Source organism: Lepisosteus oculatus, chromosome 8 (genome assembly GCF_040954835.1).
Source record: "Lepisosteus oculatus isolate fLepOcu1 chromosome 8, fLepOcu1.hap2, whole genome shotgun sequence".
Taxonomy (NCBI): domain Eukaryota; kingdom Metazoa; phylum Chordata; class Actinopteri; order Semionotiformes; family Lepisosteidae; genus Lepisosteus; species Lepisosteus oculatus.
The window spans coordinates 45,739,726-46,000,914 of NC_090703.1; the positions used below are offsets into that span (position 1 = coordinate 45,739,726).

General features: G+C 40.4%; 2 protein-coding genes and 1 long non-coding RNA gene across 7 annotated transcripts; 1 reads left to right on the top strand and 2 right to left on the bottom strand.

Annotated features, from left to right (window-relative positions):
• Nucleotides 1-49,169: 49,169 nt before the first annotated feature.
• Nucleotides 49,170-74,796, bottom strand: LOC107077863 (uncharacterized). The gene is made up of 3 exons (XR_001478842.2): nucleotides 74,405-74,796; nucleotides 68,435-68,556; nucleotides 49,170-49,464 (listed from the first exon to the last, which is right to left on the bottom strand). It is a non-coding gene; the product is annotated as an uncharacterized lncRNA (long non-coding RNA).
• Nucleotides 74,797-107,507: 32,711 nt separating this feature from the next.
• On the top strand, nucleotides 107,508-243,544 carry nlgn3a (neuroligin 3a). 5 transcript variants are annotated; one of them, XM_015351374.2, is made up of 9 exons: nucleotides 107,508-107,601; nucleotides 107,764-107,794; nucleotides 153,678-154,395; nucleotides 155,689-155,748; nucleotides 169,170-169,229; nucleotides 177,576-177,725; nucleotides 207,218-207,403; nucleotides 231,275-232,064; nucleotides 239,141-243,544. In XM_015351374.2, the coding sequence occupies exons 3-9, from the start codon at nucleotides 153,909-153,911 to the stop codon at nucleotides 239,988-239,990; spliced, it is 2,583 nt and encodes an 860-aa protein (XP_015206860.2). In that variant the 5' UTR covers nucleotides 107,508-107,601; nucleotides 107,764-107,794; nucleotides 153,678-153,908; the 3' UTR covers nucleotides 239,991-243,544. The 5 variants fall into 5 exon arrangements, with proteins under 5 accessions (XP_015206860.2, XP_015206862.2, XP_006632838.3 ...); XM_015351376.2 differs by lacking the exon at nucleotides 155,689-155,748; XM_006632775.3 differs by lacking the exon at nucleotides 107,764-107,794.
• A 9,631-nt stretch (nucleotides 243,545-253,175) lies between these two features.
• Nucleotides 253,176-257,210, bottom strand: LOC102685398 (regulator of cell cycle RGCC). Its single transcript, XM_015351303.2, has 5 exons — nucleotides 257,081-257,210; nucleotides 256,157-256,318; nucleotides 255,143-255,223; nucleotides 254,364-254,426; nucleotides 253,176-254,046 (listed from the first exon to the last, which is right to left on the bottom strand). The coding sequence occupies exons 1-5, from the start codon at nucleotides 257,100-257,102 to the stop codon at nucleotides 254,039-254,041; spliced, it is 336 nt and encodes a 111-aa protein (XP_015206789.1). The 5' UTR covers nucleotides 257,103-257,210; the 3' UTR covers nucleotides 253,176-254,038.
• Nucleotides 257,211-261,189: the final 3,979 nt, after the last annotated feature.

Genomic DNA, 261,189 nt, shown 5'->3' on the forward strand with positions numbered 1-261,189 from the left:
TTTGGATTCCCTCTATGGATTACTTCTGGAATGTTTGCCTCGGCCACACCTCCCCCGTGCACCAGCGCACTTTGGACACGCCCCCCTGTTTTCAGCCCCGTATTCCTGCATGACGTTTTCCCAGTGTTTCCCCACTTCTTCGGATTGTGTCGTCCGCATAGGGTCCGGAAAGAACTGATCGTTACACTTGCACTGCCAATCTGATGCTGAAATATTGGTACAAAGCTTTATGGGGAACATAATATAATTTATAAGCTTGCTGGGGAATCTTCAATGATACTGCGTAAGCATGTCTAGAATTCTGCAGCTCAGGTGCTCACTAAAAGTACTCAGCATCAGTCTGTAGCTCCCATCTTCTGTAAATTGCACTGACTCCCTGTGATATTTAGAGTGAATTTGAATGTTCACCTGCTCAGGTATAAGGCACTGAATTGTACACCTCCAGGTTATCTTTTAGTGTCTCTTGCATGAGCATTGTCCAATTCTTAATGTGAGATCTGCTCATTCAGGTTTCGTTATTCTGCCGAAGACCAGTTTTCAATGGGTAATATTGTTCTTATGTGCAGTACAACATCTGTGGCGCTCATGATCCAAGTCTAAACTCTGCAACCTTCAATATTGTTTAAAAACCTCTCATTTCCACAATGGCTCTGAACACATTTGGTTTTACCCTTGGTTTTTATTATGCTTTTTTTTGTTTTCTCTAAACTTCTGTCATGTACTGTATATTGTGTCCATAGAACAACACTGAATTTCCGGAAAAGAGATTAAATAAAATTGTATAGGAACAGTGGCTCATCCCATAAGTAAATTGACCGTGTTCATGTACTGCATTATGTGGAAGATCACCAATTTGAGATGCCCATTGGGTACCTTCCTAAACTCTGCATTCCTCAAACATATGCATGGTGAACATACTGTAGGATTCAAAAGGTCTCCTTGATGTATTTGGATTGAATCCGCTTTACCAGGGACACTCAACTTGTAGACCTCACATTCCGCTGTTTTGCAGCACTTTGATACAACAGGCACCTGCGACAGTATATTGATCCTGTTAATTAGCAATTAAATTAAGGAGCACCTAGTTCAAGAGGATTAGCTGAGGATGCTATCCAGTGAAACAACAAACAGTGCATTACAAATGTGCGGTATATACAGCAAGCAGTAAATAATCATGCACCTACAATTAACAGGTGAACTTTTCACAATAAGCATTATTTGAACTACCACTTTGGCGGCCTCTAGTGGTAGCACCAATGTCACAGCACCCTGGAGCCTACTGGGAAAGATTCTATGCGATCCATTACCACTCCATCAGTAGGCTCTTTTCTACCTCGCCTCATGTTCCACCTCCATTAAACTCCTGCAGTGGAATAACTGTGAGCAGTAGGACTTCACCACACTGACCAACTTCCTGCGCTGAGCCTACCTGTTCGCTTTACATGTACAGAACCAATGAACCATCTCTCCTTGGAACCCATCATCACTTCTTCAGAGATGCTTCAAACTAATAACAACAAAGGATCACGCCTCAGGCACTCTTTATCCATTTCATAATATTTTATGTTTGGTGTCCAGGTATATTGTATTGTAAATCAAGCTTCTGAACAATATATACTGTTTATATAACTTACAATATGATTTAGTAAATGCCTTTAATTGCATTTGAAAATACATCAGCAAGGACAGAGATGAGACAGTTCTCATAAATTAAATTAAAAAATCAATTTATTAGTCAAATTAAAGTTCAAGCCTTAATTCTATTATGATTACTGTAGGAACTGCCCTTTACTGTAAACTAGACAAGCCTTAACACATTGAACACATTTAGTTGACACAAAGTAAATTCATGTGGAAAACACTGCGAATCGTGTCTTGTTTGCATCCATACTTTGATAAACCATACATTTCTTATCATTAGGCAACTTGTAGAAATCAGACAGTCAGCCCTGCTTTGAAACCATGACTGCTGTTAGCTGCTGCCAGCAATAACAGTAATGTCTGAGCAGGAAACAAATATCTCTCATGTAAGGCAGTGAGTACAATATTACAGTAAGGGGAAAAGGTAAGACAGGCTTTATGCAAGTGAATATAGAAACATCTCCAGGAGCACCATATTGGGCACCAGGGAACTGACAACAGACTTGTAGGCCACATCAAGACAGATGTCATACTACAACATCATAGGTAAACACAAATGACGGAAGTTGTTTCATGTAGGTTATGGATTGTCACATTTTTCAGTGTGTGATGGTTGCAATGGAAGAAGGTAATTTGCCTTTTCTTGCTCCTTTGGGTGCTAGTATCTGAAAGATCCAGGAATAACATCAGATCCTCTCTTGAAGGACCTGAATCACCCAGCCTCACCCTGTGTCTGTGCCGCTGGCTCTGGAAACGTTGAGAGTCTGAATTATTTTCCTTTCTTCTGAGAAGGGACTTCAGTGGCTTCAGGCACTACACTGTCTTTTTTCAGTCTTAATCTAAATCCAAAAATTGCAGTAGGAAGTTCTTTCTTCCTTTTACAAAGCTTACTGGTCACGTCAGCATAAACTAGCAGGATAGCTACAGAAAATGCGGCAATTTCTCTGTTTTTACAGAAGGGCAATTTGTGTTTCATTGCTGTTAACCAGGCCTCAGCATTGTGTAGCTTTGTGTTCCCATATGTCAGCAAACATTAACATGTGAGACATGTGATCAGACATATGCACAGCTAGTGTGCTCCAGAAGAAAATAAAGATGATTGTGTCATGTGTGGTGATAACCATATTCCCAGTTATCACCTACATACATTTTAAAATAAAATCAGAATACATCTCTGACATAGTCACCAGTGACATTAAGTGTTAACAGAGATGTATTTGCTAACATATACACACAAGCAGTGTAATTTCCACCCCCCTTCCTACCTAATCAGATAGTTTCATGTCTGTTTTGTTCAGAAAACAGTAAAAGGACAGAAACAGGTTTTACCATGTCTGTACAGCCTTTATGCAATTGCAGTTCTATCATAATAACCTTTATTTTATATAGCACCTCTCACAGTACATCATCTCAAGTCACTGTGCAATAAACCAATCAAACAAACACTCTTATTTTTTCTGTTAATCTGTTTGCCTGGTTCTCTTTGATTATTTCAGTAGGCTCTGAATATCAGCAGGGTATTTTCCTCTGCTATGTGTACAGTATGTATACTCTTACAATTTAAAGAGACTTGAAACTAGAAGACAAAGCAATTTGTTAGAGATCTCAGTAATTCATTGCTAGGTCATGTTTAAGTAAACATTATCAGGCACATGTGTAGGATTTAGATTTCTGATTTTCAGAACAAGCTCGGTCATTTCTGTTTCATTAACAATGGCTTTAAGTTACTATGGCAAACAATAAATTACCCAGTAAAAGGAAAATCTAGGGACTAAAACAAATCTTTCTCTAAATCAGTAAATGCCTTTAATGAGCGAACAACAAATTCACTTTTGTTTGTAGACACTTATGCCATTTCAAATATGTAATTGGTTTGCCAGTCCATTTGCTTTTTAAAGTTGAAGTAGAAAAACTTCTGGAAATTATTTTCTTGTGTTTTTGCCTGGGGATACCTGAATATATTTATGTTTTCAGGAAGTGATTAAATTGCATTCATTTGTGGGGTATTAGCAAAACAAATGTTATAACATATACTGAATTACAGATTAGCAGCAACCAGAAAATCAATGGTAAATGACCCCATTTCTTCCCTCCAAATTCTTTAAATATAGTTTTCAGCCCTTCCTTCTAATGAGCTAATGAACTCATAAGCTCCTCTTTTCTCATTTCACAGTGTACACAAGGGGGAAAGTCTCAACCTTTCACGCTAAGTGGCACAGACACAAAATGCCTGCATTTAAGATTTGGTAAAACTGGTACCCCACAAAATGACACTTAACATGGGAAATACCTTAACACAGTTACAGAGATTCTTTGCATGGGACAAAGACAAAAAATGCCTTAAATAAAATATCACCTTCTTAACATGACCCATTTTCTGAGTTCAGCACCAGGGGACATCCCAGGCACATTTCCATTAGCAACTGCCGGATGTTAATTGGGAGATCTTAGTGAGAGTTGCAATGCACAGCAGCCATCACACAGTGCCAATCACTAGAAATGAGCAATACAGCATTATGTGGTACTGATAAAATGAAAAACATGAGGATAATTGTACAGAAGACAAGGAGAAGGAGAGCACTTATGAACTGAATCTGATCCATGTTGCTCAGTGCACAGGAACACAAGCTCCTTATTCCATTACTTGAGTGCAGTGCTTCTTTAATGCACCCTGAACTGTACGTTTAAGTATATACAGTACAATACCAATTTGACTCCTACATGGGATATTTCCCCCTCTCTCTTGCAATTAGAATGTCCATACTCATTTCCCCACAATACAGTTTTACACACAGAATTCTCTGCATGAGTGAGAGAACTGAGTGTCAAGACAGCATTTCCAGATCGGTTTAAGTTCCTACAATAAATTTAGGATCCCCATCATTCTTTTCACACTTCACTGAGCTGCTACGATTGAGCTCTCCCGACCTGCACTCTCACCAGGTCTTTCAAAGACGAGCCATCTGCCAATAGAACTATAATTCTCTCATTAGAGAGAGTATGAGGATAATTAAACCTTAGCTGGTGTGGCTCCCTACAAACAAGCCCTGACCATGTCACTCCTACTCCAACTAGATAAAGTTGATGCACAGTAATCGGGAATGAGAATTTGACAAAATTCTATACCCCTTCCCTCTCCAGCTCCTTCACACCTGACATTTAATGTACACTGACAAGCTCTTTAGGAAAATGAAGCTGGTGTCCTTTAGATTCTATCTCTGCCTATAAAGTGTTTCAAACGAAACATGCCAAATATGTGGCTTTTAAATATTTAAAAGTGTGCAGTCAAAAGTATAAAAATAAAAACCGACAGAGAATAAAATATCTTGACATGGATAGAAACAGATGTGCTAATGTTCTGACTTGGACAGATATTCCCCTTGCTGCGTATACTGTATGATTGATGCCGCAGTAGACTTAAAAGTGACTCAGAGTTCCAAGATGTTTTACTGTGAAGTATTTCCATGTTTCTCTGGGGGCACTGATTTCAAAAGCTAAGCTTTGTCGGTATAATAACCTATATTGTACATTCGAGAATAATCAACATAGATGTGGTAGCCATGACATTTCTCTTCTTGCGGCAATACTTACAGGTTTGAAATTTTAAATAAGACAATAATTCTACATCTGGGCACACAGATTATCAGCTCTGTTTCTCAAGCACTACATATCTTATAAAGAGCGCTGTCAAAAACTAAGCAGGGGTGCTTATCTGATTCTTTAAAGAACTACAGTAGTTGAGAGTGGAAAAGGAATTTGCCGTGTGTGCACATAGGACAGAACAGATAGAGAAATAGGTTTCTCAGCCCTGCAGAAATGGAACTCCTCGCTTTTGTGACTGTGGGACCACTACAAACTCTAAGCAAGTCTGTCTTTTTCCCTGCAGACTGACCAATGTCTCTGTTGCCTTGTTATCAGTAGGTTCAAATGGTAGCCTTACTTATACATGGTGGAGAAAAATTTCCCCTAAGCGAGGCAGCTAATAGATGGGTAAGTTTATGGTTGTAACACTATTAATACAAAGGACACAAAACAAGGCAAGAACAGTGGCCAGCAAAGAGCAGAATAAAATGAATATATCAGACAGGAATACACGGGAGTGTGTGTTGGCTGCAGAGGAACAGGTTAATGCCATGCAGAAAAGCCTAAAAAAAAATTATTTCAGCACTTAGCTACTGAGCTGTCATCAGGTTCCTCACACCTGAAGAAGCCTCAACAGAGGGAAAATCCTTTTTCTTTTCAACTTTCAAGAGTGGAATTAACCTCTGCTTGTCCCTCAACCTGTTATTGCACATTTATTGACTATTTTTGCTTCACAATTGATCTCCACATTCTTACGCTAATATAGAACAAAAAATGGAAAAGCCTTGTCTTTCTGTTCCCTGACAAAACATACAGACTACAGCAGCAGCCTGGTGATGTGCTTTATTCCAGATTACGCAGTTTAGGTGCAGTGTCTTCTCTACCAGGCTGTTACAGAACTGAAAGGGTAATTCAGACAGTGTAGTTGCAGTTGCAGTTGAGATTTCCAACTGGCCTCCCTTGCAGGTCCCCACATGATAACCCCATCCCTGTACACAACCAGAAGACATACACAGCGAAAACCAGAGGAGGGTCACCACGGGTAAAGAGATATTGCCAGAAAAGCATTAATAAACCCGCACGCAATCCTTGTTAATTCAGGAGGGCTTTTAAAATAAGTAGAAATGGTGAAACTCCTGCAGGAGGCCCAGGAGGGTAGATGAATGCAGCAGGGGACACACAAATTAATTCTGACAGGCGCACTATCATATGAACCGGTGATAACAGCAAGTTAGTTTTCCAAGTAAGCTGGCCAAGGAATATGAACAGGGGAAGCAGGAACAGTAGGGGCAGTTAGCACAACAGGAATAGTAATAGAGGAACGATTTTCCACAGATCATAATCGATTTCCTGCATCTCAAAATAAAGCTTGTAATGCCTTAAAAGCCGCCTAGATTTTATTACTCCCTTTGGCTGGCGTACCAGCTGAGAATACATTCATGATATTTCTGTTTCTTTCCGTCCGCAAAGTGATTGAGACATCCTGTCAGCTGATTCCAAGTCACAAAAACACAGTTTAATTTTAGCTCCACATCAACCTAGAAGGAGATAAAAAATGCAATAAGGGATTTTAATGCTGTGGATGCATTTTATGTATATATACAAAAATATGCAAAGCTTGCAAGTGCCTAAAATAGTATTTAACTAAGCTCCTTTTTTCAAATTAATTAACTCACTTGTGACAATTGTGTATTTGCAACATTGCATCTTACTATGTAAATGCATTTTATGCACGTTAATCTGCTGCAATTAAGCAGTATTTTTGTGTGGCAGGACAAATAAGAAATATATATTTTTTAATTGTACTGTATGCCTAAAAATCCCTGGGGCAGTATAGTGTAGTGGGTGAGTCTCTGGACTCACAACTGGTGAGTTGGGATTGTCCCTGCTGGAGATATAGTTGTATGCTGAGTGCAGTACTATACCCTAGTTTCCCCAGTTCGCCCAGCTGAATGAATGTGAACCACCATGTCACAGGGGGTAATTCCAGTGAAGCACTGGCCACGTGGGTGGGGGGGGAAGGCAGAGTCATGTGATCTCTGCTTAACACTATGGCAACCAGGATAAGGTTGGTTGTCTTCTGGATCAATGGATGGCTCAAATACAGATCTACTATTTTTTTTTATTTGTACATTGAAGAATGTGCTCCCTTTTTAATGTTTTGGAAACAGCCAACAATGCCAAATGCAATAAACCTATCATCAATTTTTTTTTAAAAATGAGCGATTATCATATTATCTAGGCTAATGTGTCAAGCATCTATAGCCAAGTATAGTTGCTGTTGTGTCTGGAACAGAGCAGAAAGCTGCAGCAACTGGACTCTTCGAGCATCATGACTGAGAAGCAGAAAGTACAGAGGCAGACTTTGAATGAAATACTGTAGGTCATTATACAGACTCTGGTATAATAGAAAAGTTACCTATTGTGAAGGAAACTAATTCTGCTCTGATTTTCAATTCCATTTAAGAGACCTTGTGAAAGCAGTGCCATTTCAGAAACACGGAGGTGAGGTTAGTGGCACGGTGACAATATATCGTCTCCTATATGTGTGATGACAGAAGCTCTACTGCTGTTCACTAACAGTACAGGTCACCGACTTCAGAGAAACACAGCGCCACGCCACAGACAGCAGTAACGTTTGCCTACATCAAAAGAATAGACCTTCCACTGCAGGAGCGTCTAGCACTACCCAGATTCCAAAAGAGTGAAGTCCTCTGACTGACACTGAAAACGTTTCTGGATATTACAGCACAATAAAAAAATACATTTACATACTCTTTAATGCAATAGAGATCACAAATGGTGTTATTTTGAGGTCCCACAAAACAACAGTCCGTGCAAAAATGAATTTGCTTTGCCCTTCCTGTGATAACTTTTGTAGTGCCCTTGTAACACAGGAATGTTTGAGTTTTTTAAGCATATAATTACGATGCCTCCATTCACCAGTGACCTATTTTATTTACAAAGCACATGGCAAGTACCAATCTGTCAAACAGACAAAAGTCCTGAAAGTAGGAAGGGAACCTACTGTAGGAGGTTTTCAAGGAAAACAAACCAATTTTCCCAATACTAGATAAGGTAGAGAAAATTCACAAATCATTAATGTATTTTCTCTACAGAAATAGTACCAACCTATTGAATACTTAAGAACATTAAAACAGTTACAAACAAGAGCAAGCCACTCAACCGATCTAGTCCATATAGTTCAGAAGTTAACTGTTTCAGGGCTCTTCTTCAGTTGCTTCTTGTTGTTGAAGTGTATCAGCTGGGTAGCTTGTTCCACCATTCCAAAACTCTTTGGATAAACCAATAGTTCTTGTCCTCCCTGTTCATACTGTTTTAAATGCACTTCCAAATTTAAATCTCCTGATTTGAATTCGACATTTTTGATGATATACCTAGCGTTTGATTTGCCTTTTTATTGCTTCCTCACATTGTATAGAAGTTGTAAATAGTGTGTCAACATAAACACTTCAGTCTATTTCATATGTAGCCTCTTCTAGCTCAGTGTTTCTCGTTTTGTATTTGTAGAAAATGTTTTTACTACCTGCATGCAATGCTCTGCACTAGTCTACCTTAAATGTCATCTGACAGATGTTTGTCTTGTCTACCAGCTATTTCTACTAACGTACTACTATTTAAATAGTAGTAAAACTTAAATAGACTACATAAACTATTATTTAAGCAGTTTAGGTTAGAAGTCAACTGCACAGCCAGCTGTGAATAAATTCAATGATGCATTCAAATAGGTCATTTTTACCCCTTTCAGATTTTAATTTTAGGTCAGTGATTTGTACTGTGCAATTATCCCTAAATGTATTTTGTAAGTTGAATTTTAAATAATACAATAAAGGCTTATAAATGGGTCTCGCTAATCCTTTATTAAATGATGTGCAAGTGTGAACGATAGTGAATATTTAATTAATGCATATTGCACATTTTTCTATTTGTCAGCAATTGTTCTGCTGGTATCCTTTTTATAGAAGAAAGCAATTTTCAGAAAATCATGCTCTGGAATAACTACCCACGCATTTCAAATTAATAGAAAAGTTTGAATATTTAGCAGGTAAATTGTGTCTTCAAAAGCTTTCTGAATTCTATATATTTGTTTAAAAATTCTTAGGAATAAGAGCTTTGTAGGAATAGTAATTGGTTGACTGCAGACTATTCTACATGAAACAAATATGAAGGGATTTTTTAGACAGATTTTATTCCTTGTTAATAAAAGCAAGCTTTTCTCAGGCGGCACCTGAAAACTATCACTGTTGAATCTGTACAAGTACAAGAGTGATAATTAGAGATTGCATCCTTGAATTATTTGGTTTTGTAATGCCCAATATGCTTTTCAGACCACATTTAGCAGGACATATAGTACTGTATGCTAACCGCAGAGCTGGACATATGCTGGATGCCTGTAAGTTTGAGGTATTGCTGTTTGAACTGGTGCCCTTCTCTGGCATGCAATGTGGGATTTGCGGTATGGGAAATCACAAGAGACCCACATGTCTTGCTGGAGACAAGTGCATCTTCAGCACCTCCAAGCTTGTATGAATGTTGTAGCTGTGAGGGGGGGTTTTCATAATTAGGAGTTCGGAAGTGTGGAGAATAAATGAAAATAACCTGTTTCAAAAAATAAAATCAAATGCGCTTTTCAGCAATTCTCAAGGCTAGCTAGAAAAGCACTGACACCGACTCTCCCTTTTAATCTTGAGTGTTGTTATTACTAGAACATACAGTATCATACTGTAGGTAAATTGATTATACTGATTACAGATTATGTCAATTGTAATACTGAGAGATGAACCTTTTATTGAATATGCTACACTATAAAATATGCCGTCTTGTTCTGAATTTTATAGTCCTCTGGGCTTTTCCTAGGCTTGCAGTGCGATAGCAGAATTCTACCAGCTGCTCTGGTTTCTGTCAATCTGGGAAAAAGCCCTCAGTTATTGGAACTGAAGCCTCCCCATGTTTATGGAGAACAGAGCCTTCTCATGTTTATTATTCTAGGTGAATGTTTTGGAAAGGGCAGTTCAAACACGGTGTAGTTTGGAAAGATCCCAAGCTAAAGCTTTCACTAGAATTAATGGGGCTGCATCCTCAGCAGCACACTGTATAAGAGCTGACTTGCTTTGTAACATTTTCAGCCAGAATGTGATTAACTTGAAGGTCAAGATGCATCCAGTTGTTGCTTTATTCTGCAAATATTAGCAGCCATCCTCGTATATATATATATTTCTCTCCGAATGAGGGAATAAAGTCAAAAGGACAGCATATGAGTTTCTGCTTACGTAAAATAACATCGCATTGCTTTTTGTCAGGAAATGTTTGGTCTTTCTGCGCTTGGCTTTATTTTTAAAACATCTGAGCTGGCTAATCAACAGCAGGTGTGCTTAGCAGTTATGTAGAACCGGAGTGAGATATGTTCAGCTATAATATAAACCAATAACTAAAACATTTCCTTAGAAATTAGGCAGGAAAATGGGAAGAAAGTTAGAAAATAATAAGCATAATAGAAGTGTACTGTCATCCAGGCGTAATAAAGTATTTAATCTTCTTTTTTACAGGAACATACAGTACAATCATCTGATATGACGGCCAAGGTTTGTTTCAAATATTTCGTAAGGAATGAAGGAGGCCTTGTAAATAATCTCAGGAATCACTTGTAATTCCACTTGACCAAAAGGGTTATGCTTAATTTCATTACAGTGAAATTGAGCCTATTATATTCCTTTTAAAAATATAATACAAGTTAAATTGCATAACCATTTATCCTAGGGAGATACCAGATACACCAAAATAAATATGAAGCATGGTAACACCTTGTGAAAGGATTAATGTTTTCAGTACTAAAGATACCTGGAATTTAGAAAAAAAAAACAAGGCACAACATTTTCAAGACTGATGTACTCTCAATGTCTGCCATATGGTTCCTAGGCAACCCTAGTAGCTCAACAGTAACCTTAGCAACTCAAGACACGTATTCCTCTTGTACAGTACTTTCATGGGCTCAGGAGATGGATGTGGGTAAAACCAATGAAAAGCAAGCTAAAATAATAAATAATAGATTACACCAGTGGCAAAAGCTACAGAAGGCAACAATGCAAAGACAACTGTTACACAGCGTGTGCTATTGTGTATGCAGATCACAGCAGTGAGTGCTGCCAGACCACAGCAGAGTCTCTGTTGGCTTATCGTTTTTAATGCAAGAGCATTTTCAATGTGTAAGTTTTGCAACATATATTCACATATTAAATGAGGTGTAAGCCGTTCTTACTGTAACTGGGAAATTAATTAAAAGTAAGGTGTTTTGCCGTGTTTTGACTGTGTTTGATATGTTCCACATATGCATGTGCAATGCCATTTTTGTAATAATGCCCAATAACGCTGTGAACAACAGAATTCCCATACTGCTGCCTTTCTGGAAAAAGGTGCAGGTATAAAAAAGTATAAATAAAAAGGGGTTAAAAATCACATTAGAGAAGTATTTGCACTGTTTGACACATGCCAAAAAGCTCTGTTTAAAGCACATTTGACCCAAATTAGCCATGATGTATTAATGTCTAGGGCTGGAACACAGAACTCTGAAATGCTAAACAGACCACAGACCACAGACCACCTCAGGGGACTTAAAGTGTTTAAGAGCAGACCTAATCCTCAAGCTTTATATCTAAATACTTTGATTTTCCATTGACTGTACAAATGACTCAGCTTTTTAATGTGTGGTAATGCAAACCAGTTGTTACAAGGTACATAAGAACAGCTATACTGTAAATAAAAGCCCATTAGGCCTACTCGGCATATTTGGTAAGTAGTAGTTAATTGAACCAAGGATTTCATCCAGTCATTTCTTGAAGGATCCAGCCAGGGTACCACCTTCAACAACATGGCTGGCTAGCTTGTTTCACTCTCCCACAACCCTTTGTGCAAAGTAGTGCCTCCTCTACATTTTAAATGCACTTCCTCATAGTTTTCACTCCTGTATATTCTTCTGGTTTGTTACTGTTCGTTCAGTCCTTGACACAATCGTCCTGTACTGGCATTCTAACTATATTTGGTGACAGAGAAGAAGGTGTCATGATATTTTATTAATTCTAAAGAGGTTTTTGTAAAAGCACGCAAATTAATGCATCATGTTATGCAGAGTTGTATTTTATTATTTTTAAAGAAACATAAAATGTTGTTTTCAATTTTTTGGTGTGGAATTAGTCTCTCTCCATTCCCTGGGACATCGCAGGCTGACTTAACCTCACACTCTAGCGGTAGCCTTTTTGCTAATGATACAATCACATGTTGCTTCAGCATTGCACACAGAAACAGCATGCTGTTAAAAAGTTTGCTTAGAACTCTGAAAACCCTGTAACCCCCTCTAGTTTGGGCCTGCCCACGTGTTGCAAATAGTGTCCAGAAAGGTCCAATATAATATCTTTCTATTTATATACAGTAGCACTGTTCTCGACATTCCACTCAAGGTGGTTTACAAGTAATGGGGTCTCCCCTCTGCCACCACCAATGTGTGGTCCCACCTGAATAATGTGAACAAATGGCCATTAACCTATGTAACTTGCTAAAACGTTCTAGTGCAGAGAAACAAAAAAAAACAGCTAAAAACGTTCTAATACTTAATGTTGAAAACAGTATTAAATAAAAATCAGATGCAGGGTAAAGCAATGTGCAATACAATCTGTTTTCAGTTTGAGTTGGAGCTACTGTATTAGTGACCAGCATCAAGACTAACCAGAATGATTTTTCAATGTGCAAGAGTCACTTACGATTTTCAGCCAGAATGTGTATGAACTTGCAGCCGTTATTCAGAAAAACTGCCCATATCCAGTATCTGTCCATGCACTCTGAACATTTGTCTTTGTTTCTGGCGTCTGATTAGTGTATCCTTAGTGTTGGCCATCAGTCGCCCAAACCTCCTAGTTCTGAATACAGTGCCATTGGCTAGCCTGTTGAATTTACCAAACAGAACTAATGCAAATAAAACCAATATTTCAACCAGACCACCATGCAGATTGTTTTCTGCTGGGTCTCTTTCCTGGCTTGGAAGACATAGGAACAATGAGTTGATTGCATCTAGACATTAAACCAATTTTCTCATGATATCACATTTTTTTCAGAAATATATCTTCTTAAGATTCTCAGACAGGGTCTCTGGACTCACAACCGTGCACGGCTTCCTCTTATTGAGAGAGAGGTATTGAAAATAAAACTTACATAACACACAAAGCTGCGGCTCGGCACAAAAATCTCAATCCCCTGTTCTCGCACTGAAAGAGCCGTAAGGTTGGAGCTGCTGTTAAGTGTAGTTTACATTACCGTGTTAGAGCTGTCTGGAGGGGAGTTACTGGGGGAATATTTTGTGTCGTTTTTCTTTGTTCTTGTAAATCAGCACCACAAACTGTCTCATCTGCTCAGTCACTCAGCCCTGCTATGGCTGGGGTGACCTTCAGAAGAGTAAAGACGGAAAGGGAGAGGCAGAAAGGGGGAGAAAAATACACATTTCAAGTGAAAAAGAAAAACAGATTATAAAAGCAGCTTGTAAAGCATGGACCGGTTTTGGGTTCCCTTTAGGCAGTTAATAAGTAAAAATAGAATGTTCCAGCCTGGCCACAGGCTTCACATTATACATCAGGAGGTTTTGCTTTTGCAGTCCCAAAGGTACCTTAGCACTGCAATAATGTGTTTTTTTTTTCAGAAAAGAGCAATGCATTGGCTATTTCATTGGTTTCATATAAAAAGCACCGAAAAAAAATAAATTAGAGAATTACAGTCGGCTTGCAAATGCCAGTTACCGTTAAACGTCTGAAGAATATCCTAGAAAAATAAAAAGATGGAAGATGTGTGAATAGATGTGGAATCACAAGGAAAAATACCAGGAAGCCAGGAAGAAAGCGTGTTCAGGAATCTTTACTGCTTTACTGAGGAGTTCAGCATAAGAAGCATGGACTTAACTTGCTTAACTGAAGAAGAATATTCTGTGTCGGTTTTCTGCGTTAGTGACAGGGAAAGGAATTAAGACGCCCTTTGCTGAGCGAAAAGTTGGCCAATTCAGAGCCGAACAGGTGGAGATGTGGGTGGAGGAGGGATGAAGAAAGAGGAATGGGAGGTTTACTACGGAGTTTATTGTCTCTTCAGCAAGTGACACCATAGAGGATTATGAGCTAGAGTAACAGAGGTGAGGGAGACCTTGGTTGCAATCATCTCCCCTAAACGTCCATCAGAAACTCCACTTAGCTGCTGTTGCACAAGTCTCCTGCACTCCCAGATGTTTATTACCATTAATTAAAACTCTCAGTCATCATGGATGTCTGATCTGTTGAATTTACAGTAGACAACGGACTGGGCATAAACAACACAAAAGTATCTAATGAACTTCTTTTTGTGTCCGATGACTCATGGAATCGAACCGGTGGGAAAATGTGTTTCATGATCCCTGCCTCCCCAGAACGTCTACAACAGGCTTCTCTTGCAATTTCGAAGTTGCGGAACACAATCTATGACTATTGTTAACCGTGGGATAAGTCACAACATAATCAAATACAACTATGTAAAACAAAACTACTTAAATGACTTGAAGCAAATGACTGATATTAAAATGAACCCCATGGGTTAAAATAGACAATTTTCTGGGTTCTTACATATAACCTAGGTAGATTAATCTAATGTAGGAAATCCCAATTCTGGGCCTAGAGGCCCCCCACACCTGTTATTTTATGATTCAGCTGAGTTCTCAGTTACTCAATTAAATCCTTAATTGACTTAATAACAGGATTAATTAAAACCATTTCACTGTTTGCAGCTCTTAGACATGTTGCAGGTCGCCTTTTAACCATTGCATTTCGTAAGTCAGATAAAATGGCAAAACGTTTGGGAGGGAAAAAAAAGACTGACAAATATTCCAATCAAGTAACCTGTTAGTTCCGTTAAGGCATCAATTAGGTAATTAAGCTCAGCTGGAAAGGAAACCAGAAGGTGTAGCATGTGGGCCTCCAGAGGTAAATCACAAGGGAGCTCTCACACAGTGAAGCAGTGAAGAGACTGTGCCTCTCTGATTAAATTCATGCACCTGTATAATTCAGTTGACTGAGAAGCCCTCATTCTAGCCTCTCAGAGAGAGGGAAGCCCAATTTCAACATTGGGGTGAAACAAAAGAACCGATACTGAATTGTTAAAATGGGCTTTCCAATGGAGGTGCCACCATTCAAATAATAAAAATGATTAATTATAGTAATTCCTTGCATTCCTAGCACACATGAATTTATTTACCCATTCAAGCAGTCTAGAAAGATACTGTACAATTCTATGTGCTTTAGCCTGTATATAATTCAGATGGCATTTTATTTGTTTAAGTTGACATTTTTTGTTAGTTTTTAAAGCACAGGAATTATTAATTTGGTCTTTGACCTTTACGCCACAGATACATAAGAAGCAGTATTTGTTTGTGTTTTGTTCTCATTCAAAAATGTCACCAGACTGAAAAGGGTGAAAGACTGATATTTCAAATTGATTTCTGTGAATGTTAAGCTGGCTCTTTGATTTTTACTTGAGCGGATATTTGTAATACCCCCCCCCCCCCAAGCCCGAAGTGGGGTGAAAGATTGTGTTTTCACCCGTTTCCTGAAATTTGCACATATGTGCCTTGCCATGCCTTTATGTCAATATGATCATGTTGAAATTGGAAGTAGTATGATAATCAGTATTAATATTATTATTAATTGTATTTTTTGTTCTAGTATTAGTATTAATAATAATTAGTAATTATTATTATTAATGTATTTTATTAATGATTTTAAAAAGAAATATTGAATATGTAAAATAATAGAATTATCAAACAATTTGATGAAAGCATTTTTAATTTATATAGCACAATGTGTACATACCTGTATATAGACTTTAGGCATGTGAATTCTTCTGCTTTGTTTCATGACAAGTGACACAGACGTAACACATCACTGACCGAAAGCAATGTGTGCTTATGCTAAATAAGACAACTAATGGCATTGTGTAACATCAGGTTTCAGTCTTTACTGTGGAAAATAAAATAGTATTTCTAATACTTAAGTGACATTTGTGACACTTGTTACGTGTTTGATACAGGCAAATGTCTTCTTGGAGAGATACGGAGCAATCAAGACAAAGCAACAGTGTGGCGCTCCTTCAAATGTTTGCAAGTCAGACTTTTAACATCACGTGTTGAATGAACACGGTGTTTTGGAGACCAGATCACATGAGTGCACTTTGTAATCCAGGAAATGTAATTAGGTAAACGCGTGCTGGAATATGAAATGAGGGGCCAAGGTTGAGTGTTTAATCCAATCAAAGAGCAAGCTAGGAAATGCTACAGCAAGTACTGTATTTTTCATCTTATCACTAGTAGCCCCCACATAATCAGCGGATGAGCTGGTATCAGCCGTTGTTCAGATAAGTGAAATTCATAGAGGTAATATAGATAAGACCACCTGCTTCTCAATCCCTGTGGTGCTACTACAGTCATTCCCTCTGAATGGGAGAAATTCACAGAAAATACTTCGAACTTAATAATTGAATTGCATGCAATTGGATTGACTGCGTTTTTGTCTACTGTGCAACCTTTGACGCAAGATTTATTGAATCGTCACACGACTAAGCCATGATTTAAAATGTAAAAATATCAGAACATACCAAGCCATTTTAGACTTTCTCTACACCATGTAAGCACGTGTTGGGGTTTCCTCTCAGTTTATTCTGAAATAAAGTGTGAGTTAGCAGAGCATATGAGCGGTTCTGGTGCCAATCCGTGTGACAAGTAAGGTCATGGCTGTATCCACTCGCTACTCGCACCTGACCGAGATTAAAAACTTTTGCCTTCAAGATAAAACACTTTCAAGTATTGTGATCATGTGGGACACAATTAATTGGTCCTCCTGTCAACTGTCTTGGGCAAACCCAATGCCTAACAGCTGCTAGCATGATTGAAGGCTATCCTGCTGAAGTGGTAATTGATATAAATGAAAACACAGTTCAATACAGGAGAGTGTGGAAGTACGCCTGGCTCATAATTGCCTGACAGGCACTGAAATGATTGAACTGTTCACCCTCCAGTGCAGACTCTCAGTGCTCCTCTAGACAGGAAGGCAGTGTTGCATCTGACTACCGAACAAGGTCAGCCCAGTCATATGTTCAGACATCATCCTGTCTAAGGGAGAACCTGATGAGGGGAAAGCACCTGATGCCAAGAAAACAACCATAACCAGGAGCTGGAGTCGGAAGACACTGCTGGTTAGACACAACAGAATGAATGGGTGTGTTTTTTTCTTTTATTTATAGAGTATATTGCATCAATACTGTTTATTGGTTCTATATATAATAAAACCTCCCTTGGTCTTTTTCATTGCAGTGCAAGATTTGATGTAATCCCTGTTTTTTAACAATTGAATTAATTTAGAAACACCATCATGCAAAGAGCTTGTAAAAATTGGAGAAAGCTGCCTAAAAAGGGGGAAAAATAAATTTGGAAAAACATCATAGGAAAGACAGCTGGCTCAGCTACAGTATGGCAGCTTTTGGGGTAAGGAAGTTGCACAAGATCATTTTCTGCAATGCAATGAAGTACGATTTATTGGTATGGGTATAAGGAGCACACAGCCTTATAAAATAGTTTTTGCAGTTGCAGTAAGACAGTGAGAAAAAGACGTTGTGCCTGAAGATCATTAGTAACTTTGGGAATTATCATTGAGAAGGAGCAGTCAAGGGCTCAATGCTACAATATATTTACCAATTAAGTAGGGAGCGATGAGAGAATAGAACCACTTAATATTATAAGAACAGCAGACTTTATGAATACAGAGTTAATTAGCTATTTCTAATAAGAATTAATAAGGAACATAAGAATGTTTACAGACAAGAGGGAGTCATTTTGTTCATTTAATTGGAAAAGGAACAATTCTGCAGAGCTAAAGAATCTACTTTCTGTGCTCTTCAGCCTTTCAGTAGATGTGTATTCATATTATGAATCTTTTGGGGAAATAGTACTAGCTCACTTTGTGAGTCTAATGCTTCATTAAAGGGACTTATGCATGTTTATCACTTTAAACACATCTTAAACTACCAGAAACCTATTAATAAGTAGCAAGAAGAGACTCTTGTATAGGGTTTTTATTCACAGCCCTTGTTTTTTTTCCAAAAACTCATCAAGGATGGGAAAGTTTAACTAAGAGATTTGTGTTGTTGAGGTGAAAAAGCTCACAGATTAAAAATAAAGTAGCCAGTTGAAATAAAACCAATCCTTCCAGGCACATAGGTTTCGATAAGGCTGCTGATGTTATAAGTGATATGTAACTGTATATAAGGGGATAAATATTTAGAAATCCCTGTAAAGTAGTGTTGGTCTCATTCCATGAGATGGGAGAATATGTACTTAAAAAATAAATGTATGATGTTCATGAATGAAACGTATTGTGAATAGTGTTGTTATATTGTTAGGAATGAAAGCTCTTTTATGGCTAAATAAACATGTGTTTAATAAAATACAATTTCCTCCTAAAGCACTTCAATACATGAATATTTGCATAAAAAATAAAGTTTAGATTCCATCAATCACAGTGATAGTATGGTACTTAATATGACATTAAATATAAATGCCAGGTTTCAGGTGATTCTTTCTACACTGTCCTGAGAAGCCCATTTTGTCCACTTTATTTTTGTTAAAAATCTTTACCCTATGGTTTGTTGCACTGAAATCAAGGAGTGTGTTTTTAGCAGAAGTGTGGCTAGTAGGCTATTAAACAGAAAGCCAGCAATCAGAGCTGTTGGAAGAGAATACATTTCTGGTGAAAGACTCCACACTTCATGTTCCATTCTTGGCATCTCACACACTGGCCTCCTTAATTTCGTGCCAGGTGGTGGCAGCTGGTTATACCATTGATTTCGAATGCATTTAGAAAGAAGAGGTTTCTTACATCCATCTTAGAAAAGGGGACAGTATACCCAGTAATACAACATCTTTATTTGGGCCTTAATGTACAGTAACAAGCCTCTCTGCCCCCAGCTGTGATAAGAACACTCTTAGCCAGCTCCTGCCTCAGACCCACATACTGTATAAGGCAAATTCCCCTATATCCAGACAGTTCGGGTCTTTTTCAAAGCTATCTGGGGTCCCATGGGATAACATCACCTTCTGTGAAAGGCTCAGTGACAAATCAGTCCTGTTACTTGTATACCATTAGAGTCAATAGTCATTATTTCAGCTGAGTTGCCTTTTGTGTGCTCCCTTAAAGATGTCTAAGTGGAAGACAGAACCTCTCCTCTTTGCCTGTGCAGCATACAGACAGAACAGACCTGGCTTGCAATTTCTACCTAATGCTATATTCCCCTCACACCTAATACCTGCAAGAGCATTCATGATGGGTTTCTCAATTTACAAACCCAATACTAATCTTATTGCTTTTGCAGGCTTCAGGATGTAACAAGATTACTGCCTTGGTCAGCCTCTTATATAGCTTTGATTTCACCTTCTAATTCTAAAACAGCGGTTAAGCAAAAACAACAAATTCTAGGCATCTGGAAGGTTCACCGGAACCAAGCATAGAAACTAAGCCTTACAACAAAAACAGTGTTTTCCACAAATACAATTTATTAACCTCTCAAAGTTAAACTCTAAACATACAGCAACTGCTGAAGGTGCCACTCCAAAAACAACAGGAAACTGATGCAAGGAAGTAGAAAACAGGCAGTAAAAGAGTATAAAAGATGAAAATATACATCCCAATTCATTGTAATTTTTGTTTTTGCTTTGTGAGCTATCTAGGCCTTTGTCTGGATGAAGTCATCACCGAAGGGGTGTCAAACCGTTTTGTTTGGGAATAATTTTGGTAATGGCGAGAATTACAGGGTTGTTTTTGGCAGTACATGAGATAGCCTTATGTGAGAAGTGTATTGAAGAGCCGCAAAAACCTTTGAGGTCAGCCTCAGATTTTTCGGGAAGTGAGTTTTTTCCTGAGATGGGATCTTTCATCCAGTGAAAGAAGAAGGTTAGAAGGTTTGGTAACAAGGATTTTGTTGGCAAGGGAAGATACAAATATTTTCTCTCATTTATTCTAGAATTATTTTTTTCCCTATCAGTACTGGAGACTTAAACACATCTGGAATTAAGGGTCCTTGTAGAAAGGGTTATTTCCATAGGTGAAACAGGAATAACACTGGCTGACAGTTTCAGATGAACATGTCAGAGAAATGAAGATAAAATATCTCTCCATGCAGAGAGTTTCTCTCTTTCTCTTCCTAAATTTTGCTAGCAGCTATATCACCCTGCAACTCACAGCTGGCAGCCCACTGAAGCTCAGCAGGTGTGAGCCTGCTCAGTACCTGGATGAGAGATTCCTGGGAAAAACTAAGCTGGCTGTTTGAAGACGTGTTAGAGATGCCAGTAGGGGGTGCTCACCCTGCGGTCTGCGTGGGTCCTAATAAAGCATTATATAAGTGTATTAATTAATTATTAATTATTATTTTTATCTTTTCCAGCTACGTTTGCACTGACTTTTTGGTCTGTCTTTTTCAACCTGGAATCAAAGTTTCCTATTCCAGTAATACATCAGAAGCCAAAATGACCCTTTCTAACACCTCTTAAGGGTGGACTAATATATTTCGGAATCTCTCCAGTCATGCACAGATTTCACCCTCTGTGTTTCCCCTGGAATTGTTTTCCTACAATTGCCATTTCTTTTGGCCCTCCTAATCTCATTGTCTTTTTCTCAAAGTCTGACTCACTTTTTTTTCCCTTATTCTCCTCATCCTCATATTCCTGTTCTTTGAAAGCTTCCTAACAGAAACATTTTTTCTTCGTTCTTTTTACTTCAGCGTGGAATTAAATTCTACTTGTTCATTTTCAGCTCACACAAAGACAGACAGATGGGTGCTTGGGTCCCCGATAAGGCATGAATAAAATCAGAACAGTACAAATATCATGGACAATTTGCAATTTTCCATAGAGAATTTTTGACATTGAACTCAATAATCACAATCTCAACAATTCAATTAATCAAAACAGCTTAGATGAGAACAAAATACATCTAGATTAATTAGCACTTTTTCATTTTCTACCACACACAACACATTTGCAACCCCACAAAAATGTGAATGCAAATCTGACCCATGAAGATACAGCACTGAACATAAATATTATTTCTTCTGTATTATGTAATCACCACTTAAGATAATTCTACAAAGGTGCATCGCCCTGAAATGCTGACAGTTTATATTTATATTTTATATAAGAAATTTATATCATGAAATTAACATAACTAAAAGTGTTAGAACCGTTTCTGTGGAATTTGATACAATAGAAAACATTGAGAATAATGCAGAGCTTTCTACACTCAGAACTATGACAGCAACTCTTCTAACTTAGTGTTAAAATGCAAGACGGTATCACCCATCTATACCAGAAGCTCTACTAACTAAAGTTCTTTAATCGAAGGATTTGGAAAGCGCAATTTTCTTGACATATTAGCTAGAAGATTTAAATTCTAATAAAATCTCCATTGAACATTGCAAACCCAGAGAGGGCAGGAAGAGAGATGTGTTGCACGCCCAGGAAGAAGGAGATTCTTGTGAGAAGAGAGCTCGTGTTAGCTACCACATTCTTTGCCCCTCTCTGTGAGCGAGATACTAACAGTGTGCTCCTCTTTGAGAACTCAGGCTGAGTTATCGTGCAGTAGGAAGATCACTTGGCTTGTGAATTCTACGCAAGTGGAAAAAATGGATCACTGACCCTCTTTCAGATTCATGAGGTGACTCCCATATAGGTCTGTAGGTCTGTTGAAGTAAAAAAGTGCTGTGCTTAGTGCACTCCTCCTGAGCTCCTTAATGTGTCCAGAGACCCAGACCTTCTGCTTTGCATTATCAGGAACTTTAAAAGCTTCCTCCTGTCCAACCAGAATAAAAGGTTGATGCTACCTCTAAGACACCAGCCATTTTCTACAGTGAAATTCGTGTTCATTCCTTACATGAACATTATCCTTCTGCTAATTTAATTTTTTTACAATTTCCGTTGCTGGGAGCTCACATCCTGCTTAGCTTTTTGATAGTCCTTGATGACTCACTTCAAACAAACACAGACTGGCAGTCAGTAGAATGGAAAAAGACCTCTAAGGTGATACTTTTATATAAAGGACCCATAGAGCTTAAAATGAGCAATTGTGCACATCATTCAGAGGCTGGCAATCAGAACATTAAAAAAAAACATAGCAGAAAGACATGTAGAGTTGCATATGGTTCTCTGCTGCTATATCTGCACAGACTGCTATTGATGGTGTCACGTAATTTATATCCCAGACAGACATAACCTATTGCATTCAATAAATCCATCAATTAATCAGCTTGCTTTTGTACTGTACATAATGCCCCATATACATGAAAACACTTCATAATACTTTACACCACTTCTTAAAACCTAATTATATGCCTTGTTGAATAAAATCTTGATGCTGAAGAATGTTACAGATGAGAGGGGGCCCATCTAGTCCATTTGGTAGTTAGTAGCTAATTGATTCAAGGATCTTATCCAGCCTTTTCTTGCAAGAACCTAGGGTTTTGGCTTCAACAACATAGTCAGTTAGCTTGTTCTATACTCTTTCTTTAACATTTTCTTTAACTCCTCAGATAAAGACGTACCTCCTGCTCTCTGTATGTACTTGCATGTAGTTTCCACTTGTGTCCTCTGTTTTTTGTTTCACTGTTTATTACGAAGAAGCCTGTTGACTTTCTCAGTGTCTTTGATTTTGAATACATGTATCCAATACATGAATACATGTATCAGATTGTCTTGCTCCTGACTGGAAAGTCCCCGGTTCAATATCAAGTCATAAACTCTCTGATCAAGCGATCAAACATCAGCGATGTAGCTTGCTCTAATTCCTTCCAGACGGCTCCCAGTTCCACTCAGCCTGCTTTCCAAATGAGTACCGGGGGTTAATCCTTCAGGGGGTAATAGGCTGGCTGTAGTGTGATGCTTACCATATCACCTCCACCTCCAGTGTCAAATGGTTGAGAAAAATGGTGGCCCTTGCCCCCCATTCCCCCATGGGCCTTTATGGCCTGAAAACCTACATGTATCAGATCCGTTCATGGTCTTTTTAACACTAAAATGGTTCAGTTCTTCCAGCCTATCAGAGTTGGACATTACTTTAAACCCTGGAATGCATCTGGTTGCTTTTCTCTGGACAGATTCCAGAGCAACACTTCATTTTCTATAATTCAGTAGTTTGGTTAAATTCTAATGACATTGACACAAGACGGATATAAATGAATATATAGGTACTTCATATTTCAGTGTTTGACATTAATTTTCCTGGCTGAGGAATTGATAGCCATGAGGCTAAGGTTGCCCGAATCCCTCCCCTCCCTTGTGGGGAATGAGCCAGGGAGGCAGCTGAAAGAGTGAAGATGGGACGGGGGGATAGAAAAGGTTATAAAGAGGGGTGCACAGCAGATGAAAATTGACACAGCAGAGAGCAGAAGTGCAAGTCACCTCCTCCCAAACGTGATTAACCACTCCATTGTGGTGACCAAAATTGTAGACAATATTCTATTTACTAGTCAATTTACTAGTGCATTACACAATTTTCACATACCTTCATTTGAACTAGATATTGTCAATTAGCGTAACCTTCTACAAGATGTAAATAATGTGTCAACATTCAACATTCATGGAGCCTCTTCTAGCCCAGTGTTTGCCATTCGGTTTTCAACAAAGGCAAAGTGAGAAGATTGATATTTTAGGCAGAATGGAAATAATCCTTGAATCTCAACAAAATATTTATATGGTGGAAAGGATTTCAATAATTCTGCTTAGCATTAAGAGAATATCTAATATATTCTTTCATAAGATATTACTAATAAAAACATTTTAATAATTAACATGGGATGTACAGCAAATAGTTATTATTTTGCACAATAATGTCTGTATTTAAAATAAAAGATAAGTTTAATTGCTTTAAATGAAAGAGCGAGAGATCTTTATTTTCCTTTTAAGCTATTTCGCTTGCTTGACTTGAATGTGGATGTCTTGCTAAATGCTTCTAGATTTGTAAGTTGCCATATAGCTGAAAGTACACATTAAATGAATGGTTCTCCTAGTGCTAACGAGTACATTCAGCTAAATCTCTAAATCTCAACCCTTTCTGGTTGGATCTGGGGGGGGATTAAAATATAAATGAAGCACATACAGAGGAAAAACTATCTAATGTACTACTACAAGTTAATTGCCTCACTTTTGGCCTTTTCATTGCTCACTCTATTCAAGCAGCATAGTCAAGCCACTGAAGAATTCTACAACATATTTGTTTTAATGGTTTTCTAGGATATGGTCAAAACACACTTGATAGTATGACCTATGGCTAGCTGCTACAGCTGCAGTTCTCTGCTAATACCCTGAAGCTGTTGGGACCAATAGAATATAAATGTGAACGAGTCTCAATGGAATGAGACCATGATATCTAGCAGTAAAAGTCAAAACCTTTCCCTCTAATTATAAGTTCTAAAGCAGTCCTGCTTTTCATTCCAAGGGTTCACGCTAATCGCCAAAAGACGAGAATTAACCATCACAAGTTACCATCCTGAAATACATTAACCTCAGATCAAAAAATACTTCTGATCAAAGCTCCCTTACTGTTTTTGTAAAGTATATGGGATTTAACTTTATTTTCTATTTCGATATCCAATATAATTTTGATTTTTTGTATGAGAGCAGGCAGCAAGTAGACAAAGCGGTTGCTTTGAGGTCTCACAGCATTGGGCTCATTTATGCCTTAGGTACCTTCTGTGAGGAGTATGCATGTTCACCTTGTGGATGTGCGGTTTTGGCCAGGTGGCTTGATTGGGTCCCACTTTCACAAGGGTATGCTGTCTCCTTTAATTGCAATCTCAGAATTTTCCCTGTGCACGTGTGACTATATTAGCCTGAATGGGCTGTGTGCCCAGGGACACAGATGACTGATGTGTGTTTGCACAGAAATGGATTGACACCCATGGGTGCTTCATTCCACCCACTGTCTATTCAGCTGGACTCACCGTGACCCTTTGTTGGATAAAGCCATATTTAAAATAGATGTGATCGTTTTATTTATAGCCTCACACCAGTGATCCGCTGTCCGATTTTACTGTTCTTTTTTTATAGCCGTTAAGGTTATTAAAAATAAAAAATGTGTTCCTCTGTATTTTCATTCACCACCATGCAGAATCAAGCCTCATTGCATTTCAGGCATAAAGTCTTTATTTTTAGCCAGGTGTAGGCTTAACTGATGAGATTAATAAAGAGACAGTGGACAAGGTGTGTTGGGGCTTTCCTCTGGGAACAAAATTTGTTTCACAGTTCTTTAAAGGGCACTAAAACATGGTGACATTGCTCACATATAGTAGGCATGAAAAAACTGGAATCATCATTAAGGAGATTTTGCATGTCTTCATGTCAATTAGCCCTAACATTGCAGTATTACCAGGTTCAGAGGAGTCGCTTGCATTGTCGTAATTTGTATGTAATTAAATTGTGGACTTGTTGCGTGACATATTAGCCAGCGTGTGTTCTGTGTGGGGATTCTCTTGTTGTCTCTAAACAGATTACCTGCTGACTAACTTGCTGCTTAAAAAAACAGCATGAAAAGCAGGAAACAGACTCTCTAAAGGAACACAGCTTCTGAAATTCAAGACTATTGAAGGTGAAAATTCTGGAAAAGACTATCTTTGACAAGAAAAAAACGATAGTTTGTGAACTGCTTAGGAATGAGAAAAAGAGTATGGCTTGGGGAATGTATTTTTGGGGGAATCGTTTTAAGAAACAAGTCCATGTTGGCTCGGAATAATTATTTACAATGCAATATAATAAAAAGGCAACAGGACCTTAAACACAGTGGTAAACATTTTTAGCATTTCTTTGACATTCTTTCATTGACGTTTCTGTGACCTTCCTTCAAACATGGTTTTAGAAGATTCTCTTTCCTGCTTGAAAACACTGAGGCTAATTAGGAAACTACATGATCAACACTTTCATATCACAGCTGCTGAGTGTTTTGCCTTATTAAACACTCAGGAAGGTTTTACAGGTAATGTTCATCACTAACCCCAGAGCCCATTGAGGTCGTTTGACAGTCCTGTAGTTAACTAATATACAGTACTGTACATGTACTGTATATGGGTGCAATTTTATTTTCACCAGTTGTTGATTCAAGCATCCGATAGCATTATTTTCAACAGAAGAGAGAAGTATGTAGTGTTCAATAATCACAAACCTAATAATTTAAATAATTATAGCTAATAATGATAATCCTATACTTAGAGGGCAATAATAATGTTTTGCTCAATTGGGATCAAGTGAAGATGCAAAGAGTGCTAATTGCTTTTTCAAAGGAGATATGCTGTTGCAACATTAACACAGAAGATTGTGGAAATGTGGATAAAATGTACCAACAACAGTGCAGTGAAGAGGTAAGAGGCAAAATAAATGCTCAATGAACCTAGTATGAGTCTTAAATCTCCCGGCAAAAATGGGCTAATGTTGCACAAACTATATATCATGCAAGATACAGTATATACATCTTTGAGATTGAAGTCTTAAAATACCACTTTCAGCACTAATTGATTTTGCAATAGTTGAATGTTAAACTAGACTAATTCCATTAATTATATAAAACAAGCAGCTCTAAATTAGTCCATAAAGTGTTTGTATTTATAGTTTTAATCAAATTCAAAATAATTTAATTCATCGGCATTTAAACACTCCAGTTGTTTAAGTTGGTATTTGATGCTAGAATATTATAGCATATAAGCATTGTGCTGTTCATAGTACCAGGTTTGGGCTTAAGTTTGTGTACAGATAAAGGAAGGATTGTGCAACAGTGGGAGGTAAGTAATAATATTCCATTAGAGTTTAGATAACCAAGGGGAGAAATTGGGATAATAAAGCTTAAAAAAAATCGAATGAAAATTCATTTTAATTATGGAGTTACAAGCTTGAAAAATAATTAGGAAACTATCCTGTGACTGAACAGATACTCTCCCAAAACACTTCTTAACTCATAAAACATCAGGAGAACATGCCTTCAAAAATTGGATCTGTCTACTGAAATGCACTGAAAATGTTAGAGAAGAAACACGCATGGCTTATTGAAGCCTCCAGAAGTACCTTGTCCATAGGTCCTGTGTGCCCTCTGTACTGCCCAGCCCTGCTTTGCCAAACCAAGAAACCAAATACAATTATTGCCTTTTCCAAGAACCTGACGGCATTGTCCTGCAGTTTCCTCTGCAGACCACTTGTGCGAATAATATTCAGACAGGAGCAGACTTACAGCTGGCCAGCTTTGTGTTTCAAAAGTTTCGCTGTTTAAAGCATCGGTAAAACGTTTTGTTTGCGTATGTTCATCCAAAATCAACTCCAAATTTGTTAACGACATGATATTTGTTATTCACTTAATCTTTGGCCATACCACCATCATCTCAATTTTTTCATCCAAAAAGTGCTCAACCATACCAGGGGTAATGGCTATTTCAGCTCAAAAAAAGAATGAAAAAACGGGAAAAATGCCATTGCTGAAAATGGGAGCTCTAACTCCAGGGAATCACGCACGCATCTCTTGGAATTTAGTGAAGAAAGTGTGCTTATTATTATTTACATCTTTGGTTACATCTTTGGATCCGACCGACTCACTTCTCAGTTTTGGGATACAATTACTGCACGGTGCAGTGCGCTATCCAGGCCCCAGAGTTTCTGAAAAAATAATTCCCGATAGGAGCAAGAAATCACTTGTCCTAAACTTGACTTGGGACCTCATAATCCAGTGGTGATCTTAAAAATGGTCTAAGTATTGTGTGAATGCTAACCCTTACCTGGAGGGTCGACTTGGCATTTCCACAATATACATACATTAACATAACATTATAAAAACAAAAATAAAAAATCTTTTAACACTGGGCAAGCTAGAGGCAAGCTAGACCCTCAGTCTAGTTAGAAAGCAGGAGCATTCCCACGAGGAGACAGATCCCACCTGTCCAATTAACGGCTCCGACTTGATCAGCCAATTGTAGTAGTCGTTTTGTTTCCTGAAGAATTAATGGGTACTTAATCCATCAAACCCAGGTGCTCAAAACTCTGGTCACTGCTCTGATGCTCTGTCACTGAGCTCCCGTTTGACACAAGTAGTGCACTCAGCAATAGTAACCCGAGTCACAGCAAAGGTCCTTTGCCTGAATCCTTTCTGAAAGTTCCCCAGTCTGTCCTGAACACATTTCTGTCTGGACACCTGAAGAAGGCTTCACAGCCAAAACGTTGTGTTTTCTCTCTTCTCTTTTCAGCATGGGATAAACCTATTACTTGTTCCCATCCTGAACACAGTCTGTTGTACCTGTCTGTGGCCAGTTGCCTTCTCAAGCATGGGTTCCCTGCCTGTAAATCTGTTGGCTACCCTGTCTGCATCTGTGTAAATAGCTGCACTAGACTCCCCTCCATAATAACTGCCCATCTCCAACCCTTCAACCCTCTTCAAGCCTGCTCTGGATTCTCCAGGCTGTCGGCATGACACGGCTTTCTGCCTGAGCTCGCCTCTTCATAACATAATCACATTTTATACGCTTTCAAAGAAATTCTGATAAACTCCTTAAATATTAAAGAAACAATTTCGAATGCTGCATCACCAACTAATTCAGACACTCCCTGCCGATTCATTTGGAAACCCAACGGGCCCACAGTCATTAGATGAAATGCAGTTTAATTTAGCTATTCTTTTCTTTTTGCTGCTTTTCCTGAATGTTAAGTTTTGGTAATTTTACAGATCCCTAGCTATAATTTTATAGAGCACCTTCCCCACATAAAAAGATAATGATGCAATAATCAAACAGCTAAAGGCCAGTGTGTAATCTGGAGACCTGAAATTGCCTACTGGTATCTATGACAACCAATCTCGACAGTCTCTAAGAGTTCCCCTCTTAAACAATTTTACTTTGGTAAAGCTTTCCTCAGGCTGGTCAGGTTTGCTAATATTCCATAACTATTGATCGGATTCCAAAAACAGTGGAAAGAGAACACAGAGACGACAGAAGCTATGTGAATCAAATATGTATTTATTCATTTGCAGTATGTGTGTGTGTGTGTGTTGTCTTAAGAGTCTGTGGGCTGGTCTTGTAGTCAGTAGCTCATGTTGAGCAATTTGTATTAAATGGCCAGCTGTGGCTGGCAGGCTGAGAGCTATGGGATTCTGTGCAATTCTGGGCCCTGATTGGACTCAGCAGGGAGCCTGTTTAAACTCGAGAGGGGTTAGTGGCTGATGCATCTGGGTCAAGGAAAGAAAGCAAAAGAGAACTAATCCTAGAATTTTAACCAGCCCACACGATCTATTAGCAGGCCAAAACAATGTGGCATGACCTATATGCAGGGAAACTAGTTAAACTGAGCAAAGCATTTCATCACCCAAGCCTAACTAGGTGATAAAATAAGGTATGCATGTAAAGTTAAAGAACATTATCCATTTATTTCACAGACCAATTATATTTAATCCTGCACTACCCTAACTATAATTTAGGGAACTAAATTTGAGACTGACACTATACTGGGCTTGTGCATCTACCCTTTGAAGTTGTAATACTTAATACAAATTCTTGCTAGACGTTTCTACCGCTAACAGTTTTTTTAGTTTCTTTACTTGCTGCCCATATCAACATGAAACAAAGTCATATTTTTTTGTATATTGCGTAAATTATTATGAAAAAGTTAAAATATGTATTAGTTGTTTTGTATCTTTCTTACCTATTGTGGATCCACACTCTTGTCCTTATCTACCATGTTGGTGGATGTTGGGCCAGAGTTACAGAGCCGTCTCATTCCTGCTGGAAATGGAAATCGAAATGTCGCTGTGAAGCGAGTTAGTCTTTGTCTAGTCTTGACTGATTGTTGTTGCCTTGTCTGTGCCTTTTGTAAATATGTTTCTTCATAGAGCACTTCGACTCGTTTATTCTGTGTTTTCATAACTTCAGTGACCACTGTGGGATTTGCTTGCAGACAGTTTTATCACACTGCCTTTTGTTGAATTGATACAACTGAGAAAAATAGGAAAACATTAGGCAATTACAATTACATACAATTAAATAGCTTCAGAGCACTCCAACTGAATGTATTAAAGACTTGTTTTGACACTATATGTAATATTAAGTCAGATCCTGTAGGTTTATTATTCATGATAAAATACATGTACTGTATATGTTACATAATTTGCTGTAAAATGTTATATTTTTGACAATATAATATTGTTGTCTTGTCTGCTCTTCCTGCACATTAATTAAATAATGCAACAAAAGCTTCCAAAGTACATTGGAGTCTGTCTTGGATTCCAAGAGCCTGTCTTGAATACGTAGAGTGCCAAAGTTCTCTGGGAAGCTAAAACTTGTCAGTATAAAAGAATCGGTACAAATCAGTACACTTATTAATATTATTATTATTATTTTATATTGTATTTTTATTGCACTTTTCATCCAAAAGAATTGAAAATCAATGATACTTACTACTAATCAAATTACTTGTGATATAATGCAGTGCCAAATGCAGAGCCCTGACTTTAGATCTTGAACTTCTGGACTTTGGGTGTTAAATGTTATGTCCTGAAGTAGTTAAATGTGTTACACTAGAGTGTTAGAGCACCGTAGTATATAGGATACAATTTCTGCCATTAATGCTACGATCAGCAAAAAGTAAGTCTATCTGACATACTTTTTCACGACTTGGTTTCTCTGTTGTTTGTGTTGCCCCAACAATGTGTTTCTGGAGTGTAAGAAAGTCCAAATCATTTAAGTAATGCAGTTGTCCCAGAAACATTATAATAAAGAATAGATGCACCAGAGATTTATTTTCTTCAGTTTGCCTTAGGTTATTTTATGAAGGAGCTGGATTTATCTCCGTAAACAAAATGTTGCACAGAAAGAGTAAAGCTCTTTCTTTAAAGAAAGGTTACACTATCATAGGCAGCGTGTTCACATTAGAAAGGAGAAATTCATTTCATTATGCATCGTTTTTCTGTTTATGTTGCCTTGGTGATGTCTATAATAGATTTTTTTTATCAGAGGCTTCGAAAGCAGCTGTTATTTGGACTGATGTAAAAGCTTCCCCGTTTGGGAAGTGAGGCTGGAGCGTGCCTGTAAATGAATACATTACGTATCACCATGGTACTTATTGAGTGATGCGATCCTTATCAATTAAATGCTTTTTTTCAGAATAACAGGCTTGACGTTTTGCAGATCGTAGGAGCATTAGGGCAAATATACAAAAGTTTATTTTTCTGAGTCTCAGGTGGAACAAGCACATCCAGTAAAATACATCACGGCTGAGCTGACTGAAGAATTATGAACATTTTCTAGGTGCTTGTACTCTTTAATCTGCCTCCAATTTTAGGTTTAGCGCAACAAGGCCATCGGTGATCAGCTCACTTAGAGCAAATCAATCTCTGACAATCTGCAGGTATGTGCTGAAACCATGCCACAGGATGCTGTACTACAGCATGGCAAAAAAAGCAGTGGGAGGATCAGCCAAGCTTTGCGACTTGATGGTAAATTGAAATGTTCTCCATCCGTACACTGTATACAGCTACAGTATCCACCCTTGCATCCGTACAGTACAGGCCTTTACCATCGGTCTAACATTTTGCATTTATTGAAGACATTTTGTGACTTTTCCTGTTTTTTAAAACCCGTGAAAATTTTGGGTTAGTGAAAATATATTAAGTAATTGTTAAAAACCTGTCATATCTGATACTGTATTGTATACCTATTGTATTGTATCTATCATATTGCTTAGCAGACTTTATCCTGGTCAATTGACATTAAGGTACAAAAGCAAAAAATAGTCATGGTTACATGTAAAATCAAGTACAGCAGTGAAATACAGTAGTGACAAAACAGAACTGGTGGGCAGCAAATGTTAGCTGGAAAAACTGGAAGGCTTCACTGTGATGGTGGATGGCTTCCCCATTCATTCTTTTTTTTTCACCTTAGGAATTTCTATCAGTGTCCGAAGCTGAGATCTTGATTCATGCATTTATGACTTCAAGGCCTGATTTCTGCAACTCTTTGCTCTATGAGATACTCTTTTCAGTGAGCTGCAAGGTGTCCAAAAGTCTGCAGCTTGACATCAAAATCACACCAGACCCTGGCAGCATATCTCTCCTATACTTACATCTCCAAAACGGTTGTCTATATACAGTAGTCACATTTAAGATCTTTGTATTGACTTTTAAGGCTCTAAAATAATAATAATAAGAAACAATGCAAAGTTGAAAATACAGAAATAAATAAACGGATTCTTAAATTCCTTCATACTTGCAAGCATATGCAGTATACAGTATATTGTGTGGATACAAAGCAGAATTTTAGATTTGTACTCTGTTTTGTAGTGAACAAGTGCAAGAATAGAAATACACAATCAAATATAGTGTTGAATACATTGAGAGCATTGCAGCATAAGAGTTCATGAAGGATGTACTGTAGCTGGGAGCTGAGAGGTCACAGGTGCTCACTGTAAGGACTGAGCCCTGCGAGTTCTGTGGGTGGCTTGTTCTACCAATAGGGATCCACCTGGGGAGTCTTAGTCACAGGAACCACAGCCTGTGACTTGTATTGCATGGAGATAAATACTTACTTTTGAGCTACTGCAACATTACTGTATGTGCCTTTGAGCAAGTGTGCAGTGAAAGATTGATATTAACAATGCATAGCATGTGAATTATTTTTTTAAGTTCTAAAGTTTTAGAAAATTAATTAGGTTGGTATAAATGGAACTCTGTGGTGAGTGCAGGATGTCTCTTAATAAGTAAATATTTAATGCATGCTACTAGAGGTATTTAATTAGTTTTCTCAATTTGGAAATCTTTTGATTGCAACCTTACCTAACCAAAAATAAACACAATCAAGACTACTACTGTGCAGTTATTAATTGATTTCATTAAACTACCTTTGGGGTTGCAGGCACAAAATTGATGTTCACGTTCAGTGCACCATTATTCTAATTGCAACGAGGTTAGAAAATATGATGTTAGCAAACTGAATTTTCACTTCCTTAATTAATTACTGCAACAAGCGCCTGGCTTGCTTTTGCACAGCACCATTGTAACAGGAATTCTCTCATTTCAGTGAGTAGAAGTTGTTTTCAAATAGCTCAAACAGAGACAAAAAAATAATCTAAAGGCATCCTTTTCGTATCTTCGAAAAACCATAAGAGACATTCTAAAATGTTGTGATTTGCTGCCTCAACACTTGCCACCTTACATACAGTATATGTATCCTAATTAACTAATTGATGTTTGCATGGGTTTCCTCTGGACTCCAATTTCCTCCCACAGTTCAGAAACCTTCTGGTACTGTAGGTGAATTGACTTCTGGGAAAATTGTCCCTGGTGTGAGTGTGTGTTTCTGTGTCTGTCTGTCCTGTAAGGACTGGTGTCCCATCCAGGGTGTAGCTCGTCTTGTGCCCATTTCTCCAGCTCCCCCATGACCCTCAAATGGAAGAACTGGTTAGAAAATGAATGAATGAATTAATGGAGTTTTCTCACAACTGTGAAGTCTGTGATGTTTTAATGAAATACGCACAGTGCACCTTAATACAGTCATCTAACATCAGAAAACTAGCTAATTTCACTCATCCAAGCATGCTGTGCATTTCAAAAACATGTCTAATCCAGTTCTGTGCAAACAAATGAGGTTGGCAACATCGTGTTTAGGGAAACTATAAAAGGGAAATACAACATTCAAATGATGTTTTTAGAAATAACAAAAAAATATCAAAGTGAACAGTTAATTATTTAGATTATAATGACGCAGCTCAAAATAGCATCAAAATTCAGCCACAGGTGTTTTGAATAACAACAGTGCCTAACAGAGTAATGATGTCACCTGTACTCTTGAATGTTCATCTCAGAGATGTGGTGATTCCTCTCCGGGCAAAGCAGGTGGAGGTAAGTAAGTTTAAACTGATGTTTCTCGCAGGTTATCCAACAGTATTTGAATTTGACCGGTGCTTAATCTGTGCTCCCTGAAGCTCATCTCCGGCATTGTAATTTGATTACGGTATGATTCATTTGATCTCTGGTATTGTAAAATAATTTGAGACTGTCTGTTACTTCCTCCTGACACAGAAAATCCAATGCTGCATGCTCAAATGAGGAGAAAAATGTTTGAAAAAATAGTACAATAGCTCAGTGTGTTCCTAAAATCTGGCTGATGTAGACGACATTACTGGTTTAAACGGGAAAAAAAGTGCTTTAATAGTATTACACTCCTGCTTGAACCTTTCTCTATATCCACAGTGTCTTTAAATCGCAGCATTATGAAAATAATGAAATTGGTAAGCTCCATTAGGGTGGGAATGTGAAACGGTGTAGTGCCTAATACAATGTGATTATGGTATTTGATGCTTCTAGTTTTAAAAAGTGTTTTATAAGTTACCTTGTTAGCAACTATTGATAGTGGTGAATTGGAAAAGTGTGGAAAGTGCTTTTCAATGATGTTATGCCTCTTTCACAGTTAAGTGCTCTGTTACCTCTGTCGTCCCTGGTTGAGAGGCTTTTCCCATTCACAGTGATCTCTCACACCTTGTCATTTACAAATCAGGCACCCAATACAGCTTCTCCATCCCATGGCGATTTGGGACATGATGTTAAGGAGACACTGTGATCTCCCTCCTGTTGGGACGGGCATGAATCTCACAAACACTTCCAATAATCCACAGCATTAACTGACAATGATCTGCATGCAGCTGCAGCATCCCGAAGCCAACTGTTCAAACCTAATTATGGCACAGAGCTCCAGCGTGTGCACACTTCAGCATTCCTTATTTGGATTTTTTAATTGCTTTTTTGTCTGTTTTCTGATATGCGGCCCTCAGAGAGAAGCAGTGTTAAAATTTAAAGATACAAAATGTAAATTGAATTAATTTCACCTTGTGTTTTGTAATATGTCTGGGTTGATAGATACAGTGCCTTGTAAAATTCTACAGACCTTTCCCACGCCGTCCCATCCTGCAAAATCACAAAAATGATACATGCATATGCATTTTTTAAACCAAACATTTGATTCAAAAGCTGAATGCTCATATCGAAGACTTATAAGAGAAAGAATAGTTGCACTACATGTCAGCTAAATCTATCGAGTAAAATACTGGAGTTTTCGGATTGCATTAGTATTCAGACCCATGAACGTAATATTTGTGGGAGGCACCTCTGGCAGCAGTGACATTCTCAGATCTTTTTGGGTGAGTCTCTGCCAACTTTGCTCACTGACGTGGCACAATGTTTGCCCGTTCATCTTGGCAGATTTGTTCAAGTTCTCTCAAGTTGCTTGGGGATTGCTTATGGACATTTTTCAAGTCTTTCCACAGATTCTCAGCAGGATTCAAGTCATAACTTTGACTGGGCCATTCAAGGACATTCACTTTCTCATTCTTAGGCCTTAACAGTGTGGCTTTGGTCTCGTACTTTGGGTTATTGTCCTGCTAAAAAGTGATTTATTGCCCCCGTTTTAAATCCTTAACAGAGTGAAGGTTTTCCTCTGCACTACACTCCATCCATTTTCCCCTCTATCTTGACAACTTCTCACTGCGTGCTGATGAGAAGCAGCCCCATAACATAATGTTGCCACGACCGTCCTTATAGTAGAGGCTGGATGGTGTTTTTTAGTAATAGCATCCTTATTGCCTCTCTGTCATACAGGCCAGCTTTGACTCACAGACATTTTCTTCCGTCTTAGCTATTGGCCTTTCCTTGTCCAGCTGCTCTGCCTCTTGTCTGGGTCTCTGGGTACCTTCAGCTTCTTAATGAGAGGCTCTGCCGTGCTCAAAGAGATATCCATTGGCTTGACATTTTTTATACTCTTCTCTTGGTCTGTGCCTTTCTACAACTTTATACGTGAGTTGGTTTGAAATCTCCCTGGTCTTCAAGGTTGAAACGTTGCTTGAAATTTACTACCAGACTGAAGGCCCTTACGGAGATACAGGTAGTTGTGTTTACATTATTCTGGAATCATGTGAATCACTATTATTACACACAGAAGTCACTCGACTAATTGTGTGGCTCATTAAGGTAATGTTGTGCCCTAAATTAATTTAGGTGTGTCACAGCCAATAAATACTTACTGTATGCAACCATGACTTTCCCATTTTCTATTAATTATCTATTTACATCTTTTCTTTTGTTTTTGCTTATAATGTGTGGTGGAGGTTGTGTACTGTATGTAATAAGTATTAATTGCTCCTTCAAAATGTCATGATAGCAAATGTTACACAGATGTGGCTCCTTACTTTATACTCAGAGGAGGCAGAATTGGAAACATCCTCACACAGTCCTACCCTTTCAACACTGTGAAACAGTACGGTTTAATTAATATTCATTCCTATAACACATTCCTCTCTTGATAAAGTTGATATCGACCTAAATACGCAATATACTGTACATGATGAAATATTGCGGTGGTACAACATAACAGACAGAATGATAAAAGAAAGCAACAAAAACTTAGCTGCAACCTAAAAGCTTCCCATCTGTTTGAGTTCTTTCAAATATCTGAGAGAGCGTCATTTGCAAATCAGTAGATTAAATATGTAAATTATCTGAATATATTTCTGTAATGCATTAAAAAATTCCAGAAGAATGGAAGTAGCAAGCAATCGATAGGAATTGTAATTTAACAGCTCCTCAAGCTTCTACAGTGGAACTTCCGTACGGTGGGCCGCCTTATCTGCTCTGTGTGAAAAGCCACAGCTTCTGCTTTGAGTTTACAACTCTCTTTTCTTCCTCTGGCTCTAGTTGCAGAGAACAGCCTTGTCACAACGTAAATTCTTCAGGATATCATCAGTCCCAGAAGGACGCACTGAGCCCAGACAGATCTGGGCATTTTAGTTGTATTTGTAATATGCAATTAGTTTTTTTTTTAGAAAACCTCCTGGCTTTCAAATTGATGACTGTCAATCAACCCATTTTACCTCTGCTACTTCTGCATAAAGCTTTCCTCGTTTTTTTCAAAAATGGATCCAGGCTGACTCATTAAATCAAGGGTCAGGATTATGCAGTTTTCTTAAGAATTCGTTTCCCCCCATTGTTCCTGGTTACTCTCTTCTGCATCATCTAGGCAGGAGGAACATAACAGTTCAGATCTACGTAATGTCAAGTTAATGATACCCAGACCAGTCTCTTGGCAGATTATCTTTCCACTAAGATTGTTTTACTGCCACTTTATCACCCATTTAATGCCCGTAATTCAAACTGGCCTTACTGTCTGCATCTGATGTAAGAAAATAAACAGAACATTCCAGCTATGCTGCATTGTACCAATATGCTTCATTTAGTCAGCTAATTAATTCAATGGCAGCCATAGCAATTTGCTGAAATGAGTTCAATCTACATCCTGAATACATGAAACATTTTTTTTTGCTAGCTGATTATTGTGTAACATTAAATGAATTAAATCCGGATGATGAAAGTTCCAATCAAATGACTTGGTAAATGTGATATGTCACATAATTTAGAAAGCAGAGTAAACTAGTACTTTCACTGACCTGCCCACTCTTAAAATTCCAGACCTCATACTCCACAAAATGGCTCGCAATTTCCAATTAGCAAGTGGAGCGTTTTAATAATAATAATAATAATGATGGAGAGATGGAGTGGAGAAGTGATATAGAAAGAATTGAAGGGTTGCTTGCAAGATCAGAATAAATGTGTTATGTGTTAAGTATTGATATTCCATAAATCATTTCGAAATAATTTGAAATGCAATCCTGAAACTCCTTCTAGTAAAGCAGTCTAACTTGTTAAGCATTCAAGCTAAACAATAAGCAAATTGCTAATGGAACATGAAAGCAGACATGCTTTCTGTATCTTCCGTTTCTGTGGCTACAGTTAATCATGAATATCAGGAACATCAAGATGTGAACGGTCTCCATCCAAGCCAATTTAAACATGGAGGATGATCTTCACCATGCTGTGAACTGCTACACTCCATACACAGCTTTACAATAACACAGTCCTCATATGATGTGCACCACAGGTGAAGGATAATATACTTGGCTCCTTCCCAATCATTAAGAAATGGAAGACTGTTAATTGGCACTACCCAGGAGCTGGAAGAAAACCTATTATCAGGTGGCATTATCAGACTGTGCACTTAACCTGAAAACAGCATATCTTCCATCACAGGTCAAATGATTTTTAACAGGGACTCCTGTTGTCTTGAACACTTAATTCCCTTTCATTTAAACAGTAGTACTTCCAATTATTGAACTAGCTAAGTTCTGTTTAACATACGTGCTTATTGAGAAAAGTGTCAATGAATTTCTTTTGCAGCTCATCTGCAATATCAGCTCATAGATTAATGGCAGAGTGGAAAGGCCATACAGATTGTGAAACAAGACATTAGTAGCTTGGATTATTGCATTATTGTTAAATGCAGGCAAAATCTATTTTTTTAACCTATTTAAAGACCGTGTCATTGATCTAAGATCTATACACCTTACGCATATCAGCAAGTGAGACACTATCTGTCCCCTGGATGGTCACAGAAACCTATTCTTGTAAAATGGGAAATTATTATCATTATTCTTAAGGGTAATATTAAGTATTATTAGTCTATTACATATTAAATTTGTGCACTGCACATACATGTAAAATGGCCTCACTCTTTTACAAAAATACTCTTGTACATGAACTGCGCTGGATTATACATACAAGTATACAAATTAAAATTGCACATGCCCTGTCAAAGTATTCCTGCAGGATAGAAACCTGTAACTGAAGCAGCTAGTGTTTGCTTTTAAAGATCTGTGGTGTCGGCCATATGAAAGAAACTTAAATACACGAAATGCTAAGTGAGACTGATCAGCAGCAAGAGACTTGAATGAATGAATGTACCTATTGAATTGAATAGTGTTAGAACTGCTGTCTCAGTGCTCTTGGGTCCAGGGATCATATCCACACCGGGACCATGCTGTATGAACTCTGCATGTTTGTCCACCAGTTTGTATTGGAAGAGAAAGGCAATCTCAATGGTTGTCATATGTGCTGTCTTTACAGCTTTATCAAGACACTCTCAGCTTGTCTCACCAGCCTAAACTGAGTGCTCTGTGGTCAGTATTTTTATTACAGTCAACAAAATCATTTTGAGATGCCACAGAAGATGTAGTACATTCACCAAAAGATTTTCACCTAAAAGCTACCAGAAAATAGAAACCTATTTTATAAAACATATTATACAACATCTATTATATGTTGACTTAAGGTACAAAAGATACCATTTCATAGTTTGCAAAGGCTTATGTTCAGGGTCCTCTTGTGCTGTGGCTGGTCCAGGTTATGTTTGCTTTCAGGTCTCCAGGGAAACAATTAAAAAAAGAAGCTTTTTTTTTTTCAAATGTTATAGAACAGGTACAGATTGTTATGATGACATACATTGGTGCACCGAAGCAACTGTCATAACCTATCCTTATCCACTTGTAAATATTGTCTCAGGTTGTTTTACTTTTAATTATTGTGTTACATTTAGCCCCGCATTAAAATATTTTACCAGGGAACCCATTAAAAGTTCATTTATCTCAGCTGAAAGAATGTCTCTTAATGATTTTATCTCCTCTGATGTTTTCTGTACGATACAGCCTACTTAATGACTTTTCTCTGCCAGTGTATATCAATTTACTGATCAGCCTTCTACCTTTTCATCTTTCACTTCAGATGATATCTCACTCTGAGTTCCTCTACAAGCGCTTTTTTTTCCCTAAGCACCAGGAATCCATTGGTTTCAGGTCATAATTAAAAATATCTTTGTTCCTTTTGTTATTATTGTACAGAACTGAAAACCTTTTATTTTCCTCCAAATCTTCCAGAGGTTGCTTCATCTGAAGTCATTTGTAGCTTTGTACATTTGGCACTCTGACTCCCCAGTTACAAAAAGCGCCATTGCAGGCCAGTATTTAGAAAGTCCTGCAATAGATCAGACTCGGAGAAGAGCTGGATGTCCTGCTCACTCTTCTTTTCCTGCAGTGAAGTCCAGAGTGGTGTTTGGTGTTATGTCACAGAAGGTTAGACTTGTGGCTGCAGCACATCAGGAGTGTAATCAATGCAGAGTGAAATGCTGCACGTTCCAAAGCAAATGATCAAATTTAAAAATGATGAATTTTAATTGTGACATGGAGAGAAAGAGCAAAAATGTAGAAACTTTGCTAATCTTGATTAATTCTCAATGTACACTTAGATGATGATTATGAAGAAGAAGAAGAAATTGCATTTTTACGTTGCTTTTGTTTAGGAAGGATCCCCAAAGCAATTTCTGTATAATTACCCACCTCACCTGCCATTGAAGTGTAGCTCCTACTTGGGAGAAAGGCCTCACACATTCTGCACTGGCATATTCGCTATGTGCTTATGTAGAAGTGTGAGTTGTGCAGAAAGAAGAACAATTGCTTCACCGACTTAATTAAAGCTTGACTTTTGGGAGAGCAGGCTGCATAAGCCCAGATTGGATTATAGTTAAGACTGAGGTTAACGCCCCTGTTGTAACAAACAAGGTTATGGGACGTTTAAGGGCCACATTAGACAAGATCTCTCTTTAACATCTTGTCTGAAGGATGACACCTTTTACAGGAGTGTCCATTATCCTGACACTGGGGCATTAGTTTGGGAGATTTCCATCAGGAAGGAAGAAGGAAGAGATGTTGGTCCAACAACACCTCTTACAGAAGCCATCTATATATTGTTTTCTATTGGTCTCCCAGCTATGGAGATAATATCTGCTACCTAGTGCAAATTCACCCCGGTTCCCTCCTACATATCTCTTATAGATATCCTTTAAGATTTTTAGGAATGAAGAGTGTTATATAAATGCAACAAATAATTATATTGTAATCTTTTTACAATATGTACCTAACATTGTAGTGGACCTTAACTACTGCTAGTAGTACTTCTAAGGACTTCTAACATCTTATGAGGTTACAAAATGATCTGTACTATTAGCTAACAGCGGCAATTTGCCAAGTTAAATTTTACAAGTACATAAATGCAGCATTATTGTTGTAAAATGTTTGTTGGCATAGCTAATAGAGCAAGATTCTTCTGTTGCAACACTCTTACCTGTGTCTCATTTATTTTCTAAGCAAGACCTAAGAAATCATTTATGTTCTGCAACAAAAAGTGAAAAAAGAAGCAATTGTTCCCTCTCCCCAATTAAAATGAGTAATGTTACTGAGATTATCTAATATGTTTGCACACTCTAGCCAGTTGTGGCAGGCATCTTGCAAAAATAAAGGGATATCTGCAGCCAAGACTCCAGTACTGTTGAAAGCACAGGATCTCTTGACAGGACCTCTTCATTCAGTCTGATCTCATTCAGTGACTAACAATACTACGTGAAAACAGAGCCGGAGATTATATGATTCAAAACATTAATTTCTGTCCTTTGGAATGTGATGCTTTGCTTCTGCTGCTGTAGACTATAGTTGTAGACCCTTCTGTCTTAATTATCCGATTGCCTTGTTATGGTAATTCTGTGATGTGACAGTATTGTACAGATTTATTTTGCTTTTACAATGACACCCTAACAGATCACCATTTGTTAGCTGCTTGGACTAAGGTGTAGACTAAATTAATAATAATGATATACACACATATGGGTACATCCATGACATTTATATGCACTGTGTGCACATGTGAAAGTGCTCAGATATTAATATTTATATTGATTTATTCATATATGAACTGCCACTTCTCACTTGCCATCTGTTTTATATACATCGATCAATAATAAATACATCTGTGCATTCAATCTTTTGTTGCTATATACATTCTTTACAACCACTAACCTTTTCTCTTTTTTATTACTTCACTCTTTGCAGTGCTTTATCTTTGCACTGCAGTGGAGCTCTTAACACAGAAAGTATTGTTTAAAAATGCAAGTTCTCTAGAAAGATAAAAGAGGGGCGCTCTGCTCGTCTTCCCTACTGATCAGACAAATGCTCAATGTTTCCGGTGCTAATTGGAAGGGGACTGTGATGCATGATAATTTGTGTAAAGATCATAAAGATTAATTTATCTCTGGTTGTTGTACTCATGGTGAGGTAGTTTAGCCCCTCATTCTCTTGCAAAAGCTGCTTCCAAAAGACATACAGTAATTCACACAGACAGAAGAAAAAGGAAAACCCTTTTCCAGTGCTATGTATAGCTGTTACTGCATCAAAAGCCTATTATTAGGTAACAACCATTACAAAATAATGCAAAGCTTTATTTCATTTGGACTGATTTCAAATTAATTGAGTAGATGGATACAAATAACGCCGTATGCAGAATTGCCTCATTTGTACTGCAACATGCAGTGGTATCCATAAGCATGCATTTTATGCACTTGAGGTCCAATTAAAATAAAATATTGTAATAGGTGGCATTTGTTACCAAATGGTAATAATCCGTGTTATAACAACAATGTGTTTATAGCAGCTTCAGCTCTATATTGTGTGTATTTTCTTGAAGTTAAAAAAACACAGAATTCCTCTAGTGGATTGTTTATCCAATATAACTTTTCTGAGCTGTGGTATGGTAAAAACACAAGGATCTATTGATGAAGGATTGGGTCTGCAGCAAACACAGGTACTGTATATGTACTGTATGCCAAGCTACGTGTCATTATGAAGGGGGAACTCTAAGCTTTGGGGGATTTGAAGAAAGACCAAGTAGCCTAGAGCTTGTGTTGTTGCAAACGTATATTAGCGATAGAGAATTAGTTGAGGCATCTGTGTGTATTTGTGGTGGTACTCACAACCTTGTGCTTAATGCTGAAAACAGCAATTGACTTGTTTTTGCCTGCATGTTTCATCAATGGAAACAGTAGTTCTGGTCACAGGGGGCCAGAGATGTGAGTCGTCTTATTCCTGGTTCAAATTGTGCATCCTGTAAGTGGCTAAAAATATTTATTGCATTGTTATAAGAACATTTTAAAATCCAGATACTGTTGATCGCCTATTATAGAAACAAGAGTCAAGAATTTCACAAGGATATACTGCAGTTGGTTGTTTTCTCATGCTCATATGCTATTGGATTAGTTGTTACTTAATAAAGCCTGATACTTCATCCTAAAATTAATTCCTTTAAATAATATACTGTAGCTGGGATGCAGGGGAGTGTAGTATTGATTTCAAAAACAGGACTGGTTATTGGGATGATATCATTATAACTGGAAAACCTTTCTCATGTCATATTCCATTGACAATGTGTAAAGATTTAACTTAATGGGGAACAATGTTTATCTTTAACAAAGGGGAAAACTGAACATCTTATAAATTCTATACATACACATACACACAACACATTATAAAACAAATCACTAGGGAAATTTAATTTTTTCGATTTTCATTTGGTTTCATCCTCATTATTAAGAGATGCTACTTTCTACTTTGATGACATTTCGAACTGAGCAAACTAATCTACGATTGGATATGCCTTATCTGAACACAGATGCTGTAAATTAGTTTTGCGGTTCTCTATTACAGTTTGAAAGCCTTTAAGTAGAATCATAATTATTCTCAACTGGGAATACGTGGAAGAAAATTAATTGTGATATTTCCTTCACTACAATAAGAAGGATTCATAGAAAATAAAACTGTGATATTTCCTTTAGCACAATAGTAATTATCCCTGGCTGCTACAGTGTTCTGTTCATGTTGGTGACAGGTCGATTGAAATAGAACTACAGGTCATGTTTTTTTTTTGTCTGCACTGTGTCAGAAATTCCAAGATCTTCCACCCAGCTGTCAATTTAAAACTTCCATGCTGTTATGAGGTGTCTTGTGCTCACTGAGAGAAATACTGTTTGAGACAAAGAGGAGCGAATTTCTCAAATCCTGGATTTTTGCTGCATGACGTTTTTATATAGCAATGTGCAGGAAAAGTGGGCATGAAAGCTTGCAAACTCTTTCAACACCTCCAGTGCTGTACTTATGAACCATAATTATCTTTGCTTCTTTCATTTTGTGTTACAAAATGAGCATTGTCATCTTTTCCCCTTCTTGTCTTTTTAATTTATGTTTCCGTATTTGTAACAGCTGTGCACTTCACATTAACTTTTGCACAAAGGCACTAAATTATGTGCCCATGTCTTGGTTAAACAGGCTAGCTAATAAAGAACTCTTTAGGCAGTACACATTTTACTTGGCCTTGTCTTATAAAAACAGCACGTTTTCACTTGTTTATTCAGAAAGGGGAGGGGGCTTTTACAATGTCTTTATAGGCACTTGTCTCTTTAAGAGCTCTAAGCTTTGTTAAGCATTAGTTAAGGTAATCGGCTTATGCTTTTTGTATGGATTTAAGATATGTTTGATAACCATTAATTAGTATGGAGTTTGAGAAACCTATGAATATAAATTGAGGCATTAATAGGTTATTTGCATGGGATTTATGTTTTCTGTTTTATTAGTAATTGAATGGATATACATACTGAAAGAAAAAGGAATTGTCTGCATGTTGAATACAATGAATGCTCAACCCAAAATTTTGGTTGGTTTGGTCAGGGAGAAATCTTCCTGTCATTGAGTATTAACCTCTCAGAGTCTGGGAAAGTTAAAATTGAATACTTTGCCAGTATGGAAAAGGGATGTGGAAACAGAGCATATCTGTTAGTATTTGGAAGAAAGATAAGTAGCTCGACCTAGACCTAAAGCTGTGTATTATAAATATTGATTTATAATTGATTATTCAGTACCCAATGTTTTGGTCACAATGGCCTTTTTCAGTGTTTCGCCATAGGTTGCTTTGCCAAAACGTTATCTTTTTAGTAATAAAGCAGATGACGAGCTCTGCAAAGCACAGTGTGTAGGGGTTCAGTCCTTATTTCTGTGGCAGTGTCCTCCTCTGTACCTGCTGCAAGTTTGATTATGAGAGCTCAAATTTCACTTTCCTTACATGAAACCTATTTACCGATACACACTGAACCACAGCTTGATCTGTAGTTTAGTGTTCCCCTACGCTCCAGATCAGCATCAGTGCTCTCAGTACATTGTGTTAATGGTCCAGGGGTGCATAAATAAACCTTATCTCCTATTTTAATTTTTTCAGTCCTGTTTCATACAGAAAACATATCATTTTTGTCATTCCTAAATAATTAATGTAATTGTTACAGGTAATTCTTCTCAATGTTACCTATTAGGCTTTCACTTCCTGTTCAGTACATCAAACATCAAAACATCAGAATGCACAGTATAGGTTTTCTGCAATATTAAGTAATCACCTAGAGAAAATATTGTCTCCAGTGCAATTTTATTGCAAAATTGTGCTTCTGCTAGGACATGAAAGATAAGGAACACAGATGATTCTGTTTCCTGTGCTGGACAATAATAAATCCTTCATATTCCTGCTTCTCTTTAACTCTAGCAAGGCAAACATCAAATACTGACCTACGGAACTTTCTTTTTTCCTGATAAAAAGGCAACATGTTGAGTTCGTGAGACAGGTGCCCATTGCTTGATATTGAGCTGAGACAAAGGAAATTTTTTGTTGCTTAGTTGATATCACAAAATTGTAAATTTACCTTTTTTCATTTTGTACGTAGGTTTGTATGTATGAAGCTACAGTGGCGAGCTGTGTCAATGTGTGAGCTTCGGAGAACGAAGTCGAGTTTAGGTGTAAAAAGAAAAAAAACACATTCTCCACAACCTCATCAAGTGCCCTCTGCTCACGACTGGGCATTCAAGATGTACTCCACGACTGGCTGTGTGTGTCACGATTGTAGTCCCTCCCCCTTAAAAGGGGCTCCGCCTCTTTCGCTTCTGAGTTGATTTTGTGCATCTGTTCCAGCCTCCTATTCAGCCGGGTTCTGCATTGGTTCCTGTACCAGGCGAGTCCGTATCCTGTAGCCTCTGACCCCGCTCTGTTTTTTTTTTTATCTCGTTTGTCTTTGTCTCGGATGGACCGCCCGGTTCTGGGCATTTGCCTCGTCTTGGATTTCCCTTTGGACTGCTTGCCTTGGATTCACCCCCCAGAACACCTGCGCACCATGGCCACGCCCCCTGTTTTCATTCCCGACTCCTGCATGCTTTTCCCCACGTGTTTTCCTCACTTTTCCCCGAATGCATAGGGTCCTGAAAGAACGCTTTCGTTACAGTGTGTTTTTTTATTAAATATAACACTTGGTAAAACATGTTATATTTCATTCACTGGCCACATTTTTGAGAAGTGCAAGTCAGACAAGTAAATGACAAATCATGCTTGAGGCACAGAAACCGAAACTGCCCCAGATCGCAGTCCTATCAAAACCCCCAACATACCATTATCCACCTCACAATTTCAAATAAAGGCAATCTTTCTAGAAGAACGAGATGGAAATGCTTAAGAACCCGGAGGAACAGATGAGGACATGTCCTGTTGTGGCTAATCTCTTAGGACACGCACATTTTCGACACAGAAACCAACAACAACAACAACAACAACAAAAAACCCCATCAAGCTTTGGTTTCTACTACTGGTAAGTCTGAGTACCAAAATGGCTTTTGTGAAAATTGAATTAATTCACTGTGTAGAAATTCACATTACACACCTTCTTGGCTGTTTTCATCTTGCCTAACAGAGGTTTGTGACAGAAGGTCACCACTTCGCTCCAGAGAAAACTGTCCAGAATTAATTTCAGAATTTGAACAGAAGGTGGCTGTACAATGCCCAGGAGCCTAGGCCTTGCAGTTTCCTCAAAGAACTCATTTTCTGAAACAAAGCGACAGTAGGAAGTCTACAAATTCACTCAATCTGAATGAAGCAAAGGTGTGTCTTACATTTTACCATGGTAAATGGTACTGCTAAATAACTTTTCACGAAATGAAATGCTGAAATTAAGTCCTTGTAGTTCGTTGTTTCCTTTCCAATACATGTTAAATTATTATCCTTCAAAAATTAAGGTAATTTATTAACTTTAATCATTAGAACACACTGATCCTAAATTCTGAATATTGTAAAAAGTATGGCCATCGTACAAAAATGGCAATGATAGTTTTATCAAGATGGAAATGGATTTCCCTACAGTATGTTAACATTTTGTAAACACTTTAGTTGGTGATATTAAGGTTTCATGGTTTCAATATTTTCCAGATTTAGTAAATATTATGTTTCATGCACAGTAGTTAATAGTTATTACACAATGTGTAATTCTTCAAATTCAGGAAGGACATTAAGCAGTTGATTTATTACAAAGTAGAGTGTACATTGAATTTTTAGAATGTGTTTTGCTGTTAACAATTAGCAGGAAGATTGTAGAGGAAGTCTCTACTGGGTGTGACAGAGCTTTCCATCTTTAGGAGAAATCTTAACTATCTAAAAATTCTAGATCCTCAGAACTATATATTTCTCTTAATGCATTAGAAATCTTCCAGAAGAGACTTCTACCTATTTATAGAACAGTCCAAAGAGGTATTGTTTTGAATTTGGTGTACACACTCAGAGCTCTCCCTCACACACACACGTGTCTGTGCAGAAACATATTTAACATGGCTACAATGTATCGTTAAAGCCCTACACACACAATCTGCTGCCCTGTGATGTACATAGATGAGTGCCTGTCAGTTTTGTTAAGACAGCTTTGGCCTGCTGGGGATCAAAGAGCCTTTGTCTCCATGGAGATGGAGTGCTACTGTTTGAACGTGCTGTGTTGATTTTCAGGCATACTGCTACAGCTTGTTAGTTAAAGGCATGTAAGAATTATTAACCAAGACGAACTTGAAATGTCTAAATGACCAGTATCTACAAACTGAGCAGTGTCATGATTAATGAACAACCACTGAAATATGCTCAACCATACAGTTTATATACTGTCTTAGTATATATTACAATCTGTAGTTCTTTAGGAAGGTTATGGTTTCCCAAAACTGCAGCACCACACAGCTTTCCACTTCATATTTCTTTTGGAGTTTTGCCTTTTCCACTTAATTACAACAAGTCTTTCTGAACACATATTATTTTAGTTTCAGGACAGCCAACACGAGCAGCTGGATAATGAAATAAGACACAGATACAGCGACTACCTATATTAGTTGTGCCAGTGCTGTGATTACTGTTCAGTACAATATTTTGTAGCAAAAGGCAAAAATTTTTATGATACAAAACTGTGGAAACTTTCAAAAATGTAACACCTATAAGAAAGACGTTAATATGGAATACCTTCTTAAAATTACTAAACAGCTTTCAGACTAAATTGAGTACAGGTGTAGGGTGATGGACTCAGTCCATGCAAATCCTCTTGACTGGTGATGAGACTTTATATGAAAGAAAATAATTCCAAGAAGCTAACCACTTTACTTTTTGCCATTTCAATATGTTGGACACCACCCCTGCACTCCTCCAGTGTAGGGACTTCCAACAGCCAGAACTCTTGAGCACAGGTGTAGCAGTCATTCGTGTGGAGTAGTGGTTAGGACTCTGGAATAGTGATTGGAAGATTGTAGTCTCAAATCTTGGTCAGAGCACTACTGTTGTACCCTTGAACGAAATACTTCACCCTGATTGAGAAATGTGGCATTCTGGGTCAGGAAAGACTGATATTATAGCTGGTCGACCACAAAAAGCTGTTAAGGTGAAAATCAGAAGCAGAGCTTTGAGTCATTTATGGTCTTAGGTCCCATCCTTTGAGGTAACACTGCCAGCTGAACAACCCACTGAGCATGCCTGAGGAAAAAGCAGTTCATGGAGGTGGGAGTGGTATATCAGAGAAGGATCAAACCGTCACTCAACTGGTTTAATTAGATAATTGAGACTCTTACCTTTTTATGAGCTCAGTCTTGGTCTGCACAAACTGTATTTTCCTGATACACTCTTTCAGTGGATTTGTTAAAAGGTACAAGCTTCAACATTGCCCCAAATAAGAGGCATTTCAAGTGTATTTTTAAATAACCCACTCCCATAAGATTAACTTTCCTATAAATTCCTCCTTTTATTTCCTTCACCCTTCTTCTTCTTTTAATTACATACTATGCATTTAAACAAAATAAAGAAGGTGCTGGGAGACCCCTCCTGAATTTGGAACGTGACCAAAGGGACTTTGCGCTGCAGTCTGTAGCAGAAGGTTCTGGGTTCCTTCAAAGTCGTTCTGTCAAATTGCTTTGAATCTGCGGAAAGACCCAACTTCTACTTCTATACTGAAGTATAAAGACCACAAGCTCACTTCAGCCTTTCGAGTCATTTCTTCCTCCCCGCCTTGGAGACCCTCACGTCTTGGATCTGCATAAGGGATGCTCTGTAATGGAATATAATTAAGAGCACATGTAGCAATGCATGTCTTTTCAGCATTTATCCATTATAATAGCAATTAACTCTAGTGTAGCAAGAGGGACATCATCTTCTTTCTAGGTCTTAGATGTGTCAATTTACAGTCACTAGGGGAATCTGTGAATAGATTTAGGAGTATTTTTTAAATGAACATGTTGTCAGTCATAATATATATGAGAAGCACATTACAGCAGGTTTCGTTACCAGTTCTTGGATTCATTACTGTGCCGAAGAATTTACTGCATTTTAAATGAAATCTCATTTACAAGGTGAATTATATAAATGAATGGCAATTAAATTACAAGGGGGAAAAAAAACCTCTATACAGTAGATTTGCTCCTTCTTTTGCGCTCCCCTTTGAAATTCATAGTTTTCTGTCTTCAGCTGCACTTGGTTTGTATGTCTAAATATATATTATGTATATATTTTATATTTTTTTCCATAACTGGGGCAGTACTCTAATTCTCTTCACTTTTCATTAGTTTTTATTCAGATATTTCTATCTGAAATGAAACTCCAGTTACCAACCCTAAATATCATAAAATTCTGTATTCATTATCTGTTTTTATTTTGCCACATTAGGATCATTTTTCTACAAATTAAAGTTGCATACCAACAGGAAGTGTAACAGTTGCGACAAATGTTGACTTTTTGGTTTAACATCTGACCGAGACTCTGTCTTCTTTGAAGCTTTTAAATTATTTAATTTGGGTTTTGTATTGCAGTATGGCAACGAAACACGTTTTCCATTGGTAAAGGAAAAGGTTCTTTTTGAGGAACAGAAATACAGTTAAAAGCCAACAACTCAGGGTGAAAAATAGTCAAAAGAAAGTTTATTTTGTCTAAAGAAGCCTTTGGAGAACAGAAAATGCTTCTCTGAAAAACAGTTTTTGATGCGTATATATAAAGGTAGATGGCATCATACAGCTTACATTAAAAAGCACAAATCAGTTGTACAGTATAGCATAAATCTATACTCAATTTTAAATCTTGTCAGTTGCTAAACTACCACCCCAAGGTGACCTCAAAGTGACCTTTGATAGATGTAAGTTTCCTTGTGGTCAAAAAGCAGTAGGTCCTTTCCTCTTAAAACTCCACTTACAGACAACTAATAAGACGAACTGTCTGATGCCTAATCTTAATTTACAATATCATATGTGCATAGAAAAGATGAACTTCTTCAAAAACAATCTGTTTACTGCTGCTACTACTGTACATATACAATTTTAAAAAAGAAATCTAATATTAGAAATCTAATATTAGGCACGTTTTCCTAAAACTGTGTTTCAATAGTTCAGTCAAACCGGAGAAGAGCTGTGATTCAAGCAGTGAGCTATTGATGGGTAACTCACCTGTCTGAGAATATGGATGAGACTATTTTAACCCCCTACATCCCTTTTTAATGGAGATTGAGATGAGATGTTGCTCCAAAGATTAAGACAGGACAGATGGAGGGGTATGACAACGAAACAAAGATAGTCAAATCAACAAGAAATGTGATTTTTATACAAAGATAGGTTGAAATGGGTGAGATTAGAGTTTGACCTTCTTCTGAACTTTTCTTTCCAACTCCATTTGTTTGAAAACATGTAATCAAAATTGCATTTCAACACATTATAGATTTTGACTGGTGAGTAACTGAACATTTTTTCTCTCACAAGTTAAATGCTGCACACTTGCTGTACTGTATCTCAGATCATAAATTGTTCAGGAGTTAAGACTAAGTTAAAACAATCTATGCATCCATTCATTATTTAACACTGACGTAAATGGCAACCTGATTCTATGGATTTATAATTTAAAATGTACAGGATGTCTAATACAGCCCAGTGGAAGGTTTTGTAGTTCATGCTGCGTGTGTGTTTCTTCAGCAGTAAAACACTCCTCTTCTTCCTGTAGGCAAGTCCATTAGCCCCAATGTAATGAACAAAAGGTTAAGTTCTCTGCTACTGAAAATAATGACCCTGGAAAGCCTCAAGCAGTTCTATGCAAACCATTTAATCACATCAAAAAGGGAAGAGGACTCTGGGCCTCTCCGTCCTTTCAGGGCTGTTTGCTGTTGTCATTTTCCTAACAAGTCTCTCTCTCTCTCATTTTACCCCATTCTAACTCTACGGAGAAAAGCAAATATCACTGGGAGCAAAGCTCTCCTCTGAGGTTTCCTTGCTTTAGAAGTGTCACTGGCTGTTTCCAGGAACCTGTGCTGAGAAGCCAGGCAGCCTGCCTCCTGCTGACACAGAATAATAATGAGACTCTACCCCACAAGCCTTTGACACTGGTTTGGAAATGAGATAGGTTATTAGTACAGCTTTGATCCAAGAGATTTTCACCCCCTGAAAATAATCATAAATAAACATATACCAAAAACTGTACTATCACTATCTAGGGGAACTAACTGTGTTGAACATGCATTTGGAGAAAGCTTCCTTTATACAGGTAGATTACTGAGGATCATACACTCCTCGCTGTGAGTGGTATTTTAGACTTCTGTTACCATTGTTTATCTTCATTATATTTCTAATGCATTATCCATATTCACAGTTATCAGGTATTATTATTATTATTATTTGCATTTTGTAAGAATGAGGGTATGTGCACAGATAAGAAAATTAATTTCTTTTTATCTGAAATTGTAAATGATCTCAAACAAAAGAGCTGGTTATAATAACCAAACATCAGTCACTTATTAATTGGTCTGTATGCCGCAGTATCTGACCTCTTGACCTGCTGTTATTAAGGGTTAAAATAACCCTTGTTTCTCAGCTAGCATCACAAAGCCATTGTGCTCACCAGAAAAGGGAATGTACTGAAGTGAACATGCCTTTGGGCATTTACTTTATGGTGCAATGAGGGATATAATATTCTAGTATTCCTCTTGGTCACTTTAATTTGAAGAAAGATCAGTGACCTATTCTTCCTGACCTACATCTTCAAGTTTAATTATATTGTGTTATGTTTGCTGTATTCTCTTCTTTTCTGCTTGAAAGGATGACTACTTTGATGGCAGGGATATTGATTGTTTTTTAAGAGTAGATGCACTGGAGTGGAGTGTAAGAAATGGGATTTGTAGATAAACACTGTGATTCAAAGGCAGAGGACCGAACTGCTCTGTTAAAAAGCAAGAGCTTGCTCACAAGCCCCTCAGAAAACTGGGTTCAAATTTAGCTGTTCAAAGGTGAATGGACCCTGGAGGACTTAAAAAAAAAAAACAGCCAGAGAGACAGAGAGACAGCTCAGTGGGATGTCTGGGCAAACAACAGATATACAATGAAGACTCTAATTATTGATGTGCATGATCTCACCAGGGCTCAGTTACTGGGCAAGAAATCATCCCATTACTGCCATGCTGAAAGTAATTCAATGGAAAGGATTTCAAGGAGAATTAAAATTTATGTTTGATTTAAATCTTTGTTTTTAAGTTCTACTTATATTAATGTATCAGTAAGTGATTTTTTTAGAATTCTCAGTTTTGCCATTGTACATTCAAGCGGACATAAATTAGAACATCCTCTGTCGGAAAATGCCATAGCTTTAACATACCATTTTGAAAATAAAGAAAGCATTTGTAGACGGAAGAAAACTGCCCTGACAGTTTATGGGAATTTAATTTACTTATCAAACAGAAAGAGAAAATTATTTTCCCTCCTTGCCTGGGTCAAGACACAAATTAAACTGATTCAGAAACAATAACATACATATTACAAACTGATCCTCTTCATGCGCAGTAAATTGTATTGCTGTCAGACAGGTGTCTCATTTGAACGTTGTAATTTGCACGTTTGCCCTCAACATTATTATCAGCTTAACCTGTATATTGAAAGGAAGTTGGCACTGCCTGGATGCCAGCCTTTCCTGTCCAAGCTGGCTTAACATATTCATGAAACATAATTAGCTGTATGCTTCTTTTCTTTAAAGGGCAACACCCCATGCTTTGATACTGCAAACTAGGGCTACTCCAGCTTTGTGCTTTTAACACTGCCTTTCTTCACTGGTACATGAAAAGATTCTGAGATGCATAATTGTACATAATTCCAAATATCCAACAGAAGGGTTGTATTTATACATCCTTAGAGGGCTCTCCTGGATCATGTGCACAGTAGAGGAAAGGAGGATTAATTTAATTTGATTTTTTTATTTCACCCAGGCAGCTGTTAAAAATCTCTTAAATATACGTAAAAGAGCAACTCAGAACTGGCAGCTCACTGAAGCTCAGCAGGGTGGGCCTGGTTAGTACCTGGATGGGAGACTCCCGGGCAAGATAAGGTTGCTGTTGAAAGAGGTGTTAGTGGGACCAGTAGAGGGCACTAATCCTGTGGTCTGTGTGGGTCCTCGTGCCCCACTATAGTGATGGAGACACTATACTGTAAAAAAGGTGTTGTCCATCAGATGAGACGTAAAACCGAGGTCCTCACTCACAGTGTCATTAAAAATCACAGGGTGTTTTTCAAAAAGAGTAGGAGTGTGACCCAGGTGTCCTAGCCAAATTTCTCTCTGCCCTTTTCCAATTATGGCCTCCTAATAATGCCAATCTATGAATTGGGTTACTCACTGTCCTCTAATAAAATCTATTTAAAGATATTATTATTATTGACACCCCTGGACAATCTATAGCTTACAGTTTTATCTGGGTATGCTGAAGTGAAATGGTGAAGTAATTTCAACTAAATCTTCAAGTAGTGGCAATGGTTTATTTAAGGTGTATTGGAAGGGTATGTTTTAGTTTTTTTTTAATAGAAAAAATAAATCTTTAATATGCATTTTAGCAGTGTTAGTAATGATAATTAATAACGGCAGCCAGAGTGTGCCAGTGTGATTCCCACACATCAGCTATCGGTGTGGAGGAGAGCAGAGTAATGAACCCTGCTGAATGATTGGGATTATTAGGATGCCACAATTGTTAAAGGCCAGGATTTTTATTGACCATGGAGAGTCAGAACCTCGGTTTTACATCTTATCTGAAGGATGGAGCCAGTGTTAATTAAATGTATTGGGGATTTATGTTTGAATAGAGTAGCCGTGCTTTAAACTTTGTTTTAAACTTCTAACACATTTAAAGGTATCTAGCATGCGAATCCAGATGTACATTCAAATTTCTTTGATAGAAACAAAAACTATGTGATTTGTCTGTATTTATAACTTTCAGTTGTATAATCCGTATAACTTTCAATATTGTACGTTTAAATAGAGTATCTCAAAAACATTTGTAAATGCATGCTGTTCCAATTCATTAATACTCTTGCATAACTTAACAATCAGTATTTTGTGAGCCCTGCATTGGCTCCGATATACTTGGTGAGCCAGGAAGCACCCGATTAACCTTAAATGTCCCGATAATGGATCCCACAGTTGAAAACGCAGTGTCTTGTCAAATTACTTATGGCTGGAGTTGTTGAAGCCGGTTATCTTTTACTTTAGATAGCCAAGCAAGTCTCTTGCTTTTCCCATATTGAATTTTGATTCTGGGTTCAGTTTCTGTTAATACCCAGCAATCAGTGACACTTTTCCAGAAGCTTTTATAAACTTTTGGAGGCTTTTTGAAATCATCAGAAGACTAAACATATCAAGGATTCATTTTTTATGTATTTACAGGGCTGAATACATTTAAAAATATAAGATGTAAACAACTATTTTTTTATTATTATACTGTTGATATATTAAATATTTTCTTTTTATCCATTTTTATGACGTTTGAACTGATAAATGTTGTAAAACGATGATATGCGTACATTTCTGGTAAATGAACTTTTAGTTGCAGTTAATCAAGGGTATGGATACATTTTACACCTACTGTAAGTGAAGACAAATATACTGTATTTGCTATTCATTATGTGAATGATGTGCTAGTATAAAAGCCATAAACACCACTATCTACTGTTTACGGAATCTTAGCACCAGCATATGACTATTTTTTTTTCCTTTCCCTCATGTATCAGAGAAGAAAACCTGAGTGTTTCTACTGAAATTAAAAAGGGATTAAAAACAAACACACTAAGAAACAAAGTATGAATTAGTGATTTGTTTGCATTCTTAAGTAGAAATATTTTTTCTGGTGCACCAGCAACCAAGTGCACATCACTGCTTTTGTATTGTTGCAACTTTGTATAGTTTCAAAACCCATGATTACAGTTTCAAGGTTCAGGTTGAAACCTCCATGTTCCTTTTATTGGATTATTTGTCATTTGTTTTGCTCTTTGTACCTAAGCTCTTTAAACTAAATCGGTTTTGTCACGCACATTTTTTAAGGCCACTTTGTGCCTGTTGTGACTGAACCTAACCAAGATGCCCAGCCTCTGGTGCTTTGACAAGATGGTCTTTCCCTCTTGTTCCTCAGACGATTTGCACAGGGAATACTGTGGACCACATTTAAGAACCTGTGCTACATCTGCAGAAGTAAGTATAGATATTTTTACGGTTCTAAAAAATAGGTAGACATAACATAAGTTTGATAAAAATAAGAAGAATGCCGTCTTTCTGCATTAATAAAGACTATAATAATCCACTTCTTCAGTCTCATGCTTCATGCTTGCAGCCCATCTTAAGACAGGCAGGCATACAGCTGACTCCTCCAACTCAGGAGCATGCCTTGCTCTTGTGCTATTTTGGTAGAAATTGCTGGATTTCATTCGACTCTACTGTAGTCGTGATTTATTCCCTTTTCCTATTTGTGTAGTAGCTGCTGAGCAGAGATGTCTGGGAATATGAATTACCTATAAGAAGAATCATTATTCAGGTGCTTGGCTTATTAGCTTGAATAATGTGAACTCAAATTGAGCTCTAGATACTTGGATGATCCCTTTTGGTTTAGCAAAGAGCATTTGGGACTGATGGGTTTTTTTTTATTTTATTTATTGCAGTCAGCCATTACACCTAACAGGAATATCATTTAACAGCAGTATGGGTTCCACACACTGCTAAGTCACGGCACCAAAATGTCAAAGCTGTCGCAGACAGAGAGAAATCAAAACCAGTGAGGGCGATGTTACCTTTGAAAGAATGTACTTATTCCGTATACATGACTGCTTCCCGTACTGCTCTGGAGAGCCAGACCTCATCTGTAACAGTCAGGACAGATTTATACTCACTAACTGCTGCTGTGTCTTGCCAGGACACAATCGAAAATTGGATGCACCTCAAGGTTTCTCCTTACTGGTAAAATCAATAAATTTGAATTTTCAACCAAGACGCTGATGAGGAGCCTAATTTGTTACAGACATTCTGGAAGTTTGGTCCAAGTGGGAGGAGAGACACATCCGTAATAGAAAAGGGCAAAGTCTTCCAAAAGTCCTTTTTATAATCAGAGCAAATACTGTACATCAGTCTTAATTCTGTATTATTGGACCAAGCCCACTCGTGACTGATCATGACTTTCCATCTGAAAATGATCATTGGTTCAAGCCAGACACTTCAGTGGTAGGTCAACAGCATCCTTAAGACAAAATTACATCATGCAGTCAGAAATCCATTTTAACCATGAGTGCCGTTTTTCAAAGTATAAAATATATCATCCTACCATATGAAAGCACTACGTACCGGGGATTATTTCTAAATTTAAACGTCCATGGACACAAGGAGGTCCAAACTGAAGGCGCACCCCTATCTGTGCATTACTTTCAGAATACTGCTGTTTTGCAAGCTACAGTATGTGATTAAAATGTTCACATTAAAAACAGATGTTTGAATTCAATGAACAGTGTGTGTTAAATATCTGATTAAAAAGGTGAGTTTATTAAATTTAATGCAAGTTGTGATGCTGTACAATGCAAACTGTTCCATCCTTAATTAAAAATATTGTCAAAAGGGACAAGAAATGCACAAGATTCCAATTTAATTAATACACTTACAGAAGAGTAAGCCCAGTAAAGTAAGACATAAACAGATTAAAAGATATTTGTGAGAAACGCAATTTATCTGTGATGTGTTTCATAAGTGCTGGTTATTGGAAATGAAGACTGCTAATTTTAGTCACAAATTTGACATATTTTAAGCCTACTGTTTTAAGCCTATCATCTTCCCTAACCTTAAAAAAATTTGTCTGCAAAATATTTCAGCTGCACTTCAAAATACTGTGTTAACATGGAGAAACTTCTATGCTTCCACTAGTATTCAGTATTCTAAATATATTTTATCTATTGAGATAGATATATATAAAGTATGAAATATTATAGGGTGTATTTTTAATAGACCACCTCACAGGTTTAGTGGAATAACTGATAATTAGCAGCAAAAACAATGGCTTCACAGGCTGTTGTGGTTTGTCAGACTTGGCATTATTTAAATAAGCCTCATTTAACATACAGTAAGAACATTAACAAAAGAGAGCCGGGTCTTGGGTTATTATTAGCTCTTTTGTTTTCAGTAGAAAATAAGTCTGCAGAGCTCATTCAGCCATTTCTCGAAAGATGCCAGGGTATCGCCTTTAATGGCATGGATGGACAGCTTGTTCCATACTCCCAAAACCCTTTGTGTACAGATGCTCGTCCTGCTCTCAGTTTTAGATACACTTCACTCTTATTTCCATTTGTGCCCTTTGGTTCATATTTCACTATTCATGCCTTTGTGGATTAAACTGTAAAATCTTGAATCAAATCTCCTCAAAGTTCTCTTTTATAGTCGATAGGAAACAATTTTACACAGTATTCTAAATTAGGTACATTGTACGTTTTTTTTTTAAATTGCAATTAATTTAAATGCTACACTTTTAAGTATATATCCTAACATTCTGTTTGCCTTTGTATTGCTTTCCTACATTAGGAGATTAATTTATCTACATGAATACCTAATTGTTTCACTTAAGAAGCCAGTTAAGTATTTTCCAGTTTATACTTCCTCTTTATGTTTCGCGTGCAACACCCTCCACTTCTCCTCATTAAATTTCATCTCCAGGTGTTTGCCAAGCCCTGAATTTGTTCTATGTCTCTATCAGTTCTTTTTGTAGCCTCTAAATTGCTAATCCTAGTTGTGTGGTATCATCTACACACTTCCTTCAAGTTATTCTAAATCTAGCATCTATGTAGAATTCCAAGACTTTCCCACAAAACATTCTTGTTTTTTTTGTCCAAAATGTGTATTCCTTTATTTTCTGGATAATTAGCAGGTTCTAATTATATTTTTATATTTTTTTCTGTATACAGTATACTGTACAGTACATCATATACAGAATATTACGTATGTCAAAGAGAATGGGTTCTGATTTGGGCAAGGAAAAACTCAAATGGATCCAAAAAGATGGCATCCCATAAAATAGCAAGATGAAATACATGAATCTTTGGGAACAAATAGCATAAGGTTGTGGAAGTCTTAGAGAGGACGTTGTCCTGCAACAGATTAAGAAACTTGATGATGCAAACAGACACACAGGGGCAGAACAGTGGCATGGGGGGTAGCACTGCTGCCTGGTAACTCCAGGAGCCAGGGCTTGATTCCAGCCTTGGAACCTTGTCTGTATGGAGTTTGCATTTTGGCTCTCAAGAGTCACAATATTAGGAAACCCCACATGCTGGATCTCTACAAGCAGGAAAATCAGCCTGAACTGTGCATGGTATATATTCTACAGGGTTCTGAATTATCATTAGTCCAGTTCCTCAAACAAATTCTCCTTCAGATGCAGTTAAGATTAAGAGAGAAATGGTATGTCAGATCAAATAATACTTTCTATTTTCCAGTGGAATCCAGACAGAGTTGTTCTGGCCAGGGCAGGTGATTGAAGAGAGTCTGACACTTAAGGCACCCACACATTTCCAGCCACTGAGTCTCACACCCACACAGAGCACCTTTCAGGGTATGGTTTCTTTAAGAGCATACATTATGGGAATGAATATGAATTAACTCTTGCCAGTAATGCAGAACCATCTAAACAGACTTCTAATTCTGCTTTTTGTATAAGTCTGTCTAGTATACAAAGCTAAAGTTAGCAGTCATATTCAGCTGTTGCTCTCTTATTAAGACCACTCACAAACATCTAATATATGTATAGGTTAATGCTGAAGTATTTGAGAATTATGTCTATTAAGAATTTTTTCCATATAGGAAAAGTGTCAATAGTCCATTCCCGAGGACAATTAGTGAATGTGAAAGAACCACAGTAGACCCTCATTATTTTGTAAATCACACATCTTTTTTCCCTCAAATCTAATGGCTGGTAAACCTAATACTGTGAAATGCCCATTCTGAAACCATGAAGGAGTCCAAAACAGCAGGTGACTTCTGGTATCTGTAGAGCAACTTGTTTTTGTTGGATATACAGTAGGGATGTTTTTCCCCTCTTCCAGCATTGATCAGAAAAAGGGGTAAGTCTGTATTAACTAAGCTGTCTAGAACGATTCTAACATAACTAATGTCATGTTTCATTAAAACTCTCCTGGCAGGGTCTTAGCACAGGTCACTGTCTTTAGTGCTTTAGAAATAATTAAAAATTAATCACTGAGTTGCTTACCATGTGATTTCTTTCAGTTTACTTGCTTTTTCAGCTAAAGAAGGCCTTCCTGAGCTTCTTTTAGTTTGAGCAGAGTTGGCAGCTGCTTGAAAGGACTTTGTGCTCCTGAAAGAGATACTTCAACTTTGTCAAAGGTGACGGGGGAGAGAGATTTACCCTGTTTCAACCCCTCTTCCATCAGTTTCATTATCCAGAGCCAAAAGCTGTGACAGAGCTCCGCGTGTTAAATACTGTCACATGCATCTTGGGTGTTGCAACACACCTGCCGAACAGAATTCTTACTTACTATTCAGTAGACATTGTGGCAAGCACCCTTTTGCATCAGTGAATTAATGTTTGGGGAATATAAAAAGGAGAAAAGGAACTAAATGCAGCCATCATGTCTGACTGTAAAATCAGCTTCCAGCCACAGAACTGTAACCTTTTCTAAAATGCCCGCTTGACTTCTCTCGCAGATAATGTAAACAGGGAGCATTTTAGGCAATTTTGAAGTCAATATTTGCAGTGAATAATAACAGGAGAAATGTGTTTGTGAAGAAGTGTGGGGCATAATGGATTGAAAGAGCCTTAGAAAAAAATGGAAGGAAGATTCTTTCCTGAGTTGGATAAGAATAGCAAAGGAGTGTATATTTTAAACCGCCTTACTGTGAATGCCTCAAAGGCACAGAATTAAATAAATGCTAACGATGCTGTTGGGAGGGGTACTTTTTGAAATTAAACAGCATATGAGGAGAATACAGGGCACTGAGAAAGTAGAAAACTCACATTTCAATAAAGTCCCATTTCCCTGGAGGTTCTTAGTTCTAAAAGAGCTTGGAAAGGCAGCCTTGTTTGCAGAACAACCAGTTCAAAATCTCTATTTTCCTCTCTGAGGCATTGACATCAATATTACCCCCCAGCATACCTACTGTAACACTAGAGTCACAGGCTTAAAGCCTTCATACACTGCCTTTTATAAGTGGCACAATTTAATTATACTAATTGACAATGCTATAAAACGTAAGTGGAAAAGCACACAAGCAGCTCTCCCATTTGACCAAGAAGGGTTGTGAAGGGTTACACAGTCTACCCCCCATTTTACAGTGTCTTTTCTGAGGTGTGCTATTTAAGAAGGTCAGTAAAGAAGGTGACCTTCCTGTCTGTTATGTTTGATTTAAGGACAGCTAATTGAATTCTCTTCTCACTCTATGTAGTCCTTCAGCTTCTTCCCAGGTGTCATTGCTAATTCAACCGCAGAAAACATCTCTCTATATATTTAGCTACTAGTTTAATTTATATTCATAAAGAATCACAGGTGAGCAATTATCACTTTTTAATGCATTCAGTAAATTCTTGTTAAATGATTTGAACTTGTAAATTGAAACCAGGCAGTTTGCTTCACTTTCTAAGAGATGCTTACTGAGAAAGCCTTCAGTGAAATATTTCTGACAAGACATCAGCATGGATCTTTACAAAAATGGAGCCATTTGATATACAATAATGACATGATAATATTTTATGCTTCAAGGAAGAAGGGCTGTAGACAACGCTGGATCCATTTTTTATTGATTAAATTCTGCTTCTTGTATTTAGGTCAAAGGGTGCACACACCGGAAAATAAAGTACTCTATAGAACTGTAATGAACTGCAAAACTCTCTGCTGTTGTTGAATCTATTTTGATAAATTTAAAACAAGCAAAAAAAAAAATGTGACACACTATACTCACACAGTTATTTACCAAAAACATACTTTTTCAATTTCCATATTATAGAGGTAAGCTTCTGCTGAAGTGCAAAGCTGATTTCAAATGCCTTAGATAAATAGTGTAAAATTTCCAGTCGTATGAAAAGCTTGCCTGTCACGCACTAATAGTTATTAGATTTGCACTATGAAGATAGTGTCTGAGGCAGCAGGCTAACGATGAGCGATTGGTAATGCTGTAATTTTTCAGACGGCTGATTCCCGTCTCGTGTCATTCCTGCTGCTTGACGGCAGATCAGAGAAGGATTTGTTCATGGTTTAATACATAATAATCCCGTTAAATTGCAAGGAAATCAAAGTGAGTGGTGTATCTATTTACTGGAGCCGACGAGTTTTGATTCCGTAATTGAGAGGGCATACGGCCAGCGCCTTGTCCCTCACATAAGAAAAGAAACCCAGGAAAGGTTATTTTGGCTCATTAATGAAATAGTAATATATATTAATTTTATGATGCAGTTGTTTTGGAAAAATGCCTTCAGCAAACCCAGAATAACTTAATTTGTACATACTGTATTTATAATGATTCAATTAGATTTTTATTAATTCATATTATATATAAATATGAACTTTTAGCAAACATTATGGCAAAGACTAGGTAGAAACAGGCACCTATACAACACACTTCACTTTTCCTTCAATGGTTACCTAATTCAATTTACAGAACATTTCAGCAGTGACACATTAAATATGGAGTGGACTGCTCATTTGTATCTCCTAAGTAATGCAAGGACCACAACCCCAACGATAAACTATGTTTTTTTTTGTGTAGTAAATAGAAGTTGTCTTTCCAGTTGTCATCATTCACGTGGAGAAATGGATTACATCTTCATTTATTCTTTCGTTTATTTAGTTTCGTTTGTTTGTTTGTTTTTACCAGTTTTGGAAAGAAGCACCCCGGCTCAGCTGTTGCAAACTGGTGGTGAAATTAACGCACCGCGTCTCTCGCTGGGGGCTGTGTTCCTAGCGGCGTTCTGTCAATACACAGTAAGAAAGGAATAGAAGTGATCCAGAATGGGAATAGATCTTTTCTTCGTCGTTCAGACCTCAGTAATCTAGGGATTCTAATGATGAGGCTGTTTCAAACTCCTTTGCAAATCCTCCATCCTTAGCAGGAATAACCTAAAGCAAAAAGCAACACTGTTTGACCATAGATACTTGTTAAAACAAAATTAAGTAATGTTATTATGTAATGAAAACATTAGTTTACATTTATGAAACTATTACATTTATTCTGTATTACCCATTATAAATATACTCATTCTAAAATTACTAATATAATAAATTACATTTCTGAAGTCATTATGGTCTATAATGTATTTACAGTGTGAAATGCGTGTCATTAAAACTGGTAGAAATCATCTTCTACTAATGATTAACTGTTATAATAAAAGCACTGGAGTTCTCATATATAAACACATTGGAAATACAGTAGTCACCACATTTATTCAAGCCCTTAATGAGCTGTAGCTAAGAGTTGATTTGGTAGTGAAAATATAGATGTACAAACAGGATTTTTCAACATTTATGAATTAAAGCGCCATGAAAAGGACCACTGAATATAATAGCATAATTGAATAAGGGGGAGAAAATGAAGAAGTGTAGTCGGACTCCTCCGTATCACCCTGTAGACATATATCTTTTAACACATGACAGGCAGTATAGCTCCTTCCTATGCTTTTCAGCACTACCTGGAAGAGAGATGCATCCTTCACTGAGAGCACTACCTGCCTGTAGGTGCCTGAGAGGCCTCCAGGGGTCCCTGTGTTTCTGAGAGCCGAGAACCCTAGGCAACCAATCTCTTTCTTACCCTCCTGCATGCCATCACATGGAGAATCATGGTCACTGTTGGCTGGTGACAACTCAAACCCACAATCATGGAGCTCAAATTGTGCCTTTACTGGCTGAGTGGCCTACACAGATTTCTAGTTCACAGTGTTCAATTATTCATACCATGTAATTATGCTGAAAATGAACTTAATCCTTTAATGGGATTTAGTTTTCTGGTGGTTTCACAACGCCTCCCAAAGTTTCTAGAAGTTTCAGGAAATCCTCTTGAAGGTCAGAGGTTATTTAAGGAGGCTGTTCACAAAGGCAAAGCACACAGTACCAGGTCATCGTGGAAAAAGTTAGAACATTGTTAAAAAACCAGAGGGTCTGTTTTAAACTGCCTCAACTGGAGAAGGATTAGCACAGAAACGTGAATGTTGTGTTGAAAAGGTATGCTATCCATTCTGTGAAGAAGAGAAATGGAACTGATCTGTTCCACCTCATTCCATAAAATGTTGTTTTGATGTTGTTTTGCCACCTGTGGTCCTTGTGTTTTAATTAGAAATAAGGTAGAGACTAATTTTTTAAAAAATAGGATTTTTTTACCAAAAACGGATGACTTACATCAAGAAAATCAAGCTTAGTCAGAAATGGACTTTGCAAGAGGGTGAAAATGCAAGCTTTGCAAGGAACTATTTTAGCAGATGTTTATTTTACACATTCAATATTGATTGATTTACATTTCTTTTTGTTACTTATTTCCATCAGAAAATGCTGACTGTACATCTGGATTGTCATGCTAAACCACCAGTTACAGTAATTAGTCTATGTAGACTAATTACAGTCTAAAAGTTATTAATAAGAACAGATATGAAGGCAACTGTACAGTAGGTATTACCTTGCTCAGTTTTTAGTGTTGCCACTAAACCCTACCTTTGGGGTTTAGGTAGCATAGCTACATCCTCACCTCAACAATAGCCAGTGGGGGGACTTGATTAATGTGGGTGTGTGTAGGGTAAGAAAACAGCAAGTGGGGCAAATAATCAAATCAAATTAAGTAGCTTATTGGCACAGTAAAAACACAGAGATTAAAAGCAACAGCTAAAACAAGCAGTACTAATCTCACTGAAACCAGATCCTACCCACGTCTATGCCAGCTTGAAGTCCCCCTTATGAAACACCCCATTTATTCTGAAAATAATCAGCAAATGACAAAGTTAATAGGAAAGTGTACTATAAACTGGTGTAAATAAACCAGTAACTGTAATTATAATATAGAGAAATATAATGCAGTGATAAAGTACTCTAAAGCTAAAGCAGCAGTTTTTGGTCTGTGGTACAAATAGCTAAACTGGTACATAACTGACTTTATAGACTGACTATAACCTGTCTATAAAGACAGGTTATTTCCAACCTGATTTCAAGTTGAAGTTCAATACCTTTTGCCATAACCACCAGTTGCATGGAATTTGGTTCAATGAGCTCATATACAACTAAAGACAAATAAGCAACAAAGCCACTAATAGAAAGCATCCACCCAACACATTCACAAACAATTCTCAACACAGACTGGTAAGAAAATAAATAACATTGAAATAGATAACAGTGGGACCTGACAGACCAATAGTGACCTCTGCAAAAATATCCAAATTTACATGCAGAGTTTATCTATCTCACAGCTTTCACCCAGCTCGCCTGCTTTCCCAAAGCCATGCGGATAATGGAGTCTTTTAAAAATGGGAAACAGAGGCTTGGAAGAGACCCACTACCACCTCCAGAGAGATGAAGGTGCTTGAAGGGACACCTCTCCCATTACTGGCAAGATCTAGTGCAGCTGCTTGAATAAGGGTCCTCTAAGCTGAAATCCTCTCTTACGGTCTCAAGCTGCCAACTGACCTCCAGGGCGAGGTGACTTTGTCCTGGGGGCAAATTTACAGTCTCCCACTGGAGTCTCCTTCAAGCAGTTGGAGTCTTCACCAGTGTTCTGGATGATCTCTACAGCCTCTGTAGCCCTGACAGTGCAATCCCATACAGGGGTGGCTCCATCAACGTCTTTCCTGGACCCTGGGTCTTTACGCGTCAGTCCTGACTGTCTAGTTTCTGTCTCTCCTTGGGTTCGGCTTTATCTCTAAATTTCTAAAATACTGTACTACCCTCATTACTTACCATTGTATTTTTAAATTTGAAATAATGAATGTGTCATTCAATACAGTAATATGTGCTGTATTCAATATCATACGAATTGGGTTCTTAAGACTTGCTTCCAAGCTAAAGTAGCCAAATTCAAATAATTTCTTTTTTTCCACAAATGTTGTGAAAGACCTGACTGTTGCTGCCGAGCACACTGCATCTTTCTGTATGGCGGCGATAATGATATTTCCACACATGTCAGTATCACATACAGATGAGCGCATACCGGGGCATGTTGGAGGAGATGACTAAGACAGCATGCATTATAATTTTCCTCCTTTTTAGTACTTCAGGGAATGCAGCATAACCTTAAGGGTTACACTCAGCTGGCATAAAACACTCATGGAATCCCGTGGCTGCAGAGGAGAGCTCATCACTTCAGACAGCCTCCTTCTCATCTGTACCTGGAGCTAAGAGTTGCGCGTTTTTTTCTCTTTTAATAAGCCTTCGTGTTTATGCATCACCCACTGTGATCTACAGTGACTCCAACTAATTAAAAAAACCTACTTCACCCTACACATCTTAGTCATTTGTAGGCATGCAGTTTTCTCTTAAGCTGTGCATAGTTTGTTCCAAACCCGAGTGTACCAGAGCTGGTGTGGTGACGTCAGTGCCCTCACTGCGCGTAGCAGGTTCCTCAGCTGCCTGGGCTGGGGGAGCTCTCCTTTAGCTCACGCGGTTGGTGCCCTGTTGCGTTACGCCGGTGACCCGGGTTCACGCCCCAGGTGCAGGGGCCGGAGCGGGCGGCGGGGGGCACGACCCCGTGCGGAACCGTGACTGTCACACGAGTCCTCACACCGTTTCATCATTCCATTCTACACTGCCCTGAATAAAGGCACAGTGTCTTTGATGATGATGATGATGGCTGTTGTTGCTACTAGGGCTACTACTGTACTACAGCTACAAGTACAACTACTCTAAATCCACCGCTGTGCATTTGTCAGGTTTGTGGCCTGCCTTTGAGATTGTTCACATTACCAGACAATCAGCTGAAACGGCTACAGTGGTCCACAGGATGGTAGGGGTATGTTTGTCAATGTGCAAATATCAAAGACCTGTTTTGCCATTCACTCAGTAGGGGGAAGGGTAACAGAAAGGTTAATGTGCAGTGACCTGATTTGCAATTAAAACCACTTTCCTTCCCACCCCCTGTCTTTGCCACTTTGTAACCAGGCAACCACGAAATGCCCTGGGCTTGCAGGGTAACGCGCTCCCTCACAGTTGAACCACTCTTCATTGAGGCAGAAAGAACCAGAAAAACTGAAACCACAAACTGAGGGGTATTTGTCATTTCGTGGCATTTTGTTCCCCCTTGAAGACTAGAGTTTACTGTAATACTGAATACTTGATTAAAATATTGAGTAATGAAAGGTTGTGGCTGCTTTTTAATGTCAGCCGACGTGCCGCAATACACCAAGAAACAAGTATGTTCAATATAGCTATGTTTATATTAGAAATACTTGTAAATGTAGCTGTTAATTAAAATCTAAATACCAATGGTGTTGAGCACTCTCGTATCTGAAGTATTGCAAATGTAACATTATAAATGTTTCATAATTAGGTTATTCTGTAAATGCTGTTAATTATTAGAAGAGGTCACCGTCAAGTTAACGACGGCTACAATTTCACAAGATTTAAATACGTTTTGGCATTTTAGATGAAGTGCCTCAGTGGTATGATCAGAGTAGCATACCTGAAATAAATTGCTAAATATTAAAAGTTACAAGACCTCGTAGTTGTCATTTATATCCCTGAAATGAAAACTTTAATTATGTTTAATTGGTTTTAGATACTGGCTTTGCACATGGTTACTTCTAGGTTTTACTGCAATAGGTAGGCTCTCTCACCCCATGCTGAAGACTATGGACCATATCTCCATCTGCCCACACAGTAACGATACTTTCTTCTATCCAGCCATTTCATAAACCACTTTATCCAGTACAGGGTCATTGAACTATAACTACAGTTATTATTGAATTTCTGTAATTTAAGAAAACCCCAAAAAATTCTCATCTCAGTTTTGCCCCGCTCAAAGGTTCAGGTGTGTGAAATGTTTCTGCATTTCCTTAGTGGTAATAGCAGTGCAAAACTGTCAGACCAGACTCTTTCACCTTGAAAGACAAAGTGTTTTACTGAGGCAAACTGCACTGCACATATCAAACATGGATACAGTTTCACAATATCTCATTGCTTTCAAATGCTAAAATTAATTGCTCAGTTATAAACACAGGAAAATATAGCACATCATCTGAACTATCACATAAAAAGAAACAATTACTTTGGGAAGCTTTGAGCTCTTGAGAATATTGTATTTTTAAAAAAACTGAAAAAATAATTATTGTTCAGATACTGTACATGGATGATCATGTCAACACAATGACACTCTAGGTACATATGAGTAAAGCATAGTCTTTTTTAGACTTTATATCTATTTTTTTGGGGGGAGTGATGAGTTTCCTATTTGAAACAAGCTGCTATGCCTTGCAGAAGTATTCAGACCATTCGTAAAGTATGGTGTCCCTTTGAATGAAATAAAAATGATCCATGCACATTTTTTAAAACTAAATATTTTATACAATACATAAATGATCAAATTATAGTCTTTTGGGAGCAAGATACAGCAAATGTTAGCAAAAACTAAAAAGAAAAAAAAATGTTGGAACTTAATGTCTTGCACACACAGGGTAAAGAAAGGTTGTTCACTTATGGTCGAAATTGAAACACTTACTCAAACCAAACACGTTTTTCTTTGTTTTATAAGTGAAATGAACTAAATTGGTGCCTAACTCACGTGTTTCAGATAAATACCTTGTTTTGATTTCTCGCCGGCAAAATGGTTTCTCCCGCAACCTGTAGGACCCAAACCATAGCCTGGCGACAGGGGCTGGCTAAGTAGTGCCTGTTCCAGTGTTGCGCATCCGTGTATCAATCTGTAAGAAGATACCATTAAGAGGGGGTAGTATTTTCTTAAAAATATTAATATACATAAAAGGAGTTATGACATTTTATTGTTGTTAATAATATGTTCATTATTTAATTGTGTACTCACTCGAGAAAGGTGTATGTCAGAATTCTGATTATTATTTTGTAGATTTTTTTTTCTTTACAGTGGAATATTCTAGGGGGAGGAGTTTAACCTAGAAAAGGAGCTCCCCAAAACAGGAGGAAGTTGGTCATAGCGTAGAATAGGAGCTACCTACAACAATCTATTTTTTTTTAAATCAGTTAATGTATATATTATTGTACTAAAGTTTCGTGTTTTTTTCCACCCTTGGTTAGTTTGTATTTTCACTTTGTTTTTTTGGTGTAGCCTTTGGGAAAACAGTTCCTCATAATAAACACCATTGCACTTCTTTGCAATTGGATGAAAATCAAAGGTTGAGACTGTGACATGGGGGAACTAGGCAGTGATGCACCCTCCATTTCTTGATGATTGAGTAGACTGTCCTCAAATGGGATATGCAAAGACTTCAATATTGTTTGCATCCTTCTCTTGATCTGTGCTCAATTATGTTATCCCCTGCTTCTCAGTCTTCGAAATTGAGTCTTGGCTTCATATTCACTTTATATATCAGATATTGTTAAGTCAAGGCATCATTACTGCAAGCTGTAAAGCAATAAAATGTAAAATAAAATGTAAGACAAAGGCCTAAATACATTTGCAAGGCAATGCAAAGTAAAAATATCTGGAATATTAAAACCTGGCCGGTCTGTCTGCTAGTGTTCAAGGTCTCCTTAGAGCAGTAGTACCTGAGAGGCTTGGAGAAGCCATGAAAATGATCCAGTTAAGCCAGCAACCAGGATATTTAGCTCACTTAGAGCCAGTCTGCACATATAAATGTGCACATTTATATAAATTATATAATTATATATAATTGCAGACACACTGGCCCTATATGAACAGGATAGGACAGCTCTGCTTTAAGATAAAACAAGGGTGCTACAAACCACAGAACAGCCCAGGAACAGTCCTCACTAGATGATAGAACATGAATAGATATACAGTAAAAGCCTCTAACCCGTTACATAAAACAGAATGTGTGTCAATGGTAACTGTTGTTAGTGTTGGCAGAAAAACAGTTGGGGTAAAAACCCCCAGTGATCACTAAAACAAGAACTAAGTGCTTGCTGCACTATCTTTGGATATCCATTAGATTTTTGTGTATGTTCAGGCCAAGTGATATTAAACAGGGATATTAGTTCCCGAGACAATTTGTCCAAATATGCCAATTCTTCTCTCTCTGGTGTCTCCTGAGTACAGATTACATGTTCCCTGAACTTCTGTGTCCCATCTGTGTGTTGGCAATTGTTAGTCACTCGCTCTGTCACGCTGGGCGATTAGAGAGACATCCTTACTTTTTGTAGCGTTTGGAGAAGATTTAGTTTTTCAAACTGACTTTTCAGAGTTAATGCTCTTAAATGAGAGGAAGGCTATAGTCAATTAGCACAAAATCGCAATCTATCTAAAGTACTTTTTTCCTTGGCAGCTTCTAGCTGCAGAGTTTTATTTCCCAGTTTCTATTTATCAGGCCTTACAATTAAAAGCAGAATGATGGTTACAGCTGTGTAAGAAGCTACAGTATCTGAACTGAATCAGTGCCACAACTGAGTTTGATCAAGGCTTCTTAAGTATAGTTAGTTATAGTATATTAATTAACATAGTAAGGTGCTATTATGTTAATTAATATAGAAAACAATAACAAGTATAAAGTTGTTGCTCTGCAACACAGACTGAATTCTTCAGTGTATGGATGTGAAGTTTGTTATAGGAGACATTTTAAAGAAGGGTAAACATTCGCCCTCAGCATTTCATTGAGATCCCAGTGGTCCTTTTTCTTTAAACTGCCACATTAAATTATGTAGGATGTGATTCATGCATCGGTGAAATGGTTGGTTCAAATACCAGACATGGCAAAGGTCCAGTCTGTGGCCCAAGACGAAGGGAAAGCAAAGCCTTGAAGCTGGCTTTCTCATGAACTCTTTTGTTGAAAAACATTCTCAGTTTCTTGACAATTTGCTGAAACTTCAAGAAACCTCTACCAAGGGAGAAACCAGGTTGAAATTCCCAGAAATGTAATCAGTCCACTTGACACCTTCTGGTTTCTCAATCACATTTTTAGACAGTGAGTTTACAAAACATGCCATTCTTCTCTGTCCCAACAGCATTATTTCAGGCATGATCTAAAGTAAGTGCTTATGATTGGAGGCCGCCTGTTGCCTGTGGTCTGAAAACTTCTATATGTACAGTATTGTGAATCAGACTTTGGTGCAACATGTTCCCATGGATCTGATCTATGTATGATGATACATAGATCATCATTTCCTTGAATAAAGATCCATCTCATCATCGTCTGTGTACATGATGTTGGTAGTGGGAGGACATAGTATTCAGTGTCCACTGCCACTGTACCTGGAAACATGTTCCCAATGGTTGCATTTATCATATTGGTCATATTGATCATTTATCGTAATGAGATTCATTACTCCACTGGACACTTTCTAAGCACCCTCCAGTAATAAAAATAGGAAACAAATAACTTCTCAATCAATAAGTCATCATATGAGCTGCTATGAAGTTTGCAAACAAGAAAATAGGGAGTGGCCAACCCCTGTCTGGAGTTAATCTGTGGCAGAAGCATTGTCCATCCTTTTTGTTGAGAGTCACCTTTTAAAATTGGGAGACTTGGCAGGATTGACTAAGGCATCTCAAATGCGTATTAACAGGGATCCTCGCAGGCTTACACATGCCAACCTCTCTATATAACAGTTCATTAGCTCAGCAGTGTCCAGCACCCTGCTGACTCTATTAACACAAGCAAGACCCCCTGAGTAAAGACTTGCCGGCACTGAGTGTGCCTTCGCCTATAACACTGCCATACATATATAGTACCACGAGCATGAGAACTAAACCTTGAAATTCAGAAATAATTAGCAACTAGAAAAATGATAGCAGTGCAGCAAAAGTTTCAGTACTGTAACTGCTTCACATTTTCTTTGAAAGTGTAAAGTAAACTTTGAGGTATCATCAATAGCTGGGTTGAAAGCCATTCCTGCCCGTGTAAAAAGAACTGGCAGCAATTAAGTCTGGAGCAAGGGGACCTTTTTCAAAAACACACAGAGAATCAGGGAGGGAGTTCAATCTTTCAGTTGCACCAGCTTGAGCAGGCAGACTGAGTCCATCCAGCATCTAGAAAAGGATTTCTGTCAATTAGCACAGTTTCCAAATGCCAGTGGGGATGTAGCCTATTAAAATATGCATAAGGTAAAAGTGCATAACACACTGTGCATAAAACCCTGGTCATGGATGTTCTCTGTAAAAAGTCCAATATATTTCTTTTCTGATTTAGACAATACTCAAATAAATGCAAGCAAGGCCCATTGGTTTCAGGATAAAGATAAACAAAGATTATTTCTTGTGTTTCTAATTGTACCAGAAGAATGTTTTGTTTCTCTCAGAGATTCTTTAGAAGTTCTATGTGGACTCTTATGCATAATGCATTGAAACAGATTTCATATTCACAGGAATAACAGATCCTCCAAGGAAATTCACAAGGACTCCATGACCATGATTTCAAAGTGTTAACAAATTATTTAACACCCTTTATTCCCTGTTCTGTGCATTTCACATCCCCATCAGGTGTTGTTAAAACACATTTCTACCAGATTCTTACACTTCTCAGAGGATAGCGAACAGAGTACAAATTCTTAAAAAGACAAATTGTCACCTCACTTACAAAAATTACTGAAAATATGACATATAGATTCTGCATGCAGTGTAACATTTACCTGACATACTAATGGACTGATATTGGATCCAATCAGATATTGGCAATGTTAATAAAAACAGTACAATCCCAATTTTTTTATTTGTGCATGCATTAATATCATTACTTTCGTAGACATGAAAATAGAGCAAATAATTGGCACTGCATGGCAAAAGAAAATCACTGCATTGTGTGATATGAGACACCTGACAAGGGAACTGAAAGTATAATAATACATCTTATTAAAAAGGCAAGCTGGAAACGTTGTTGTACAGTATATCCACTACATTCATTGATAGATTGAATACAAGCATACCTCTGTTTGAAAACACATATTATCACAGAATCAACAGAAATTCTCCTTCTTCAGACCACCATTATATACATGACATGGTATTTCATAAGCTATTAAGCCATACAAACATTGGCAAGAAAAAATGAATGTGCATAGTCTAAATGTGACAGAAAAAATATGCATCACCAACTATATGAAAATCTGCATAAAGAAGTTTTGCTTTTGTTTGCCATGAAGACGGTCTTCCAGTGTTTCTGTACTCTATCGCCCGGGAAATATAAGCCTGATTCAGCCGACAGTCTCACTGTGCTTGGCCTGATACACTCAACGTCCAGCCAGTGCCCTTTAAATTGCGTCCTTGTTTGCTTTAAAACATCCTAAATAGGTTGCACAGGGAGGCATTACCAACAGCAAATTAAGTATTTATGATCTCTGCTGCATTTAATAAAATCTCACCCTTATTAATATCAAGACTTGTGGCTCTGTTTATATTAAATGAGAAAAAAAAATCAAAATTAATTTAGCTAGACCTATACCCAAAGTACATCTGGACTAGATCTCGCTCTTTCAGAGAGGTCTGAGCTTTCTTAAAGTGTCTGGCGATTGAGTTAGCATATTTCCTTTGAAGTGAGAAAGGGCTTTTTGGCCGCATTTTGAAAATAAAACTTAATCTTCACGACTGATTTTTGAATTCCAGAAACAGAACTAAATCAAGCTGTAAAAAAAAAATTGTTTTAATATGAGTGAATTAAAAAAAAAACAGAAAAATGGAAATTATTTAATTTACATGAAATATGCATTACTGTATACAGGGGAAAGTCTTAAATTGACTAAACCCTTGGATAAATGTTCATCATGTCCAAGACGATAATAGACTGTTGTGTTGTGGGGGAGTTTGGGAAGAGTGTATTTAGGTGCCATTGACTGGATTTTGTTACAGATCTTAGAGCTTTCCATCTGCCTTTCTCACAATGCAGTTACATGATTAGTGTCTGTAGAGACTTCAGTATGTACCCTCGGTGGTGTCCCACCCACCTGTCCATATACAAACTCTGGTGTTCTAGCACTGGCATGTACTGTACCTGGTTTGCAGACTACTCAACAGTGGCAAGGAAAAACGCTGACATTTTGCACATTATTATTATTTTTTTCCTTGAGCAAGTCTTTTTACATAAACCGCACGAAACGCCAATCCAGCTCTCAGCAACAAGATCCAGCTGGGCTTTGATTTTACTGTCTTATATCCAGCCCTCTGACTTTTATTCCTCAGAAAAGGATCACTGTGCACACATCACAGTGCTCTTGTTGTCTGAGCACCCTCAGTGCTGCTAGCAATCTGGTTTTCAAGGCTTTGTCTTGTAGACGCCCCCTTATGTGCTTACTATTCCTTATCACTGTGCTATATATTCTAAAAGAGTAATTACCCAAATGCACATTCTGAAAAAATGTGACGAGGTATACATCATGCATGCAGTTATGACTTTTTTTTCCCATTCCCCGGAGCTTGTGGTAGCTTCTGGGGAATAAGCATTTCATATCCACAGGTGAGAGACCTAACATATTAATGAATGCTCTCGGCTTTGCAGTTCAGAATAACAGAAGTTGTGTTTGATTTAATCCTCCCACATGTTGCGATGCTGCAGTGCCTTAAGCCTGATCGTTAGCTGATTCTGTTCACTTAGCTCTTGGCATTTGAGACATTCTACAGGACTCAATTACCTGTAATTGCACCTGTCGGCTGCAGTACAGTCACCGAGAGCCCTTTGAGTTCGTCGGAGCAAAAGCAACAAAGAGTGAGCCCATCGAGTGGCAGAGCTCCTGGTCCTTGTCAACTGTCGCCCCACTGTGCAGTCTGACTCTGTGCCTCCTGGCAGCTTCTCTGCTTCCTTTCCTGAACACAGGCCACTTGGCAAGATCAGACTGAGGCTGGTGTCTCAGCTGCATGTTTGCCAGGGTGCACTGCAGTTGGATTGTGGTGATTCATCTCAGGGCGTCGGATTCGTGCAATATTACTCGGAGGCGGAATTTCACAAAATAAGGCTTGACGAGCTGACTTGCATTTGGGATGTTCTGCTCTGCCATTGCAGGCGGAAGCACAGGAAGGTGACAGGCGCTCCTTGGCACGCACTTCGCCCTGGAACAATAGATGGCTGAAGGTTGCCATGGCGCAGGGAAGTAATGTGGGTCAAGACGTGATGCTGTGCTTGTGAATGAACTCTTTTTTTCCCTTAGGTTGGATGCCGTTCAAAAGATAATGCAACTTCCGTCCCCTCTCCCACTGACAGGGCAGGGCTTACTGAGCATCACTTTATTTGTGTTTTTTGGACTTTGTTAAATTTTAACGCAAGACTGGTTTCTTCTTACAAATGCAGAGGCATGTTTTTCAGGGACGCTCCGTATAACCGGATCATTCAAGGCCACTGCTGCTGTATTTGGTGGGAAAAGCTTTCAGGGGAAAGACTTCCTCTGGGTTAAAACAATGTGTTTCTCCCCAAGAAACTGTGGGTACAGATATAAGAATACCCCTTCACCCCCCAAAAAAAACAACCCAAAACAAAATGTGATATCGTCCTTCTTCCTTATTCTCCTCAGCACTCTAACTAGGGAAGGAAGATCCCATCCTAGTCTGTATTTCAGAGATGTCTGAAAAAATGTAATATAGAAACATTAAGGGACTAACTTTGCACTTTCATTTTACAAAATTTAATTAAACTTGTACCCAAGTGGGGCTTATATTTTTGAAAGCACGGATATGACTGATCAATTGTGTGCATGAGAGAGAGGCTAGGGGAGCTTATTAGCAGTGTAATTAGTGAATGAACTAATGGATTCCGATAGCCAGGAAACATGTTCCAGTGTCTCAGCCCAATCTGCTCCAAAGCACGCATCCTCACAGAGTGCTAGCAGTTTCATATACAAACCTCACAGACCTCACCTAAGGCACTGTAGCAGCATTGGATTGTACATGTTGTTTGTTGTTTTGGAGTAATTGTTTATACGGTTTTAAATAATAAAATCAAAAATATTATTCAGAAAAAAAAGAAGTTGATAACCTTTGACAGGTTATTCTACTGTGAATACAATAAGTATGCTGCAATTTATTACAGTTAATAAATCTGCACTGCATTTAACCTTAGATATTTTTCTTGTGTTTTTATTACAGTTGATTCTATTACATCTGCTTGCATTCACCTTTTAACCTCCTGGCTTGATCTCCTATGACCAGGGCTAATGGACAGATGCCAGTGGTGTCATTCTTTATATACCCGGTACGCACTCACCTGCCCAATTCAAAAATGCTAATGCTATGTTAATATTTTGTTTTGTGAGACTTTTCCCTTGATTGAATACTCACAGACTGAAAATTAGATGTTTGCACTTATCGACAAATTTTCTGCTCTTTTCATTGTCAGCCCTTCAGACGTCACCTTCATATTTCATTAAAATTTCCTGCACGTTCCAGTGGGTGTTTCAATGACATTGTATTCAATAACGCTCACATTTCGAAAATACCTGTTGACATTTCCAAATTTAAGAAAGTGAGCTATAATTTATGCTTAAGAGCCAAACTAAATTAAATAAACATGCACAAGGAGTTTTCCTTTTTTGCACTTTCTGTATGCACAGAAGACGACCTCTTGCAACAACACTTGCTTGCCAAAGAAACAATTTTTTCAAGGAGAAACTGCAGTCACGACACTGGAGCAGCAAGTTAATCTGCTGAGCACTTGTACAGGTCTCTTGCATCATGTCAATTGTCCACAACTGTCAGTGCCTTTGAGAAACTGTATAGTACGGCTTTCAATATTTGCCGTTTTCTCTAAGCTTATTTTTCCCTTGATCTCTAACTGATAGCATGCTGTCCTGTGCCGCTCCCTCCTGATTGCGGTGCTTAATGAAGTGAAGCATTTCAGTTTGGGTGATTGACTGATTGGACACATTTCTGTTTAGAGCACATGATCACTTTACACCAACAAATGTTTCAGCCTCAGACACTTGCTATTTGACCTGGCTTTGGAAAACTTTCAATTGTGGCTTTTTTTTTCCCTGCAGAAATTAGTCATTGTTTTGTGTGCACTCAGGGAGAGCTACTGCACTCCGTTCGCTGGAAATGCATTCTACCTGCGTTCTGCTTTGTGTTAAATTCATTTAAAAACACATGTACGTTTATTATAATCCTCGGTGTAACCTCCAAATCAGTTCGTTTTGTTTTATGTGTGTATGTGTGTTTGCATTTGCAGATCTGGGTGTGTTTGTTTATGTATACAGAACACTATCACTGGTAATCTTTTCTGGTCTGGATTATTGAAGTGGAGGCTCAGGGCGTCCCTTGGGCATGTGAAGCAAAATCAATTTTTCAGGGTTCTATTGAAAATTGCAAACTATCAGATTGTTCTTTTAAGGATAGGTCTCCTACGATTCTGTTGCAATGTAGCGTAACATGTCATTGCACACATCATCTGTGCACCATGACAACAAACATTACGGAGGTTTGATCACTGGAAAGCAACAGATATTTACAGATACAGTATATACATCAGTTATTTGGCTTAAATTGGTCAATTTTCTTCACATAGCCATAGAATGGCAAACATAATGTACTTTCGATCAATCTAAAATCATACAAAATGTTATGTACTGTAGTTGCTTATGGATGACAACAAGTGTAAAGTAAATGTGACCATTTTTAGCGAACGTTTATCTCTGCTTGAAGCACAGTATTAGATGGTATCTTTACTTTGATTAATTAGATGTTACTTTACAGAGTTCTGCTTTCCTGCATTGTGATAAAGTTAGCTAATTAATGTTAATATACAGTTATCTCACAAATCGTAGTAAATTCTGCTCTTTAAAACAACATAATCCCTAAACAGTGTTTCCTACTAATGTAGATAGACAGATTGACAGTCAGACCAGAGAGATATCTACACAGGCAGACAAACAAACATAGTAATACAGACAGATTGAATAACTCTAAAGTTGATGGAAACAGCCTTTTTTTTCCTGTAGGTTAGGTGGTATGCTTACTTTTCCCTCAGTGGAATAAACCTGCTGTTTAAAACGCAAATGAAGGTGAAGATACCTTCTTTGATTAAACTATCAAAATATTTCCCCGCACAAAACAGGGAAAGCAGGCAGAAAATATTTAGCATACTGTACATTGCTTACAATGTGCAGTGATCATTTCAACTTTTAAATTCAGTCTCTGGGTGGATGGATGTTTTAGGTCATACACCAGCTCTAAATGTATAGAAAACCTCCCCTGATAACTATTCTCCATTCTCCTTTCTATCACATTGTTTCTTAGGTTTTCAGTTTATCAAGCACTTACATGTTCATTTAATTTAAAATATTTCTTTAAAAATTCACATACTGGGACATGCAGCATTTATTTATAAGCAAGACATTTAATTCATACTGTATATATGCCTAAAGTGTGAAAGGTTTAAAATATTTCTGTAAGAGATCTGCTGACAGGTAATTGCTAGGCAATTGAAAAGCCTGAACATTTAAAAACAGTCATTTCATCTTTACTGTCTGTTTGTGCTGCAGAGGATCTCTCCAGTGACAGGATATCAGAATCTGAGTGTGATGACCCTGTACTTTATTAAGAATAACTATACATATTGATTATTGGGCAGCAATAATCGTATTGACATACTGGGCAGCAGACACAACCTCACAGCGATGCCATGTCACTCATTCTGCCTGGTACAGTTATCTGCCGTTTTATAAGAACTTTAGCATCAAGTTCCCTGATGCACACCTCCAAACAAAATGAGACATATTTCCCCAAAAATAATAACCAGCACTGCGTCAATCGGATCCTTAATATAGCTGTTCATAATAGCACTATTTGAGGTACTGGTGTGTGAAGACTGTAAGGGTGCAAGAGATTATTTCTGTTGGAATCTAAATGGATTTTCTTTCTAAACAAAAGTTGCAACCAAAAGGTTAAAAATGGGAACTCTCATCTACAAGTTTTCTTTTGATTCTCATACCCTTCTTATAAAAATACATTTCTTGGAACGATGTTATTTAGGAGTATCAGTGAGGATGCATTTGGGAATTGGGGTCATGTCTTGTCTAATTGTGGGCAGCTTGATAAATGTGCCCCTTTCACCACACCTCCTCAGCCCTTCAAGTCTTTCTCCATACAGTATTGCCTTCCTTCGCAGATACCTGTTTTTTTTTGGATCTATTCTACTATGCAAATTTTTGGCTTGTCTGATTACCAATTATTTCTAATTGCTGTTGATTGCTATTTAACAAGTTTTTCAGACTCATTCTGCGTAGCTTAGATTAAATATTTTGTAACTCCAAACTAATTTTAGAACAAAAGTTTATTTTCATCTATTTTTAATCTAGCTGAAGCTATTCTTTCTAATCTGTTTAGTAATGGATGCCTTCCTGCGTTCTGCTCTTTGCTCTTATAAATAATCACTGAAGCACGTTACTGAATACCGTAAGTAAAATATGACATTAAAAATTCCAATGGGAGCAGCGTGTTTGTGTTGTCTTTGTCGAAATGTAGCTTCAATCCAGGTTTAGTCTCTAAATCTTTCCTTTCTTCCACCTTCAATTCTGAATCTCACCATCTTATTTCTTCGCTTGCTACTGTACCTGTACAGAGAGCTTAGAATCTCTTTGATATTTCTTTGCATGCAATTGCGATACGCTATTCTTTTCTTTTCTCCCTATTTTCATTAATAGGTACAAACAACCTTGCCGTATTTTTATCTCCCTGCTTGAATCAAAGAATAATTTCAGGACTTGCACTGCGAGCAGGTTTTGTGGAGAGTGTCTTTCGTTGCCTAGCAACTCCAGTCCTAGTAAGGACCAACTTCACGCTACTGTCTGAATTGTGAAGGTAAATTGAGGTGCAATCTGATTTTAAAATAGGTTATATGTAGGCGAGACCTGCTTAGACTAGTCACCATTGATGCTGTGGGGTGGCGTACGTGGGCAACTGAAATTACGCATAAATTATCTGTCCTGGATCCAATCTGTACATCATTTTCTTACTCTGCTTCCCCAAGAAGGTTGAATTCACCTGATCACAAGGATACTGACTGATCAGAGCTCAGAAGTGCTCTTCCCCAAGATGCTGGCGCCAAAATGACTTCCCTAACAAGAAGCAAAGGACAAAACTCCAAGAGAGACGACTCACCTTTGTGGACCGTTATATGGGCTTTTAAAAAAACTTGATTTAAATTTAATACAAAATGCCCTGGAAGGTACAATGGTTTTTACGACATAAATAAATACGCCACTCATGCGGCGTGTCGTCATAGTGATGTGCCCTCCAGGGAGTACGAGGGGAGAATGTAGGTGGCTGTTTTCACCACCCATGCCAGCCATGCGGGCTGTTCCCGAGGCAGCCCCACTGAGGGCAAGGGCCCGGCATTCTTCGGCCAGCCTGCAGTGTTTTCTCACGGCGACCTCCGTGCGAAGGAGGAGAAGAGAGCGCCGTTGGTTTTGACTGAAGGTGAAATTGCCCCCCCTCTTGGCTTAATCTGATTCTCCTCGATGCCCCACTGTGGGTGTCTGTGTTTTGTTCGCCATCACCTTGATTTAAATAGCGTTTTCTGCAACAACCTCTCAGGTGATAATGGCTGCCACCCATGGCTCTCCCATCTGCATCTGCAGCTGAACATGGAAGAACATGGAAGAAACAGTGGGATCAGCAGCTCGAGAGGGACAAATATTCTCCAGTAGCAGCTTCTGATAAAGACACATTCACGTGTGGCTTTCTGGTCGTTGCACGTACGGAAGTTATTAACAACAATGACAAGTCAATCTCACACAGCTCTTCCTAACCAGCATCATGGCAGAAATCGGCTCTGTATATTGAACACAAACACCTCCCTGCCTCCACCCCATCTCCACCTTGTAGTTGCCCCTGGGTTCACTCCTCTCTGTATGGGGTTCAAGCATACCCATCCTATGGCTGAGAATGGATGCTGCTCATTAACCAAGTGGGTTTAACCATATCAAACTGATCTCACCAAGTATTCCAAACATTCACAAAGCACTCAATTCTTGGATGTTGTTGTCTCTAGTGAAGTAGAGATTAGTGCCTCGTATCTAATTCACAATATGTATCAGATATATAATATATAAGTAAGTGCATGAGTAGTTACAGCTAGCTAGTTACAGGTACAGTAGCTGCGTCAGCATGCGTAGGCTGCAAAAGAACAAGTAAAGGATTATTCCATGCTGAAGAAAAGATAAAGAGAGTTTCAGTTGTGGAGCCTTCTTCAGTCTTCTTTTCATACGCATAAATACAGTACGTGCACGTATGTTTATTTTTGTCTTTCATAACCTTGAAATGTCTCTGGTTATTATGCGACGTTAACTCACAATTACAGAAAAATAGGGAATAACAAGGCTCTCACAGCCATGGTGATGGAGATGGGGTAGGGGGGCACACAAGGCGCTCTCTGCTGTGTCTCCGGATGTACAGTAGCTCTACTGGCCACATTGAAGAAATAACAGCAAGAGACAGACGAAACACATACCTCTCGCCCACCACACCAAAAATCACAACGAGACGTGCATAAAGGAGGAAGTTAACAGGAAACTGTGTTAAAGGCTTGTTAACGACTTTAATTCTGTGGCCCTGTTACACCGCAGAGGCCGCTCAGGCTGTGTCTGTTTTTCACCTTGAATTTCTCTGACATTTTGTAAGACCTCATTATCCTCACACTGGCAAACAGACTCAATTTACAAGGAACATAACGAAGCCCTTAATTTGTCCTGTTATTTCAAGATGTTTTGTGCCTGTAAGTTGAAACATCAATGCCTCTAAAAATAGCGAGAGTGAAAGCCCCACTGAAGGCTCTCGGCTCGATCTTCTTTCCCTGTAACTTTCGATTTCAATCTCCCCCACTTCAAGCTGCTCTGTAGGTTAGAACAGCTCAGTCAAAACCCTAAACCGGCTCTGTGGCGTGTATAATTAAATGAACAGATTTCAGTTCTTTTTTAAAGTGCGGCTATCAAAGCAGATGGAAGAGGATATTGAGCGGATATCTTTTTCACTTTCACAACACTCACTGGAAAAAGAATCACTGTACGTTTCACCAACAGAACGGCACGGGAACGTATGTTTCTGCACCTGCATTAAATTATAAACATTGTACGTTAGTTGTGATTTTATCACAGCAATTGTTTTTATTCAACAAAAGGGACTTTTTGAATGATTAATTATCATTGTCGTGTTTTTTATAACGTTCTGCCTGTAAGATCTTCTTTGTATTACAGGCCTACTCCACTAGCAGCCCTACAGCAGTTTGATACTACCAGCTCCTTAATTGGTGTATTGATTCTACTAATCATCAGCTAAATAATTAAGGAGATGGTTGTTGTAAAATTGTGCAATGGAGCAGTTTTTATAGTCTTTACAGGATGAGTTCATTAATTCAGATGTTAAACAAATAGCTTTACATTCATGATTTCATCATTTGTATAATATGCCATCTCTCAGAAGGCAGAATTATGTTGTGAAAGCATTGAAATGCAAAAGAAATGCTGATTCCAAATCAAGAAAAAAGTGCCCAGAAGACAATGATGGGTGCAAGGTTCCTCCAGTCCCCATCCTGAAGATTCACTTCTCGCAGATTTTCAGCTGCTGGTGCTTGACGTGACCTAGAAAATCACAGAGGTCACACAGGTCCTCAAGGAACAGGATTAAGGACACTTGTCTCCCAGTTTTACCCGGACTAAGAACAATAATAATTGTTTTTTAACTTATTTACTTAGATGGTTAATACTCATACGAATCTAACCATCCATTTTCTAATCATGTTGTCCAATACAGGGTGACAGGGGAGCTGAAACCTATCCCAGCAAGCAACAGGCACAAGGCAGGGTACACCATGGACAAGACACACACAGACACAAACACACTCACAGCAGGGCCTGCTTGCCCAGATGATAACTCCTGTATCTATCACACACTGTCCCTTTAACAAGGTGTAGACCCCCCGCCGAAGCACCTAACCAACCTGCTTACCTGTTCTATCGCCACACGCCCTGGCCATTTCCTGTTTTAAGACACCCTGTCACAACACAAACTGCTCAGTATTGGAAATTCTCTCCTGCTGAGCTGCTTGCTCCCTGCGTCTCATCTTGGGTAACTCTTTCAGGTCTTTTGAACTTACAGTACTTCCCTTTGGCCTCGGCTTGCGGACTTCATTTCTTGTCTTTGTTCTCGGCTTTTTGGGATATTTGATACCTGGCTTTCCGAACTCTGTTTGGCTTTTGACTACGGATTGTGGATATCGTCTTGGATTTAAAACACTTGGCTTACTTTATCGCATACCTGGCTTATTGGAACTCAGCTCTCTACTCGACTTTGACCTCTGGACTACACTCCTGGCTATAGTGTTTCGCCCTCTGATTATTTCTCTGCACAGGATCCAGTATTCCTCTCAATCTATAATACACGATCATAACACCAGGACCCAATTCGCCTGCCAGTAGGTCTTCGGACCAGGAGAAGAAACCTATGTGAACACGGAGAACATACAAACTCCACACAGAAAGCAGCTCAGGACCAGAATTGAAATCGTGGTCCCAGAGCTGCAAATTAACAATGCTAACCACTGCGCCACAGTGCCGCCTCATACCAGCCGTTTGCATCAAAAAAGCACAAAAACTAAAAAAAAGAAGTAACCCCATTTTTAAATGTCTCAAAGCTCATGTGCTGTTGTCTGCCACTTGTTTGTTTACATGCATGGAGCTGTAATGATCATCTCTCCTGGGCTGCAGCTGCTGTATCACACAGCTGTGCCCCTGGTCATAAACACAGCTTCTTGCCAGGCAATGTCTTCAAAAATCTGAAAGCTAACAAGATCAAAGTATAGTAATCCAATGTGGTGTTAATGAAAAGGTGAGCACCTGTTACTCACCTTTTCACTCACCTTTTACTGTAATACTGTACAGTAATTATATCTAAAATCATTGCTTTAGTCCATTTAAGCATTTTCTGGCACAAAATTAGTTTTCCTAACATATCCAGCTTAGAGGAAATGTCTATATATTGAAATCCAGAGAAAATAAAGGAAGGCTAGGGAGTTCAAAGAGCACAATTGGCATTTTTATTTAAGAAGACTCGAAAAAGGTACATTTGAATATGTAAACTATTTCAATCCTCTGCTGGTATTAAAAATTGAATTATTTAATTATCTCTTAAGGCTTAAGGTTAACACCTTCTATCACACGCTGAAATATGCTAAAGCAATTATAAAACAAACTGCCATTAAACAAATTGATAGAGCAAATGCTCTTAATACACTCGTATGACCTGAACCAGACCTGATCCTTTAATGGGAGGACATTAGTTAGCAGCTGTAATGCATTATGTATTCCTGTCATCTACACTTGGTAATGGGAGGTATTATCCAATAAGCAAAGAGGAATCTTCTTTTTTCTCAGATCTCAGCTTCACTACAGCTGCCCTCCGCAGCCTTAGTGACATACTTCACTCCAAGTTTGATTTGGTTTCTTTCTGAATGCTGGAATCCTGGACGGTTTAGGAAAACACTGCAGAAAGTGAACTCCACTGCATGGAAGAGGTGTCCTTGTGTCCCTGTCTTGTCTGGCGTTGTCACCCGAGAGAATGGAGCTCATTCATAGAGGCTGCTTGTCCTCAACACACACCTCGCTGGTAGAACTGGGGAACTAGGCTCAGTCCCTGTCAATGTTTCTTTTGCAACCTGTGGGAAGTGCATTTTGCATTCTCTGAGGATCAGTGGAGAACATCAAAAATTCCACTGCAGCAAAGACACGAATCAGCTGTGCTTTGGATGCTCCAGTCTCCTCTTATCTTCTACATCAAGAGCTGGGCTGCTGCAGTGAGGTGAGTCACCAGGGACCGGTCCCCTGATAGAAGTATGTTCTCTAGTTCATACACTGTCAGATCTTCACCTTGTTCTTCATTTAGTACACTGACTGCACCGGTGGACGACACAAGACCCAGTATTTCCCCCAGGTTTTAACACGCGTGATTTGCAGTCTGCGTAGCTAAACCCTTAAAGTTTTACTTTAATTGCTTTGGGAAACACTGATGCCTTTAGATTATGCCAATATATTCAGAAAAGTGTATTTTGAGCAGGAAAAGAACAAAACTGAAGAAGAAAAAGAATCACATATTCCCTTAATCTTTCTAGAGCTTGATTTTCTCTATCAAAGCAAAAAACGAGTGTGGGTGTATACAGTATATATATATATTCTATTCACATTTGCACAAGTAGAAAATGATTACATACAGTGCCTTGCAAAAGTATTCAGGCTCTAGCACAGTTACTGTCACAAGGGTACAAAATACCAAAGTAAGTCTCTGACTATCACAGTTAAGAACAGTCTACTCGATCATCAAGACATGGAAGGTGCATTGTACCTCTCAGACACAGCCTAGATCAGGCTGTCTCTCCAAACTGAGCAGCCAAGTAGGAAGGGAACTGGTTAGGGACATCAATGACCAGGATGAAAGAGCTGCAGAGTTCAATGGATGGGATGATAGAGATGACCAGAAGTCACCAATATGCCTGCCTGCTTGGTAAATTCTACAAGGACGTGGTTTGGTCTAAATGCAAATACAACATCAACATCAATCATCACCATCCCGACTGTCAAGCATGGTGGTGGCAACAATATAAATATAAACAAAATAAAATATGAAGTTTATCAAAATGAGAATGAATAATTCTGTAATTGCACAAAATTAAACACCACAGGAAGGATCTGAATAGTTTTGAAAGGCACCACTTACCCTCTCTTATCTATCTCTCCAGATATAATATATAATTTCTTAAAGGCTTTCCAAAAGAAAAGAAATATGTACTGCACGGAGCATTATTTTTTGTGATTATCATTATTTTCTGAGGAGGATTGATCTGATAACATTTATGCCCTGCACAGTAAGGATTTCTGATGGAGGATTTAATATCACATTGGAATTAAAGCTTACTCTCACACACAGTCTCTCTCTCTCTATATGGAAACACTTGTGCAGAAAACATAGCTTTGAAAAATTGTATTTACAATATAATCCATGTGTCCTTACCTGCAAATGTCAGAAAGGAAGCAGAAGAGATTGTTGTTATTACACCAGTTGAGAGTGCTCTCAAAATGAAGTACACTACTGAGTACTTTAGGACCAGTATTTACTGAATATGAAGAAAATGTTGACAGTAGCTATTAAAGTGATGTATGAGTACCTTATTTCCTGCAACACAGTAGGAATTTCCGAGTTGCATTTGAAATGTACACAATCCAAATGTTTTGTTAAATTGTATTTTTTTATTTTAACATTTCCATGCTGCTTATTAATGATATCTACTTAAAATTCAGTGTTTACAGCTTTTAAAGTTAAAAAGATTCATCTGATATTTTTGATCTGAAGATGATCTCATGTCATATTTTACAGAGATCAGAATTGCAGAAAGAATCTGAAATGTCAGGCCTCTGGTGTCTGAGTTTATCTAAAGAACAGCAAAATGTAGAAATTATTCATAGCACAGAAACTGATGCATGAAGGACTTCCTTTCTGGAATGACTCAGACAAAACAGGGTGACAGGGAAAGAGCATGTATTTTAAGTAAGGGGTTAAACAGCACCACTTTCTCTGACTACATCACAGCATCACAGCGACACCTTAGAAGCAGATATCAGATAATGCCCCTCATATCAGGTTAGCTCAAGTACTGAAGTGCTGTGCACAATGTACCACTTTTGATAAATGAAATATCTTCCCGAATGGGCAGGACTCCTGCATGTGCCTGTCAGTTCCATCGGCTGTAGAGAATCTGTCATAGAGGCTACATCTTTCAGTCCAATAAGAAGATCTGACCGATGACCCTTTAGATAATCAAGTCCTCTATCAAGAACATTGCAGTGTGAGTGCAATACCTCTCATTCAGGCCCTGTGGCCATTACTAGCCCAAGCAAGCGTGACAAGACAGAAAAGAGACTGTCACCTCACTGGGAAAAAAGGAGGCATATTGTCCCAAAACAATGATCTTCTATTGCTTCCATAGATAATCATCTCCCATTGACGGATGGGCATGGAAGTCTATGTCCATTTTCGAGTATCCCTAGGTACGACGCTGCCATAGTTCAGATCAGTTAACCAAGCTAAGATTAATGGAGGAGCTGCCCTCTGCAGAGAGTACCAATGTATTAAGAATCAATATCTAAGACATTTGTACAGTTTTTTATAGGGACTGTATTTTACCTTTTGAGATGGTTAATGGAAAATCACCTTGATGAGCCTTTCCTTTGATTTGATCATATTATATCATGACATATATGTACAATAAATATCATATTATATAGTATATTACATAAATCACAAGAGTAATACAGACCTGTGAAGAACATTTGTGCTAGACTGTGCTCTCCATTGCTATAAATAAGACTCAGTGACTCATATTCCAAAAGGGTTTTGAGTTTTATTTTTCCAGTTTCTGAATTTCCGGTAGACAAGCAGCCTTTTTAAAAAAAAAAACAGATAATGTGACCATGGCAGCTTGTGTTTTACCTTTGATGGACACCCAGACAGACTCAGAAACATGTGACTGAAAGGAAAAAGCCTATCCAGCCCACCAGATCCTGATACAGTTATGACAAAGTGCTCATCGTTATTCATTGATCTTTGATACATGGAGCCACTGGAGCTGTTATATTTTGAGTGCATTTGTGCTCACTAGACTTCAATACTCTATCTGACCTCAGCTAAGCTAACAAGCATGGTCAGTTGATAGACACAGTTGTTAAGAAGCAATAGCGCAGCATGCAGTGTATCTTTTTCTTATCTGATCTGCTGCTTTTTATTTTCATAAGGCGCATATTTAACCAATCTCTGAGAGGCTGCTGTACAGTATCACAATTGGTTCATGCAATCTACCCTCCAGCAAAACTGAAGGAACATGAATCACAGGACTTCATCTCTGTACTTTTGGATGTTTGTGTCAGAGTTGTGGAGATTTTCAAAGACATCCATCAGAAGCATTTCCCCTCAATCTAACGTTTCCTATAGAAACGTGGCGTAACGGGAGCCAGTCCAGTCGTAGTTCAGGACCCTGTGCAGACAGTATAATCCGGAAGTAAGTGGAAAAGGACGAAGGGGAGGAGAGGACGAGGATCAGAAGGGGTTGACAGATAGGGGGGGCGTGATGAAGGTGATCCGGTGCTCGGGGGGCGTGGCCAAGGCAAACGAGTCCAGGGGGGAAATCCAGGGCGCAGTCCAAAGTCCAAAACTGGGTGATCCCTCCAAGACGTGACAAAACATGATTAAAACCCAAAACGGGATCCGGGACAGGGACAGGGAATAAAAACAGGTTAACAAGGCCAGGCGCCCCAGGCATCGGTCTCAGATGGTCAGGACACCGTGGTGAAGCCTATGCCATCGGGTCTCGCCCGGACCTGCTGGTAGAGAGGCTTCCGGGCGTCCAGCTCCCAATCCTGAGCCGGGAATAGCGAGAGCGTCCGCCTTATATAAGGGGACAGAACAGGGAGCAGGTGCACATAATCAACTAAAACACGAATAGGAGGAGGGATTACGATCATGCACTTGGACTGTAACATCCCAGTTTTTAAAACCTTGCCACAGAACAGGGCTCTTTGCAAATGTTTGCACCTGCAGCATGATTTCCAGCACAAAATCCTCGCAAATTCTTGCCTGTGCTTCAGCTCTGTTTTACATCATTACATGGTGAATTAGGGGTCAACTCATCAAAAAAGGGTTTCATGTTAGGTTCATTTATTTTGGGCCTCTATGCATAGAAGGGCTGGAGGCATGTGTACTCTTTTTATCTACCCATTTTATCTTTTACTTTACATTTACTTTAGACGATTTGCTTTTCTGTTGTAAAAGTCATGGCCAAAAGGTTTTGGAGCCCACAAATTTATCGTGAGTATTTTTGAACTGGGGTGTATTGAACGCATGTTTGGGATTGTGAGTTCTCAGTGGAGGGTTCAGGAGTCTTCATCACAGGGCTGCTGAATCTTTTTAGATGCTCTGGATCTGTGTTATCTGTTTGCCTGCTGACATCACTTTGTCACATACTGCCGCATCATTTCACTTAGTAAATTTTTAAAAACCGAGCTAAAAGCCTTACTGAGTGTATAGGATCCATTAGAGAAAAAAAAAATTATGTGATCCCTCTGCATTATTTAAGGGTGGATGAGGAGGAAAAAAAAGTTTGGGATTATCTGTTTCATCATCATCGCTTTGGCTGAATCAGTAGTTCATTCTTGAGGAAGGTCCCAAGTGGCCATCCTGGACATTTCGAAAAGGTGAGAATTGCTTTCTGTGTTACTTTTCAGAAAGATTAAAAGCATCTTTGTGTTCTTCCTTCCAATACATGACGCCATTTCAACAGACTTTCAACAGTTTTTCAGGCTTTCCACATTTTTCCAATATACTGCTTTTCTGAGATTTTTTTTCCATCCAGCTGGCAAATTTGTTCTGTTGATTTTCTGTTCTACCGTATCTGCTGTTTGCTTTAAAACCATGATATTCCCCTTTTAAGTCTGTACAGTAGCTTGAGTTTCAGAACACAAACAAAAAACATCATAACCTGGGAGAATGCTAAAATTAACATTGACGATTTTTAATTGCATAGGTATAAAAAACAACTAATGACTCTTTAGAAAAAGAAGAAAGTGCAGAACACCAACACACCCAGCAAGACCTGTATCACACTTGTTTAAAACCAAGTACAGTAGGTGATCCTGTTCGGAAACCAGGGAAGGACTCGTATCGATCTTGTTATTGCTTTCCGGCAAATTTTGCAAGTATTCAGTTCTTTACACATAATGATCTTCTTTAAAGAACGGCAAAAAGCTATGGCTTCTATACCATGATCTTAGACAATTGTGTCAGTCTATTTGATAAATGGACTCCATTATACCATCTGCTATACCTGCTGCCACAGCTGCGGGATTTAATTAGTGAGGTTTTAAAACATATAACAATTCTGTGAGTGGGCTGGAAATACTGAATGCTCACTGGTATGCAGCATTTATCAAATGACATAAATATTGTTGTATACAGAGCTTTGCAGCTAAAAGGCAACAAATGGCATTGAGACACCCAAACCAACACAAGGAACTGTGACTCTTTTACAAGTTCAGTGACAAGACTTAGAAACAGACATAGCCAGCTCCTTGCTAAAGGTGATTCTTCTTCGCTTTGGCCCAGTTTCCAAAGTATTTTCTTTCATCATTTGGCAAAAATGCAGTTTAACCTCTGATTTGTTTCACTTAGCTGTGCACTTTGATGTGTCTACTCTACAGTTAATTCCTTTTCTGTTTGGAGCGCAACAGACGAACAGATGGGATCCTTGTATGTGGGAGATAACTTCCCCGCACTCATGCTTCCTGGGAGCACAGAGGAGTGAAGTGGAAATTAACCTAAAAGCCTCTATAAATGCTTTCTGCTCTGTATGCCACCTGATGTTATTATTCCATTGTGATGAATGGACGTACAATAATGTAAGAACGATATAAGAAAGGCCGCAAGAGAGACAGAGAAAAATAATGCAATGGAAACTAAAATAAATACCAAAAGTTTGTTTTTCCATATTATAACAGCAAAATATCAGTAGAGGATGATGCGCCTTAGAGATACAAATGGGGGGAAAAATACATTTCAGTCAGAAAAATTAGTTTCTCTAATCGCTAGACTGTTAAGAGAGGCAGAGAGAAACTACAACTTAAAAGCTGAAGACAGGGTCAAAGGTCCCAGGGAGGGGAAATAGCTGATGTATTAAGAAAGGAACATTTCCCTCAGGTGCTCACTGAGGATGAAATCAGCTACTTGCCTCAGACTGAGGAAAGACAGAGTTCGGCATGAAATAATATTAGCGTGCACTTTCATGGGTGAAAGAATGTCAACATCAGCATAACCAGCAAAGAGAAATCCACCACTAAAATTGCACAAGTATTCGCTCACCTGAGTCAATAACTAGTGACAGCACTCAACAAGATAAAATGGCCAAATGCAATAGTAGTAGTAGTAATAGTGACCGTATCGCTTACAGTGGCAGCAACATTACAGCAGTAATAAAGAAATGATCTCTGCAGGGACAGAGACGATTGGTTGAGACAGGACAGAAAGCTCAGTAACTTTGGAGAAGATGAGCAATACAGTACGTATAAACAATGCAAGACCTGTATTACACTTGCTTAAAAATAGATCACCTATAAAATTAATTCAGTACTTCCAATCCTGAGGCAAAAGAGGTTGTCATATATTAAATGTTTTTTCAATGAGTGCTGTTGAGTTCCTACCAGCACCATCACTGTTGGCTGTGTCAGTAAAATTACTTAAGCATAGGTCCACGTTCCTCGCTGGGGTTTTGAGAGCACACATTTTGCAGGGATTCTGCCCTGTTATTCTATCTGAGAAGAGAGAGAGAAGCCCCATGGTAGGGATTACCTTAAGTTTTCATTCAGCTTTGATATCTGCAGCATATTCAGTGCCGCTAAACCCACACTGCAATATGCTTGACAATTGGATGTCGCTGTGTCTCACACGCAACAGGATGAGGGTATCTTAAGCTCTGGGGGGAAAGTACTGTATCTTTCTAAGAGTGGAGAGAGAAAGGGGTCCAAAGTCATTTGGGATCCCCAATCCATATCCATCTGAATGAAATTATAAAGGAGAAAGAAATACAAATAGGTGCTTCCTTTTATACCAGCTTTCTTAATATTGATGCAAGGAAAACAATTATAAATGGAATCAGCAAATGCCTTCTGTGTTTGATTTCACCCCAATCTGTATTAATTTCATATTTGTAACCGAATTTCCAGAAAGAATGGCAGGTGTGTGTTTAATTCAGCTTTTGTATTCTAACAGGATAAATATAGCAATCTCCCCCACCCCCCAACCATACACAACAAGTGACAGAATGAATTTAGCCACCAAATGTTGCAAAACGAAATGAGGGGCTCGAGCAAAGGAAAATCCTGAGGTCATTTTCAACAGTTGTGCCAGTAACTGTGCCAATCAAAATGATCAGGAATGTTGAAGGAAGATATTTCAGGGGCACATTGATCCCACCACACAGTGCCACAGCGCCCAGCATTCTGTGCCATATTACCTAGGATGCTGGCTGCCAGTCATAAGAGTAAGGTACTCCTCAATTAACATAATGACACCTGCGACTGTCAGTCATTCTGTGACAGATTTGTGACTAGTCAAAACCCCTTCTCCATTTCTCTACAATCATTGCATCCTTCCTGCAAGACATGATTTTCAGTGCCTCAATTTATAACATCTAATACACACAACTGCACAACAATATGTATTCTTTGTTTATATATATATGCAGGATGCATTTCAAACAGATGTAGTTAATGAAGCAGGCGGCGAAGCTTTCTGAAACAGAGAGAGACAAGAGACATGGCAGAATGGAATGAGGTTTGCAAAAAAAAAAAGCAAAAGCAAACAGCTAATTAAACTGGGGCAGCAAAAGCACAAGGCAGAATCTGTCTCTGTGCTGGAACGTGAAAACACGCGACAGCCTATCAGTCTGCTCTGGCCAGCCTCTTTTTTTAGCCCAGTACAGACATTTCTCCAAGGAATACACCATGTAATCGCATAAAACCAATATGAAATTAATGTGTTATAGGAAACTTTCCAATTATTCTTTAGAGGCTATTCTGGGAAATCAAACACACTTTACAGGATTTCATACCTCTTGAACAAGGTTTTTCTTTGTGTAGTGTTATTTGCTAAAGCCTTGCTTGCTGTGTTTAAGGTCAATAATAGGCAAACCATATGGGTTCACATTTTTTCCTATATTAGAACTACAGACAAAGTGCCCATTTAAAATCAGGCCAAATTAAACTGAACATAAGGAAAGTTGCAAGTGAGAAAAGGTCATTCAGACCATCTATTTATTTTTTATTAATAAAAGTGTTATTTGGTCTTTTGTTTGCTCATCCAGCTGTTTCACAAAGAAAGTCAGGGTATGACTGATTCGTTTGTTCCAAACTCCCACACTGCTTTGTGTAAAGACCTCTGTACCTCCTTTTCTAACCCTTTAAATGCTCTTCCTCTTATTTCCCACTTCTTGTTTTACTGTGTAACCCGAAGATGTCCAATGTGGATGATTTTGAATGCTTGGGTCTTACCTGCTTATAACGAGAAAGATTTCAATCTTTTAAACTGTCTGTGTAGGGTGCTTATTTATGCCAGCTTACCAGTGTGAAGCAGTGGTTGGGGTTCTCTACGTCTGTTAAAAGGTTATTGGTTCAAATCCCAGGGAAGGGATTGCTCTTATGCCCTAGAAAAAGGCAGTTTGCCCAAAGTGGTTTATATAAATGAGTGCAAAAATGCTTTGGACAACACTGTTAACAACATAAATTAGCATTTTTTTAAATATTTTATTTCAAAGCCTGGGAATAGCCAATTATTCCTTGCTAAGCTTGACAGTGGATCTGTCTGGACTGGAGCTGAGCCATTACAGAAATTCTGTACTTACTGGAAAAAGAAGAAAACCTGTTTGCATGTTTTTATATATTCACTGTCACATTCAGACACTTTGATCTCCATCATGAATTCTGCATTGGTGTGACTCGGCAAAGTGACTGGTGTTGAGTGCCGGAGTTTTATTTTAATAAAAAAAATGCAGATGTTAGCTGATACCTATTAATATAGCCACAGGTACAAAAAAAATAGCACTCTGAAGATTTCTTTACTTTTTTTCAATGCTTTTTCCCTCTTTCCTTTTATTGTAGATCAATGATTTGTCTGACTGGAGTGAAAAATGGATAAAAGAGATGCATACAGAGATAACAGAGACGTACCTTTATATGTACATCAGTGACATTTTTCTTTACATCAAAGGGGATTGTGGGATGCCCTCAGGTTATGCAATGTCATTGTTTTATCCTGAGCCCAAGTCATTACCTCCTTCCAAGCTGCACAGATCCTGGACATGATGTGGAACCCTGCCCTGCCTCTTTCTGACAAATTACACTTTAATGACCTCTGTGAGGTGACCTTCCACTTGCTTATATGAAATAGGGACGATTAGTATTTGACAAGCTGGCTACACAGACAAGTCAGAGGGAGGATATTCTCACATTGTCTTGATGAGGAAAACCTGGCAAAATCCGAGTCTCAAGCGTGGCACGTTCTTAACAAACAAATTTGCCTGCAGCACAAAAGAATGCACCTCCAGTAAAGATGGCGTCCATATATACAGTAGATTGCAGAAGGTTTAGCAGGATCTGAATTTGTGGATGTGGTACTTAATGAGTGATTCATATTTTCTGTGTGCATTTTGTATCAAAGACAATAGGACATTTTTAGGTTGGTATTTGTTCCTTTCATTTTGGTTTTCATTCAAATATCATTTATTTAGACTTTGGTTGGCTACTGTTTGACCAGAGTTTGTATCATGATTGTTTTCATACCTGGCTATGCTCTGTCAGGCTTTTATCATGATTCTGCTGTGGTATTGCTACACATTACTGTGTTTTATCATGGTACACCACCACATGAGTTTGCTGGTCAGGAAGCAGCCAATGCAATGGTACTGTATGTCATTCAACATAATAAAGGTTACAAACAAGAGATTTGTGATTTGAGATTTGATAACCCAGTGGTTCTCAAACGTTTTGGACCAAGTACCACCCCTAATCCAACCAAAGCATCCAAGTACCACCTACAAGTCATCTTCTCATAGGAACCCCAGAAATTCTCAGTGACCAACATGAGCGCGCGTACACACACACTCACACATACATATAATAAATATTATAATAATAAACTTTATTTGATATAGGGCCTTTAAAGGTGGCTTTTCAAAGTGTTTTTCAGAAAAAAAACAGTAACAACAATGAATAAAAAAGCACTATTTCAGTGAGAGGGGTGAGCCTGTTTAGTCGAGCAAAGCCGATGTGAATTAATTTTTCGAGCCTTGATACAATTCACAACAGAGTCTAACAGATTTTAAATTGTCAGGCATTTTGTTGACTGCAAAGGTCTCGCGGTGGATGTTGCAATGCGTCCATTAATTTCTGGAGCAACCTCTCTATTTCGTGCAACTACAGCGTTATGTAGGCTTGTCATTGCTCTAGCACCGTCTGTACAAACTCCAACACATTTTATCCAGTCGATGCCATTCTCTTCGATAAATTCATTCAGAAGCTGTAATATGTGCTCTCCTGTAGTTCCTGTTAGTAGCGGTTTACAGAACAGAAAGTCCTCATGGGACGTACCCTCAAACTCGGATCTAACATAAATGAGCAAATTGGCCAAATCAACTACAGACTCATCTAATTGCAGTGAGAAACATCTGCTCATCTTAACGCGCTCTATCAGTGTACTTTTGATATAATCCTTCATTTCAATAATTCTATGAATGACTGTGTATTTCAGGGGGAGGGGGGCAGCAGGTCGAGCTGTTTAACAGCTTTTTCTCCACACATGATAATATTTTGCCAACGGTAAATAAGGTTCTTCAAAAAAAGATGTGGCTTACCTGCTTTAGCAATCCGCAAGCTTGCATTTTTCCATCTTTCCGTTTTTATTTCCGTATTTATTTAAAGTTTTTATTTCATGCGCATGGGAGCGAAACACGGAGACGCTCTGTGTATTTTTCTCAAATTAACTTAAAACAGTTCTTAAATATTTTTCTGTTATCTATCACGCTTTCCTGTGCTCACAAGATTACCAGCGTTCGTAGCACGTATTTCTCTGCATTCCTGTGTTTACAACGTTGGCATTGTTCCAAAATCACGCACATTCTCCTTCCTCCCTATTTGCTGGAGATACAGTAGCTTTTTTTAAATACAATTGGTCACTTGCGTCCGAGCATGCATTGCTATAGAGTGGTATAGAATTACAGAGTATCTTTTGTATCCACTGAAGTATTAGCGCGCACTGTATCGTAGTACGTAGGCTGCGTATTCGACACGTATTAAAATACAAAATATTAAAACCCGTCCCGATTTTCAGCGCACACGACACAGTTCCAGGGTCATTTGGCGTACCACCTGGCGGCACTCCACGAACCACTGCCGGTACGGGTACCACAGTTTGAGAACCACTGTTCTAACCTTTTTGGTTGCCAGTAACTAGTTCAGCTGTTTCCTGAAAGACTTTAGGGTATCAGTTTCACCAATATAGCTGGGTAGCTTCTTATTATTTACAATCTTAGTACCAATTTGTCACTTTTCACAAACACACAGGTTTGGGTAGCGGCAGATTATGTACAATCTTCAGTATAATCCAGTCTAATCCAGTACATAATGTGGGATGGGATGAATCAGGATTTCTTCCTCTGTAAAAGACCAGGCTCCACACAGTGGAAAGATGGAGCCTCTTTGTTTGCTGTATTACATCTAACGAAGTGCTTAGATCCATTCGAGACCGCAACTGTTGACATTTTTAAAACTCACTTAAAGACCTATCTTTTCACTGTTGCTTTTTCACTTGGTCAGTTGGCTGTGCTTGCCTTTTTTCTCTTTCTTCCTACTTCCATTTTTGTGAAGCACAAGCGTGCTTTTCCACAGTGCCCTGAGGTTCCTGTTACAAAGTAATTACTAATTATAGTATATTGGTATACATGATGTTTTTATGTGTTTATGGGAATTATGAACATCCCCTTTCTCTCTTAAATAATGTAACTGTTATTTTTTTAACAAAGGCCAATGTGAGACAACAGAATTGTAACGGCTCCCGCAAAGTGTAGTTCAGGACCCTATGCAGACGATATAATCTGGAAGTAAGTGGAGAAGGACATCCGGGGGAGGTACAGCAGGATAGGACAGGTAAACAAACAGGGGTGTGTGACGATGGAGATCTGGTGCTTGGGGGGCGTGGCAAGGCAAGGCAGACAGGTCAAGACAGTCCAAAAGGGGGAATCTGGGACGCAGTCCAAAGTCCAAAACCAGGAGATCCATTCAAGACGAGACAAACACAGTTAAAATCTGGAGTGGGATCCAGAACAGGGACAGGGAATAAAACCAGGATGACGAGGCTAGGCGCTCCGAGTGAGCCCCGCACTCAGATGGTCAGGACACTATGATGAAGCCTATGCCGTTGGGTCTCTCCTGGGCATCCATCTCCCAGTGCAGAGCCAGGAATAGCAAGAGCACCAGGCTTGAATAAGGAGACAGAACAGGGGTCAGGTGCAAGTAATCAACTAAAATACAAAAAGGCCGTAGCGCCCTTAGGAGGAGGGATTACGATTGCGACAAAAATCAACCAAATTGCTCAAATTGTAGAACACAAGCACTCATTTCAGCCTGCTTGCTTATTATTTATCTTCATACTATACGATGTTGAAAGATCGTAAATGTTGTTTCATGTTATATATGGTTTCCCGTCTTTCTGTTTAAAGGGAATTATAATGCAGTGGGAGGCTGCGGCAGCTCTATTTGGAAATCAATTGTTTTTTATTTATCAACATAATTCCTCACGAACAGCCAGAACACCCCTCAGGCGCGTCTCCCCTGAGCTCCCCCTGTCACATATGTTTGACCATATTCCACAACTATCAAGCAGGTTCTGTTCCCTCTAGGTCATTGAAAAAAAAATGAAATTAAAAGTGCATGCATTATTAAGGTCGAAATCTCTGGAATATGGAAACACAGGACAAGCACTTCTCCGTGGATAACTGACTGTTTCTTCACTCCTTCATGGACGAAGACAGCTAGAGCAAAAATAGGTCTATGTCACTGTATTGTTATTGTTACATGTGCAGAAAAAAATGGTCTAATCAGTCATTTAAAAATAATATTATCTTTAGATTTCTACTGTTGTTTTATTTCATTAATACCTGGGTCATGATGGGAATCATTTTTAGCTTTAGTGAGAATATGATCTCATTCAGGCCTTTGTGTGAGCACCTTGGAACAATTGCAACAAGGAAGAAACAGATTCAGTACGTTTTTAAATCCCTGCAATTTTCAAAGGACCCAGCAAGGCCAAACTAAATAGATGTCTTCGTGATCAACAATGAAACACGAACCAGAGAGCACACAAGTGGCTAGACTGAGAACAGAAGTGACCTTTGTACACCGAGGATCGTGGGTGTCTGGAACAAGCTGCTCATATTTGCTGTTGAACCTGATTCCTTATGCCTGGGGTCTGTAGGGCCATAGACTGTACTTTTTAAGAGCAGCCTTAAATGGCCAATGAGGTTAGATCTGGAAAGCATATTTATTTTTAATTGTGCATGTGATTGATCTAATTAAAGTCATTTCGAGCTTAACTGAAATGAAAATTGCATTACGGCAGTAGTTCTTTGGAATCTGGACTGCAAACCCCTGCCCAAGCATTTCTTTTAAAAAATGACTGGATGTGAGCCTCAGGGTTAATTAGCTGCTATTGTCCAAGCGAGCTAGATGTGCCCAGTGGCCTCCTCTCACTTGTAACCTTTAGCTCTATAAAGTTCTAAAATAATGCCATTTAAATTCTATGATCTTTAAATTTCTATTAGACTTTAAATTAGGCAACAGGGAGTGAGCTGAAATCATTGTCACTCAGATCTGCCTACTAACAGTCGTAGTATTTACTCCTGAACGGTGTCAGGTGTGTTAAATTCACAAGGCTCCCACAGAGGAAAAACAAGACAAACTCCTGAAAATCTCTGATGATGGTCAGAAAAAACAAGCTTTTTCTTTTGTACTGAAGAGTAAATTATTATTTTTCGAAGTGTAGTTGGTTTAGAATGGGAAGAATCGCCAGTGTTGGTTATGCATGAAAGCAGCTATGATATTTTATATCACATAAATCCCCAAGTAACTGTGGTAGCAACTTGGGTGGCGGTGCATTCCACTGGAGAAGGAACAGGTATAAGTCTGGGATGTCAGCCGTGGATAATGCTGGGATTAAGACGCAAAGATTAAAATCTGCAGCATTTAGAGCACAAGTAGTGGCATCTCTGATCTTTTCCTTCTTTTCTGAATGGAAATTGAAATGTGATTCTTTTGTGCCGATTAGGGAAGGAATTGTGGAGACACAGTCACCAAGTAAGCTAAGTTACTCTAGTGATAAGTAGGAGGCTTGCAGATAAATTATACTGGAAACCTTTCAGATGTATTTGTAAGCAGCAGTTAGCATTGGGGCGGTGCAGTGGTTCTGTGGCTAAGGATCTGCATCTGTGCCTGGAAGGTTGCCAGTTCGTATCCCGCAGCCGGCAGAGGAATCCTACTCCCTTGGGCCCCTGAGCAAGGCCCTTAACCCCAACTGCTCCAGGGGCGCTGTACAATAGCTGACCCTGTGCTCTGACCCCAGGCTTCTCTCCCTGTCTGTGTGTCTATGTGTCTCATGGAGAGCAAGCTACAGTAGGTATGCGAAAAGGCGAATTCCTAATGCAAGAAATTGTATAGGGCTAATAAAGTGATGTTTTGTTTTATGTTATGTTATGTTTTGTTTCCGCCTCACAGTGCTGGGGCCCTGGGTTCGATCCTGGATCTGGGAATGCTATCTGCATGTTTGTTTTCTCCCACAGTCCAAAGACATACTGGTACATTAATTGGTATGTGGGAAAATTGGCTCTAGGTGTGAGAGTATTGGTGTCTGTGTGTCTGCCCTGAGATGGACTGGCAACCCATCCAGGGTGTACCCTACATTGCTTGCTAGAATTGGCTCCAGCTCCCCCGTGACCCTGAATTGGAAGAAGATGTTAGAAAATGGATGGATGGATGTATTTGTTGCACATGGGATGTCTACAGCAGGTAATGCATTTCCAAAGGCAAGATAAAAGCCTGACATTACTGTACATGCAGTGCATTAGAGAAGTGAGCTTAAGCTCAGTACTTCTATTTGCAGTTCAATTATTTTCACATCAATGTTTTTGAAAAGTCCACCTTTTTTTTTCATTTTGAGGCTGTTAGACTTTGTGCTGAAAAAGAATTCTACATTCTCTACTCCATATGCAGTGCAGTCTTCAAGAGAAGAATTCCACAAGTTTTTAACAATATTCTTCACAAAACACAAATAATAAAATATGTCTTTTTGTACAACAAAGGACCATTGATCTGGAGTTCTTGGGTCAAAGCATGAGGCTGTGGACACTGATTCGATAATATCCGGGACTTAACGTCTCTAGAGAGGCACATACTGTACCACAGAACTCAAACAAACCCAAGCCTCAACAACAGAGAAGAGAATCCTCTGTGCAGAATAGCAAACAAATGTAGTTGTGCTTGTGGGCAGCTTTTTTCATAATTACTTCAGGTTTGTTTTGCAACAGAAATAGCAATCGAAGTGCAGGTACAAGTGTAGCAATATAGTAGTAATAATAGCAATTGGGAAGTATACATTCTGGAGTCATTTTTAACTTGCAAATAGGCAAGCAGAAAAATGGGCTATGTTATGATCTTATGAAATGCTAAATAATCAATGAGCATAATTATACACTGCTGTATTGCTTGGGTACTGCAATCAAAGATGTTCAAGTAAAAAGCTGGTGATATATTTTGTTTGCGTAAAATGAGTCATCGGTATGACATCACTGTATTAGTATTTTTGTCTATGCTTCATATGTTTTATCTCTTTCGCTGTTGTGGCAATCTTTTGTTTGTGGGAGATTTCCTTGAGAACTTTGTGCCACTTGGCGAATAGAATTATCGGCGTCTGCAGCTAGCAAAACTTTTCTGCCCTTTTCGCATAACATAAACTATTTTAAGAGCGGGAAACATTTACATTTCAATAACATAAAAACTGTAAAAGCGGTCCTTTCAGTTCGGCAAAAGAGGAGCTGAAAATATGTTTCATCCTTTTCAAAGAGCCCACGCTCAGAGAGCAGGGCAGACAGAATCTGTTCCTAGTGTGTACGAGTACCTGCTCATACTCCTCCCAGTGCATTGCAGCCTGTGCTCTTTGAGCAAGGTGTACTCTATGTATTGAAGGGATTTGCTCAAATGGCAAACACAACTAAGAGTGATCAACCTGGTGTCAGCAGAAACTGAGGCACTCCATTCCTCTGCCTTTTCTTAATGCTTCCTTTACTTTGGTGATTTTTTTTCCCATGCAGAAGTGTAATATTTTCTTGAGGCAAGTGCTGCTGTCACAACACTTATTGTTGTCTGGATGGCTGATTTATTTTCTGCAACCGGATTTATTGTCTGCTCCAGGCACATCATTATCCTCTGTCCCTTGCGTGTCTGCAGCAGGTCACCATCAGCTTTATTCTTCCTCCACAGCAGAAATAAACCCCTCCATAGTTCCTCCTCAAGCTACAGACATATCTCAGACAGTACTACAAGCAAAGGGACAGTGCAGGAAGTCAGGGGAATTTCTCTTTATTAACAGCAGGCAGGCGCAGTACAAAACAAGAACGGGTACCTGCTTGAATTTAGAGGGTTGTGGGTGTCAGGAACAAGCTCCTCAGCCATGTTTCTAAAACCACAACATGGCTTCTTTCAAGAAGCGGCTTGGTGTGACCCTTGAATCGATCAACCAGCAAGCAAGCTACAGTTCAGTAGATGCTCCAACTTTGTCTGGACATGCCGTAAAGATCAGGTTACTCTGTGGCACATGGGACAGATGGTGTTAAAATTATGACTTTGAGTTCGTATATTGCATCTCCTGTTTTTCAAACCCTAACTTTCTTTGATTTGCTGAATGGACCAAAGACCAAGTTTTGGAGGGTGGCATAAGAAATGGCATTTAAGGCTTCTGAAGGAAGAGCAATCTGTATATAATTCAACCTCCTAACAAAGGGAGGCGCTGTAAGGCTTGATGGAGATGCAGCAGTACAGTACAGTGGTGAGAGGTACCTGCCTTTAAGAGCTTACAGGATTCATAGCAAGAGCTCCAGATGTTAAAAGAGCTCCCTGCTCCAGTGCCATCATCTGGGCATCAGGAAAACAGGAGGAGGCCTGTGCTGTCTTTGGCTGGGATTTTTTATATCTTCAACTACTTTCTCTTTCTCCTTTACTGTGAATAGAATGTGGTTGTGGGAATATGGAAAAGGCTACTTAGCGTTAGAGCTGATATTTTGTCTCTCTTAAAAAAATCAGCTGGATGAGTTCCTCTGATCAATTAGCTGCTAACTGCCAAATGAGCAAGAGAGACCTACTGCTCTCCTCTCATTTCTACATTTTTGTGTTCTTTAATTTGTCCATCACATTTTCACTTCCAGTGTTAGCTCATTGCTTCAGATACTTCCCCTGCCTTTTTCTCAGAAACACCTCCCCGTAGTTGTTGGCACAGTGAGTCACCCTTCTCTGATTTAAGGTGAACTATATTCATCCTTTGAGCACAAAAAAAAGGGTCATTACTGTAAGTTAATTTTAGAAATATTTCGCTGGATCATTATTTCAGACCATCCAACTACTAATTATATATGAATTATATTAAATAAAAGTCAATCCTTTTTTATTTAAAGAATAATATCTAAGTGTCGGGTTAGAAAAAACAGTCAATGCGAAAAGGTTTGTGAACCCTCTAGGTTAGACTTATTCTTGATTATATTAGACCTAACACATAAATAGATCTTCCTAAAGGGTTTAAACAAAAGCTTATGATAACCTGATTAAACATGCAGAAAGACATACAATACATTGGGATTATTTAATTATTAAAATGATTCAACAGTGAAGAACCTGAAATCAATAAGTATGTGTGGCAATGACTTCAGTTAGAGGTTTCCTATAATTGCTTTTCAGTCCCTCGCATTGGATTTTAAGAATTTCAGCCCATTTTTCCTCACAGAACTGCTTCATGTTGGTTACATTTGAAAATGTCCTTGCATGAACAGCTGTCATTAGTCCTTTTCAGCTGACAAATAGACAGTTTGACATTCTCCTCCTGCATTTGCTGATAAAACATCTAAATTATGGTTTTTGACAATGATGGCAAGCCACAGAGCTCCTGAGGCAGCTAAGCAGCACCAAACCATGGTGTTACCACCTCCATGCTTGACGGTCAGGATGAGGGTCTTCTGTTCACACAAAACATTACTTTTCATAATGACCACAATGTTTAACTTTTGACTCATCTGTCCAGAGAACATTCTTCCAGTATTTCTGTGGATCGTCCAGGTGAACTGGAGAGGGGCAGCGGTGTTCTTCAGAGAGAACAATATTTTCTTTCTCGACATCCTCCCAGGGAAAACCACTCCTGTTTGGTTTTTCTGGATTGTTGAGGCCACACGGTTGTTCCCACTTGGGTCCTCTGATTAATGTCTCACTTTTGATTCAAAGGTTCATTTTTTTTTTGCCTTCAGGTACATTTGTTTTGTTTACTCAGATCCTTCATTGCAAAAAGACATTAACCATTCTAAATCCCCAGAGTGGTGTCTTGCCCTGCCTCTCCAGCTCAATATCTCAAAGAAACAAGGTAATCGTCTCCAGCAGACCATTGAAAACTGCCTTCACCCCCGTGGCTCTGAGCCTTTGACAAAATGCCACTATATTGTGTGTATTCTTCCCCAGTCCCTTCCAGGAACTTTCAGGTTTCTCCGTTCGAAGAAGTGAATAAATAGAGACTAGAGACATCCTACAGTATGTGGCATCTCCTCCTTCAAGCCATTTGTAATCATTCACCAAAGCAAGTATGCATATTAAAGTCATTTGCAAAGGAGCAGGTAACGGGTTTATCATCAAAGTCATCTGGGTGAGCTTCTGATGTGGTGGCACATTTGCACAGGACCTAAATGGCAGTAACTCAAACTTGTATGGTTATAAAGCTGCTATTAGCCCACTGTTTGTTATTATTCTGGCATTCAAAGGGAGACTTTTCTGGATGGTGTCGTTAGTCTGATACATTTCTGCGTAGAAGGAATATGAAAAACAAGTGGTAAACATATGCTAAAGGAAACAAAAAACAGCACAGAGAGAATTCAATGTGCCATAGGAAATATTTTTGTGGCACATGTACACTTTTGGGTGGTGCTACAACAGTGCACCTTGCTTTTTTAATGTTGTTGCAATTTCCCAATAAATATGGAGCATTTTAGTTCAGGGGCTACAGTGCCCATTAATAAATTATTTATAATCTGTAACAGATTAACAGAATATTGACAGAGCTCTACTCCTCCTATTCAGTAGTATTAGAGATGGATCTTGGTCAAGAGTGTAAATATTATTATTAGTAGTAATATCATTATTATTGGCATGATTAATCGTCAAAATCGATTCTGGGGCTTGAGCATTAGCACATACAGTGCTATATCATAGGCATTGAATGCTGGATTGCACCCTTGGCCCTTGAAGTCCCTAAGGTGCAGAATTGATTGCTTAGAGTTGTGGCAGGGCTATGAGGGAAGAACTAAAGTCCTTTACAGCCTAAAAGCAGGGATCACAGAGGAGCTACTCTGCACATAATAGTAGAGACTAAGCAAAGTCTGGTCAACATTACTGTTCTGTCATTCTACAGTATGTCGCTGACCTCCATCACTCCTGTAGCGAGCAGAGAGGGGGGACTGATTGGCTTGCGTTTTAAAATGTATCCATTCGCATTATCTTTAGAAAAAAACTAACTTTTATCTTCAAATTGATTCATATGGATCGGCTTGAATAATATGGAACTGATTACTCCTTTTCTGTATTTTTTTATTAATGGAATGAAGACATTGCTGTCACTCTAAGAGTCCATGTGGAAGACCTGTTTTTCTGAAGCACAGGGCTGGGCTGTCTGCTCCAGAGCTGAGGGCCACACAGGAACCTGTGTACCAGCATCCGTTTCCGGAAATCAATAATAATTCACTCACGTGTTTACCTTGGACTCTGTATCAGACGAGTTTATCTGAGAAACACCCTCTTGCCTTGCAGCAGTGGGAATTAGCTGGACAGCCCAAGAGATGGGACCTGGAGGAGGTAGCTGTAGGGTGAACACAGCAAACCAGATCAGACATAGAGAAGTAGATGGGGACCGTGCTGCCTCGCCTTCTTCCTGAATATTTAACATTCATGTAAACACTCCAACAACTCAGAAACAATAAATATGTAAATTCACATGTAGTATTTGAGTATATAGCGTGTTTGATGTGCCTTGTCTAGGCATCAAATGTCATATCACAGTGTAACCAGTGATGGAAGACAGATTACAGTTGTATGGATTGTACTGACATAGTGCATAGGATGCTGTTTATATAATCAGATTAATTTAGAATATCATTAAAAATATTATCTAAATTGTATGCATCAAAATAGATAATACTGCAAACATATTGACATATTAACTGTCAATTCCTATGCAACCTCAAGATGAATTCTTGCAGATTTACTGATATTCCCCTAAACATCTATACAGTAGGTCTTACTATACTTTTATTGTTCCAGATGGGAAATTTGCTTGGCTGGCAGGTAAAAGACATAACACAATACACAACCCATTAAACACAATATAAACCCGTTAGCAAACAAGAAACATGGATAATAAGAAATAAATTTAAAGTGAAATATACTATGAATTGTTCAAATATAGGTTCAGGTTAATAGCTGTTCGAATAAAATATAAGATAGTTCTGTTGTAGAACTATTGTTGGTCCCGTGTCATTGCATTTCTGCTGATTTCTAGTCACTTTCTTTTATCCATATTGTTGTTCACACATTCTTTGTTTTTTTTTATCTGTGTTTGAATTATGGCATTGCATTTCTTTTGTGCACCAGTAAAATGGCATGTTTCGTTCAGCGGGCAGCTTGCAGGCCCTGCAATAAGAACAGGAGACCTGCAACTGCAGCCTGCAACCTGCAGCATCAGATATTTTGTGGTCTTACTTTTCCAACAAAGCTTATTCTCGAAGGCTTTACGGCAATTTGTTGCAAAACCAACAGGCAATAAACAAGTTGGGAAATGCTACGATTATCAATACCAGCAGTGAGGCAACAATATAGAAAACTTGCTATTTCCTTTTTTGTCTCAAGAGCATGGGGAACATTACTACGCTGTCTCAGCCAGTATTGAATTTGTTTATTGAGAAATATCTTATTTGGTGGTGCATATATGTATGTATTTTTCATCATAAACAGGCTTTGGAGATCTTCATATAATTGGTATATTATCAGTTTAATTGTGCATATCATGCTTTCTGTACTGTGCTTCATTCTGAAGCCATCAAAGCAAGAAAAGAGGCTGAATGAATTTCCAGCGAACCCTGAATATGTCTGTCCGTAGGCATTGGAGAACAGAAGAAATAATAATAATAATCTGTAGTTTGGCATCAATTTAGGGCCTCTAAAATAAATGAAAGAGATACTTTTCCAATTTCAAATCCAATTTCACAGGTATTTAATTGGAGAGATACACATAATTCAGACAGAGAATTAAATTACGCTACCAGGGCACTGTTCAGGATACCAGTCATTGCATTAGAAAAGCAACTTCTAACTCTTCCAACTTTTCGGCCTTTTCTCTTCTGCTATACTGAACAATCTGGCAAATGTCAGGATCTCTATGATCACTAAAACAGCCACACCTCCCAATGACCAGCCTCTCAGCTATACAGTACAGATAATATTGTAACATAACATAACTTTATTAACCCTTTACAATTACTTGCATTAGGAATTATCTTTCCGCATACCCCAGCTTGCTCTCCATGAGACACACAGACAGGGAGAGATGCTTGGGGTCAGAGCACAGGGTCTGCCATTGTACAGCACCCCTGGAGCAGCTGGGGTTAAGGGCCTTGCTCAGGAGCCTAACGGAGTAGGATTCCTCTGCCGGCTGTGGGATTTGAACCGGCAACCTTCCAGCCACAGGCGGAGATCCTTAGCCACAGAGCCACTGTTCCACCCCTTTATTTGTCCATGCAAATAAATTCCTTCTATACTCTTAAAGGGGATCTGCAGTCCCAATTTCTCTTAAATCTCAGTAGCAAAATAAATTCATTAATGGCATGGAAAAAAACTACAATTTTGCCATGTTGTCGCAGACTGCTGGTCTTGCCACCAAGAGTGAGAGTTTGCACAAATTGTGATACGGCCCTTCCTGCTCACTAGTCACTGTAATGACGTGCAAGCGAATAATTACAGGTTGTGCAGAGGACAGTTCACCCCAGAAATGTTTCAACGTGATCTGCATGCAAAGTTAACAGGTCAGTAGTATTTGTTGGCGCAATCGTCTCAAAGTCGAGAGCAACATTTCTGTTGGATTAGATGTACAGTATTCATAAGTCTGCTTGTTTACAATGTACTAGGGCCGCCTCTCATCGCTGGAAGTTTTATTGCCTCGTTCTGAATATGATGCTGCACATACAGTACCTGCACGTTTAGTCTATATTGTGATGTAAATTGGAGGTTTTACAAGTTATTGTGTACATTTTACTTTTATCGTGGTTTCAAATGCACTCGTCAATACTGATTCTTTCTAAACTTTTTCTTCAACTGAAAAGGCATGTTTATATATTTAACTTGTTTCTTCCTCCAAAGGTATGCCCAATAGTATGTAATTGCCCAATTTTCTTATCAGTGATGGGAGGGAATATACAGTATACGGGACTATAAACGTGATGCGGCTGTGTACGAGCGGAGAAGACTGAAAAAGACAACAGTGGAGGGCAACAGTGCAATATTCATCAATCCACTGACATTACTGAAATAAAAATACCATGAAATACATTTCAGGTTCAACCTAAAATATCAGGAGCGATAGAAAAAATGATTATCCTCGAATTAATATTTAAAAGAAAGTGCACGGTTTGCCAGGGTTTCGTTCTCTACAAGACATTTCGTGTAACATGCACGACAAACTGCAAAACAAACGAATGGACTTCTATAATTCTAGTTTATGGCTTTTCCTTGGGTTCTTCAACAGTTAAGCACCGTGAACAGGGATGCGCGTACCCCTGGTTGCTTAGGAACGCGCGTCTCTATGGGCGCCCCCGACTTTGCTCGACGACCGAGCTGCGCGCACACACACTGGGACCTCACGGATGGGCAAGACAGGGCATGCATCACTACGGAGGATTGTACCCGGAGATTAAAAAAAGGAGGTAAAATAAAATATATGGACGGGACAAGCATAAAAAGGATAACCGTGTAGAAAAGTGTCAGAATAAAGAGGACAGTAAAAAGCTTTTACGGAAAATCATTAAGAAATATCACTATATTTTCCTAAGATAAAATAATAACGTGGCTTTTTCTAATTCCATCAGGAATGGGGGATATGATAGTTCGCCAAAGCAGGTGAGTCGTATTTCCGTCTGCTTTTATGTTTCAGGATGTGTTAACGAGCAATGTGCAGGGAAACGGTCAAAACTAGATGCTAATCTGGAAGCGCATTGCTAGTGTAATTTGAGCGGTTACACGGTGACATTAAGAAAGACCTTTTCGGGATGTCTGTCAGTCGGGAAAACAGTCTGGATTTTAATCGGACATCTTTTTGTTTTTCTTTTCCGCGACAAATTGTTTACACTTTTGAACTGTTGTGAGGTCATAAAATGTATCTGCTGTGTTGAACGCCCATTGATTCGTTTCTGATTTATCAGAACGTTAAAAAAAAGACTCAGAAAGACGAATTATTATTGGGCTACTTTTCCAAACTTACTTTCAATCAAAATGCAAATAACACTCATTAATCCTTTTGCTCCATCTCTTTACTCCCTGCCCCCAGTCTTTTACCTTGATTATCTCTAACTTATCGAATGTCGTGCAAATTGGGCTGATACAGGAAACGAGGAAAAGTGCGTTCCCCGAGCTCGGTGAAATCGTTGCGGTTTTACCTTCTTTTGGATAGATTTTCAGGACAGGTAGGTTACAGACGAATGAGACGTATACATTTAGGACGGTGATTTAGTTTGATAAATAACTTATTTTTTAAAGGGCAGATTTTCACTATTAGACGCGTTTCTAAAGCTTGCTGGTCAAAATAACGAGACCGAAGATTTTGGATGGCAATTAAAAGCGCGCTTCTGTGGCTGCAATATACTGTATAAAAGATGTAGCAGACACCCTTCGTGTTGAGGTGGCAGTGCAGCATAAGCTTTATAGTCGATAGTAAAAGTAGAGCGAGTAAACACAAAACCTGTTCTACGTAATTTGTTAAGCCGTTAGCTTCCGCAATTAAGGTTCATACGGTAGCAGTTTATTGAACAAACATGGCTGTAGTTATATGTCGTGAATTAACTTGATTCCGAAATCCCCCCCCCCCTCCAATTTCCCGTCTACAGTCTCTGTTGGGTAGGGAGAGCGGTGGCGAACGAGTGGCTCATCTTTCTCAAAATATGAAGTGTCTTTCCTGAATGTTGTTTAAAAAATGGCACTGTGTGTTTGTGCAAGGGCAAGAAATGCGCTTTACGCTGTCCGGGAGAATTATAGCTTCTGTGTCACGCTAAGTGAATGATCGCCTAGCTTAGCTCCAGAAGATACTACTGTACAGCGAGAAAGGTAGCGAATGCTGCATCCGAGACGCCGTTTATGTCTGTAGCACTCTGCTGACCAGCAGCAAACTGATCGTTCTTCCGAAATTGGTGTGATAATTCGTCTGCTGATCTACTCCCGAACACTATTCCAGTGATGTTGCATTTTCACAGTTTTATTTGCATTGCGGACGTGAAGGTTGTATTCCGTGGCAAAATGTTTAAAGGGCTTGGAACTGTAACACCTGTTGTGAAATCAAGCGTTTTCGGCGATTATGCTTCAGTACGTTCTCTGCATTAGGAAATATAGCCCGTGTGACAAAACATGTCGTTTTGAACGATCTGTCGTAAAAATAAAGTTTATTGTTGTTACATGGTGAGATTTTCAGTTTTATGATCGAAAAACCAAGGCTGATGAATAAATAAATACATATTTTTTTCCACATACAGCCCTGCTCATGATTTTTCTTCTTCGGTGTCCTGTTGTTCTGTTGTTTTTAACCAAATTAGCATTTAAGACACGAACGGATCTGTTCAAGTAGCAATTTATTAGATGAAAGCTGTTGTGCACGGTGCTTTCCGGCATTGAAAAGGTTACACTGTCATTAGAACAGTGGGAGAAAGAATTAACAGAAGGAATTGAATTGCAAAGAGAAGAGGGGAGAAACATTGTCGGCCTCGGAGTTGTCATGGTGATTTTGTGAATAAGCAATTGTGCCAGTTGAGCTGAAACATTAAAGAGGAATTCTTTATATGTCATCAACGCGAAAACCTTGGGCGACCAAGGGATGAATCAAAACTCGCGATTTGGGCTCGTCAATTTATAGTTGCTGTTTTTTTTTTTTTTAGAAAATTGCCCTCTCTGTGGAACAATGCCGGACATTTAGAATCACGATCTCCAGTTACCACTACGGTAATATTTGATGAAAGAATTTCCCCCCCTTTTAAAGGCAAGGCATTCATACAGCCTTCTCTCCCAGTTTGGATCTGGTGACTTCTGTGTTTTTAATGAAGTGCGGCTCATTCTGCCTTCAGCGCAGGAATTTCCTTGGCGGTGCACTTAGATTGTTTTGTCTTTTAGTTTCATTCGCATTCCTGTCTCGTAGACTGGTCTCTTTCAGGGTCCCCTCTGCTCCACACAAGCCCGATTCAGAGAGGAAGTCTTCCCAGCTTCACTTTGTGAAGCTCCAGCGAGCCTTTGCTAAACCGCGCTACACGCAAGTTGAGTTTTGAACTCAGTAGTTCATTGTGCCGAACATTTGCCTTTGGTTTCTGCAAGTCGAGAAAAACACTTACACAGAATCCTGTTGTTCCCACACGTAATTGCTAGCAGGCGCGAATTCAATTTTTTTTTTAATCGGTTACTTTTGAAGACGTCCTGGAGGGCTATATCCCTACCTTGTTTTGTCAGTAAGATGTACTAAATATAGAGGTGCGTTGAATGAAATATTTTGAAACGTTTAATAAAATAGCTCTTTTGTGACATGAAGAGAGATGGATCACCGCTTTCAAAATACAGAAAACCCTTTGCCCTTTGTGCGACATTGTTGCCATATTTGCTAAATACGATATCAGGTTTTCGAACGAGGAACGTCTTTGTACGTGCGGAAGAAACGTTAAACTCTGCTTAAAACTTGGCATCTTAATGTTTTCGTCTCCGTATACAGCATAAACATTAGTCATATAAATTGCATAGATATGCGAGGATTGGCTTACACATTTATTTTTTAATCCACTAGGTCTTGTACAGTATGTGCAAGGTCAGTACGTTTTGGGTGCTGTATTAGCCCAAATTCGGAGATACTGTACAGTCGTTTTTGTTTTCCGTACAAGAGCTGTTCTTGTGGAATAAGGATTCCAGTTACCCCCTTGTGAAAAAACAAAATACATGTTGTTTATTCTGTCGGAACGGTACTGTAGCAGTGCTCTTTTATGGTAGCTATTATTGCTGGAGTATTGCATAAGTCCTAGTTAGATGTCAGATATACTGAATATTAAAAATTCACATTTTCCACGTCCTGTGTGTGCAATGCATAAAACCTGGCTGTCGGGAGACTCGACGTTGTAAAACGCGGTCAGTTGCATGTTAAAAAAAGATGCGCATGGATCTTTAAAATTCTGGTTTGAATACCTGGTTTCAAACTCGTTGTTTTGAATACAGCGTTTATGTCTTTATCGAAAATGACATAAAAGCCCGCCTGTATATTCGCAAACCTCGACTTTCATAGACCAAGCTCAAAAACAAAACTGTGGTGTTAGCACTTCTCTAAGCTTGCTGCAAGTTGCCCATAAAACCACAGCAACTGCAGGTGGGTCATAAAATGGTTTTATTTCTTCGACTATTTTTGTTTCTTGATTTTGTTTGGGTAGTGACACAGCCGGGTATAATTCCCAGTCTACAGAGGAGATGGGGATCCCTGTGGTACTGTATGTGCTCTGTATTACATACTGTATAGGCTTCTCCAGTACTTTAGTTGCTGGTTGCATTAAAACACCTTAACTTCAATTTCCCCATCCCCATTTTTAGAAGGCACTTGCTGTATGTCTTGTCTTCAGTCAAGGGCAAAAATCGTATTTAAAATTTGCAAAATGTTTTGACGGACACAGCAACTGTGGAAATAAAAAGCACTGTTATTATGCGTTATTGCATTATTGCTACAGTGTTATTACAAGACCGCAGACTTCTTCAGACTGAACTCTTAAACAAGAACAAGACAACACAAGTGGAAACCACGTAGACGTGCATTTAAAAAATTGAAATGGAGGACATGTCTTTACACAAAGTGTTGTTGGAGTATGGAACAGGCTACTAGCTGTTCAGCTACTGTATAATAGTGAAGGCGATCCAGAAACAGATGGGTGAGATTGTTGAATCAATTATCTACTAACTACCAACCAGGCTAGATAGGTCAAATAACCCCCTCTCGTTTCACCGTTCTTTTGTACTTTTTCTGTACTTTAAAGCCACTTGCTGACACTGACACTAGCACAGAGGTCTCCAACCCTGCACTCCAATCCAACAGATTTTATAGGTCACTAACACATAATCAATTTCCAAAGACTTTGAACGATTTCACTGCTACCAATTAAGCAGGCTGTTAAACTAAGCAATTTAAAGATCTTTTGGGACCAAAATGTGTCCCCAGGTATAAAAGTAATAGACCCAGGAAATCTTTTGTCCCCACTGCAATTCCTCTCTCAAACAATGGAAAGTAATTCTCCTATCTCTTGTAACACTATTGTTCTTCTTCTCTGGTGGTAATGTTTGTCTTCCTTGTTGAATTGTTGCACTGGACCATGCTATAAAATTTCCTCAAGAGCATAATAAAGCTTGAACTGAAAAATATGAGCGTTTTTCAGCCCCTTAACTGAACAGTTCACTTACTTAATTCATCAGTAACACGCAGGTATGGCCAGTCTTTAGTAACAGGTGACCTACAGTACAAGACCAGTTAGACTGGGGCTCTTCAGCACAACTTCATTGATTCTGGAAAGACAAACAGTACAGTACATCTGAAATGTGCCAGTTGGACTGATTTGTTCGGACAGCACGATGGCACTTGGTCTTCCATTCTCAAGCTTCTGTTTGTGCAGAGTTTCATGTTTGCTACATGGTCACGTGGAGCTTGCTGAGCTGCTCCAGTTTCTTCCTGCCTCCCCAGACTGGCAGGCTCGGGAAACCATTTGATCTCCCAGAATGGAACTATGGATTGTTCTAACAGACTTTGGCCTTGAACTTTATTCACTTACCTGCATGTGCAGACATGGTCAGCGATGTGCTCAGTTCTTTCGGGGCATACAGTTGATACTTTATAGGGCCTAAAAATATCACCCTCATTTTTTGTGATTTTGTTAGTCATCCACATTTTAAACACTTAGGTAGAGTCTCTGGATATATAAAACTATATCCTTATTCATAGGGATCTGAGTGCTTTGACAACCTGTCTTCTACAAACTCCGTATTCCTGGTCACCCAGAGGTATTGTGGGTGTAAAGATATTAAGATTTATCCCCACTTTCAACAGATTTGTTGACTGACTTTCCTAAATTGTCCCTTTCTCCATGCCCGTGTACAGGACAGTCATGTGCCCTCTGGCTTGAGTGAGTGAGGCTCCAGTTCTGCAAGAGCTCTCATCAAAATGAGCAGCTTCCCAACAATGGATGGGCAAATGGATTAATTCATTATCTCGGCTTTCATCCTCGTTTCATTACCGAAAGGAGTTGAAACTGTATATTGTGGAGGATCAAACACATCTGAAAGTGTGACTTGTAAACACACTCTTGTGACTTGTAAACACCTACCGTAAGTCAATTGTATTCATTTACGGATTGGATTAAAATGAAACAGGGTGCCCTCATGCTTTTAGACTATGAATAATAAAATCTTAGGTAATATATCAGTTCCTTGAGTCACCTTATCTTCTGTAGGACAAGAATGTGTGAGGCAGGACGGCCATTGGCGCTTTCCCAAATAACAGAAGCTCACGTCTCAGTTCCTAATTACAGTGTACAGAATTTAAAACATATTGCAGAATATTTTCAGGTTACTGTCCCTTATACTTTGTTAGCGAATCTATCTGAAAATGTATCAGTAACCTGGATCCAGTGTACCAAATAAATTACGCAATTATTATTATTGGATGAGTTATTTAATTCTGAAAAGATGCTTACTGACTATTTAGCAATCAATATAGAAATACAGTCCCTTGCCATTTTTATCAATGATGCCAGTGTTTTCCATTACTGAAGGGTGCATTAATACGTTTGCTGGTCACAGTCAATGGCAGTTTTATACCCATAAGAATATTTCTGGTAGATAAAAGATGTAATGCATATAGAAACTTGTGAGTGCATTATTTTGAAATGATTTAAAACATGCCACACGTTTTTAGTCTATCAAATCATGACAGTTGTTAAACATTAGCAGACAGCTAAACATTTGCATTTAATATTGACATTTGCAACTGATGTTTCATAAATAACTCCACCCTTCACTCCATTAATAGCCGCCATTTGTTTAAATCAAGCCCAGTTGTGAGGTGCATTTGTGTTCATGATTTAAAATGTAAGGTCATGTCTTGGTGATTAACCATCCAATGTGATCATTCCTTCCGCCAGATATAAAAATAGTTTCAATTTGTAAGTGTGCCAGTGTTACGTGGATCTCAGTGGTATTGTGTTTAAAGAGCCACGTGTGCTGTGGGCCTGTTCTCCAGGTGGACAAGTAAAGGTTTGGGCAGTCAGGCACAATTTAACTCGGGGCTATTGACTGGCAATCGGTTTTCAACACCACACAGTGTTAAACCTACATGATCCTTTACTGCAGTCATTTTAAGCAGCAAAGCAGCCCAGCTTATTAAAGACCTGTTTAACTCTACGTGTCATATTAAGGATGGATTTAAAAAGAAACGTATTCTTGAAAGCATGTGTATGTAATGACACAGGATAAAATGATGTCAAACGCCGTGCCTTCATTAAACTGATTTCTGTAGCCAGAGGCTCTAGAAAGCCTCTCCGATATTGCATTAGTACAGTGCATGGAGAAGCTCTGAAACTATTTAGCTTAAATATAAAGACATTCTATGGAAGGGTCTAGAGGTGTAATAGTTATCTCTTTGTGGACAGGAGCACCTTGACTGTAATAACTTTAATATACAGACATAGGGAGAAAGTTAATATTATTTCATATTATCACCAGTGAATATGCAGCTGCACAGCCTGTTCAGCTGTCAGTGAGGATGACAGTGGTGTCAGACCTGGCTTAGCACTTTCTGCCTTAAAAAGTATGTTCTTGGTAATACATAGTTATGTAACAGGGTTTTCCACCTCACTGGCTTTGTGAGATATTTTTTTGCTCCATTTATAAAGCTGATGGCAGAATGGTGGCGTGCCAGTTAGTACTTGATTCAGGACGGATATACTTTCTGTGTGGAGCTCGTGTGTTCTCCCTGGCTATCTGGATGTCTTTCTCTCACTCTTTTAAAGACATAAAGGCTAGGTTCATTGGAGTCTGTAAATCATCCCTTTCCGCCTGTGTGTTTGAGCACTGCAACAGACTAGCACACTGTTCAGGGCACAGTCCCATCTTGTGGTTCTAGGGAAGGCTCTGGGTTGCTCTCACCAATAGTCCATATTAGGTATAAGTGGCTTTCTGATGGATGAGTTATAAAACTGAAGGATTTCATGCATTTCACCCTCCAAATCAGGACACAAACACCTGAACACAGAAATTCCTAATGCCCTCCTCTGTGAGTTGCTTCTACATTATTTAAACGAAATGCATTTTTATCAAATGTTTATCTGTAAATTGTCTTCTGCCTGGAGTGGTGCATGGTCAGAAAGGTATTTATTGAGTTATTCAGTTCAGTGCTTTTAGAGGCTGATGTTAGAATGATGATTCTCCATCCGTCCACTTTTGATGGTAATAGGGTTTAATAAGCAGAAAGGAGCAAGATTTCTGCAAACACTGTCTGCAAGGCAAGATTACAAAAAGCATCATTGCTGGTAAGGAAGGTTGAGTAGCAAACAGTTTTGACCTTAAACACCAGAAGCTTTAATGGATATTGAAATGTCCTGACAGTGGTATTGTATGCTGCCCTGAAAGTTCTTGGTAATATCAACCACCACGCTGTCTTGATGCCCAAGGTAACTGATGTACTTCTAATGCGAATAATTACCTTTATTATTGTAGATTGCTTTTTTTTAATACTCTTGGAGAGTGTGCTGTATTAGATGTTGGTTTCGTTATAATGTTAAGCAAATACGAATGGAAAAAAGTGACTTGTGTGATTGTGCCTTAATAAAGCAAGAGCTGTGCTTATTTGGGGATTGTAATTTCCTGTAGTACTTTTCAGACACTTGCAGTTTGGTTAATGCACAAAGGGCAAGGGTAGACGTTTTTATTTCATGTACCTGTATGTTGCTTGATTCTTGGAAAAAGAATCATTGGACAGTCTAACATCTCTGTTCATGTCTGCTTTTTTATTTATTTTAAGTCTCGTGCTTTCTGACTAATTTACTTGTTTCTTTTCCTTTCTGTGAAGTGCTTGTTACATCCTTTTGTAGACACTAACCCACACTGTTGCCTTTTAAAATAGATTCAACAGAATGTAAACTTGCCAGAAAACGTCAGTTTCAGAGGATTTTGCAACATGATAAGAGTGGCATCCACAAATGTCTCGTTTGTTTTGAACCTATGAAAAAGGAAAATCAGGCAGTTTTAATGAGTTACATTTTTTGTAGAAAAATCCTGATTGGTTATATTCGTCTCGTGGAGAAAGCTTATTGGCTCTGAGCCTAGCTTCCCAGCTCTGTGTCCTTTCCCTGCTCCACCCTCCTGGCTGCAGCAGATCTAATTATCGGGGTGTGCTTGGGTTAAGCTGGGTATTAGCTTTGCCGTTGACCCCCAATTTTCTTTGCGAAAGCCTGGATATTGAAGAATAAGCTCTTGTTTTCTCACGCTTAGGTGCAGCTTTTGAATGTAGAACTCTACAACCTTGAGTGTGAGTATCGGCTTGTAAGCTGTTTTAGTGGTTTCGTGAAGATTTGAGCTTTATTTTTGTAAGTTAAGACAATCCTTATGTCAGAAAAAAGTGGGCTGATTGCACATTTCAGTGATTTCTCCCAATCAGTCTTTGGAGCTTAAAGTAAAATTGAAAAGATCACTGATACTTAAATATGTCAGACTTAAATTGGATTTAAAGGTGATCTGTTCAATGAGCAGGATGTAGTGAGAAAGTTACCTTTTTGACCTCATGAAAAGATGTATCCCAAAATTTGAAAGAAAGGATCAAGAGAATACTGCCTTCTTCCCAAAAGAATCGGGTCAAAAATTGGTGCATTACGTTTTGCAAGAAAGCATGGAGACAGAATCCAAATCTCACCTGACAGCATTTCCCGACCTTGTCTGAAAAAATAACCTGTACTCATGTTAACGAAGCCAAAGACTTACACTTCCCAGGGGAACTAGCTGCCATTACCATCTTAGTACAGAGGGTAGCTGGATTTATGATCTGTAGGACAAGAACACATTTCAGCAGTCTTGCCATTTTCTTCTGTCTTTTACAGAAGCAGATGAGACTGTCAGTTTGTCTTTAATTCAGTGCTCATGCCACAAATGAAAAGTAAACCTGTTTTTTGTGAACCACAAAGTATGATTAAGCCAAATATGTATTTTGTAGGCCACACATTCAGAATTTTGTAACACCTGCAATTATTTTGATTTGCACATTGTTAAAGAAGATACAGCATTGATCTGTAGTTCTCCCATGATCCATTGTGTGTGATTGTATGGAACTGCAAAAAGACAGTGGACTTGAAAAGAGATGAGAAAGCTCATGATTTCAACCATTTCAATTTTTTTTAGACAGCCCAAGGATGTTTCCTCTTCACAGTGCATTGAAAAAGCAACCTGAGAGATTCAAGTCGCTCTGGTTCAACAGTTTTTGTTGAGCTCTTCTTCAGGCTGATATAGCAAATGGAGCCATTTTGAAACGCTCACTTTAAATCTGTGTTAATGTGTTTTCGGCTGATGTCAACAGAAGGCACATACGTGTGTACTGCAGTGAGCGACACGGTTTTTAAAAGGGACGACAGCAGAAAAAGAGCCTTCTTAACACTATGAAACCTCAAGGCACCACATGGAAGACAGGAAGGGAGATTTCATTATAAAGCAAGTACAACAGAAACATTAGGAAAATTAGAATCCCAGAATCCCGTCCAAGCAGAACTCGACTCAGTGCTCAGGCTCAGACGTTGATGCTTCCTGCTCATCTTCGGAGATTGATGATGTCCATTCTACAGGAGTCTGTTACACATTTTGTTCTCCTAAAGTTCAGGCTGTAACACCAGGTTTTGGCTGTGTTTAAATCAGAGATTGGCTTATAATAGGCAGTGACAGTTAGTAGCTTGCCTTGATTGTTCTCCTTATAAAAGAAAATAAATTAAAAATTCATCATGCACAGAAGGAGAGACAGGGCTCCAGAGGAGAGGGGTGTCTTTGAGTGCAGGGTACTGCAGTGTACATTAGAGTGCATTAGATAAGCTCAGTGGAGGAAAAAAAAATCTGTAAATCTTTCATTGAAAGGGATAACTAAAGTGTTATGAGATTCTTTTAATGTGATCATTAGACACAGAAGACATAAGGTACCTTTGAAGATAAAAAAGGCAGATAAAAATATGTCTGTAATAGAATCATCAGAGATGAATGTTGAGTACAAGCACAGTTCAGCTTAACTTTAATTTAAACTTTAGGTTCATTTGCTGCAAACTGTGCGGTGGCGTGGTGCTTAATACTACCTCATCACAGCAGTCCCATGTTCCCTTTTGGTTTAAGTGCTGTCTGTGTGGAGTGTGCATGTTGTCCAGTGTTCATGTGGGGTTGTGCTAGCTGCTCCGGTTTCCTCGCCCTCTTGAAGACATGCTGGTTAGGTGTGATTGCCTGTGTGTGTCCTGTATCTCTTTCACCCTTTTCTAATTATTATGATATCTTTTAAGCGAAAAAAAAAAATAGAGTAGCACTATTAAAGTCCCTAGGATGCTGCCCTGTGGATTTACAAACCAAAAAAAAAAGAAAAATGAAATAAACATGAAAAATTCCGTTCCTATTCAAATGCACCTATCTTTTTGCATACTCGCCTTTCCGAATTTTGTTTTTTAAAAATGTTTGAAATGCAATGCGGTGTCCATTAGGCAACCCCCTCACAAGACTATGCTTATTCTAGATTGATCCTTAACTGTCTATACCTGATGCGAGTGGGCTAATGGAAAGTCCCATCCACTTGTGCAAAAATGTCTCCATGACCACGAGAGATCCCCAAATGGTTCCCCAAATGTTGTCTGTGCACGTACTGTATATTGAGCCTCTGGAGAAGCTTTCTCACTCACTGTAGGGAGGATGACCATTAGGTTAGAAATGACTGACCAAAACGCCAGTGTTCTGACTCGCTTATGAATGTGCCTTTGAAAATGGCAAGGCATGTTCTGGAAATGTCTTGAGTATGAATAATGAATAATTATTTGGATTTTGTAGTCTGTAGCTCCAGGCTTGAATAAATCTGTGGTTGAACCAGGATTGTTATGGGGTGGGAGTAGTTTATATAGCTTCAGTATTCTGCCAGTGAAGGTCCCAGAAGGCCAATTTGTATTAAAAGTTAAATGCGCTAATTCTAGCTATCTTTCCCTTTGTAAGGAGTGACGATATAAATCTATGATTGGCCTTTATATTTTGTTCAGAAGGATATCTGCTAAAATATGTTGGTTCAACACACAGAACAGAGTCTTGGCAAAAGGACTTTCAGACCAATTGCTGTGTAGTTGCTTCCTCTGCTCCTAAGGATAGCTGAGTGGACAAGTCCTTCTGCATGTGATGCCCAATTAATGGTGTGAAACAAGTGTCTTTTAATTATGATGCACTTATATATTTAATGGAAGTATCATTTTAATTGGTTTAGCATTTCCTGCAGACGTCCAGATGCTTTTTGTTCAGATATCCCAATTCCCGAATGCAGTGGTGAAATGCGTGGTCTTAGTTCCACTCCTAGCGCAGAAAGCAATTTCATCCGCAGCCCCAGCACTTGACAACATCCTTGAGAAAACAGCTTTGCAAATATCTCTCGGAGTGAACGAGGGAGACAGCATCGGAATCACAGGATTCAGTCCTGTGTGCCTGCAGCATTTGCAATTCAAAGTTTTAAATATTTCAGGGCTGAATTTTTTTAGATCTCCAGCAATATCTCTGGGAGATGGGAGGCAGTCAGCCGTAGCAGCAGCAGGAAGGAGTGCCATGCTGTGGCTGTCTCTGAGTCTTCAACATACTGTTATTCCACTCAAATCCTCCAGCACTCATGCTGTGTAAAGGGACTGTCCAATTTTGATTGTGCAAGGATGGAAATTGAATTGTGCTCTGTACATACATTTCAGGAGTGACTCATCGCATTCTCACTTTCTGTTTTGTTTTTGTCTTTCTTTCTTCGCAAACACGATTAGCTCCCAGTTAAATTCTGCTGCTTTCTTAGTGCCCTTTTCTGCCAGTGCAGCTCAAGGAACTGTGGAATAAGCGTGGGTCATTTCCAGCAGGCTGCTATGGAGAGCATTAGGAATCTTCAACCCAGACGGCACATCCTGAGTTTCCCATTAAAACCCCCCTCTGTTTAGAAGCCCAGGTACTGTTGTGTCGCAGCTCCTTAAATTGCATACAGTACTTGCTGGTTTTGTAATTGTCTTGCATGTCTGGTACTTTCCATCTGAGATATTTCAGCACTCCTTTGCATCCTTTCAAGGCTGCTGGGTCTGACAAGTCAGTGTGAAATATAATCTAGTGTTGTCCTACGTCAGCTCGCTAAATGAACTCTCCCTGCCCTTCCCAAAACTAGTCCTGGGAGTCTGATATTATTAACCGGGTGTGTTCGATTTGTGCAGTGGATGGCTGTTTGTATTCTTAATGGAAGATGTGAAGGCCTGGAATTTCGTCTGGGAATATTTTAGTCTTGTGAATGAATTAATAAAATGTGTGACCATATTTGAAAGGACTGTAACTGACATTATGTAAGCAAACTTGAAAGCTCAGACTAATGAGTCCCAGTGGGGAGGAAGGGTGAAACAGAAAGCACTACAAGTGATTTTATCCTCTTGACATGCTGTAGTTTTATACCATGTTTTTCTGTCAGATGGATTAGATTGAAACTGGCATCCTTCTTAATGTTTCTGCGAGCGTTATACACACAGCCTTCTTTTGGCGATAAGAAAAAAACAACTAGTCTAAATGGGAGCTGAACCATTTGTGCAATCTGGTGTGCTTCTGTGCTTTGAGTGTGTATGGATGCAATTGTGTGGCTTTGGTCGGGATCAAATGAATTAATGAATCGAATGAATAAATAATCAGAATGAGGAAGTTCTTATTACCCTCATGGTTTCTTAGGTCCTGGCAGATATTTTATGTGATGTGATCCCAGGGGGTGTCTAGAAGAGAGTAGGAGAGTTAACCCTGGTGTCCTGGCCAAGTTTTCCCACTGGCCTTTCTGAGTCATGGCCTCCTAATAATCCCCATCTGTGAACTGGCTTCATCACTCTGCTCTCCCCACTGGGAGCTGGTGTTTGCGGTGAGTGTACTGGCACACTTTGGCTGCACTTTGGCATCATCTGGGTGGTGGTGGAGGGGAGCCCCCCCATTATCTGTAAAAACTTTGAGGGGAGTGTCAAGAAAAGCTCTATATACTGTAGGTGCAAGGATTATCAAAGCATACTGCCAGCTCCATAATGCCTCACAAGAAAGTTAGAGCTAATTGGAGAGGTGTCGTGTCTCTCACTGCTGTCACTGCAATTCTACAGGTACCCTGGCCATGTCAACATGAGAGGCTGTTGACAGTCTGCCAGTTGACCCCTTTCCCATGGTGGAATTCTGGCCAGTCGGCTTCAACTTGATCTAACTCTTCTGAAGCAGTGAGCTTAGCTTGCACTTGAAGTGCAGATTTGGGGCTCCTAGATAAACAGGGTTTTAGGATCAAGTTCACTGTCTTTAAGTCTGTGATGGGGGGGAAAAGAAGAAGGCCACAAATCACATTCTTAAGAAAATTGTAATGCATATAAATGAAATGGAAATGTCAGTGTCAGGCTATTTTTAGAATAATAAAAAAGACATCTTTAAAGAATTCATGTTTTAAACAGTTCATGGATACAGTCTGATTCAAGTCAAAACTGCATAAACATTTCTGTCAAACACAGGCAGCACAGTGCAAGGCCGTATTATCTTTATTTATGATGTGGTTAGAAAGGAACTTACAGTAACAAAAGAATTCTAAAGTATTTGTCAAAAAGAGTAAAACTGCCTGGAAAATCACATTGCGTGGCAGCACAAAGTATACAGCCTGATTTATTTTAATATGTATTGATTTACCTAGCTAGCACTTTGTCTGTGTCTGTCATTCAACATAGAGTAACGCACACAGACTGGTACTGTACTCAGCTTTGTGCGAAGCTGCTGTGATGTACAGTCAATATAACATCACTAGTCATTTCAAATAAAGGAAGAAAAAGCTAAGCAGCTTGCTTTCTGCCTTGTTTTTTTTTTAAACAAAATTCTTGTTCTATTAAAAGTGGAATTCTTTTGAGGATACAGGAAGACCTAACATCAGTTAAGTTAAATTAGCATGAAAACCCCTGCTGCCCATGGGCTGTCATTGACCCTCAGGGACAGGTTCTTGAGCAGCTTAGTAAAAGCCTTCAAAATGAAGGCATTACAGGGGTCCCTGTAGATGCACTGCTTCTGAATAGCACAAGTAAACGTTCCATAAAACCTATCTCTTTTGTGATTCTGTGGGAATTATTCAGTTATTAGTAACCCCCCCCCAAATTAGGTGCATCCGGAAAGTGAATAATTAAGCTAGGGCTAATGCATATTTAAAGGAGCTGATTAAAATTTTACTACTTCACAATCATTTCTAAATGGATTACATCTTGCAGAGTGTCTGCATTCTATTTTGTATTTTCAATAAGCCTGAGCAGATTTAAATTATTAGTAATACAAGCTAAATCTCCTGGACAGATTTCTTGGCTGTATGGAATAATGAAATCAGTTTTTCCACAGATCCACAGATAATGGCACGACTCTATGCCTTTACTGCATAAACGGTAGTTCCATGTGTTGCTTTTCATTTCTTTTCCTGCCCTTCAAAACTGGCTGGGAGACATTTTTCTTCCTGGTGTTTGAAAATGTCACGGCAAGCCTTTATTGACTGCAGTAAAGGCTATGTAGATCTGAGTTAAATATCCAGTGCAGACTGATCACATGTGATGGGTCTGTTCCATGCCTTTAATGCCACTTGGTGGATCTAAACCTTTCGGGAAGTTCTGACTGCTCCTTTGCATAGGGCTGATTTTGTTAATTGGTTTTCCAAAGACAGTGAACAATGGCATCTGCAAACTTTCCTCATTTAGCTCAGCAATACAATAATTCCCTGCCTGCTCTTGTATTCAGTTCTTGTATTACACTAAATCATTAAAAAGCTCATTTCTTTTGGTTTATGCCTCTGCATTGGTTTATTTTTTGCGTTCCTTTTCAGTCCATTGATTGTTTTGAAATGTTGCCCTGAGTATGTCAGCAGACTAAATTATTGTTAATGATGTACATATATCATCTTCAGCCCTCACAGATCCACAGCTGGGTGGAGGCCTTCTCAATATTCCTCAGCAAACATCTGTCTTCATCAGTCCTCTAACTTCCACTTACAGATGTTCTGATTCTGCTTTGCTGTGCTGTACTTTTTTTCAGAGGCATAGTGGCATGGAAGTTAGCCCTACTGCCTTACAGTCCCTGGGGTCATGAGTTCCTTCTCTGTGGAGTCTGTGTAGCGGAGCTGGTGTGGTGACGTCAGCGCCCTCACTGCGCGTAGCAGGGTCCTCAGCTGCCTGGGCTGGGGGAGGTCTCCTTTAGCTCACCCGGTTGGTGCCCTGTTGTGTTACGCCCTGTTGTGAGACCCCGGTTCGGGCCCCAGGTGTGCGAGACGGAACGGGTGGCGGAGGGCACGACCCCGTGTGGTACCGTGACTGTCACAGTGGTGCTGTGACCCGGGCGGGAGTGTGGAGCGTCCTTCGTTTTAGCTCATGCGGTTGGTGCCCTGTTGTGTTATGCTGGAGACCCGGGTTCGCGCCCCAGGTGTGGGGGACTGAACGGGCAACGGGTGACACGACCCCGCGCGGAACTGCGCCGATCACATCTGCATGTTTCCCTCTGTCTGCATGTGTCTTCACCGGGTGTTGTCCGGTTAACCGACATCTCTTAATTGCTCTACGTGTGAGTGAATGCGAGTGTCTCTGCTTCCTGCAATGAATTTGCCAGGGTCTTTGCTCAGTCTTCTCTCTTAAACTAGCTTCATGGTCAGGCCTTGGCTCACTGTGACCCTCTAAGGATGCAGAGATTGATGAAAATGGATACTTGGAGGGGAGTCAGGAGGGAGGGGCACGCTGAGAGGGTTGCATTCGGCTGCAGAAATCTTTTCCTGTGTGTCAGAATTAAAGTGTGCAAGCATTCTGGGTTTTGCAAGCCATGTGAGTTCTAATCTGGGGTTAGAAAGTATTGAAATCAGGGTACCGACCCCCGATTTCCTTTCAAATAGTGGCTGGTGTCTGCTGTAGCAATCTGTCAAACAGCTGAGAAGGATCATGCTGGGATGAAACTAGAACCTGTGAATGGGGTCGACAATTAAATGCGGACATGTTTCTTACTGTAATTGCTTTTCTAAAAAGACAGCTGTGACAGAGGAGTCAGGGTGAGGAGAACCCCAGGGAATTTAAGCACTGGCTATTGTTTAAAAATGAATAGCAGCATGCAAAGTCATGTTATACAAAGCCTTTAAGAACTGGGTCAGGGCTGAAAGATATGGAAGTATGTGTCAAATGAAAATAGAGTGACAAACGGGCCTGCAGTGTCATGGGTATCCGTTCACTTTCATATTGCTGACAGACTGTGGATTTAAATATTTTAAGTCACGGATAGTACATGCTCTCTGATTAAGATAAGGAAAACGACTGAAGTGATGCAGCAGATTGCCAAGCGCTCTCCAGTGAAGCTCAGTGCACCTTCACAGCCTTAGGGAAACAGGAAAACAGGAGATATATATATACAGTAAGATACAGATTTCGTAATATGAAAAGCACATCATAGAGTGGTGCATTTTCCATCAGTTCAGGCATGTTCAGCAGCAAGGGGAGCAAAATGACAGGTGTTAGTGTATTGTGAGTGGAGCCCTATCAGTGCTGTGCTTGGCAAACCCGTTGTGTGGTACGCAGGTGTGTCCTGGCGATTGGTACGACCTTGACAGTAGCTTCAATGATTTGTCCCCCAACAAATCTCATTAAATAGTACTGATGAATGTCCAAAGTACCTGTTAAGTGGATATGTTGCCACAGATTTTCAACATGCTTTCCCAGTCCTCGATACGGTAGAAATCAGTCTGCCCTGAAACATTTGATTATACAGTCTGTGTTTTATGTGACAAGCTCAGATAAGTGATGGACAACTGATCTATGCAATCTACGTACAGGATAGAGGACATATATACAGTATTACTGGCTTGAATTCAAGAGTGCTTTGGGTGTGTTTCTGTTGGGTCCTTATTTTTTCACCTTCAGAGGTGCTGGAAGACCGCTAAAGTGCAGTTTACAGCACAGTCACAATATTAGACTCTTTCTCTGGTGCTATGATTTCAAACTGGTAAATGTCATTGCTGTTTTCACCACTGCAAAATGTATTTATAAGATACAGTATATATATATTTAAATATCTGTATCCATTTACTTTCTGTCTTCTACAGTTCATGTAACGTAATGTATTCTGTTGTGGGAGACTAATTTTAAGCAGCATCAAAACCTTAGTCAAAAATTAATTATTGGCTTAAATTAAGTTGCTATTGATCAGTTTAGTTTTCTCCTGTCAGCTAGACTGCAGCTATTAATAGATCATGATATCAGTAAGGATTAATATGTCTTTCCACTGAGCCTCTATCCCTCAGTCAAGTTCAGTTCTATAATCTGTATGTCAGCCTTTTCTGTGTTACACTTAAGAAGAGAAACAGGATATCTCGCTTTAAATCAGAAAGCAGGATCAAATTCTGTTATGTATGAGGCTTTAGACTGTAGTTGGGTGAATTAAATCATTCTTTAGCCAAACAGTGGTATGTAAATCCCTCTCCATCTGAACAGGTGTATTATGTATACAATCCATAGAGGGAATTTAATTTGAAGTTGACGTTTTTCTAAACCCTAGCACCCATATATTCGGGCATTAATGTTTATAGGTCATAAATCCAAGGAGAATTGCCATCTTATTATTAGCAAATGCAGAATCAAAGGTATCTGAGCTGACTGCCTTGATCACAGCCAAAAACAAGCAAATCTGCTTCTAAATACCTTTTAGGTATAATATGTGAAACTTGCAATGTCTGTGCCGTCTCTTTTTCTTCCAGTATTAGATGGCTGAGCTTGCTGGTGATCCATCTCTGAAGAGTTCTGAATGTGAAAGCTTTGATAGCTGATTTTCTGTGTAGCTTTGCAATATACCTGTGTCAACAAAAGAGCATGCAGCCCATTCACCCAGGTGTATAGGGACTGAACTAGCTTAACTGTGCCATCATGCTTCTTCATACAGGACTCTCATAGTGCAAAGGATTGGTCAAGGGTACTATATGTACAGTTCTACAGTATGTTAAACTTCAAGCTTTCACTCTGCAAAGTTCGCCTTGGACTCTGGGGAATTTAAAATTGTCGCACAAAGACAAAGAAAGACTGGTGCTTTTCTACTTTTGACCCATTAGAAAAATTGATAAGACAGCCCAGGAGTTCAGATTAATTTACCAAAGGCCTGTGCATTGTTTATTGTGGAGAGCAGACCAAAAAAGAGCGCTAACTTCATCAGTGGTGCAACCCAGCTGTCACAAGGTGCCCGATTGAATCAACCATTCATCATCTAAATGCAATAGAGAGGGAGCTGTTATCACATCAGCAAGAGATGTGAAAGGAAGCAGATCTTCACTGTTGGGCTAATTAGACACTATATGTATACTGACATTTCATGTTTTTTTCCTATGTGCCTCTCTAAATGTGCAATTCTATAACAAGCAAATATGAAATCCTGTGTGGAAGATATTAGATTTTCAAATCCTGCTTTCTCTGTGCAGGTCTTCTGTCATCTCCTGTGTCTAAGCACTCTGTCAGTCCACCTAGTCTATCTTTTTTGCCTTTAGTTACTGAACCTCAAACTCGCTGATCTGACCCTAGAGTTGAAATGACTGATCAGTACACTGTAATTTTCTAGAAGTGCTTTATTATTGACAAAGGTCTGCATCACAGACTTGTAAAAGACACCTTTCTCACGTCTTAAGTTTCTTTAAGATTTTATCATCCATCAAGAGTACTAGATGAGAGAAGGGAATATCCTTGTTTAGAATTGTGGACATAGACAAGGAAATCCCATACAGAATGTATACAAGGGAATTTATTACTTAAGAGCAACAGGTTGTCTTTCTTTGGTGACAATACCTACAGTAGATTTGGTACCATTCAAAACCATCTAGTCCACATGATTACCCCATAGTGTTACGCTCATTATGTTATAATGGGCTGTAAAATGCTGTCATAAAGCTGTTTGCAAAGCACTGTAAACACCAAGAGCTTCATTAGCAACACTAAAGGGACTTTTCAGGTAATGAAGTGCAAATAACGACGTGAGAATGCTCCAGAAAGAGCTAAAATATAGAAATGCAATGAAGTATTTGCAAAAGAATGTATAATTATATTTGTTTACTGAGAGCCAAGTAGAATTCAGATTTTTACAGGCAATAATTTTCACATGTTCAGTTTGTTTAATCTAATTATGCAAACAGACATAAAGGGTAAAAGGCAGATTTTTCATTTGCATTGTAATATACTGTGCTCTTTGTTTATTTTGCAGTTAATTTTTAAGTTTTAGGAAGTTGTTTATTTGCTTTTTTTAATATATCTTAGTTGTGTTTTTCATTTTTGTCTACCAGTTTTTCTCAGGATTTTGCATACTCATCAGTTGTGTGATGCATTATGTAGCAATTAATAAGAATTATTAATAAATTGTCTGGCTGTTGCATGCTGTCTGACATGGTTAGTTTAACAGATGTTTGGTGGTAGAGACTGCAAATGCCAGAAACATCCCTCTCGTCTATCTTATCTTGAAGACTGCATTGTAGCATTTTAATGCAATAAGCTCTTTAATTGTTAAATTGATCCTGCTAGTTAAGAATTAAATAATCAATTAATTAAGGAGCTGGTTGTAGCAGACATCTGCAACGCCATGCCAGTTCTTGACCCCTTTGAGGGTCTAGTGAGTGACCCATGTTCTCGAGACCTACTCACAAGATCTGGCTTGAATGATGACAGTTTTCACAACTGAATTGATCACTTTATCAGCGGTGAATGGGTCGTCATACATTATGCTGCTTTTCAAAGTGTCACCCAATGGGCAAAAGGATGTTTAAGCTTTAAATTCATTTTTTGCAAGAGAAAGAACCAAGTATCAATCAGTTTTTTTTTACTTAATCAGAAAAAGGAAAAAAAAAGATCTTGTTGATTTTTTGCAGACTTCCTGAGAGATAATATTGCGTTGAGTTCTAAAGTGCCTGACCTCAATCATTACATTAGGGCTAAAAAGCAGCATGGGGGAGAAAGAGCTTCATTCCTAGACAGGTGTAAGTTTTCCTCATTCATTTTACAGTGTTAGGTGATGGATGGCGCTCAGTGGAGAGGCAGCCTGCCTAACCCTGACAGAGTTTTTCCTCCATGTTTCTCCATTGTACAATAAATAAAACCACCGGGAGTGGTTATTAAGGCTGTCTTTTTTTATTCTTAAGGCAGCGTACAATAATATTTCACACAGCTAATATCTGGAAGTCTCATATTTTATTTTCCATTTAGCTTCAGGGATCTAAACAGATTGCAATGGCATGAATATTTCATGTTCTGTTTAATAAATATTCACCTCCGTCAATCACTCCGAGGCAGAAAACTGAAGTAACACTTGTTTCTTCCTATGGACAATATATACTGTATATATATATGAGGTTATGAGAAGAACTTTATTTTTACACTTATTGCAGTTCATCTCCCCAGCAGAGATGAAGCAGCTTTTCAGCACCATCTGGTTTTAGAGAGCCACACATGCTGATGATATTCCTTTAAATACAGTGAGGGAATTAAACCATAGCCAAATGCAGTGTCAGCAGGGTGGACAGACTATCTGGGAATTAAGTGTATTGCTTAGAACTCTACTGACCTATAGCCTTAGAAAATGAGACCTTCTATTTCTCTTGATAATTCTACTTATAACATTACAGTACATAGGAGCATTCCTAAGACATTTTCATTTGGCTTTTACTCACTAGTCTATTGGTCCTGACAAGCTTTTTAAAATCAAAGGGTGTCCTCTACAAAAAAACCTCCAAAGTGAATTATGAGGGAGAGTCTCATGTTCCATTTCACAGTGTGATATGAAATGTATTTTCTATGTGGATCTCTTACGCCTTTTTCACCGGCTTACCTAAGCTGAGCTGACAGGTTGACCTGTCCAAGTCATGTATGTTTCTACTGCGTTTCTTGAGCTGCGGTGCCTGACATCTCTTATCAGAGATAAGATTTACCGATTTACATCTCCTGAGGAACACACTCAGTTGCAGACAGATCTCTGTGTTCTACATGTCTCACCTAATGTCCATTATATTGTGAATTCCAAGATAATTCAAGCACATGCTTTTTAATTTTGGATTGAACTTTGTACCTCCTCTTGAATATTGGAATCTTATGCCCAAATAAATCACATCCACAGTCTGCACGTCTTCAGCAGACCAGGGGCCAGAGGATCCCTAACCCTGGTCCTATGGGAGCATTGTATCTGCTGGCTTTTGTTCCAGCTGACCTCTACATAACCAGTTCTAATTGATGACTTCATTGATTTGCTTATTTGTTTAGACTAACATGTTTCTGCACAGTCCAGAAATATTCAACTCCATCTCCCCTGTGTCCAACAACTTCAGCCCACAGAATTTAAAGCAGCCTCTCCTTAACATGGTTGCCTTTATTGCTTGCCTATCGGCTGTTGTGATAAAGTCACGATGAACCGACCTGGGTGAGAATAACACTAGGACAGACATCCTCACAATGTGTGTTTTTTATCTTCCTTCTGAAATGATACAGCTTGTCACATTTTACACACCAGACCTGAACGGGAGCAATTCCGAAACTCAGAAACTGGCACAGGGAAGATTCCACGGTAGCCAATCCATTTGACGTTTTAGGGGTTGAAAGCAGCAGTACAAATATGCCCCCAAACTGAAAAATAAAATCAACCGTGTAGTGAAGCACAAGCTAGAAAGCACGGTGGCCTCCCCAGTACCAGAATTGGGAACGTATTCTAAAACATTTCCTTCTAATTGTCTTGTGCACAGACTAAAGCAACATGATAACAGGTCCTCTTACTACAAACCCTGTACCACATAGGCTGTGGGACTGGAGCTTTGTGAGTTTGTTGTCACTCAGATGTCAAAACAGGCAACAGAAAGTGACTTATGGTCCCTAACCTTGTTCCATCCAGATGTTCCACCCTGCAGTTTTTCTGCTGACAGTTTTGGAATAAACGCCCTATGAGTGACTTGGGCACAAGAAAGAATTTAACTGCAATGGCAGGATTAATTTCCTTGAAGAAAAAAAAGGCACTAGATGAAAAATTCCAAATGTCAGGGAATGCAGGTGGAAAAATAAATATTTTAATGCAGGCCTACATTACTGCACCTCTAAGATGTAAACTTTTTGTCACATTTGAATTAATGAAAAGCCTCTGCCACAAATCCAATGTGTTCCTTAAGCTTAAATCATCTGAACTACTGTTGTGCTTCGCTGGTGTCTAAATCTATCATATTTGACAGTAAATCTTACCCACTCCACTGGTTTCCTCCTTATAACCTCCTTGAAATTTAAACTCCTAAGTAAGCAAGAATGGGCCTAAAAAAGTTGTCTTTAATCAAATTGTACACATCCATATCTCATCCTTGTACACAGATACTGCAAAACGTCACCAGAAAAGAATCTACCTTAATTTACTACGGGCTGGGTATTATCCATCACCCAGTCCCAGGAATGACACCATTCCCTTAATCAATTAGCCTGCACTTCCAGCTGTTTTTAAAAGCTTGGTCAGTGATTTTGCTATTTAATTTATGGTCTTAAATTTTGTTTGTCCCTCAAAGTGGGATCAATGTAGTTTCTTCTGAACTGTTTTCATCTCTCTGTCTCATATAGCACTTCCCTTTATACCACTCGCACATTAATGATCAGCTCCTACTTTATCCCTGTGCACACTGAACCCCCGGAGCACTCGGTATTAATATCAGTGCCAGACTTTGTATTGAACACTGTAGAAGAAAGGGTAGACGACGTGAATTGCTTGCAAAATGTTCAGTCCCTCATACAAAAAAGTTTTGAAGTTAAAGGCACAGGAAATAAGGACGTTTTACATTGTTACTTGGTGTTACAGGTCCACTCTGTAAACCTTGGCTTGGTAAAAGTTATGGTGTGGCAGCATGCTGATCATAGTTACATTTTCATGAAAGGTGATTAAGGATATCCTGACACTGTGAAACTATATACAGTAGCAAATATTCACTTTTTAGCAATAGTCCAATGTGGTGGCTTAAAATGAACAATTTCCTGCATCGTTCAGTAAACTGGTGATAGGATTCTATCCAAATGTGCTATCCAGAGTACAATTAATTTCAATAAGGCAAATAGCCTCAGATGAATTTATATTGTTTCTTGGATGCTTGATGCAGTGGTTTATTACTGGAAGCGCCATTGCAAGAGTTTGGCTCTAAATATGTGATTAGCAATAAACAGCAGCCGTTTAAGACCTAATGTAAATGTCTATGATGACTCTGCGATTAAAAATACTACACATATTAGATAAAAGCAGGTAACAAATGTCCTCCCCAGTTCAATAAGCTTCATAGAAACAGCTCATTTAGTGTCTGTTCTTGCATTTGTATTGTAAATGATCAAATGGCATCTTCCATCTGTTTTAAGAATGCAAACAGAAGTACCCTGTGGCCTTATCTCATCAGATCTCAAAAGCTAAACAAGACTAGGCTAGGTTCTCGGTCAAGTGATCTATAGGTAAAACCATGTTGCTTCTGGAAATGGTGTACCAGTATTCTATTTATTTTGGACCTGATAGATTTTCAAACCAATGTCCTTGAAAGCTGTCCTTGGGTTAAGATGTTAAATCAAGGTGCATGCTACATGGTCATCTAAGATCCCATGGTGCTGTTTTTGAAAGCAAGGGTGTTAGCCCAAAAGTACCACCCTGGGCTTGCACAATCTGTCATCCTTAAAGTTCCCCCTTAATTTATCTGCTGAAGTAATTTTTCACTTCGCCACCTAATCTATGACACAGTGGCTGATGGTGGTGCCGTGCTTCAGTGATGGATAAATTAGCCGATGGAATATACATAAAGTTTAGTGGGATAAAAAGATCTATATGAATACAACCAGTTTATTATTTCTGTTGTTTTGGTTAACTATTGTTGCTTGACTATCGGGTTTTAGATACATTTTTTTCTATCTAATGTTCTTTTTTCTGTCTTGAAATATGAAGTGGAAAGAGACCCCTATGTACAGTATTACTGCTGAGATAATCTTATTTACCCAGCAGTATGTCTCCAGCCCAAGCCTCTTTGGCTACCCTTGGCTGTGAGACAATATGAATTGACCTTCACACTTTGCAGCGGAGGATGAAAGCACTTGATTTACTGATACAGTAAGTGTGCTTGTGAGGTAAGCCTTCCAGTTTGTATTCCTGAGGAGCTGTGCTGCTGAAGGGGCAATTTTTCCATTGCTCTCCAGTCAGCGTGGTGCGCCTCCATGCACTTGGGCTCCTCTCCCAACGGATGGCCACATGGGATGGCTGAAGGGTTCTGTTAGACTGCCAAGCAAGGCATGCTATCAAGTGGCTGAACCCAGCCAATCCCCCTATTGCATAGTGAATTACAAGACAGCTGCAGTGCATTTGGAAAGGCAAGCATCCCAAGGCAAATGCAGACACACTTCCAGATTATATATTTATAAACTGACATACAGACCAGTGTCCTGGCATCTTTGGTAGCATCTAATTACATTACAGTATGATTTTGTTCCCATTGCCAACTCAGATGGCCAATAGTGGCACAGCATCAGTTGTTTCCTTAGGCCAGCGTCATTTTGCTCAATGAGCTAAGGTTAGCCCAACACTGTGAGCCAATGTAGCATGCCAATATCAGGTCAGTCAATAATTTCATCTACAGGCGGGTGGTGCAGGGCAGTGCGGTGGCTCTGTGGCTAAGGATCTGCACCTGTGGCTGGAAGGTTGCTGGTTCGTATCTCTTGGGTGGCAGAAGATTCCTACTCTGAGCAAGCCCCTTAACCCCAGCTGCTCTAGGGGCGCTGTATAAATGGCTGACCCTGCGCTCTCACCCCAAGCTTCTCTCCATGTCTGTGTCTCGTGGACAGCAAGGTGGGATTTGCAAAAAAGACAAAGTCCTAATACCAGAGATTGTATATGGCCAATAAAGTGGTCTTATCTTATTGTATATGAGGTCATGGAGACAAACCATCTCTCGGTGAGTTCAAAAAATTACTTTGTTTTCTATAACTAAGTTTGTTTTGCTTTAAATCGCCATCATGAATTTCTCTTCAGGTCAATACAGAAAGAAAAAAAAGAAATTAGTGTAAAATAGAGTTGAACGTCGTTGTTCTGTGCATTAAAAACAGGCCATGGAGGAGGGCAAAAGTTAACAAGAAGCTTATCGATAATTAACCTTTGTTGGCCTGCATTCATAACCCTCAGCCAACCTGCAACCTAACCAACTCCCTGCCATCACTAGCCCAGGGAATATGCATTGATAAAGGACTAACAGCTTTCAATAGCTAATAACAGCTTATATTGCACTGCATTACCAGCAATACAATAGATAGAACAGCATCCATGAATACTGTCTACTGTATGTTTCAAAGTTATTCAGTGTTCTGTTCTCTGTATCCAATCATCCACCTCGACAGAAGAAACTCTATTCTCAGCGTCAGGCACACAGCGAGCACTGACTGAACGATTAGCCCATTCTTAATTCATGACATTTAGAAAGATTGACGGGGAACTTTATTGCAAAGTATGCAACTGAGGGATATCACTTTATAACTACCCATTTTCCACTTGGGTCATTTGTCACATATCAGCGTGCTCCCTGTCGGAGGTTTGTTTCAACAGGCTGTGCTGCTGTGAAGTTATATTTGAGTCATACAGTATATCCCGAAATTAACGTAAAATATTGCCATCAGCTCTTTCTCTGTGTGGGCTGTTTGTCTTCATTAGCAATTGTTTGCTGTGTCAAGTCAGATGTTCAAACTTTCTGTGAATAAATCTTATGAAAATGCCAAAGACTGGAAAACGCGTTGCCTAATGTGCTTGAAAAATGAGGTGCGATCACTTACAGTACTGCCCCCCTGAAACCAATGGGCAGAAAAGCAGGAGCAGCAGCATTACGCTTCATTGAGAAATAAATGGGACCCCCGGTGGTTTTTATAAATAGTTTTCTTCGACAGAACAGGAAAAAAAAACTCTGTTCCGAAGTGTACCAAAATAAAAGGAATATAAAAAAATGCATATCAATTCAAACGAATGAAACAGAAATTAAATGCAAATGTATTTTAATTTACATGCAATTGTTGTGATACTGCTCATTTTACAAGGGGCTGTTTTGACACATTAACCGTAAGTTTGATGTTCGGGATTAATTGAGAACGAGCGTGTGATATCAGGTAACATCATCGGTGACAGTACTTACGGCTGGACTCTTCACGTTTGGCTGAAGCTGTCATAACACATGTTGGCATAACAATTTGACACTGAAAAGCACCAGGCTTGCACACAGTCTATGATTAAAGGAGTATTAATGTCGCCAATTAATAATGAATTCTTCATAAATCTAATCATGAGGCTTTTCTGTTTTGCTGTATGTATTTTCCTTGGATTCCTGAAACACAGGTGTTGTGTCATTGAGCTGTTTAAAGCTGAAGAGGAAATTCACAGAACAGGCAATACACCGGGATGAGGAAAAAAAATCAAAATCTGTTGATTTTATATGAAACATTTTTATATTGATATTTTAAATTGTTATTTCAGTGATATACTATAGACAGGATGTTTGCAGTTCTGTAGTATGGTAATTAGAACTTCTGCTTGACAGCTCCGATAACCTGGCTATGATTCCAGACTAGGATATCTTCCCTGTTGAGTCTGAAAGATCTCCCTGTGTTCTCCTACATAGGTTTTGTCAGGGTGCTCTGGTTTTCTTTTGGCTTCCTAGCTTTCACCTTCCTGGCTACATCAGCTGGTGTCCCTTGTAAATCGTCCCTCTACAGGGTGTAAATTGTCCCTGTACACTTCTGTGTGCATGTTCTGGAAATGGACTGATATCCCAAATTGCACCCTATGCTCCTGGGATGGACTCCCAGGAATTACCCTTTGCCTTGCCAGGAATAAGTGATTTTCTGACAATGAATAGATAAGGAAAATGATGCTTAGTGATGAATGATTTGCAAACAGCTTGTTTTTTTAGGGAAGATGTGGGAGGGAGGAGGAGGTGGCAGAGAACAGACTGTTATGAAATAGATGTTAGGGAGCTGGCAGAGACCCAGTCTGAGATTGGAACAGAATAAGATGTTGTCACTGCCCATTTCCGTGTTGGGGATTTCAGTATGGCTGACCAAATGGATTGCTGGGGACTGGCATCTATTAATTCATTGCTGGGAAGTCAAGTCTGACGCTATAATGCAGGTTTCAGGTCAGGTATGCTCTTGGCTGCCTTTGACTTAATATTAGAGAGGATGTCAAAACCAGGGTTGGAGCAGGTAGCCTCCACAGGCACTGTGTCTTATACTGTACACACAGACCTGCTGTCAAACATTAGCACGTAGCACACATTCAGCAGGCCCCTAGGTTGTTCATTTCTCCTGTTCAAATGCTATATTTATTGTTTATTGTATTATCTGCCCTTGCATTTCAAATAAGGTTGTTTGAAAAAAAAAAACTTGTTTATGTTCTGCAAGTCCAGAAGTGTCGAAAGGGACCCAGACGTGGGATAGCCCGTGTCAGTTCACACAGAATCACTTCTTTTCACAGGGTTAAGGCATCATGAAGGAAATTATTAGCCTGGGACTTGTGTTGATGCTTAAATTTTGTAGATTGCTCCTAATGGTTAGAAATGGCACTCTGGGGAAATTAATGTTGTTAGCTTTTGGTTATGGCCTACTTTTTCGGGTTGGGAGTGTTGTTTTTTGATGCAGTCCTTCTGGGAGCCTTTATTTTTTTCAAATAAGAAATATCATTTAGATTTCTGCTTCTCTCTGTGTAATATATTGTCTTGGGAGCATCTTTATGTTCCGCTGTCTTAAAAAAAAAAACAACTATTACCATATGAAGATTTGTATTCGAAAGTGAGCTTGCATCACTGAAAGATCAGCTAGCATTCATTAAGCATGAGCTTTGCACCAACACACCTAGCATCATATTAAAACTAGAACCCCTTCCAAAGCAATAAAAAGTTTTTTTTTTAACTGAGCAGCTATTGAGCTGATTGGTCTTCTAGTCAGCATTACTGTCTAGAAGTGAGAACTGAGGTGAACTGTGATCTGATACTGCAGATTATGTAAAATCCTATTCTTAAATGATCATTCATCAGGTACTTTTCTGTACCTCTGTACCGCGTACATAGTATGACACTAACCAGAAGAGGAGATGCAGAGATGAAATAAAGGGGACCAAGGTCCTATAAATACATTAAGTCAAGGAGTAAATGTCGTGTTTTTGTTTTCCCTGTAAAAATTCTGAGAAAGGGCAAATCAGCAGTCCGATGATGCCCACCAGTAGCAACGTGACAGTCAGACCTTGATTCACCCCTCTGGCTGCAGGATCTCCGTGTGCCTGATTGTTTGAGTTGTATTACAATCACTTTTGAAGCCTGTGTTTGAAAAATGAGCCACAGATGATTTGCTTAAGCGCTGTTCTGCGGCTGCAGAGTCAGCATTAATGGGCTTCCTTTCCTTTACAGAAAAGTAATAGAGCATTTCTGTTCACTTTCATAGAGGGTTTGGAAATCAACCGCAACCTCACTGCCACCCCCACAATTGAGGCTCAGGTAAAGAATTTGTGCAGCGCAGTGCCCCCAAATTGCTTTGTTATTTCTGCATAGCAACAGCATATTAGTATTCTGTGTAGATCAGTAAAACACTGATACCATTTAATCCAACATTCTTAATTTAGCGTTTATCCAATGACAATTTGCACTAAGAAAAGAAATTCTAAACTAATGGCTCGCAATTTTGCAGAGCTGAAAGACATGTATTCTTCAGAAGAAACCCTTAACCACCAGTCTCTAGATGACTTTACACGCTGAGCTACAGTATAGTGTTTGAGAGAGTGACGTTAATATTAAATGTAAAATTGGCAATCTTAATTATCTCTTCATTGATAAGATGCTTGTATGCATATGTTTGAAGCACTGTCACACCAGGAAATAATTTTTCTCAGTTGTTGCTCTTTCAGCACGGTTTTTCAGGATTTATCAATAGAGGTAAACTACAAGAGAACGGTTTAAATTCTTAAAAGGGAGATGTTTGGAAATAAAGTTTAAACTGATGTTTTTGAAATACAAAGATTAAACATTATTCACAAGATGAATCGTTATCCAATAAAGTTACTAAAGTTGGCACTTGAGAATCAATCGAATGTTTACTAATATCAGAAACCATCCCTGTTACAACACTTTTGTGATGAAAAGGTTTAGTTGAGAAGCTATGTCAAATACCGTATGTGCCCCATGTTGGAGAAATGTTTCCCTGTTTCTCTTTAAAAGACAGTGAGCAGTCCGTCTCAGAAGTTAAAATAAGTTTTCATTTCAGGCGCATGGGAGTGAAACACACAGAGATGCTTGGTGTATTGTTCTCAAAGTAATTCAACTAGAACAGTCCTCAAATATTTTTCTGTTATCTATCACACTTCCCTGTGCTGACAAGATTAGCAGTGTTCCAAAATCATACACATCTTCCCTATTTGCTAAAGATAACTTCTTTTAATACAATTGGTTACTTAGGTTCACAGCATGCATTCCTATCTTACGGTATAGAATTACAGTACATAGTAGCCCTTGTGTCCAACATTCTACCAATCCAGTTCAAACCAGTTCTGAATGTCCACCTAATAAAATATTGCATCTTCTGCAGTAAAAATGTGTACAAAGTTCACAGAGACCCTCTCAACACCTAATAGATCTGCCTGTACAAATGGGCTCTGGACTGTCTGATTAAGTTCACTTACAGTAACCCGATCAATCGAAGACAGCACAGGCTAATTTAGGACATCTTGATCATGGAGACATGCTTTCAAAGTGGAAAACGTTGCAGAGATTCTGCATATTTGGTTGATTGTGATTGAGAGTTTCGGGGAAAATAAATAAGGGGTACCTTTTATCCACAAGACACTATAGAGGTCTATGAGCCTTTGGGTGGCAGTGTGCAAGTGTGACGTGCAAAAAGAGACATTAGCTGTAAGGAAAACACAGGATGAGTGGGAGTGAGCCTGTTTGCCGTGAAATCAGGGCTCTATGAGCCACGTTGACAAGCAGCATTTCTGTTTTTCTAAAACCGCTACTCTGTTTCTGCTTTGAATTAGGGATTATTTTCAAAGTGATAATCCAAATTGAATTGGAGATTCACCTTTTCAGGAGAGGTAAGGAAACAGAAGGACTTGCAAAGCTTCAAACTTAAATAGGCCGAACCACGAACAGCAGACCCACAGCATTTGATAAATGTAAGAAAGTGAGAATTTAGCTGCAGTGATTTATCATATCAGTCCAATAACCCTGCTCTGTAACAACACAGCTTTCGAAAAATAGATAACAGGCAAGCATTATTAAATGCTTAAGATTTCTTAGTCCTGCAATACTTGTCTTCTTTCAGATCAAGAAAGAGCTTTTAGGAACATGTCAGTATAAAAGAGAAGTTCAAAGCCTTATAGCACTCTAGACAAACCAAAGCAGGATTCATGTCTTATTTATTTTATATTTTATTTATTGTCCAGCCTCACTGGGTGAGCAAGTTCCATTCCTTGAGGTTTTGTAATGAATAGGCCAGTGCAGTATAAATGGATATCTAGATTAACACTGACATTACAGGTGTGATCTGCATCATGAATGATGCCCAAATCATTACACTCTGTCCATTCAAAAGTGTTTGATCTCAAACTTAAAACACTTATAAAAGTGAATGATAGAATGACATTCACATCACCGAAAATGGCATATCTCCATTTTCTTCACACTGTCAGCAGGGCTGTTTTCAGTACCATTTCAGCATCTGACATCTCAAATCTATATGGTTGTATTCACAAAATGCAGTTTTATTACACCACTCAAAATGAGCCATCTGGAAGCAGAAGCTTTTGAGTAGGTACCATATACTCTGAATAGAGTGAAATGAGTTTGAAAATGCTGAATGTTGTCAGTTATGCTTTTGAAATTCTGAAGTGAAATCTAGTTTCATCAAGAGAGAGTGTATAGTTTGGAATATATATGCTGTTTGTGCTGACCTTAGATTGTCCTTCTCAAGTATTTGTACCCTCAAGAAAAAGAAGATTAAATCTCTGTATTTTATCATGTATCTCTTGGTTGTATGCACTAACCACTTGGGTGCAAATTTCTTCTGAAGCCACATTCCATTATGTTTTAATTGCTTGTCTATTATGAGAACCTTTTCAAATGAAGTGCTATTTGCATTAAAGTGTAACAAATTGCTTTATTTTCTTTTTACGTTAGATCATCAAAGACAGAGGGCCCTTTTACTGTGCAAAAATTAAGAAACGTATTCGTAGAAATGTTTTCTAATAAAGATAAGATTCTACAATTCCATTTCAAAGGGAGCTAATTAGCTTGTGCTTGCATTCAGTGACTTGTCTTATCAAACAAAGAGTGTTCAGCACAGCAATAACACTAATTACCCTCATTATTTTTATGTATGGAGTTATTTCAGGACCTTTTTAGTTAGTAGCATGGGATCGTGGCTTCATGACATCGCTTCAATGGAATGTAATTGGACACAAAACAGAGAAACAGCAGCCATGCACTATCTCCTGCAGGCTGCCAAACTGTTGAACAGACAGGTTGATCATATCATTTCAATATATATTTTCCAAAGTGGAAAATATTCTGAAATTGCACTGCTATGCACTGAAGTGCATTTCCCCGCCTAACGTGCGTGGAAGTGATATCATGTCAGCAATTTAAAGGTATTATACAGTTAGCATAAATAAGGCAGTATGACTAGGGCAACTGCATGCTCCTTGACATTGTGCAATTAATAGCCTTTTTTATTTTACACTTGACATCAAGGTCATGATTTTGGTTCGTACTCGTCTTTTAATTGTTTAAAATATTTATGTGTATATTTGGTGTGGTTCTCATACCGTGACTGTCTTAGTTCATTTCACAACCAAGCCAATTGTCAGACTGTTTGTCTTCCCGTAGCGAAAGCCAAATGAATGTTTGTGTGCATAGCACAATTGTATATTTTTTAAAACCTCGGAGGTTTGAGGGTAGGTTAGCAGTTGTTCATTAGCAGTTGTGCATTCGGAAGCAGTTGCTCTGCCAAGCTTGTGCCTTGTGACTTGGAGAATAATAAATAAAGGGCAATTTACAGAGATGTTTCCAAGCACTTCTCAGCCAGAAATGTTGTTCACTATGTAGTTTCGTTTCTTTTGTTCTTCTTTGGAATGAAATCTTGAGATTCCGTATGACATGAGACTGACAGGTCACTTGGTGTTCGATCACCTTTCTGAGGGAAGCTTCAAGTTTAATGCTTAGATTACAGTGTACTGTATATATATATATTATATTTTGGAGAGCTGTGAATCAGTCACGGGAAGATAATTGCCAAACAGATTAGAGTTTTATTGAATAATAATTATGATATAATTACAAAAAGAAAAAAGGCATCGTTAGGCATTAATATTTGCATTTTCTCCTTTGAAATTAATTCTTTGCTTTGAAAACCTGACAGAGTTTCATCCTCAAAGGTATCATTTCTTCAAAGGGGCAGTTTTTTCCTGACATTTTGTGAGGGCTGGATCCAGTCCTGCCTGTTTCAGGAGCTACACCCAGACCGCACGGCCATTTTTATTATTAATGGTTGACTGTGGGTGGTGAATATACAGACAATGACCTTTCATCATGAAGCCATTCGAACTATGCTGAACCCAGTGGGTGATTCTACCTTCATGTTATCAGGCCTGTGTTTGTCACTTTAATGTAGAGGCCTTCAGAATATGAAATATGATATGAAATATATAAAAAATGACAGTTATATGCAGTCAGCCCTTGGAGAGATTTGTAAGTTCAGATCATATACACTAACTAATGATCCACTAATGGCAGGGTTTATTGTGACATTGAATGTTGCAGCTGCAGACTTGCACATACAGTATTTTTACAGCACATACTGTACTACACAAAATGCACCATAGTAGAAATGTGTGAAGCCTTCCCTCCTTTCCACTGGAAATGGCTTTTGGTAGCTGGGAATACAATTATATGTACAATTCTATTCCTTACACTTATATAGTGCTTTTCTGGACACTCCACTCAAAGAGCTTTACAGGCAGTGGAGACGCCCCTTCACCACCATCAGTGTGTGGCTCCACCTGGATGATGCTAGGATAGTCATAGTGCACCAGTACGCTCACCACACACCAGCTCTCAGTGGGGAGTGATGAAGCCAGTTCAGAAATGGGGATTATTAGGAGGCCATGATCGGTAAAGGCCAGTGAGAAGTTTGACCAGGACACCCAGGTTACACCCCTACTCTTCTCAAGAAATGCCCTGTCCCCGTCACTATACTGGGGCATTTGGACCCACACAGACTGTTGGGTGAGCACTCCCTACTGGTCCCACTAACAGCTCTTCCAGCAACAACCTTAGCTTTACCCTCCAGGGAAAGAGGTCTCAGTGGGTTGCCAGTGGTGAATTGCAGGGTAATTATGCTGCTGGCATATACTGTATATGCTTGCTCTTTTGTGATTTGTTTTTGTACAGCCTTAAAATAGGCATCCACTTCTACTACTAGTGCTCCTAGTCCTGACATTTTTTTTATTTAAATGTTTGGGATTTTATGTGACAAAATAGTCAGAAGGCCAACGCCCAGCATGTGTAGGAGCTGAAGACAGTAAAACACCATTACGATTAATGCTGCTATTAAGTGAATTCAAGTTTTAAGTGTAAAACTTACAGTTTAGCCAGAACAAGATCCTACAGGGCTCTGGGCCTTCAGCACCTTGCTTGACTAGAAAGCCTATGTGAGTATTGGCATTAACGCACTATCTATAGAAACATGTATTTCAGCCTGCAGAGCTACCTGCTGACAGTATCTCCGCATCTGTATTGATCTACAGTATCCTCCTGCCCATCAGTGTGTAGCATCTGTACCAATACCAAGTGTACCATCTGTGGAAACTGTGCATTATATAAATGACATTAACAGACTTTGTAGACCAGTTTAGATGTAGAAAACACACAGGTCTGCTTCACTGGCTGCTGAGTGCACTGTTTTGGAAAAGAAATATTCTGACACTTTAAATGGTCACCAAATTCATTAGCATGGCTCGGTTTTAGCCTGTTTAAATCCCGCAGGCTTACAAACTGATTAATATTCCACGCTGGGTTTATAGATCCCCTAACCCCCTTCCCCATCGCTCCCCAGCCACACACCCACTTGTCCCTCGGGCGTGCTGGAGGTGTAATGCATCGTAAGAGAAATGTCAATAATGAATACATTGTCTTTGGACCCTCTCTGTGCTGATGGTGGCCCGGTCCCTAGGCAGTCACTTTGCGTATCCGTGAACACTGTACATTTGTCATTCCTTCCTCAGGGCTTTAAGATGGCTTTTCCTAGGGGACCTATCCCAGTCTGCTCTATGCTAAATAATTGATTTATAGGAACCTTTAAATGGCTTCCCTATAGATGTGGAAGACATTGTGTGTGTGTGTGTGTGTACTGTATGTGTGTGCATGGTGGGCCTGCACTAGGCTCCATTCCCACCTCCTCTGCATCTTTGTTAATCTTCTTATCACACTTCATGAGGAGCTGTAAATGACCGTGTAGGAATGCCTGACGAGTGATGGGTGTTTGTAACTGATATTTACAGGGATGATGGTGATGATAGCATTTTGGAATGTTACTGATGGATAAGAAAGCATCAGCAGTATGCTTATTATCCATCAATAAATGGTCTTTACTGGTGTCTTTTCTGCTCCATTTCCTGGTGTGAATTTCCTGTGAGTCCCTCTGTAATCCCTGCTTTAATCCTAACTGCTACTCTGAGGTCTAATTATAGTCCTTTCCTACTGACGCATAAATAATTTTCTTGCAATTACTGTATACTTACTGCATTACTGCGGTTTAATCTGTGTCATTTGAGTGAAAGAAAATCCATGGTAAATTGCTGGGCTTTTTTATTCATTTGTTTTGATTTTTTAAATTATACATATCTGTCTGTATCTAGCACTGATGCATATTATGTTGTACTAGGCACAGCATGATAATAGCGTATGCATGCTATCAAATGAGGCTCAATTAATACTTAAACCATATTCAGTCACTCTGCCAACAACTGTTAAAGAAGCCCTCACCCTGTTAAATCCTAAATGAAAATGTTCGTCTTCGTTTTTCCCTTATTATATCTGACATTTGTGATTAGGAATATATAAATCCAATTTTATTGTAAGTAGAAACTGAAAATACTCTAAATTGCATCCTGCAAATATGTTGTTTTTATTTATTTCTGTTGTTTGCAACTTCATAATTGGCTGTTCTGTGTTGTTTTAACTGGGTGTTTCAGTGCCCTGGGTTAGCGAGATTCTACGCCAAGCCCTTTGAGATGCTGCTAACCATCTCTCAACAGGGCTCTATAGAAAAAATAAAAAACAACTATTGGTTGATTAATTGATTCAGTCAGAAATGAGAAACATCATTTCAAATGTTGGCATATCTCCCTCCAGTGTAAATGCTTATTTTACACTTCAGTTATGCACTGCATTGCTGAAGGGGAGACCATGTGATATGTTTCTACAGAACTAGATAAAAAAGCTCTTTTGAAGTGTGAGGTTATAAATTGGTGCCACTTGAAGAATTCAAAAGAAAAGATTATTAGATTGGGAAAATACAGGAAGCTTGCCGCATTTGATACAATGCTAAAATAAACGCTTCTTGTAGATGAGGAAGTTTCTTTATGGTTAGTGGTGTGCAAGAAAAAGTGAGATTATTTAATGAGCATTCCTTTTGTAATGCTTTAATGTGTTTACATACTGGAGGATTATGCAGAGATCCAAAAGTTGCCCCTGTGGTTTTGAAATGGTCCCTGGAGTTTTCTTAAGCGATTAACTGCTTTAAATATTCTTCTGTGGATTGTCTAGCGGGACCCACGCTAGAATGGATCAATAGAAGCATTAGGATGATGAGCTGCCTGGAAATTTTTATTTAGTTCATGTAAGCTCCTCTATCCTCTTTGCAGTTAAACAGGCAACTTAGATTAAATTCTGTGCACCTTCTCATTTTACATATCAAATCTTTCCTTGTTAATTTGAGAGAAACAAAGCCGAATCAGACAGCCAACCAGTGGGGAGAACTGGTGCCATCTCAGCAGTTCCTGGACCAGCAACAGCTTAAACAGGCAGCCATGTGTGATACTGGGTATGTTGTAGCAGAAGTAGGAAATCCCGATGCCAAAGGCAATTTCTTTACCAATGCAGCTCTCCTAAAAATGCAGTTCAGAGAATACTTAAAGAAGGAAACTTCAGACATGGACTCACATGTGTTAGTGTTTCTGTATCAGTGCATTTCTGTATCAGTGCAGTCCAGATCCAAAAGACTGGAAAAAGTGCAATAAAACACAGAACATATTGTATCTTTTTTAAAGATCGTGGCTTTATCAACCTGTAGTATCACACAGTAGGTGTAAGGACAGGACTGGAGAGCTCAAGTTTCAAGTAAAGGTTCTGGTTGGCCAATAACCGGTCAGTCAGTTCCTCTCCCACTTTCCAGGAGAATCCTTATAAAAGGATTCCCACTGCTTTCCAAAAGGCACAAATTGGAAAGTTTTTGATTGCAGAAAAATTCTATTCCTTTGAGAATGGAGCCTCAGAATCCTCCCTTGATTGTTTTAGATTGAACGCGAGGGAGGGTGCCATTAGCTCCTGACCTACTTTTTGAGTATTTATAGAAGTCAATCAGAAATTTGCTCCATTTCTTTTAACATATAAAAAAAAGCTTTTTTTTTTTAATATGCTCCCATTTTCTCTGGAAACTGAGCTCTTTATAAAATAACCCCCTGGCACTTCTTTCTCTAACTTCCTGTGTCACAGTTCCTCCAGCTTGGGTAGAGTAATGACATAAGAAGTCCATCCAGGCCTCCTCCACATCCTCTACTGGGGGAGAGAGAGGACACAGCAGTCCAGGTCATTCACAGTCTCAGAGGGCCTGTGCTTGTTACCCTTTTCATTCCAACACCCAGGAAGTAATGAAAGCAAAGTGCGTTTTAATGCAGTGATTTGTGTTACTTTTGTTGTAGTGTGTGTAGTCAGATTCCCATGACAACTGTATGATTTAATTAGCATTGCACTGCTGCTTAACCTGCAAGTGGAGCCTTTAATTTACAAAGCAAACTGCACTAACGAGAAATGACAGCAGTGTACATTACCGTACAGCAATGGTTATGTCTCTAGGTCCATTGTTTGGAGAAATGGGGATATAATATCACATCTACATGATGTATGATTTCGGAATGAAAGGCATGGCACGTTTTAGGAAGGATGTTGTGTTCTGTAACGGTTTGGGGATTTGTAACGTTTGAACAGTATGGATCTCCAGTGGTGGGGATTTCCAGCAGCTACTGATCCAGGTTTGACTAATAGGAATTATTCAGTACGGCAAAGTAATTATTCGCGCACTGTTTCATGAACATAACTGGAAATGTCAGATAGCCCCGCGGTTACACACACTCTCTTTCACATCTGAAGCTAATTTCAACTACCGCACTCACTTACTTTAACCTTGTTTACATCGTCTGTAAGTGCTTTAACAGTCATAGTGCTGCCTATATTGTTTCATCTTACAACTGACAGTTTGTATGCAAAGTATTTACACTGGTGTTGTGAGAAAATCAGGTCAATCTCAAGAAGGACCTGGACAGAGGTGGTGAGTTTGTCACTTTCCTGGCATGTAAGTGTTAGTGTTTGCTCTGGCTGCTATCTGATCATGGCCCATATGTGTGTTCAAGTGCATTTTTATAAACAGTTCAAAGATTGGATTCAGCCCAAGATGAGACTTACCAATCAAATGTTAACTAATTGCTAATTGTTAATAATTAATTTGAACCAGAGCATTGCCTACATGGCAAGAAGATTATAAGGAACAGTCAACATGGATTTAGAAAAGTGATTTGAACAAACTGCAGCAGAAACAGATACAAATGAGCATGCAATAGGGTGTAATTAGATTTTAAGAAATATTTTTTATATAATTACTCATTAAGGGTTATTTCTCAAATTGCAGTCAGTATGCATTAAAGGTTAGGCATGTACATGGATTATTAATAGGTTATTGGGCAGGAAACAGATGGTACAGATTATGGAAATGCTCACATTATTGTGATGTACCCATTAGGTTACTACAGGTATCTGTACAGAGACTACTGTTCTTAATCATTTCTATCAATAATCTAGACCCTGCTGTTGTTAGTAAACCAGTCCAGTTTGCCAGTGATAGAACATTAGGAGGATTAGCCAACACAATAGAAACTGTAAAAGGACCATTTTCAGGGCTGGGCGAACACCCCGCAGGAATAGTTGTGGGGGTATGGAAAAGGTACTGTACCCAGCCCTGCTCTTGAAGCCAAAACTGTCTTGCCTCAGGAAATGGCTGAAAGAAATCCTGATAAATTAGCTGCTAAGAAAACGAAGACTCTCGATGGGCCGATTTCTTCCTCTCTTTGTAGCCATGCTTATGACAGTAGTGGAAAGTGCTGAATTTTATTTGCCTTTTCTAGTGAAAGAACATCTCCCCTCAGCAGTGAAAATGCATGTAAAAGACCTGATCCTATTTTACTTGGCAGCGTTAACTCTAATGACAGGAGCTCTGAGGAAATTCCTCCGGGATCTCTACTGCAAGTTCACTAATGTTCTCTAGCCCATTTGTGTAATTAAATAAAAAAGAGAGTACAAAAACAGCACAATGGATTAACAGAATCCTATTTTTAAGTGTGAATAGCAGAACTAAACTGCACTCACAGTGCTTTTTCAGCCGCACTGCAAGAAGATAGATTCAAAGTCATTAAAAGATAAAATATATTCAGTGTCCTTTCTCAAGACATGTGTGAGGAATGAGCCGGTGAAGTGATTCGCTAAATGTAAAAACCAGGATCTCAAAATTCTCCTAAGAGACCAATACCAACGATACAGATGCACATATAAAAAGTGATATCTACTTTATATTGTCTGTATACACTGAAATAATTGAAGGATGGACACAGAAATACATGGTGGTTAGCAAAATGGAATATCTGATGATATCTGATGTTTCCTTTTGTGAAGTTTGCAGGAGTAATTTTTCCCACAGTGGGCAAACATCTTCATTCTCTTCCCAAATCAGTTGTGCATCTGTCTTTTCATAAGATGCACAAAGGGCAGCATTGTTGCATTGGAGTTTGTATGTTTTTCCCTATGTTTGGTGTACACATGGGTTTCCTCCAAAAACACACTGGTAGGCTAAATGGCTTTGGGAAACCTAGCCCTGGTGTGTGTGTCTGTGTGTGCCCTGTGATGGACTGGTGTCCCATCCAGGGGGTATCCCACCTTAGGAACAGTGCGTGCCATGATAGACTCCAGCTCCACCAAGTCCCTGTATTGCAGGGATTCTCAACCACTGGTGGGACATACCCCCATGGGCCCATATCTAATTGGGTTTATCTAGATATTCAGCATTTTAGTCGCTAACTCGTACTTGTGACTGACTATCAAATCCAATTCTTCAAAACAAAATTTTAGGTAGCAAAAAATCTCATAGACATAGTCTGATCCAATCACAGAAATGTCTTAATAAAAACTGTTAATTAAACCTTTCATGAAGACGGAATTTACTTTGGTTGCCATTTGTTTGCATGTAATCTTCATCCATGCTGTCTGAGACCCTTTCCATCAGTTAACTAGCCAAGAGACATTGTGAGCGAAATACTTTCCTGTCAACCAAAAAACAGGCAAGCAAGCTCTGTGCATCCTTGTCCCATTTGCATCCACCTACTGTATCTGTGAGAGGCTGGATTTTCTGCACTTGCAATGATCAAAATAAGCACCACAGAAGGTCTGATGTTGAAACTGGCTTGAAATGTGCTCTTTCAAGTATTTCAAAACTTGTGACAAATATGCAGCATCAGAGCTCACATTGCTAATGTTTGAGGTAAACACAAATTCAAATGTGAATTTGGATCATACTACTTTCAATGTATCATTAGCCCATAGACCAAGGGGGGTGGGGTGGGGACTATGGTTTTGTGTTAACTGAAAGGGGGTTGTTGTGTTTGAAAGATTTGGAACCACTGCTATATTGGACATTGTTGTTAAAAAATGGATGGTTGGATGACTAAGACTCACAATGTTCATATGAGATAATATTATTTCTTTGCTGATTTTCCTGGTGTCACATCGTTTTCACTTATATATAGGCCAGGAAACATATCACTCTGCAACTCACAACTGGCAACCCACTGAAGCTAAGCAGGTGTACCTGGATGGGAGACCTCCTGGGAAAAACTAAGGTTGCTGCTGGAAGAGGTGTTAGTGGGGCCAGCAGGGGGCGCTCACCCTGTGGTCCATGTGGGTCCTAATGCCCCAGTATAGTGACGGGGACACTATACTGTAAACAGGCGCCATCCTTCGGATGAGATGTAAAACCGAGGTCCTGACTCTCTGTGGTCATTAAAAATCCCAGGGCGTTTCTCGAAAAGAGTAGGGGTGTAACGCTGGTGTCCTGGCCAAATTACCCATTGGCCCTTACCAATCATGGCCTCCTAATAATCCCCCTCTATGAACTGGCCTCATTACTCTGCCCTCCTCCCCACTGATAGCTGATGTGTGGTGAGCGTTCTGGCGCACTATGGCTGCTGTTGCATCATCCAGGTGAATACTGCACATTGGTGGTGGTGAAGGGGAGTCCCCATTACCTGTAAAGCACTTTGAGTGGAGTGTCCAGAAAAGCGCTATATAAATTTAAGCAATTATTATTATTATATGTTGGGTCAATCAAAATAATTTGTTAGAACATTTGACCACAAACTTCTAGATTTGAATTATATTAAACAAGACTGTACAGCATGTGCTGTTTATAACATAGAATAGGTACAGTAGGTAGGATTTTGTCTGTTTTTTGCTTTCTGGGCCTCAGATGTTTTTTACTCTTCTGAAGTGTGAAGAACTGTATTCTGCTCATGAGCGTGTATCAAAAATTCACTTTTTTGTGTGCCCAGACGTGGCAGAAATCATGAGTGATGCGTCTTGGGACTCACTTTGCTGTCTTAATGCAAGCTTTTAATGATCTGTATCTAATGAAAGGAAAACACTTTTTGAAAGAACAACAGACTTATTAAAAAAAAGTGTCTGGGAGGTGGATTTGAGTCTCTTCGGTTGGTACCTTCTTGAATTAAATAGAAATAAATGACTAGTTTTGCATTTATGTAAAGGTTTGCAGATGCTAAGGGAACTTGAGGGCATGAGAAGAGCTTCTACCTAAGGAAAGTATTAATTAAAAAGTATTAAAGCTTTCATTTAAATCTTACATGATCATGATAGCTAGACAGTAATTAACATCCTTCTCTGTTTATGATTTTAAACAAAATAAATTATATAAATAAATTATATGTGATAGGGCATTTGGTCCATTGTCCTCATTTGCTTGTTACTTGCTACATAAGCTACATAAAGTGTTTTATCTAAAATGCAAAATTAGACTCCAGTACCACTGGTTCCATGACAGGTTTTATGGAGTGCTGTTTTTTGCACAGATTGAACCGATGACACAGAAAAGCAACATATTTCGTATTATTTAAACTCCACATGTCTGTCTGCTAATTTATTCTGAATTGCATAACATGCTTTAAATACCGAACACCTGTTGTTGGCTTTTTGCCTATCTATGCCTTCATAACCATGAAATGGCCCAGACCGCTGAACACTGGAAGTGTTCTTTATTTGGAGAGCTAATAAAAGTGGAAGTTCTGATCATTCTAAAGTTGAATGTAGAAAGCATTTTTTTACCACACTAACACATCTTATTGAAGGAGCATGTAAACTACACAGCCTAGTATTCGCTCTGTGTTAGGGAGCTATTGAGTTTAGTCCATTTGATTTGTCTAGATTGCATTTCGAGCTTAGAAACCTACAGTATGTATAATGAAACATTCCTCTGAATTAAACTTGAAGAGAAAGCTTTTCAAGAAAACGTATAGTGACATTTAAAGAATACTTGAGAATCTTGTTTGTCTTGTATCTGTTGGGTTTTAATTTGTTGTCCCTCCCCCACACAACACCCCCCCCATCACCCACTAGAGGCTCCATTTATGTTTTGTTTTTAAATCCCTCTCATTTTATTCCATTTAAGTTCAGGAAAGAAAGCAATCTATTATGCTTGCTCCATTGAGTTATCTTGAAAAATAAATACAAATAAATACTGCATTGCTGTTAGATAAAAGCTTTAAAATTCAGTCAACAATATTTCTGATACTATCTTTTTTTCCTCCCTCTCTTTTAATGAGATTCGGCAACAGGCTTGGCTCTCTTTTATTCTCAAAAGAGAAGTGATGCCAATGTAAGAATTCATTTTCCTGGTTGGGGGCTTGTGTCCTGAATGTGAAAGACTCCTATCTGTGCACTAGATTCAGCTTCTGATTGCAGGACTGACTACTGACTCGGAACCTTTCGCCCGGGCTCCAGTAATTAAATATTTATCCCTCTTGGACCTCCGATAAATTTTAAAAAATTAAAGAGACCTTGAAACCAGCAGCACTAGGTGAAGACTTAAAGATTAGATTATGAAATTCTGAAATATATTCTCTTTCCGTGACAAATTGTTAGGGAGATCACAGGTCCACACATAACTGAATGCTGAAAAGGTTTCCCATAACAATACAATCATTGGACATTTGGTTAAGAAATAGTTTACATCCTATTTTATCAGAGCTCTGATTCATTGCTTTACTGTAGCTATCGTGCTGAATTTCCCCAATCCCTTCCACTGACAGACAGCTTCCAAAGAAAGTTGAAGAACGAAAATCGTTCATTAATGTCTTGTCCTCACTGTCTTTGTGGAAGAATCTCAGGAGATATTTTTATCTTTTACTTTGGATGCACACTTAACCATATTGAGCAACTGTGCTTGCAGTGTTCACAGAAGGCATTGCTTAAGATCTTGTGTCCAGATGGGACGTGCATAATCCAGGTTCACCCACAGCTGGGAGTAACAAGTGCCTCAATTATGATAGCTGAGATAGATACATCAGTGTTTCAAACAATGGGTCAAATGTTTTAGAGGGATCAATCAGTTTGAATGTGGGTGGGCATATCTATTAGTCTAATCCTCCCAGCATTATGCATTTGCATTTAATAATGACAGTTAATGATTAAACACCAAAAGCTGTTTCGAAAGGTTAAGCAGAAAAAACGGCTGGTCCTAATCAGATCAGACTTTGAGTATACAAACCACCAGCTGTGTGGAATACTAAAAAAGCTCAGCAGAATATGAATGTCAAAAGGTTTTTTGTTTTACTAATGATGAGACAAGATTCTCCAAGTATCCTACAACATTTCTCACCGAGATTACAAACTCATAAGCAAGCATCTTTCTTTCAACACGGTGTCAGTGAAACTGACAAAACTGTAATTATTTGAAATAACGTGGCAATGCCTGTCTTCTCAGTTGGCACTGTGACTTCACAAGAGTTTGTTCAGCACTTGTCACGATCACAGCATCACAATAAAGGAATGGTTGCAAAAATGCCTTTTGTAAGAGTGGCCACAAGTATCTATCACCTGTAAATGAAAGTAGAACAAACAGGTTTACTCTATCAGTACTTTAAAAGAGTGTACACATCTATATACTGTATGTGTATGCTTATACATTTTTGTGTCTTGCACTTATTATTGTCCCTGTGGGCGATGTATAATAAGGTTAGACTCATCAGTAGGCCAGTTCAGTCAGAATAAAAGAAGCAGTATTAAGCCTTCCATTGTCTGTTTAATTGGACACACTGAGCAGATTCCTTTGCCTAGTTTTCATTTTCCTAAGGACTTCACACATCAGAAATTATTTATTTTACATTCAAAGCATTTCTTTTAAAAAGGGTGATTGAAAGGTCTTTTTATTGATTGATCTGTTTATAATTCATAGTTGTTATTATGATGCTCACTCTATCGTGGCCATCTGAGCTCGGCAGAATGATGATAAATGGGGCCTAAGCGAGCTCAATTAATAGAATCAGAAGGAGAAAATCACGCCCAGATGCCTTACATTGACCACTGGAAACCCCTGTTTCGAATCAGCACTGTGTCTTCCATGGGGCTGCATGGCCACAAGTAGGAACAGATCAATGGGATATGCGTGTGCATATAACTTCACTACTGCAAGGATGTCTTACATTGTTCAGTCATGCAAACGGGGCTCATCCTTCGAGGTGACCTTCCCTTCTCAGAGGGCAAGGAGACATGAAGGTTCTAATGAAGAAACAAATGAAAGGTTTTAATTGCTCACATTGCTTCGTACTGTACCACCTATGGGACGGTGGGTTGGAGGAAAACTGAATAAAAAATAAGCAGCGGTAGCTCACGTTAAGGTGCCCCCTCTTTACGGCTGAAACGAATGTGGTGACATCAGAGCTTCGTCGCTTCGGCCACAGACGCATCCCCACCCCCTCCACTTTGCTGGTCTCTAGTATCGTTCACGCCGGGAGCTCCCACGGTGGGGGGCGTCAGTTTCGTTCGCGAACACGCTTACTTCTCTGTCGCTCTCCGCCTGCGTTTGGATCGTGTGTGACACCGCGGAGGCAGAGCCTCCATCTGTTCGGACCGCAGGGCCCACCCTCCGCGAGCGCTGCCTTGCTCGGCTGTCTGAGGGTGATCCCGATCACAAGCGTTATTTGTTTTAAAACGATAAGTGCATGTTTATGGCGAGTTTCGAGTTCGCTTTCAAGGTAAAGGAATCTCCTGGCGGGCATTTCAGCGATCAAGAGCAGGAGGCGGATTGTGTTGCAGTGTGATAACCGCACCCCAAGGAGTGTCGTTATGGCTTTCAGAGGCGCTGCAAAAGGGACTCGGGAAGGTGTTGATACATTGTAAATCACTTCACATTTTTACGAGTACTTTCAGAATGTAATATCCACAGCTCAACCCTGATGCCTTTTCTTTTGAAACACCTCTGAGCGGCCATGATTTGGATTTCTAAAAAGGTCAGGGCCCATAGCAGCACAGATTAGAAATTGCATAGACTCGGGCGTCTCCAGAATATTGTAGTTGCGCGTATACCAGGAGTCACGTCAAGTGAGAAGCGTATACTCATTTGTCTTGAAGATTTTGTTGTGCAGAACTACAGTACAACAGTTTTGCCTCCTTTGTGTAGAATAAATGCTCTTTCCATTTTAAAGTGTTTTCTCTTTCCAAGAACGAATAAAAGCAAAGGTTGAATCACCTCCTCTTTCTTTCAATTTTCATCCCACAAAACCTGAAGCTCTTTGTTATCTTCCTGTTTTCTCATTTTCTAAAGTTGATTGGTAATGTAATGACAGCTTTCTTCACCTGGTTACATGTATGCTGATTCTGTTTGTTCTACTGTGAAGGAGCTCTTTGTGACTGAATTAGGAGATGAGTTCTGTGGGCCTGATGTTTTCCTATCAAGTTACATCTAAGACTGCCAAAAGATATTCCACTGTTTCTGGGTGGAATGACTTGCATCTTGTATGCAGCAGGCTAACAGATTGGCATGCAAAAGCAATTCCGTATGGAGATCTAAACTGATTTCAATGTGTTCTTTCTCAGCACAGGATAAGCGGTCTGGTTCTTGGATCGGGAAGAGTCGACGGTGGAAGAAGACCAGGCTTCAGTCAACGGGAAGCTCTTTCTTTCCCTGATCTGCTGTTTCCTCTCCCCTGCGTACCGTCCTGTGAATGGTTCCAGGAGATCCGGATTCCATGACTGAGAGGAGGCGACAGTAGGAAAAGAGGGGGGGCCCGGTGTGTGTATGTTGGTGTTTCGTAGCGGCGGTCTTTGATGCGGACAATGTGGTTCGCAACCAGGAGAAGCCGTCCACTTTCATGGTTACGGGATTGGCGCCGGGTGACAGCTGGCTCGTGCCGCGACACGACCCTGTGGATATTGAGTTTCTGGTTGTCCCTTGCGGCGGTTGAGGGCCAGAACTTCAACCCCACCGTGAACACGCAATATGGGAAGCTGCGAGGTGTGAGGGTTCCTCTGCCGAGTGAAATCCTAGGACCTGTGGACCAGTACTTGGGAGTCCCTTATGCTGCCTCTCCTGTAGGGGAGAAAAGGTTCATGCCCCCCGAACCTCCATCCTCCTGGTCGGGTATTAGGAACACCACCCATTTTGCACCTGTTTGCCCACAGAATATTCACAATGCTGTCCCGGAGATCATGATGCCCATATGGTTCACCTTTAACCTGGATATAGTTGCCACATACATACAGGATCAAAATGAAGATTGCTTGTATTTAAACATCTATGTTCCAACTGAGGATGGTGAGTCTGGGTACACTGGATACAAACCAAAAAAAAGAAAACCGTTCTTCCGTTTTCTTCTATTTTTATTTCTATGGTATTTTCCTGTCACCTAAGTATTGTGTTTGAAGCATGAAGTGTTGTCTGCTGCATGCTGGTGTCTGTGTGTCCACCATGTCAGTCTTCCATCTTGACTTGACCTCTTCATAAAGTTTCTCATCAACTGCCCCTTCCATGGCACTGTTATGGGTTCCTCTTTTGTGCTACAAAAAAAAAGGAAAAAGATATAATTACAATGCAAAAAGAAAAAAAAGCGAAACTCAAAGAATCAAACAGATTGGAATTGAACGCCTTGGTGCATCTTCTTCTTTGTTCTGTCTTGATTGTTTTGGGGGTTTGATCAACCTGCTTCATTACAGAAGGGTGCTCTTTAGGTTGGTGAAATATTCTGTCTGGTACACGGGATGCCTGTGGCATCAATCAATACAATGTAAGACCCCTTACTCTCCTGGTTTTCAACACAGTCACAACAAGCTGTCCGATGTTGGCCTGTTACTATATGGTGAAAATGCTGAAAGTTGTAAGTGTGAACATCCAGGCACCACAGAATAAATTTCCCACAGGAATAAAATGGAGCGTATTATCTCTAGAAATAACTAGCATTCACTGCCAAAGCCCAGGTTGTCTCAAGTTTTGAAAAAAAAAAAATACATTTGAGTCTGTCTATCTTTGCTGTTGTAATGTCCTTAATAGCATCTAATCTGTATAGAATGGTCAGCAGTATAAAATTAATCCTTTCTATATGTAGCATATATTTTTCCCCGTTGATTTGGAGGGGGAGCAGCTTATCTCTTAAGTGTGCTGCTTTGTTCATTTTTTAGTACAGAAAATAACATATTGTACTTCAAGCCCTTTCCTCCACCTTGCTTTACCACTGATAACGAGAGCTGAGAGCTGAAGCACACGAGCCTGTGTCCATTCTCGCTGCATTTGACCAGCCAGTCTGTAGCACCGTCACCAGGGTAGGGCGCTGTGATTAGCATTTCAACTGGTTTTGCTTCCCCAACAGTGTGGTAATGGGTCTTATATGGATGTGCATGTGAAAATGGGCTTCTTGTGTCCCAGGGTGCCATTTCTAGAGAATATTTCTGCAACCGACCCCCCCGTTACTCTCTGGACAGTCCTCTTGTTGTTGTTGATGACGGGGGAAGGTGGGCGGGGGGGTGGGGAGGGGGGGTTTCGGCTGTTCTTGCATGCGTCCGCTGTTTCCTGTAGAGCCTCCTGTTATTTTGTAGTCTTTTATTCATTTTACAGTAAAAAGAATATCCAAGGAATGTGCCAGAAAACCCAACAAGAAAATATGTAGGAAAGGAGGTATGTAGCAAGCCGACAACGAGAGAAACAGAGAGAAGAGAGGCGACTGGTACGTCCTCTCAGAAGCCTGCAAGATAACACCATCAATCAGCTTCTAAATTAAACTGCTAAATGGGATGAACAGAGCCTTGCAACGCAGATGAATTATGTGTGTATGTGAGTGTGTGTGTAAGCTTGTATGTGTTTTTGAAATACTTCTCTGTGTCTTCTGTATTTACATTTGGATGCTGTCTGCTGCACATGGGTGTTAGCTGGTGCTAGATTTAAATTCAATGAGCCGGATTTTAAAGTAAAACTTTAAAAAGAAAATTCTATTTTTAAGCAAAACGACTTTTTTAGAAAATTACATCTCCGCCAGCGCAAATTAACTGCCTGGCACTGAATGTCCCAGGGATTTTCTGATTATTATTTCTGAAACAACGTTTTTAGTAATTGTTTTACTTTGCAATGATCTTTCTGCCAGGCCTGTGAAGAGCAATAGTGTTACACACAGCCTTGTGTGATCACACATCCTTTTATTTTTGTGTTATCGGTTTACAGCTTCCCATCCTGCCACAGGAAACTAAGTGTGGCCGCATAAAGCTCCAGCACGGTTTGATTATGGGCCGGTAATGAAGAATCTTTCCTACAGTGCTGATCCAGCCCCAGTGGCTGCTGCTCCCAAGCCAGAACAAAATGCTAAATGTGTTCTGCAGTTCATCTTCAGAGTCCTGCGCCGCACAGCCTGTTATCTGTCACGGAAAATATGTCACGGGCTCCGTTTTAGCGTGCAAAAGTAAATACTGAAAGAGGCCTAGTCTGTATCCATGTACAATTCGCTTTTCCATATTTTGAAATGGAAAAGGAAAGATTCCAATCTCATCTGCTGTGCAGAAGAGTCAGCTGTCTGTTATTCCTCCCTCCTTGCAGCAGTTTGCATGCATGGTTTTTTTTTCGTAAATTAGTTTCTAAGACTGACCTGCCTTCAAGGCAGCTGTTGCCTTTCACACAGTTCCATTTCCCAACCAGCAGGATGCAGAGGTACTCTTCATCTTGACCCTCAGGGGGCATGATGTTCAAAATATCTGGCTCCTTTGTATTCTCCGCTCTCTCCACTGGCAATAATGCTAGTCTGGAGACCATGTTGCATTTATTTGAGTCATGTTTGGGACAGCGAACACGTTAGATCAAGAAACAAAGGCAAAGCAGCCTTAAAGGCAGTTGAGGTTTGGAAGGTAAATGGATGTGCAGGAATAGGTACACTATGTTGCAGTGGTTCACAGCAATGTCAAAGGTGCAGTTAGTTTGGTCTTCTTAAAAAAAACAAAGCATTCTTCAAAAATATTTTGCATGGCGTGTGGTTTAAGAAAAGACATACCTGCGCTGAAGATTGGCAAGAAGCCTTTCTGGTTACCGTGCTTAGTTCGTTTAGCCAAAAGAATTTGCCTTGTACACGTGTGAGAGTGTGAATGTACAGTATGTGTTTGCATGTGCAGAAATACGTACAGGTTCATTGGCATTAGTGACTTTGCTCATGAGGGTTGATCAGAAAAGTCTATAATTTATAAATCATTATAAGAAACAATAAGATATAGAGATCTCGAATATGATATTATACATAATATATTAATATGATCCAATTAATGCAAAAATATTATATAATTCAGTTATATACGATTGAATATATTGAATATGATCTGCTCTCCCAAAATGCAAGCTCATTATGGTAAGGTCTCATGAGGTTTTTTTTTATGTTTCTACTCCTGATAGATAGACACTTTATTGATCCCGTGAGGGAAATTGCAGAAAGGTACAATTCTGTGGTACATATGATCATATGTCCATATTTGTAAATTCCTACTCTAGAGCGCAGGAGTTACTTCGAATCACTTCTAAACATTGTTACTTCTGATCCATTCAAGCTTAATTATATAATTAAATTCATGAGGCAATTAATGATGTGGCTGTGCCAAAACATGGCGGCAATGGTAGTATGCTTTGGTCATGTGTTAATGAGAGATCAAGGGAGTATACCTTAGAAAAAGACAGGGCTTCAGACAGAAGGCAAAGAAGAGCAATGCAATATGTACTGGTTAATATATCCTTGTGAGTTTTAGTTGACCGATCTTACTCTCAGTTGAGTCCTTGTTTTAGCTTTGCAGTTTCGTCTTTCCTCTTAAACAGGAGCAAAAGCTAAAAATAACATGGACCTTAAACAATGTAGATTTTCAGCTACGTTTACTAGCTCGAAAGTTGGCAGCTCAATGCATTTAAATTTAAATTCCTGACTTTAAAATTCGTCTTATCAGATTTATGACAGAAAAAAAAACAACCTTTTCCAATAATTCAGTCTGTTTTGGCACCTTGGAAGAGCAGTGGGGTAGAGCTGCTTTACGAGTTCCTGAAATGACAGAGGAAATCAATTTCAATAAAGATTTTTCTTCTGCTTATTACTTCCCTCACACCCCATGTGAGCAGCGTTGCTGATGGATGATATTATGTCTTTGATTAAAGTCTACTGCAGGTATCGCTATGGCCCTGTTTGTCAGAAATCAAGGTCAATGTTTACACAGCAGTTAGCACTTTGATAAGTTAACGCCATACAAGTTTTTTTTTTTTTGGAAAGCAGGAGCACTGTATTAAAAAGCTTTGTGCGAACACCAGGGAGTTTAAGCAAAGATTTCCCATAAACACAAATGTTTCATTAAAATTGTCTGGGTTTACTTTTATACAGTTTTGGACAAAATCTCCCATAGAGGCCCTGATGTCATGTCAGTGATTTACGTAAAACTGCCTTTAGCGATTTTGTTATTTCCAGTTAATAATAATCATCATCATCATCATCATCATCATGATGTGACGGCAGCCAAAGTGTACTGTACCAGTACGCTCAACACACGCCAGCTATCAAGAGACAAGAAAGCCATTTGTAGCCAATTAATGGTGGGGATTGGTAGGAGGCCATGATTGGTAAAGGCCAGGGGGGTAATTTAACTGTGTGACTACTGGAACTACTACTTTTGCCCACAAAAAAAGCACTCTTTAGAAGTAACTACTCAAAATTTTATGCCAGCATGCATGCCGGAGTTAAGAGGTTATGACATCATTTACAACATTCCTACCTGTTGTTAAAGCATTGTAGTGTCCCAGTTGGATAGGACCAAGAGCAGAGAATTGCACAGGGCACGCACAACCTCACTTTTCCTTATGACTTCCCTCTGCTTAGTTTTCTAAATAAACTATCGTCTAACCTTTAGAAAATCTTTAAGGTGATATCTGAGACTCTTATTGTCACATTGTCTTTTAGGCATGCATGGACGCTTTGAATTGGAATCCATACTGAGGTGATCACAGGATACTCGTAGTGTAGACGTACATATTAATCTTACCCAAGAGGGAAAAAATACACCTCTCTTTATGTGACAGGGATTGTAGCCCTGTACGTATCTGCTGTATGTGCATCTATCAGAGGTGACAGAGTGGAGATAAATCACTATTCTCATAACACTACATTACAGTCAATGCAAAAAGAATAGGATAATCGCAAAAGCTAACTGCCTTTTAGCCATGTGCAAGTTGTCTGGTTTATTTTCTGTGATGTTCTGATATAAAAAATATTAAAGTGAGAAGGTGCGAGGAGTTATTCTATACAAAAACATCTCCACTTGATAGAAACAGGTTTATGCAGGACTTCAGCTAACAAAATCATATCTACTGTGTTGCAGGAATACTCAAACTACATTACTTTTAAGAAATGATCCCCAGAAGAAGATCAATTTTCAGATAAACTTCAAATTATGTTTTCCATTCTCTGCGAGGGGCTAAGGGTATTTGAAGGCTTGAGTAACCTTTGTAAAAGACATCCAGGATCCCTGCTTCAGAATATTGGCTCTCAAAATACTATTTTGCTAGAAAAGCTTTAACACAGCCACACAACAGGCATCACTTCCGCGTTGTGTGCTGTGTTCGCTCCGCGAGTAGATGATGTTTCTCATCTTTGGTGTCCTCTGTTTAGTTTTCCTGTTCTTGTTCAATAACATATCCTCGAGTTTGCACAGAGCTGGTCATCCCGAAGGATCTAAAGTGCATTACATACAGTACTGTATATGGGACGGGACCCACTACACAGCAGATAAGTGGAGAAGTGAGAAATGACCAGCTCAATTAAAGCGGGGATTTAAGGATTCCGATAGTACAAACCCAAAATGGAATTTTGGGACACCAGGATTAAAAGCCTGCTCTTGATCATGGGATATTGAATGATCAACTAGTCAGAACCTCAGTTTACTGTTCATCCAAAGGATTACAGCTCCTATAGCACAGTATCCCCCCTTGCAATACCAGGGCCAATTATCATCCTATGGAAGAGCACTATCTTCCTCAGAGATTGCCAATCCCAGTACTGGAAAGGCTCAGCCTTGCTTACCTTCTGAGCTCTGATTAGATCAGACTACAAAGGAGATTTTGAGTTGATAATATCCAGATCTTTTTTCAAGATAGTTTTATATTCCTGACATAGCAGCAGTGAACAATGTATATGATTCCCATGTGTGCTTTAAACAGGAAAGTATAATTTTGTCCAGATTGGCATCAGCATCTTATTTGCATTTATGGTTTGAAGAAGGAGGGGCCAGAAGAGCTACTACTGGGATAACTGGCTTGTGGCCACTAAATAACAACATTGCTTTCTGATCCTTTTATGCTCTTCCTATCATTGTGAAGCAGAAATCATCACCAGGGAAATTCCACTGGGTTTGGGCCACTGCAAGATGTGATACTTTTTCTCACTCTGTTGCTGTTGCGTCAGAAATCTTGCACTGCATCCTGAGTCAGGGGCTCCATCCTCTTTCCCAGTGAAGCCGCTGTCACTTTAACTCTGGACCCCAGATGTTTTCAGCAGACCTTTTCCCAAAATCCCTCCCTCAACTTCAGAGGGTACAATCAAATGGACCGAAAACCTGAATCTGTCTGCCTAATGGATGTTCAGCCCTAAATGGGTTCTTACTCACAGTATAAGATATGCCTGCTTAAACTATTTTTTGTATGAAAGGTCGTTCAAGTAGAACATGCCTCAGGGAGTGAATCAGAGAAGGATTGTTACACTCCTGAGCTCCTCTCCTCCATCTGTTTGTGCTTTCACCGGTGTAGCAGAGCCTACACACAGTTCCACTGTGTAGACTTTATTGGATTGCGCCTTCCGGCGAAGTGCACTTCCTCCCATTATCCTTTGCCCAGCACCACATTGGTCACGACTATAGCTCCGCAGGATGTATGCAGAGCCAATCACCAGGGTGGCCTTTTTCTCCAAGAACAGATTTGAAATTGGATGCATACTTACGCTTGCCAAAAATAGCCATGCCTACAATTTGCTACAATTTGTGCAAAAACATTTGCATGTCCATGTGTGCATTTTTATATCGTCTTTCCATGCTAATTTAAAGTATTTAGATCCTTTTGTTGTCAAACTATATATTGTAACACTTTGCTTAGACTGTTGCGGGGTTCTAGTACGAGGCCTCTGTACACTGCATGAGTCTCCGGGTAGTTGTCAGCTGCTTCTGGAGGAGAAGGCTCCAGCCCTCTCCTGCTCCATCTCCTTGGCTGCTAAATTTATAAAGCAGACTGCCACAGTGTGGCCCTACCATTGAGTATCTGCTGCTTTTGGAACATGCAATCATGGATCTCCCCTGCGTTGTAGCAGATGTCTGCATGCCAGAGTAAACGGATTCTGGCAAATAATCCCCCTTTCTTGGACTAAAGGAATTGTGTCTGAAGCAGATGACTATCTCAAGTTGCTGCAAATATGGTTCTGCCCATTTTTAAGTCAGAAGGTCTAATCCCAGCAAAACAGGCATTCTTGATGTCTGCCACCTTTATGGGGTGTGATCTGCAGCCCTTCATCAGCATCTTCTGTCCAATGGGATAAAGATTAAAATGTATAATTAAGAATTGCTTGCACTGATATAGTGCTTTTCTGGACACTCCACTCAAAGTGCTTTACAGGTAATGGGGACTCCCCTCCACCACCACCAGTGTGCAGCTCCCACCTGGATGATGCGACCATGATTGGTAAGGGCCAATGGGAAATTTGGCCAGGGCGCCAGGGTGATACCCCTACTTTTTTCCTGAAACACCCTGGGATTTTTAACAACCACAGAGAGTTAGGACCTCGGTTTTATGTCTCATTCGAAAGACAACACCTTTTTACAGTATAGGGTCCCCGTCACTATACTGGGACATTAGGACCCACATGGACCACAGGGTGAGCGCCCCCTACTGGTTCCACTCACACCTCTTCCAGCTGCAACCTTAGTTTTTCCCAGGAGGTCTCCCATCCAGGTACTGACCAGGCTCACACCTGCTGAGCTTCAGTGGGTTGCCAGTTGTGGGTTGCAGGGTGATATGGCTGCTGGCTGTGATATAACTGGCTATTAATTATATTAGTATTGTATCAAAATGGAGGCTTCTTTGAGTTGGATTCCGGTATGCAGCAGGAAGATGACCATATGGTGTTACATTGATCTGGTCCTGGGAGCACATCTGCTGCCTTTACTCGTTCTGACATGTCAACACTAAAGCAGGATAATGCATCACAAGCTGCTGTTGTAACACTGGACTTCTTCCAATATGACAACGATGACGTGGACACCCTACTCACCAGATGTAAGCTCCATTGAATATTTCAAGGATGAGCTGGGATGACTTGTGGCATACAGGGATCAGAGAGCAGTGAACAGTCACTTACTTGTCCAGGCTCTAAGAGAAAAATGGGATACAATACCATTACGAGCAGAATGGGACAGAATCCTACAAGACAGCATCTGCATCTTTATATCCAAATAACGTGTAGCAGATGTGCATCTCCCTACATAATGATTTTTAACCTTCCTGATAATAACGTTATTAATTTGTTACAGTTTAAAAAGACAGGTTTCTTTTGATCTTTAGTCAAATAAATACTGGCCATTAATTATTTTTATTCTACAGTACAGTGATTCATCCTATTGAGTAATTGTAGATATTAAAGAAGAATTAACTGAGTGTCTACCCTTAAATCTTCAAACCCAGTTTCCTATATTCAAACACAGACATTAACAAAGAGGATATGTCCAACTAGATTCAATCTTTTAGACAAATAACAAAACAAATTTAAATCCAATTTCCAATTTCCACTAACCAGTTTCAGGTTAGTTCAAATAATCAATGGAATGTTTAATTAAACCATCATGCAGTATATTTGCTGCAGTTCCTTTAATGATTTTCTTTTATGTATGTTCCTATAAAGCAAAATGTTAAATGATCATACTGTATGTGGCAGGTTTCATTCAGGCCAGCACCTTGACCTTTGAGATGAGAATAGCAGGTTTGTTCTTTGCCCTTGGGTGCCCGTGATCTGGTGCTGGGGCTGGAGAGGGTTGGTAACATTGCACTCCAGCTTGGGGCAGCCTGACTGGCCTGACAGTCTCATTGTTCAGCTGGTCACTGTTTCCTTTTTTTCCCAGTTGGGTAGATCATATTAAGTACGTCTTAAGATGATTCCTTTATTTGATTTATTTTTATGGATGGCCGAAGGCATCCCTGGTAAATAATTGTTACTGAGATGGCAAAGTGTTTTTCATTCTCCCGACTCAGATTCTGAACATTCCTGTTCTGCTAGTTAAGAAGGTGTAAGAGTGACCAGTGAACACCCATGCAGTGGAGGGATGTTTTTTTTCTCATTCAGACCCCACCGCTACTTTGTTGGAAACTGTGAAACATACTGTACAGTACTGCCTTTTAGCTGTGGGGTCAGTGACTGCTGTCTTTAAAGGAGCTGAATGTACAGTATCTGTACCACTTGCAGCTATCTCATTGCGGTGTCGATTTGTCATGGACGTTGAAGCCCTGTGGAAAAGGTGAATATACTGTACGTGACGAATGGAGCTCTGCTGGACCCCTGACATGATTCGATCGCGGTCACTCCTGGGCTCAGAGCAAGCATTGTGTTGCTTCCTAGACAGCAGTGAACTAAGCATCAGCATTTTTGTTATGAAAGATCTCCATGATCAACTGTGATTACAGGATCTGAAGGCAGCTGAAGTCAGCTGCGTGTAGTCTCTAAACTCTCAGACGGCTTCTCCACTTAGGGCAGAAGAAACTTAGCTTTGGTCTGCTTGCAATGAAAAAGGGAGGGCTTCTGTATGTGAAATCCCTTCAGATTTCCACCCCAGACCAATGGCTGAATAGTGGCTTCTGAAGCTTATTTCAGATGTATTGGACAGATTCCAGCCATCTTTAGCCTCTCTACAAGTGAAATGTCTGGTTCACTTTTAAGGTGTTTGTATAGGCCAGTGATCTGGCACTGACCACACAAGCTGGGCTCAAAGAATTTAAAGAGACACTGGCATCAGGCATCAAATCAATTATGGCAGATCATTTCTGCAATTGAGGCTGTAGCCAAATCTGTCTTCTCAGCAGTCCACCTCAATCACTGCAAAACACAAGTTCACCTTAATGTTACCTCCTGAGGGGATCGACTACAATATTACCCAAACTCAGCTTACCTACTGTAAGTGTGATACTCGTCGGTATCTTGAGCTTTTGTAATCATCTTCACAAAAGAGCTGCAGCCATTAATTCAGCCGAAGTACCAATGCAAAATTACCCCACACCTCACATATGGCACTGAACTTTTCAAGTTCTAAGTATCGCAGAACTGTCTGCTAACAGTTGCTCTAAATGCATGGATGTCACATTCAATTTCACAATGCATACTGTCACCTGAACCATGGTGCTGTCCAATATCATTTCTCTGTCCATTCACTGTGACAAAACTATGTACAGTGCGGTCATCTGTATGAACAACAGCCCTGATGTACTCCAAAAACCAACTGTAAGGTTTTAACAACTCTTCCAGCTCATCTCTTGGTCTTTTGGACCCATCCGGACATGTGCCCAACCCTTCAAGGCAATTATATTATAAAACAGGAAACCAGAAACAGGTGGAATACACACTAGTTGAGTGAACAATTCATTTAAATAAAAAGTCCTGGGTGGTAACCAATAAACCAGAAAGCAGAGCAGATCTCCAGAACCAGCAGTGAATGTACTGTAAGTGCTTTAGGACATGGAGGGATGTGAAGGATGAAATTGCAGACCAGAATAAACATCTACTCTCCGGCGCAACTGCAAAGCCTCCTGCTTTTGACCCATCCGAAATGGCTAAATGGGACATGGCCACTGCAATCATGTGATGCCCAAGTGACGCATTAGGAGCTCAGCTGCATGTGACTGTGGTAACCTGGATTAAACGACAGACCACAAGACAACACTTCCTACAAATTCCTATAAATTACAGATAAACAGCCTCACTCCTCAATACTGTTAGACTTGTTAACTGACCTTAAATTGGATTAAATTTATACTCATCACTCCAGGTGAGCCAAAAGACCATAGCATGTCATGCTGTTGGTCTGCTTTGCTCTGAGAAGTACTTTAGTGTTGTGGAGGATGAGTAAGGTTTATGATGACAAGTACTGCTAGTACAGCGAGACCACAGTGAACGGTCTAACCTGTCAGTTTCCACCAGCTGATGTTCAAGAGAGCAGTTCTTTTTTATCGGCCCAGTCCATACTGGTTTCAATTCCATTTTATCAGGAAAATCAAAATTCCATTTTCATTGTATTTGCATAAATTATAACTGGGTTATAAGTGCCTATTTGAATCCCCAAGGATCACTCTCCTTGCTCTCCTTGATTCCTCGGTTTTGTTTGTTTTTCCAGAATTCCATCTTTGACATTCAGGCCCTTTATTTCCCTAAAAAAAGATTTTTTTCTCCCTCTCAGGGGTTTCTTAATCTCAGCTACCAGGGAGATCTCAAGGTAATTACTAATTAGGGCACTCGTTCCCACCTCCTGAAGCGGTGCAATCTGTGCTCCAGTGAGAAGATGAAGGTAGTCCTTTGAGAAGAAAGGATTATTCACTTGTGATTCATTATCTTTTATTTGCGTAGGATTGCCAAGATCCACAGTGTTTTTTTAAATCCCTCTTTCTTGTGCACTGGGGCTTTTGATGAACCGACAAAATGGTGGCTGAGTGCCTGTTCTCACAGTTGCATCCATGAACAACTTAAGGAGATGTGGCCTTTCTTCCTTTTAGAAGACAACCTGGCTGTGGGGCATCAGTGTTAGGGGAGCTGGTGCCCTATGGGAGTCTTGGCTGTCCTATACCAGAGGATTACAGTCTCCTTAACCTTTCCTTCTGATATTTTTCTGTCATCCTTTCAAATTCATCCTCTCTCAGCTGTTATGTTAATCTCCATGGAACAAGCACAGTGGGAATTTAATGCACCGGCTTGGATGGTATTCTGGAAAAAGAGGTCTGTAAAACTTTGCAAGGCTGAAGATATAGACTTCCCCCAGATTTTACACTCAACCATCACTCTGCCTCGCTGTTTTATAACTTCGCACAAATTGATCTTGAAGGTAGATTGCTTTTTCTATGGAAGCTTTTAGTTAGAAGTCTATATCAGCACAGAAACTTGCTATACTAGTCCCAGTGCCCGATGCTTTGTGGGCAGGTCAAATGATGCCTGTCCTCTAAAATGCTGTGGGTTGAAGTTCTTGGTGAACTTTGTCCTCCCCTATACCCAGTTCGTATCTTTTTATCTTCCACACTCCATGCACTCTGACCTTAATAGACTACACCTTTCATCAACGTGGTATGTGAGGTGTTATTTCTAGCTGCTTCTCGGGTTGGGGGGGGGGGGGGGGGGTGAGGAGGTTAATTTCTCAGTCTGTGTGTTTCTCTGCTCTCTGAGCCCAGCCCTGCTTTGGGGTACCAGCGAGATGGATTTCTCTTCCCCCTGCCTCTGCTCTCTGCTCTGCTAGTGCCCTCTCCTCCTGGCAGAAGCGCTCACAGAGGTCAGCGGGAGGGAGAGATTTATGTGAGGTGTCATTTTTCTCACCGAGAGCAGTCGATGGGTCAAATGAGAAAAAAGCAGCAGGGGCCAACAACAAAACACTGCTTATTGAAAGGTAGGAGTCAGGAGCCACCCACGAACGCCTGAGAACAAGTCTCAAAAGGCACTCGAGGATTGCTCTGCAGCAGCTTAGCTTTCACGCTGCCTGTTTTTACAAATTTAAATGGTTTTCAGCTTGATTGTAGTTTCTGCTTACAAAACGTCGCTCTTTTTATCTTCCCTGCTGAATCGATTTGGGGAAGGAGGCCATTTTGTTTGATTATTTCCTGGGAGACAGAGACAAAAGGAGCTCTCACTCACAAAAAAAAAAGGATGTTGGGTGTAGAACGTGTTCATGAAGAACAAAAAGGACCTCTGCCAAAATCCAGGCACCACCCCTGCGTCGGTCTATTCTTTTTGTGTTCTGTAAAGCGATTTCATTTATGGTTTTCATATTATTTGAGACTGCCATGGACTATTACTCTTGAAGAACGGCAGTGATCAGTGAATTCATGTGAGCAATTTAATTAAAACGTCACAGGGTGATATAGACCTAAGGGAGAAACCAGTGTGAAGTGACAGACAGAGCATCTCTCCAGAAGTCAACAGGCAAACAAATTCCCGTGCACTTCTCTTTTCAAGCAGTTAGCTACGTCGAGGGACAGCCTTCTTCTCAGCATCCACTGCGCGTGCTGTTTATCACACAAGCAAATCAGGGATCCGAGCTTCTTTTCTAAACGTCGGTTCCTGTTTGTCTGGTACTTGTTTTTTTTCTGGGGTTGTCTACTCCCATCACATGCCCCTTACTGGACTTTGTTTTTAAGTAAACATCGGTGACATCGGTCCAGTATCTTTTCTTTAAAATAGTACAGTTGCTGCAAAATAAGAAAAACAGCAACCGCCCTCAGTTCATTTCCATTCCGGTATTAAACATGTTTAATGAAGGCTGCATTGAAGTGTCTTATTTGTGGTGCTAAGTTCCCACTACTCCGTTCACTGATTGCTAGCTCATGCACTGCTGATGGTGAGCTGATGAGATTTATTTTGCGGTCTTCAACATAACGAATCGGCGAATTGGTATTTTCCTTTACCCAGGACTGCCTTGTGAAGATTAGGAAGGTGTTTATCGAAGCTTGGTAAAAGCCTGCCTGGCGATGACCATAGTACTCATCAATTTTTATATGAAAGTGCGGGCGTTGCTATTGAATTTTGTTGTATAAAGCAATAGCTTTTATTGTCTTGGCTTTTTCAGTGGTCAGTGTTGTGTGGTTATCGTAAAGCAATACACTTACCGTGGTGCTGGAGATGGAATTCATGAGAATGTGATCAAACATTATTGTCAAATGCTATAAATGTCACTTGGCAGCGATTTCGTACAAGCGGCACAGCAGGCCTTCAAATAGGAAACAAAGCAGTTTGAACGAGTGCATAGTATTGTCAAAACAATTTAAATGTTTGTATTCAGTATGTACCATATTTCCCACTTCCTCTTGTACAGTCTAGACAGCAGTGAGATGAAAGTCTTTGCTTTTAGAGATTTCAATTTAATTTGGTCCTGTCATTCAAAGAAAGGTATTTATTGCTCAATATCTCTGAGACCTCTGAATGTTAAGAAGGAAGCTTGCTGGAGATCTAGTTACTGAGGAATAGGAAAATCAGTTCTTAATGATGGTAGATCCCATTCACACAGGAGACTTTAAACATTTTCTCTCTTTGTGTGCTGGATTTCAGGTTTGACCAAAAGGATGACACAATCTATAATTCCTCTATGTCTGTTTTTCAACTCAGTGTGCTTTCCGTGCACAAGATAACCTTGTCAGCCCCAGAATCCTCTTCCTCCTGTTCAAGTGAACCAATCTGTCTGCTCATCTGATATCACTGTGGAATGAATCGTTCCAGATATTTCTTCTTTTTTATACCTGCTGTAATACTCTGGTGAAAAAAATAAAGAAATTGCCAAAGAAAAAACTGTGGGGGGGTTAAATTAGTTTGTTGTTTGCCTGGCCCTAATACAGGATGTGTGTCTCACAGATTTGTGTGGATTTCACTAAATCCAGTGAGTCATGTTAAGAACACAGGCTTTTCTGTGGAGATTCGTATCACTTCTAGTACTTTGCTGTCAGTTTGTTTTGTTAGTTGATTAAAATTGTTTAAACACACAAAAAGGCATAAAAATGAGTGAAAGGTTTGTTTGATGTCCTTGTCAGTGTCAGTCTGTGGTGTAGTTCGTTTTTGTTATTACAGGGACTGTTAAACCTGAAACACGTGTTTGTGTGACAGAGTTGAAAAAGCGGCGATGGGGAGAGTTTCACCTTCAGCTTTGGAGTAAACTCTGAGAGTGTTTGCGCAGAGCCTGCTGTGATTTCTTTCCTCAAGCGTTACCTGGGAAATGTTTTTAGGATGAATGCTTTTCCTCTCTTTCTTCCCGCTGTCCTGTCAATCATGCTATTTTGAATTTTCTTGTGTTCTTGTTTTCTCTCTCTCCCTTTGTGTCCGACCTCAGGGACCCACGCCAAGAAACAGGGCGAGGATTTGTCCGATAATGACGGTGATGAAGATGAAGGTATTTTTCTGGTGCTCCAAGCCGATGCATGAAACATTGAATTTTGGTTTTAATGAAAAACCTTTTTAACAAACACTGTATCCAGTATACTGTATGCTATTATTTCTTTAAAGAATATTGAAATGCACGCTTCCTTGCACTTTTTTCCTATTATAAATGAAAGAGGAAAAACAATGCCGAATGCTGTTTTTTTCTTTTTTTAAAGGAAAATTTCCATTTGTCAAGGGTTACCATTGTAATTTAGACTTGATATGAAGATGGAATATTGACATATTTCTTGTTTGCTTGAAGGGTGATCTGTTCAATTGCCCTGCGGCTGTTTAAGTAACTCTGATCACCTAACGACTGTGTTGTCCTCTCATTCCCTAATAGTCAGATCATTAAAGTCCATTATCAGAATAACAGACATTGTATGCTGGAAGACAATTAAAATATGAAATGTGTTTTTGCCTTTGGGGTTTTCTGTCTGGCATTATATATATATATCCAATTGGAGAACTACAAGCGTCAAAATCTTATCAGATAAAAATGGCTCCACTCATGCAGTACCTATGAGGAAACATGAATATGGAGAGGATCGATGAGCAGTCTCTAAGCACTCTGTGCAACTTGAAGTTCATCAGGAATGTGCAGTTGTGTTTTACAAAATAATTGAGACACTGCTGTAACATCCCGACTGCCTCCTGTACCGGTAAGTGAGTCAAGATCAGCTCTCCTTGGGACTCCAGCAGGAAATAATAAAGTCTCCGGAACCTTAAGCTGTGCGGTCAGTTTATTTTCATTTTCGATGAAAGCCCGCAGAATATTGATCGCACACAATATATCATAGCTTATCCAGAAAGCTGGTGGCATTGTGACGTCGCACGTGGCGAGCAAGGTTTCTGCATGCTGCAGAAGGAGACAGTGAGTGAGCAGATTTGTGCTCAGTGGAGCCAGTCGGGCTGTCAGTCTCACTACAGGTCATTCTCTCTGTGGGGCAGCAGTCGATCACCTGCGAAGGCGCACTACATACCTAAGGACACGTCGGCAAGCTTAGTGACAGCTGATGCTGTGGAAGAGCCTTTTCAGTCTTACATATCCATGCATCTATATCTTCAACATAACATCTCCATATTATTCCCTTTTTAATCGTCCGCACGGAAACAGTGTGACCCGTGTGCTTCTCACCCCCGTTTCTTGTTTGTTTTTAATTAGTTGTAGCTTGTCAAACAAGAAAAAACATCTATTAAAAAGAATGATTTGCTGCCCCCCACAGAAAATGGCAGTCCAGGACTTTAAAAATGTGCGCTGGGACATCATTTGTGTAGCCTGCAGCCTCATTGACTCTGAGGGGGTATTTGTGTACACGACTGAAGGAGCCAAGTACAGTGGATCTGTTACAAGAAATCTATAGTTCTTTGTTCTTGTGTGTAAATCTTTAAATTCAACAGATGATTGCAGTTTTTAAAAGTGCAAATGTCTGAGAATATCATATACCATCAGAATATGTATTTAGGCATCACACATTAATGCCTATACATGTGCTCATAGTTTTAGAAATTCATGCAGCTTCTAAGCCTGTGCCCAGGTCTGGAAGTTCTCAAGACTGACCCATTAACTGTTCTGCAGTTTGCTTATTTTCATGCGACCATTCATGTGGTATGTTACACATTATTAGAGTGTTCCTTTGTGAAAAGCACCTCCGTGTGTTACCATTCCATCTTTGGTGGCAGTTCATCATCTGGTGATCATGATAGCAGACGTATTTCAGCTGTTGCTTGTCCAGGCTGACTTAATAAGCCAGGTGCTCAGATCACCAAACCTGCATGGACCTGAGAGTTCACACTTTAACTCACTGCACTGGAGAGAAATTCAGTGCTGGGTGTAGGCCATGCTTTCCCCAACTATGGAGCCTATATCTGAGTAGAATTCAAGAATGAACCTCGAAATGGAACTGCAGTCTGGATGTACTGTATTATGTACAGCCTGGGGGAAGAAAGGCATGCTACCCGACTTGTCTGCTGCAATGAGCTCTCCAAGTCTTGACAGATGCATTAGCCTGTCTGTCTCTTGCCTCATGGATCCTCAATTTCTTTTGCGATGCAGAAATCCCATTGCCTCCAGACCACACAAATCACACATTCATTTCTTACAGTTTCAGATATTCTGACCCCTCTTAGCTTAAGGTTGTAATTTCCCTTTCTTGCTTGGATTTCAGACCACACTACCAAGCCCCGCACTTTATAGACTGTAGTATTCTGTAGAGTTTAGTTATAATTCATTTGTTGTTGTTTTTTCTCCATTTAAAACGTAATCCACCTGTTGTAGCTCTGGGATCCTTATTTAGGGGACCAGATGTCTGCATTTCCATTATGTGTAGTTTTTAATTTTGGTGTGCTACACTACTCCTACACATTCTGTTTTTTCTGTGGCGAAGCCAAAGGATGTTGGCTTGTTGTTTTGCTTGCAGTTAATATAAAAACAGTAACTCATGGAAGTACTGTAGAGTGTAGAATTAGGCTCTGAGGAGACACAAATCCATGCTGAACTCACCAGGAATCCTCCATAATAAAGTTATTTCAAAACTACGTCAAGCTGCACAGTGACGTCTTGCATCCCTACAGTTTAAACAGGCTCACAAGAAGGTTGTAGTCTAACATCGAAAATCCTTGAACCTGAAGCAGCAAAGACTGCAGAAGTGTTTGCACACTGAGGCATGGGCTCTGCATGCTTTTTATTTACGTAGATGTAATTGCCTAACTGGCCTTTTAAGGATATATTGGAGTACCTGTAGCTTAAACCATAGAATGTGGATTCTTTATTGCCCACACAAGCAGTCTCATAGTTGTGTTGCTAAAGCTCCTTTGCCTACCTCATTTTATGCTCACTGCCTGCTTATGCAGTAGTAAAAAAAAATACTTGACACCAGTATTGGTACACTGTGGGTATTAACCATGTGCACCCTGGTGCCATGCACTGACAGTAAATCAGAAATATGAAGGTGTTGAAGATCAGTGGTGTACAAGATTACAGTGCAGGTACAAAATGGCTGTGTAGCTAACCAATCTAGCACAGTGTAAGAGTTCAGAGTATATTTCCTTATAGACCTCGCAGAGAGAAACTTGCTTTTCTGCGCTTCCTGCACAGGATTCTCTGTCTCTGAGAGTGCAGCTCCGCAAAGTGAATTTCAGAGCACCTGTCCAGACCATTTTCACCGGCATATCTCGTGCACGAACACGATGGCACATGTAGAAAGTCACCTTGTTCAAAGGCTACAATGTTTCACTGAAATCAATACTGTAGTAATAAAGACACAAGACTGCGCTACCAAAAATCATAACAAGCACAAGAACAGGACTGTAGAAAATAAGCCCTTTTTGTTTATGTGGAGATTTCTTCCTTTTTAATGCTCAGGTGCTAAGTTGCAGCATCTTGAAAATGGTCCACACTCGTTTTATTTTTTCAGTGCTTATGTGTTTAGAATTCCATTGAAAACAATTGTCAGTAATAGCCACATACAGTAAGCCAATCTGCATCCACAAGTGTAATTGAGACTGGCTGTACAATAAAGTGTACAATAAAGAACAGTTTGTGCTTCTGTAGTATTACAATCCTGCTACCTTCCCTGTGCTTTGTGTTCCCCATTCCACTGGTCATTCTATTTGCTGGCACAGTACAACAAAAGGACCCTTCCTGAAAACTGTAATCATCGTCTGGATGACTGATCTGACCCAAATATCAGTAGACATTCTTCTCTGATTTCTCAAAATTATATTTTTTTTACTTATGGCTATTTTTATGTTTTGCTTTAGTAAAAGCATGATAAGTTCTAAAGTTTGCTTTTATACTGTGTATCTGGTTTAATCATTTGAATGAGGACATTAAACTTAACCATCTCTCATTCACCAGTTTAATACTCTTTAACTTTTTGAGCACTTGCTCATATCTTTCAATATAACCGTGATTCTAATCAGCACTGACAGCTATGTATTACAAGTCATTTTTGTAGATGAAATGACATAAAGAAGACATCTCCATCTCTGGTCCTTAGCTGCATATTCAAATTATTTCTTAGGAAATAGAAACACTGTGCAAGATCAATGGAGAATGACAGTGCCTTGCATGCCCACTGCCAAATAAGGACATTCATTAATGTTTCATTGTTGAGACAGTAATGCTTTTCTTTTATTACAGATGTACGTAATTCTAAAGCGGAAAAATATTAATGTCAGGTAATATACAGCAGCAATCAGTCAGGCTTAAGAAGTAGAATGAAAGAGAGTAAGAACCTGCGCTTTTATTCCAGTAGAACATAATCATGGAGGGATCTATAGTCATTGTAACCTACAGTACTTTAAGCTTCTACAGCAGGAACTCAGTCTCTTCTCGTTTTTGATCACAGACTTAATTGATTGGATTGGTTTCTGTTTAGGGTACATCTGTGCAAATGTTTCCAGCTCTTGAAAGGTCAAATAGGATTTGAAATTAGTCTCAACCCTGTATCAGTGTCTTGAGTTTGAGAACTTCCCTCATTCATGTGTGTATACTGAAATGTAACCAACTGGGCCTCTGCAGAAGGAAAAATAACTCATTGTCAGCATGTCCAGTGCCACTACCACAGTGAGCTTGTCTGAAACAGTGTCATTTCCACTGTGAGCATGCCCAATACAGTGTCATTTTCACAGTCTGCATGCCCAATACAGTATTGTTACCACTTCTCATTTTTGGTCTATACTCAGAATTGACCAAAAAACAAGTTAAACAAAGGTCTTAACAAGGAGGCAGATAAATGAAGCCATCAATCAGCACTGGAGATGTAGAGCTCAGCTGGAATGAAAACCTACAGACAGAATGCTCCTCCTGGACCAGAGTTGGGAACCACAGATTTAGAAGTAGAATATTATATCAAAATAGTGATGAATATGCAATTTTCTTCCATTCAGTAATTATTGTGTGCTTATTTGCTTATTTTGATTCCATAATGTTTTCATCTTTTGTACTATACTTTAAAGAGAAACCTTTCTGTCTTACTAAGGGCATTTTATTACTTGTGTATGTACTGTATGTAAATATACCCAAAGAAATGCCATTGTTTTTAGAATCAAGACAGGATGAAAACACACTTTTCTGTTCCTATCAGCTGTTCTGTACATGTACATAACAGTTATTAATGTTATAGTTAATCCCATTCTGAATTTTTAATATTTCAATCTGTTCCTAATGAGGCATTGACTTCTCAATTCATGGCATCGCATCCTTAATAGAAGCCTACTTTTTAGGAGCACAATCAGTTGGCAATCATACGTGCATTGTTCTTTTGTTGAACATCTAGGACAATCAGGCACCTTTGGCTTAGTGAAATTGCATATTGCAATACTCCATGTTAAATGTTTTAATTTTTGTTGGTCTTCAGAAAAGAGTACAGTATGTGCATGAGATTTTGATTTTTTCCCACTTTCTGCAGTTCTTATATACTGTATTTAGGGTCTGATTACTCTAGAACTGGTCTATTCCTGTGTACTGGAGTGGAAATGACCCTGTCAATCTTGTGTTTTTAGGCATTCAACTCTGGTAGCAAACATTGATACCAGCAGTGTTATTACCCTGTAGGTACTTTTTTTTTCAAATGCATAATACTGGTGTGCACTCTGCTCCTCCACATTTTTCTATGTAATCCATTTACCCCCCAGAGCAATATAGTGTATAGTGACAGTGCTCTGGTAGCAGGAAATAGAGTCACAGTGTGCAGCCCACCCAACAAATTATTTTACTTTGCTCAGGGAAGAAAATTAGAAAGCGTGGCATGGTGTTAACTGAATGTGACTTGTTTTTTTGTTGTGTGTAACATGTGTTGGAGCTTTAAAAACCCCTATGGACTCTATGTGTGTGTATTTGTGTGTTTATGTCCATGAGTCACCACAGGCATATAATGCTCATTTAAATTTGAAACGTAGCAAAAACAAATCTCAGCTGGGTTAGGGAAAAAAGGAATAAAGGGTCCTGTTTTAGTCGAGTAGACACAAAGTTCTCCAGACGGATGGACTGTTCTCTGTCTGCTAGTCTCATCAACTCATGTTCCTCTACAGACTCCCTGACTTGAACGCTCTTGTTTATTTTTGTTGTTGACGGTGGCATATTTTTTTATCCATTTTCTGTACCACATTTGTGCCTCGTGATGTTTTTTCTCAGAACTCCGAAGCTCTGTGAAAACACAAATCTAAACAGAAACTGCCTTATTTAATCTCAAAATCTCTTCTCTTCTCTCTTTCTCACTGTTATCTTCCAGGTGTTTTTTTTTTTCTGAAATGTTTCAAAATGCTTAGTACTTTAATTTATCTATTTGCATTCTCAGGATGGCGGATTAATCTTAGATCTTTGAAGGTACACCTTGCCTACGGCGTCAATGAGCAGAATTGTATGTTTTACTATCTATTCCATTTATGACCAAAGTAAAAGATTAGAGGGAAAGTCTTGAAGGACCATACACACCCTATTTCAATAATTCCCAAAAGGGCAGAGACAATTGTTATAGTAACTCACAATATGAAACAACAAAAGAGGCATCTGATAACTTGATCGTGACATGCCTAATCTGTTTTCCTGTTTCTTTCCTCTTTTTTTTTCCTTTACATTTGGATCCATTTGTTTTCCTGTCTTGAGAGTGCTTGGTACAGGAAACATGTAGTGGCTATTCCATTTTGTGTCTCCTCCATGCATCTGTTCCAATTTGTGTTGTGCCTTAGTGTGAGAGACTAGTGTTTGTGCAGAAATGTCTGTTTGGAATCCTCTAATGTCCTTTTTTGAAGAAAAACTCTCTCAGATACCAGATGAAGAGAAAACCCGATATCTACATCTTTATATACCTACAGTATGCTAAATTCTTAATTGAAGCAACCAGATGGTAAACCATTCATTAATTAACCATACATATTTTGCTTCTAAATATTTTGTCCCTTAAGAAATATAATATTTTGGGGCTTCCATAGAAGACACTAACCTATCATGTTTCTCTACAAAGATGCTTGACTGCATAAACATTCTCAGGACAATATGTTCAGATTAGAAAATGTTGCTACTTTTTAAGTATACGTCTTAGTAATTATGCAGGACCCAGTCCAGTTCTAAGTCAAGATCTTTTTAACACATATTTAGACTTCTACTGTGAATACATGACCTAAACGCTGGCTCATATCGACATGTCCCTGTACAAATGGAGACACAGCTTACAGATGGAAACTGATTCACTGCTCAGGCTGTTGTTTGCGATTAGCTGTTTGCTCTTGCAGATTTTGAATTTTTGTTGCTGGTTTCTATGGCAACCTGAATACAATATAGGTTTTGAATCTGAGCCCAGAAACTATCTCCCCACTCTCAAGGCTGCACTGCACAGCTTGAGAGAGAGAGACAGCCTTCTCTTAGTATTCACCACAGGCTCTGGATATCAGATCAGAAACCTTTTCTCTAGCAAGTTGGTTTTGTTTTTCTTTTTTTCAATAACTTTATCTCGTTAAACTGATGTGCACCCCAGGGAGCAAGAACACTCTACTGTACATCTTACTTTCCGGAAAAAAAAACCCCGAAATGGATTGGTAGAGGGTATGAGCCAAAAGGTATGTTTCAAGTTCAGAAAAGCCAGTATTCATCTGAATTTCTGTCAGAACATTACATCGGCTGTGTTACACATTTGTATCCTTCAGAAAACTTTTGCTGTCTGACAGAGACTTTTAAAACTGTTCTTTATTAAGCCAATTGATGAAAAAACAACAAACCAATCAAAAATACAACCAAAACGACAGAAGGTATAAGCTCTCCACCACTAATTACAATTTTTTCCCCATAGAAAACATCATAAAAATGGAAATAAATACAGCCTTCTGCTGCTTCCCAACAGTAAAAACATTGTGCTCAATGTGAAACAATTTTCTAAATACATTTTCATAGAAATCATTGCCACAAGGCTACACTTCTTTAAACAAATACGTCAAAAATGTATAACACAAAAACTCTGATCTGATCCTGCTTTTCACCATCCCCTCAAAGAGTGAAATATTTTCATAGTTTGGGCAAAGGACTCGAATTGCAGAAGTACCTCTCCTTGATGCACAGAAGTAGAGAGCGCAGAATAGATGACAAGAGTTTTTCATTTCTGATCACATTTGTTGTCTTCCCCCCCCTTTACATGGCTGATAATGCCCAGGCAAATCGGGAAAGCACACCCAGTCTGGGAATTAACTGAACAGAGGGAAGTGTTTCTCTCTGCTGCTGGTATCTGAGAGGGCTAGTTGTTGGCCTCGCTGTTGCGTTGCTGTGTGGAGCGCGCGTTTTACCGTCCGCCGGCGAGTGTGTTAACGGTGGCCACTCTTGCAGACATCCGAGACACTGGCGCCAAACCCGTGATGGTCTTCATCCACGGAGGCTCCTACATGGAGGGAACCGGGAACATGATTGACGGGAGCGTTCTGGCCAGCTATGGCAACGTCATTGTCATCACACTCAACTACAGAGTCGGGGTCCTGGGTAAGTGCCTCTGCTTTCTCGGCCTCGCACTCACAGGCCCAGCCCTGTGGAGAACCCCCGCTGCTTCCACGCTGTTGGAAACCCCTGATCACGGTGTGCCAATCGTGAATCCACGCCAGCCTACAGTACGTTAGAGATCGGAGTCATTCTCAGTTCTTGGAGAAATGCATGAGGCTTCCCTGGAAATGCAAAATGTTGGGGTCAAATGCACTTGACTGCAGAGTTACAGCTGTAATGCTAACAGGATTTAATGAAGTGAAACTGTTGTCTCCTAATAGCTGTTGATATCCAATGCTGATCAGCTTATTTTGCATTCGTATGAATGCTTGCATGGTCATGTCCCTTAATATTAGCATTCCCGAATTATTCATTTTGATGGCCTACATTATTTTTAATTTCCCTCTTAAAACACCACTGAGATTTCCAAACAACCGAAGCCACTTTTCTTTTCTATTCTATTTTTAGGATGTATTATTTTTATTTGGTCTCTTTTTCTATGCGTGTGAGATGAACTTTTCATTTTCAAACTGCATGTCATTTTGGGAATGTATTCTTTTCTGACACCTGGTTTAGTAAACGATTTGTTGAGAAAGGTACACTAGATCGCCTAAAAAAACCCAGCTACATGCTGCAGCAATTGTGCAGAGACCTGAAGAAACCAGGAGTGGAGGGTGGTGGGTGAGGATTGGAGAGGTAAGGAAGAAAGCAGGAATCCTCCTGTTTGGGAGGTAGAGAGATGAGGGAGAAGGGACACTGAGGGAGAGAAAGAGCCGTGCTGACTGACTGGAATGGATCTTCAGCTTGCTTCTCAAGTGTGATCTCATGATAGCTGTAGCAGCACATGGAATCCGAGCTGGACACAGCCTAGATGTTAGCCCAAAGGTAAAGCATGCTTTTAACTTCCACATGATAATAAAAACATAATTTAAGAAAGCTCTTTTCATCCAAACAGCAGTGGACAGTAAAATAGCTTTAAATATAAATGAAAGAATCAGGCAATGTTTTCTATGTATGAATTACAGGAAAATGCCATTCAAATATCAGGAGGTCCTTTATGTCACAGAAGGTTGAGGGAGTCTGGTACAAGGTGCAATGGTTCCTCTCATTTGTAACCTTCATTACAAATGAGATGAATATAAAATAGAGGAACTACAGGAGTTCAAGTTCTTAACAAGGCCCACAGTTCTTACGACTGTTGAGAGTACAAACAAGATGAGCATCAAAGAATCGCAGTGGCTAAGTGTGTGATTTATCAGGTCATTATTGTGAGGATGAGCCTTACAAGGCCTTGTGGCCTTAAAAGTCAGGTGCAGTAATTAAAGTCTGTGAAATTCAGTGGGAAGCCAATCAGGGATTTTGAGACAGGGGTGATACAGCACCTTGCATAGTTGCAGTCAGACCCTTATATAGCTTTCACATTTTGTTGTGTTAATGATGGCAGACATGACAATTTGATATTTGATATATACACAACCTGCTCCAGGTTGTATTCAAAGCAAAAAATAATAATAATACTACAGAAAAGACATGATTGCGTAAATATTCAAACATTGGTCGTGGAAGACCCCTTTTAATGTAGGTGTACAAGATTGCTTTCATGGGCCACACAATAAGCTGATTTGCCTTTGTCTTTGTGCATTAATAGTGGTTCTTGTGATTTCAGAATAAACATATCTAGCTCGGTGAGGTAGTGAATTCCAAGTAAAGACTCAGCCATGTAGACTAAGGGGTTCATATCAGGGGTAAACTCATCGAAAAGCACAGATCTGGAGAAGGGTGCAAATCATATCAGAGAATAAAACAGCAGTTTAAAATATGCATGCATCAATTTGTAATTTCACAGAATGGGAAAAATCTAAGAAGGGACTGAATACTTTTGTATACAGTATATTTATCGGCGTGAGACCTAGTCAGAACATTACAGGTCAATTCAGTGAGACACATTCATCAGTGTTGTCCTCTTTTCGTCTGAAAATTGTACAGAATCTTAGATGATAACCCCTCCCTCATAGCTGGAAATATTAAATTTCTGTGACTGACATGTGTTTGGTTTTGACAATTTGCGTTTCCAACTGAAAGTTGTGATGTCCCATTCTGCTGGTCGATAAAAGGCAGAAAACAAAGCCACTGAGGTACAAGTAAGTGATACAATATTGCTAAAATTGATGAGGAAAATGTGATTATTGCTCTGCTTTCCCCTCCTATGAGCATCCTGAAGTGCAAAAAAAAAACATTTAAATAATCCTTTAAAACACTTCTATTTTGTGCACATATTTATTCAGAGCACTTGACCCTGTCAGCTCAAATTCTGCCCACACAAAGTGCAAATGCCTGAGATCTAAACAAAATTCAGCACCCTGCCACTCTCCGCTCTGTGTGTGAAGAACTGTGATGCTTATGAAGTCCACTCAGTGGCTGCCAGTTTCTGTGTGTGGCCTCCTGGCTTTGTGTAGGTGGACGGTATCCCTGGTGAGCTTAACTAGGCAAATACCATCCTTTCACACTTTCCCCACTCTGGCATGCTGGGCGTCCATCTGATGGGAGTGAAACAGGGATAATGTGTTTCTGACACCGTACCAAACTGCATTAACACTTGTACAGAGCACCCATTACTTCCTAGCTTCTCTCTGTCAGTAGAAGTGTACAGATCCCCCTGGTATATTCTTGGCATCCACCAGCCACCTTTAGCTAGTGTAGGGTAAGACTACTGTAGTTGCACTTTTCATTAGACCGGCTAATAAAATCAAACACTTCCAGATTTGGTTCTCAATGAGAGTAGCTCAAATAATGTTTGATCTAGTACAGATCATGTCTTTCATACAGAAGCATAATATTTTAAAATGAGGGTGATAACAGCTTTGGGTGAGTTTGCTGCATTGTGCAGAAATGCATTGTAAGGTTTTGTGTTTGAAAACAGACACTGCATCCAAATCAGATCCTGTTGTTTCTTCTTCCTTGGTCTTTAGAAAACACAATGGAGTGCCAATTCCTGTTGTGCACAAACTGTTCTCAGTCTCCTAATGTTTCCGTACGGATAATATGGTCTTCTGCTAGTGGACCAGTTCGTAGAAAGAGAAGAATGGAGGCTGACACAAGAAGAAAGCAAAAAGTAACCTTCTGGAAAGAAATCCTCTTCTAAAACGTCTGACACTTTACCCTCCAGGATTTTTCTAGACCTTGTTAATTAGAATTTTCTCAATGACATTGTTAGAAATTTGATTTCAATTTGGAGCAGAACAATACCAGACCAAAAAAAAAAAAAAACCTAATGGAAAAGGAGAGATCATTTAATTAAGAAGCTTAAAAGAATGGTGAGAAATAGACCGGCCCTACTGAATTAGAGTAGATAACTAATATGAAATAAAAATGGGCAAGGGAATTATGGTTGTGACAGACTCTGAAAATGGGAAAGCTTCACATAAATTGCATAAAGTACCAATAAACACCAGGCGATGTTGTGAACAAGTGTTTGAGCCAAAACATCTATCTGCTATGAACAAATAATTTCACACAGGGAATATTTAAATCGATTTAACATTTGCTTATGGAAGCTAAATGGTTAAAAAAAGGTTTAATGTATATAGAGAGAAGAGAGAATTACGTGGGGAAAACGGCTTGGTAAATGAGGTTAGAATTTGTGCCTAAAAAAAGAAAGTAAATTAAATTTTAAATTGAAAGTGGGATGAGTTTCTGGATTTCCATTTTACAGCAGTGTTAATATACAGCTAGGGAACTCTCTACTGAGTTTCTTCCCTACTGTTTATCCTGCACTCGGTCTCTTCGTCTCCACGGACCACTGAGGTGTTGGAGCACTTTTATCCTGTTCTGCTGCATTTCCCTACCTTGACAGGGGTTTTGGGTCCTCTAGGGTGGCTGACTTTCCTAAACAAAGAATCTAACATCGCTCTGTAAAAATGGCTTGAATCCAGGTGCTAAGTAACCAACACTGTACATCACGATAATGCTTACCCAGATTCTCTTGTCCCCTTGCGTTATGTTGGTTATTAATTTTCTAACAATTAGGCATGTACCGGAGATCAGTGAATTAACATATCGCTGAAAATGACCTAAACACAGATCTAAATCTAAAGGGATTAACACTTAGTTAGCTTATTTCTTCCTAATAAAAGCATGACTTCCAGGATTGCCAAATTGGTATACTATACAGGTTTAATGTCAAATATTACGAACGAGAATGTAGAAACATTCCAGCCCGGGACTGAATTCTGCATTTTTGTGATATTTAATATTTTTAATTAGCTAATAAAACACCAAAAGGAGCATTTAATTGATTAAATGTTAACTGATTATAAATTGGTATCTGAAAGTACAAATTTAAGTATTTTCATAAATGTAATTCCTATATTCAACAAAGGTATGAAACTGCAATACATTTAATCTGAGAAAAGGTTTTTGTTTGTTTTTTTAAACCTCATAATTCCAAGGGTGCTGGTCTGGGTTGGCTGTCTGTTCCCTTTAGCCACAAAGGACAGTGGGAATGGAAAAGGGGTTGCTGGGAGCCAAGCATGTACCCAAACAGGAGATCTGTTTACTTCAGCTATTGATTAGCATGTGGTGAAACAGTGAAAGTGATGCACCGTCGCTGAAACCGTGTCTCTTTAATGATGTGTAATGAGTTCCAGACAGAGGGGAGTATCTGGTATCACTGCTCTTTATAAATATAATTACTCATCCGCTCTCCAGAGCACGTCAATTTCCCCATCCTTTGGGGAAGACTTAATTACTGTTTCCCGCAGCATTAGACATTAACAAAACCTTTTTCTTGCCAAAAAACAAGGTGATACTTTTCGTTTTAGCTGTCTATTAGCATGTTGGACCAAAGATGTCTATAGATAAAAAAGACTTCAAAATTCAACCATATAAAAGCCATATAAACGATATTTCTACCAGGACAGTGCCAACTTCTTACTGCTTTTTACTGCTGTAAAATAAGGGAGTAGTGACACAACAAATTGAGCTAAATGTGTGCATGTATCTCACTGGTTTTAAATCATTCTCCCAGAAATAAAGGTTTTGTTACGTTGAAATGAAGGAGAAACGTCACATTTAAAAAAAACAATGTTTGGAGAAGGACATATGTTTCGTTAGGGTGGGAAAAATCTTTGGGTTTTGCACCGGGGCAGTAGGTTTTGCAGTGAGCCATGAATTTCATCATTTCAGAAATTACGCGAATAAGGATGATCCACAAATAACAAGGACTCACAAAGTGTCAGGAAACAATAACAAACCGCACCAGGGTTCTCAGTCATTGCCGACGCTAAGACATCAATGACGTTCTTTTTTTGTAATTTCCTTATTTGAGTGGTCGGTCTGGAAACATTCCTATACAAACAAATCTGCGTGGTCTTGATACCCTCTGCTGAAAAACAAACTTACAAATCTGTGGTGAACTAGCTATTTGCCATTGGTGCAGTGAACACACACTTCATAAAAGAGGGTTTATTGAAATAGTTTTAACTTCAAGACTACCTGGGGTAATGTTCTTAAAATTGCAGCTCCAGAAAGAAACAGAAAAGTACCAATCATGCTTGATCTGCAATGTGTCAGTTATTAAGATTCAAGAGACATTGCCAAAGATTTCTTGGCTTCGTTGGCATTTGGATGATTTGATACAAATGAAGTAGCTGAGAAGAAAACATTTACTCATCCTATTAATGTCAGAGTGCAAATTATTGAAATAATGGTTTTCATAAACTATTCCACTGCAACTCATCGGTGCGCTCAAATTGTATCGCAGATTACAGCACGGAATATCAAACAGTGCCATTCCACAGCCCAGGAAGCAGGGCTGGGTCAGGTGGTGGAATCTGCTTTTTGGATTTTGCAGTTTATTAAGTAATATTTAATGGCTACGGCAGTAATAACCTCTACCTGTTCCTTAATGCATAAGAAGTGGCAATCATTCTTGTGCTTTGCTATGCTAAATGAAGTAGCCTGCTGCCCCTACTCTTCAAATAAAGGCTTTTCTTTTATGCTCCACTTTCCTTGGAGTACAATTGTTATGACAATAAATCCATAAGGAAAAGTAAAGCAAATCGACTGTAAATGTCAGCTTCTTTAGTTTTTGTTGGGTATTTAAAATACAGTTATAAAGGACAGAACATTTTTAATTGGTTTTAATGCAAGCTTAATGCCAGATTTGAACATATCTATCATTTCTCAGCCACAAACACTGCTTGATGAAATTATGAAGAACCGACTGCATGAAAATGAGAGACCGAGTTAGTTTTACTGCTCATTTTTCAGACAATAAAGCTTAAATAATTACTCTGTTCTTCAGCAGAGATTGCAACTGGGTCTTAACACAGCTTCAAAGGCTTCAAAGCTTGTACCTAGTGTACCAGCTGTCCTCAGCCAGAGCCTTCTGAAGCATTGCGTGCCGAGAGGGAAGCTTTAAACGAAGTGGTTGTTGTTGGTAGTTTGTTCCCACTCTTTGCAAATCGTCTTTCAGTTCTGCGTTTATATTTAACTCACAAGAGACTATTTTTGTGCTCTGTACCTACCATTTGCCCTTGCTTGAGAGGCAAAGGGTTAGCGCGTTTTTATCTTTTTGTTTTTTAAAAAAATTCTTACAGGTTTGTCAAAACAGCGGAAGCCACACAAATGCTTAGAGGCATGGCCAGGCAAAGCTTGATGAGTGAAAGAGACCACTGGGACTCAATATTCTGTCAGTGATGCACTGCAGTGTTTTAAATCCATAGAGAGAGGAAGACTAAGGATGCAAGAAAACCAGTGCCATCCCAGTAACATTTGAGGTGGCTGTCATAAGGAGCACTAGAAATTAGAGCAACTAATATGTTATTGTGCAGTTGAGTTTTGAAAAAAAAAGGGGCACACTGGTATATTTTTCTCTTTCTTGAACTGCATCTCAGTCAGAAGCACTACCTAGTAAGAAGTTGAGAAATTCCATTTTCACTTCTGCTTCCAAAGTGTCATCACCTCTGGGCAAAGGTGTTGATGGGCAAAAGTGACATGCTGTACTATTACACCATTGCGCTTGTTGGTGGTAGGACGTTAGCTGGCATGCTCAACATGGTACACACCATGACAAAACTCTGTATAAGCCTGTGTCCGATTCACACACTGCATCCAGTGATGTTTTGCCTGCTAGCATCAGGACTCCTGTGAAAGGACAGAGGGGATAGGAGAGGGAGACAGAGGTGGGAGGTGTTGGATTGGGGGTTCCAGGAATGCAGCATGTTGAATAACCAGGGTGAATAATCTCCAGGTCAGCAGCACATAATCTGTGTGGGTGTCAGCATCCAGAGGTACCCCAGAGACTGGCACTAAACTGGAGAGATTAGCAGCTGCCTCCTTCTTCCTGGAACGCAATTCTCCAGAGTGGCAGAGACCTGCTTAAAAGTCAGGAAGAGCTCTCCAGAATGAGAGCAGTAGAGATATTCCTAAAGAACGCTGTGCTTCAGTGTGAGAGCTGTGTTCGGTGCTCTATCTACTGCTGTCATTCACTGTAATTTCATTAAAAATAGCAAGCATGTTTGCTGTCAGGCGGGATGGACGTAAAAGGAATTGAAATCCAGGCAAGTTAGACAAATATATGTGTATCAGCTATTGCGAATTTGTCGTACAGGCGCTTTAGCTTCTGTTTACACAAAGGCAATTTTGAGGAATGAAAGAGTGTGGAAGGTGAGAGCAAATTCTCAGTCCCGTGGTAAAAGACATAAACAGATTTATTGCAAGGGGTCAGATGGCGCAACACGCAGGGGTGAAAATGAGCATTTTCTGCTTGGCTCGCCTGTGCTTTTTACAAGATCAGCCGCGTCTCACGACCGCGATTTCCACGAGTGCACTGCAGAGAGAGCCATTCCTCAGCTGCACCCAACTGCCTGTGCAACTCATCGGGGCTCAGGTGTCGCCAATGAAATTAAGCCCCAGAAAGATTAGTCACAGTGCCACACCAGGCTTCATCCACTACCCTGCAATTGCTCCCCCAGTGTGGGCACAGAACATTCTGAAGAGCTGGTCGTTCAGTTGGACCGTGCCCGAGAACTTGGGTGTTATTATCAAGAAATCTCCTCGTTTTTCGTCAGCCCGATGGCACAGGTGGAATAAAGAGAACAACCCCAGCATCCCAGTGCCTCGTTACGCTTGACTAAAGTTTCCTTTTCCTCATTTGCAGAAGGGAAAAGCAGGAACAGGCTCAGATGTGCCAGGCAGAGTATTGAGGTGGGCTGTTTGTGTCAGCTGTTGTGCTGTAGTTTGCCACCCTCTGAACATTCACCTAGAGAATTCAGTCAATACTAATCCTGCAAAAAATATACATAGTCAACAATGTCCTGTTAGTGGGTAATATCCCTTGGTGGGGCCTAATGACTCTTGCATAAACATTTGTTCCCCAATGTATGTCCTGAGACATACAGTACATATTAGCTACCTGCAATTAGCCTTTACCTTAAAATGTCACTTAATTCAATTCATAATATCCACTGGCAGGGAAGAATTGAGGTCCAATAAAACTTCAAATACATTTGCTTTAATCAACCATATTTATTATTATTATTATTATTATTATTATTATTATTATTATTATTATTATTATTATTATTTATTATTATTACAATTATTATTGTTGTTATTATTATATTATATTATATTATATTATATTATATTATATTATTATTACATAATTATTATTCTTATTTGAAATTATTTAACAATCCGGTTTCAAATACAGGGTAACAGTCTACAGCGTATAATATGTTTGAACTGAAGCCACACTTCAGGATGGACCAAAAAAAAACATAATCAAGACTAATAAACCCCAACTTTGTCATTTAAAGAAGCAGAGATGTGTGGTTTTACTTCATCCCAGGACTCCATCTCATGTTCTTGTTTTCGTAATTAAAGATTGGGATTGGGAATAGGTGGAGAACCAGTCTGAAACGTGTGCATGTATTTTTGCATAGACACTGCTTAACCTGCCTACAAAAGCGCTTCAAGCAAAAATAATTATTGGTTTAATTCTGGGGAATAAGAAGCTTTTAATTTTTTTAAAGCATAATTTTTGCCTTTTTGTAAGCTCCTTTCAGTAAGCTGGGTTTTACCTGTAGAAACTCATTGCTTGTGCTTTTCTGCAGAAATACCCACCTCTCCCAGAAATAAACCTCTTCTTCAGCTGCAGCTTTTTTTTTTCCTTTTTAAAATGGGTCCAGGAGGGATGCAGGGATATTTTTAAGCCCCTTCTTATGGGAGGCTCTCTTCCTCCAGAATAAAACTGCACTCAGAGGAGAGTGTGCCTCACAGCCAGCTCATCAGTCCTCGAAACAGCTAAAGGACACAGAGGGGAAATGGCAAGAGAATTGGAACAAGGTGTATTTCTTTTCCGAACAAGTGTTCTTCATTTCTGTTTCTGATGTTGCTGTTTTTTTTTTGTTTTGTTCCGAGTCCTATGGAAGGAGATGGGGGTGGGGGCAGAGGCCTTGTTTATCATGAGGCTTGTTGAGCTGGGCAATGGCGAAGTCAAGGCAGAGTGAATATACTGTGTGTACCATGGTGCGCTGAATCTCCTGCCAAGAGAGATTTATATCTGCTCTATAACGAAGGCTCGCCGCTCTCTGTCTTGTTAGAAGATTAATCACCGTTGCCGCGGCGGCAGCAGTACTCGCAGAAGGGCTCAGGCCAGCAGTACGTTATCCTAACAGGTGTGAGTTTACAGCCGTGCTTACCATGGTGGCATGTTTCTGCTGTGTGCCAGGGAGGTGTGCGGAGGGCCTGGCGATGGAGTGGGAGTACTGGGAGTAGCAGGAGAGGGACTCAGAGCAGCACGCCGTACTGTGCCAGATCTCTGTGATGAAGAGCGAGAGAGCATCAAACAGAGGCTTTGATATGACAGGCTGGGGCTGGGAAGAGAGCAACATGTTCTTATTCCACAGAAAAAGGGATGACACAGTTCCTAGCAGACTTTCCACTAATGAAGTGAAATGGGGCGAAAGTGATGCGTGCAGCAGAATTGCATATTGAGTTTGAGAGATTGTTTTGCATTGACTTTTAGCTCAACTGTAATGTGGCATCAGTTTAGCTAAAAAGAAGCATCACTCACTGAGTCTCAGATGGAGCGCTTTCCTATACACAAGCTCAAATTAACATGGTATATAATAAGGCGACAAAAAAAGAGAATGTCAACCTGCATGGAAAGGGTACATATTGCTCTAGAGGGTTTTTTGTTGTTGTTGTTGTTTTCATTAAACATGGAGTTTACAATCAAGGCTGTATTGCTTTGTTTCTCATGATTCCAGGAAAGTAATAGCAAATCAAGTCCCTTGTGTTGTGTTGACATTGGGCAGTGGTGGGTTTTGAGATGAGGGGAGGTACAGTATGCTGTGAATTCTCCTATAGAAGACCTCTGGGAAAGCATGGGTAGATCAGTCAAGATGGAGACTCTTGTCTGAAGTATATTATCCTGAAAGGTGTGGACCAATTGGTATAAGAGAATCATCTGCTTTTTGGGAATGGAGGCAGATGATGACTGACCCTGGAAGCATCATCTTCCTGGTTTTTAAACTATCATCAGTTAGACAACCCCCTGAAATTAGTATTTTTTTTCTATATTATAGTGTAGCACTACAGGGGTCACTGGTTAGCCCCTATTTGTCTTTCTTTACAAATCTGATTTATTTTTTCCTCACTTGAGTCATCTTTACTCTTCTCACCATTTGGATGTGTTATTATTAGAATGACAATGGGGATGACGGGTTTCTTATTTTCCTTGGATGCTGTCTTGGTGGTTGGTCTACCCCTCTCTCAGTCGGTTATCAGCAGGGCAACTGCAGTCCACGGCCATTATCTAGAGGTTTCAATTTATGTCTTTACATTTTAATGGAAAAATATAGTACCACTATATCAGGAGGAAACCAGCAATAATCTAGCAGAATGTTCATATAAGAAAGTGATCTCTACTTAACCTTGAACTGGGTTAAAAATAGGCTCCTGTTATTCCCCTGTGCTGTTAAGTTGCTCCTGTGAAAACCAGCTGTGCCACATCTCTGTGTGTAGAGTGATGAAACAAGTTCTCCTGCAGCTGTTGTCCTCTGCATTCCTCTCTCTCTCTCATGCTTTCTGCTGAGTGCTACATGATTTCAGTACTGCATCATTCCAAGCCAGTGCTTAGACAATTAATGGAACCAATAATTAGTTCATTAGAACTTATAGAATGCAAAATATTTGCATTTTTGGTTGCGTGTAGGAGAAAGATGCAAAAAAAGGGAACTCTCCTGCACTGGGTTTGGAGAAAAAGGAGATTTTGATTTGATAAACACAATATATTCTTCCTCCAAGTGGAAGTTTTTACAATTGTTTTTAGCTTCTAAAGGTTGCACCTACAGTGTTTAATTGGTGAAACATGTACCAATTTCATAGCTAAAAACAAAATCTAACCAACCAGCTAGTTGAATTAAGGGTTCAGTGAAGTCTCTGTGAACACAGTTGTCACCCAACACTAAGGATCAGGATGGGCAAGACTTCCTTAGTCCTAGTCACTGTGCCTTTATATATTGATGCACTGTACTGTAGAAATACAACTTTCAAGTTTCAACATTGTAGATATCCAACACAATCACAGAAAATCTGAAGAAAAATTAAATTCAAATAATCGTACTGAAAATGTTGTTGTGGCTACGAACCTAAGGTGCATTAACACAAGCCCGGCAGTGCTGACTCAAAGGCCTGATCAGCCTGCGGACAGACTGCTGTGGGATATGTCTCCACTCATACTATAAAGCTGAGTCGGCTGTTGAAAATGAGTTTGTTCTGACTGTCTACTGTTGATGGTGCCAAAGGTGTTCAATAGCACTCTGACCATGGATCTGAGTGTCTACTAAGAAAATAAATACTGATAGAGGTCAGTAGAAAAGAGTGTCTGGACCTCGACATAACATAAAGCTCACCATTACTTCTCCATGCATGTCTTCCATCATTTCTGTCATGGGCAAACTGCCATTCATTGGAGACTACCTGTATAACATTCTCTGCCCCCCTTTCAGATGTTTCATCTTTCAGCTGTCAGTATTTTCAGTATTGTCAGTAACCCAAACGGCTCCAAGCATACAGATCATTTTTATGCAGACATACTTGTTCTGCAGTCACCATAGTCTTGCTGACAATTACGCTGTTGAATCAGGCAGATGTGACAGTCTTGACCCTCAGCTTTTCAGGAACATGGCCTTCAAAGAGCCAGTATCTCTGTTTTTTTTCTGGACTACTGCTCTGGTTGCTGAAGCAGAGCATCTCATTCTCTAGGCAGCTACTCTCAGACAGGGTGCCTTCAATCACATCGAGAACAACCAGGTGTTCTGCATTACTCAGCTGGGGCATGGTCATATCTTTCACTGTTCTTGCATTAATTACAGTCTTTTTAAATGGTTCTTTATACAGATTCTTAATCAACTCATCTTGGCAACTGAACTTGATTCCAATACCAAACACCCAGCACTGACAGTTTTATGAAATCACGTGACTTGAGCTGGGAATTTTCCTATCCCAAGGAACGATGCTATTCAAACAGTCTACACCCCAATCTGCTCACTATTTAAAATGTTAACATTATGTATTTGCTCAATGAGCTATTGATGTAAAACCTAGATGGCTGCATTTTCATTGTGCATTGGGTTATAAAATCCTTAAGGGTACTTTATGTGGAATATATTACTCTCTTGGATGACGCCCCTGATTTATTTATTTGCCTTTCTTTCTAATTTTTCTGGGTATTTTATTAAGAATGCATATTTTTTTGTTTAATTTCTTTTTCTAATCGTGTGTCTTCTAAGTTACTTAGCTTGGTGATTTATTTCATCACACCATGGGGGGGGGGTGATACTAACCTACTTCTATTGGCATATCTTTAGCTTAGAAACTACGTGCGTAATCTAGAATTCCAGAATTGTGCTTATTAGAAAATGAGTTACTTTCCACTTTTAATAAGAATAGCTCTTACGCAAGTTTATTAACCTTGGCAAACAAAGGTAAAGAGTAATAGAGCTCAAAGAAATCATGGTAAAGCATAAAGAATGGCAAAACGTGATGCAAACTGAAAGCCTTAGCAAAGCACAGTAAGTGCATGTTAGAAGTGTAGTAAAGTGTAGTAAATCTGTGAAAAAAACATGTAATGCTTTGATAAAAAAGGAAAATGTTTTCGTGCAGGAAGCTGCTCTGCTTCTTACTATTTAATACAAACTCTACGCATACAGTATAGATTTGAAATAATGGGAATAATAGTCAGTTTTTCATTAATCTGAATTCTCAAGTCCAATGCCATATTTAGCAAGAAACTGGATTTGGCAGCTGCTGATGTTAGAAGAGTACATCATGGTAGGTAAGAACGCGGAGAAGAACAAGGAGAAAAGGCATGTGGATGTCCTGAGGAGAAGCAAATGCTGCTGGACAGAGCTGCCCCTCAAACCATTATTAACACACCCCGCCCACTCCGATGAAGTATCACACCAGCCTATATTTAAATGCAGAAAGATGTGCCCACGCACATTCACTCTCACCCCACCCACTTGTTCTCTGAACACGAATTCAGCTGCCAGCCTCCCACAGCACCCACAAGTACCCCGCTGCCCTCACAGACTGCAGCCCCCTTCCCAGGACAGTGAGAGCGTCATGCAACGAGACTAATTGAAAACATAAAACGCCTCTGAGAAGCCGAAATCAAAGCTAATGCTGCAAGTAGTCATTTTATATTCGTTTAATGTATGTAAAATAGATTCTGGGGTCTGTTTTGCAATTTAACACATGAAGAAGTAAAGGGACGTGAGAGCGTGTTCATACATATGAGGGGAAAGAGAATCACAGCTGCCTGCATCAGAGGAGAATTAAAAAAAATTACCAGGGCTTTCAATTCTGAGCAATTTAAAATTGCTGCATCCCGAGCAGTCGTATCTCCTCTATTTGAATTAAAGAGACCAATCATTTAAACAGAATGTACTGACCAAGGAAATCTAAACATTTGCCTGTTATGCTCAGAGATGTTGATGTATGGTGAAACCTCTCTAAATGTTTAAACAGTAGCCAGATCGGAATTCATCCTGCCTGGATCAATCGAATGTACCACAAGGTCTAGCATGATATTGGATGGCTTCTGAGCTCCAATTATTAGAATGATATTGTGACTTGGGTCAGGGGCTTGGGTAGAATTCCAATATTACGGGAGGCAATTTGTATTGCTGGGTAGTCCTTCAGGGTTTCAGCAAGGGCACATTGCTAAACAACTCCATTTTTAACAATTAGCCCCTGACATGTCCTCCTGAACGAAGACATATAAGACCTCTTAGAATAATCTTTCCATCTTTCCAAAGCACCAAGATTAAGAGCCAGTGGTATTTTTATAATATGCACTGTGTCTGTGAAAAAGGGCTATTTTGTGAAAAGACCGATTCAAGGTATGTTTAAGTCTGGAGAAAGCAGCTGCTTCAGTCCTGAGTTCAGGGTTTACAGAGGCAGCTTTAAAGAATCACAGACCCTGGAGTGGAAGGTCAGTTCTTTGCCTTGTTGCACTCTGAAACTCTTTTGGTTTGAGATTGGTAATTATTCATACCTGTACGTGCACTGAAAGGCTGAAACAGTTTGGAGCTCCCCACCATTGTCTTTAAAAAGCTGTGAGGGTCCCACCTGCTGCCCATGAGACACAAAGCCTAGAATGGAGTCCTGTGCATTCGTCTCACTGTACTGTATGTTCCTTTCAAGAATTTTGGTTATATGCCAATGCGAAACAGTCATTAGAAAATTTCTTTGGTAGAGGAAAAAAGCTATGCAGCAATACTAAACTACTGTAGGTAACAATGTGGTGAAGCTCAGGCCTTGTGTCCTGTAGACCATTCTTAAAGCCTGAGTCTTGTGTATTCTTTCATCTTGCTGGGCCGGGGTTAATGCTGTGGCTCAGCACACACACAAACACACATCACTGCGACCTTGGTCCAAGGCTCACCTTGGAGCTCAGAGCTGCCTTGTGTTATTAAGGCAAAAAGGGAAAGAAAGGCTCTGCCTGATATCGCAATTTGCTCTCATCTGTCCCTGGATTGTGATCGCTGCCACACTGTTAAAGGGGAGGGATACGTAAGAGTAGTGGTGGAGGTCTCTATGTTGTCAGGAGCCTGGGGACTGACTCCTGTTGGGCCCTCACGTGGCTGGGCAGTGACACACACCCCCTGCAGGACCACAGGAAGCCACTCACAAGTACATTATATACTGTATGTAGAATAGAGCATTCTCCCAACAGCTCTCCACAGCCAACAGCACATTAGTATGTTCACATATACAGCTACAGTGTCCACCTTTGTCTATCTCCATACAGGAAATTTGCAAAGCAACATAGATCTATTTTCCCTGGTGTCGCAACCCACTATTCAACTCCCTGTTACACAACACACAAAGATGACTTTATCATAGCCTCCTGCGTGATAAATCGGTAATAGCAATCAGTTCTAGTGCAGGTTCTGAAGGAAGCTGAGAGTACCTGCTCCTACAACACGACTTGGTAGCTTGTTCCATACCCCAACAGCGCTTTGGGTAAAGACACACAGTGCAACAGGAGATGTTAAGTGTCAGCCTCACACTAAATGTCTCATGTTAAATCTCAGCCTGTGTCTTAAACAGCTATTTTGACATGGTATGTATTGCTTTGTTCACGAAAGCAACCTTAATATTCAATATGTTCATAAACCAAGTAAAGAGAACTTTGCACGTGGTACAATCTAGACTTATAACAGTTTTTTTTATTCAAGAAAGAAGTATTTTTTCCCCAAATAGAATATTTTCTCTCTTTGTTATCCCTCTGCAGAGGAAGAATGAGGTTACAGTTAAATCCATATAGAAAACGGACATACGGAAAATCCATCAAGCTTAGCTTTACCTTTTTATCTTACTTTTTCCCACAATTTAATAATTGTAACAGGGAGAGGCTTTCTAAAAGGTCCTCCAGGACCTATATGATTGGATTACAGGAAATTCTGTAGATTTTTTTTTTCTTTCTGTAAAAAAGAAATCCAATGAGATAGCTCTGAATCAGGCAGAAAGATTAAAATCCGATAGCGCGTGGGTGCAAAGAAAACTAAAATTATATAACTGGCGGAGATGTGGCCTTGGATGTGAAGCACATATAAAGCTGGAGTGGTTATTTTACAGTCTTCCACTGGCAAATGTGCTTCCTGGTTGTTCTTAGCTCTGTGTGCAGTCTCTGTCCTGAATGCCCAGCCTGTTTTTCATTGTGTGCCCCTCAATATTCATGTATCAAGCTAGTGCTGGCTTGAAAATATAATAACACCCATTTGTGGTTATTGCCACCTGAATGTGAAAGAGCGCCTTTGTCACTCTGATCTTATTTTCTGATTTCGTTGTGCTGTCTTTTGAAACTGAGATAACGTATTCACAAGCCCACAAGAGTCTTTTATTTTCGGTGGCGGCAGGTAACATTACAGCTGGCTGTAACGTGGACCTGAATCCATTGTCCCCTTCCCACTGAATTGCACCATAGCCAAGGTGCCCAATCCTTTCTAACGCTGTTGACCTGAAAGCCTCCACATTTGCGGTGCGGTTTTCTTTGGACGGACAACGGCAATGTCCTGTTTTCCGCAGGGTTATTCTGGGGAAAACCAGATTCTTGTTCGATGATGGGCTGCTGTGACTGAGGCCAGAGTGCGAGGTGGTTACTCTGCTCTGCTCTGCCCATAGCCCTTCAGCATGTTAGGCAGTGTAGGATACCCTTCATGTGTTAAAATGTGTATGTCATGTGCTGCTAAACCAAGCGAAATAGTGGTCAAAGCACCACAACGTGTTGATAGAGCATGATGAAAAACATGGGAAGTGTGGGAACAGCGTTTTGTTAAGTACAATAAAACCATGGGAGAACCATGGTAATTCCCCTTCATTTCTCTTCATTTTCTCAGCCCTGTCTTGTTACATGAATGAGCCAGTATTAAAACAGCTTGGCCTATAGCCCTGTGCTCATATAACTCAAAGACGGACAGACCCTCACATTAAAATCCCAGCCCAATTCTTTTTTCCTGGGATCTCAACCTTGTTGGATATAGGTGAATTATTTAAAGACCGAAGTGTAGGCACACACCTTATTGTTTTTTTCAGCTGTGCATCCTTCTGAAGAAAGGTGGAAACTGCTTTTTCTTCTTTCTACTTTTCAGCATGGAATTAACCTGCACATGTTCAAAATAGTGTTTACACGTAGCCAGGTTAGCATTGTTATTCTGTGATATGAAAGGGCATGTTCCACTCTGCTACATCACCCATGAATTTGCCCGAGGAGGAAGTGAGGTATTGAGGAACTGAGGCAGAGAGTTAGTGAGACAATGAGGAAGTGAAGTTTGGAGGAAGTGAGGCAGAGAGGAAGTGAGGCAATAATGAAGTGAGGTAGAGAGGAAGTGAGGAATTGAAGCAGTGAGGCAGTGACTGGACCAGTGTGTTCATTTGTAGCCTGGTGGCAAATATTTTTTTCCATTCATCATAGTTGAGAGAGGCTGGGCTTGTTATCGCCTGGTGTTAGGCCTGGCATTGTTATCTCTCCCCTGGAGACTGTACAATTAGCTGACTCCCAGACTTCATCCCTGTGTCCATGATTCCAGGAATCTGGGCATCTGGATTGGTCAGGGCTGAATACCAGCAAAAAGAAACAAACTCTCAGTGACAAATCAGACAGTGGGCCCGTTTCTGCAGGGGCAGGTGCTGCTGGTGAACTGTCAAACTTATTCCTACACGATGAGTAAAAGCACAACAAACACAGAGGCTCCCGTCACTAGACAGAGGAGCCGCGCGCGTGCCGGAGTCCCAGGAGATCTCGGCGCAGAGATGAAACGGAAACAAACATCTGACCTCTTTCTTGGGGAGTGCCACGGATTTCTTTAGTGTGCACAGATTAAAAGGCGACAGTGGGTGGCGGGGGGGGGGCTCACTTTTTTGACTGCTACTGTTTATTTTCTTGACATTGATTCTTGTTGGGGATGCGAGTTCAATGTGAATATAATTTGTACGGTGAGATCACAGAGCTGGATCTCACCTGCACCACTTCCTTTGTGGTACTGACGTGCTTTATGTAACGTCCTTGTCAGGTTCTGTCACGTTTTGTAACACGTCCAACAGTTAGTAACAGATGTTGACTCATTGTGTGAGAAAGATGCACATTAGGCGATACTGCCACACTTTAGGGGCTACAAACCAGATTTTTAATGGTACGTTATTCGTAATACAATTATAGATTACTTTAATACTAGTAATTGCTGCTTTTAACTGCTGTTTTGTCACGGGCAATTGCTTGTTGGGAACACAGTATTGCTCATTCTCATACTGTTTATCAAGGAGTAGTTAAAATGTAAGTCTGGGTTACTTGAACCCACAGCAGATGCTCTGCTTGAGAAGCGAGAGATCTTGATTAGCAGACTGTAGGTACGACAGCACTGTTACATTTAGATGAGTCTCGATTCAGTGGATTAGATCCCTGCTAATGAAGAACATTTCTCCTCAGAGCTCACCAATTTCTCCTGCAGTGATGAGCCCTCATGAAGGAAGGCATAAGGGAGCTGCCAGACTGAGTTGATTCATTTATACCCTGTGCACTCCAGTCTAGCGTCTCATTAGTTTTCTCACATTTTTTAAATTTTTAATTTGTTGATAAAAATAGCGGCGGCCGTAGCGGTTTGAGAGAGGACTCGGGGAAACAGCAAAGCTGTTCTCTTCCTCAATCCCTCTTCTCCAAAGTACCAGGTTTGCTGAGCAGCAGGAGATCATTAGGCTGAGCCTGAGAAAAAAGGCCGAAGAGGCTTGTGACCACTTGTTTAATGCTGCACGTGGCGAAGAAATCTATTCCACTGATGGAAAATGGTTTGACCTAATAGCTATGCCAAAAATGAGCATGAGAATGTGATATATAGTCTTCTTTCTTTTCCATTCCAGAGCTGGGCAGCCCGACTCTGTGGGCAATAAAGCAACATGGCAGCTGCCGAGCTCTTGATAGCAGAGCTCTTTTCTGTCAAGCTCCTGTATAATTCCGTCATTGTTACTGTTCAACATTTGCAGTCCTGAAATGAGAGTTTTCAGCACGATGCGCCGTTTTTCCTGGAAGCTTTTCAAATAAGCCAATCAAACCATCATCTAGCGGCCCCTCTGTCACTGTCTCGGCCTTTTTTGCTGTTCCCAGGGTGTTCTTATCCGCAGTGAAGTCAGGGCTAATTGGATATGTTTAATCAAAGGTGATGGCAGCGAGTCATTAGCATGAGCAACCCGGCTCGATAGCAGACAGAGCTGCCAGAGTTGGGATTTTAGAAACGGAAACAGGAGGTGACAGAGTCTTACTTTCCTGCGTGACATCTTCTTCTTGAGTGCCTCCAAGCCCCACGTTCCCTCGAAAACCGCTGGGGCGTTAGCATAAATCTGGATTAAAATAGAAGGAAAAAAAAAATAGGTTAGGTTACCCCACCTTTGCGTGGTATATGCACAGGCATCAAACTCCAAACTCCACATAAAATTGATCATACCACAGGACAGTGTGCATAGGCTGAAGCAGTCTCAATACTCAGCCACCGCATCGTCTCCACCTGGGACTGCTTAAGGGGCTTTTATTTTGTTTTCTGTTATCAAACTCAAAGCCACAGCCTTTCAACATGGGCTTGGGTTGTCTGCTCCTAGCCCCCTGATGAAATGAAGGACAAAATAGCCACAAGAGCTAAACAGGATATGTATGCACTGCATTGATGAGCCCCAATCAGGAGCAAAACTAGCCTGTAGCTGCTGAATGGCTTGATTGCTTGTTTATTTATGAGGCTACTGGAAAAGATAAGACAATCACCTGGCGTGATTTAATTATATTTTTTCCCAGGGAGTGCGCATGAATGGACTTTCTATTAAAACCCATTCTGATCATCCTGTTATCTCGCTGCAAGCCAGCACAGCAGAGTCCAGTCCTTGTTGAAGGGAGTTTTGGGGATGTAGAGGCTCTGTGTCTGACCTGCAGCAAAGGGATGCTGCAGGGTGGAAAACTAATTGAAATGAGAAGCGATGTTCAGTCTCAGCCAACATCGCCAGGCAATTCGTCAGGGTGACATCACTACGCACACACTCCATCCATCTCGGAGCTGTGCTGAGGACCTGCTCCCATTGTCGTGATTAATAACTCTGCTCCCTGGCAGAGCGAGGACACTCCCTGGGCATTAAAACACAAAACCAAGCAGGGCGGGATTTCTTTTTCTTCTGCTGCGTCTTCTTGAAACGGCAACGGGCACACAGCATTGCACCGAAAAAAGAAATAGGCCAACAGCAATATGTGCGACACTTTGCAATCCTTCCCCCAACTCAAGCCTGTCAGTTTGCATGATGTTGCCTCACAGGCACGCTCAGATTTGACAGAGTAGATTGGGGGGTGGGGGTGCTCACAGCCACGGGTGTGCAGGCACAGTTCCAGAACTGCAGCTGTGTATAACTTTCTGCAGCCATCTGCACATACTGTATTACTACTACTAATAATTAATAATAATGAAGACAGGAAAACAATAAAATGCGATAGGTCATCAGTGCACTGGCCTGGCAGACAATCTGAGCCTCTTGACAAATGTCCCTGCTCCCTTAACGAAAGGTCTATGGGAGACCTTAGCCAGATTTGCTGTTGAATTGTAAGATTGTTTGGCAAATGTCAATCTCCGTTCACCCGCGCATCACTATTCCCTTCCCTGATTGCGTGGATCAGGCCTGGACTTCAGCGAGCATCCCTTATGCAAAACAATGCCCGGCGCGAATGCACCTGTGACATAAACCTACACTTGAGAGCGAAAAGCATCTCGGCGTCTTTGCTGCCCGAGAAGTCCTCTTCGTCGGGTCCTCTGCAGGCCGGTGGAAAGCAGCCAGTGATTGATTGAGTGGGATTCACATGTCAGGGGCATAAGATGCAAACGGCTCATTTGTAATTTCATCTGGTCCCAACAACCAACAGTGCTCTTGACCAGGCTGTGGACACACCATGCAATCAGATTAGGCTGACAAAGGCAGGATGCATGGCAGGCTGTTGCCACTTCTGTCTATATTTTTTGTTTTTTTCCTGCACCCTGTTTGATTATTGTTATGGACCTCTACCGAGAAAGCATAGCTTGCACTGATAGCGGGCAAATATTTATGGTGGGATTTTTCACGTAATGCAGCCATTTGATGATCAGATTTTAATCATTTCAGCCTCTTGCAACGAGTTGTTTTCCTGTTAACAGTTTAAATGTGAAATAAAGACAGGAGCACGGTCTGATTTAGCTAGTCTATTTCCAGCAGAATCAGGGCGTGGCAGAATGTTTTAGCTGCGTTTACATGAACCACGATGTTGTTCTTAATTATTCCCGCCACTTTGAACACTGCTAGAGCCTCTGCTTAAAATTCTCGGACTGTGTTCCCTCCTGCAAAATCCTCCTCACCTGGTTTGTATCTTGCAGAAAGATGTGTCTGGCACTGAAATGAGTTTTAATTTCTTTGCATTCTGTCTTGAGTTCAAAAGGGTTAGAGTGACACAGCTGAAAGTCTAAATTACATGCATTTTATTTTCCAGGGCTTGTTTTGAAGTTCTCAAATTGAAATAGTTTTTTTTTTTCTTCAGCCTTCCACCATTTCAGATGCTAAAACAAACCCTCACATTTTTCTGCCTTCGAAACCAACCCAATAAATAAACATTGCACTTCAAAAGGAGATCTGCTTTGTTTGCAAATAATGAAGTGAACCAAGGGTCTGCTGTTTTCTTTATTCAGCGGTTGATGAGTGTAATCCGGTTGAAATTTCTCTGTTGCATTCAGGCTCAGAACAAGAGTGGGTCTAGCTTTCCTCTCTCATCCTACAAATGTCATGTTGGACAATAAACAACAAACAATATCATTATGGGTACAGCAAAATGCAAATAAATTCATGTGCAGCTGCTTCTCTGTGATACAAATAGCTGAAATAAATTAAAAGGCATGCTTGATTTCCTGTACTTCTGCAAATCTGTCTCTGCCACAGACTGCATTGGCGGACAAACACAACAAAGCTTTTCTGCACAAAAGTATCTAATTAATTGCTCATTCAAGTTATCATTATTCATTTTAAGTATTAATTGCTTTGGAAATAATCAGGAATATACCATGTTTGACAATTATGCATCTTGTTTATTTTTTATCATAAGGTGATATCTATCACTCTATCAGGTGTCAGTGAATTTGGCTCAGTGGCAAAGGATAAAAAAACACAGTTTAAAGGATGAAAGTTTTTTTTTTTTAAATTCTGGAGTGTAGAAGGGACCTGCCATGTGTTTAATTTTACAATCCTGGTCTTCAATCCTGATATGAGTCAGAGACGGCTGAGGTCTAATTTATATTCTACCAGGTGTGCAGTGCCAATCTACTTAAAATTGCTTGTCAAAGAAACAGACTGCGCAAAAATGTTAGTTTCGGCAACTCTGTGGAACGAGTAATTAACTCAATGTTTTTTAATAACGGCCATGGGAGAAAAAAACCCCAACATTTTGCGGCGGTAGAATTTTGAAGCCATCTGCGGAAAACCAATCTGTCCTCACACGCCCAAAAAGCACGGATGAGAGGTTATTTACGGGAATGGAGCAAAAAAAGCTTGAACGCATCCCTCCGGTTCGACTGGACTGCGTGACCGGGGCTAACAATATCTCGGGCGGTTGTGTCATTTTTCTCTTCGGGGAGACATGAATGGGTTTCAGTGTGTGGATGGCTGTGAAATAGTCCCTTGTTCTGCGCTACAGTGTTCTGTGCTGTGTTATTGACTAGCGAGCAGTGAACAGAAAACGCACTGCAGTACAAATAGCGATCCGGCCTCTTTCAGCCCCCCTACGAGTCCTGGTTTTGGAATGCAGAAATCCTGACCTAAAACTGATTAAAGCCTGTGGGAATGGCTCTCTCCGGGGAATGACTGCAGGGGTGTTTGCAGCCCATTGGGGATTTAACACACTGGGCCTTTATGTGCCAGTGAAGGAGGCACCGTCTCCCTTCCCCCCGCATCTCAGCTCCCCACCCGGCTCCTCATTCAGCCCTTTCGGCGGGCAGAGGAAGGCTGAGCCCTTTGTTGCTGCGCTTTGTGAGCGTGTCAAGGCCGCGATTGTGCGCCGCTCCCCCGCCCCCCCTAGAGAGCGCGGGCCCCTGGTGGAGAACAGGGACACACAGGCCGCCTTGTTAGCTGACACCCCGCGAGGAGGCCTGAGTGACACGCTGGCCAGTGGCCAGGATGGTTTTTCTACTGCGTCACCGCCTTTCCTGTCCTCCCCTGCCGCCCTGTGTCCCTTCCGTCCACCCCTCCACCTCGCCGCGGGTGGCGGACATCGCCGCCTCAGTGCTCGCTATCAGCCGGAGGGAGCCGAGAAAGATGATGCCGCTGGAAACAACCAAGACTGCAGCCTGATCGCTATCAGCCCCCCATTCTATTAGGTTATGAGTTACGACCCCTTGTTAAGGAAACAGGCATTTAATCATGATCAATATTACAATATCAATGCGAGGCATCATGGAGGAGGAAATTGGTGCTAAGCTGCTGGGTGGCTGTCTTGTTTCTGTCTCGCTGCGGAGAGTAAAGAACCTTCTGAGGATAAGTCTTTTCAGGGATCAGAAATAGTATGCAGTATGTGAGAATTCAGAGGCTTAAAGCAAATGATTAATATTGTTCATTTGCACCGCTATCTTTTTTTTCCTGACATTTTCGGATAATTCAGCATAAGGGATGGTGATGCACGGTTTTTCGAGATATTATAAGACTGCGAGCAAGCAAACTTTGCTCTGAATTAGTCTCCATGGAGCATTTAATGGTATTTTCATGGGCCTTTATATTACAGTGACAGAGCAAAATTCCTGCCTGTAGATTTTCAGGTGGGGAAGAATAGGGTAATAAAAGCACCGTCTCCATCCTCGGAAGATGTCCCTCAGGGGTCTGGGTAATGCAGGCTGCCTGCGCCCTCCCCACCAGGAGTGTGCCTGTGAGCGGAGCTGTATGGGGCAGGCCGGGGCCCAGGGTGCGCACTGCCAGAGTACCTCCGGGGGCTGTTCTTGCCACTCGTCGTGTCGGAGCAGGGGGGGCGACTGCGCCCCCCCATGGGTAAAGACCATCCCTGATGACGTTGTTCCAGAAAAGGTCACAGACTGCTGGCTTCTTTTGAACCCTGGGCGTGAGACCAGAGGTGTCTGCAAGAGTTAAACCAGTGATTACACAGTGCCTATCACGGAAAAGTCTAAAAGAAATATTATGGGACAGGTAATAGGTTTATTCCATGCTGAAAAGAGAAGAAAGAAAACACGTTTCGGCTGTAGAGCCTTCTTCGGATGTAAGAAAATTATAGAAATATTATTCCTGTTACTCCTCTTTCAACATCATTATTACAATGACTAATAGTAACAGCAAATCCCTGTTAGAAACTACAGTGACTATTACTATTCATTCTTTAGTTTTTTTATTTCTGGTCCACTGCTATGGCTGGGATATGTGTGTCGCACTGAGTAAATTTGTTAGTACCACTGACATGGCCAAAAATGGCCAACTTCGTGGAGCAGTCAGGGTTGTTGAAAATTTAAATGTGACAAAGACTGTCGGAAACTTTCTGCTGGGCTGTGGCTGCTAGGAACATATTTCACCTGTGCACACTATTTAACTTCAGCTCTTCCAGGGCCCTTTTAGTGAGGTTTCGCATCCTTTCTAGTGATCTCCATTCTCACTAGTGGTAACAATCACCAACCTCACCATGGTAATGGTCACCATAATCACCATCTTCTAGAACTCGTGACTCGTGACTCGTGACTCGTGACTCATTTCCTGCATAAACAGCCGCGGCCCAGCATTTCAAACACCTGAGCTCCTTACTCTGGGATTTCACAGTAAAGGCCCAGATTGACAAATTCCCTGGCAGTGGCCCACCCTCATGATCCCCTCAATCCTATTACTATTCCTATTATCCTATTCTATTACCGGTGGTGGAAGCAGCCACAGTGATAGTATTGGAATTCCTATGCTGCGTCCTACTGACATATTTCTCTGCCTGATCTTTTTTGTGCTCTGAGGTGATCCTAATGAATAAACAGCATGTAAATCTTCTTTGGACGTAGGCCTCAGGGAAATAATTGATTTGTTATAATTATGTTGCACCGGCGCTGTTGCTTGTGTGTTGGATAAACACCCTTCTACCTCATTGCTGATATTAGTCGGGGACAGAACTGTGCAGTTTTTGGAAAGGCTGCCAGTGCCCCTAACGAAGATATGAGAAACGTTTTTGATGCTGTTCTTAGGTTGCTTGCATTTATTAAGCATCCAGGAGCACCCAATAACCAATTAAAAGCCTCTTCCTTCTTCAGAGTCATAGCTGCACTTCAACAAAGACACTCCTGTCTGAAGAGTTGGAAGAGTAATCCATGTATAAAAGGGAAAATGGTATAAATGCAGTAATATCATGGTACAAAACCTCTACCTGTCATTTACAAGCTTTCGGAATTTTTAATCCAATGCGGCAAAAACGTTTGCAAAGTCCATCATCGAATTGAGTGACCAGAGAAACTTCTGCTTTTCCAAATCCTTCATTTGCAGGTTTGTTCCTCATCTCTCCAAACATGCATTATCTGTAAGCAACTTATCCTGCTCATATGGCAGAAGGGGACACTGAGAGCAATTGAAGACATACATAAACTCCATTCAGACTCCACTCCAGATAGACTGGGTTTCTGGAGCTCTCAGCCAACAGCACTAACTTCAATTGTATTTTTATTTTAACTGCCCTTTGCACTTTCGTCTCCTTTCTAAGCAAACACATCTAAACCCAGGGCAGGGGCTTTGACCAGTAGATGGCCTTAGTATGTTGGTCTCATACAATGTCTCTCAGACAGGTCTGTTGGCAGAGGGACATGGGAGACTCAGACAGACAGAACCAGCTGCTCACACCAGCCCTGAGCAGTGACAGTCACTGCTTCTGCACAGATTCAGCTTCTGGGTTTCTCTCAACACTCTGCTATTCTTTGGAAACACTGAAGAGGACAATCTGTTGATATGTTTTTCTTCTGTTTCCTTCAGCATACCAGTTCCTCCGTCATTAATCTTGTTACTGCCGTTTTCGGGAAGGAGTTTGGTTAAAGTACAATCCAGGAAGTGGGTTTGATCACTGCTGCGTGGTGCTGGGCAGGCGGGCAGTGCTCTGTCTGTTGTGGGCGTTGTTCTGTGTCTCCGTCTAAGCGATTGATTTTAGTATCAAGGTGTTTCAGTCTTCACTTGGAGCAGAGTGTTTTATATTGCCATTAATCATTTTGACACTTTCAGCTTCGCACTATAAATAGCAAACTTGCATTGCTTAACACAAAGGGAATAGCATGCCTTCACAAAGACAGAATTTGCTCTTTCTGCAGAAACATGTAAGATAGTTCAATCTATCTCTGTACCTACCAGCACCTCTGAGTCCTTAGCCATGTTTTTTTTTTCAGGACCTGCAAGGATTAAGCAAAATTTGAACTCTAAACTTGCGGTCTTCATGAGAGCCCTTCTAGCGAGAGAACAGTTTTTGATTCTAACGCTGTAGTTAGGTGTGACTATGAGAGTGCTACATAGTACGTGTGTGGTGCCTTGTTTCCATGCACAAAGTGAATACAGCAGGTGAGATTGCAGGTGCTCTCCCTACAAATGTACATTAGTTTAACTATCAAATCCAAAAACTATTGAGGGGTGCTCATCTTAAAATGTGTTGACATCAAGACAGCATTTCCTTACCCCCTCCATTTCCTTTCAGTAATGGTAAGAAATTACACACTTCTCACTGATCCCATTTTAAAGGTTCATTATTTTGCTAAAAGCTTTGTGGGGACATTTAGGTTGTTTCAAAACCAAAAGTCAATCTAAATCCAGATCCTGGGGTTTGTCTGTTGTGTTTTTGTAGGGCTGGCTTTCGAAATGACAAATTGATCTATTTCTGAAATGAAAAAATATGTCCTTTGCAACGGATGTCCTGCAGGACTCTTCATCAAATCAAACCTGTGCCCCATACAGTCTGATTACAATCTCATGATAATTGGTCATCGCCAGACATGTTGACTCTGGAGAGCGGTACAAGACAGAGCAGTGATTTAGAATTGTAAAAAAATTAATCCTCTGGTAATTTGGAGAGGGTGCAGTGACCGAGCATGGAGGTGGGGTACCTTGACTTTCCCAATCCTTTCTAAATCCTCGTCCCACCTTAATTACTGAACCTCCAGCGCCGGGACCAATTAAGCACTTAAGAATTAATTAAAGTGTTTTTGGGGGCATCTGCCAGATACTAACCCCTAACCTGAGCTGCTAATACTGGGTTTTATAGTTATTTGTAATCCATCTTGTCATCCCTTTTTTTCTTAGATTGCTGACTTTTCTCAGGGGATTTTGTCTTTCTCAACACCGTGCGCCTTGAACTTTCAAAACGGATTCAGAGGCCAGGAGCTCAGACACAAAGGCAGGAACAGTGAGCGTGGACAGTGCTCCTCGAGCTCTCTCCCCACGCTCTCGCCCTCTTCCTCCTGCTCTCTATCCCCCTCCAGCTGTTAAGGGCCTAACGGGCACCCTCCCAAGAGTGGTCACACACAGGCACCTGTGCATCAGACTTGCCTTGCAGGCAAGGTAATTGTCAGAAGTCTTCTCACACGCCCAAAAATGCAGATAGTGTAGCTTCTTTAACCCACCTGTAACGTGATACAAAAAATGGAATTGGGAATGAGCAAGGATTCATCCTTAGTCCGAAAGGTAAATGTCAGGTGAGCAAAGGGAAAAAAAACAAGGAACCAAACTCAAAGGGTAAATACGTCTTTTCCGAGAATTTGCCGAGCCGTTGTGAAAACATGACACATCCCATCCCTCCAAGCACAGAGGAAATGAAAAAACAAAAACCAATCCACTTCATCAGTCAGGGCTGGCTTTGGCAAGAACACAAACCAGGAGGTGAGAGGGAGGGGATTTGTAAATGTAATTGCATACGGCATTATTATTATGGCATGCGCATTACCACCAGTTATTTTTCTTTTTCATATCTGGATTTTGTTTTCAAGCTCGGCTCTCAAGTTAAAACAGCGCTTCTGTTTAGTATATAGCGAGGAAGCTAATTTAATACTATCAGCCTAGAGAACATTTCTGATTAAGATGTTGTAATAATATAATTAAGATATGTCTGTTAGCCCTTTTGCATCAAGTAAAACACTGTCTCGGTTAATTGTATTTGTGAAATAGCAACGCATCAATGGTTTAAAAACTGTCACAGTTAGATCACTCACAGTGACAAAGAGCCAGGCAAGCCTCAACTCACCAGTCCAGTATAGAGCACAGTCTTCACAAGCCTGTTCCATCTCTGAAGCAGCACAAGTTCCATATCCTGTGATTGTTCGGCTTCTTTCTCATTTGAATTACTTTCCCCCAGTGCTCCGAAGTCATTATGTGTTTTCAGGGATGTGGTGCAGATTTCTTATTGGACTGCGCAAGGGACCAACATTGATACCAGTTCAATACATTCCTTAAACTTAATTCTTTAATAACTTAAGGACAGGTCAGTCAAGGCCACTGACTTCTTAGCTCAGATCTTTTACTTTTAAATGATTGCTCTTGATAAGCGCAGGGAAGTTAAGTCCGTTTCCCTGACCGATTTCCTTCCACCCCACTTGGATCTCAGGCTGGCTCTTCATTCATCATGACCCCCGACATTGTCCTCGCCACCTAACAAGTTCTGACAAACACTGCCATCGATTCTCGAGTCCCACAGGTATACAGCTGGTTCTGGGGTCTAGGGCTGGATGAGTTAAGAATCTCCTGGGAGACATTTGAGGTTATTCCTCGTCTCCTGCATGTTATCCGATCCCTGCAGCACATTGTTGTTTGGAGAATCCCGCTGAGACAAGGGAGGAGAGCTGATTGAAGGCCGTGGCCACAGAAGTAAAGCCCTCAGCAGATAGATAGTCAAGCCTCCCACATACCAGCTAACACAGAAAACACGAATGAGAGCAAGAGGAGGTGTTTTTAAGGAGAAATTCTCGTTTTGCTGTAGCATGTGGAACAGCATAATAACACAAAAACACAGTGAGTTGTTTTAACACTGAAAAGAGAAATAATGTTTTTTTGTCTTTCCTTCCACAGTTAAAAGAGCAATTAACCTGCGTTTTCCTTCTTTTTTTTCCAGTTAGCTTTTTGAGAGTATGGAACGGGATACCCTGCCATATTGTTAAATACATTGCCAATACATTGGCTTCTCTAAAAAAAATGATCCTTGGATCAATGAAGTACTAACTACCAAACCACCCAGGAGGGCTGAATGGGCTCCTCTCGTTTGTAAACCTTATTTTGTTCTTGTGTTCCTTGTTCCTGACACAACATCACACTCCATCAGCTTAATACTTACCAGTTAGAAGGACTCCCTTCGACACAGAGATTTTGTTTTGCATTATTCCATGCTAGAGGTTAAACAACATTTCTGCTAGGCTTTGGTAGTGCCTGACGTCCAGTTTCCTATCCTTCAGGTTTCCTCAGCACCGGCGATCAGGCAGCGAAGGGGAATTACGGACTGCTGGACCAGATCCAGGCACTGCGCTGGATCAGCGAGAACATCGGCTACTTCGGAGGAGATTCCAACCGGATCACGGTGTTCGGATCTGGGATCGGGGCCTCGTGCGTCAGCCTTCTCACGCTATCCCATCATTCGGAAGGTAAGCTTCCTCGAAAAATACTTCCCGCCCATGGCAGAAAGCAAGACGGATCTACGGCTCATGTAGAGATCATGAAATCGTTTCCTCTGCTTTTTCGTCACCTGTACGAGTTTGCAAACATAAAGGGATAAGAAGTGTTGAACCTAAGACATTTCTCCCCAGGAAAGCTTATTTTAAACATTTTTACTCTGAACCAATATAGACTTGATCAAAGGAAGGTTTGTAAATGTATAAAAAGGTCATGGCACTTTTTTTTACATTTTCCTTATCTCCATTACCATATCTAAAGGTCAGCATTTGTCAATACATTTCAGCTCGGAAACCATTTGGAAAACATGAGATAAAGTATCATGTCTATAACCCCAACATGATTCCACCTGACATTTCAGCACATCTTCCCGTTGTGTATTGATCAGTTGTTAAGTCACCGTTAACAATTAGCAGTCATTGGAAAAACTGACCTCAGTGTAGAAGACCCAGCCTACAATGTGATCACTATAGTCAATTAACACTGTTAGTTGTTGTAAATATCTTTTTCCAATCTTTGTTCCTTACTTTTGAAATGATCATTTATATTTTAGTTTATAAATCCTTTCATTACTGGAACCCATTTCTAATAACAAGTGTTGCCAAGCATTCAGTTGAATACAATGCCTGGTTCAAGGAGATACTGTATTCTTCAATACATGATGCTCTGCTACGATGCTACCAGAGGGACCTGCTTTAACTGTGGCCACTATAGTCAATTAACAATGTTAGTTGTTGAAAATATCTTTGTTCCATACTCTTGAAATGATCATTTATCTTTTGGGTTATAAGTTTGCAAGATATCCATTCATAACTAGAACCCATTTCTGATAACAAGTGTTGCCAAGCATTCAGTGTAATACAGTGCCTGGTTTAAGGCTGATATTCTTAAATACATGAAGCTCCGCTACAATGCCACCAGAGGGACTTGCTCTAACTATACTGTATCTTCTTTTAAATTGGATCAGACACACAAAGCATGTATAAAGTGGAAAGAGATGTGGAGAATTTGTCTGGTAGCGGAGGATGGCTTTTTATTACCGCAAAAGCATCACGCAAGAAAGAAGTGTAGATCACACAAATGAGATTCTCTTCATGTCGGAAGTCTTCGTGCTGGATTAAGGCATGCCTTCTGTCAACACTTGGCAGCTTACCGCAGGTGTGAGGCTCAATGGTTGACCACATGGACTGTCGTATCTGCCTTTCAACTGGTGCCAAGGTAATGGACAGACTCCAGTTAAGAGGCAATTCACGTTGGGCACAGACCGCGGAAGAAAAGCTACACTAGGTGTGTGCTACATGTTTATAAAAAAGTATTTTTCTTCCTCCATCTTCTCTTTCTCACACAGACAGCTTTAACTAATTGACTCCAGTGTCCGTTCAACCAAATGACATTTTTGTTTATATGCAGTAACAGGTGCCGATCTTCCTGAGCTGTCTAAATGGTGATAGTCATGTTTATCTCATTCTTAAAAAGAAAATATGAAACTTAAGTGACTGGTAATTTGTATTATGTAGCGCACTTTTATCAGCATGCAAGACTGACAATTAGGTTTCCAATTACTTCTCCTTATCATTGTCTATGGCAATGCACAGTATGTGACTCCTGCGAAAGCATCTTTGATTCCTCAGATGTTTCTTTCTAAGGGGTTATGCGGGTTTATTGTAGGCTGGGATTACAGTGTGCTTCTCCGTGGAATGTATAATGAATCGGGAGTTCTAGAATCAAAGCCGTTGCCAGGAGTCTCATTAAAGGTGTCTGACAGTTACAGTGGAATGTTTGGGTGTCTCTGCTTTTCATTGGCGACGCTGTTAAATCCATCCTTACCTGAATACAAAGAGGACAAGCGGATTCAAAGCTGAAGGGCTGGAGTCATGTGAGTGTGTGTGTGTGTTTGTGTCTTTGTGTGCCCTGCAATGGAATGGAGTTCCGTCTAGGGAGTATCCTGCCTTGCATCTGTTGCTTGCCAGGTTAGGCTCCAGCTCCCACTGTGACCCTCTATTTGATAAAGCAGTTAGAACATGGATGGATGGTTTGGAGTTGTGGCCTAGCTCACACACTTCACAACTCTGTCTGTGTCTGTGATGGTGTGGACATTGAAGTCGGTCTCAGGGTTTTCTCTTGCCAGTGAAGTAAGGGTAGGAGTAAAGGATTCTCCCAGGGCAGGGATAAGGTTGTGGATGCAGGGATAAGGTTCGGATGACTTGACTGCAGCTCTTTTCACTCTCCATCTAATGGAACATCTGTGGTTTTCTAGGAGTGGCATCAGCAAGAGATTGTTACTCCACTCCATCCGGAGGACTCGTCATTCCACCTCGCGTTCCAAATGGTTCCCAATTAGCCAGTTTTCCCCACCCTATTTAATGCTGCTTCACACATTCCTCTGTGCTCAGTATTACAGTTTTCCTGGCTTGAGCTACTATCTCTTTCGCTGCAACCAAGTATGGTTATTGGCTTCCTGACCCTGGTTTGTTCCCTGACTACGTCTCCTGGTTTATGGTTTTGGCCCTTTACTGATCGCTCTCGTTTTCACTCTTGGCTTCCTCATGGGTCACGGCTCCACTTCTGGTTTTGTACTTTTGCCCGGCTTGTTTACCTACAGCTTTCGGACCTTGGATTGCTCTCTTGACTACACCTTTTGGATATCATTCAGGTTTTCTGCATAGGGTCCTCACTACTATTTCCTAACAGAGACGCATCAGTTGTACCATGAGTGCTGACTCGCCCTTCAAGGGTGGCAGGCATGTCGGAAGAGCATGTCCCATTTTGTCCTGAGTAACTCCAGTAGTCATTGCCAAAAAGCCCAGGCTTTACAATTTTTAGCCAATCCAGTGTGTATGCGATAACTAAATAACTAGTGATTCCCAATAATTACGCTTTTCATCACACTTAAGGATCCCAAGGATGCCATGGTTTTGCTGCAAATTCCAATCCTATGTTAAAATGCAGTAGAGCATATATTGTGCGATAGATGATCACACTTCTTAATGTCAATTCTCTGCCAGTCTCTTAAAGGAGGTCAGTAGCACACAATACAGGTTCAAACATTATGTTTACAAGACCTGAAGGGTGGGGGGATGGGATTTGCTTTAGCAGACCAAGTTATGGTGACACATAGGATTCGACCTTGACAATTAGGTTAACACCACAACTCCTTGGCATGATTTCAGAAGAATCTCTTAAATCCACAGCTGTAAGACTAGAAGGATACCCTGCTTACCTTTGCATTAAAGGATCAGAGCACCTAGAAAGAGCTCATTTCAGTGGTTCCACTTTGATTTGAGAGGGTTTCTTTGCACGTAGCGTTCTCAAATCTGCATCAAAGTGTTACTAATTGCCTTGGTTTCTTTTGATGAATGATGACTGCTCTTGGATTGAAATTTTACAATAAATGTATTTTTTATTCATATTCTATGATGCCATGCTTCATCTAGCGTGTTATTATACTGCCGCCTCAAGAATCCAGTTCTGTGCTATGGAGGAAATTGGATATTACTGATGCTGAATATTTTTTCCTCCTAGAACAGAACAGAGCAGATACCCCTTAGTTGAAACCAGGAATAGAGACCAGTGAACACTGAGGATCCTTGCAGCTCATGACAGTAACACTTGGCAAGCTTACAATGCAGGGAGAGCGTTTGTTCTGACACGGGTTAGCAAAACGAATATGATTTCATACATTGTAACAATATGCACACTTAAAAAGAAGTAACAATTTCAGTTATCGTCCACAGCATCTGTTCTTTGATGAAAGTTGGCTGCCAATGATGTGATAAGGGACACTAGAGGAAATATGTAGGAAGAATTTATAGGCCACGCACCGCTGATTCCTGAAAGGCAATTTACTTCTGCTGTATTTTTATTGAATTAACAAATATCTTTCAGTCGCTTCCTGGATACAAGCTTAGCAGGGGCATCCAAGTTGTAATGTTAGAAGGTCAAAAGTTAGCTGAGTACTCAGAGCAATTTAGTCTAATTCAGTTTTATCTGCGAGGCAAATAGAGAGCTTTGTGTTAAATATAGACATTCGTGTATTCACATTCAGTTAGTTAGAGGTCTGTGTTTATCAATTGAGGTATTTCAGAGGAGGGTTGAATAGCCGTGTGGAAAATTAAAGATTGAACATGAAAACGTTTTTGCAGGGTCCCCAAGGTTTAAATGGCTAAACAACTCATTCGTTGACTCGTCTGGCATAGGCACTTGCCTGGAGCAGAGGTTGAGGTCTGTAATTCGGACACTGTGAGTCAGAGACAAGTCACTCCTTGGGATTCTGCAAGCAGCAGTGCACAGCTGGCTTAGCTTTGCAAAGTGTAAGGTTGGACAGTGACCCCTGCGACGTCCTGGGCACCTGCAGCACATGCATTTTCTTTCTCTTCAACTACATCGTTGCAGAACTTGTATCTGTGTGAAGATGAATGGTTCACAGGATGGGTGGATTATTCTTCAATGTGGGTATAGGAGTCCATACTATGGGCTAAAACATTAAAGAGATAAGTACAGTAGGAATTCCAGATCAGGTGGATATATAATGAATAATAATAATAATTTAATACTTTGTGAGGTTGCAGTGAGAACAGCAGCATGGATTCCATGTGTGAGAACAGATCCTACAGCCTCCTGAGTAGCTCAAGTAGTAAAGACTCTTGCCCAGGCATAGCGAGTTCCAGCCTGGAGCATGTCACTAGCCCACTGTGACCAGTATTTCCCTTGCAAAGGCCAAGGTCAAGACTGCCTCCTAGGCCCCCTATGACATCCTGGGAGATTGCTGGCTCAAGGTACGGGTAGCGATTGAGGCACTGAATCTCCAGGAGGGACCTTTGCTTGCCTGGGACATGTGGCTCGAAGGTGGGCGAATCAGAGGTCTACACTTCCCCACTCTCTCCCGTGTGCAGGTGACGGGGTTCGTATCCGTGAGCTGAAACATTGAAAATACACATTTGGGAATTCCAAAATGTGGTGGGTAAAACAAATAATTGCGATGATCATTTCTAATTTTTAGAAAAAAGGGTACGGATCTTGGTACGCGCTTTTCACAGTTCACCGTGATTAACACTGAAGGATGGAGGACTCCATTTCAGCCTGGAAAACCATGGGCAGAGCGTTCACCACGACCAAGAACGATATTATCACAAACCACATAAAGCACACAGATGATAGCACTTTCAAATTTAGAATCTGTGTCTAAATATACCTTCGATTAAGGAGATAACATCTGGTAGTCTTACAGCCCAGTGAACATGCTGACAGATGGCATTGCCATGATGTTGGTCTGTGGTGCCGGTGACCCACAGTGACCCACAGAAGAGGGCAGAGCGTGGGACCAATTAGGGGGCGTAGCTACACCAAAATGTTTCTGCCCAGCTGACCCAAGGAGGGGTGGGAAGGAGAAAAACAGTCCTGCTGTTCTTCACTTCCGTTCCCCCCGTGTGTGATTTCCCTGTGAGTGTTACAGCTCACGTGTACTGCAGGGTGGAGTAAGGGGCAGTAGTTCTTTATTGTTGTGTTTAAAAAGCTTCTTCCAAACACAGTTTTGTGGTTTTCTCCTTTCTGGTAGTGTCAGACACAATAAGAAGAGGAGCCGTCCTTTCCATTAAACTGGTTGACGGGAGAAAGGACTAGCAAAAAGATGTTTCTGTTGCAGAATGGATAGGATATTGTTTTCTTAAAACAACTGCCATATATGAGGAATCTTCAATAGGCAACAAAATTGTATGACTCCGGGCCATGTTGTTTTTTAAGTATTTTCTTAGAGCACCTTCGCTTTATTAAAAAAGCACAGTTCAACTACAATGATCATCTCCATCAGTCAATACGTACTATCTCATTAACTGGAAATGGCCATATAAGAACAGAGCAGGGATATGTGTTCTGTCCACATGTAATTTGTCATCTAGCATTTACTAGCCTACTTGGTTACTGGTATCAGGCAGGGCTAGATAGATTTTAGTATTAAAGTATTCCCATGATTTCCTGGAATGTATGGTGACATTCCTTTTCTTTGTCTTAACGGTGCCCTGTGGTCACTTACAGTAGCTCCACTCATCTTCTACTTGGCTTCTCTTGTGATAACATGGTTCACACCCTTCTCCGTGTTCAGAATTCCCGCTCTTGGCCTATCATCAGGCTTTTCCCAGGCCTGTCTTCTAAGGGAGGATAGTAACTTCTTTCAGTCTCCTTTCACGATATCTGAGTCTCCTGACTGACCCCATTCCCTGCTTCCTTCTGCTCTTTTATCTGCAGGATCTGATCCTGGCCAACCTACAGTTAATATTGACATTTCCACATGCAAATGCTGTTTTGAACTCAGTAGATATTCATGCACATCTCTCGGCTTTTTTTCCAGTTTTCCAGTTTGTTTTGTCACTATAATGTTCTGCCTTTTTTACTGGAAATGGAGACTGAGCGAGCCCTGGCTTCTACATTGCAGTTGCTTTCCAGTATCATCTCATCTGACATGTTCAGCTTACTGTACATCATGAACTTGGAGAGGGAGCTCACAGGAACACTTGACACAATTCAAGCATTCATCAAACCGAGAGATACAGAAGTGAGTGCCACCGAGCTCTGAGAACACCGGAAAGACAGATGCCGTTAAACTGTTACTGAACTGTGCTGCAGGAATATCAGTGAAATAAGGTCTCACTCTAACATTAGAACTCCAAGCTATTTGTCTTTTTGTTGTTCAGTTTACCACCTTTAATGAAGAAAAACATTCAGAATTATTTGGAAATCATTAAAAGGAATGTGGCACAATGTGTAAAACCAATTTTAGGTGGTATTCACTTCCAAATGCAGCCCAGAAAATGAAGGCTGTTGTGTGTCCCCGTTTCGTTTTATTTTAACAGCGCCTTCAGTGCCGTGCTCCTACAATTATGACTCTGCAGCCAGCCGGAGCTCAAAAAGAAAAGTGATTGAAAGAAAAGGAACAATCTCGGTGCACAGAAATCATAGAGGGCAGAACTGCTAGACTTGGCTGACACCCCCACTGACCTGGTTCAAGTCATCTCTGAGCGTCACATTACCAGCCTTTTCTCCAGTGTATAGAATGGAATGTTTGCCTGCAGTAAAATTCCAGACGCCATATGTTTGCATCCAGGGCACATTTGCCTGGTTGGAATGAGCTATATAAAGATCCGCAGCGAGGTGCCAGAGACACCATGTATGTGTACTGGGAACAGCTCCTATTGCCTAGGGGGGGAAGACTGTCTTGTGACTCGTGACATTCATCTGCGCTTCCTGCATCACAGAAAAGCCCGTGTGCCTTCCCACTTCTGCTCACCTGGGAGATGGAGGCCGGACGGAGTCCCCCCTGCCAATATGTTCAACCCGATGTGCGTGCAGGACGCATTAAAAATGCAAGATGCTCGTAAAAGAATATTTTCCTCGTCGGCAATTCATCTCGAGGCGCAGCTGAGATTTGAATGCCAAACATTCATTAAGGTATTGCCTTGCTGCTGGAAAAGGCTGCAGACAAGGCTCAACAGTTGTGTCCCCACAGAGCCTCTGCGAGAACTGCTTCAGTCGTCAGTTGCAAAATAAAGTTCCAACGCAAGGACATTAGGCAGCCTCATGTATTATCTACCTGGCATCAGGCGGGCTCTAATTGTACATGCAGATTTCGCTTTCTCTTCCTCTCCCCTAATAATAATTATGATGTAAAATGAGAGATGGCTCTGCGCTCCGCGATCTGAATGTTAAGCAGTTAAAAATTCCGACCGGTTGGGGGGAGGGATGCTGGTGAAGGTCGTTCCTTTTTTTCTATTCCTATAACTAATCAGCCTAAAAGCCCTGCTTCCGAAGAAGTGCTCCCCTTTTAATGGGAAGTCTAATACATTAAAGGCTGGGACTGGGGAGGATTCCTCATACCCATGTCAGCTTTCATTTTTATTAAGACTTCTGGCTTATGGAAGACTATAAATGTGCACACTTAATGGTACAGTTTTATTATGGAGATGTAATACGCACGATGCTCAGTAATTCAATGGAAGCGCTCTTGCCCATTGATGCCCAGTGTATTAACAACACGCCCGCGAAGAACTGTTTACGGGGAAAGCTACAAATTGATGAGGAATCTTACAGGTGCTATTATGATAATATCCCGTCTGAGGCATTTCTATATTGCTAGCAGTTGTTGTGGAATTAAACAGAAATCTGTTCTAAGAGGACATGACCAGCTGAGTGAATATTAAGCCTAATGATTGCAATTCATCAGGCTGTTGTGCTTCGGTTGTACAGAGGGTCATGTTACTGCCTGCTGGATAGCCAGCTCTGATACAGAGGACCACTTGGGATTTTATGCCGTTGGTTCAATATTTTTCACCCTCCCCACTCTCTTTCGGAGGCTTTAGCTGGCCTGAAAGGAAGGTGCAAACAAAGAGGAAGCAACATTTGCAACATTTCGACTGAATGTTCAGCTTTTGAAAGACTAGTCTGCTAGCTGAGAACATCCTGGAGCTGTCCTCCAGACAGTTTTGAAATGATGGGACATCTATCTTGCTATCTGTTTCTGTCTATTTGGAGCTTACCGAGTCTCTGTTGTATACATGCTAATGCAGCGTGAGGGTTTCAAAAGGATATTCATTCACCATAAAAAATGTCAGTATTTCATCTCCAGGACACTGCACACACTGCGTCCTTCCTCACTCCATGACCCAAGGGACCTTCATAAATGCATAGCAGCTCTCTTCCTCCCTGCCACATCCTGAACTGCTCTTACGTTGGTTCTTGTTGCTTTTCACCCTGTCCTGCTTTTGAAAATGTACATTTCTGAATGAAGAACAACTTAAAGCCAAAGTAATGTCTTGTTCCCTTGACATTCTTAACATGGTACCAGTGCAGAGTCTGAGCTCATATTGTACCGCCCTGCCCCTTTCTTGCTCATTGATTGGCTGCCTGGCTAACCAATCAGGTGGTGATTCCCTGGGGTAATTGGCGCTACTTTGGAGTGGTCTGAACCAGCAAAATTTCCACCAATTGAGCATGTCTTGGTTTCCTATTCCCTGCCTCTACTTGTAGATCTCGTGAACTTTTGAAAGAAGAAGAAGGCCCCAGTATAACTAACAGCCATCTATCGTTTCACTGGCAAATACCATTCACACACATGGTCCTGCAGAGAGAGGAGAGGGGGAAGAGTGACAAAGGAATATGTCAATGCGTTTTTTACTTTCTCTTATTAAACTCTGCAGAAATTGTCTGTCCATTTGATCTAAATTGCCTGGTCTGACAGACCTGTGGTATGAATGCAATTTAAGAGTAAAAAGGCAAGATAAAAAATGAAATGTACATCAATACCTAAAATGAGATATTACTGTCTGGGTTTGACCTTAATAAATTGCACAAGTCATGGTGCATCAGTGCAGCACTCCCTGAAATAAGGTCTTGTGAGCTCCCCAGTAAGATGCAGGAAGACTTGTCTGCGTTGTTTTCTCTGATTGCTTTGGCTCAGGAACGGAGTCTTTTCCCTCCACTTTCCTTTATTGTGCAGTGTCAAGAATGCCCTGTCATTGCAGTTCAGCATCACAATCAGGGCACAAAGATGTGAAATACTGTCAGAGCCAAAGTCGAACATGAATCTGACTTCTGAAAACCCATATTCACAGTCACAGCTCTTGACCCCACGGAGTGAATAGAGCTCTTGCACTGTCATGTAAATACAGCAGTTAGGAGTGCAGGCATTCAGCCCAAGCCTCTAACAGGTGAGGTGTTAAAAGGGAGTTGTGTTTGAATAATCCAATTTCTGGGATAGTCTAGCCATTTGTTATGTTGTCACTTTAAATTTAGCGAAACACTGGGTTTCAAAACCATTTCCGAGTCGGTTTTCCTTGCATTTGAGGTTTTTACTATCTTCCGTCTCTCTTAGTTTAAAAGTAAGTCTGTGAAACGCACGAGGACTCTGCTGCTCTGTGGTGTTTCGCGTTCTTGTTTTCTTTCACCTTGATTGACAGTACAGATAATTAAACCTCTGGGATGCTTCCTTACTGGCACGCTGATCTGACTGTTTTATATTTCTCGTGTTGCAGCTCACAGACAGCAAGCAGCTCCAGTACTCGATTCCACCTTTTTAATTAAAAGTGCAGTATGATTAATTTCGCCTGTGATTAGAGCATGAAGTGTAAGATTGCTGTTATTTATATAAAGAGGGGATTTTCACAAAATGATGTATGAGAATAGTGTCTCTGTTATGGGCTGGGGTTGGGATCTTCAGAGTTTTCTGCACTTCAAAGAGCCTGATATGTGCAATAGACATAGGAGTGCATGTACTACCTGATACAATTATACTTAATAGTTGCTGATATAAACATTTGTTAATTCATTAGAATACCTTGACTACAACTCCCTAGGATGAAGGTGTTTACCAAATGTTGAAGATGCACCACTGACATATAAATGTAGTTTAACAAGCAGTACTTATGACATGTAATAAAGAGGTGCAAACTGCTGATTCAGATGTAATACTGAAGTCTGCAACTGTGCATGGAAATGGACTATAAGGTGCGCTGTAACATCATTCATGCTAAGAACTTCCTGGCAGCCAACAAAGACCATTATTTTCCATTTGTGTAATAAATGTCTGTTTGGCCCTTAATTATTCAATGTCATGTGTAGAAATATGAATGGAAGGTGCAGTATAAATTATGAACACAGGTCAGCTGTGAAATGTCACTTCTTGGTCTTCTGCTTATCAGCTCTCGGTGACTGTGTCTAATATCGTCCCGGCCCCCCATCACCCAAAAGAAATCAAAACGTGGTAATATTAATAAGATTTTGCAAGAACAATATTTTCTCTCTAATTAAACATTTTCGAATTTCTTGTCAAGAGGAATATGTACGTTCTAGACTTTGTTGTGGGTATTTAAGGCATCTGTTTTGTTTGGCTTGGTTGATTTTGTGGCCCAGCAGCTCTTCAAGGGTCAGACTGATTAGGCACATACAGTACCTGCCATGTCCTTTCTCGAACCCGGTGCCAATGCAGGTCACTCTCCTTCCCAAGGAGGGTGGGAAGAAGCCCACTCCCCCCTCTGTTTTCTATCTGCACATATGTTTTCTTTTAAATCCATTCCCCCCTGAACACGTAATATCATTTGTTAAGTCAAAAGAAAACGAAATGAATATTTGTGTTTGCTTCTCATCTTCCTCTGCTGCTCAAATTGCTCTTCGGTGCTTTACCAGAGAGACTTGTGCACCGCAGATGAACCACAGACGCGCAGGCAAAACACGGCTAAAGAGAAAATGCTTAATTTCTGAGTTGCGTCGCTATATAAAGTATATGAATTATATATCTCAAAGCTCTGTGTGTGTGCAAAATTTCGACAATACCGAATAAGAATTTCAAGCATTACCCTCTGCTTCTTATGACTTTGTAGGACTTTTTATTACAGCAGCTCGAATAAGTATTTATAGACCCGGGCAAAGATAATTATTGGAGCCACTTTTTTTTTTCTTCTCTAAGCCACTGGAGTTCATTTCTATGACAATATGGGTTTCTTTTTTATTCCTGTCGCTGACATGGTGTTATTATTCCATTAAGTGAATGTGAATTGTTCTGCTGCCAGCTACCCCAGTCTCACACTTCCTGCGGAATTCAAATGCTTTGACGCAGTGGTCTCCTGCCTGCGTTCCAGCGCCCATCTCAGACTCCCCCCCCCCCATCCTCTCCCTGCAAAGGCGCCGCGTTTCTCTTTCCTCTCCGTGCGTCTGCTTTCTGGAGACTGGCATCGGAGAAAAGCTCTCTTTGTCGGCGGTTCCGTGGCCAAGCTTGCTGGAGGGAAGAGCCTAGCATCTCTCTGCCCACCTGCACAGGAAACCCACTTCCAGAGACACCGACAGCTGAAAATGGCATCATCTCGGCAGCTCCTAAAAAAGCTCTTTATTTTCAGGAAAAAACAAAATTAATGGCATGAAAAGTAAGCTATTTGTCCCCAGGCATGTCCTTAAGTAGTCCGTATATTAATTCCTGTTGATCCTGGTATTGTTCTGTCTTGGTTTGATTTATGGTTTTCCACGTGGGGAAAACCTTCTTCGTTTACAGCCCACCTCCGGCCTCTTGAAGACGAGTGTGTACAGTGTGTACAGGCCCTCTGTGCTGTATGTAGACTTTGCTGCATCAACCAGCACTGTGACACTTTTTTCCTGGGAATCAGCAAATGCAAATGTCATTGTTTTGATTCAAAGTGAGAGGTGTGCGTCCTCCTCAGCGTTTTAAAAGAATGTAAGAAGGAAAAAAAACACTCCAATAGAATTTAAATAAATACCGCACTTACTGTACATCCAACAGACGTAATTCAAGCAGGTACCTTAATCTTTGGGTCTTCGGCGAACTGCTTTTCTGTGGTTCAGGTACAAACGTTCTCTGTATTTATGTGCCTATTCTCTCTCAGCTCTGTGTCCCTTTCAGTATCACCCTCTTGCTGCCACCCGTGCTATGTGAGTCACGTTGCACCTTCCCTGTGGCACTCTGCCTGCGGTCTTCGGGGTCACTGCTGTTGCTGTCTCCCTTTTCAGACCTGCACTGAGCAAAGACGCAAAGACAGCGTTGTTTCGGCCTCTCGCCAGCGCCATCATGCTTTCCCTCTGTGAAGGGCTCTTTGGAGGCAGCAATGTGATAAGGCAGCAGCATCCTTTAATTTGCTGCAGTTGTTGACATTGTTGTTGCTGGGGATGCGTTTCTGAGTAAAGTAGTGTGATGTCAGCAGACGTGTTCTTAGCTCGAAAAGTCTACTTGAGTGACAGCCTCCCGTGGTTTTGGCACTGCTTGGGCCATGTAGGAAAAAAGGATCACTTAGAGGGCAGAAAACAAGCCCTGATTCAGAAGTCTGAAGGGCACAGTTTGCAACATTGCCTCATGCACTGCGTCTACACTTAGTGGACTGTGTACGGTGTAGGATGGGGGGTATCCCAGAATAGTACCAGCCTGTTACAGTACATCCTTATGTGATAAAAGATTATCTCAACTGGCCCCGAGAAATTCAGTCGTAAGCCAAAGCCTGAGCCTGGAGAGTCTTTTGTTATGTTCTGTTCATTGTAGCAGGGGGGAAGATAATTCTGTCGTTCTCAGGAATACAGCTCAGTTCAAGAAAAAAAAAATGTCAGTCTCCCCTGTACGTAGTTAAACTCTACAGTGGAAAGTCCACTTTTTCTAAATAAAAATACTGAATAGCTAAGACAAAAAGTTGTCTTTGAGGTAAATGTAGCCCGTACACCACTGTTGAAAACCTTTAGATATGAACCAAGCAAAATCTGGAGAAGAGAGAAGACTGAAGATCCTACGTGACTGAGCTAGTGTGTCTTGCGTTCATAAATATCCAGTGCTCCTCTGCAACTCAACAGTCCAGTCAAGGACTTTGTCTCTCTCAGATGTGTGAGGTAGCTAGCCTCTTGAAGCTGCACTGAATGCCTGTTGTTGGCAGTTGACTGACCTCTAAGGATGCAAAGATGAAATTTCTTGGAGACATCAAAGCACACACTGTGTCCTGGAAGACACTGATATAAACAGATCACAGGGGCATTTCAAGGACCAGAGCCCTTTGTGCTGGTACACTACCTGTTGTTCAGGCGAGCCTGACCCCAAAAACTGGTTTCACTGCAGACTTCCTGGTTTCTTCTCAGCTGTTTCAGAGCTGTTGATCAGATTTAAAATGGTAAATCTTCAGCTTGTGCCAGTAAATGGCAGGTCTGAGTAAAGACAGCCAGGCGCAGATGTGATTGTGCCTCCCCAAAGCCTCAGCGCCCTCAGATCTTTCTCTGAGTCGTTATTCCCACTTATTTCCCCATCTTCAGGGACCCAAGTCTGTCCTGCCATCCTACCACGACTCTGTGTTTGCCAGCCAACCTAGAAAGCTGTTATCAAAGCCCAGAGTAATTCCAGTCTGTAATGACCCAATTGCAATTCTAATTTCTCAATCTGCAGGTTCCACTCGTCTGTAAGTAAGATTCTGCTTCAGCTTTGACAGATGTATGTTTTGCAAAAAAATAAAAAAAAATGTCCCTGACTGGCAGAGTCAGAGGTGCTCTTAGACGTGTTTTGAGACCTGTGTAAATTGGCAAAGGCTTCATTAATTGCTTTGAGGTCCAAAGCAGAAGGAACATCTGTTTACTAACTGGTAGTGTGTTTCCCAGCCTTCTCCTTCTGGGCTGCCAGGCTCACTGCCGGCTTCGTCCCCTGTCTGCTAATATTTTCCTCATTAGGACCGTTTCTGCTTGAAAGCAGCCATTGCTGATATTCTGACTTATCTCTTGCTACACTTCCCACAGGCCCCCATTAAAATCACATCCAGCACAGTACATTCTCATGCTGTGGTAGCATTTAAATCAGGACTCAAGGAGTTTAAAATGAAAGTTCGGGAGGGAGTCAAACCCTACTCTCACTCACTTCCGCCTGCTTGTACTCACTGAACTTGTCGAAGCCTGTTGCACCACTTTCCATGAGACTTCTGTTTCTTCCTGCTCATTAGACACCCAAATCAATATATTTGGGAAAGGCAAAGAATCCTGCATTGGCATTATTTATTACTTTGTAGGGGTTCTGATTGAACTCTGGAGTTTAAAACAAATGTTTGGTAGGAGGTCAGACCCTAATCTCTCCCACTGCCTGCTTCTTGCTGTCTCACTTTTCATTGTGGCTCCCCTCCCTCTGCCCCATCTTCACCCTCACACCAACCCTCCTCAGCTCATCCTACATCGGGCGGAGCGGTGGCTCTGTGGCTAAGGATCTGTGCCTGTGGCAAGACCCTTAACCCCAGCTGCTCCAGGGGTGCTGTACAATGGCAGACCCCACGCTTTGACCCCAAGCATCTCTCCCTGTCTGTGTGTCTCATGGAGAGCAAGTTGGGGTATGCAAAAAGACTTAATTCCTGATGCAAGAAATTGTAAAGGGTTAATAAAGTAATGTTATTATTATTATTATTATTATTATTATTATTATTATTATTATTATTATTATTATTATTATTATTATTGAAGGGTGGGGGGGTTCTGACAGTAAAGTGCTTTTGGACAGGTTGTGGTTCTCCTCAGCCAACTGAGTTACCCCAAGAAAGCTTATCATTTGATTAGCTATTCGATTAGGGTCAAGGTACTGAATGGAAGAGAGCCCCTTCTGAGAACCAATGGTTGTGGTAGAGGTTTACACAGGACAAAAGTGGTGCTCACCAGCACGGCACTCTGTTTGTGGATGACCATCTCAGAGTCCAACTCTGTCCACAGATACTATCAATGATACTATCATTGACGCCATTGTGGAAATCCCCCTTTTTAGTACTTTACGACCCAAAGCCCACTCCCCTTGTGACTTCAGACTCAGCCCACTCCCCTTGTGACTCCATGCAGCGTGTCATTTCTCCTCACGGACCATCCCAACACACCACACAACCACATCCCAGCAATGTGCATGTGCAGGAACTCCATGTGGCTGCCTCTGGGTGCCTCATAGCGTGTTCAGAATTCACAACATCAAAACTGCACTTCGTCAGAAAAACAAACTCTGGGCCTTTCTGTTTTATCCACAATAATTTATTTTTCATTTTCTCCCTCCTGCCCGAAGCCTGTTTTTGAATGTATAAGATTGATAATCTCAGATGTGATCACTGGACCAGAAAGGCAGCTATTGAATGTCTTCTATTCTCTCTGGACTCACAGGCTACATGGCTCTACAAGCAGGGCCAAAGTTCAGCTCTAAGCTCAACTTATGGAGTCATGCCTTGTCTTTTCAAATTAAACTCTCTGCTGGATATGTGTAGCTGTTTACACACTGCTGTGTAGTACTTAAGAAAAGAGAAAGTGCATAACGCTGTTACACTTTGTCCTTTTTGGTTTGACATAATGGAGAAAATAAATTGCAAGATAAAAACTCTTACCAAGTTAATAGTAGGCAACAAACTGTTCTGACAGAAGCTGAATAATGGCATTTATACACTTTTATCAGTTACACTATACTGGATACAGAATACACTATATCTGTGTATGGATAGGCTCGTGTTTGGGAGGTTTTTAATAGTAATTTCTTCCACCTTTATTCTACTTTAACATATGATAGGATCTGGCTAGGACAAAGTTCTATCATTCAAGCCTCTATCATTCTATTATTGAAATGACCATTTCTTCTGAACTCAATTCATTGAACATGGGAGCAGTTCTTCTGTGCGTGGGTGCTCTGTTTTTTCAGAGTGGATGGACTGGTGTTAAGGCTGGATATCAGCAAGTGTTAAATGATGGACCCTATGCAGGTGAGGAGATAACAAGAAAGCCGTAGAAGGGGTGATCCGAGATCGTAGTCAAAAGGAATAGAGCAAGGTCCAAAAAAAAAGAAAAGGAACAAATCTTCAATACCAAGGTGAACTGGGGTCGAGTGGGCAATCCAGAAATCCAGGAAAAAAAACAGGAAGCTGTCAAATCACAAAAAGGCTCTGAAGTGTACCTCAAGAGGTACAACCCAATACCAAGGAGGAAACAGACAACAGGGTTTAAATAGGCTGAAGGGGAGGTGTGCGGATGGGTTAACGAGGCCTGGTTAACCTACGCCTCCCCAGAGTGGATGAGGTAGCCTGCAAGCGTATAGGTGCCCTCTGGTGGTTGGAAGCCGGTACTGTAGCAACTGGCTGACCTTGGACAATATGCACCCATTCCAGATTCATCAGCCTTAAATACACCCTTGGCCCCACACATTGCAACACATGACCCCAATCCACACTGTAACTCTAAAGCCCTGAACATATCTCTAAGCTCATCCCTTACTGTAATATACAGTTAGCCACATATATTCCACAGATATTTCCAAACGGAAAGTCAACCATACAATCCAGAGCAATGTTGAAGCGCAGTTGATGATTAAATAAAGAAAGCTCTAAAAATAAAAAGGCAGTTCTATGAGTCACCCAAGCCATTAAAACATGCTTATATCTGCCTCATTATAAATGCAAAGTTATTCATTTGTAGCATTCGGGGCACAGGCACACAGTGGGCAATGTCACAATCCACTGAGTCCAGAGAGAGTTGCACAAGGTATACAGGCTCTTGTAAAAACACTGGCTGGATATACTGTATGTGGTCTGGGGCGTCAGTGGAACTGTGTTTTCCCTATAACATTTATGATTATTTCTGGAATTCAGGCTGAATATGTCATCCAATTTCTGACTTACTATAAGTCTCTGTTCATGTGAGTGGTCAATGCAATATTAATTCTGTAGAGTCCTGTATGTACAAGTTGACTTCTTTTCTTTCTGCAGTTCCCCATAATATGTGGTGAGACTCTGTCTTGGTTTCTGTACATGTTGCATCCATTCTTTTCAGTCAGGGGTTCCCAGTCCTGGTCCTGGTGACACACCCACCTGTTGGTTTTTGTTCCAACTGAGCCCTTGGTGTCACAATCCAACCCTTAATGGACTCAATAATAATAATAATAATAATAATAATAATAATAATAATAATAATAATAATAATCAGATTAATTTGAACTGTTTGTTCCTGACTCTAAAACATGTTGGAGCTTTAACCATAGTATTTTGTAAATGAAATAAAATCCCAAACGTGTGAATAGAAGCAAACATCGAGTATTTGAGTGACGCCACTTCTTAGATCAATTAAGGCTGCGATTATCTAATGAAGGCGGGAGGGAATGAAACCACTGTTTTGAGTAATTCAAGCACGCAGCCCTGCCGTTCAGCACTTTTGCTCATGAGGAAATGCCCTTACAGCCAGCCCATATAATCTGCATTGACATTCTCACCCCTGCAGCCTCAGCGATGTAAAAGTGTATTGAACGAGCACAAAACTTATAACGAAGATACTCTTGTTTGCAAATCCCCAGTCTCTTTGTGACCTCTTGGTCCCCCAGTGTGAGTGTCTGTTGATGTCTGACTGATGGTGATTAAAGGATTATTCAGGCTGAGGGTGGGGACTGCGACTCTGCTACTCATTCAATTTCAATTCAGTAGGGGACTGCAGCTGAGCTCTTGAGTTAGTAAAGATTTTTATTAAAAGTGTCTCAGAAATGCTTATCGTGTCGTGATCTAAGAATTGATCCCGTCTCTTTAAAAGTGATAATGTTGTATTAAAAAAGGAGAAATAGTTTGTATTTCTGAATACAACCTGCTTTGCTACAAACTGTCCAAAAATCAATGGAAAGAAACAGTGTAAGTTGAAAGAAGGCAGATCTGTGGGATAACGGGCTACCAGAGGCTTGGCATGGATTTTGTCTCGTAGGCTGATCTGTTTTACAGCCGCGATGTAGCTATGAAACAGAAAGAGATGCTCTTGCCATTTGAAATAAAGACGGAATTGAAAACCCACTTTCAAGGACATTTCCATCAAGGCTTTGTGTTTAATGTTGATTGCAGGACGAATGAAGGAGGCTGTAATGACTCTTCCATTGCCTTTTCATTTATTCCTGCCTGTAATTCCCTTCATTAAAGATGGATTGAATTAAACCATCAGTTACAAAACCTAGCCTTTCAATCAAGATCCCTGCCCGGCAACGTAAAGCATATTGTAAATACATGAAATATATATGAAATCTCTGAAAGCCTAGCATGAACAGGTCATGAAGCTTCTCTAACATGCTGCAGAGGCTGTCTTCTCCCAAGAGGATAATGAGGCTAATATCCACAGTATACTGGGGTCATTATACACAGTAAGGAGGGTTGTCATAACAGGGCACGATCCTGCAAATGGGGTTCGGTTTTCTTCTATTTTTGTGCTTGAGGGGAGAGAGGCAGCACTTGTTTGTCTGCATTGAATGCACATATTGCCTGCTTCAGCTATTGGAGCCTGCAGGGTCCCAAGGTCCGGACAGGATAGGGATAAGAAGATCCCAGATCCCAGACACTGACTGAGTGCTTTCCAGACAGTGCTGAACCACATCCAATTAGCTATACCTTGCTTTGTGGTCTCAGGTTTGGAAAGGGCCCGGCAAGCTTATTACAGCAACCACTTTGCTATCCAACATCCGTGGGGAGTGGGGGATGCTGGATAGTCAAACATGACAGAAAGTCAATACTAAGGTATGTTATCACAAACCAAGAACACTAATGTTCTGCATGATCAGACATAAGAGGAAATTTACGTAGAATCAGCCTAAGTAAGTCTGCTGTATGTAGGTTTGTCCTAACAACTGTTATTACCATTATTATTCAAGTTTAATAAGAACACAAAATTACACTATTACAATATTATTATAACTGTATACTGTACACTATAATCCAAGCAAAGAGCATTGCAAAAAATGGTGTACAGATCAGTAGAACTTCCCAATTTCCCTTAAAATTCTTCATTTTGTGCTCGCTTTCCGTATCATTAGGACACTAATGATACGGTGCTGTAGGACTAAAAAGGTAACACAGATGAGGCAAATAAAAGAGACAACACGCACACAGAATGTGGTACAGTATGTTGTAAATATTCCGAGATAAACGTAGGCAAAGATACAGTGTCTCTCCACAATGGCAGATGGTCGCAGACTAAGAGACAGAGCATCTGATGCAGGCCAGATAGAACAAGATTTTTTTTTCCAGATAGCAAAGGCTGATTTTGCACTGACTGGAAAATGCCAGTTAGTAAAGCATTCTGGTGAGTGAAAGGATGAACAGTAATGCTTTTACCAATGCCTTACTGCCGCCTCAACACTTTCTGATTACCCTTCAGAGAAAAGAGAGAAAACCAGTCTTTGGTGCACCATCCTTGACTTGACCCTGGTAGGAGGGTGTGAAAACTCTGAGCCTGTGTACCTCCCTCTGCTGCCTATTTACCCCCTGATTCTCTATTCAAGAGAGAGATCGCACTCTAATGCAGTGAGTTCACATGTTTCAGCTTTGAAATCAGAACTCACAATCTGTTCCCCCATGTCTGCTATAGGCTGACTCTAGCTCTCATTATTTTAGCACTTGGCAGCATTCAGTGCTAGAGCAAGCCAGTGTTTTGGAGGGACTGCAGTTACAGCAGGCCTGCCACTAGAGGCCACCAAATGGCCTCTGTTTTTGTAAATAGACTCACTGGGGGTCAATTAATTAATTAATTCTGTTATGGGCGGAGAGTTAAACTCCTCACATTCATAATGAAGTAATTAGTGAGCATTTGGGATTTAAAGGGCTCTTAAGGTGTTTGTGGACGTTTGGTTTTAGGAAGTAAGTTTTAAGGGACACTGTCAGACTTTAGCAGTGATCCAAGATGGGGTCTCTCTTTAGAGTCTTTTAAATAGAGCACCTGCTGTTAATTCAGCAACAACGTTTCCTGCATGGTACAGGGTTGTGCTCATAAGAGCTTTGCCTATGGTTGGAGTCTGTTCTTGAGCACCCACAAACATATAGATCTTTTCTCAGTAACATACATACGTTTGTCGGTCCCCCATGTCTGCAAAGTTTTTTCCAACCAAAATTTTGATCCTGCTGTCCCATCTGGCTCTCAGAGGCTGAGGACAGCCAAGAATAGTAGCTTCTCATCTATTTGCATTTCATGGCTGAATTCCTGAGGTGGATACAACTGTGAATGTGTCCCTGTGCAGGTTTTTTCCCATGATTCATGCTTTATTAGCATTTTGTTTATAAAGTGACTGAATGTATTTTTAGTCAAGAATTCAGGCTGGAAAAAAAAATCTCCAATGCTTTAGGGATACTGCTAAAGCTCATAATTCATAATTAACATGCTATACTATAAGGATGCCTTCCTGGAATTAGAGTACAAATTTGTTTTATTGTTGTTGTTTTTTCTATATGCTTACAGCTGTTCAGCAGCTGATCATATCAAAGTTTTAATATTCTTAACCTTCACTTGGAGAGAATTAGTACACAATCCAATTGTTTATTTTGTAGTGGGAAAAATCTGAAAATGCTTTAACTGGTGCTGAATCTAATGAGATTAGCAGGAAAGCTTATGTTGGCGTGAGTTCGACGATAATGATAACCCTTGATTATTTTTCTTTCTATCAATATTAGCCAGATTTACGTTTCATTAACATCCATAGCATTTTAATTTTTCTTCTCAAGGTTTTTTTTCTTTTTATGTTTCTATTAATTTGTTTGCTGAATTGATGGCCCTTCACGCATGCAATATTTATGATTCGAAAATTTGCCCTCCGGTACTGAGAGTTTCAAAGGCCCTTGTGGAAAATGGAGAACATGCATTAAAAAATAAAGCCTTTCCATTTATCTTTATTGGCCAGAAAGAATGCTGCCAGTTCTATCTCCTTGCTTCATATAACTGCTTCTATAAAAAGACACAGGGACCCATTGCTCACAGACATTATGTCAGCATGAAGCAATTGTCCAGCCATCCCGACTCCCTCTCTATCTCCCTTTCTGTCCCAGTGTCTTCTCTGCATGGATTTTATGATAACAGGTGCCCGTTAGGCACCATTACAAAAGATTGCAGATCAGCAATTGTGATCAACAAGAAATACTTTTCATATGAGCAAAGCAGGGATGAATCTCAAACTAAACTGGAGTTTTTCTCAAATATTTCTTAAATGTGGTAAAGTCACACTTTGGTGCATGTGCACATCTGGCCATCTTTCCGGGCATATCTTCCGTGCCTGCTTTAGCTGGGAAAGAACTTGAAAAGAGCACACTGCAGTCTGGGCAGGGAGTCAGAAGCCATCTGTTGAAATCCAGCTCATCCCAGCCTCCTTTGGATCTTATGGGAAGGTGGGGTGTAGTGTTGTTATATAGATTAGGGAGTTGTGTACAATAATGAATAAGTGGCACTATGTAGATTAACTGAGTTCTCTTCTCTACATTTGCGGCTGAGTTGTGTGGTATAGATTAGTGAGGAAAGAAAGCTCTCTTGGCATGCAGTCTCTGTCAATTCCTCCTGACTCTGCATCTGCTTCTGTTAAATGTTTGGAGCTGGTCAATTTCTATTAGTCACTAGCAGTAGAGAGGCTGGAACGTCACATTCAGTAACAGCCTCCGCACGGACATGGAAGACAGCTTCAAGTTCCTCCTGTCCAGCTCCACAGAGCTCCCGTGAATTTTACTTGACATGACCTTTTGGGGCCCTGGCATCTCGGCCATCGCCCTGCCTGCCTCTCTCAAGCTCAGGACACGGTCCTGGAATCCTCCAGGAGTGACAGGTGCAAGGAACTGTGGGTTTAGTCCAGTGGAACGAGTCCAGGAACGGCAGTCCTAGACCCGAAGATCAGACCCTCCATTCCTTCAGGGTGCCCTTCCATCATCATCTCAACTCCTCTGTGACATGTTTCTGTCAGGAAACTCGCTGGCAGCTGGCTCTCGTTTCGGAGCACAAGCTGTGCGCTTTGTTCCCCTTCAGAACAGCTTAGAGAGTGTCGAACAGCTGGGGATGTGTGTCAGAAAGTTTTATTGCAGTTTAAAAATCACATGAAGACCAGGAATATACTTTAAGTGACAGGCTGTTATATTAAAAGGCATGATAGATTATAGCTATGTATGTTATCTGAGTATCAGACTTTGTAGTGGCTGCAGAGTATTTAACAAAAGAAATAAAACACTGCTGACAAGACTGGTATTACATGATTATTACATGGTAATTAATTTGTAATTACAATGATTGCACAGTTGTAACGGTGATTTTCTTGTAACTCGTGGTCCACCAACACTCTGTGTTTCCATAATGACACTTGTCGGTTAGGGAAATCATGTAGTCTTTAAGGTTCTCTTGTCTTTTTGTTGTGCTTCTAAAACTGTATCCATAAGCTTCTTAGTCCATATCATACAAAACCTCTTCTGCTCATGTTGCTTTTTCCTTTCTAAAAGACAGGCAGAAATCATAACCAGCAGCCTTGTTCATAAAATAGCTGCTGCAGAGCCCAGTGAGCATGCTGAGTGTTTTGTAAAAACCACCAACAAGCTGCCTTGTTTTGTTGGGGTTTTTTTTTAGTTTCAACAGGCTAGCATGCGGCAGCCGATATGAATTTAAGAGCTATTGATTTCATATGCGGAGGTGTTTATGAGACGCTCTGTGATAAAAATCTTTTTGTTTTCCCTTAATAAAACAGCCCATAGCAAGCTGAGCACAGTAGTAGCGGATTTGTGCACAGAGCCCTGGAAATGCACAAGTTTTAATAATGGCCCTTCCAGCTCCGGATTTCTGTGTTACTGATCTGTATAATTTAAATGCGCTTTTCTGAGAAATGTTATCAGCGAAAGTACGAATCTTAGAGGAGAAGTAGTGTGTAAACTATTGTAAAGGACACTGAGCATAGCATAAAAGCCAAGTACAAAGACAGAAAAAAAAACACAGAGCTGTGGATCAATTGTGCGATCAGGTAGATGATTGCAGTGAGGCTACAGAGCTGACAGAATGCAGAAAGCATTAAGCAATGTATTCGGGCTTTTAAGTCAGGAGCAGATCTCGCTCATGTGTAGCTCTTAGAGAAATGAAAATATCACCCTCCCCGAATCAATTTTCTCATGCAATGGCCTCAAATCAAAGTTCAAGGAATATGCAAGTGAAAACAAATAGCTTTATTTGTTTCTCGCCTCGTTTTGCCAAACATCCCCTAGGTTAACTCAGAAGAATGTAACGGTGGCATTTGTACATTCAGTGAAGAAAACAGCCATTCGCACTGACACACAAGTAGTACTATAGGGACGACTACAATACCAGCGCTCATAAACCGTGTAATTAGAACCTACATTTACTGAGGCAGCTGTGTTAGCCACACGAAAACAAAATGAAAAGTTAATTTGATACCCAAAGCAGAGTCTAAAAAGCTTCTACTCGTCAAAGAGTCATTAGTTCCATTAGCACCAGTGTGCCTAAAATAAGTAGTCTGACACCAGACTTGTGCTATTCAGGTTAAAGACCTTTAAACCCATCTTCATGAACATGGTGCGAAACCGAAGTACTCAAACCCTGTTGGTCACCTCTCTCTCCCGTAGGGCTGTTCCACAGAGCTATCATCCAGAGCGGTTCTGCTCTGTCCAGCTGGGCAGTGAACTACCAGCCTGTGAAGTACACCCGTCTGCTGGCCGAGAAGGTGGGCTGCAACGTGCTGGACACACTGGACATGGTGGACTGCCTGCGCAAGAAGAGCGCCCGGGAGCTGGTGGAGCAGGACATCCAGCCGGCCCGCTACCATGTAGCCTTTGGGCCCGTCATTGACGGCGACGTCATCCCCGACGACCCCGAGATACTGATGGAGCAGGGCGAGTTCCTGAACTACGACATCATGCTGGGCGTCAACCAGGGCGAGGGGCTGCGGTTCGTGGAGAACGTGGTCGACTCCGAGGACGGCGTGTCCGGCAACGACTTCGACTTCTCCGTCTCCGACTTCGTGGACAGCCTGTACGGCTACCCGGAGGGCAAGGACACTCTGAGGGAGACCATCAAGTTCATGTACACGGACTGGGCCGACCGCGAGAACCCCGAAACTCGCCGCAAGACCCTGGTGGCCCTGTTCACCGATCACCAGTGGGTGGAGCCGGCGGTGGTGACGGCCGACCTGCACGCCCGTTACGGCTCGCCCACTTACTTCTACGCCTTCTACCACCACTGCCAGAGCCTAATGAAGCCCACCTGGTCTGACGCCGCCCACGGAGATGAGGTGCCCTACGTGTTCGGCATCCCCATGATCGGCCCCACCGACCTCTTCCCCTGCAACTTCTCCAAGAACGACGTGATGCTCAGCGCTGTTGTCATGACCTACTGGACCAACTTCGCCAAAACTGGGTGAGTTTCATCTGTTGAAACACATTACTCCCGCTGTAACTCTGTAATCATCTTCCCAGGTGATTTCACCGGGAGAACAGCAAGGTGTTCTTTCATTTTTGTAATGAAAACACAATTTGTTCATGTCTCCTCAATCACCTTCCAGTTGGATTTCACTTCCCAATCGAGACTGGAAGCACAATTTGTCGGGGGACAGGGGTGGCACAGTCTCTGCAGGGCCAAGCTCTTCATTTTGTGGCATCCTTGCCCCATTCCTCTCTAGGCTATGTTTGAGAACCATCTATTATTTACAAAGCTGTTACCAAACAATATTAACCAGATTGTTACTGCACCATTGATCTAAGCATTACAACACTCCTGAGCTGATTGCTGTGGCATTGTGAACCTGTCACTCCATTATGTACCTGATGCTTACTGTTATTAACCTGTCACTTTGTTATTTAGCTAACCTTTACTTCATTATTCACTGCACTTTTACTTCATTATTGACTTAATCGTTCCCTGTCCTCTATTTGGCTGTTACTCCATTATTTACTGGAGTGTTGTTCCATTTTTTCCCCTAGCTGTTACTGGGGGTCAGTCAAGTACTCACAGAGCGGGTTATGAGACAGTCCTGCAGCAACTGCCTGAATGTGTTGCACATCACAGGGCCGGAGTGGGATTCTTCCCACTGTGTGTGGCTGTGATACCCAGGAGACAGACGGCCATTAGCGAAAGCATCACACACTGAGTCTCTAGAGTACTATTGATCACAGCCCCCCCCTCCAGTCAATCCCTGGTGCCTCAAGTGCCTTTCTTTATTTCTGAAATTAATTCTGCCCGAAGCACAAAACAGCATAGATCTGCGTGAGGAGCAGAGTTATAACATATTACATCTAACGATTGAAGCTTAATTTGATCTGTGCTGTTTCCAAAGAAAATCAATGGTGATGACTGTAATCTTAAATTATTTCCCTGTTTACCTGTCTCTACATTTGTTAGCAAAAGCAACAATAGCAATTGACGTTGGTATAGCGCCTTTCTTGACACAGCGTTTCAGAGATCAAACTAAAAGAACAGGATTAGGGCTTGTTAGAAGAGGAAAAGAGAAGCTGCATGCTTAGCAAATTGCTAACAGCTCCCAATTTGGATGAAAAAATTCTAAAAGTCTGATTTTAATTGAGAAGCAGACCTTATCGCTTGTACAATGTTTCACATGAGCAGAAATGTCTGTGCTAAATGAGTGCTTGAGAGAGAAGGGCAATCAACCAGTTTTCCAGTTGTTGTTTTTTATAGGAAATAAAACTGATGCATGACATCCAAAATTCAGGAACGTGCTGTGGGTTTTATCAGGGATAAAAAGAGAGTGACATTGTGTTGGTGAATGTCACTGACGTGGCTCTATTATTATAGCTGTTCCTGAGGAAAAACTGACCAAGACGAGACAGGTTTAAAACAGCTCAGTCTGAGCCCCTCCCTCGCTGTGCAGTATTGTGTGTGGTAAAACAGTAGGAGACTAGCTTTTAAAGACCTGAGGATTATAGACGTGAATAATGAAGAAACCCCTCCTGGGTTTGCACAAGAACAAAGGCAAACAAGAGGAGAGTAATTTAGCTCCATTTCACCTGTTTGACTGCTCAATAGTAAGTCAATCCCAGAATCCAATCCAGCCTTTTATTGAAGGATCCCAGATAGTGAGTCTTCAACAAAGGGCTTCTTTCAGCTTGTCAGCAACAGCAGCATCAAACCTTCACACTGTTAAATTTGCACCAATAAAGAACCAGTTGTTTCATTTGGATAAAATTAAAAAAAGGAAGAGAACAGTTGATCATTCTAATTATGTGATGTAGTTGCATAATTATAGTTGCATTCTTTTAGTATCTGATTTGTTCAGATGTGTTGGATTTTGTGTGTGTGTGTGTATGGCTGCAAACTCCTAGAGGAAGAACCCATTTTTAATACAAAAAGAAAGATAGATGTGTGATGCAGCTGTGAAGTTTGGCCTAAGCTGATAAAGCTCTGCCTTGATAGGAGCTAGACATGTTTGGCTCCCTTGCCTGTGCTCCATCACGGGTGCTGTGCAGAGCTGTGCATTACTGTGGCCAGTGCTGGTTTAGATTAGGCAGGCCTGGTGTGCTGATAATCACCCTCTGCAGTGCAGCACAGCACTGTAAGACAGGCTGCAAGATAAAAGGTGCTATTTAAGACAAGAACAAGGGCACCACCGTGTTGCCTGAGCAGAATACAAGCAAGCTTTCCAAAACTGCTAAAAGTAAACAGCTGGGGAATACTTAGAATCACATTTTAGGGGTGTGATGTCTCTCCAGTTAGAAATCTGTGCAGTTGCTTTTCATTAAATTGAACTCATTCAGTTTAATTCAGAGAGTATCTTATCTGCGTGTCGCAGATATAAATAAAAATGTAATTAGACCATTTCTTTGTGCAATATTCATCTTCTGAATGGCCACAATCATAGACTCACACAAATGCAAAGAGGAGGAAGTGTAAACCACTGTAACAGATATCAGACTGCAGAGCAGTGCAGAGCGGTTTGCTCCTTCCCAGATTTTAAGACCTGCAGGAATTAGGAAGAGGCGTACCACCAAAGTGATAACACAAATATTGTCTATTGAGTAACATTTTATTTGAACTCCACGCACCCCCTCCTCAAAATAAGATATCTAGCATCGCATCTTACCTGTAGCGTGGCATTATTCTCCTTCACCCTGTGAGTTAGTACAGTGTGTAGCATTCCTCTCTCTCACCTGACTGATCTGTGATTGCAGATACAGCAGACACAAGCCCTGCCTACTCCAAACCAACTCTGCACTTTTCCATTTCTCAAAGCCCATAACTCCACATTCCCCTCTCAAGGCCATTAACATAGAGGATGTTGTCATCAAGTCTTTTTCCTTATTCTTAGACTTCTCCTCCCTGTCGAAGTGGAAATCCAGCTATTGAATTAAATTGTCTCTAGCTCTTGTCCTCAGTACACCACACCTCCTCCCCTTTTGTTTTTGCTCGAGACCACGGAGCTCACTTTTAAAAAGGGCTCACGGTTTGAACTGCGAAGAGCTGCACCTCTGTTTAATTAAACGCATTTTTGTCAGTCAGGGGAGCTCTGCGTAACCAATTAACCTCCACAGAGAAGCCTTCACGGGCCTAACCAGCTCTGCGGTGCAGAAACTGACAACGAGCCGCTCTTAAGAAGTGAAGTTCAGTCTTTCCCTTAACTTTGGAACTTTTGAAGACAAGGAGCTTGTAGTAATGCCCACTTAGGCCCTAACCACTCAATTAAAACTTGATCACTTGAGAGGAGATTTGCAGCTGATATTCGGATTTGCATTAAAGGGTGTCGAGAAATCGCGCCACTTGTTAGGAGTTTGAATATCATTGATTGGGAGCTGTGGTGTGGTGTGCCTGGAATGTAATGAGCACGGGGAGAGCAGGCTTGTTCCCAGAAAGGATTCCTGCCACTAAGAAGGGAAGAAAGGAAACAGGCCCCTTGTCAGCTGTCTCTCACCTAATCCTTCTAATCAATGGCTGCTCATGCCACCTGTAGACAGTGAAGAGGCCTTATGACTTCTAAATACGCCCTACCCCCATGCAAGCAAGGCTATTTTGTCATTCTCCTGAGCTTGCCTCTTACTGAGATAACCCTGCAGTGGAATGGCCCGTTCGTTCTAAGTGCAGCTGAAACCCCTTGATAGCAGCCAACCAGCTCAGCCCCCCTGTTGGTCCTCTAGCACTGAGCATCTCTCGTTGATTGTGTAAGAAGAAAAGCAAGCCATTAATTACGGCCTTTGTTCTGCGGGACTGCACAGTGAGTCATAGGACAGAAACAGGCAGAAGGAGGAGCACATTCTGAAGCCTTAATTTTTTGGAAGGGCAAAGGACACTCATTCCCTCATATGATTATTTTCTGTTTATGGGGTCTGGTTTATGTTTTCTGAGATTCACATATGCTTCAGCCTGGCTTTGAAGGTCGAAGGTGTGAGAACAAACTTACTTCAATTTTAAAGGGTAGCACACTTTAAATAGCAGCTTGGTGACCCTGCAGTCTGCACTGGACAGCTGATCTAAGTATCAGGATTGTCTGTCTTGGGCTCTGGGACCAGGCACCCATCCACAGAGCAAAAGGAAATAACAGACAATACCTGGAAACTGTACCGAAACGCATTTGAAAATCTAAAAAGGTTAGTTTGAATAATGAATTAATTTGCTGCATATGGTTAACTATACTTAAGGGACTTATTGGCGTGTCTGACCGTATCTAAAATATAATTAGACTGTTTCTTTGTACAATATTCATCTTCCGAATTGCCACAAGCATAAACTTTCACAAATGCAAAAAGGAGGATGTGAAAAGTGCATCACCAGACATCAAACTCCCACTGCAGAGCAGGTTAATCTATTTCAGGTTTTATGACCTGCAGGATTCAGGAAGAAATGTACTACTGAAGTGATAAAGAAAATGTTACCTATTGAGTACCATTTTCTTTAACTCCATGTTTGAGCTATATTTGCACATCTCAAAATAAGTCTAGGTCCTGATTCCAAAAGAATGTACTCTGTCCAAGGTAGGCAATTGGCTTAAGGGACATGAGACAGATTCAGTAAGCACTCATTGAAAGGTAGTGCCACCAGCACTACCCTGATGACCACCTCATCTAAAGGCTTTCCTGTTAGAAGATCGGGTGGCAATATTTCAAAACCCTGTGGAGTGCACATCCTGTTCAGAGTGTTATTGCCATCCACAAAGGCACAACACTATATTCTACGTGAGAACCCAATATTTTAGCCAGTGAGCACTGAGCAACAGAACAGTCAAATGGCACAATCTGTAATCCAGTGCAAATATTGTTTCCACCTCTGCACTCAACAGTCATAGCCCCCTGAGCTGAAGGGATTGTGAGATCCCAGTGCTCCTAGAAATACAGAATTCAATTTATCAGTGAAAACATCATGTAGAGTCTCAGACACCAAAGAATTGTCTCTTTGCCACTGCTTATAATAATAGTTGTCCAGCTCTTTATTTTAAAGCCAACATTTAAGTGAGACCGGTGAGCTGATTTAGTTGTCAAATCATGCAGCACACAAGTGTATGTGTTTTATCATTGGATTTGGCTGAAAAGCATTACGTTTCTTTTGTAGAAATTTCAACTACAAAGAGGGAACAGGAAAGATGGAATTAATTACCTGCTCTGTTTTGTGTGTGCTTCTGTGTGTATGAGCGAGTAATTACATAAAGCAAGCATTTGTTCTTTCCTTTTTTTTTAATTCTGTAAATTAAATTATGGAAAAAAAGGTTTGCATATTGATGTCTCCAGCTGTTGGGGGTTTGTTAATTACATTTTGCCAGATTAATATTGTTCTTTCTGTTTGCGAGTGCCACCTGAATGTATCCAGTTGACAGCGCGCATGAAAATATTCAAGCCACTTTGCCACTGGCTGCAAGAAACACACATACTGTACGCAGTTGCCTGTGCACGTCACTCATCCACACCTGCAGAGAAGCATGCACTCCTGGGCCTGACACACGGACAAATACTAACAAGAGGAAACAGAGGCCAATAATTCACTGAGCAGTTATGGCTCCCGACTGAAGAGTTGCAGGTTCAAATCCCATTTTTGGATTAACTCTTGTGGGGTGGATATTTCGGATGTTCGTTTTGCAATTTTTTTTTCAGAAGTCTGTTACAGGGGAAATCAGCAGTTCCCAGTGCAGTTGTATTTTTTGCCAGCTGGTCTGTATCTTACCTGCAGCTCCACACAGGGATGTGCTGAGCTGACATGAGCTCCACTTCCTAACGTTAAATAAAGGAGCACCCTGCCGAAAACTCTCTTCCGAGAAAGTTGATGAAGTCTCTCTAAGTGGGAAGCACTGCAAAACTGAATCTGTTTTCAAGGTGAATGTGCAAAACAAAGTTCTGTAAGATGAATTTCCAGAGTGCCATTGATTTTGTCGCAGTATGTGCTCTTTGAGATGCTTTGCTCTTATTTCAGTTTGGTAGTTAGAATTGGTTGAATTTTAGTCCTTGGCAGGTATACCAGAGACTATTCCATCTCTAAGGCCAGGGAAGCATATAGCAGCACTGAGAACGTGTTCTTCATGTGCAATACGTGAACAATCGATATGACCTTACCTCTTTTGTGTGTGCTCTCGCAAAACTTAATTACTGACGTTCCACTGCAAAGTCAGGGGTCAGCCGTCAATATTCATTTGGAATGATCACTGCAGTAACAAAGCAAGTTTGGTGTATGCCCCATCGACAATAAAGTAACACTTCTGATTTGTTCTTAGTCATTATTTGTACGCTTGATCCCAGCAGTCCAAACTTAAGAGACAATGCTGGCACCGGGCTGATAATGGTGTGCCAATGCAGTCTCCAGCAAACAGGGGCTGCTGTGTGTTTCAGCGAGGTGAGAATCACAATGTATTCAGAGCAAGTGAAGTCCAGACGGGAAATGAAGATCAGATCACCCCCCTCCTCCAAGAGTGACCTAAATACCTTATCTGCACTGCAGTGAGTGTCATATTGTCTATCTGACCTGAGAATCTCTATATTGTGATCCCTCTTTCACTGCATTGCAGCACTTCATTACTGTGTTTGCAGGAGTCGGACCTAGAAAAGTGTGCTCTCTTCCCAGCTCCCACGGCTTACGGGATGTTTGCAACAAGGAGGCTTGGGATTGTTCCCGACTGCCATATGCAAATGCAGCCGATAAATCAATACAGTCATGTAATTAGAGTTGCGGGCCAACGGAAGCTGAGTGGTAAACACTGCCCCCTAGAGGTGGATCCCTGCGACTGCTCCCATCAGGTTCAGCCCTGCAATTGGCTCCAGCTTGTGTACCGTTCCTGTGGTTTGAGATTTGTCGAATTGACATTGGCAGGAGTCCCCCTGCCTTCACAAAGTCATTCCCAGTGTGCATTGCACTGCTCTTTAACACAAACAAGCTGCTTACTCAAACATACAAATTCTTACGTGTTCTGTAATAATTCTGAGTTGAAGGCGCTTTGCTGTAATGCGTTGAATGTTGAACAGGACGCGCATGTAGATAAACTCACCGCTGGTCTGGTTCTGTTTTTCTAGGGACCCCAACAAGCCGGTGCCCCAGGACACCAAATTTATCCACACAAAGGCCAACCGCTTCGAGGAGGTGGCGTGGTCCAAGTACAACCCCCAGGACCAGCTGTACCTCCACATCGGCCTGAAGCCCCGCGTCAGGGACCACTACCGCGCCACGAAGGTGGCCTTCTGGAAGCACCTGGTGCCCCACCTGTACAACCTGCACGACATGTTCCATTACACCTCCACCACCACGAAGGTGCCCCCGCCCGAGACCACCCAGAACTCCTTCGCCACCAAGAGGCCCAACGGCAAGCCCTGGCCCTTCAACACCAAGCGGCCGCCCATGTCCCCGGCCTACAACAGCGAGAACGCCAAGGAGAAGTGGAACGGCGAGGAGGAGAGCGGCCCGCTGGTGGTGGAGAACCCGCGCGACTACTCCACGGAGCTGAGCGTCACCATCGCCGTGGGCGCCTCGCTGCTCTTCCTCAACGTGCTGGCCTTCGCCGCCCTCTACTACCGCAAGGACAAGCGGCGCCAGGACTCCCACCGGCAGCCCAGCCCGCAGCGCAGCGCCAACGCCAACGACATCGCCCACGCGCCCGAGGAGGAGATCATGTCGCTGCAGATGAACCAGACCCACCACGAGTGCGAGGGCGTGCCCCCGCACGACCCGCTGCGCATGGCCTCCCTGCCCGACTACGCGCTCACCCTGCGCCGCTCGCCCGACGACATCCCCCTCATGACGCCCAACACCATCACCATGATCCCCAACTCGCTGGTGGGCATGCAGAACCTGCACCCCTACAACACCTTCACGGCCGGCTTCAACAGCACCGGGCTGCCTCACTCACACTCCACCACCCGCGTATAGCTTTAACCCCCAGGCCAGAGGGAGGGGGGCAGAGGGGGGAGACAAGGAAGGAAGGGGGAGGGGGGAGGGTGGGGGCTAAGATTTCCTTTTTATAAATAACGCGGGATAGGAGGAGAACGTCGAAAGACACGACAGACTCTTCCAACAAGAAACACGTTGGTTTTATTACGGCAAGGCCCGGAAGCCCTGGATGTCAGTATGGTGCCGAACTGCCAAAACAGAACAGCCTCTCGCCTCTCGCAGGAGAGGCTTTCCACGACACTTGTTTTCTATTTTCAAAGAACAACAACAACAAAAAAAGCCTTTTAAGCAGACTGGAAAATTAAGAAATGAACAATTTGTTTTCATATGAACAAAAAAAAAAGTGCTTTTTATTTCCCATTTCTGTCTCCTTGTGGGAAATTAGTTTAAAAACAATGGCCTCTACTGAGATGTCTACAGTTTTTGTTCAGTTTTCTTTTCTTTTTTTTTACAATGCCTTACAAAAAAAAAAGCTACGTCCTTTATTTACGTTTTTTGTTCACTCTTTCTGACCTGCGACATTCTTGCCGCGTGGAAGTTTCAGAAGCGAAGGAGAAAAAAATAATAAGCATTAAACAACCATATCGTCCGTTGCATATCTTTATTAAACAAAAAACGAGTGGGGTTTTATTTTTGGTTCGTTTTTTTGACTTACAATATGAATGGTTTGTGTCTCCTGAAATAGACTCTGAGTGAGAAACGCAGAGACAAAAAAATGTACTACTTTACTGTGATTGTTTTGTTAAGAAAAAAAAAGTGCATCTTTTGCTAAAAGATTATCTATCAAACTAGCTTATTGATCTCTCCATAGTCATGCACACCTACACACAGAGCTGTGCATGAGGGAGAGAGCTGAGCTTGTATGTACCTGTACACCTCTCATTGGGTTCGTAGAACATTTGTGTGTGGTAGGGGCCACTTGATTTTCCTCACCACATGTAGTGTTTCAGCTGCGTCAATGGTTGTCTGTCTTTTGCGGAATAGCACTTTTGTTCTTTTTAAAGTTATTTACATCTAATTTTTTCTTTTTTAAAAAAAAAAGAAGAAATCTGTGATTTAAAATGTAAGGAATACTAGCAGAAGATACAGCTGAACTAACTGACACAATTCTACCGGCTTTTGTAGGAAGGGATGAGTTCCACTTAGCAGAGACACAGCAGCCTGAAAGCGCTGAACAGAGCCCTGCTGAAAAGGAATACCAGCGCACACTTTTATTTATAGATTCATATAAATATCGACTTATATAAATATATATACAGGGCTGTTATAAAGAGATCTGTCCTGCTGACTGGAGATGCAGTCATTCAAAACATTCTGCACATTTACTGCCATCGTAGTTTAACATAATGGGCCTTGGGCTGCTGTCTTTATAACAGTTCTCTATGTATATATACACATTTAATATTTATATATATATGAATATGAGATGTATACCTGCTGATTGTGCCATGTGCCAAATTACAACCAGCAAACTTGAGAAAACAAAAAAGTTTTACAAAGCAGTATTTTTTTTAGTGTAAATTTGTTCTGTATTTTGATAAACATTCTGTTCACTTGTGTTTTTTTTTGTTAATATCAGTTTGTAGTTTGACGTCAAACGTGGGAAGGGGTGAAGTCCCGATGCAACTGGTTTGTGAGACATTTCTGCCTCATGACTTTCCACGGTACCCACAGGCAATCGAGCTAAAGCTTCTGTCCGCACGCCGGTCAGAACAAGTGTGAATGCGAGAACCAGTCTCGCTGGGGTCAGGGGGCGGGGACTCGGGGTTCAGGGGGAGGGAACTCGGGGGTCAGAAGGAGGGGTCAATGTCAGGGGGATGGACCTCAGGGTCAGGGGGAGGGGACTCAGTGGTCGGGGGCTTGGAGGAAAAGATGGAAGATGAATTGGACAGGGACAGAGCTGGACAGGCAAGGAGAGACTGAAAGGATTTGACCCAGAGAAGGGAAAGATTGTCCGTCTCCCAGATAACACACCATCTGTGCCGTAGTGTGGCTGAGGGAGGGTAGATCGCACGTTGCTGCCTGGCTGATTGTTTCGTGAAGGTGAGAATGGGTTTTTTCTTTCCGAAAGTGGCAACCATGGTGCTGTCTATGCACAGAGCAAAAAAAAATCCCAAGGCGCTCGACTTTTAATCCAACACTTTTGCTGGCTTCCTCTGGGAAGCGAGGTAGAGGCTGCAAGAATCCTGTCATTCATTCCCAGCATTCCCTGGTTTCTTTCATCTTTGATCTCATTAGAGATATACAGGGTTGTAATTTCTGGTTTGCTGCGTAAGATGTCACACAACCCCCAGTAACAGGCCAAAGTGTGTGCATGCAGCACAGACAGTACTGGTGTTTTGAAACTGACAAGAGGGGAAAGAGCAAACATGGTTTAAGTTTATGCAGCCTGTAGCCCAGCTTGTTTTGTGCCATAGTAGTCCAATACAGAGGTAGATGCAGTGGGAGGAGTCTGCTGTGTGTTCTGTAGACTGTGTGGTCTCACCTCACAGTTGCACACTCAAAAAGCAGTCCGTTGCAGATGTGGTAGTGTTCAGCTGAACACAGGCCCTTGGAAATCAGTGGCACTAGACTTAATGGAGAGCTGGGTGTTAATTCCAGACCATTTAAATCATCAATCCTAAACTGGAGCTCGTGAGAGGCTGTGTGTTTGCACTGCAATGAGAAGTGAGTGGCAGGAGCTTCGCCAAGCTGTTTTCTATCTGTGCTCAGCAGGGCACTACTTATTATTGTCTCTTAGCTGGAAGGGAAACGACTGCAATTTAATTGTCTGTGTCCTTAGATGGTCCTCCCTTGAGAATCTGAGATACGGCGCTACTATCAGGGGAAAAGGGAACCTTAATACATCAGCTGCACCATACTAAACACCCGAGCCAGGAGTTTTTTTTTCCTTATGAAAGGAAGGGCTATTAGTGAGGCAGAAAGAAGAACGAGATGCAGAAATGAGCTTAGAAATAGATTGCAGGGCTGGGCGGGAGAGTGGTCAACAGGGAGGAAACGCAGATTAAAGGAAACCGCAGTGCCATCTCCAAAGGCAAGGATTGTGTCGTCTGCTGCAAACTCGGTGGCCCTCCGTGGGTGCAGGCACGCTCCGGGTGACTGGAAATTGTGCTATCCCTGTCCAGAGCTTGCACTCTGCTTGCTGCAGACAGACTGACCTGGTGCAACATGGCGCAAGAGCACAGTACTCTGTTAAACATTCTGCATGCAGACCGCCCCAGCCATGGGCACTTTCCAGTCAAAACACAAAAGTCTGCTGCCTAGTCAGCTCAGCTCCAAGCCAGTCTGCTCCAGTAAAGGCATTTTTAAATCAGACAGGGCCAACACCAATACTGGCCTGGTCATTCAACCCAATAAAAAAAAGGGAGAGGCCTGTGTTGGGGGGCGCAGGGAGGGGGTTATTAGTATTAGGTAGCAGTGTGCAGGAAAGGTTGAAGCTCTGGAATCATAATTGCAAGGTTGTGGTGCACTGCTGGTGTATCCTTAAGCAAAGCACATCACTCAGTCCCGATACAGATTCACTGCAGTATGATGCCCAAATATATAAATGGGCACCAGGATAAGTTGCTTTGGATAAAAGCATCAGCCAAATCAATTAACAGTAAAAGTCACTTTGATGCAACAGTGCCAAAATCAGACAGAATAGCCAGTAAGTCACCTGGTTCGCCAGTCTCGAAGGTGTCACAGGGGTGAGTGCAGTTCCGGAGGATCACCAGTGTGTAGCAGTGCAGCTCCAGACTGGATGACATTGCAGACTCCAGATACAGTCAACAGATCAGCCCGAGGGGAAAGATATCAAGGAGAATCCGTCAACTGCATTTCCGTTGTTAAACAAAACTGTGTGATAATTCAAGTGCCGTGATGGGGAAACAAAATAATCAGAAAATTGTACACAAATAAGAGACAAAGGGGAAATGCGCCTGTTTTCTTTTCAAATCCTAACCACAGTACATTGTTCTTCCCAGATTGGTTTGGCTAACAGCCAATCGCAATGACTATCAGAGAGTTCAGTCCTGTGAGATGATAGGTACTAGTGCTCAGCACTGTGTTGAGTCAGAAAACAGCAGAAACAGTACTGGTGTTGTTTCAACTTGTGAGCTGCTGGGGACCAAGCAGATGTTGCTTCAACTGGTGAGACGTAAAAATAAAAAGTATAATTTTTAGGTGTTCGAGGTGGTGCTTATTCTGCTGGAGAGACACTGCAGGGATAGTGATGTGGCATCTTCACAGTGGTTGTAAGAGGGATTTTTCTGGGAGACTTGGCGTGTCTGTAATGAGCCGGTAGGGTCTTTCGGAATGGCTAGGATCAGTGACTGGGGCCGCCACTGTTTCAGAAGTGTAAGCTTGATTCCTCCTTTGTACCTGTGATTTCAATGAAAGTTGCCAAACTTTTCTGATGCTTAAATATCGTTCAACACAAAAAAAGCGCAATCCGATTTTCACTGCGGCGAAAAAGGTTTGATATATTTTTCAGGTTTGTAATTAAAAAAAACAAAGCAACGATACTGGAGCTGTGCGAATCACCTACCTTAAATATTTTGAAACATTTGTAAGTGACAATAAAAAAAATAATAAAGAAAGAAGGGGTGTGTGACTTTCTCCAGGTAGACTGCTGGTTGATTTGCGCAGATTATCCACCTACAACTTGTTTCATCGAAGCCATTGTGCAGAAAGCCTTGCACATCTTCCTAGGAATAAAGAGTCATCGAAGATTATGAAATGTCCATAGAATGTATTTATACCAGTTCACATTGAAGTAACATATCCAAAATAAAATATCTATATATCTATATATATCTCAGTGTGAGTCCTCTTGTGATTACACTAACAGACAGTAGAGGGCGCCAGTGCAGTGCTCACCTGTGTGCCGGTGGCTGGGGGAATCTGTCTCATGGAGCCTAAAGTGTGAGCATGACTAAAAGAGTTAGGAATGACCTGTTTCCTGCTACCATTGCTCTCCAGGCTTGACAGAATTGGGGAATCATGAATCTCTTCTCAGCACCTGATGGCAAAGTGCCTAGTATAGACCAGTAGTAGGATCAACTACTAATATACACTACTAGTAGTAAGATCCTGTCTTTCTACACCCTGAGGTTCATATAACTTCTGTCATTTCCTTGATCATCTAGAATAATAAAAAAGTTGCAATTAGCTGTTACACTAACAGTTATTGAAGGTGTTTTATTACGACCTGAACTTTGGTCTCTTTCTTTGTCTTTTATGTGTTTTCTCTCGTTCTGTCTGTCCCTGAGTAAATGACTGGTCACTTCAGTGATGCAATGTGGGTCAGGCAGGTGTGGAGGCTCAGATTGTGCTCTCGCCATCTTCCCACCACGGGGGAACACTTCTTAAACACTCCTCTCACTCTTTTAGATTATACCTCCTGGGCTATGATGGAATTCTGCTTTTTCCTAAATGTTTTTGGCCAAGTGTCACAGCTGGAGCTCCTGCAGGGCTGAGTGCTTCTTCCCATACAGCCCGTCGCTGACCAGCCCTCTGCACTGTCACTCCTCTCTCACTCATGCTCGCTGTCCGCCCACGGCACTGCGACTGAGGCTCCAGGCCAGCCCCTCTTTCATGCTGCTCTGTGCTAATCAACTAAGGGGTCGAAAGTCACGCAATTTGTGGTAAATTCCCTGAGCCATGTCATCACTCAGGAGAAGTCACCAACATTTACACGGAAAAGACATGATGCAATCCCTCTGAACTGCTTTGGAGACAGAAGGGACAGTGAATACGGGGCTCTTTGACACTTGAATTGAGCATGGTGTCAGGCAGTGGTGCACGTCATCTGTAATTTCAAATGCTCAGTCATAAAACAGCCCATTACCTCTGACTGAAAGCAAAAGGCCGCGCTCATGAAATATTAGTGCGTCAGACAATGCCAGAGGCTCTGCTGCGGGCAGCTGTGCCACTTCTGTACAAGAAGAGAAGCTGCAGCAGCCCTCAGGCCTCTGGGTGAGCTCTGAACCGGAAACCGGTTTTCAGTTTGGGAAAAAAAATAAAGAGAGGGGCGGAGAAAGAGAGCTGTGTCACCCTCAGCTCCTTCACTCCAGCAGGCCTTGAGGGCCTGAAAGAGGCCTCCTGATTCGTCACCTGCTCGGGAAGCCGTGGAAAAGATTCAGTAAATTGAATCATTTGTTCCATCCCGTCAAGAAGAAGATCTTGACATCCCTGCCCCTGTGGCTGAAGTACAAGGTTCCTGACCCCTGGGAAGCAGCCCAGAAGAGAAATGAGGCGCGGAAATTGCTCTGCTGCACTCTGTGAGAGGCCAGCGGCTGAACCAACATCCTCGGGGGCGGGGGTGAAATCAACAGCACATCGCCAACAAGTGCCTGCGCAACTCCGGACTCATCGGTTTCTGTTCATTCATGAAACGACGGCTTTTGTAACTTCCCATTCCTGCTGGCTGTTGACAGTCCAACCCTGTGGGGAAATCGGATCTGATACAGAGCCCCTGATCCTAACAAAATCTCGGCTGGCTCCTAACAAGGACATACATTTAGCTGGGAAGACTCCAGAAATTGGAGGAGAAATGAAGGGTCAGCACAGGTCACTCTTAGCCCGCTAGGCCTGGCTGAGCCGGGAGCTCACTCAGATTCTGTCACCCACTTCTCCATCGGTATCGTGGCAACGGGCAGCCAGGAGGAGACAGGTTGTGATAATTGGGGCAATCATATCGTCACAGAAAGGTCCTTCGTGATCTTTAATATCCCTCCAGCGCTCCATACAGGACAAGTCCGTGGGCTTTAATAGAACATCCTTAAAAGCATCAAAAATTAGTCAATGAGGGGCCTCATCTTTGAGACGTTCTGCCACGCACTTACTTGATTTTGACCACAAGGTGGCAGCCCAGAACTGATTATGATACCAGATACGCACAACCGTGAGGAACCGTAAACTCTGGTGCGATTAAGACCTACTGAAGTTCATTTGTTATCAGCCGATAATTTGAGCACTCACCAAAATCTAATCACTAAAAACAATCTCCCGTTGAGCTGTGAAGTTAGAAGTGGTCTGCCTTGTTTCGGTACGTTTTGAAATATATCATTACTAATACAAAGTTTTCGTAGGGTCTGCTTGCTGACCGCAGTGCAAAATCCGCTCACTACCTGCAGGGCGCGACAGCACTAGGCCCAGGTCCTCCTGGCAACAGGTATTGCCATCAGACAACCTGAAGATGGCCGACTTATCGTCGTTGTTATTGGCGTTTTTAAATCGTACTTTAACAACGCACGGTGGTATTTGAGAACCTTCGCGTGGATTCTGTTGTGTATGTCGGAGCGCATGGCTACATATTCTTTATCAGCAGTAACTGCTCATTCCAGCTTAGTTTATTATTTTATTTACTTACACAGACTTGGCCACGACATTAAAAGCAAGCCGAGTACTCAGACTCACTTTTATATTGCGTTTTATACTCAATGGCGTCCAATTTCTCCTAAAGGTTTAGTTCCCGTTATGAAAACCATAAAGAAAGGAGTTTCTACCAAATCCAAACCTTCCGATTCCTCGCAAATACACGGGGATTAACTTCTGCCCGGCCTTTCCACACCAGCAGGTCACTTTTACACAGATAAGTAAAACCAGTCAGCAAGCCAATGTATTATTTTGGTATAAAAGTAATATTATGTATTACTGTACAATTACATGTATTACTCATTAAAAAAACATTTGTTCTGAAATAATTGTATTAGAATAAATCCTGTAGTTTTCTCAAGTGGCATAAGTATAGCTCATTATCTATGCTGTTTATTTTGTATTGATTTTATTCATGTTTTTTAAGGGTGAAAATAATTTTCACCGCGTTAACTGCGCAGAACAGCAGCTGTTTTTGCGATCTATGTGAACAATCTCAGGATTTAGTGACATTAAAGGAAGTACTTTGTGAAAAGAAATAATGGAGAGGAAACCAGTGAGCGCATTTCTTGATGCTGGTGCGTTAGTCGTCTATTTTAAAAATCTGAGGAATGTTAAGTCCTAGCTAGTCAGAGCCTATAGAAACCGCAAATGACTTCGTGACTCTCTGTCGTGTTGAGATACAAGTTCCTGTTTAACATCAACGGGTCCAAAAGGGAGAGCAGTGATGGGGGTGCGAACGCGGATTCTCCAAGCGCGCTGCGCGCTCCCTGCTCTGCTCGTCTCTTTGATGTCGTTTGCATGCGCGCTCCTTCTGTAGTCGTCTTCCCCTGCAGAGAGCATCGCGGCGCGTTCATTGCGAGTCCAGAACTGACAGGGTTTTATTTGTAAGTCATACGTGTCATTGCCCAGCGCCTATTTTTTCTTTTTAGCCCTTCAACGGTAAGACGTGAAGTGATACATTGCAAATCTGAAAAGTAAGCCCCGCAGAGCCAGGATACATATATATTTTTTTCAATTTGTTACTCTATTCCCCTTTTCACTCAAATGCCTGTTAAGTGCTTACTCCTCTTCTTTTTCTGCTCTGACGGGGCTGCTCGCTTCCCCTTTGAAGCAGTACTTCTCCAAACCCTCACCCCCCCCCCCTCTCCTTTCTTGGAACGACGTTGAGTTCCTGCCCAGCTGCTATTCCCATGTCCCTTGGTGTTGATTGCAGCAGGAAACCCCCCGACGAAGACTCTGAGGCCAGAGCCAAGACTAAACAAACAGGCCCAGCTCTTTTGCCTCCAGACAAAAACGGCGACCCCGTTCCCTGTCCCTTGATGGCTGGGTGGGACAATCAGAACAGCGCGTCAGCAGGAAGACTAGATGGGAGAAAGCATGCCAAGAATGGGGGATTCTGCCTTCCGGATGCATTATCCCTTGAGCTGCAGGAATTTGAAGTGAGCTGCTGTAGGATTTCACCAACCGGAGGCTGTTCCAGGCTTGAATGAGTCTTGAATCTTGAATAGCTGGTGTGTGGAGCGCGTTCTGGTGCATCATCCAGGTGGGGCTGCACACTGGTGGTGGTGGAGGGGATCCCCATTACCTGTAAAGCGCCTTGAGTGGAGTGAGGATATTATATATCATTATTGAACTGTTTCTCACATATACACTGTTATGTCACAAAATACTTTTACAACATCCTATTCACTATCTAAGAGGAGATCACAATGCTAGCCTAAATTGCACTATAAGCACCTTATTGCTCAATTGTGCAGCTATTAAAATAACAAATTACTAGGACTCATATTGCTTCAAACCTTATTGTGCCCATCACTAATGACATGCTTTTCATATTTATAGGGTATTTTTAATAGAAAGAAGCATGAAACCACTGGTAAGAAACTTGTTTAAAGACAGAAACCTGTTTTAATCCAGACTAAGATACGGTCGCTTGCACTATATTGTGATCAAGGTATTGTTGACCCCCAGATATTTTGTCCCATCTAAACCACTGGGCTCTGTCACTCATTCAAAGTCACTAGTGGACTTACAGTGGCTCTCTGGGCTTTTTCCTCCATGATCTACAGTAGGCAGTGTCTCAATGATCGATTTCAGATGACTCAAAGAGATTAAGAGTCTCTGGAACATTTTTATACACCTCTCGTAATCGATGCCGTTATACAACGTTTTCCCTGAGTTGTTTTGAAAGCTCCTTGGTTGTTATGGTTGAATCTTGGCTTGAAATTCACTATTTGCTTCAAAAATGTCTGTCTAAAAAAATGTGGAAGAGTGATGCAAATGTAATAAACTTTCCCAAGCGTTTTCAGTACTTGATGTTGCTCTCATGCATTCTGCTTTAAGCCCAACACAGAAAAATGCATTTTTATTTTGTTTTCAACCTGCGGAGGTGGGAGTCGATAGATCAAAACTGTGTTGGAGACTGGGGCATGGTTATGGAAATGTCATTATTTAGAAATAAATGTCAAAATCAGTCTCTTTCTGTTCAGTCTGTAGGAGGCCTGTATACACATTCCCCTGTGTCTAGCTAGGAATAATAACCACTTGATCTCATCAGATGTCAAAAGTTAAGAATGCCTGGCCACTAGTGAGGTGGGAGACCTCCAAGGAAAACAAGATTGCTGCTGTAAGTGGTGTTGGTGGACCAGTAGGAGGAGCTCTTCCCTCTTATCTGCTTATTTCCAAACCAGTAAATGGGGATACTGTGCTGAAATGTGCTACTTGGGCATCAACGATACCAAGACATTTGTCCGAAGAGTAGGGTTGTTAACCCTGAAGTCCTGGCTGAGTTACTGAGCAGCTGAAGTGTACCAGGACTGCAGTGGGCGCTGGAGTGAATCCCCTCCTATATGAAAAGTGCTTTGGGATGAAAGGCGCTATACAAACATTTTTTTTATTTCAATGGCTGTATGGCTATATCTCTATACTATACTCACAATCGATACTCTGCCTTGTACTGGCTGTAGGTTTGCCTTAACAGTAATAAGGAAGTATGCAATCATACTAGAGAAATAAGTGAAATCACGTTTTGTTTTTTGACGTAAAGTATTGCCTCTTCAAGGGGACTTACAGGATTAACAGGACTTATAGGATTTGCCTAATAGGTCATACTGTGTGATGTCATACTCTCGGTTTCCATGTATGTCTGATTTATTTGTATTTCAGATGCTGGTTGCCATTGGTATGGTGGTGCAATTGACTCATTTCTGTTTCACAGTTTCTGTGGTTTAGGTGAAGAGCACACTTCTGCAAAGCAGATCTCATCGCTGAGTGTGAGGGAGATGTAACGTGCAGATTCTCAGGGCTGCTGTGCAACACCATGAGACCACAAGCTGTCTGCAGCTGAACAGCACTCTTCCTGTTCAGCAAAAGTGATGGTTTTCTCGCCTTTTTAAAGTGCTTTTATCAATCCACTTGCACTCGTGCCTTGTAATGGATCACTGGGGAGCACCAGTATCCCAGTATTGGTCAGGGCAGTCAAAAATAAAATAAATTTATTTCAGGATTGTTTCAGCTTATGGTATACAGTATGTGCAACGGCATTTAATCTGCTCTCGTGTTTTATACAAATAGCATATAGAATTAAGATAGTTTCTAATTACCTTAGTTCTCTGTCAAGGTTTTCTATGAAGGTCTGTTACGTTTTGACCAAAGAAATTACATTTAAAAACAATTTCAGTGACATCTGTCCAGCGAAGAACTAACATTTCTCCGCTGCCAGCTTTACAAGAGCAAAGAATTCCATCTTTTTTTCCACCGTGATGGAGGATTGTCATGCTGCTTCACTAGGCTGGCTTTGAGGATCCAAATCCCTGGGTGTTTCTAATCCAGTGAGTCAGAGTCGGATCTGTAGCTGGAAGAGCACAGCAGACTTGTGCGTGGTGAACGACCTGCAGTAACTGTGAAGTGACAATACTGTAACAGACTGAACTTCATACCACAGAAAAGAGATCATCAGCAGCCTATTTAGATAACAAGCCACTGATCATCAGCAGCCTATTTAGAAATCGAGCCACTTTGCTGATGGGCGGGGAGACTACCCTCTAGCCTGTAATATTTCAGTTTGCATGTGTGCACGTGATTGGTACAATCACATTATAAACATTCCAGTAAACATCTTTTGCTTTCTTCCATTTTCATATTTTATTTGTTATGTTCAGCAAAACTGCAAAAAATATTGAACCTCTAGATGCGTCAGCACTGAGGTTTAGTCTTCAGTCACATGGTTCTTGAGAACGAGGAACTGAAGATTAATGATAATGGCGATGATGAGAGTACTTGGTGCGAGCTTTTTCTGTTCAGGCTGTTCATTTTCTTTGGAAACTTTTTGAAACAAAAACTCTAGTCGTAAAAAGGTTGCTATGTGTTGAAATTAATTCTAGTAGTGTGATTCATTTTCGTTGATAAAGAAATGGGCAGAACCTAAGAAATCACCAGGGCAGTACACTGTAGTTCCCCAGAGTCTCGGGGAGTTTTCAGAAATGTGTCAGATTATCAGGAAAAAGAAATGCCCAACTTTCTTTTCTTCAGGCTGGGAGCAAGACCACAATCTGGAAAACGAGGTCATACACTTTGCCCTCATCTCTGGTTTAGATAGGATTAAAATAGAATGCCTTTAAAACATGGTGAATCTTAAATTGGGGTGACCTCTCGTGCATCGATTTTAATATCACGCTCTGGTGCAGGAGTAATAATGTTGAATCTGGTGGTTTGTGGCAAAATAATAAGATGGTTGATCCTACTGTTGATCTGCTTCCCACATTCAAGACTAGTAATTTTACTTGTGCCGTTATCCACTTTTCAGACTATCCTAGGCTCTCCAGAGCTGAACAGATGTTGCCAGATGTGCCAAAGGTTATAATTTAGATTGATGCCCAGCCAATTATAAACTTCACGGTTAGACCGAAGTGGATGGTGGTGCTGTTCACCTTTCCATCTGGCGCAGGTACTACTGCACCTAAAAGGAAGGCATTTCATTTTGAGTGGACAGTCTTATGTTTTGTACCATAAATTTGACCCTGCCACACCGGCTCTCCAAAGTAAAGCGTGACGGCGCCGATCGCAGATCATGTCTTCTCCGCCTGCTGCTGACGGGCTTCCTGTCCTGGGAAAAAAAAAAAGCGTACCGAGAAGACTGGGCCAACTGAATTCGTGGATTTCCTTGTTTGTTCTCAGATGTGATGTGGTGAAACGGGTGTCAGGCGAAGACTCAGGACGTTTTCAGGAAGCTTTCACGCAGTCTCACCGGGGTAGGGGGCAAGTCGGGGGCAGGTTGAGGTGACTGCCCCGAGCACCAGAAGAGGTCATTTCCACTGGCTCATGGGAGCCGTGGCTGTTCAGCTGAAGAAGACACACACACACACACACACACACACACACACCATTCACTGCAGCTTTGCAGGCCAAGCGCATAAGACAGTTCAGGGGCTTACTGCAGCTCCATTTACATTCTTACTAGATAATTTAGCACAGGCCTTCAAGCTTGAAGCCTGCTCATTTAATACACTCTGCTCTTGCAGTAACAGCTGAGCTCAGATCATTTTTTAAAAAATATTGCCCCCCCCACCCCTCCTCCTGATGTGAGCATCAGGCAAAGACAAGGCAAATGAAGTGGAGAGAGAAACTGATGAATGGTCATGTCCGGACATCAGATGCATTTCCTCCTTCTGAGCAAAGCAGCATTTTGACTTTTTTTTTTGCTGAGAAAGCGCATTGGAATTTAGCTTTGCTGCAGAGAATTGGGAACAGTGCTACACAGTTGCAACAACACTTTGACACACATGAAATGGAAAAACACACAAGTAACAGTACAAACAGATGTTTATTTTGAAAAACTACATTGTTTTATACTGTAGGTGCATGTGCTTGATTTCAAATCCTAGATCTTGGAAGGTTAAGAACACAAAGCAGTCATCGCTTTCCCACATTCAGTTACTTAAAGAATTCCTTCATAGGTACTGTAGATTTCAGTTATTTGCTTATTCTTTAATGTACAGTCATATATACAATATATAACATATCTACATTATAAAAAACTTTTTTACAAGAACTGTACAACTATTAAAATCTTTACATTCTTGCAGGATAGGTGAATTTCAATCCTGTATTTCAAGGGCAAAATTATATCGTCAGTGAAGAAGTGGGATTTTCTTAAAACGTAAATATTACATGCTGGGTTAAGAGGGAACTTTTGCCAAATGTTTCCATCAGTCATGGTAAAGTGATCTTAGTGTGTTCCTTTTCCCCACACAACATCCCTTTTTAAGAATCCAAGTGAATGAGAGCTTACTACTTGGAAAGCCCAAGATCAGGAGCATCATGATAGCAAATGAGAAAACTCGAGGCTTGAAGATTTGCTCCCGAACTAAAAAATAAAAAATGATATTTTGCTGAGGCTCAAACAGACAGTGGTATTATTTGCTGCATCACACCTTACTAAGCACTTGATACTTTAAAGAAATGTAACATTTCCTGAGAAATTCGTTATTAATTAAGATTGCCCTGCACACAGTGAATGGTAAACTAAATCATGTTCAGTCAAAGGCCATGGAGTGCATGGAACATCACTCTGTGTGACGCTGATATGGAAGACGGGGCACAGGGTTCATCGCTGTGTCCGGGTGGCATCGAGAAACCTCCTTTCACCTCAGGCTGGGTTTGCAGGTTCACATCTCTGACAGGAAAGATAAAGCCATGTTAAAAGAGGGCACCTACGCACTATGACAGTGGTCACATACAGACCAGGCTGCTCTTAAGCTTACAGGTTTTCCCGCAGAGCATGCGAATAGATATACTTTTATTTACCAGAACAATTCAGGTGAATATACAACCGTTGTTACTCATGTGTTGTAGTATTAAACGGAGATGAAATTATTAAAAAATACAGTCATTACGTAGTTTTAACCAATAGTACACATGCAACAACATTTGATTTGCTCATGTGTTTTATACATGTATAGGATTAAGGTCATTTCTTTTTACTGTACATACCCGCTAGTTCTCTGTCTAGGTTTTCTATGAAGTTTTCCAGCTCTGTCAGGTCTCCAAGTTTTGCTAAAAAATAAATAAATTAAAAACAGAATTTCAGTAAAAAGATGGCATTTCCTTTGGAATTTGCTAGTGAGGAACTGACATTTCTCCACTGCCAGAGTTACAAGGGCACAAAATTCACATCTTTCCTCTCCATGAAGGAGGACTTTCGTGCCAGTTCACCAGGCTGGCTTTATGGATCCAAATCCCTGAGTGTTTCTAATCCAGTAAGTCAGAGCTGGATCTGAAGCAGGAAAAGCACAGCAGACGTGTGTGTGGAGAATGAGCTGCAGTGACCGTGAAGTAACTACAGTGCAGTACGAGACTGAACTTTATACCCCAGAAAAGAGATTTTAACCACTCGATGATACATGTATGTGGTTATCTTTTGTGGGGAGAAATAATTGTGTGATTCAGAGCTGACAGTGGAGTCCTAAGAGGTGATGAACAGCAGTATGTAATGAAGTCATTTTTTCAGCAACTGAATGCTTGATACTCTATGTGTTGGCAAACACAGGGTAGTTTAAATTTAAAAAATAGCTTCAGTTCACACCATTTGTTGTACACATTTGTTTTTCTTGGCCAACGACTAAGGAGAAAGCCTTTTCTTTTACAGCTGGGAGGTATCGTAAGGGTATGTTTTTAACACCCGTCTCATTTTTGTCTCCCCGAGCTCTTCAAAGCGGAAAGCTCTGCGCAGGGCAAGCTAACGGGAGCTCAGGGATCCATTCTGCGCCCACCTTTCGGCACCGCGCTGGTGCCAGCCGTGTTGAGGTCCTCTTCACTAGTGTTCAGGCTGCTGTTGGGGGTCAGCTCCCGACCTGCGGGGACAGTGATCACAAAATAAGGGGACATAGTCACATGTGCAGGGACTTCTGGGATCAGGGAGCCTGAAAAGGGAAATGTGGAATGCCGAGTGCCCCAGAACTGGGACCAGTAACGGGGTTACTGGTCCAGTGTGTACACAAGGTCTATACTAGTCCAGGGTACACCAAGGAGTGTGGAATAGGCTACAAAGCCATGTGGCTGAAGCTGAAAACTGAGTATCCTTCAGGAAATAGCAGGGCTGAGATTTTTGGGATCAATAAGCTACTACCTAACAGGCTAGGAGAATCTCATCTGTAACCCTTCGTATGATTTTAGGTCATCGTGTCATGCTTTGCTGGAACCAGGACAGCATCGATCGATAGCACAACTCCACAACAATGTCATGTGTTGACCTTAATCAAGCTGGATATTTAGCCTCTCTGAGAGGTAGGAATTAAAATTAAAGGGTTATTGTCAGTTGGGTGACAGGGCGGAATCACTCTTGCTGCCTTACAAAGGCTCCTCGGGGGTTTGTAACTGCTGCAAGGAGGTTGAGCAATTTACTGATTAATGGGTCTTCGGGGAACATGGTGTTGAGTTGATTCCTAAGGGGCATACCCTATGTATCTGCCTACACCAGTGACCCCTACACCCATCCCACCAGTGGGCATGAACATGTACATCTTATGGCAAACAGTGGAATTTCCCATCTCATCTGCAAGAGATAAAGCATCCCTCGCAGTACACGTGCACATTCACTTTTCATTTAAAATGTTTATCATACACAAAGGCCACTGTATACGGTTTTTTTTTAAATATAAGCCAACACTCTTAAAATATATCAACCCCCTCACACACACACACTTCATAAAAATACATTCAAGCCCACAGGAAGACGAGAGGGAGCGGCAGGCAAGTTTAAACGGGGCAGGTTTAAAGTGACTCACTGCAGTCCGAGTCCTCGATGCCGCTGTCGCACACCGCGCTGCTCCGCTTGGGCTGGCGCAGGTACTCCTGGTACTGCTCCGGCCGGCTGTGCTCCGGCGTCCGCAGCTCCTCCATCACGTCGTGGAACTCCTGCAGCAGGTCGCCGAGCTCCGAATCCAGGGCTGCAGGCGACGGAGCCGAAAGAACGGCGGTCAGTCGGGGCGCCGAGAGCGGCTTGTGGTGCACCTGTGACTTTTAATACCCTCACGGCGTGTAACTCACGGGAAACGTTACGAAACCGGCGGGTTTTTTTTTTTTAACATTAAAGCTCTCCGGCTGGCAACAACTTTAAGTTTGCTGTACGTCTTAACTGTAAAGGAACAGGTAAAGGTCTCTGCCACGCTGAAAGGAAAAGAGGCAAAGTTTTGGCTGTGGAGCTTTCTTCGCTGTTTCACTCTGTCTTAACTGTACGGTTTTGTGGGGGGGAACCACTTGACACTTCGACTAAGTAGTTTATTTTTATTTTTTAAAGTTATTTTTAGGGTAATTCGGGAGTGACCTGCGCAAAAGCTCAAAACCTCTGACAACGTGCTACCCGCAGCCCTTTGGTCACACCCGAAAAAAGTGATTTAGACAACGTCTCTGTCTTTCCTTTCCTTTCACAAACTGCAAAAAAAGTCACTTGTACGAAATTTTCGAACACCCATATAGATGACGTAGCCTCTTAAAGGAAAAACCACAATCCTGCTCGCATCTGCCCATTTTAATTTTCGTAGATTTTAGTTGCTGTATTTGTAGTGACGACACGTTCCTGACCACAGTGTCTATTCGACGATTTGATTTCGACTTCAAGCTAAACGATGAGCTTCTGCACCAAAAAAAATGAATATATCAATAACCTTCAAGAGTTTATTTAGGCTGTAAATAGAACCAGTTTTACTCACCCGATGTGTCATTAGAAGCCATCCTTGATCGAAAAGTCGATGACGGGCTTTAATCTGGATAGCAGAGGTCCGCTACTCGAAGCAACATAAAGTTCTCGCAGCATCACTTTCCATTTATTAATACAGCGCCCAGTGAGACGATTGATTGACGTCTCGCTTGGCCCAATGAAAAGTTTGATAAAAGCTTTATGTTCTATGTGGGCGGAACGGAAACATTGTGAATGAAGTGGAACTTTGTACAGTAACTAAGTCTCAAGCTATAAATAGACACTGACGTAAACCTCCTTGCCGCTCGGGCTGGAAACAAACTTCACGCCTTCAGGAGAACACCTGAAAACCGAACCAACCAAATGCAATGCCATTTGGCTTTAATTGTGCTGTATTTTAACATAATAGTTTGATTTAAATGAGATGGGTGTTTCAGTTGCGCAATGTTTCACTTTCTTCGAGTAATATTGTGGAAGAGATTACCGAGTGGAATGATGATAGATTTGCTATCGTCTAACGATTTCAGTTGCTTTTCACGCTGACCGCCTTGCTGTTAGTGGGTCCCGCCTGTGTTGGGCGGGGTTATGGTGAGATTGGAGGGTTCAAAGAAAGTTCTTTTGTAGGGGTTTCCAGCTCTGGTCCTGGGCAGTCCCAGTGCAGAAGGAAGTTAAGGTCACCATAAAAACTAAATTTAGACCTGATTTGGGACCACAGTCTGAGTTGTTGTATCTTTTCAGCTCCTTTCAGCTAATCATCATCATCATCAAAGCGCTTTACAGGTAATGGCGACTTCCCTCCACCACAACCAATGTGCAGCCCCACCTGGATGACGCAACAGCAACCAGAGTGCACCAGAACGCTCCCCACACATCAGCTCTCAGACTGGAGGAGAACAGAGTGATGAAGGCAATTATTAGATGGGGGTTATTAGGATTATAAAGAACAGGGGAAAGTTTGGCCAGGACAACAGGTTAACACCACTGCCCTTTACAAGAAATTGCCCTGCTATTTTTAATGACTGCAGAGAGACCTACATTTTACATCTTATCCAAAGGACATCACTTTTTTACCACCTCACTATACCAGGGCATTAGACCACAAGGCCCCCCACTGGTCCCACTAACACCTCTTCCAACAGCAACCTTATCTTTCCCAGGAGGTCTCCAAGCACTGACCAGGCTCACAACCGCTGAGCTTCAGTGGGCTGCCAGTGGTGAGTTGCAGGATGATATGGCTGCTGGCGGTTGAACAGATTGCTGGTGTGCTTCTTTAGCATCTCACTGGCATTGCGCATCTGTAGAAACAGGGGAGCTGTAAGCAACAAGATAGGGGCTCCCTCGGACCAAGGCTGACAACACCCTGCAAAAATGTCTGCTGTGAACATACAACCAACACATGTAGCATCTATCTGCCTGCCTCTCTACACTGTTTATCTGTTTATCTACATTTTATTATCTACTTTGTTTTAGAAGCCTAGTTATGGCCCTACTAGGAAGATGAAAAATCAATAGTCATTAAAGTCATACTTTATATTCTTTCAGAAGGCCCTAGGCTTAAGAGATCAATGATCGCAATCAATTGATAACTGTGAAGTCAGTTGACAATTTAATTTTGTAATCTATAGCAGCGTGCCACTGACATATGTATATACAAAGCAAGAGAAGTAGCCCCAGGTAATGATGACTGGAAATGCCACATTCATCAGGTGTCACTTGTCAACGTAAACTGTGCTATTGGCTGAACAATTTCAGTGTGGAGTTCCTAGGCAGAAGTTTAGACAAACACAACAAAACTACCTTGGAGGCAGACCTGTCTTAGAGAAAATGGTATGTCAAAGACACTGTATTGGAGTAGAACAATGTATTGATGCTTTAAGCTTTATGCATGAAATCCTTTAAAATGAAACAGCCTTCCTCTTAGGTATTACAACATCGTGTGTACAGAAAAAAAACATTTGTGAGTTCCATCTCTCGTTTTACACGCAACAGATTTTTTTTTTCCAGGCAAAATGAAGCCCGTTTTACACTTCATCTTACTTTAGTGAAAGTAAAGTTTAATTATTCTCTGATAAATGAACCACTCCACACAGCCAGCCAGTGTCTGTTTTAGATGGTTTATAGTCTGGTTATGCACCAACTTAACAATGCAGTGGCTGAGCAGCTTGTTCCAGACACCCACAACCTTTTGTGCCAAGAAGAGCCTACTGACCCATTCTTGAATACACTTTTTCTTAGTTTCCACTTGTTTCCTCTGGTTCCGGTTTCACTGTTGAACTTAAATTGCAGCTTAAAGCCTTAAATCACCAGGTAGTCTTCCCTGTTCAAAACAAAAGTCATTCCATTCTTTTTCCCTTAAAGGGTAGGTCATTTTATTATGCCTGAGAAGATGTTTGGCCGATCCTCTTTGGACTATTTTACGAGTTGCAATGCCTCTTTTTGTAGCTGGGGTTTTGTGTACTAAAATCTGCCCCTCCCACCTTCCCCACAATCTTCTCTGTTCAGGACTAAAAAGATTTTTAGACTAGCTTGTCGGTGTAAGCCTGTAAGTTACAGATAGTTCTGTTATTGTATGTTCACGGCAGACATTGTACAGGGTATTTTCAAGCTTGGTTTGGGAATCCCCCATCTTGTTGGTTCCCCTGTTTCTAAAAACGGGCAACACCTGGTCACTCTTCTTGGGTTTACAAAATTCTGCACACAGTTTATATAAGACCTTACTAAGATATTGTACAATTGTAACATAACTCTCCTTGCTATAATTTTTGGATCTATGCCTGGATCTAAACATATCTATGTTTTTAAATATCACCCTAAAAGTTCTTCTTTAATCTGATATTGTTATGGATTTGTTTTGTGCATTGTCCATTTTAAGCTAATATATTTTGTCTAAGTTTGTTTTTTATCTTTTTGCTGAGGTTTTATGGTATCCTAACATCTTATGGCAAAGTATTTTTTAAAATTATGTTTACTAGTGTGAAAAATTATATAAAAATTTATACCTTTTTATTGCTTCTCCACAATGCCTAGAAAAAGCAACTAATGATGATGTAGCTTGTACGAAGTCAATGTCTCCTATCTGGCGTATAGAGTTAACATTTTTACTATCCGTATGTAACAACTGAACATTGATGTAAGTGCAGGCTATGTCGCAATAAGGCAGAGCAGATAGAATTGAAAAAAAGAATAGAAAGATAATAGAAAAAATAAAAATAGAAATAAAAAATATTTAAGATGGAGAAGCTCAAATAAATCTGAATAAAACTATTAAAAAACAAATATTTGTGTTTTGCACACGAAGAAGCTGAAAATGTTTTACTTTGACCACAAGGTGGCAGGAGGCAGACATCACTTTGGGAGACTTTACAGTTCTTGATAATCCGCACAGCCTCACAGAGAATCCTCCAGTGATGTGAATACCTTAATCCCGAAAATCCCGATAAACATTTCACAATTCACTTTTTGAGATTTATTCAGGATATTTCTGCACATTCTTAGAACCCGTTTTAAGAGGGGCAGATGGGAAGATGAGATACTGCTGACACTCGCATCCAGCGACCTGGGCCAAGATATCAAGGAAAGCTGCTGCAACTGAACCAGATCCAGGAGGGAGAAAAGCATCAAAACTGACATGTTGCACAGCCGGCCAATAGTTTTCATGCACCTGCTTCCCTGCACTTCCTGTTCCCTGTCCACCACGCAAGAATGATTGACAGCTGGCTCTTTGTTCAAAGGGAACCCCTGGCTGTCTAGCTGTTACATGGTTTTCTTTATTTGCCTCTTCTAGTCTCCTGTTAGTGCAAAGTTCTTCTGCTCTCTGGGTCTCTGTTCCGTTTTGTATTTCAATAGAGAATTGCAGGTGTGTGACAGGCACTACATTTTTTCCCCGTTTCTCTTTAAAGCCCTAGTCTGGACACACACACTCTGTGCGGAGCAGGACAGGAAAACTGCAGGCCTCAGCAGGGGAGACTGGGAAATTAGTGGATGGAAAGAGAAGGCAGGCAGGTGTCATGACAGGGTCCATGAAAGAGCTGATTCCTACATATTTGTATGTTACCAAGATACAAGCTCGTGATCTGTGAATGTATGAAAGTATTTTGCGATGAATTAATCTACTGGTAGAGA

Bases quoted from the DNA above. Each gene is read 5' to 3' on its own strand.
- nlgn3a (XM_015351374.2), top strand. From the start codon at position 153,909: ATGCGGACAATGTGGTTCGCAACCAGGAGAAGCCGTCCACTTTCATGG. The intron at 169,230-177,575 runs GTATTTTTCTGG...CCACTCTTGCAG, and splicing joins TGACGGTGATGAAGATGAAG to ACATCCGAGACACTGGCGCC. The intron at 177,726-207,217 runs GTAAGTGCCTCT...CCTATCCTTCAG, and splicing joins CTACAGAGTCGGGGTCCTGG to GTTTCCTCAGCACCGGCGAT.
- LOC102685398 (XM_015351303.2), bottom strand. From the start codon at position 257,102: ATGGCTTCTAATGACACATCGG. The intron at 256,319-257,080 runs GTGAGTAAAACT...CGTCGCCTGCAG, and splicing joins GGCTTCTAATGACACATCGG to CCCTGGATTCGGAGCTCGGC. The intron at 255,224-256,156 runs GTGAGTCACTTT...CTGTCCCCGCAG, and splicing joins CATCGAGGACTCGGACTGCA to GTCGGGAGCTGACCCCCAAC.